The sequence below is a fragment of the Apus apus genome, chromosome 23 (genome assembly GCF_020740795.1).
Source record: "Apus apus isolate bApuApu2 chromosome 23, bApuApu2.pri.cur, whole genome shotgun sequence".
In the NCBI taxonomy this organism is placed as follows: Eukaryota; Metazoa; Chordata; class Aves; order Apodiformes; family Apodidae; genus Apus; species Apus apus.
The window spans coordinates 5,045,302-5,269,053 of record NC_067304.1 but is presented as its reverse complement, the minus strand read 5'-3'; the positions used below and the strand labels follow the sequence as shown (position 1 = coordinate 5,269,053).

At 48.8% G+C, this 223,752-nt stretch overlaps 10 protein-coding genes and 3 long non-coding RNA genes across 30 annotated transcripts in view; 6 read left to right on the top strand and 7 right to left on the bottom strand.

Annotated features, from left to right (window-relative positions):
- The first annotated feature begins 7,140 nt into the window (after positions 1 to 7,140).
- CD34 (CD34 molecule) lies at positions 7,141 to 20,735 on the top strand. Its single transcript, XM_051638845.1, has 8 exons — positions 7,141 to 7,839; positions 12,719 to 12,880; positions 13,498 to 13,784; positions 13,875 to 13,952; positions 16,345 to 16,492; positions 16,824 to 16,864; positions 17,555 to 17,719; positions 19,192 to 20,735. The coding sequence occupies exons 1-8, from the start codon at positions 7,758 to 7,760 to the stop codon at positions 19,381 to 19,383; spliced, it is 1,155 nt and encodes a 384-aa protein (XP_051494805.1). The 5' UTR covers positions 7,141 to 7,757; the 3' UTR covers positions 19,384 to 20,735.
- Positions 20,736 to 21,144: 409 nt separating this feature from the next.
- LOC127393595 (uncharacterized) lies at positions 21,145 to 32,257 on the bottom strand. Of its 3 annotated transcripts, XR_007891497.1 has the most exons (7): positions 32,060 to 32,257; positions 31,034 to 31,298; positions 28,317 to 28,457; positions 25,611 to 25,927; positions 25,343 to 25,509; positions 22,901 to 23,559; positions 21,145 to 21,444 (listed from the first exon to the last, which is right to left on the bottom strand). It is a non-coding gene; the product is annotated as an uncharacterized LOC127393595 (long non-coding RNA). The 3 variants fall into 3 exon arrangements; XR_007891496.1 differs by having other exon boundaries at positions 25,343 to 25,927; XR_007891498.1 differs by lacking the exon at positions 22,901 to 23,559 and having other exon boundaries at positions 25,343 to 25,927.
- A 5,898-nt stretch (positions 32,258 to 38,155) lies between these two features.
- Positions 38,156 to 48,145, top strand: LOC127393596 (uncharacterized). Its single transcript, XR_007891499.1, has 3 exons — positions 38,156 to 38,236; positions 39,709 to 39,814; positions 48,107 to 48,145. It is a non-coding gene; the product is annotated as an uncharacterized LOC127393596 (long non-coding RNA).
- A 14,972-nt stretch (positions 48,146 to 63,117) lies between these two features.
- Positions 63,118 to 134,556, bottom strand: LOC127393846 (CUB and sushi domain-containing protein 1-like). The gene is given in 91 exon segments (XM_051639332.1): positions 63,118 to 63,200; positions 63,808 to 63,892; positions 64,168 to 64,243; positions 64,431 to 64,460; positions 64,713 to 64,892; positions 65,786 to 65,968; positions 66,647 to 66,829; positions 67,460 to 67,484; positions 67,486 to 67,640; positions 68,369 to 68,454; positions 69,020 to 69,119; positions 69,376 to 69,567; positions 69,790 to 69,972; positions 70,411 to 70,593; positions 70,729 to 70,911; positions 71,044 to 71,226; positions 71,368 to 71,550; positions 72,574 to 72,756; positions 72,987 to 73,181; positions 73,721 to 73,806; positions 73,980 to 74,079; positions 74,249 to 74,440; positions 74,538 to 74,717; positions 75,327 to 75,521; positions 76,425 to 76,510; positions 76,797 to 76,896; positions 77,150 to 77,341; positions 77,640 to 77,864; positions 78,034 to 78,216; positions 78,433 to 78,612; positions 78,780 to 78,962; positions 93,972 to 94,178; positions 94,549 to 94,634; positions 95,345 to 95,441; positions 95,642 to 95,833; positions 96,993 to 97,358; positions 99,349 to 99,528; positions 100,422 to 100,604; positions 101,287 to 101,469; positions 102,100 to 102,279; positions 104,429 to 104,611; positions 105,050 to 105,232; positions 105,368 to 105,550; positions 105,683 to 105,865; positions 106,007 to 106,189; positions 107,213 to 107,395; positions 107,626 to 107,820; positions 108,360 to 108,445; positions 108,619 to 108,718; positions 108,888 to 109,079; positions 109,177 to 109,356; positions 109,966 to 109,972; positions 109,974 to 110,161; positions 111,065 to 111,150; positions 111,437 to 111,536; positions 111,790 to 111,981; positions 112,280 to 112,504; positions 112,674 to 112,856; positions 113,073 to 113,252; positions 113,420 to 113,602; positions 113,927 to 114,109; positions 114,298 to 114,477; positions 114,645 to 114,827; positions 115,483 to 115,671; positions 116,319 to 116,426; positions 119,559 to 119,582; positions 119,970 to 120,164; positions 120,749 to 120,834; positions 121,182 to 121,275; positions 121,403 to 121,585; positions 122,091 to 122,273; positions 122,695 to 122,886; positions 123,730 to 123,812; positions 124,548 to 124,644; positions 125,339 to 125,524; positions 125,660 to 125,801; positions 125,862 to 125,958; positions 127,523 to 127,720; positions 128,239 to 128,349; positions 129,037 to 129,132; positions 129,391 to 129,582; positions 129,854 to 129,961; positions 130,141 to 130,204; positions 130,424 to 130,450; positions 131,020 to 131,091; positions 131,635 to 131,826; positions 131,922 to 132,007; positions 132,168 to 132,264; positions 132,424 to 132,615; positions 133,408 to 133,599; positions 134,040 to 134,556. Coding segments are annotated over 91 exon segments (13,485 nt in total). The 5' UTR covers positions 134,110 to 134,556; the 3' UTR covers positions 63,118 to 63,176.
- A 9,289-nt stretch (positions 134,557 to 143,845) lies between these two features.
- On the bottom strand, positions 143,846 to 147,820 carry LOC127393594 (complement receptor type 1-like). Its single transcript, XM_051638846.1, has 7 exons — positions 147,741 to 147,820; positions 147,423 to 147,602; positions 146,771 to 146,953; positions 146,046 to 146,234; positions 145,672 to 145,851; positions 145,014 to 145,213; positions 143,846 to 144,767 (listed from the first exon to the last, which is right to left on the bottom strand). The coding sequence occupies exons 1-7, from the start codon at positions 147,757 to 147,759 to the stop codon at positions 144,606 to 144,608; spliced, it is 1,113 nt and encodes a 370-aa protein (XP_051494806.1). The 5' UTR covers positions 147,760 to 147,820; the 3' UTR covers positions 143,846 to 144,605.
- Positions 147,821 to 149,998: 2,178 nt separating this feature from the next.
- LOC127393591 (C4b-binding protein alpha chain-like) lies at positions 149,999 to 159,206 on the bottom strand. Its single transcript, XM_051638831.1, has 14 exons — positions 159,091 to 159,206; positions 158,171 to 158,321; positions 157,523 to 157,714; positions 156,609 to 156,714; positions 155,969 to 156,054; positions 155,367 to 155,579; positions 154,634 to 154,816; positions 153,688 to 153,876; positions 153,335 to 153,532; positions 152,173 to 152,355; positions 151,706 to 151,894; positions 151,332 to 151,511; positions 151,013 to 151,185; positions 149,999 to 150,818 (listed from the first exon to the last, which is right to left on the bottom strand). The coding sequence occupies exons 2-14, from the start codon at positions 158,256 to 158,258 to the stop codon at positions 150,663 to 150,665; spliced, it is 2,136 nt and encodes a 711-aa protein (XP_051494791.1). The 5' UTR covers positions 158,259 to 158,321; positions 159,091 to 159,206; the 3' UTR covers positions 149,999 to 150,662.
- Positions 159,207 to 160,761: 1,555 nt separating this feature from the next.
- On the bottom strand, positions 160,762 to 176,556 carry PFKFB2 (6-phosphofructo-2-kinase/fructose-2,6-biphosphatase 2). 13 transcript variants are annotated; one of them, XM_051638838.1, is made up of 16 exons: positions 176,434 to 176,554; positions 175,680 to 175,805; positions 175,480 to 175,576; positions 175,071 to 175,137; positions 174,843 to 174,917; positions 174,649 to 174,705; positions 174,031 to 174,155; positions 173,453 to 173,660; positions 173,106 to 173,252; positions 172,534 to 172,638; positions 171,757 to 171,886; positions 171,017 to 171,079; positions 170,268 to 170,341; positions 168,214 to 168,405; positions 166,755 to 166,822; positions 160,762 to 163,926 (listed from the first exon to the last, which is right to left on the bottom strand). In XM_051638838.1, the coding sequence occupies exons 1-15, from the start codon at positions 176,507 to 176,509 to the stop codon at positions 166,796 to 166,798; spliced, it is 1,569 nt and encodes a 522-aa protein (XP_051494798.1). In that variant the 5' UTR covers positions 176,510 to 176,554; the 3' UTR covers positions 160,762 to 163,926; positions 166,755 to 166,795. The 13 variants fall into 13 exon arrangements, 11 of the variants coding, with proteins under 11 accessions (XP_051494798.1, XP_051494796.1, XP_051494799.1 ...); XM_051638836.1 differs by having other exon boundaries at positions 166,800 to 166,822; XM_051638839.1 differs by having other exon boundaries at positions 166,800 to 166,822; positions 168,226 to 168,405.
- Positions 176,557 to 176,626: 70 nt separating this feature from the next.
- YOD1 (YOD1 deubiquitinase) lies at positions 176,627 to 180,442 on the top strand. The gene is made up of 2 exons (XM_051639047.1): positions 176,627 to 176,925; positions 177,319 to 180,442. Exons 1-2 carry the CDS (start codon positions 176,718 to 176,720, stop codon positions 178,023 to 178,025), a joined length of 915 nt encoding a protein of 304 aa, XP_051495007.1. The 5' UTR covers positions 176,627 to 176,717; the 3' UTR covers positions 178,026 to 180,442.
- Positions 180,443 to 183,457: 3,015 nt separating this feature from the next.
- C23H1orf116 (chromosome 23 C1orf116 homolog) lies at positions 183,458 to 191,033 on the top strand. Of its 3 annotated transcripts, XM_051639019.1 has the most exons (5): positions 183,886 to 183,907; positions 185,240 to 185,320; positions 186,804 to 186,933; positions 188,302 to 188,479; positions 188,963 to 191,033. In XM_051639019.1, the coding sequence occupies exons 3-5, from the start codon at positions 186,841 to 186,843 to the stop codon at positions 190,162 to 190,164; spliced, it is 1,473 nt and encodes a 490-aa protein (XP_051494979.1). In that variant the 5' UTR covers positions 183,886 to 183,907; positions 185,240 to 185,320; positions 186,804 to 186,840; the 3' UTR covers positions 190,165 to 191,033. The 3 variants fall into 3 exon arrangements, with proteins under 3 accessions (XP_051494976.1, XP_051494978.1, XP_051494979.1); XM_051639016.1 differs by lacking the exons at positions 183,886 to 183,907; positions 185,240 to 185,320 and adding an exon at positions 183,458 to 183,795; XM_051639018.1 differs by lacking the exon at positions 185,240 to 185,320 and having other exon boundaries at positions 183,849 to 183,907.
- Positions 191,034 to 198,699: 7,666 nt separating this feature from the next.
- On the top strand, positions 198,700 to 201,625 carry LOC127393844 (polymeric immunoglobulin receptor-like). The gene is made up of 5 exons (XM_051639331.1): positions 198,700 to 198,730; positions 200,282 to 200,623; positions 200,766 to 201,095; positions 201,184 to 201,513; positions 201,588 to 201,625. The coding sequence occupies exons 1-5, from the start codon at positions 198,700 to 198,702 to the stop codon at positions 201,623 to 201,625; spliced, it is 1,071 nt and encodes a 356-aa protein (XP_051495291.1).
- A 3,156-nt stretch (positions 201,626 to 204,781) lies between these two features.
- On the bottom strand, positions 204,782 to 206,378 carry LOC127393711 (uncharacterized). Its single transcript, XR_007891534.1, has 3 exons — positions 206,262 to 206,378; positions 205,498 to 205,622; positions 204,782 to 205,072 (listed from the first exon to the last, which is right to left on the bottom strand). It is a non-coding gene; the product is annotated as an uncharacterized LOC127393711 (long non-coding RNA).
- An 865-nt stretch (positions 206,379 to 207,243) lies between these two features.
- PIGR (polymeric immunoglobulin receptor) lies at positions 207,244 to 219,275 on the top strand. 2 transcript variants are annotated; one of them, XM_051639010.1, is made up of 12 exons: positions 207,244 to 207,523; positions 212,547 to 212,642; positions 212,859 to 213,191; positions 213,564 to 213,893; positions 214,506 to 214,829; positions 215,259 to 215,573; positions 216,688 to 216,747; positions 216,784 to 216,868; positions 217,420 to 217,538; positions 217,642 to 217,767; positions 217,899 to 217,957; positions 218,676 to 219,275. In XM_051639010.1, the coding sequence occupies exons 2-12, from the start codon at positions 212,561 to 212,563 to the stop codon at positions 218,814 to 218,816; spliced, it is 1,974 nt and encodes a 657-aa protein (XP_051494970.1). In that variant the 5' UTR covers positions 207,244 to 207,523; positions 212,547 to 212,560; the 3' UTR covers positions 218,817 to 219,275. The 2 variants fall into 2 exon arrangements, with proteins under 2 accessions (XP_051494970.1, XP_051494969.1); XM_051639009.1 differs by having other exon boundaries at positions 216,688 to 216,868.
- Positions 219,276 to 221,305: 2,030 nt separating this feature from the next.
- LOC127393705 (interleukin-20-like) overlaps positions 221,306 to 223,752 on the bottom strand; it is a 4,338-nt gene continuing 1,891 nt past the window's right edge. Inside the window, exons 4-7 of the mRNA XM_051639052.1 lie at positions 223,449 to 223,514; positions 222,571 to 222,723; positions 222,090 to 222,164; positions 221,306 to 221,982 (exon numbers count right to left, since the gene is read on the bottom strand). Coding sequence (XP_051495012.1) covers positions 221,905 to 221,982; positions 222,090 to 222,164; positions 222,571 to 222,723; positions 223,449 to 223,514 — 372 coding nt within the window. The 3' untranslated portion in view covers positions 221,306 to 221,904. The remainder of the gene's footprint in view (positions 221,983 to 222,089; positions 222,165 to 222,570; positions 222,724 to 223,448; positions 223,515 to 223,752) is intronic.

The following is a 223,752-nucleotide window of genomic DNA, read 5'->3' as shown; positions in this document are numbered from 1 at the left end:
TTGGTGGAGGTAAGAAAAAAAATATCTGAAAGAAAAATGTAATTAGAGGAACCAGAGTGTTTATTAATAGTGGGCAGAGAGGTAGCAGGACAGATGTGTCCTGGGGCTGCTGCCTGAGGATGCTGGTGCTGGGAGGCAGCAGCCCCCACATCCCTTGGAGGGGACAGGGCAGGGATCCTGGCAGCATTGGGACCATTTCCACTGACCCAGGCTGCCCATGCCCTCTGGCTGGGGAGGTGACATCCTGAGCACAGAGAGGACAGAGCTGCTGTGCCTAGAAGGCTCTGCTGGTGCCTGGAATCCTTCCTGCAGCTCTGGGGGAAAAAAAAAAAAAAAAAAAAAGAGTCTTATTAACTGTCGGTGACTGTGGGAAGTTTATTCATCTTGGTCACTTCTAATGCATCTTTCCTTAGCTCATGAATAGATTTATTTCCCCCCCCCGATCATCATAGTCCTGAGAATAAAGGTTTGGGATTGTGCCCACAGTTTGGATGTCTTTTTTATGCTGCTTCTTTAGTTGGACCTTATCAATAGTATTATCATTCGTATGGTGAAACAGCACTATAATTTCAAACACTAATACTGTTGGATGTTTATATTTTAATGCATCTGTCCTGTAGCTCCTGCCTCCTCCATGGCATGAGCTGGGCTCAGGAGTTGCCCCTCACTCCTCTTCCCAGGAGGTCCAACTGGATAGCATCTGACTGCACATAAGCTTTGATTTTCAGTGATACTGGAAGCTTTTTGTTCTATTATTCACTGCAGGTCTGTGTTGTCTGTGCTTATTATGTGCCATCACAAGGTACCTGGGAGTCTGGAGCCTTCCCAGCCACTCCTATTGTACAAACACATCAATAAATAAGTGGTGTCTGAATTTAGCTGTGTGCAGAGCCCTGTCATTTTTTCAGGTCATCTAGCACTGAAGTTGAAATAGTTTTGCTGTTACATCCTTCTCTTCAGGAGACAACCAAAGAAGTGGCTCTTAGATATCTATTTAATTTTATTTATCTCTCCAAGACCAAGGACACAGCTTTAAAATCAAAAGAAAAGGACGTTGTGGATGCAGGTTACAGCTTCCAGTGTGGTGGGTCAGTAGCAGCAGGAGCTGGGAATGACTGAGGCTGCTCCTGTCTGTGTATGTGAACAAACCCTCCTTTGAGAAAAGGAAACACTCCTACCTCTGGGACCTCATTTCCCAGGTGGAAAAGAGCAGCACTTTATTACCAGCAATTGCTGGGGTGGAGTTGAGAGTCCTTTCCAGTTCTTTTCCCCCTGGTGCTTTTAAAGATGCCTTTGGCTGCTGCCACTGATGAGTTTTACAGCTCGTCTGATGTTTTAGTAGCACCTGGCACTAACCTGGTATTTACTCACAGTAAGAGCTATTCCTTTATTTCCTAATTACAGTTTTGGTTTCTCTCTGGAGAAATACCACCAGAGTTTTTAGGCTGCACTTCTTTTACATCAATTACATCTGGATGGGTCTTCTCCCTGGAAAAAAAAAGGCAACATAGACTTTGGGGTTTTTTTGTTTGTTTTCCCTAATCTTGGTCAGTGTTGCTTCACCAACAACTTCTTGCAACTACTGTGAGCAGCTACTACACCCCATGCCTGCTCAGCTTTAGGGATGCTTCTCTTTCATCCCCTGGGTCACCAGGTCTTTTCCAACCTCAGTGATTCTGTGATTCTGTCATTTCATCACAGCATTACAAATACCATTTAAAAAAAAAAAAAAATCAAGTTTAAATTAAGCATCTCGTCTGTCTCAGGCGCTGCTCACTTGGCACATCAGTGAGATGGACCTGCTGCAGCCCTGGTGATGGATGGAAGGCCCAAGCAATGAATCCAGCTCGCATATTCCTCTGACATCCATAAATGGGAGAAATAAATTGCAATCAGCAGTCTGCAGATCTGGATGGAGAAGCTAATCTTTGTACTAAATTACGAGACTTATGCTTTAATGATTTTTATTGGTGTTTTGTGGTGCTGCTTTTTATTATAGTTAAGTACTCTGGCTGGTGCAGCAATGAAAAGCAGTCAGTGAAACCAGCTGGGTTAATGAGACTCTGATGCGGGCCCAGAGGAGTGATGGATAGTAACAGGAGTGGGCCATACCATGTCCTCCTGCTCCTTCTCTTATCTTCTGCAGATACTTGTCACACATTGTGTATTCAAATGTGCTTATTTGCAGATAAACCAAAAGCAGAGCTTGAGGATCCCTCCCTGCAGGACCATGGAAAGTCACCTCTGTGTGTGCCAGCCTGGACTGCGTGCCGAGAGCTGCGACACGGGGCGTCCTGGAGAGGTGGGTCAGTAGCTTGTTTGCTTTTTCTGAGGTGTTATTATGACTTTAGAGGGAGCTACCTCTCTGACACTGTTGGTAAGAGTTCCAGCTAGGTTTCATTGCTGTTGTTTGCTTATTTGCTCTGCTGGGAGCTGGTGGGATCCTCGGCCACCACCCAGGAAGGGAGGCGTGATGTGCTGGTGCAGGGCTCTGACATGGGCCCTTCAGTCCCACCTCAATGGCTGCTCTTCTTTCCACCACAAAGCCAGGAGGAATGACTTTCAAAGACCACAAAGGTTTTTCTTTAGCCCTGATGCCAGGGGTTCCTGCCTGCCAGGTTCAATGTGCTGCCAATGGTTCCAGGTAGCACCATCAGCACCAGCTGTGCCCACCTCTGTGCTCTGGCTCTTTGCCCATCCTCTACCAAAGCTGCTTTCCAAACATTCAGCTCCTCCTTCTTGCCACTTAGAAAAGCTCCAGCTTTCTATAGGCCTCTGGTTTTGCAGATTCTTGCCTTGTTTTTTCAAGGCAATTCCTTCTAACTCGTTCATTCAGCCTCTGGTATTGCTGTGGAAAATATGCATCTGGGGAACAGTTTCATGGAAAAATGCTTAAGTGACTTGATTTACATTGTAGCCTGCCCCTTAAAACTAGATTAAAAACCTAGTAATATCCTACAAAGCGCTGAACAGACAGAAGGAACTAAATGAGCAGGGCCTTGATTAGATTTGAACCAACAATCTTGAAGTAAAACTTTAAGGAATAAAACTGTTCAGCAATCTATTCACCATATGGTTCCCCTGAATGTAGTCGTGTGTTTGCTTCAGATTTGCTTTATTATTGGAAGATATTGATTTTAGTGGAATCATCATACTAAGCAATTTGTTTCAATACATCACTTTTATTAACACTGTGTAATAGTTGCAACAACCATGTTGGGTTTTTGTTGTTGTTGTTGTTTTTAAGATTTCCAAAAGCTTTTTGAAAGAGAATATATGTTCTGCAGATCAGAAGTCTGATATTTTTGGGGTTTTTTTTCAGCCACTGCTGAGTGTAAATGAATAAGCAGTACACGTGCAAAGGAGTAACAAAGAGCAAGGCACCCCTCAAATGCAGTCACAAGGATTACAAAGTTAAAGTTGCCCAAGTTAAAAAAACAACAACATGTATTTGGTGTTTCATTTTGAGAATTATATTTAAATAAGACTTAGAAAAAGAATACAAACACTCAGATAAATAGCCGTGTAGAAAGTCAGTGTTCTCTCATGAGTGATTGTTGTCAGAGGCTCTGTGCACTCAGTTTGGAAGGAAATTTAAAAGCCCAGGCAAGTTAGGTGCTCTCCCCGAGGCAGGAGGTTTTCCTTTGTGGTTGCAAAGAAGGGAGGAGAGGGGACACCTTCGTTTGAAGCTGGAGGTAAAGGTGAGGTGAAGAGAGGTCTTGTCCAGCCTTCTCCTGCCCCTGTGGCTATGCTGGGAGAAGCAGCTGGCTCTGGAGGAGCTCCCATGTGGAATTGGAGGCAGTAATCTCTCCAGAACAGCCTTCACAGAAAGGAGGCCTTGGTGGGAGCCTCAGGATGCTGCTTCGGAAGCTCTACTAGAGGAAGCATTTCCTGCCCCAAGACTTAGAATAGAAATGTAATACTATGCAAAACCAAACACAATAAAACAAATAGATGACAAGTTCTTAAGGAAATCGCAGTAAGGATGATAATATTGGGGAAGCTTTTGATCTCTTTGCCCTTTCTTAGATGACCCACAATGAGTACACTCCTCAGAAGCTGTCTGCTGGGAGCAGAGCCCGTGTCCTGCCTTACCAGTGGGCAGGAGAGCCCCCTGCTCAGCTGAGCTCAGGATTTGGGCTCATGCCTCCTGTTGACACAAAGAAGGCATCGTCCCAACAACACCTGAGAAGCTTTACTAGGAGAAATAACCCCGGCTTCACTCAAACACCACCTCCTGTGCAGCTCCAGCTGTCAGCCCCGTGCAGGCGTCAGGCTGCTCGTACCGCTCCCGGGGCTGCACATCCCACAGCAGCTCCTGGAGCCTGGAGATGGGTCATCATTTCCAGAAAGCCTCGTTCTGTCTGGGATTTGGTTGCTAAGGCTGAGGATTGAGAAGCAAAACTTTTGTGCTCTGGGGCTTTAGCTGTGGTGTGATGTTGCTCCAAGTGCTTCCACATCCCTCTGCACTTGCCCATGGGGTGGGAAGGCTGCAGAGCATCAGTACCCACTGGCTTTTGGTGTCAGTGGGGAAGTTATTCAAATGCTTTGAAACTCTTGAGTGGCAAAGGGTAGGTGAGTCTAAGGTTTGTTTGATTTGATGGGATTTTGTACAGAAACAGTCCTCCAACCTTGCACATCCTCTGGGTCACAGTGCTGGTGTCTTGGGAGGATGGTGGGAATCTAATTATTTCATCTGTCCAAAATAGCAACTTTTAAGAGGTGAGGAAATGACTACACCAAAACTATTGTATGCCATCTGCCTGCTAAAATACTTATAGAAAACATGTTTCCTGGCATATAACTGCCTAGCCATATGTCTATTGCACTATTCACAATTAAATTAAATCACCCTTAAATACTTGGACAAATTCCCAGCCTATATGAACAAGCCTTCATCGCTGTGCTGCTTGAAATTTGGGAACTTGAGTGTGCTTTCATTTAAAGAATTATCTTAATAAGTAAGTGATTTGGGATTTTTTGGGGGGTTCTTCACTTGAGGGTATGTTTGATTTACCCGTTGTGCTGTGCTTAGCTGAGTCACTTTCCTAAAAGGAGTTCTAAGGCACGTTCTGACATAGACAGTGCCCACAGCTGGCATCAGGATTAATGAAACCCCACATTTCTGGCACAGGGAATGTCATTTAAATGCAGCTTCCACTGGAAGCCAAGCCCTCCAGCTTCCCGTGCTCAGTGTCAGGCAGACCCGGTCAGCAGCTATTTTTAGCCCAGCTCTCTATTTTTACTCTGGTGTTGAAAGGTGAAATAAATCCGGTAGCCAAGCCCGGATGATTCTCTTGGTTTCTTTCATCCAGGAGCCGGGAGCAGCGCTGGAGGAGAATGGCAGGAAACCTGGCAGGGCAGAGGGGAGAGCCCCTGGGGTGGGCAGGGTGGGGTCAGAGCCCCCCCAGGATGGGCAGGGTGGGGGCAAAGCCCCCCGGGTGGGCAGGAGGGGGCTGGGGATGCAGGGGGACCAGCAGTCAGCACCGACCCACCATGGGGCTGCACCAGCTCGTGGTCCAGAGCCACCCCCCACAGCTCTGGTGCACACAAGGGGCTCAGCACAAGCTGGTTTGGTTTTATTCTTTTCCTACAGTTCACTTGTTTTCAGTACTGAAATAATATTTCTAAGCAATGATCAGATTTTTGGCCTCACTGAACCGGAGTGGTCAGAGGCAGCTCAGCAGCTTCTCTTGACTCTGTTTGGTGTGATGGGCTCTTGGTCCTCACCAGATGGCCTTCTGTCTTCCTAGGGGCTGATATTTTGAAATGTCAACTTTTTATTTTCAGTTGTGTTATTCAACCCAAATTCTCACTTTATCAGGGAAAAATAAAAATATAAATCTGTTATTTAAATAGGACCTTTGTCTCACTCTACTTTTCTCATTTCATCTTGTGAATTTATTTTCTCAACAGATATGCTTGCAAACCTGTGTCTTGTACTGATCATGCAGTTCCCAGTGTGTGTTTGAGAGAGGAAGAAGAGAAAATGCTTGGTGGGAGCTGTTGGAGACAGACGGGCTGTGTCCACACTCAGGTTTTGTGTTTTATCATCTTTTGCTGGGATATTTTGGTCTTTAATAGAGCTGTACAGCTCAGTGATTCAGTAACAGGTTACTGAACAGAACAGAAATCTTTATATAGATGTCGGAGCACATTTCTCAGCTACAGATGTTTCCTTCCAAGAGACATTTTCCTGTCACAGAATCCCAGAATGGTTTGGGTTGGAAGGGACCTTTAAATGTCATCTCAGCTAACCCCCATCCTATGCTAAAAACAAAAGCTATTGGAATTTAGTCATAGCAATAAATGAGCATACTGGAAATGCTATTTGGAGATTTCTTTGTACACAATGCTACCCTCTTTTTCTGTCTTTTGATCCTTTTGCTGAGTGTAGCCATATGACCGTAGGAGTGTAACGGGGCATCCACAGAATGATCAAACACTGAGCAAGTGCTTCAGTGTCCTTCCTTCCATAGCTATTTTCCTGGCCACCTCATTTTTGATTTCCTGTGAGCAATGACTCCTTTAGTGACGACATCATTTAGCTGTAAAGGAAAACAATTCAGATTTAACTAGAGCTTAGTTTCCCAACTAGTCATATATCTATTTTTTTTTTTTTTTTTTAATCCTCGAAGTCCAAAATTATTACTGAGATATTTCTGCTCTCATTGGTGTCCCCAATTAAACTAATACATATAAAAAAATTAAATTACTTTTTTTTTTTCTTTAAATTAGCCCTTTTGGAGAGATACTCATGTTTCTTTAAGGCCAGGATGGGATGCAGTGACTCAGCCCCACTTGCTGCCCTCTGCAGAGCATCCCTTGTCCTGCTGGCCTGGAGCTGGTCCCTGGGCAGCCACTGGAGAAGCAGAGAGCAAGGGCCAACCTTTTCCACCTGGCAAAGTTCAGCCTGGTAATAAAACTGGAGTCAGTATTTCTATACTGTTTTTAACATTTCTATAATGTGTTATGAATGGAAATGAGCTCCAGGAAGTTATTTATTAGTCCCGAGTCCCTCTTCTGCTCCAGGTTTATGCAGAAGTTTTTGCCCGTGGGTTTTTTCTCTCCCTCAGACCTTCTCTAAACCATTTAATTCGTCCTCTCTGTTTGACCAAAGTCAATTTAGTGGAGCTAATGGAGTTACCTCTCTTCAGGTCAGTGATGATTTCACATCCTTGAGTTCCTTGCTTAATTTGCTGAGAAAACTTCCAATCCTGAAGCCAGTTTTCAGAGTTTGCCCCTTTCCAGGGCACCAGCCACAGCACAACCCTGGGACCCCAGGCTCTGCACTTCCCTGCTCTTGTCAGCTCTCGTTTGCTTTGCTTTGAGGGAAGTTTGGCAGGAGGCTCCTCTGCAATCCCTCCTTCCAGCTGGAGCCTGTTGTATCCCTGCCTCCACCCGAACAGGGAAGCCAGCAGCTCTCAGGAAAGAGTTAAGCCCAGCGAGGCTTTGGGCTCCTTTGCTGGGGAGAGGGTTGTGCTTTTGTTTGTTTTGAAGCTCTGGCAGGAAAGTGGGGAGGAGAAAATTACCTAAGTGATAGTGAGGCTGCCATGAACTATATAAAACTGTGAAATCAAATCGGAGAAACTCCACCTCGCAGCCTCGAGCCGTAAGCACAACCCCTGAAGAGAAACCCACCCCACAAGCGAGTGATCTCAAAGGCTTGAACTCAAACCAAGCCACATGAGCTCAGAGCTGCAGCAGGACTGAAACCCCCCCAGCTGCCACGGCCAGAGCGGGAACTGCCAGCAGGAATGCTGCTGCTCTTGGGAAGTTCAACAATGCTGAAGTGGAGGCAGCTCTTCTGGATTGCCATCTGTGTCGTGGAGCTGTCTGGTGAGTATCAGCTGCAGCAAACACCAGGGTTACCAGCACTGAGCAGTGTGAGAGGTGCAGCGTGGGGCAACTTCTTTGTAACTTCTGAACCAGCAACTTGGGGGGATGTGTTTTAATGAGCATTTCGTGGGAGCTGCAGTTTCCCGGAGAGCAGTGACACTTCCCAGAGCAGCCGACACCCTCACAGCCATGTGCTGCTGACAGAACCACTGCTGGTTTGGACAGGAGAGCAAGGGGATGGACCTGCAATATTGCAGTAGCACAGGGGGATGCAAATGCAGCCTGCAAAGCTGCCCAGTGCAGCCACAGTTCCAGCCGTTCCTCAGCCTGTCCTGGTGTAAATTAGCCTGACTTTTGTTTTGTGGTAGGAACTAAACATTTTCTGAAAATCTAATGAATCTCCATAAATATGGAAACCTCCCACTCCAGCTCTGCAAATATTCATCATATGAAAAAGTGAATAAACAATACAGAGGTTTTCTCTAGGTAGTATTTTTAAGGGATATATTGTAAGAAAATATTATAATTTTTGTTCCAAACCAAACAACCATAAGTAATAAAAAAGAGCTAAAAAAAAAAAAGTGAAGCATCCCTTGGTGTGCTGCAGAGTGTGCTGGGACAGCAGCCAGGGAGCTGTGAGTGTCTCTTCAAATGTGATTTTTCCTTATTCGCATGAATGTGAGCGACTAGATCCACTGAAAGAATTTGCTGTATTTTGTTCTGCTGCTTCACTATGTTCCTTTCACGTTCCCGTTGCTGCTGAGGTACATTGCTCACCCCAACCATTGTGCCCGACCCTCCAGTCTATGTTAATCTTACAGGAAGGAAAAAAACAAAAGGTTCTCAAGTAAAATTCAGGACTGGCTGGTTGGGCTGAAGGGAGCAGCAAGGGTGTAAGAAAAAAGTGTTTACCTGAAATGGGAAACCTGAGTTCCTTGTAGTACAAAGTAAAAGTGATAAAAAGTGATAAAAAGCTTTGTAAAGACAAAGTACCAGGTGACAGGGGTTTGATGCTGCAAAATGTCATTTCTTCTGCCAGCACAGCCAATGCGCCCGTTCCTGCAGGGTATTACAGGGCTTTATTAGCACTTGCTGGAAAGCTGAGGAGGGTTATTTCTGTTCAATGTAGCTGCTGTGCAAGCCGGGAGCTCACCGTGGGGTTCTACGTGCTCTTCACCTCTTTGGGGAGTCCAAGCAAAGGTCTCTATTGTGCAATTCCCAATGGAAACTGCAGTTCTGGGGGTTTTCTGCTCAAGCTGGTTCCTGGCAGCGCTGCCAAGTGTGGGACCACCATCCTCCACCTGCCCCAGGACAGCTTCAGCTAAACCCACGTGTTTTACAAGGTGAAAGAAAGATAAATGTGCCAGGCTGGGCCAGGGGCAGGACTTCTACAAGTGCCACGTGTGGGCGGGCAGAGGGAGGCTGGTACCAGCCCGAGGCAGGAGCCAGAAGCAGCCTTGTCACGGGGAGCAATTTGTGTAGGAAATTTTCACTTCTGGGGCTTTCCTGAACCTTTGGGGAACTGCTGAGTTGCCATGAGTGTGGCAGAGGTTTGTGCCTGGCCCCAGTTCACAGACAGGGCTGATGCCCCGGGGCTGCTCCAGAGCCCTCTGCCCATGTGGTGCTGTGAGCAGCTCGTGGTGGCAACGTCGGGTGGACCAGGTGCAAAGTTCCCGTGCTTCTCCCAGCACTTAGGTGGAAAAGAAAGTATATATGCTACTCATACCTGATACAAACATTTTTTTCTCTTTATAACATTTTTTTATCTTTCTGTTTTACATCTTTTTTTTACTCCTCCCTGCTGAGCTTGATTTTCTTTTTTAAAAAAAAAAAAAAAGATCTATTTTATTTTAAATAATCCTTTCTTTCCTTCATTCGTTTTACATAGAAAAGCTCTAAATAGCAGGGAAGCAAAAGGGGCTTTAAAACTCACAGCCACTTGAGTTTAGCATCCTTTAGAGGGCTGCACATCGTAACTGCTCAAGCCAGGAGCAACCTCAGTCCCCAGGAAGGTTCCAGGCTCTGGAGCAGCACCCAGCCCCAAGGAAAGCCTTGGTCCAGCAGCAGAGGTTTGGAGTGGGGGGCTCGGGGGATCCCCACAGCCCCCTGCCCACTGCCTGACTGTGGCCCCACACCCACATCCTGTCTGGGAGAAGGAAAAGGGGGAGGGAAGGGGGTTTTATCAGATATTTCCAGAGGGAAGAGGGCTCCACCCGCTTGAATTCCTGCCACATGGCTGAGAACAGTAAAACTCCAAGGCGTGAGTAATGCAGGCGGGAGCCCCCGGAGGAGCTGCTGAGAGGAGCCCGGCTGGGCTGCGGCTTCAGAGCTCCGTGGGCTGTGGTTCCTCATCCCCATCTTCCACAGCTGGTGGTGCCAGTGGTGCCACCGGGGCTGGTGGTGCCGTTCCCCACCTCACGCTGCCGGAGCTCAGCCCCATCCCTTGCAGCTCCTGGAGCTCAGCTTGGGAGAAGCCTTCATTAAGCACATGGAAGAGCTCAAGACACTCTCCTGGCACAGGGTTTCTGGGTCAGTGCTCTGAAGTAGCACCCAGAGAGCAAAAGTTTCACCAAGAGATTAACAGGGTGTCAGCTCAGGAGGTGCAGCTGCTGCCCAGGAAGCCCCGGGGTGTTGCACCTTCCTCCCTGTGGGATGCAGGAGAGGGGCAGAAGCCTTTGTGTTTGATTTGCTGCGGGTGCAGAGCAGGGCACAACTTATGGAAACTTTTCTCCTGCTTTGTGAGTCTTTTGCCACTGTGGAAGTTCTGCCTCCCATGTTCCTGGCTTAGCCAGTTGGACCAAGTCAACTCCTTCAACCTTGATAATGTTGCTTCTTTTTTTTTTTTTTTTCATTTGGTGTCAGCTGAGGTATTTCCTCAGCTCTGCTATTGAGTTATCTTTAAAAATCAGAGGCATTTCTTTTTAAAGCTGGATGGGTAACTACAACAGGTGCTGTGAAATCCAGTGCTATTTCACAGATCTGTGCTTTTTGCTACTGCTTGTGCCAGCACTGCCAGGTGAAGATTTCTCTGAGGTTAATAAATAGCTTGGCTTAAGCTCTCAGACCCTTAATACTAACAAATTGACAAGGTTTAGCAAAGCTAGTAAAAACGTATGGTGCAATAAATGACTCAGTTTAGCTGAGCACTATGTGCATTATCCAGCTCACATCTGGATCGTTATTTATCTCACGAGTCCTGAGGTTTCAGAAAACTTAGCCATATTTTCTATAAATGTGTCTGCAAACGCTACAAGAAAGGGGAGAAGAAATACTATGTGACAGGGTTTCTCACAAATTACATTAAGCAATAATCCAGGCTTCAATTTATGGCATTCAGTGGTGAAAAGACTTTGATTAGAAATACCTCTGGTGCTTTACAAACATCTGGAATAGTTCAAAGGTGCTTGGGTGGCTGTGGCACTTGGGGAGGTCAAGCCCAGGCCCTACATTGTTCTGGTGATGTAAAGTTTCCTGCTAAAGTCCATGCAAACACAAAGCTATATGCAAAGTGTGGATTTAACTTTGTGCTACTCATTATTCTGGGCACACAGTCATGCCTCCTGCTTTTGATTTGTTAAAATTTATCAGAAAAACTTGGTGATTTAACCAGTTGGAACTGACTTGTCTTGGAGAGAGAAGAAACTTCTCCCTTAAATAAAAGCAGTGCCAGAACCTAAATCCCAGCTCCAGACACCTGCACCCAGCCCTCAGCAGGGCCCCCAGCTCCCCCCAGAGCAGCTGCAGCCTGGTGGGGATGGGATGGAATGGGATGGGGGCTGGGATGGGGTGTGCACCCCACCCAGCACCCTCCAGAACAAGCTTTTCCTGCTGCCACCCGCTGCCAAAATGAACTGGGGTGGTCTCGGTCTTTGCTTTTCATCCACGTCCAGGTTCCCTGGACCTGATCCAGCAAAGTATGAACAAACCTGAAGCAGAAAAGTTCCTACCAGGACACTGCTGGAGTGCACGACACTGCCCCACACAGAATGGCTTGTTGAAGGGGAGCTGTGCCCTGGGCGGCTGCTCAGGACCTGTCAGTGCTGCTCCCTCTCCAAGGGCTGCTTGGAAGGATGAAGTAACTCCTCTTGGAGCTCGGGTTCCCCTGGGCAGAAATACAAATGAAGCAACGTATTTTTTGTATGATTTTTCTCTTTAGTGTCTGGATAAGAATCTTAAACAGCAACAGCCCTGGAGTAGAGAGTCAAGCTGCTTGTTAAAAGTGGAAACAGAGCTTAAGAATAGGAAAGGTTAAGAAATGGGAAGAAATGTGTGGCTTATTTCAGGAGAACCTGGAAGTATCATCTTTGTAACATACCAGGAAGCAATATATAAACTTTAAGTTAGAGCAGCAAACCATCCTCCAAACATTCTGTTTCACCTCCAAAGATGTTTTTGCTCATGAGTCAGAGCTGATCCCAAGCCAATGGGAATGTTTCTATTTACTTTGAGATTGTGCCTGCAACTGCAAACCCAGCTTATTTTTCCTGAGGCGCACAAGTGATCTCTTCCAAGGCCTGAGTCTTTCCTCCAAGGATTATAAACTCAAATTACTATGAAATCCAGCTTTGTGCAGAGCTTTGTGCATCCCTGGGTAAGCCTGAGGATCGGGCGGGAGGTGGGCAGAAACGGTCCCACCCTCCTCCAGCACCCCCAGGAAGCCCCAAAAGCTGCCCCAAATTTTGGTCCTCTCCCAGCCAAGGTGTTTCAGCTTCTCCCAGATGAGCCCTAAGCCAGCCTGTCCTTTTGGGGCAAGAAGAACGTGAATTTGTGAAAGCATCTCATGCCTGCCTGCCCAGCCTGTGGTGACCCTTGAGGACAGGGAGGGGTTTGGGGCTGGGTGGGGGTGACAACATCCTCTAACACCTTTCTCTGCCCACAGGCAACTCTTCTGGGAGCTCCACAGACACCCCCACCCCAACGACCACTGAGCTGGAAGGCACCAGCAGCAGGACAGACACCGGAGCCACTGGAGCCCCCAGCAGTGCCCAGCCAACACCAGAGGTGTCTGGTAATCACTCCTCTGACTCCTCTGGGACTCCTGGTAATCAATTTGCATTAATAATCAGATTTATCAATCACACAGCCCTAAGAAGCTGCACAGTCAATGCATGGGTTGTGTTCTCAAAAAAGAGCCTGATAGTATGGGCAAAAGATTTATTCCTGTCAAACAAATCCCACCTGGGGCAACCTAACGCTGCTGTTGTCAGGCCAGGCAGCTTAGACCTGTCCCAAAACAGCCAAGAGACGATGGGACAAAGTGCTCATTAATCTTTTATCTCCACACACCTATTCTTTGCTCAGCAAATGGCACCTGTGAGAGGTGCGAAGAGGCCCGGGCTCTGAGGGACTTTGCAGCAGGTGCCTCTCCCGGGTGCTGCCTGAGCTCAGCACAGGGTTCTGCAGGCTCTGGGCCGAGGGGTCGGGGTGACACCCGTGCTGCAGCGCAGGAAATGAGCCCATTGTGATCAGGTTATGAAGTGCATGTAGCAATTAAGGAACTGAAGCAAGTCTAATGTGCGTTTCTTATACAGCCAATAACACGTTCTGGTAGCGCTGGCTATGACAAATCAATATTGTACTTCAGTCACCACAATGCCACGCACTGATGTTGGAGGACTCAGGCTCTCTCATGTCCCCTTTTCCTTGCTTTTCTTCCAGAAGCAGCAGCCGGGTCCCTGGCATCCAGCCCCACCTCCCCGGGGCTCAGCAGCGAGAGGACGAGCCCGCAGCCCAGCCGAGCCCCCCTGCAGCCTCTGGGCACCCCCTCGGAGCCAGACAACAGCAGCCATGGGGTCTCCACAGCTGAGAGCCCAGTGACACAGCCCAGCACGATGGCAGAAACCCTCAGGTCCACTCTGGCTCTGCTGAGCTCTCCTGCCAGCTCGGGGCATCCTCCCGTCTCCGCTGCCACCGCGCCACTGTCGCCAGGCAGGGACAGCCCGAAGGTGAGGCTGTGGCTGGGAACCATGGGCTGTGGGACAGTGAGGAGGCTGGACTTGCCCACTGATCCCAGTGCTGGGTTGTTTCCCTTCCAGCCCATCACGTGCCACAACATCAAAGAAGTGAGTGACACCGGAGCCATCTGCTTGCAGCTCAACGAGTCCAACACTTGCGTGAGTTGTAGCCCCTGGGTGGCCACGTGTCTGCAATGGGGGGACAGGCAGGAGGAGGGGGTTCTGTAAGGAAATCCATAAGGGCAGGACCCCAGCAGGGCTCTCAGGCCGGCAGCAAGAGGGTCACCCACAATTCCAGGGGTGTCAGTGTGGGATGGGGAGCTCACACCTTTATCCTGGGGCAGAGCATCTGAGCTGTGCCAAGCTGAGGGAGGCGGGGATGATCACAGCAGTCCCAGGAGGATCCCAAAGGAACGCTCACAGCAGTCCCAGGGGGAATGAAACCTCCTGGTTGCATAAAACCTCCTATTTCATGATGAAGCTCTGGGGTCAGTTTAGCTTCTGAAGTTTCCCCCTCCACGTTTCACGGGAAATTGCCTTTGTTCTTCTTCTTCCGCTTCCCTGTTGGGAATGTGAGAGGCTTTTCTTGTCTTGCCAGCTGCCCTAGGAAAGAAATCAGGGCGTCTGAAGGAGCACACGGGTGGCTGAGCAGTGTCCCCATCTGCACCAGCTCCTAAGGGAGTGCCTGGAACTGCCCTTGGCCTTGTGCACCAAAAATGGAGCGTTTATAAAAGCAGAAGTGGGTCGGGCTGAGACCCTGCAGAGGGTGGGAGGCAGGAAACCTTTCCCCGTGGAGGCACAGCCTGCAGCAGAGGGCAGATGGTGCTGGACCTTGTGGGAATGGACAATGCCCCGGGTATAAAGTGACAATGATTAATTTTACTTCTGCTGGCCAGGATGCTGCCGCCCCTCTAGGGTGAGTTAATTTTTCCTTGGCTTTTCTCTGCAAATTGGCGATTAAATGGCATTTAGACCATCTCCTGTTTACAGGGACGGCGCTTCAGCAAGAATTCTCATGGAAACTCCTCCGGGAGCCAGTGATTCTGATCCCAGGTGCCATCTAGTGGGCATTGGCACCGGGCTTGGACACGGTGCACGCATCACACCTGCACATCCCTACATGGGTGCATGGAGAACACACAGAATATCCTATAGAGTCCTATCCAAGTGCACGCACTCTCAACCCTCCCTCCACGTGAAATGAGTCAAACTGCCCCACTCCCAGCTGTGAGCTCTTCCCTGCCTCCAGCAGACCCCTCCCATGCCTCCACCTCCACAATCACCAACTGGGAAAAACCAGCTCCAGCCCAGCAGCCACTGGACCTGGGAAACAGATAAGAGTGTGCGAGGGGAGCAGATAGGAGGGACGGTGAGGGCTGCTTTCCTGCTGGCCTTTCCCAAAGCAAATGAGCAATAAGCTGGCACCCAGCACTGCTAATTGCAAGGGGAAATTCTGACACTCTGATGAGTTCTTTCCACAGCAGAGAAAGGAAAATGCACGCTTGGGTCTCTTGTTCCATCTTGGCCTTTCTCACTCCAAGCCAAGCTCTATAGAAACAGCTGAAAATGATTTGTTTGTTATTCTCCCATGGATGAGTTTCTGCTTTTTTGTATGCTAAGAGGATGTGGCAATCCCAGCACAATGCTGAGGTAATTCTGAGGCAAAGAGAGAAAGGCCCCAAGCTCAGCCCTGCCAGGAGAGAGGGTTTGCTCCCCTCTCACGGCCCCAGGTTGGTGGGGACCTCCTGGGGAGCCAGGGGCAGGACCCAGCTGGAGCTGGTCTCTGCCTCGAGGAGGGGGCTGAGCCACAGCTCAGGTGATGGCCCCAGCTGGGAGGATGTCTGGGAAGCTGATAAGGTCTTTTAGCAACCGTGTGCTCTGTCTCCAAGCCTGACTGTGGCTGAAAATAGACCCAAGGAGAAAGCCTATCCTGTCTGATACAAACACTGGCCTGCAGAAGGGGAAGGCTGCAGCTCCTCTTCCTCTTCCACCCAAGAGTCAGTTCAGCTCTAAAATGTGAGAAATTTGTGGGGTTTTGCCTAACCTTTGATCACCAACCTAGCAAAAACATTGAAGACATTTCCTAAACAGGAAGGCTCAATGCTTCTTTGTTATTTCCCTCCTTTTCCAGCCCCTGCCCAGGACTCTGAAACAATAGGGCTCTTCAGGCGCCTGCTTCAGTCTGAGCATTGGAGGGATTTGCCATGCAGTCCAGAGCCTAAATTTAGCTTTCTTTAAATGCCGTTTGCAAGGGTTGCTAATGATATCTTCATTTAATTTAGTCTCATTAAGTTAAGGAACAAGAAATAAGCGTCTCCATTTGCCAGGTGTTGGTATTGGGGCCCAAAGCAGTGGGAGGTGAAGGGCCCACCCCCCCCCAGCCCAGCAACCTCGGTCACTTGTGGTTGCTTCTGCTCAGGTTTGTGCAGCACAGATAAGGCACCAAGCACAGGGGTCTGCACAGCACTGCTGGTAGTATCATCAGCACAGCTGAGATGGAGGATTAGTTGGTTTGGTTGGTTGAATGGCTCTTTGTTTGAAAATTCTGCAGAAAGATTTTTTGGAGGTGAAGGGACTGGAACTGTGGAGAGTGATATGTGAAGGGAGCAGCCACCCTGTTCCCTCCCCCTGCCAGATCAAGCTGGCCAAATCCGAGGTGGACCGTGACTGTATGCTCCTCATCCTCGTCGGGGAGAGAGGTCAGTGGAGATAATTCCTTTGGCTGTCGTTGACATGGGAATCATTGATGACTTTGATGTGGGCAATGGGAGAGGAGAACTGGGTGTGGAGAGAGGCTGTGGGACACAAAGCCTTAGTTACAGCCTGGAGGAGACTTCTCTCCACAACTGCTGCTCTGCCTTCTGGGATCTTACCAGATCCATGGAGCCATGGTGGTGGCTCCAGAGCAAGAAGGGCCTCATGGCTCTTCTTTGTCCAGCAGTGACCAGGCTGTTGTTGGCATGCCAGTGTTACCATTAGCTGCAGGGTGACCCTCTGCGTGACCTGCCTCTTCTGTTTGAAACCTTGCAGATCCTGCTACAGACATGCTCCAGGAGACTCACTGGGAAAAGGTAAGTTCCTTAAGCAAATTCAGCTGGAAAAATTTAATGGCCTGAGTGGGTGGAGAAAGGAGATATTCAGCTGGTCAAGTGAGGATGGAGCAGATGGCTGAGACTTGAACCTGCCTCTGTCTTGGGGGCATTTGTTGAGCACTGGCACATGAGACAGTTGGAGCCATCTCACCCCGAGAGCACTAACACCACCTCTGAAGGCAGAAATGCTTGAAACAGTTACTGTAAAATTTGGTAGGATTTTCTTTAAAAAGGACTAGATGCCAACAATAACTCTTAGGATGTAATTGGCACTCTGCTTCTTCAAAGTACCATGCTGACTTTAATTAATTCCTCTTCTCCAGTGCTGCTGCCATCAGGCTGTAGAGCCTCTGGAAGTGGCAGCAGAGCTGCAGCAGCACGGGGGGATTTCAGCCAGGCAGACGCTTTCTCTGCATCCAAGGGGGAACATTTCCCTGTGCCACAGAAGACACTTGGATGGGAAATGAGACCATGAGGATGTGGGAGCTCACGGGGCAAGTGCAAAGCTCAGGAACTGGTGCAGCAGAGCCCCCAGCCTTGTTTACGTGAGGTTTCTGAGGGAGGTGAAGGGCAGCATTGTTTGGAGCCTGGTGCCTGTTCAGCAGATGAACACGTTTCCTGTTTGTCCAAATCCCAGCTTTCTTTTTTTATATATATATTTTTCCCCAGTTTGGAATAAAAGCCCTTAAACGGGGGAGTGTGAGGAACCACCAGGACTTTTCTCAGAAGACCCTGATTGCCTTGGTCACATCTGGACTCCTGCTGGCATTCCTGGGCCTGGCTGGATATTTCCTGATGAAGCGGCGGAGCTGGAGCCCGGCGGGCGAGAGGCTGGTCAGTGCTTATAGATGGCAGAGCCACGGGTAGGGGAGTGCTGGGGGGAGAGGAGGGGGCTCTGCACCCCCAGCCTGACTGTGTGTCCCCAGGTCGATGCGACATTGTGAGCAGGGCTGGCTCAGCCTGGACACGTGAGGGGCAGGAGTGGGATGAGGGGAAACCTCTCTTGCCCCTGATGAGAGCACTTTGCTCGTTACTCCCATGGGAAAACTGCCCCTTTCTTGCTCATACTTGTAGGTCTAACTCTTCTTGCTCAGCAGTAAAAACTCATCCAGCAAGACCCCTCCAGAGACACTGAAACCTTAGGAATTTGTCATTAAAGTGACACTTTAGCTTCCCATTGGCTGCATTTGAATTATATGTCTGTCTTGTACCGATGCTGTAATAAAAGCTCTTTCTCCCCTCACTTAACAAGTGACGGTAATAAAATAAATACATCAAGAAAGAAAGAAAAAGAAATTTCCTATTTCCCTTTTCCCCTTTCCAGGCAGGGTGACCACTGAGGACTCCTCCCTACCAGTTACTTTTGGGGACACAGTCCCTCTGTAAAGTAAGGCTGGGCTGGGTTTTTCCCCATCCCTGCTCATGGGAACATGAACAGTGTGTCCTGGGAAGCCGTGAGGTGATTTCAGTGCGAGGTACATGGAGGGCAGCATCAATCCTGTTCCTGGGTGAGCTGTGTCCAGCACACCCATCCCACTGCCATGGAAAAGGGTGTCAGCAAAGGAGCCAAGTGAACAGAGATGGGGATGCTCAGCAGCCTGCAGTGCTGGCTGCTGCTGAGAAATGGAGGGGGACCATCTGCTCCCTGCAGCACCCCCTGCACTGCTGCCAGACCTGTCTGAGGCAGTGGGGTTGGAGGCAGTTCTGCTATTGCTCTGGGTCCTCCAGAGGCATCTGCTCCTCAGCAATAGTCCCTCAACACATCATTGCATTTACAGCCCCACGCAGCTCTCGAGACTGATGGTGCTGGACTGCAGCCCTGCACCTCTGCCAGCACCCTGCTGTGAGCTGCATGGCTGCTCAGGCTGAAAGAAGGAAGGATGGGGAAAGAAAAAGAGAGAATTTCCATAGCTTGCATTCAGTCGTGCTTCTTACTTGGCCAAAGTGGAAAGCAGAGGTGGTCTGTCATGGCCTAGCTTTGCAAATCCAAGGCAGGGTCAGCTCCAAAACCTGGTTATGCAAAACCAACAAAACCTGAAGGCTTCTCCTTTCAGGTCCAGGAGGGGAAAAAAAAGAAAAAAAATGCAGTTCCTGGCTGGTTTTCTTGCTTTGTCTTGCCACAGCCTGGTTCAGGCCCTCTGTTCCCCTTCTTGCCTGTGGGAGCAGGTTCCCATGCCTGCAGTTGTTTGTCCCTCCTGTCCAGGAAGCACAGGCAGCTGGCCAAGCTGCTGCCTGCAAGCAGAGCCGGCGGCTCTCAGCCCTTTCCCTTCCCTAACTCTGCCTTTGTTATTTATGTACCTGTTCAGGCTGAAGACCCGTATTACACGGAAAATGGTAGCCAGGGAAACACGATGTTGATGATGCCCCCCCAGGAGCAACCCGAGCTGCAGGAGAAGCCAAACCTCAATGGTGGGACTCAGGAGAACGGTACTGGCCAAGCGTCCTCCAAGAACGGCCACTCAGCCCGGCAGCACAGCCCTGCTGACACCGAGATGTGAACCAGGCCAGGAGCGTGTCCCCAGCACCAGCCAGGAGCAGAGACACCAGGGAGGTCAGGAGTTTTCTGTGGACAGTTTGGGAACTGCAGACCTTTTATTTTTTTTTGAATCAGTATTTCTGTGAAGAACTTCAAAAATCAGCCTAAAGCACATGAAGCGGCAGAGCTGCCGAAGACCTGCTCTTCTGCCTCCTCCCACTGACCACACAAGACACTTTTTCACAGCTGTTCTCTGCTTTTGTTGTTAGAAGAACATAATGAGAAACACAAGTGCCCTTAGTCCCCAACAGCTTTTTAGCAGAGGCAGAACAAAGCTACAGAAGCCTCGAGCCAGACTCCAAACAGCCTGATCTGTTGGTGCCTGTGCGTTAGGCTGATTGAAATAGTTAAATTGGGATTTCAGTGACAAAACCCTCTCAGGTTTCAGATAATTTTGGTTAACAGAGTTGTGTTTTATCTCATCTTTATGTTTAAGTGCAGGATTTCTTCCTCTTTTAAGAACATCAGGCATTTAATCCTTCTTCTTGTGCTTTGTCTCCTTTAGTATTTCCTACTCCAGCAGAATTTGCTGAAGCTCTGTGTAAAACTTTCCATGTGGAATTGAAGGTTGAAACATGGATAGACCTCAAACTTGATTCTTTTTCAATCCTACCAGTATGTAGGTAGTTGGTTTAGAGTAAAAATCTTCTCCAGCCTGTGCCCAGGGTTGGACTTTAGGAAACTAAGATGCCAAAGGGCTGCCAGTGGGATGAGTGCTGGGCAGGAGCCTGGTTCCATGACAGGGGTTCCTCTGCAGTGGGTACAGGAACAAAAAGAAGTAATTTTCCTTTGGTTAGTGAAGGCCAACACCAAAATCCCAACAACAGCAGCAGGTCCTACTTCGCTCAGCACTGGTCCTGCTCCCAAGGCTCCTGTGCCACCAGCCACATCCCTGAGGAGCTCCAAGCAGCTCTGGGGGAGCAGGGACGGGTCTGAGCTCAGCCCCAAGTACCTGCAGCTCCTCCTTGATGCTGCAAGAGCACGAGAGGCTGCAGTTCAGACCAGAACCTCTGCTGGCACCAGCAGCAACTCCCACATCTGAAATAAGGACAAAAACGGCCCTTGGAGCTGATCTTCCCTCTCAATAGTGAATTTATCATGAGGGGAAGACTTCTTTTTTATTTTGGTACAGTGCTTAAAGGAATGACAGCAACGGCCATCATTGCCTGGGGCTGTTGCCATGGGTGAAGAGTCATGTAAACACAGTTTAAAATGTTTCAGGTTTTGCTTGTTTTGGTGTGAGTTGCTTCTCCCAGATCTCACTGTAAATAATCCCAGTTGAAAAAAAAATAAAATAATAATTATTAAAAGTCAGTTCCTCTGTTGTGTCCTTGGAACAGCAGCGTGTTTATCCCACCGGCACACGTGGCTCTGGCTGTGCCTTGTGCCAGCACAGAGAGAGGACAACACCTCTCTGAGAGGTTATTCCCAGCAGAAATAGGATAACTAAAGGCTGTGGCTTGTTCTCAGCACATTCTCCCCATCTTTCAACACACACACCTGCAGGAAGAGTGACGTTACACCGCTCCATTAAACCCCATTTGTTTGGTTTTCTGCTGTTTGAGATGCCCAGTTAACTCCTGGATAAACAAGCAAGACTCATCTCATGGAGTGATCTGTGGGGCTGGGGTCAGGGGTGGGGAGTGGAGGTGTGTTGATGAAGATGAAGATGATGAAGGTTTCCTCACTCTGCCCGATGCAATAACCAGCAATGGTTCCTACCTCAAAGGATTTGCAGGATAATGCCCTTTAGTGCCTGTTCCTGTGCAGATGCTTGAGCTGCACCGAGGGCAGGTTTTGGGTGTCTTTCCTGGCCTGGCTCCTTCTCTTCCCTTCCTTGTCCTTGTTTCCCGGGCAGGGGCAGGAGCAGCTTTCCCGGGGCTGGGTTTGCAGGAGCTGCAGAGGGAGCTGGGGCTGGCTGAGGTGCTGTTTTGGCCGCCGTTTATCTCATCAGCACTACCGACTGTATTGAAAGTAGATTTAATCTACCATCAGGTGCATTTTTCACAGCTCAGAGAATGTCCTACAGCCAAGCAGAGACAATAAAGGTACAGTCAATTGCTTTGGCAAAACAAAAGCTTTCTCTAAGCCATCCCGGCCGGGGGAAATGCCGAGCGCTGGCCGAGGGGACGGTGCCGGCCAGCGGAAAAGGCCGCGCTCCCAGCTCAGGAAGTTTTTGCCTGAGTGTTAACACAGGCAGGCTCAGCCCTGGCCCTGCTGAAAAGGTTAGTATTATTATTATTACTATTCCTTCCTTATCAAACCCTTCGCATTCCTTCCCTGCTGGCCCCAGTGCCTGCCAGGCAGCCTCCTCCTCTCACCATCCTGCTCTGCTCGAGGGCTCGAGCTGCTTTCTGGGCCACTCTGAGGGGCTTTGAGGGGGGTAAATCCCTCTCAGCTTCCACCAGCAACCTGCTTCCCTTAACCATGGTTCAAGGTTGATGCAAGAGCGTGTCCTCATGTCCAGTGCAGATATAATCTGTCCAGCTGGTGAGGACCCTTATATCGATATGAAATGCCCTGATTAAAATAATCAGCATGGAAGCATCCTCTGAGGAAGAGAGGAGCAAATACAAAGTGTTAGATTGACTATTATGAATATAAATATAAATAAAATAGATATAGATATAAATATGTAGAATAGATATAAATATTACATATATATAATATATAAATATTATACTACCATTATGTGACTTGTCTTTGTCCCAGACTGAAACAGAAGCAGGAGCTCTGACAGCCACCCAGGCAGCCCCCCCCAAGCCTTCTGCAGGTTGAAATCAAATAATTTTTCAGAACTGAAGCAATACCTTCCTATCTGACCTGCTGTAAAACCCTGCTGTGAGTTGAAGGTGGTTTGCTCTGTGCATGGCTGAAACCAATCAAATTTATCTGAGCAAACAAGTTTTAATTAAGTCTTATTAACTATGTCCCTCAGTGGATCTTCCATGTCTTGCATAATAACAACAGCACAACCCTCCCAGGTGAGAAAGCTCCTGCCCTGCAATATCACAGCCCTTCACAGAAACACAAAGCATTCCAGGTCAGAGCCCAGGAGCCCCTTTCTCCAGTTGCTGGTTGTTAATTTCTTTTTAACTGATTTAGCACTGGGAAGAGCTGCCCCGACGCAGAGACCCCTCAGCAGCAGGATCAGCCCTGCACAGGCAGCAGGATCAGCCCTGCACAGGATGCCCAGTTGCCACTTGTGGCCCTTTAAAGATCCATGTTTTGCCTTGGAGGGTCTCAGGCAGAGCTGAGCTCTCCTGCTGCTCTCCCACACTCCGAATCTGCTGGGACAGATTCACTTGAGCATTGTGCTAAAATTTCAGTTTAAGGGCCCACGTGCCTTATCATACTGTGATATTTTCACAGCCCTATGAAATTTTTTTCCCATGCAATTTCCCTTAGTCTACAGAATTGCTGCTTCCACGCGGTGTGTCCACCTCTGCAGCACAGGCTGCAGCCCAGCTCAGACTCACCTGCCCCCCGGTTTCTCCATGACTTCGAAAGCAGCAGAAACAGCCGAGGGTACATTCTACATTGCAATGCTGCTATCTGCTGGCTGTGCTTGGCTAGAACAGTGAGTACTTCGATCCAGCTCCTTTCCTTCTCTTTCTTTTTCCAAGCACAGCCAAGAAGCTGGTGTCACGTAATGCCCGCGGGTATAATCATTGCAGTGATGTGACAGTTCCACCTTTGCTTTCAAGGTAAAGTGAACAGCATCTGTGCAGGGCTTTTCCATCCCTCAGAAAAAAAGTGATACTTCCAACTATTTGCATTACAGGCCCTTCACAGGTGGTTTAATTCCAAGTCTTTAATCTTAGCCTTCAGATCCGTTTAATTCGCTGTTGTTTTGATTTGTAGCCACAGATGTAAATGAGATTATCTATCCCTTGAGATAACTGTCAAAGGCAAATGCTGAAGGAGTGGGCTCTAAAAACATGTTAATATGCTCATGTTGCAGACTCTGGGGTGGAGCCAGAGATGACTGGAGATGAGTGTGTCCAGGCCTCGGGCCTCAGACACAACAGGCAGCACGAGAAGGACCTTTCGGGGGATGCACGAGCCGTGTCCACAGCTCAGCTCCTCCTTCCATGTCTTAAAGGTCCAGGAGGGCAGGAGGAAACACCTTCATGGCCTGCAAAGAAAGTGTGCTCAGTGCTGTGGGGCTGCACGGGGCTCTTCTGTAACCTTAAAAAAGCCAGGTGAGACAAGAAGAGGGAAGCCTGGGATGCTGTTTGTAGGGAAGAGGGTTAGTCTGGGGGAATGGCTGGGGAGTCAGATGTGGGAATTGCATTGGTTTAAGATTTTCCTATTGGAAATGGATCGTCTTTTTCTTCTGGAGAAAAAAACCACACAACTTTGAACAGTTTTTCTGTCAGTTTTCTTATGGAAAGTTACTTTGCTGCAGGGAAAGGAGACTAGTTCCAGCTTCCCACTCCCAACTGTAGAAAAAAAACTCTGGAAATTATGATGTCTCTTCTTTTCTTGCACAGACATAGAATATGTCCCAGGGGCCTCTACCTAGAAAATTTATTTTCAAGTTACATATTTTTTATTCTTATCAATTAAACAATACATAAATAACCCTTGGTTATTTATTTCCTATTTCTGGTTCTTGTGACTTTTTTTTCTTCTTTTTTTTTAATCTTTGTGTTTGCATCTTCTTCTTTTCTTATCTCCTGCCTGCCCCAGAGGCTCATTGCTGCTTTGGCAACATGCTAACGTGTTTAGGAACGATAAGCTGTCTAATTAATAGTTTAATTAGCAGTACAAGGTCTTAATAGCTTATTAAAGGAAATACATTGAGAAAATGCTTTTCCTTTCCTTGCTTTGGCACAATATAATTTACCAGCAAATGATAAACCAGTTTTGAACAGTATTCAGAGTTTTAGTATGGAAAGTGGTGCTGCATTCTTGATTTCATGGGGGATTTTGCACCACTAACGCTATTATTTTCTGTTTGTTTTTGTTTAAAAACAATGTAACAGATTAACAGGAAACACTGCGAAGGAACGATGTTGCTGTGGTGTGGCAGGCAGGAGCCTGAAAGCGCTGTGAAGTCAAACTCCCTTCCCTACTTCTGGATATAAACAAGTCCTGGGGGAAGGTAAACTTGCTCTTTAAGAGGCTCTGGCTGAAATGTCAGGTCATGCTCCGAGCTGGGGTAGCTCAAACACTCGCAGGCTGCCACCCTCCCTGCTCCTTTCCCACTAATATTTGTTAAAACTGACTATTTTTATACGAAGGCACCCTTGGCTTATAAACTCCAGCAGAGGAAGGACCAGCTCTAAGCCCTCTGAATCTCTCTTGCTTTCACCAGTGAGAAACTGGGTGATAAATCCTGCTGGGCAGGCAGAGAGCAGAGGGAAACAAGCCCGAGCTGTGCTGCTGTGCTGCAGCTCAGCCTCCCCAGGCTGCCGTGTTTTCCCTCTGACCCACACAAAGATTTCTTTCTAAATTTATCACAGCCTTCATCAGCAGTCCCACTTAGTGGCAGATTACCAGGCTGGGCAGGCAGGGCCCATTCAAACGAGGGCAGGGGAGCCTGAAAAAATCCCACAGGGGATGATGTGGGCGAGGGCAGGAGCACGAGGGGGCAGGTGCAGCCCCAGCCTCTCTGCTCCCCATTATCCTGCTCCAGAGCCCCGGGAGGCTCACTGCAGAGGGAATGCTGTGCCCAGATGGCAGTGCCCCAACTCCTGGCTGGGTCCAGGGAGGTTTGCTGGGCTCTGGAGGCCCCAGAGCTGGCACTGCTGGGGAATTTCCACTGGGCTGCGGAAGGAGCTGCTGGCCCCTGCGTGGGTGGCAAAGGCAAAGGGATGTTGGGTCTGGGCAGCAATGCTGGGTCTGGGCAGCACCCCTACCCAGCCGAGCATCCCTCAGGCTGCCCAAACCTCTCATGTCCCCTCATCTCATACCTGCACATCCCAGACTCCTGCCCATCACGATCCTTTGCCACCCTCAGAGGTGTCCATGGGACCAGAGCTGCTGTTCCATGAGGTCTTGGAGCAGTGTCACCCATCCTGCCGTGGGTGCCAGCTGATGCTTTGCAGACGAAGCCCTGTCAAAGGATTGTGCTCCGTGTCTGGAATCACACAGGGATATTATGCAGTTACAAGGATGGCATAATTGAGAGAATGCTCGACTAGTGCAATTTTCTTGTGTGCCTGTCAGCAAATCACTTACTCTGTGTCTGCCAAGTTTCCCATCCATTAAATGGGGAATGATTATCCCCCTGCTTCCTAAGAGGGAGTGAGAGTAGTACCCACTGGTGATGGTGGAGCTGCTGGAAGGTGGCCACGGAGCTGCACAGGACACACGGGGAGGCTGCAGGCCTGGAAGGAGCACGTAGCATCTTCACAGCAGCCTCTGGACACTAATTTATAGATGAGCCCGGAACAGATGTGTCTGTGCTGCGCGGCGTTGTCAAGGATTTCTCTGCCGTTCTCTGCGCCGGGACATGCCGGGTCCGACGGGACAGAAGAGCCCGGAGCTGCGATGTGCTGCGACAAGGGAGGGAAGAAGGGTCGGGGCGATCCCCTCGCCCCTCGGTCACCCCCTCCCGGTCCCCCCCGCGGGGACAACCTCGGGGCCTCCTGGGAGTTGTAGGCAGCGAGGGGCGACCTTGGCCGGCGGCCCCGGCGCTGCGGGGGGGGGGGACGCAGGGATCCCGGGGGGCCCCGCCGCTTCCCCCGCCGCTTCCCCCGCCGCTTCCCCCGCCGCTTCCCCCGCCCGCTGCAGCTCCAGCTCCTCCCCAGCCCGTGGCGGCCCCCCCGGGACCGGAGCCGCGGGGATGCTCCGCGCCAGGCAGGTACCGCGGCGGGGAACGGGGGGGATGCGGGGAGGGATGCGGGGGGGCGGAGCGGGGCCGTGCGGGGCTGCGGGGGCAGCGACAGCGGGGCCGGGGCCAACACATCCCCCCGACATCCCACCCACACAGCCCAGGAGCATCCCACCTACATCCCACCCACATCCCACCCACAGCCCAGGAGCATCCCGTCTACATCCCACCCACACCTCACATTAAGATATTACTTACAATGATATAATAATTAATACAATGCAGAATACATTTATATCGTTATTAATAGTCATTAAATAGCAAAGATAATCTAATAATATGACGTGTGATTATTCTAATAATATTATCGTTATAATAATTATGATAACAATAACGATAATAATAATAATTATCATGCAGATGATGAGAAGCAGCAGCAGCTAATTCTATTACCCTTCACCAAAGGGGTGCACACTGGTAAAATCTTGGGTAACTTTGCCCAGGCTCGTCCCTTCCTATGGGCTAAGTGGGAACGACTGTCTCAGGCCAAGTGGGACCAGCAGGTGGAATTTAAGGGTTCCCTCACTTACATTCATTGTAACACAAGGCCACAGGGGTGGAAAGGGACTGTTTTACAGCATTTTCTGCCTTTCTACTGAGGGATAATTGCTCCATACAGCTTTTTAACTTCCTTGTGATGGATTGTTAGTGTTGTTGCTCCTTTATTTTCCTCTCACAGAATATATGATGCAGTTTCTGTTTGTAGACTGTTTTAATAGCGAGGTGGCTGAGACAAAGTTTACTCAATAAACTTGCCTTTCCCCTTGAGCAGATTTAGCTTAGATAAACAGGCTTTAAAGTCCCGGTTTAGCGTGGGACTAGGACTGTTTACCATTCATCATTGCTAGTTAATTGTTATTTGGTTAAATATTTAGCTTGGACTAAGTTCTTTTATGCTCTTTTCTTAAAAAAAATAATAAAGAAAGGTGTGTTTAGTAATGTGGTAGAAGGCTCCTGAAGAGAGGGAACTATGAAATCCTGCAAGATAGTCTGAATAGCCAAGGCACTTAGAACCACAGCATGGTTTGGGTTGGAAGGGATCTTAAAGGATCATCTAGTCCAACCCTCAAATTCATCCTCTCCTTTCATGGTACCAGCCATCTTCCCTTTCCATAGGAAAAATTCCCACATAGGCAGAAGGTCAGTGCAGGCAACTTTCTGTCTCTTGAGCACAGTTAAACTAAATGCTGTTGCACGAAAAATATTTTACAAAAAGGGGCAGCCCCCATGTGCTGCTCTCACTGGGAGGCTGGTTCCAGCAGTTACTTTCTCTTTTCAAGTGCCCCACAGCAAAACAAGCCGAGCTGTGTTAGTGGGGATGCTCCTCTCTCCTGGGGCTGGGGTTCATGTCCCATCCATCCCGACCACCTTCCTGCCATTGCCAAGGAGCTGCTCCTCCTGCCAAGAGCCTGAACTGCTCCAGCATTCCCACTCTGCCTTCTCCACACCTCCCACTCAGCCTCAACCAGAATTGCCTTAGAAAGGCTGATCCTGCAAATCCCCACTTGCTTTTGGGGTGGGTTGTTTTTTTTTTTCAGTTTGAGGCAACTGGGCTGTGCACATGGATAAGCTCTGTGGAGGGACTGTAGGTTCAGCTGTGCCAGGCAGGGTGCTACTACCACAGGGTGATAGGCACCTCTGCAAGATAACTCAGGTTGCCATGGTTACGGATGGAAAATAGGGCTACGGGTTAACTCAGGCCAGTGTCGCACGAAGCAGAACATCCCACGTCATCTTGTGCACACCTGAGGCAGTGGAGGCCAGAGCGGTGGCCACCACAAATCCCCAAGTCCCCAGCCAGTCCCCAGACTGGAGGTTAAACTTTCCCAAACTTCCTGAAACAAACTCCTTGTGTGCAACAGCCTAAGGGATGGAATTTGGGTCGGGGTGAATCAGCCTTCCTGCAGGACTCGGGCAGAAGGAGCCTGGCTCAGCCTGTGAACTAATACTTATTGGTGCACCCCAAATTTTAAGGCCTTATATAAGCTCTGATTTTTCAGAGCCTTTAAACTCTGAATATTGGATAGGAATCCTCAGAGTCAGGCAGATACCTCATCACCAGGCTGTGGCTGCATCTTGGAGGCAAAGCAGAGAGCTTCAGCTGGGGCTGATTCAGGCTCAGATGGACCAGCCAGAACATGATCATCTTCAGGACTTGGTGAAAAACCTCAATGGCAAAGGGACAATGAAGCCTGGAATGAAAATCAATGGGCAAATAAATAGTGTTCACACTCTTCATCTCTTAATAACACGATCTTTGGTGTCCTGTTCAAAAATGCACATTCAAATTAGTCTTAAAAGTTTGCACCTTCATCACAATCTATTCTTACTGCCTTGTTCTTTGAGAGGAGGAATGGCATTAGAAGCAGGTTTAGAGGCTTAAAAACAGTCCTTGCCATTTCCTGGGTGCTGGCCCTTCCTGCAGGCTGAGCTGATCCTTGGCTCTGCTCTCCCCCTCGAAGCAGTAAAACCATAGTCATGTTGGGGCTGCCAAGTAGCTGTTCTCTCTGTGTTGGTTGTTGCTGTGTTTTTTTTAAAGGAAAATAGTTGGCAGGAACATGAGCAAAGCTGAAAGTATTTTAATCTATTTTGTTTTGTAATGTTTAATGTTTTGTTTTCTACTTTACCAATTATACAAAGGAATCACTCAAAACAAAGCTCTCCCATTCTGGAAAGAGAAAAATAAATCTACAGACTAACATGACTAATCAGAATTGGCCAAATAAGAAACAAACCCAAAATATCTTGAAAAATTATATTTATATTTTTTTTTCTAAGGTGAAAAAAAAGAGCTCAGACTGTAATAGAGATTTGTTTGCAAATATTTCCATGCTGGGAAGAGTAATCAACTCATGCATAAAAGTGTTTTTTGACGTTAATTTATTGTATTTTAGAACTTTTTAGTGGTTTTGCAAATTATTATTGCTATGTAAGTGCAAAGTCCCTGTCCTAACTTCTAAACTGCTGTTCACCCTTGGTTTAGGCTGCAGAGGAGAACTAATCAAACAGACACAGTTTAATAAAAAAAAATAATAAAAAAATCTTGGCAGCTTGAGGAGAAAACAGCTGGGAAAGGAGGTTCTTCTTGCTCCCTCTTTTTTTACGAGTATTTTAAATAGATAATAGCTTATCATTAACTATTCTTAGAACCATCTAGAAGCCTCAGCTAAGACCCAGAGGCCAGTGTAGCTGTACAAGCAAAGACAGTTTATCCCTGGCCAAAATAATTTATAATCCCAGTTTCAAGGCTGAGACAAGAAGCAGAGATAAACCTCAGCCAGCACCAGACCCAGCAGGCCCAGCAGAATGTCACAGTGTCAGGTTATGAAACCACTCTGAATAAGCTCATTTCCAGCCATAAAAACAAAAAGGAATTTTTCAGATGAGAGCAAATGATTCGTGGCCTAGAGTTTTAAATACTCTGGGAGCATCCTGGCAGGTGAGGCTGGATGCTGAGTTGCTCCAAGTGTGTCTGGCAGCTCCTGAGTGTTCGTGGGTGCTGTGCAGGGGTGGGAGTGGGGACTGATGCCATCTCCATGAATCACAGCAGATTTCCCCATCTTTCCTTGTGCTTATAAAAGCAGACACTCCTGGCAGGACACGTGAGATGTGCCCTCAGATCCACGGGGGTCCTAACCCACAGCTAAGCCCCTCTGTGCACACACAACATCCATAGATGCCTCCCAAAACACAGTGGGCACAGGCAGGGTCTCCTCAGGCACAGGCTGCTGGTAGCACAGTGATGCTAAAAAGCTGCTTTGTCTACACAAATTTTCCCCTGTTTATTCATTTCCCAATTGGAAAATGCTGCTTTGTCATATTAAGTTTGGTGGAACTTAATGGGAGATGTTCTTGTTGCGGGGTGTGATGCTGGGGAGTTGGGAGGTGACAGCAGGACTGATAACCCTGCCGGCCAAAAGCTCTGCTACAAACTCAGCCGGGACATGGGAGAGCAGAGCTGCAAGCCTGGCTTCCGTGGGGATGAGAGCAGGGATCTGCAGGTGGGTTTTGGGCAGCCCAGGGGAGTGCCTGTCAGCCCAAAGATACCAGCTCCCTGCACTGTGCCCCTCTTGTTTGATTAAAAATGCAAAAACAAGCCCCCAGTCCCAGCTCTGCCTCTCACTGCAGAGGGGAAATGAACACAAAAAACTTAAATATTTTCTGAGGAGCTGTAAGTAAAAATACTATTTCCTGACGCGACAGCCCTGCTCACAGCTAACAAGGTGTTTTCCAGCCAGACCCCCCCTCCTGACCCTCCTGACCTCGGCTCAGCCCGGCTGTCAGTGGCCGTGTTCCCCGGGGGGCTGCTCCCCAGGGGATTGCAGCCAACCAGCACCAGCCCACCCAGCACATCCGAATCCATGTCCCCACACAGTGACACTCAACATTAACCTCTGCTTTCTGAGAAAACAAAACCACGTTGTTGGAGCTGAAGCCGTGCAGCTTCCGGCTAAATATTGACATTGGTAATTAAGATACATCCTTTAGGGTGGGAAAATCATTGTTTTCTGCAGTTTCACAGGCTTTACATGAGAAATAAACTACAGCAGTTTGGAAAGCAGAGGCTTAAATCTGTTTATTTCATAGTAAACATTTGGTAACTCTGCTTATGAAACAGGAACCAGCTCTCTTCAGCCTCAATGTTGTCCAGGAGGAAATAAAACCAGTAGGAATTTACGGCGGGGGACACAGGGGTGGACAGCACCGCCCCCGGGCGCTGCGGGACCGGGGAGGTGTCTAAACCTTTAACCAGCAAAACACACGTTACCTGCATCCCAGTTTTCCGCTGGTTGGAAGCAAGGAGGGCAGCTTTCCAGGGCCGGGCGCTGGGCTGAGGCGGTGCCGGTGGCTGCAGCCGGGCAGGCGAAGGCCGGCGAGGCGGGCGCTGCCGTCATTCCCGGCGGAGAACGGCGCGTTCCCGGCGTTATGCAATGCTGGGGGGCGTGTGGCCCCCCCGGCCCCTCTGCCACCACCGTGGGCACCGCTCCCCTGCTCCATTCACAGCCCCTGCCTCCCCACGGGAGATGGGAAACCTTGGAAAAGCAGAAGTGTGGCTGTAATTAGGATTAAGCTATTTTTAGCCAGCTGCCTGGTGCCCTGTCCACGCTCCAGCTGAGATGTTTAATTCTGTCTAGCTTGACTCTTTCTGCAGTTGCACTCAGGACTGATACATTTTCTTTTAAGCCTTGAATATGTTGGGGGTTGGTTTTGTTTCTGTTGGGTATGGTGGTTTTTACAAAAAGCACGTGTTTGTTCCCCCCCCCAATTACCACAGCCGGAAAATCCAGCATTTAAATAATACAAAGGTTACTGGTTTTAAACAAAAAAGTTGTACAACTTTTACTACCGTTATTATTCGTTTTACTATGTTGTTTGGAAACCCAGTCATAGATCAGGAATGCGTTGCACCCTGCACTGCACAAACAACACGGAAGGCAAATCACCTCTTCCGAGCTACACTGAGGGAAACGTGCTGGTACCAACAGAATTTGTGTTAAGGACAAGACGTTAAAGGCAGCTACCAGCAGCCAGCTCAGCACCTCGTCATTTACTGCTCCCTTATTTAAATTTATCTGCTGTTCATGTGTTTAACCTTTTATAATGTATTTGCAAAGGGACCTTTAAGTAAGATTAGCAGTTAGGAAAACATCGTGAAACACAGTTGGACCGAGATCAGTGGATTCCTCCGGCCCGCTGCCCCCTCCTCCCCGGCATGGTTAGCTTTTGCAAATATTCATCGCCATGGGAGGTGGCCTCCCCAGGGCCGTGTCCCTCCCCAGGCAGGGAACAGTACCTTGAAGCAGAGCAGGGGCATCAGGTCTAGGTGAAGCTCTCCTTGCAGCAGCCACGCACTCCGGTGGGTGGGAAGCACCAGGGAGATCCCCTGCTCGGTGCCGGGGAAGGCTCCTTCGGAAAAAGCAGGCTCCTCAGCAACGTGCTCTTCTCTCCCAAAAAACAGCCTCAACCCAGGAGCACGTTCTGCCTCACACGCTGCGTGTATTTCCCTCTACCCCCCACCTGCCCCCCCCCCAATTCCCCGTGTGTTTTGGTGACTCATGAAGCTTCAAAGTGCTGAGCCTGGCGAAGGGCTATTTCTGTGCTTCCCTGCAGTCCCTGCTGCCTCCGGCTGCGCTCAGTGCACCTCAGCCAGCACAGCACCCCCGCCGCCTCTATTCTTAGCAGCTAATAGCTGAAATAATTACTTTTGTCTCAGCCCTGCTGGCTCCTTAGATTTCAAACTGAGCAAAACCTGCAGCTGGGGGAGCCTGGCTGCCCCCCCTGCCTCTGCCACCATCCAAGGAGCTGCCACATAACCCCCCGGGCAGCATTCGGTCATGGTGCTGAGCAGGAATGCTGCAGGACAGCAAGTGGAGCCAGCAGAGCTGTTGGTTGAGGATGCTAAATATTTTTAACCTGATTCCAACCTGGGGCAAAAGCTCTGCTTTGTAGCAGCTTGTATGTTAATGTGGTTCCACCTCTTTGGAAATGTTCTCAGCAATTCCAGCTGGGATTTCCTTCAGACTTCACAGGATAGACTCCAGGACTCCAGGTTTTCAAAGGAAGGGCCAGGTTTTCACCTGCAGGTTTTAATTTCAGTGCCTGCTTTATTGCGTGGGCTTGGTTTGCAGGAAGCCTTCTGTGCAAATGGAATTGCCCAATGCCAACACATCCCCACCAGCTCTTGGGAATGAACCCTCACCTCTGGCTTTGCAGTCTTTTGATCTCCACACCAGCTATTCCAGCCTGTTCCCTTCAACCATTCCATAAAAATGGGCTTTGAAAAAAACCCCACCCCAATCTTTGTGCAGTATGTTGTGCACACCCAAGCAGGCACACGGAATCAACTTTAAAACTGTTTCATAAGGGATTTTATTGTTATTTCTAGGCCTGTCTGCTCCTCCTCCTCCTGGTTGGGACTTCAGTGAGAACAGCATGTGTACGAACTGGGCTGGCAAAGAACAGGCAGTGCTGAAAATACTGCAGAAGCCATTCCTCTGGCATTCCCTAATGAAACTTGTCTGGAAAACAATAAACCTTAAGGGAAAAATTCTAAACCTAAATGCTTTGTTGTGACTCTGTAACTTTCCTATTGTCACAACAAAACCTGATGTGCAGAACATCCATCCATCCCTTCGTGGACTTTGGTAACAAATATTCCTGCTTTGGAGTTCCAAGTCTCCAGTTTCCTGAAAATCTGCATGTTCTTGGGACAAGCACTGCAAGACCATGAATTAATTGTTGTCTATATACATGTGAAAATAGAAGCCAGACTTCAAAGTCTTATTTCTCCTTTTCTTTGAAACCATGACAGAAAGTCTGTCCCTCCTCAAAATAACTTCCTACCAAGCTCCTCCAAAAGCCACCCTGTTCAGGCAGCTCCTGTGTCAGGTGACAGGTACATCTCACTAACTGACTGTGGCCTTCTTTGCAATAAGGACTATAAGCAAGCAAGGGGCACAACTTGAGTAAAATCTGCGAGCAAGAAACTCCCAAATTTCCAAATCAGCTTTGACTCTGATTCTGCATACAATGCAGGTCAGATTATTTAACCTGTATTTAATTCCCTTCCCACACAAAAAATTAATATAATTTGAAATAAGCAAACATTTAAAATGTGCCAGTTTCCATAGGTAACAACTAACATTACTTCTTTATTGCTATGTAAAACAACATACACAATTGTCTTACTATAGCGAAGAGTTAAGTAAAGTATATTTTTTTAAGGAAAATGCTCTATTACAACATTCAGGTTAAATGAAAAATATAGAAATTAATCACCCTCTGATCGGTGTTAGGGAAAACAGTCCTGGTGGATGGGCTATTCTGTTACTATTTCTGCTGGTATTCCTGGAATGGAGCTGCCTGGGAATTCTGTGCTGAAATAATTTTTGTTGGAAAACACCATTTCACTGAGGTTTGTGAGCACTTTGTGAGGAAGAGGCAGTGCTGACAAATCTCATGTTTTGAAAAGGAGCAACACCATGTTGACTTTTGAAAAACCTACTGCCTTGCATTTTAAAGCAACTTCCAGACTTCCTGGGTGGTGAACTGAAGAACCCTGCGTTAACTTTCACACTCCCCTGCCCACCTCTGCCCGACTCTTGCTCCCTCCGTTACCAGCCGCTCCCCAGGGATGTGCTGGGCCCCCATGGACATGGAGAGTGAGGTCGAGGGGTTACAGATTTACAGCTGCACGGACTTGCTACATCTTGGGCAGGAATTTGTTTGGCACAGTCAAGGCCTTTGGATTATTTGATCTCAGCCTTTTAGTTAAACAGGAACATGCCCTGATTTTAACAATCACTGTTTCCTGCAGTCAGAGGAAGGTGTGGCCCGTGGCATTTAAACTGCAACCTGAGCCAAGGCTTCACCAGCAGGAAGCTGAAAGTGTGGGTAGTACCACCAGGGTTTTTGTTCATCATTAAAAAGACCGAGGACCTTCCTTAGAAATGGCTGAGGTTATTTTATCACCCACAACACCAATAACGATGTGCATGAGGGTTAGATTTTGGTAAGATCAGACTTCATGTGTTACTGCTATTAAGGACATTGTCGCACGACAGCAGAAAATAGCACAGGAGATGCCAGAGAACTGAGGATGCACCTTTCTGTACAGCTTGGCATGGAGGCAGCAGCAAACCCACACTTCCTCTGCTCCCTGATGAATTGTTTCTTGATCCTTTGATGATGCTGAGGGGAAACTGTCCACTGATGGCAGATTTGGTGGTGACAGCTGGGGGATCAATCCCTCCCACCCTCCTGGAGAAATTTATTTTTCCCCTAACACCCCAGCCCGACCCATTCAAGCTGTAAGTCATGACATCTTACTACATTGTCTAGCTATGGAAATGCCCTTGCTTTTTTATCAGCACTATAAGCACCCAGAGCACAGCTGGAGCCAGGTAGCACCTCGTGTTGCACTGGATACTTACACTATACTTGCACAGTGAGACTGAGTTCCCCGGCCTCACACCATGGCTGTGGTTTGTTTCCATTTACCAAGCCCGCTTTCTAGCCCAGGACTTTGCCTCCTTGTAGTCAGTTTTTACAAAACTGAAGTTCTTCCTCCTGCAGAAAAACAACAAAAAAAAACCCCAAACAGCAGTAACAAAACATGTACATGTCCATTTAAACCAGAAAAGCAGATTTCTACCATGGAATCACAGACTCCATTTCCTTACTTCAGCTCACAGAAAATGCCAAACCCTGCCCAACATTTACTAACTCAACTGTGCAAGAAGATAAATTTTTGGGGGCCTCATTATTGAGTTCTTAGTCCTGAAGCTTTCCATTGTGCCATGTTCTCTTGGTTATGCACTTGAGTGTTTTCCAGTGCAGTGCAGCTGTGAGTCTTCTTGGGAGCCTGAGTGCCACCATAAAGTAACCTCTTGCCATCAGGCAAAGGTGAAAACGTTCCATGGCTGGCAATTTTCAAATGAGAGTAAACCAAAAAAATCCATGCTGCCTTTCCCCTGAAAGCAACCAAAAAGATAAAATTTGAAATAAATCAAAGCTCCATCTCACTTTCTTAATATTCCACAGGACTGAGAAAATCATTGTGAGCTCAAACCACCAGTCCCCAGCCTCATTTCTGAGCCCCCAGGTCCTGCATCTCACTCCACTGCTGCAGGCAGAGCTCTGTCTCGCCTCCACGTCACTGCTGGGCTGTAAATCAGCCGCTCGCTGACAGGCAAAGCGGGAAGATGGAAAAACTGCTCTGACCCTGCATGTTGGTGGAGCTCCCGAGATAACTCAGGGGTAACTGAAACCAGCACCAGCAGCTCAGCATCACACACAACACTGGCCTACTTCAGCGAGCATCGCTGCGGGGTGACTCATTTCAGGAGCCGTAGTGCTCGTACAATTTTGCCGTCGTTAACCGAAGCAGTTAATGCCTGCACCTCTGGCCACGGACTGTGTGCAAGGCTTGGAGTCCCATGGGTTTGATTGCATAAGAAACCACGTCTTGTGGCATTTAGTTGATCAAGCAGTACTTTTTTTGGTCACACGGAGGTTTGATTTCCCCTTGCATCAGCTACAACAGAGCTTTTACATTTTTTGTGCTGGTGAACAGCTGTTCAGGTTGCAGAGGTCACCCCCTTTACCCCACACGGAGCCTTCCCTGCTCTCCCTGCCTCATAGGATCTTCAGGGTTTGTTGTTTTGGTTTGGTTTTTTTGCAGAATCATAACTGAGAAACCAGGAGCTTGTGATTCTTCTCATTTGTGTCTGTGCGTAACAGGTGTCATTTTCAGCGTAGTACAAACCCCAAAATAGCTCAGGCTCTTCAGACGCTATGAAGAGGAAAAAAATCATGGTTACTTCAGCTTTGGTTGTAGTGAAAAACCCCAAAGCTCAGAGCCAGCTCTGAAGTCCGGAATGAAAATGGCAGATGTAGCTGTGAAGTAGGGATCCCTCTCTTGATTCAGTGCTTTTCAAATGGACTGCTGGCTCTCTTGCTCGCTCCTTTGTATCTGTAGCCTGACACATGAAATCCTGCACGCAGCGCTGGCTTGCCACTAGCTTCTCTTTGATTCCCAGATGCTGTATCTACCACTGATCCTCCTCCACATTTTCCAGTTTCGAGGCTACAAGCCGGGAGAGCTTCCCCTGCCTGGTGCTGAGGTTGGCAGAAGGCAGCAGAGCTGCTGGGGGGGGGGGTGGGGGGCAGAGGCACAGAAAGTGTCCCTCTGCAAAGCCGTGCTTGTCTGGCAACGCCTGCCCTGCTGCAATACATAGCTGTTTGTGGACTTGCTCTGACAGAGATTATTGGATTTTGGCGACTCTGGGAACGCAGTTATTAGTTCCCCTGCCTACACTGAGCATTCTGAATGTGTGTGTGACAACACTTATTAATACTGTTCAGATTATGAAGAGCCTATAGCTTTCTAGCACGTCCAGTACCTTATCTTACACCATGCACCTGCCCAGTGGCTGCACCACATTCAGACAGACGTCCTGCAGCCAGCACAGAGGGGTCTTGTGGGTCCAGCACAAGCCTCACACTTTTATGCCCAGAAAACCTGTGCTGGTTCACAGGAGCAGTTCCTTTCAAGTTGCTTTGTGCTTCGGGGAAAATGCCTGCCGAGTATTTGTGAGATGAAGGCCTAAAATACTTCATTTGGGGAACTCACGTAGTGGTTCCTGTCGTCAAAACAGTTAATCAAAAAGCACCAGCTCTCGATGGGAACGTGTGTGTGTGTGCGCGTGTGTTTTTGTTTTTTAGAGCCAAGAAGATTTGCTTTGGTTTTTTTTAAAGCAGAAACCACCACAAAGTTAGCTGTGGTTTCAGCTGCGCTTGTTCGAGATTTGTATTGCTGACTACCAATCCTAAAAGAGTTAACCTACTGAGTATGACTCAGAAGCAGAGAAGGAGATGCGAGGCTGAGAGCCTCGGAGGAAGCACAGAAACAGAGGTGAGGAACATAATAATTACCAAAAAAAGGTGCAGAGTCCAGAAGCGACGTTCCCCTCGGTTTGCCTGGCCCTGGCACCGCTGGCACGGGCTCCCTGGAAAGCTGCAGTTCCGCTCTTATAACACAGGGAGCAGGCTGGAGAATTTAGAGCTGCGTCACAGAGCTCAGCGAGAGAGGGAGAGAGCAAGCTCCGTCGATAGGTCTACCAGCAACAGCCCTGCTGCAGCAAGAGGGGAGAGAGGCAGCAAGAGAGGCTGAGAGGGCTCCAGAAAGAGAAGTAACACCAACACCAGGGACTGGGCTCCTGCCACCATCCGGTGTCATTTAAAGATCGGATTTGGGCTCGGTTGGCGTAGGAGGTTTCGCCCATTGACGATGTTGGAGACCCGGCGCGCTTAATCCCGCGGGGAGGGAGAGTGGGCAGACACCGAAAGGGTTAACGGAAAGGAAATTTCTGGAACCTTCTCTCCTGCGGCGCTCCAGAGCGAGCGGAGGGCTGAGGACTGCGCAGATGGTGCTTGGGCAGAGCTCTTCGGTCCGGTTCGTCTTTCCCACGTACGTACCTTTTGATCAGGATGGGGCTCGAGCTGCATCTGCGTATTTTAATCGTTTGCAGGGCGTCCCTTTCCCCCGGCGTCCCTAAGTTCGGCTCCCAAAGTGCCTGCGTTATTATTTTGGCTGGGCAGGGTTGCTCTGTTCTGCGTCAGAGCTGTTTTCTCAATGGAATGATGGCACAGGTTGTACTAATGTCACTCTTGCCGGCATTGCTGTGCTGCAGAGGAGGGTAGTAGTCGTGGGGGAGAGATGACAACTTTGCAAAGACTGCTGTTTTCGTGTTTTGTTTGGGCTTTGCATTCCCCCCCCCCCCGCCTCTCTGAAGGCTGGCACGCTGGCGAGGCGTTGGTGGAGGGGTTAACAGGCGCTCCGCGTTTCAGAGCCGGGAGGTTTGTCACTGCGTAGTTCGGAAAGTGGCAAATGGTGACGCAGTGATCATTGCAGGGCATGTCGGCCAGTTTTTAAAAGCACTGGGGACAGGTAGATGGGTGCCTTCCAGACGCTTCCACACCAGCTGAAAGGGGTTAAGGATGAGTCGAGCCGGGGAAAGCTAGCATTTAGGGATTAAATGTCATCATTTTGGCGTTGGGAAGTTGTTTACCTTGCTCTCTCCGTGTCTCCATGCTGGCAGCCTTCCAGCTCACATGTGATAGTCTTCCCTGTACTGCTGCATCATTAACCGAGTGGCGGGGCCGGCTCCCCATTGGCTGGGGGAGGGCTCTGGGCCCGGAGGCGTGTTCTGATTGGTGGAGGAGGGGATGGCAGGTGAACAGCCCTCCCGGATTGGCCCAGGCCTGGGTGTCAAATCTCAGCGTCAGTTTCGCTCGCTCCGAAGTGCCGGCAGCTGCCTGCCCGCTGCTGCCCGCTGCCCCCGGGTGCTGCCCGCTGCCCCGGGTGCTGCCCGCTGCCCCCAGGGACGGCCTGCTGCCCCCAGGGGCCCCTCACTTAACTCCTTGGTGCGCTGGACCCCGCACCCATGGGTGCCCGGAGAGGTTTCATTTTGCCGTGCGCAGTTGCGATGATGACGTGTCACGAGCTGCAAACCAGGGGGAAAGGGAAAGTGCTGGGGTCTGGGGCCTTTCTTCTCCCTTACAAGGTGGTGATGCGTTAGCAGGACTGTGAACTGCTTGGGGCAGCAACTGCACCTGGAAATCACATCCTGGGAATAACTGAAGAAGTGAAAAACACTCTTGGCCAAACTCAAGCTCTTGTTTGCCTAAGTGTGAGTTTGCCACAGGCTCAGTGACATCAGGGAGAGCTGAGGACAACCCTAAGTGACGGGTCTGTAAAGGTCTGCAAAAGAAATAACAGTGTTAGAAAAGCAGGGATTGAAGGATTGGGAAGGACTGGGTAAGGATGAATGGGAGACTGAGGGCAGAGAGCAGCTCCACAGAGAGGATCAGGAAACGAAGGGGAGAACATTTTTCTCTCTTAACCATTACTATATAATTTTTTCACCTCTCTTCTTAAAGCAACCAGCAATGAAGATGGCAGCTCTGCCTGGAAGTGGTGAGGACACAACCAGCTTTGAGCTTGGTCCTTCTGGCTGAGGAAGTCTCCTGATTATGCAGTGGAGTGGTAACTTTGCTTTCTCATACGGCAGGGAACATTATTCCATAGCCTTTCATCATATCAAGGTTTAAACAAGTTTAAGGATGTGGTAGCATAAGCATTTAATTTGTATTACTCACTCGCTGACATCTCAAGCGCCAGGTCCGGTTGTTTAGCAACAACCACTGGGTTCAGAACCAGCTCAACATCCCTTTGGCACCAGCCTGTCCTCTGAATGGCAGCCTGAGAGAGAGGGAGAGAGAAGGGCTGTGATTCTACACGTTCACCCACCCCGACCAAATCTTGGGTTGTTGGGTTCCAAAGGCCGCACTGCGGTTTTGTCCCCGACTCCATTCTCTTGCGCAGTTCCATGGCAGGGAGGATGCCACTTCCAACGGCAGCGCGGTGGTAGGAACAGGGAGGGAAAAGAGGCAGTAGGTGCCACTCCCCACTATTTTTCCTCTTTCCCATTTCCACCTCTCTTGCCTCCCGTCCTTTACTGCCAGATTCCATAGGGAATTTCAGACTCTTACCGCAGTCGTCACAAGCCCTCCTGACTCACTGAGCCTTCGCTGGCTGTAGCTGGCTCCCTTGGAGCATCCTTGCCTCCTGCAGCGCCAGTTCCGCAGAGCAGGGGAACAACAGGAATAGCAGCAACAACAGTGGTCCCTGCAGCAAGACAGACAAGCATAAGTACACACAGATACAGGAACAGCATAAGGCAGCCACAGGGATAATTCTGTACAGGCAGGAGACTAAGGAATGATGCTCAGTTGCATGGAAGATGGGTGGGTTGAGTCTGTTTTGTTTCAGAGCACTGTCTGAACAGGCAACCCTTTGCATTTTTCCCCATCACAGTTGTGGGGTGGAGGACCTCATTAATTTGCAAAGCTGGTGCTTCTTAATGGCACTTCTTAGTCCTTTGGAAGGAGGTGCAACTAGCAGCTGATATACTTGCTCAGGCATATGCCTTCTAATTGAGTATGTGCTCAGCACAGCGATACATTTGTTTTTACTTCTGTCGCCACCATCTTTTTGCCACGGTGCCAGCCTAATTGCAGCTGCACGCAGGGAGGGTAAGGAGTCGAGATAAAAGAGGAGTTATTTCAATGTTAAACTTCAGCTGTAAATCTCATTACTCAGGAATTGAGGTTACAGTCAGCAGGTAAATCTGTGTGACTGGCAAGAAACAAGGCTAAGAAGGGGACAGGGCGTGTTTGTGCAGGACGGCAGCGGTTTTGCGCATAGGGACGGGATTGTTACCGTTCGTTGTGGCTCTACGTGGCTAACTGCTCCGTAATGGCTTCCTGCATATTGCCACAACAGGACTTGGGAAAGCTGTGATTTCTTCCTCCCTCTGACACTTGTGCGTGTGACATTGTGTAAGCTGATTCATTTCTCTGTATCTTGGTGTCCCTCCTTTCAAAAGAGGGGTTTATTGTACCTCTCAGCCTTGGTGCGGCATTATGACGCAGCGGCGGTTCATGCGGTGGGGCAGCTGGCAAAATACATGCCATTTTCTTGGGAGTTTTGACTGTTCAAGGACCTCAAAATTTGGTAGAGGAAGTTAAAGGATACAAATGTAAAAGCATTACCATCTTATTCTTCCTCAATACCGAAGGGAGGCTCCGTGACTGGCGAGACAGCCATGATCTCCTCCTGCACTTGTTTTGCCGATGGTCATATTACATCTGTGACGCAGCCCGATTTTGCTGTTGGCTCCTCTCTGTGCTTTATGGAGTTGAGCTGATGAGGGCACAAGCTTGGATATGGTTTAGAAACATTAATTTAATATTGATCTTAAAGTTTGCAACCATACCTGAAGTGGCAGGGATATTGGCATCCCCCTATTCCACCATCCAGAAATTCGAATGCACACGACAGCACCCCAAGCCATTTTGTTGCTCGCAGGGTTGACTCTCAGCCTGCAGCACTGCTGCTGCTGTTCATTTCCATGTCGTACAAACACAGCGTTGGGCTCTGTGTCAGGAGCTTTACCGATGCTGTGAGAAGCTTAAAGTCTATAAGCAAATGGTTTTGTTTTTCTTATTTGGGAAAGTTCATTAAAATGTCCAAATGCCAAGTATTCTACACTCGCTCCTTTTACAAATCACTTCCAGACCTATCCAGAAAATTAACTGCTGCCGTGTATTTTTTCTAAAACTTGTTCACAGTGTTTTCTTACAGTTTTACATGGGTGTGGCTGCGCAGGAAGGGGAAGATTTACATCGGTTAAGTATCTGTATCACTGATGCTCATAGACAGAGATGTAGGCAAGATACACAGGTTGCCCATATCCTCTGCCTAGGTTGCAAAGAGAGATTGTTATGGAACATGGAGGGAGTACTCTCTTCTGTTCTCAACCACCCAAAAGTTCTGATGCGAGGAAGGCAGCAGGAGCAGCCAACATGGGAACCTCACAAAATGGTTTCAGCAGCGCTGGCAGCGCCGCCTGCACTGGCACGGCTCCGAGAGTGGTACCGTGAGCTGCCTGCTGCAAGGTCATTCCCCTGACTCACTGTCAGTGACCAGTTGGTTCAGGAACTCCCAAGTCACATTTCTTTGAACTGTGGCCATGCTTGAGTCCTAAACCTGGAGGTGAGGCTTGAAAATTCATGCTACTGCTGTAGTGGGTCACCAAGTCCAGAACTGTAGATCCAAAAATTCCTGCATCTCCAAAGCATTTAAAAATCCCCTCTCTGTAATTTGTTTCTTGAGCTAACTACAAAAACTTTGCACTAGTTCCCTCATCCCCTTTCCCCCCAAGACTTCCTCTGGACTGCTGCGAGTCAGGAGTAGCATGTATTTCAGGACTAGGTATCAACTTATCCTGTGTTCCAGAATAAAAAGGAAAAAATAGCTGCATATATTTTCATTTCTGTTCCTGCAGTCATCATCAGGTGGACTCCAGATTGCTTTAAGTTCACCAGTGTCTGTGAAACTAGCATTGTCTCTCACAAGCTTCCAGTTTCAGATACCTCAGCTCAATAGCTGTTCTTGTCCCCTCCCAGCTTTCCCTGTTTTTCTGCAGCATTCCTATTTGTCCATGCCACTAGCTGACTCAGGGCAACATCCTCCATGGATATGTTAGGGCTGGCTCTAGTCTTCTCAGCTTCATAGGCAGTAGTGGAGTGGTTAATGCCTCAGGGATCTTGAGCAAAGTAACTATTTTGTCCTCATCTTTGCATTAGCAAAGTTCAATATGGGGGTATGTTGCCTGGCTCCATTTGAACATAGAGAAACATGGGGCCAGTGCAGGCCAACCATGGAAACAAGTGGATCCTTTCTGCTAGCCTGACCACCTGTTTTGCTAGCCCACCTCCCCAAGCCTTCAGCCCTGGGCAGCCTCCTGCCCTCTCCATGTTTGAAGTCAGCCTTAGCCTTCAGACCTCCATTCTCCAGCTTTCAAAGGGGAAGAACCTGACTGCTAATCCTGATGCCAATGACAACTCTTCACCCACAGGGAGGCATATGTGATAGCTTGTCTGTTAAAAACTGAGCCAACACAGTGTGATTCAGACCTGAAGCTTTCCAAGGAAGAGAGCTATTTCTGAGTTAAGCACATCTCTTCAGCTCCCTACACACACACTCTTGATCCAGTGCAAATGGTGCATAGTAGGTGTCCATCAGCAGCCACTGCGTTTGTATTTGGACATACAGCTCAAATGCTTCTTCAAGGCTGATGATGGCTCTCAGACATACAGTGGGGTTCCAGTGACAGACAGAATGATGGACATCCTGGGAACAGGTACAAACCCAACAGCTCACGTGCTCAGAGGACTCAGCCAGGAGTTTGGTCAGTGCTTTTCTCCAGCTTTTCTGCCAGGTCCTTCTACTGCAGCATGTGTTAAGATACGGCAGGTACTGAAGGCATGTTTCCTAACGTCCCATTTAAGGATGGGTTATACTTCAGTGAACATCTGGCAGTGTTTGTTTCCTTATGTTCTTCACTGGCACAGGACATTCTTTTATCTCTTGAACAACACAAAGGAAAATACTACTTCCCTTGACACTACTAGAGTAGCTGGAACAGTAGTGTTGGGGGAACACCATGTCCCTGAAATGACTCCACAAACCACAACAATAATCTCCCCGTGACTGTCTTCAGGACTTGCAATCACTATTTTATATTCTAAGGTGATGCTTAGGAACAGAAAATTATTTATCTGGTTTCAACTACTTTGGTGGGTAATTTTTTTTTTAGCATAGTTAATTTTGTAATGCTCTGTTCCATCAAGATGTCTGAATTTGATGAGTTTTCAGTGCTGCACCTACTACCTACTACGCTTCTATGACCTGGGTCATGTAAGTGCCATGCTTTTCCTCCCCTGTGTAAGTTTGGCCAGTTCCACCACATGGCTCCCAGTGAAACCTGAAATCCTCACTAGGATTCAGTGGCTCGGTAGCTCCTGTGCCCTCCTGACAAGCTGTGGGTTTGCCCCAGAATTCCCATGAATGCAAAGGTGTAAGAAAACTGTATGACTACAGGCAAGTCAAAGCCTTTCCAGATAAGCAACCAGGAAGAAGAAGATTAGAAACTGTAGCCCTGATCTCTAGCACTCCTAGAATGGTCACCGTGCTAAAACAGCCCCCTGCAGTTCACAGTAGCTCTGGGGCAAGCAAGACCAAATTTATATTTTATTTAACAGTCTGAAACAAACTCCTAGGATTTAAAAAACTCAGCTCTTAGGTTCACTGCATCTGAACCACCACCACCTGTTCCCCAGTGCTGACTGCCAGACTGTGGCTCAGCACTATTTAGGAGAATCTGGGTTGGCACCAAACCCATGGGATTGAAGTCTCACAAACTCACCTGAAACAGCAAGAGTTAACCACACACCAGTGTGCCTGCAGGGAGGCCACCATGCAAAGAGAAAAGGCTAAAACGCACCTCTCAGACCTCATCACAAGCCAAATTTCAGCCATCACACTCATTACCAATCACCTGATCTGTTCTAAATTATCTGGAAAAGCTGTTTCTCCCTCTGTTAAATAAATGAGCAAACAAAAATCTGGCCTTCCCCTCACCCCCAAACTCTTGAACAATTGGACTGTTTTAAAAAATGGGTTAGAATGATAGGCAGCTTGTTGACAGCTCAGCACAGTTAGACAAATGTTAGTGAGTGCTCTGACAGATTACCCTTAATAGGAATTTAAATTAGTGACTCAAATGTCAAGCAGGCCTGACTGTCCCATTGCTCTGCTAGAGCTAAGTGGGATGAAAGGCTCTACAGGCTGTATCTGCTGCACACCCCAGCCTGGTGCTCAGCCTGCCTTTGGTTTTGGGGTGGGGGCAAATAGCACAGGGGCTGCAGACCCATGCCTGGCTTCCAACTTGACTATACAGCAACTGTAAGGCTACAATAGTAGGACTAGAAGAATAAGACTGTTTTGACTCAGGAATCCAATCTGTAGTTTTTATTCTAGTCCTAATCAAGGAAAAAAAAAATCTGCACTATGCTTTAAACTTATGAGGAAAGTACATGCTTTTGCTGCCTATAACAGCAGTAGCATCTCTAGAGCCACCTTCTAGTCACAAGCATTAACTTCACAGAGCAGTGCTGCATCTCCTCCACCTTTGCTCAGCCCAGGTCAGCAGCAGGGCTGGCACAGAAAGCGTTACACCCCATCGCCGGCCTCGGGCTGCAAGTCAGGGCACATTGTCCATACCTGACCCACGCAGCACCACACAGTAACAGAGCTGCACAACAAACAGATGCAGTTACACGCTCCCCCGGGCTGAGGAAGCTTTTTTGAAACCTTAGAAGTTCACTCATTTTAATTCCCCTTACAGGTCACCACTTGTACTGTCACACCCCTCTGCCCTGCACCTGGCCTTGGGCTGACTCATTCCTAAACTGTGGGGATGATGAATCAAGCTCAGATTTTCTGCATGTAAAACAGGAATATTTTCTCCAGGGGAGTCCAGGGTCTGACAAACCTGAGTTTCACTCTGTGATTTGAAAATAGAGGAAAAAATTTATGATGCACACAGGGTCCCACAGAGTTTTGCCTACTGTGGAAGCCCCAAGAAGTGCCTTTATGTATGAACTGTAGGTCCTGAAAAATCAGGTCTGTGATATCCAGATTTGCCTTGTTCCTGCTGCACACTAGATTACAGGTCTTAAGTCAGGGGGGAAGTTCCCATCCACGGGGCAGGCACGCCTTTGTCTCATATAGAATGCAGAAGGCAGTAAGCCCGTGAAAGGCTTTGAGATGTTCCTCTGAAAGAAGCTACAGGACTTAGTACTGTGACTAAAATGTGTCTGAAAAAGGAGGAAAAAAAAACAGACTGATAACACTGCACTTTTCCTGATTGTTCAGAACACTGTGACAAACCCAGCTGTAGCTGACAGTATTTGCTTGGTCTGTGTGTCCATATGTACATTCAACAGACGCCAGCAAGTGCTTGAGACGAGCACTAGTTTGTTTTCCTGCATGTGTGCATGTTAATAGCTGATCACTGTGTATCACTGCATCTGGAACTGCTCTTTTTCTCCTCCCCTCTGCATGCTGCTAGGTTTGGAAAGACAGACACTGTCAGAGATGTACCCTTAGTAAAAGGTGTCCCTGCAGTGTGACAGGAAGGACTGATGCCTTCTGGCTGCTTGGAGAGAAGGGGAGGTGTTAGGGCCTAGAACAATCTTCAGGTAGCCTGGAAGAGGGGCAGCAGCAACTTAATTATGCTGAAGTGAAACCTGGGTTTATCAAACTATAAATACTGAATGAGCCATTGGTCTTCAACTGCTGCATAGTATTTCTGGAAAGGTTAGTCTCCATTGGAGGGGAGGGGAAAGGATGCACAGGTGTTCAGAGCCAGCAAGTCTCATACCTCTAGTGAAGCTCTTTTTCAGCAGTACAAACATTGGACATTTCCATTAACTGTTTTTGAAAACCCTAATAAGGATTCCTTTTTACTGTTAAGCCACATGCTTACTACTGAGACCAGAAAAAAGCCAAACTAACCCTCCCTTTGAGCCTGTTTCTGAAAGATGCTGCTCTGGTACTTTTATCTATGCTGCAACTGACCTCCCATGAGCAGTAACTCTCAGTCCAGCTTTTCAGAAGTAAATCCTCATGCTGATAAAACAGGGTGCCTCATAAATAACTGTGCCAGCAAGACAGACACTGGGGAGGGAACCTGCTTTCCACTTGTCTTTCACCCTGTTGCCCCAGATAATGGATTTAGAAACTACAGTAAATACCCAGACACAGTAATCTAGTGCAGCTCTTTCACTTTTCCTCCATCCCCATTTCTTGGAAGGACATGCTCTTTCTCTCTGAGCTATTCCTCTGCTGCTTGGGGGTGTGCATTAGGACGTAGGCACTGAAGCAGGTTCATTGATCTGGTTACAAAACTAATGGAAAGAGTTGCCAAAAACCCAGGTCATTAGTGAAACTCTCAGCTCCACTTCTGGCACTCTATTCCATTTTACATCAACTTCTGCATCCACACAGGTTAGACACAAGGCAGGTTCTGATAGTTCCTGAATTAAGCACATGTATAGTCATTCCCAGGCTTCAAGACACCCACCCCATCTATTCCCACTGAACTGAGACACACACTGCTGGTTAACTACCATGGCTGTGCTGTACTACAGCACTGCTCAGAACTATTCCATTTCCAATAACCACCAGCCACTCCTTTTCACACTCTCCTACTTCCTTAACAACTTCCTGAACCATTTACAGTTAGATTTGCAAATGCTCCATTTTTAGGTTTCATTCTGACCCACACTCAGAGTAGTTTCCATGCAATTTATTTTCACTGTCCCTACAGAATTAAAAACTTGCCTCACAAAAATCTGCAACTCCTTGGTCATGAAAAGCACTTACAGGCCATGTGATACAGCTGACAAAGGCAGTTCCATCATGATTGTCACACTTCCTTTTCCTGTTACAAAAAACACCCGACCTGTCCTGTCCTCTCTGGTGATGCTGAGACCAGTAAGTGATGGAAAACCAGAACACTTTCTATCTTAGACAGAATGAGGTTTATAGCCTGGTTCCATCTGCAAAGGCTTGAAAAAACTGCAGCGCACAAACTAAACTCCCTCCCTCCACCCCATCAGCATCATACTCTGCACTAAAAGAAGTCAGACCTTTGTCACTACTTGCTGGTAAGAGCTTCAGTGTTTTCCACCTGGCTGTGAAAGGAAACGACAGTCATTGACAGAGTGGTGGGTTTCTTCATCACGTTTCATTTCTTCTCCATCAGCCTCAACTATTCGCAAGACACCCAAAAAGTGCGTCAATAAAATAACCCCAGGTTAACTGTCTGACTTTCTAATGAAATTAAATAAATTAATTTTTCTCTAGGTACGGTGGAGATGAAGGATTTTCTCTCTCAGCCTGCAGCCATGCACAAGATGTGTCTTCCTCTGGAAGCTGGTTTCACATGGTGGCTTAGATTTTCCCACTTTGTATCTAGCACCATTTGAAATCAGTGTTCTAGGAGCAAGAATTACAGCGTGGGAGGGGACCAAGCAGCTGCTAACTCCACTGATGGCCTCTGCTTCTTAAAACAGCACTTTTTCCAATGTTTTTTGTTTTGTTTTTTTGCTAGCCATCCACTCTGTAACATCACCTGATTTCTAGACGTCTATACAACCACTGTATACACTCTCTGAAGCTAGGGCCACAACAAGAACAGCTTCCTTCCACTGTATTTCTACTTAATAAACAATGGATATTGAGTTCAAGTTGTCCAGAGTAAAGTGGTCCGAAAGTTGCATGAAAACCAGTGCAGCACTTCTCGTATCTTGACAGGAAGAGTACTCCTTTACTGAACAACCACTAGGACTCTGACATTTAATTTACTAACTTAGAGCAAATTTATTTCCACTCTTTGCTTAAGGACTCTATCACCACAGAATTACCATTTTGTTGCTCCCAGAGACTTGCTCTGCAAACACAGAAATTCCCTCCAACAACTTGATCTCAGCAGTTAAACACAGAAGTGCCTTCAGCAACCGTGATGATGGCACACTGGTGCACACAGAATCCACTCCTTTTCCTGGAATTATTTCTTAAATCTGTTGCTGGTAATCTCTAGTAATGTTTCAGTTTCAGTAGACTTCTACACCCTTGCATCCAAACTGCTAAAATGAAGCTAAACTCTTTTTGCTCAACCTCACTCTTGTCAAACATCATATCCAGAACAGACGCTCGCTGTGTGGATGAAGCATTTGATCAGGCCACTGCACAGTCATCTTGACAGAATGTGTAGCTGTCATCTACAAGAGGATTCTTCTCTGAGCCAGGAAAGTATCTCTTACACAGGCTGACCGATTTCTCTTGGTGTTCAGAGTCTCAGTTTTTGTCTAGCACCATTTGAAATCGGTTATGATGTAGGGGGAAAAGCAGCAGTAATGGAAAACTTCATTCCCCTGCCCCCCAAAGTCCTTAGAAACAAACACCAGCAAAAGCTCCACAAACATGTACGCTGTTCTCTGCCCTGAAGTTACACCCCCTGGCCGAACATCCTGCACCAAGGAGGACAGTCAGCATCACGTTCAACTAGGAGGGATGCTGACAGAGAAAGCAAAGCATCTGCTCAAACACCTAACTAAGACTCTTCAACTCAAGCAAGCCAGGGCCCGTGTGTGAGGGCACAGCCACCCACCCTTCTGACCAGCTCTGTGCCATGTGCTGTTTGTTTGCCTTAACCTGTTATTCACTCAGCTTTTTTTCCTTTCAAATAAAATTGTGTGCTACTTGGTACCAGGCTCTGTCTCAGGTAGACAGATTACAGGCGTCCCTGCTGGACAATACCTAACTGCTGCAAGTCTCTTGATTTCAGGCCTCAGCTCCACATTCACTACCCTGTATGAACCACACTCAAAAGTGACCATTTAGACGGATTTTAAGTGCAACACAAGAAGCCTTTCAACCCCTGATACCTCTTTCACACTTGACATTAAACCAGGTAATGCTGGACCCAAGTTTGTGGCTCCCACTGTGAGAACATGACTTGTTTTACCAGTAGATGGCAATAACACAGTGTTACTGCAGCCAGCCTTTTGCTTAGCACAAAGTCCATGATTCAATTATCAGCTCCAGATTCTAACATGAAATCATTCGCGTGGGACTGAGTTTTAGAAAAATGGTGCAGAATTCATTACAATTAGGACAAATTAATTTGCAGTGTTTCAGTCAAACTGCCTATCCCAGCAATGCTCATTGCCATCCCAAAACTTCAGACTGCCAAGCTGTGTAGTCTATGTGCTGCCATCATTTTTAGTCCACAGTATCACAAGCACAAACTAAAAAAAAATACAGTGTATTAGTTATTTTTCTATTCCACCCCCTAAAAGGCTTCATTCTGTAAGGCAGCTGACTCCACACATTTCTGCACAAAGGAAGTTAAGTACATTTTGAGTGTGAACCTCACACAATTAAAAATAATCACATCCTACTTATCATTTTCCTTAAAAATGCCCAAGCTCTATTCCCTAGGGAGTAAATCTGTCACACACTGGACAGAAGTGCCAGAACAGTCTCTGGGCTTTGCTCTTGACTTGGTGTTACCTCCTAACAGCCACATAATAGTCTGCCTATTCTCTATCAGTTTTACCAGTTTTTCAGGAACGAACACCAAAAGGGTTTGGAAGTTCCAGGATCTCTGGACTTCCAACAGAAAACCAAAAGGCTATGGGACTGCTCAGCAATTAACACACATTCTCTACACTGCCATGAAGTCATTCTATGCACAAAGTACCATCCCTACAGTTACCACCTAATGCAAGTAGGGTACAGCAAAAATCATCCTAAGAATAAAGGAAAAAGAGCTGCTTCCCACACGACGAATGAAAGACAAACACTTACTGCTAAATAATTTAAGGTTTTTATTTGTAACATTACAAGTCACCACTAGTTTTTACATCTGGAAAAAAAGTATAAAAATAAGGCCATTTCTTACAGTTATTTCACTTTAGCACTAAGTGCATTTCAGCGTATTTCAGAGCATTGAAGATGCCACACACAATCAAGCTAGTGACCAACATGCTCAATTCCCAGTGCATTGTCATAGTATGTACAAACAATTATCAAACCACATATCAGCCAGGCAATGAACAGCAAGCCATTCTGTGTGGCCAAAACCCCTTTTTAATAACCAAATACTACTATGAACACTGACAATACAACTGCTGGGACTGTCCCAAAAAGCCCTATAAAGCCCTGAACAGTTCTGTTACTCAATCTGCTCATGACAGTGGAGAGCAGTGCCAATCCACCACAGACAAGCCAGAGCTTAAAAGCTGCCTCAGTCTTCTGAAGTGAGGCAAGTGGGTTTTTCTGGGACAACTGGTTCCTACAGGCTGCCTGCATGTTGGCAGCAAACTCAGAGATTCACAAAGCCAAAACCTTTCCTAATTAAGCTTTTAGCTTAAACAAGGAATTAGAAATAGAAAATATGCCTTTAAAGTAACAGCTATCAATGCACATCTGAGTCTCACCTCACAGCAAATTCTGTGATGGGAGCTCCTGGAATCACAGGCTTGACTAAAATGCTTGATGAAGTAAGCAGATACCTGAAGAGAGACCACATCTACTGTCACTTCCAGCACACCCACTCCTTCATTCCTGCAGCTAAGCTGGTCTGGTTTTCCTTTAACATGGCAAGAGAAGGGAGTCAGGCAGGGAAAGACTGTTTCTCAACCCCACCAGGTGCTCAGTCTAGCATTGCAGAGGCAGACCTAGCATCAGTGTCTGTACACAGATTTGCAATGCTGTATGTGGAAGAGATGATTTCCAAGTAAAAAAAGCAAGGAATCTAGACCCATACAGCATCCTTTCTATCCTGAAGAGCAACAAAATTTTCTCTAAAACTGACATCAAGGCTCAACAAAACAAACAAGCATCCTAGGGTATTTATACTCTGCTCCTGACAGGAGATGGGTACCACTGATTCCTCAACAGTTCATTTAATTAGGCACCTTCTGTCGACAGGCCAACAAATTTAAAGACAGGGGATACCTTTGCTATAGGAACTTCCAGTTCTCCATTCCAACAAATCCTCTGTAGTCTTTCTGGGACTATATCCAAGAGCCAAAAATATAGATGGCTTTTTTTCCCTTCTTAAAGGCAATGGAAAAGCTCTAAAACTCTGATTTAAAGGCACAATTCATCAGATATACAGAAACCAACTTTGGCAAACAAAGAGGTAGTATACCTAAGATCTAAACTGACAGTTTTATAAAGACACAGCACCAATGGCACCAATCTCTTAAGGAAATGAACAGTAAAACATTTCAGAATCCAAGAGACATCATGTTGTTCACTGCCTCAACCGCAACAACGAACAAGAAGCACATTCAGGTTTTAAGTGAGAACAACTGACATTGATTGGACAGTCTTCTGGAGGTAAAGAGGTAGCACTGAAGGCAGCAGCAGCAGGTGCTGTGACAGTGACATGACCAGTACTTCTGCTGACACAGACACTCCTGCAGGCTACACGTAAGTGTCTTTAAGATCATTCCACATACACAGAAAAGACAGTATGAGTGGCCCACAAGGAAAGCAGATATATATATATATATATTATTCTTATCCTATCAATAAACTCCCTATGACAGTTAATCAGTAGTATAGGACATAGAACAAGATAATTAATCTACAGAAACTCAAGGCAAGTACAATAATATTCCATTTCTGATAGATATATTCAACTGCAAATTCTCTCCCACCCCCAAAAAAGGTCATTCATGCTTTACAGATCTTATATTCGGCAGTACAGGGAGTGCTGTCATGTTTCCTAAAACAAAAAAACAAGTCAAATCAGAGATTTTACATTTAAACGGCTTTTACATTTATACTGAAAGCACATCCTTAGTTTTATCATTAAATCAACAGGTAAAGTCATGAAACTAAACCATTATTTGTCCTCTTCTTACTAAGCAACTCCCAGACTAAGGAGACTTTTCCTTCATTTCATCCATTGAACTGCTAAGAATGACCACAGAGCAGAAAAGCATTTGATCCAAATAGATCTTTTAAAGTAATGAATGGCACGTGCCCAAGCATTATCAGAAACTGAGATCAGACAGAAGGGTTACAGGATTCCTAGCTAATTTGGAGACTACATCAGAAGCATCCCATATAAATTTATTTTACATACAGCATGTTGTTTAGCACATATTTTATAAGCAGAAGCTGAATATTCATTTGTGAGAAATGACTTTGCAATCCATTATTAGCAGATTTACAGCAGTTAAACAGATGAGCATTAAAATTCATTATTACATCCATATCTGTGTGTTTTCAAGTTCCTGAGTAACTCCCGTTTTGCTTTACAGAAGAAACCCCACATCAAACCTCTGCACTATTCCTCTAAGTCTCTATGGAATTCCAGCTACTGTAGGAAAAATGCAGCAGTTAATAGTGTGCACACATACCAGGCTATTCATTTCTTTATCATTGTCCTGTGCAAAAGATTTGAAATAAGAACTCTGTTCTAGTCTCTCTCTTGATTTCTTTTTCCTCTCTCCAGAAATAAGCCAAACTAATCCTATTTCACTCAGAAACATCTTACTTCAGAGGTAAAGATGATATTCCTTAATCCATACATTATTCTGGAACTAACTCCAAGCTTAGTTTTTCTATATGCCATCTCAAACTTATAAAAAAAGACTGACAATTCACTTGCTCTTTAAAAAAAGACCATGCATTTGGAAAGACCTTTGCATTAAGCCAGGATAAGAGACCAAGTTTCATCCATTACCTTTTCAGAGTTTGTGTAATGGTGAAGAGCAACACAAGTGAAGATAAGGAAGAGTTTACAAAAGTATTTGTAGTGCAAACTTTAATTGTTAAGACAAAATGCTGGCAAGGAACAGGTAAACTAAGCTGTCTGGCCTTAAATCTGTCCTGTTGTAACAAGGTTTGAAAAGTGAGGTTTTTGAAAGAGCTAATTTGACCCTACAGAAGTGCAGGAGCAACTGTTGCTGCCATCAACGCACCCGAGTACTGGGCTAAGCACTATGTGAAAACACAGAAGAGGAAATCAGTTCCAAACAAACTCCTATGTTGACCCTAACAAAAGTAACACACCACTGGAATCCATTTCACCTGACTGAAAGAGGTGCAAGTGTTTTACTGAGAACATCCACAGTTTCTATTTTTAGAGAAAAATATATTCCACATCCTTTAACAACAAGCCAAGATATGTAACAGGGCAACCACTGGGAGACATCATTTGTGACACTGACTGACAATTCTTTATGGAATATGTCCTATCATCCCAAAATAGTCTCTCCTACAGGAAACTGAGATTCTCAGTTAGCCAGGTTTTACACTTCTGAAATTCTAAGTGAACCATAATAGTAATTAAAAAAAAGACATTTAAGCTCAGTTGCAAAAGTCCAAATGAAGTGGAAAGTTGTATACCTTGTTAAGATTCAATTAATTCATGTGTGCAGTTTCTTCCATCTCAGCTGGTACATTAGTTTTTAAAATACATGTTTCCTTGCAACTCTCATCAACTGTGTATGAGCTGAACAGCAGAAGGGGAAAAAGTTCTAATTGAATGTCCTATAAACTGGCAGATTAAACACACAAGAAAGAAAGGGCAAGAACAGATTTTTTGCTGCAATTTGAAGACTACAAACCAGCAAGTATGAGGCACTGGCAGCACAACAGTTCACAGAGGTTCAACTGTATCAGAAACTCAGAAAACTAAAGAGGGAGATCTAGGCCTTAATAAAAGGAGATTAGATGAGGTTTCTCAGACAAGAAAGAGGTTTAATAGTCAGATGTTCACAGCCAGGAAGCTTAAGCACTGGGCACATTAAGACTTTTCATGTTGTAAAATTCTCAGGAATACAACATCCTATAATTTTCAGTTATGTTGCTTTAGATCCCTCCTCCTTCCTACACCCTCCACAGACAAAAGCAAAAGTACTAGGACAGCACTTTCTAACTCCCACATACGCCTCCTTGGACCATCCAGACTGCAGATTATCCAAGTCACAGATGAAAAGGGATTGCTCCAAAGCACTGAGTTACTTTGCAGCACACAGGTACACAGCCACTCTGCTTACAGAGCCACTCAGGTCTTTGTAACAACACTTTACTGCCTATATGGAAGATACTAAGCCTAAAGCCTCCCTGGGTATAAGCTAACTCCAGGGTTTTCCCAAGTGGGACTGTGTGTACTTCATTACAAGTATGAATCACAGGAATATTTCCCCTGATTTGCTTTATTTACAGCATCCCTTCCTTTGCTTCACATACCCCAGGTGAATTCCAACAGATTTTGTGAAAAGGTAATTTAGTTGTGATGAGCTGCTTATCAAACCATGCTATGTGTACCACCTGACTTACTCTGAATTTCCAGTATTTTCTATGTTACAAACTATTTCTCCAACAAAATAGGCTTCTATCAAGAAGACAAAATACAACATCATTGCAAGAAGCAAGGAGCAAAGAGCCATTTAAATCTCCTGCCACCCATCCATGAGAAAGCACACACAGCAATGAATTGTTGAGAAAATCAAGTTCAAAAGGCTCTACACATCTTATTAAAACCAGACCACTACTACTTATGCATCCAGTATTTTAGAGTTGATTTTGCAAGTCTTTAACATAGGGACACCTATCATTGCTGCTGCAGGAGAAAAAACTTCAGTAGATCCACACATGAAACATCCCAGCAGCCAAGCTGACCATCAGCTTTTTCAAGCAGCAGAGGAACATGTCTTGACATCCATCTTTTCATATCTTCCTTGTAACTAAGCCCATGTTATTTTATCCAAGGTGCTGCACATCCTAAACACAAGACTTAAGTGATGGTCCAGTTACCCCCACTGCCAGTGGTGCATCTTATGCAGAGGAAGCTCCTTAGGTCACCTCCAAGGCTTCCAAGGTCATGTAAACCACTCTGGATCTTAAAGCCTGTGAGATCTAGTGATGCCAGAGCATATCCAAGCAACAAAGCACCACAAGCTCACACCACCACTGGTTTTAAGAGGTAAACTGGCATGTTCTTAGAGCAGATGCAAACAACACTTCCCTCAGCTAGTGAACTATGCCAAATGGAAGCCTAGAAACAGGGGTTATCCCTTCTTTGAAATGAGTGCAAGTTAATTAGCAGCTTATCCAAACAGCAGACACAAGAAGTCAAACAGGTTGTTAGGTACTTCAGCTCTGACAAGCTCACATGTAACCATCAGGCATTTGAAAAAGAAAGGGCAGATAAAGCTCAAGAAACTCGCATACATGTTAGCACTGCTTTTGCTCAGTCATGTAGAACTTTGTCATAATAATAATAATAATAATAAAGTAGGCTTACTCACCCATTTTGTGAAAAGAATTTCTTATAGGCCCAGAAGGCTGCCAGGAACACCACAACTGCCACAATCACTTTAAGAAGAATTTTTAAAAAGCCTTAGAGTGATAAAGACCACCTCTAGCTCTACAAAAAAAGCCTCAAATTTGTAGCAGAAATAGCACAGTCTGAATCCACAGTCCCATACAACCTTTCCTCCCCCAAAAAAACCCTTTAAAATTTGCATGGCTTATTTCATAAATATGTACTTGATGCTTTACTCAAGACTTTTAAAGATAGTTCAGCTCAAGAACAGTGACCATCAAGACTTTACCACCCCACCAGCCCAAGTACCATTAAAAGAGGTGTATCAACATCCCCATACGACTTTTTACAAGTTTATAAGGAAGTGGTAAGATTACTGGCACAGTTAATTCATTCAAGCTTCAAGCAAAAACAAGCTCTGAAGTGTTTCTGAAAGTGACCAAATTGTGGAATTCTGCCTTTGAAATCTAATGCATCACATACAGTGAAAAAGTAAATATTTAACATGAAAAAGTAAATATTTATCAATAATGTAACCTATAATTGCTAAGCAATCTTTTCTTGAAATATGCAGCTTTAGGAGCAGACAAGCATTTTTACAGTAACCAAAACTCCAAAATCATGTTATGTCATGATGACCAGAGTATCAATTCTACATTAAAGAAATGAAATCCACATCTTGTCTCATTCAGGTTTGATAAGATACTTACCACAGATGATGGCAATAACATAAGCACCTAAAACCAGAGGGAAACAGTATTACCAGAGGATCATAAATGCTTTCTATACAAACATTATAAAAAATATTCACAAAGTCATTTCAAATTAATCAAGCAGTACTATCAACACAGGCCAGTTAATATCCTAACATTTATTTAACTTTAAATATCCCTATTTTTAAATTGATGTTACCAAAACCTGTATTTCTTACATCAAAATAAAGAACTTTGCATTGAATGACTTCTCCTGAATACAAAAGAAGGTCCTATGTCTTTTCATTCAGTTGGTACTTACTTAAATGGCAGGTTGGCACTCCAGGAACCCAGTGGTCTTCTCCAACATACTGAATTTGAGCTTCACCATGTAACGTGTAGCCTGCATAACATTCAATTTTAATAAAATCCCCAACAGAATATGAAGGTTTTTGTCCATCAACTACTCTACCAAAATCTATGTGTGGAGTGAAACCAGAGCTCACAGGCCCACCTGGAAAGAGAGGAGAAAAAAATTAAGGAAATAAAGGCCAAGCACGGAGGTGGCACATGAAGCAGACTCAAGGAGCTGTCCCTCTGCCCTTGATTTTGCCAATTGTCAGTTTTACTCACATGTACAGTTTTTTAAATAACTCCATGTATTCTGTCCTTGACAAGTTGCTGTCATCTCCCCAGTGCCATCAGGGAAAGTGCAGCCAGCAATGCACTTGACCTGAACAGATTCTCCTCTTCCATACACAGACTGAGCTGGCATCACTGTCCCAGCTGTGATCTTCGGGGCACCACATCGATCTTCAGTAACTAATCAATTAATTTAAAAGTAAGTTTAGTGATAATAAACTTTAAATGTTTCATAATTCATTAACTCACTCCACAAATATAATTACTTTTGTATGAGAAAAAGAGATCAGCATATCTGAACAGTTAACTTTACCACAATTTTAAGTATAAACGTTTCCTTTATGAGCCTTAAAAGAAATACCACTACAGGCATTGAGGTAATAGGATCTTACTGTGTGGCAGCTAAGAAATTATTTATTGTTGTAAGGTCTAGAATAATTTCCAGGTGCTCCATCCAGCTCACTCATTAGGGAACACTTAAGCAGACTCTGTAATTATTTTGATTCCTCTAGATGGATGCTGTCGGTTTCCTCATTGTGGACACTCCTAGTTCTTTTTATCAGAATTCAGAAGCATATCTTTTCTCCTCTATTTACATGCAGAACCACTAGAACAAACACCCTGGTGCAGTATATCCACACAACTCCTACATGCACATCTGTAACTCAACTCACACCATCAGAATGGTTAAGGTTGGAAGGGACCTTGAAGATCATCAGGTTCCAACCTCCCTCTACGAGCAGGGACACCTCCCACCAGACCAGGCTGCACAAGCCTCATTCAACCTGGCCTTGAACACCTCCAGGGAGGGGCGATCAACAACCTCCCTGGGCAACCTACTGCCATCTGAAAAGTCTTTGGAGTTGAGAGTCACTCTAACGCTTGAAATGGTTGATGAGGCTCCGTATCAACTCCTTAGCTTCTGATTTCCAACGACTGTGCTATGATTTAAAAATTTACCTAAGACAGATTTACAACATTCTCGACATACAAGAGAAAGTTATTTTCTTATTTAAAGGCTTACTTCTCTCACAAGTTGGTTTTGCAGGAGACCAGGTGTTATCTTCTCCACAGGTAATGATGTTCAACCCGTTCATGAAAAACCCTGGATCACACTCAAACCTGACTGAGTCCCTGTAGCTGTAGGAAGGTCCAAAACCAGACACTTTTTTTCCATTTTCAACTTTTGGGTTATCACATTTGACCACTGAAAGAGTTAAAAGAAAAACAGCTCTGAAACATTTGTTAACAGTCTCTTTGCAACAGACACAGCATCCTTATCTAATTGCTCAAATTGTTTTGGAGGGGTTTGGTGAACAGGTTCTTCTCTTGAAAGAGAAGGTCCTGGGCTTGAACTGTTGAGGTGTATCAGTACATGGATAAATAAGAAACTGTAGTAATTGATATAATCATGTTCCACTTCCAAAGGACATACTCCTGTACAGTGGCAGAATTTCAGACAACAAAGTGACACTGCTTAGGGCTCAAGTAACAAGATGCAAGCACCTGGTAGCCCTCCCTCCATCTGCAAAGCAAGACATGCTGCTTGCTGGGCTTTGCACTTATTTCTGCCCTTCATAGTAGCAGTGTTTAGATAAAGTGTTCTTCATTATCTCCTTACCACTTATCATCTACCTTCCATGTTCTTGCAGTTCACACAATTTTTCTTCAGCTGCTCAGGTTTTATGGTCTTTCAGTTCCTCCACTGTGTCACTTTTCCCAACATACAGATTTTTGAAGTTTTAACTTAAAATGCTAGTCACATTCTGTGTCCTGATCAATATCCATAACACAGTGGATCTGATCTCCACTGGAACTATACCAAATCTAGTACCAGAGGATTTTTCTTCTTTTCTAGAGGGAGCTCCTTTCCCAGCCCCAACCCTCCTGTCTCCTTCCAAAAAATGGGACAGACCTTGACGTTTTGGAGTCACAGAGGCTATAATAAAGAAGTCCATTAAAAATGCCAACAACCTTTACATTCTGGAAGAGGTTCACTCCAAATTCCATTTAAGTGTTCATCAGAAGTGCAGAAAATAGTAGCTGAGCCAATCAGGGAGAAGGGATCTGAGCCTTTTGGCACCTGATCACAGGTGTAGGTCACTGCTGTCTCATACACATAGTCGGCTGCTGGTGTGTAGTGCCCGTGGGGTATGTCTGGAGGTGGCCCACAAGGAATTCCTAGAAATAAACCACACCAATTAGTCAACAGGATTTTGCTGTTACCTTTTTTGTCTCAGAGATGGCGAGCCTTGATTTTCAAAGAATTTAATTTAAAATCTGCCATGTAGTTATTCCTAAGACAAGCTACAGTTATACCCCAGAGCTACCAAAGGCCATTTATTGCAGGGAGTCTCAATCCCAAGACAACACTGACTTTAAATAATATGAGCCAATTACCACAATAACTGGTATTTTTCAGTGCTCATTCCTCAGGCACATCCCCACTAGTTTAAAATAAACAAAACAAAACTGGAAAGCTCATGGCACAGCTCTTTGTAAACAAACTATCACCATCTCAATCTAAACTTAAACACAGTCATTTACTTACTTTCACAGAAAGGAAGATCTTTATCCCAGTCAACACCTTTATTCTTAACTACACAGGAAATTTCACTAGTTCCAATTAATCTGAACCTAGACAAGAAAGAACCGTTAAAGAGGTGAAACTTAGAGAAATTTCTTGTTTCTCCAACAAGCAGCTAGAAACTTTGTATCATTGTGTTTTGTGAATATGAGGACATGACACACCCAGTTTTTGTTTTAATGGTAATGGCATTTTAATTATTTTTTTTTTATTATGCTGACAGTCTCAGCTTTGAAAACAAAAGAGAAGCAACTGAGACATCACTACAGGAAGTGATGGAAGTCTCACCATTCTAATACATGTTCCCTCTAATACTAAAGCCCTGAAGTTACTAACACTGAAAAATAAGTTGTTAAAAGCAAAAAGAGGAAAAAAACTGTGTAGAAGGTCAGTGCTTTTGAGCTAATTTGCTATATACAGGCAGGTGGGCCATTATTCAAAATAATAATGAAGGGTGACATATATATATTTATTCTCTCTGACAGAGAAGCATTAAAAAAAGTTATTAAAGGTAACACTCGTTTTCACTCGGCAGAATCTCACTAAAAAGCTTAAGCCTTGGTTGATGTGAACAGAAAGTAAAAGCAGGGAATTAAATAAAAATTAGCTGTGATTTTAATTCTGCAGGTGTAATTCAGGAGAAGACATTTCAAGTCAGAACTTGAATGGAACCTGCATAAGAAAGTTTCAGTTTGGTTCAAATCTGGTCTAATTCAGAAGAAAGTGAAAAAGGATTCAGTCACTTCACCAAAATACTTACCCTCTTTGACAAGAAAAAGTAGCTTTTGAACCAAATGTAAGATCTGTTACAGTAATAAAACCATGTTCTAATTCTCCTGGATGATTACATTTTCTCTCTGGGGAAAAGGGGAAAGAAAAGAAAAACAATCAACATCTTTGTAGTCACGCACAAAGGCTCAGTCTTTGGCATATATTGCTCCTACAGTCATTTGCATTTTCCAAGCTTTGCTTAAAAAAATTACAGAAGACTAATTCCCACTCGAAAAACAATTAACTTGTTAAATGTCAAAGGCAAAGGAGCTCAGGCACACGTTACCCGTGCAGAACTGCTCTATGGGTGACCACTGCAAGTCTTCCCCACATGTAAGAGTTGCTGATTTCCCGAAGATCCTCATGTAGCCTGGTCGGCAGACGTAGGACACGGTGCTTCCGACGGGAAAGCTCTGCCCGGTGCTCACCCCCTCCTCGGGCTCCGCGTACTGCAGCCTATCGGGGGCTGGACACCCGTCTGGGGGGCAAGGGGAAGGCAAAAGCAACGCTGAGGCGAATTCAGAAGGTTTCAAGAACTCCTTAGTAAATCAAAGCGCTGACATCCTGAAGAGCCAGAGCCGTCTTTGCGTTTCACCACCTTTCAATTTGCTAACTCACACTTCAACCGCACCCCCTGTCCGACTCTACGCTACTGCAGGTCGCTTATTTGTTTCCTCAAGTTCTTCCTCAGCACTCTACCCAGACAACACGTTTCCTCGCGCTTTCCACCGTCCCCCTCTCCGCCCGCAGCCGAGCACGGGCGGAGCGCGCCGCACACCCACCGCGCTGAGGCGCTTCCTTACCTTGCGGCAGGGAGAACAAACAGCGGCCACGCGGTTAATTTCCTTTCCCGAGGCAAAAAGCCAGGCAGACCACGAAGGGGGCCCTGGAACCAGCTACCCCAGGCACCCGAGACCCGCAGACCCTGGGGCATTTCGAGGTGCGGTTAACGCTGAAGGTGTGAAACCCTCCGGGGCACCAGGACCGCGCTCAAGACCTCGCAACCCGGGCACGAGGGCCAGATCCGCCCAGTTTTCCACAAGACTTACACGCGAGAGGCCTTCCCCTCTCGGACGACACCCGTTAGAGACAGCCTCATCGCTTGGAGGTTCACCAAGCCACAAAAAAAGAAAACGTAACCCCCAAACCGGGGCTCGGGGCCAGCCCCCCCCCCGCCTCCCGGCCCCACCGGACCCGCCGCCCCGAGACCCTTCCCTCCCCAGCGCCGCCCCGAGCGGGCCCGGGAGCTTCGGGCCTCGAGAGCTTCGGGCCCGGGAGCTTCGAGCCCGGGAGCTTCGGGCCCCGGAGCTTCGGGCCTCGAGAGCTTCGGGCCCCGGGAGCGTCGGGCCCCGGGAGCGTCGGGCCCCGGAGCTTCGGGCCCCGGAGCTTCGGGCCTCGAGAGCTTCGGGCCCGGGAGCTTCGGGCCTCGGGAGCTTCGGGCCCGGGAGCTCCGGGCCCCGGGAGCTTCCCCCCCTCCTCCCGCAGCCCCCTCCGGGAGGACAGGACGAGCCCCTTCCCTCCTCCCTCCCTCAGCTCCCCCGCTGGGCTGCGGGGAGCCAGGGCCCCTCTCCTCACCCTGAGCCCGCGTCCCGCCGAGCCACAGCAGCGCGGGCAGCAGCCGCAGCAGCCGCAGCCCCGGGCCCCGGGCGAGCAGCGGCCCCATCGCGGCGGCCCCGAGACGCAGCGCGGGGCTGGGGCGCATGCGCGGCCCCGCCCGGCCCCGCCGCCACGGGGGGCCCGGGGAACCCGCCCCTTCCCGCGCCGCGGCCCCGGGCAGCGCGGGGCAGCGCGGGGCAGGCTCGGAGTGGGGGGAGCTGCCCTGTCAGCGCCGACTGACAACCCCAAGCGGTCCTTGGCTCCAGGGGAGCAGCCCGCTCCTCGGGGAGACAAAGCGCCGTGCCCGGCGGCGGTAAGAAACAACCGCGGCTTAACGCTCTGCTCGCTGGAAGAGACGCGACACCCCGAGCGGTTCTTGTCCCACGTTCAGGCTTTATTGGGTGAAGCGTCCACAGAGGAACGCTGCAAATAAAGTGTTGCTGGGAGAAGACGCTGCGGACGTTAACGCAGCTGCTGGTTTAAGGCAGAATTTGGTTTAACAACCTGTGGCTTCCACACATGCAGGGATGGGGTTGTGGGTCCGGCTCGTCACGGGGTGTGTGGGCAGAAACACTGAGCAGGGGCAGAGCACGGAACCCCTCTGAAGCAGCAGCTGTGCAGCTTGAGCCTTGTCCCATCCTCTCAGTAATTACTGGGAGCAGAAGCAGAATTAATGTTTCTACAGGGAAGCGCCTCTGGTTTGGTTTTTTTCTGCCCCAGAATTTCGGTCTCGGTGTGGGGGGGGATGCTTCCACGCAGCTGCTCCCTTGTGCAGGGAACGAGTCCTGGTTAGTGGCAGCACGGGTCCCCAGCCTAGGAAAAAGATGACGTCCTGGGGTTACAATGAGGCTTTTCCTGTTTTCACACTGATGTCTAGAGATTTCATTATAACTCGGGGAGGGAGGAGCGAATTTCTGGGAAATCTATTGTTTCGAAGGATGAATTCTCTGAAACTGGCCTTAAAAAAATAATTAAAAAGGTAAAGTTTACAGGTGCCATTTTGTAGGCAAAACTGCTTGTTTTCAGAGTGCTGCTAACACAGAAAGTTCGTTGTTAGTGTCTAACAGATTCAGCATAGAAAATAGATTTACCTGTAAGTAAAAATGGCATTGCAGTAGGTGTGAAAGCAAGCAAAAAACCCCAAAGGCCCAGTTCAGAGACCTTTTCTTATGCTACTGCTGCTAAGGGAGGTTTTTAGACAGTAAGCTCTCTAAAATGACAGGTAATCCTTACAAACAAAAACAATCAGAGGCAAGGCTGGAAGTCTGTGTCATCTCTTCAGAGTATTGAAAAGGAAACAGGCCCTCCCAGAATGTTTAACAGAAGATTGAAGGACGTTTTCTACTGGAATGACTATGGTGGAACAACTCAAGTTTGCAGTTATAACTGATATTTTATGTTGAGGAATATAAATCCATACCTTCTGTGGAAGACATGAATATTTCTGTTCCGTGTTCAGGGTGAGAGGGGCTTGGTAACTGTAGCTTTCATATGTATTATAGTAGCTAAGTGAAAGGAAAAAAAAGAAAACAAGGAAGTGTATTGGTTTGTAAACGAACACTCAGGTTGGTTTTCCTCTAAGGAAGAGAGTCTTGAAAGAAAACCACATAACCACACCATTGATTCCAGGTTTGCTGTGCCTTGTACAGTTTGTAAGCATGAGCTGAAGATAGAAAATTACAAGATCCAGGCACAGCCAGCAAATATTTGAAGTGTGTAAAGTGTATAAAACTTGGGACTTGGCAACAAAGGACATGAAGGAACCAGAAGACCTCCTTACCCTTCCTTCTGCTTAGAAATAATTATCCAGACAATGCCTGCCCCCAGGAGAAGCAGGACTCCTGCAGCTGCCACTCCTGAGAGGGAAGAGCATGTGTTATTCTCACTGTGTATTTTAAAACGAATCAACACAAAGGACATAACAAGGCAGGTCTTCACAGCAAGCAGAGGGAAATGGTGCTTCTGGGGCCACTGCAGAAAGCTGAAGATCTGGCCACAAAAAAAAACCGAAAAAACAAACAAAAAAAATTCTAAGCTGCTTACCCAGGCCTACTGAACCAGACTTGTGTGATGCTGAAGGGAAGAGGAAAAAGAAAAATCAGCACATTGTTCTAACAAAATATGATGTGTCCCAACTGTAGTGATTAATCACTTTATCAATGAAGCTTTTACTGCTTAGGCCTACGGGACAGGATTTCTTAAAAACCACACCATTTTTAATATATATGTTTCGGGTTTGTTTTTTTAATACAGAAAGACTTTTGCATATTTCAAATGTGTTTGCCCCTTTCGGTTTGATCTTGGCTTCAGTTACATTTCACTCACTCAGTTTACAGGCTGGTAGAGGAGAGTCCCAGCTGAAGTCCTCTTGGCACCGAATCTGGCTGACGCCTTCCAGCGTGTAGCCATCATCACATTCAAGAGTCAGCTTGGTCCCCGAGCTGTAAGTATTTCCTCGTATGTCTTTCTTAACACCTTGAACTTCTGGGAATACACATCTGATCTCTGAAATTAGAAGTAACAGAAAAAGCTGTTCATACCACTTATTTCAATATAATGAGTTAGTTCCTTCCATTTAAGAGTCTAATCACTTTTCACAGTCCAAGCCCAAGAATTCTGGAGGAGATTGTTCTCAGGGGAGACCAAAGGGGTCACATCAACATCTATCTTTTCACCTTAGTTTCACATCTTCTTTATTTTTAATATTTATTTTTGCTATCACACATAATAGTTACTAAGGACACTTCAAAACCATGAGAATGTGGAATTGCAGGGTGAACTTTCCAGTGAGACTGCTTCTTTTAAAGAGCCTCTTGACTTATTTACATAAGCAATTGGTAGGTTATTTCCTCCCATTGTTATCCAAGGCTTTTCAACCCTTGAGTCACTGAGGTGGCTGCAACTCCACCAAGGAAGCACTTTGACTGGGTGATACATTTATTCCAGTGAATGTCCAGTTTTCCATGCAGGAACACCCATACTAGGAATCTTGTGACATTCATGAAATTGCCTTTATTGCTTTGCCCGATGACTGACCTTCACAAAGAGCTACTCAGAAATGCCAAGTTACAGATATCCAGGCATTTTCCAAGAAAGGGAATAGTCAGGCTCGTGTGTAAGCAGCAGACCATTCGTCAGAGATAAATTCTCTGATACAATATTTCCCTTTCCTTCCTGTTTGTGATAACTGGGGAGTGAGGGACACAAAAAGGGAAGGAAAAAGTTTCTACTCTTCTGCTAAAGATAAAAAGATTTTACTGGAAGAAAGTCACTATGAGCTCATTCATAGCAACAAGAGCAGAGATGGAAAACATGCAAAGATTAAAATTGCTTGCCAGAATTGATGGCTCTGCCACCACAAACTTCAAACAATATGAGCAAACCAAGCACTCACACACCTTTGCACTGAGGAGGTGGCTGGCTCCAGGTTCCTGACACGGTGCAGTTGATGAAAGCATTCCCAAGCAGTGCATAGCCAGGATTGCAGGTGTAGGATACAGATTCTCCATAGGAAAAACTGTCAGAGATGTTGCCTTTGAGCTTCCCGTTGGTGATGTTTGGAGGATGGAGACACTTCACAACTGGAAAGTCAGGGACAAACAGCAGTGTTGACATGAGGATCCCAATGGGCTGCCAGAGAGCACTAAGGCACCACAGCTTCACAGCCCTTAGATTGTTCATTTTTCATTTCTTCACCAAGACTCAACAACTGATTTTGTGCAGATCAAACCAGAGCTCATACAGGCAGGAGGGGAAACTTTTAAGGACTTGTGGATGGCTGTACCCTCTCTTCCCACAGCCCTGGATCCACTGGCAGAGCCAGCCCTGCCCACCCTTTGCACCCACTTCACCCCAGATCATCTGTGAAGCACGTGGCACCACACACGTTTCTGCCAACACAAAGGAACATGGCCCAGCATCGTCTTTGCTGGGACATTATCAGTGGTACATTCAGTTGTAGTGATGTCTCCAGGCCAACAGAGGGACTCCAATCTGATGGTTGTTCCATTCCCAACTCTTGGGCTCACACCCAGCTGCCGACAGGGAGGGTATAAAGAACCCTCTAAACTGTGAAACTTGTGCAAGACAAAGACCACGGAGGCCACAGAGACCTTCTTCTTGGCCAGAGGCCTCTTTCTTTCTTTAGTGGTGGAGCTTGTTGAAGCAACAGCTGGTTTCACCAAGTCCCCTCACAAATATAACTTAATGTTTAACACGTGTAAAGTTGAGAAGATTCAGTGGAAGGAGCCCAAACACACCTTCACAGCGAGGGAGGGGACGGCTCCAGACTCCAGGTGCTGTACAACGAACAGACTTGTTCCCAACTAGGGAGAAGCCCCGTTTGCAGTGGTAGTGCACGAGGGCTCCTACACCAAAAGTGTCTGACAGGTGCCTGCTGTGTTTCCCATTAGCAATGCGTGGAGGATGCAGACACTTCACCACTGAAAGAGGAGGAGAGGGTGGGAGGGTGATGTTAATTGTAAAAAACATGATAGCAAGAGCGTTAAAAAGTGCAATTACCCCTCTTCCCTGTAAAAAGCAGGACTGGTTTGGAGGAGAAGGTAGTATTTAATAAATCTTGCCTCTTCTTAAAACAGACCTACCTGGCTTCCTTGTGGTACCAGGATGATGATGATAGTGTTCTGCCACTCCATCTAGATGCAGCATTAAGAGTTTAAAATACACATTTGGTTGAGCAAACACAATGCACAAATTTATCTTAGTTTTCCATCATCCTGCCTTTATATTTCCAGCAAAAATTTCACTCCTCTCTGACAGTCAGTGCCCTGCCATGAAGCTACCAAATTTCTCACTTTGGGGAAATGAAGAGAATGTGGATTATGCTTTGCAACAAGCAGGGTGAGAGAAGTGCAAACCATGCTCATACTTACAGTGTTACCTAAAACCTGGCTCATCTGTGTGAGGAGAGAAGTGTAAATAAAAGGATTAATTTCTGGTTTCTCCTGAAAGTAGTTGGAGCAAACAGGAAAGATAAAGCCAAATGTGGCTTCAGTGAGTGTGGAGGAGCAGTCAGGAGGAATCTGCTGGCAGGTCAGTGTGCTGACACTTACCCTGCTCACAGACTGGTAGGGGGGGGGTCCCACGTTTTATCTGCCTGGCACTGGGCTGTGTGGTGGCCTCGCAAGGTGAAACCTTCACGGCACTTGAAGGTAACAGTGTCTCTGTACATGTAGCGATACTTGAGAACAGATACTTTCCCATTCTGGATCTGTGGGGCTGGACACATCACCTCTGAAAGACAAATTCATTGTCTCAAAGAGTAAGCCATGTCTATGCTGTAATTTGTGCATCTATAAATTCCATTCATAACCTGCCACTGCTCAGGGGAGTTTCACAGGTAGCACTTGAATAATTTCAAGCATCAAGGCCTATTTTAGTTCCTTTAGGTACCGAGGGTTACCACCTTATTGTATAAACATAGTTTTGTGTCTATAAATAGAATAATGCAAATATATTCTAGGAAATATATTAAATGGTATAGAAATCCATAAGCACTGTTAGCCATTCTCACGACTGCTTTATTATAGCAACCTGGTGCCTTCCAAACCAATTCCATCTGAAGGAAAGACTAATGGCAACCCTCAACTCCTGCAGAACAGCCTTGTGGTTTGGATAACAGCACCATCTTTGGAAGATCTCAGTTCAGTTTTACTCAATATCCCACTCTTCCACTACAGGACACGTTTCTTCCTTCATTTATTGTTTATATTTGTGAAATATGGGGGTCAAATCCCTGCAGGCATCTCACAACTCTTCATTCTACAGAGCTCTGAAACATCAAAAGCTGGCATCTGCGAGATTCCTAGAACTAAGCAAGCAAAACAAAACAATCCTAGAGGAACACGATGCTTTAAAAGTCTTATTCCTTAAGGTTCTGTTTATTTTAAGGACATGCCACTTTTTTATTTTAGGGACTTAATTTGGCATTTCAGGGCCAGATCTAGTCGTGACCTACTTACTCTGACAAATGGGAAGAACACCACTCCATGCAACATTTGCTCCAAAAACCTCACATCGCCTGTGCGACTGTCCAACCAGCCGGTGCCTGGAGTTACACAGAAAGAAATATCAGTTGATACCAAGTCACTCAGTTTGGGTTTTACCTCCCACTCTGACACCACCCCCAGAGGTTTCCTTCTGCAGCCTGATTCTGCCTGTGTTTGTCTTGGTTTGACACGTGGGAACAAGGGATACCAAGCTCCTTCTTTCCAGATCCAAGAGGAACAGCAATGATCCCAGATTACTGTGGATTGGATGGGTCAGGTGCTAAACTGGGATTCAGATCCAAGTGACTTTCAAACCTCTGGAGCCTCCTCACAGCACAGGCTTGCTTGCTCTCTTAGCTCCAGTTGGGTAGCCATCTGAGGAGGCAGGCTGAAACTGAAGTTTGCAAAGTGGGATATTGAGCACAGGCAGTGAAAAATAAGAGACACTTTTTCCTTTCCTGCACAGGCAAGTGTGGCACAACTGGAACCAAAGCACAAATCCTGGCCAGCTGTGAGAGCATGGCCAGTGCAGGGGAGTGGGCTTGGAGCCTTTGCTGTGACTCGCCCAACACTGAGCTCAGAAAGCAGGGGCAGCAGGGGCAGCAGGGGCAGCAGGAGACTCACCCTTCTTCACACGAGTGGTTCGCAATTGACCCGAAAAGACGATCTGTCAGAACAAAAACTCTGCCATTCTTTGGTGCTTCTGGGAATTTACACTGCTTCCCTGGGAGAGAACAAGGCTGCATTTAAACTCCTCTCTTGTGGTTTTGTAATGCACTATGAGAAAATATCTTAAGGATCTGTCCACAATCAGTCACCAAAAAAGATGTGATTTTTAAAAGGCCAATAGCTGCCCTAACTATGTGACTAGTGAAGCCATGTACGAATCTTTTTTTCTTTTAAAAAATTGCTTTAAGAAACCCACAGCTGTAGCTTAGCCAGTTTTCAACAACCAACACCAAACAGATGGAGCTATTCACTTTTACAGAACTCTAGCGCTTCAGACCACGTGTGGTTTTTGAGGCATGTCAGAGTGGACGCTACTCCAGGGTGTCTCATGTATCCCGGCTGGCAGCTGTATCTCACGGTGTTTCCGACTGGAAATTCTGTCAGATTTTTGTATTCCTCAGCTAGCTCAGCAAAGGTTAAGTTTGGAGGAGCACCACAGCCACCTAGTGGGAAGGAAAACACAGGGAGAAACAGGGATATCAACTACACAAAGCTGTTTTAAAAATGGATATTGGGTATGCACAGATAAACACTTACAAACAAAACTAACAAGAAAAGGGAAGGACTGAAGGAGTCAACATCATGGGAAGACTGGGGAAAAGGGCATGTCCTACAGGCTTTTGATGGCAGGAATTCCCAGACTGTCCATAACCTCCACAGTGTACCTGCACACTGAGGAAAAGGGAGGCTCCAGTTTCCAGATTCAGTGCAGTAAATTGATGCCTCTCCCAGGAGGCTGTAGCCAGGGTCACAGCTATAATTTACAACCATCCCAGTAGTAAAAACTTCCAAGTCCTGGCTGTTGTGACTTCCTTTGTCAATATTTGGTGGTGAAGGACATTGCAGCTCTAAAGGGAAAGCAAACAAAATTTAAAAAGGGCATGGACAGAATAACATGGGTGGGCAGCGACGGGGGATGGGGACAAGGCAGCACTGACAGGGCAGGAGCAGACAATGGCATGTTAGTGATTTTGCCCAGCAGAGGAGCACACCTAACACAACAAAACACTATTGCACCCAAAGTGGTATGAGTGAGGCAGAGAGCACGACCTCAGGGCCTCTCCAGCACAGAGATGGCCCTAAACTTCCTCTCTGCAGATCCCCAGATGCCCTTTTCCCCCCCCAGACAAAACAATCTCTGCAATCAAACAAGCTGAGAGGGACCCTTCCCTCAAAAGCAGATGGTCCCTGGCCATGAGCTGTCCAGCCTTTGGCTTCCCAAAGGCTGCCAGGGCCCTGGAGCACAGTGCCAGAGCTGTGCCAAGAGAAGCCATGGCCATGCTCACCTGGCTTGCAGGTGGGGACAGCGGGGACCCAGCGGCCATCAGGCTGGCACTCAGCCTCACCACTGCCCTGCAGCACGTAGCCTGGGTGACAATGAAAGGTGACGTTGTCCCCAGGTTGGTACACAGAACTCTGTCCTTCAGCCACATCTCCATTCTGGATGTTGGGGCTTGTGCAGTTGATCACTGGAAGCGAGAAGTGGCAGAGCATGGGCTGGGGAAGCTGCAGGTTCCCCCTTTGGTTTTGTGAGGTTGAAATCAGGAAAGCTTCATGACCAGGATGGTCTGCCCTTTCTCTGCAATACTGCATTCACAGCTCACCTTCACACCGGGGGTAAGGGATGCTCCAGGTTCCATTTGCCATACAGTACAGAGTTGTCTTTCCAGTAAGAGAATAGCCAGGATCACAGCTGTAATTTACAGACATCCCAGGAGCAAACACTTTCACATCCTCTCCGTCGTGCTGGCCGCGATCAATCACCACCGGGGAGGGACACAGCCGCCCTACCGGGAAGGAAATCTTCACTGAGAGCAGAATGGACTTTTGGGGTTTGTGTTTTCTGGATCTTGGGGCCTCTCCAGCACAAGGATTGCTCTAAGCATCCTCCTTGTAGCCCCCTGTGTGCCCGTGCTCACCTGGCTCACAGGTGGGGACAGCAGGTGCCCAGCGGCCATCGGGCTGGCACTTGGCTTCACGGCTGCCCCGCAGCACGTAGCCCAGGTGGCACTGGAAGGTGACATTGGCTCCAGGATGGTACACAGTGCTCTGTCCGCCAGCCACTTCTCCACCCTGGATGTTGGGGCTTGTGCAGGTGATCACTGGAAGTGAAAAGCAACAGAGCATGGGCTGGGGAAGTGGCTGACAGAGCTGGGGGTTCCCCCTTTTGTTTTTGCCAGGTCAGAACGCAGGGAAGGCCGAGTGGCCCCTTTTCACTGTGGGGAACAGCATTTGCAGCTCACCATCACACCGGGGGTAAGGGATGCTCCAGGTTCCAGATGCCAAACAAGAAACTGTTGTTTTCCCAGTAAGGACGTACCCTGGGTCACAGTAGTACTTCACTGATACTCCAGGGACAAACACTTTCACATCCTTGCTGTCATGCTGCCCATTTTTGATATTTGGAGGGGAAGGACACTGCAGCACTTGAAGGAGGAAAAAAAGTCATGACTGGTGAAGAGCTGGTACCACAAACACCAAGGTAGGAAAGGCAGCCTTTTAACTTCTTTCTGCCCCATTTACAAGCAGTGACAAATAGCTTGGCTGTCACTGCTTGAATTATACTTCCCTCCCACTCTCATTATCTTCCAGCCTTCATGTTTTTTGAGCTTATTCACATCAAGAATGATAATTTAATCTGTGGCCCTAACAGCTTGCTCTGGACTTTCTGTGGTTGAGAATAAGTTCAGACACCAGCCTGGCTCTCTGTCTCTTTGTGGGTTCACTTAAAGAGATGAAAGCCCTACAGACAAGTGTCTGAGTGAAGATGGGGGGACAGGTATGTGCATGTTTTTCCATTCCAGTCCTGAAGAGCAGCCCCTTTACCTCCAATGTGAGGTGGTTGCACCCTGCCAGGTGCACTCACGTGGTGGTTCAGAAGAAACCAGCCACCACCCAGCTCCTCAGTTCCACTTACTCTTTTCACAGCTCGGGGCAGGAGGGTCCCACATGCCCCCAAACTGGCACCAAGATTCTTGAGAGCCCTTCAAGGCGTAACCAAAATCGCACTCAAAGACAACAAGGTCCCCAAGTCTGTACAGGGTCTTTTTCCCAGTTGTTTTCCCATTCTCGATCTCTGGTCTTTCACAGCCGTTTGCTGGAAGGGAAGAGCACAAGGCACTGCTGGGGGGGTGAAGCCCATCCTGGGTGTGGAAGGACACTGATCAGGGCAGTCAGTACCTGCTGCTGACCCCTTCCATCACTGTCATGGGCATGTCAACACTACTGATTCTTATTCTTACACAAAATATCATTATTTAACTGCTCTTGAGAGTCTGTCCTTACTGGGGCACAGAAAGGGAAATCCACAGAGGCAGACAGAGCTCCTCCTGCCTGGGGGACCTTTGGTCTCTGCCTCTCACTGAAGATGTGATCTGCAGTGATTAGACCAAGAGCCAAGGAGAAAGAAAAGGCCCAGGGCAAGATGAGAGAAGCCAACACAAACACACCTTCACATCGGGGCCGGGGCCGGCTCCACGTTCCCTCGGGGGTGCAGCTGATGGAGGCGTTCCCGATGAGGGAATACCCATCCCTGCAGCTGTACTGCACGGCCGAGCCTGGCAGGTGGGTGTCTGAGGGCTGGCCACTGTGCTTCCCGTTGGCAATGCCTGGAGGGGGGGGACACTTCACCTCTGCCAAGGACAAGAAATACAGATGGGGCAAGGAAAACAAACAAACAAACAAAAAATTTTAAAAAACATCAAAAAATGCAGACTCGAAAAACCGAACGAGGAAGACGATTTGATTAATCCCTTTGAATAAATATCTGTCGTGTTAGCTGTCTTCCTGTCAGGGGGTGCAGGCGTGGGGTCATTCCTGCTGCCCCCCCAGAGCTGGGGACAGACGCCGTGCAGAGCCCCACCTGCGCACCGCGGCGCAGCCCCGCTCCACGCGCCCTGCTGCCCGTCCACCGCGGCGCAGACAATGGAGGGATCTCCAGCCAGAGAGTGGCCAGAGTCGCAGGTGTAGGTGACCACGTCCCCGTAGGAGAAGGTGTTCCTCAAGCCCCCGCTGTGTGTCCCATGGGGGATGTCTGGAGGTGGACCACAGGTGACAGCTGCAGGTACAGAGAAGGTGGGTTTTAGCATCAGCAGCACCCGGGGATGCGGGACACTTAGTTCCCAGGAAGGGAACTGACAGGGATGAACCCATCTTAGCGGTGGTGCTTTCTGGATACAATGACCCACATTATCCGGAGACAAACCTCATATGGAAAAAGTCACATGTGAGAAGGAAAACCTGCACCCTCCTGTGAGTCACTTCCTTGCTGCCCGCGGCCGGAGGTGGTAGGACAATTCTTACCTCCCTTTCCGTAACCATGCTGGCCACACCAATCCTACATGTGACCAGTGAGAAACTCTTACCCCAGTAACAGGGAGTTTAAAATCTTAATGGCTTTGCCAATTTAGACCAGGATTAAACAAAAAAAAAAAAAAAAAAAAGACCTTTGGAAACATTTTCAGAAGCTTTCAAAACAAAACAGAAGAAACGTGAAAGATTTTCCATATACAGTGACTTGAGAAATCTTTGTCTTGAAGGTTGTGCCACTTTCTCCTGCAAGCCATCCCCAGGGACCTTTTGTTGTGGCCTACTTACGCTGGCAGACAGGAGCATCTCCACTCCACAAGACACGTGTGCCAGAGACCTCGCATGTTCTCTGAGACAATCCAACCAGCTTGTACCTGGAGCCACACAGAGGGATTAATTAAATTACATTAAGAGACTTGAGGTTTCTTAACAACCTTTGTAAGCGGCAGCCAAGATTTCTGACTTGGGAACTAGGTTCCTTCATGTAAAGCCGAAGATCTGCTTTGCTCTCGCTTGGCAGCTGAATTCAGCTAGTCACAAGACTCACCCTGTGTCACAAGTGTAATTAACTTTGGACTCAAAGAGGAGGTCTGTCAGGACAACAGCTCTGCCATTCTCTGGATCCCCTGGGTTAGGACATTGCTTCCCTGCAAGGGAACATCAGCCACCATCAGCCCTCAGCTCTCACTGCCATCCCAGCCAGGGATGCTGTCACAGAGAGCGGGCTGCGTAAAGTAAAGGATCCCTTGAAGTCAGAAAGAAGCAAAAATCCAGCCAAGCCAGACACTGGGGGGTTTCAGCACTCTCAGGACATACTTTTACAGAACTCCAGCGCCACAGACCACGTCTGATTGCCAAGGCACGTGATGGCCGGCAGCACTCCCGGCTGCTGGCTGTACCCAGCCCGGCACACGTATCCCACCGTCCTCCCCACGGGAAACACTCTCTGGTTGCTGTGCGGCTCCTTCAGCTCAGCAAATGCCAGTCTGGGAGGTGCACTGCAGCCAGCTGCTGGGAAAGAGAAGCCAGCCCAGTTGTTAGAGGAGTCAAGAAAACGCAGACTGGGCAGGGAAGGTGAACATTCCAGCACAGTTTGAACACTTGCCCTGCTTGCAGACTGGCACGGGGGGCTCCCAGGTGTTGTTTAGTTGGCACTGTAGCACTCTGTGGCCTTGCAGAACATAGCCTGGATCACACTCAAAGGCAATGGTGTCCTTGTGGCTGTAGGTAGTCTTAGGAGACAATATTCTCCCATTCAAGACCCGTGGGACAGGACATCTTGGCTCTGGAAAAGAAGCGCAGATCTTCAAAACAGGCACTTAGGCAGTATGCAGAGCTGTGGTAAGTGCCTGTGAAGCCACTGAGAGTCACAGGCCATTTCAAGACACAAGTCTGAAAATAATTTTCCCCTAGATGATGTACTGCCCACATCCAGCCATGTCAAACACTGAGGGAGAGGCCCAAGCTGAAAGGTGAGGCTGGGGATGCTGGAGTCAGTGGGGTTGTACTCCAGCCTCCTCCCTCCTGCCTGGCCTCAGCTGTACAAACAGCCCGTGCCAATCCTGCCCTAGCAGGAACCAGGCAAGAAGTGCAGTTCTCTGGAGGTTTCCCAGTCTTTCTGAATATGAGGCAGTAGCAGCAGGAGGATTGCACCTGAGTAAGAATTTCTTTACCAAAGGAGTTGTTGGGACAGTGGAACAGGCTGCCCAGGGAGGTGGTGGAGTCACCATCCCTGGAAGTGTTGAAAAGAAATGTAGATACAGTGCTTAGTGACATGATTTGAGCACTGAATGGGTAAATTAGGTTATGGTAGGGGGCGTTAGGTTATGGTTGGACTTGATGATCCTCAAGGTCCCTTCCAACCAGGATGACTCCAAGATTCCATGATCCCTACCTCCGCAGTGTGGGGGGGGACTGCTCCACACCCCGTTTTTCCCGTCCCGGGTGGTGCAGTGGATGGAGGGCTCTCCCTGGAGCGGGTACCCAGGGTTGCAGGTGTATGTTATGGCTGTGCCATAGTGGAATTCCTCCAACAGGCTGCCCGTGTGCTTCCCATTGGGAATGTCCGGAGGCGGCTCACAAGGGATGCCTGCAGAGGTGCAGAACAAGGCTTTGATATTCAAGTGCAGTGACAAGGTACTAGACACCCCTCAGTCTGTGGGGCATGAACACTCGTCCTGGTGATGGAGCAGCTGCAGGGAAGTGACCTAGGTCAGGCCTTGTAGGCAACTGGATCCCTTCTGCCTGGCCAGCAAATTCTAGGACAGTTAGAAAGCAGACCAATAAGACAAACCTCTGTGGAGGAAACACCTACATGCTGTATCTTTTCTACTGTTCAAGAAATAAAAAAACATGTATTTATTTTGCATTGCCTGTGTAAAATCCGGATTTCTCAGCTGCACACACTGCAAAGGCACTCACAGGCAGCAATCCATGCATCACCTTAGGTTAACATGTACCTGGAGAATCTGTAAAATGCTTCAAAATCCCAGAATGTACCAGTAAACATTTCTTTCTTCATATGAAACAGTCACCTAATCAGCAGCACTACTTAATCAGCAGAGAAACACCCCCGTGGGATTGCTGAGGTGCAGCTCAGCAGCTCATGGCACACACACCAGTTAGCTGAGCTCGTACTGAAAGAGAGAGCCCCCAATTTGGGACTTTGGAATTCTGCTTCTGGTCCTGCCACAGTGCTCTGCCTCTCCTTAGGGCTGTGCCTTGGTCCCTCTTTGTCTAACATTAACAACCCTTATGTTGAAGAGAGTATTTTCCCTTCCGCTAATAATAGGGCTATAATATCAGTCCAAGGATACGGAAGTACTGCTGAAAATGCTCCAGCTGAGACATTGTTTTCTATAGTACACTAAGCTTTGAGATCTTGTGCCTTTTTCCAGAACATTTGCTTAGGACAGAAAAAAACTTCCAGCAGTCTCTGCTGGAAAATACGTACCAGATCCATGCAAAGCCCCTGGAGGTGTAAGCTACTTACGCTGACAAGTGGGAACGTCACCAGTCCACGCAACACGTCCACCAGAAACCTCACATCGTCTGCTGGCTTTTCCAATTAACCTGTGCCTGGTGTTAGAAGGATTGAACATTCATTCCCAGTCATTCCAGTGGGAGATACTGCCTCTTCCAAACCACCCTGGACAGCGTGCTCAGCCCTGCAGCCAGCAGAGCTGTGGCCCTGGAGGAGAATTTCCCTTCCTCACTCTGCCTACAATTTCATTGTATATACATGGATATATAAGCTAGGGAACACCTTGTGTGTTGTAATCCATTTATTGGGAGTGAATGGAGGAAAAAAGGGAGAGGTACCTAATCCTTTCTGTGTTAAGCAGTAGCCAAAACCAGGACTTACCCCTCTTCACAGCTGTAGAGCACTGTTGACCCAAACAGGAGATCTGTTAAGAAACTAATTTTCCCATTCACAGGTTCACCAGGATGATTGCATTTTTTCCCTGGGGGAGAAGAAAACCTCATTTTAGGCTTCTCTCTATCTATACCATGGCACAACAGATGCAACTATTACACCAGTAATCTGTCTACGATTCCAGTTACCCCCAGGTGGGTTTCAAATAGCTTAAAGTTACATGGCTTTACTAGTCACATATTCTCTGAACACCAGAATCCAGTTAAGGTTTTTGCAGCATGGACAGAACCTAGAACCTATTCCTTTGTGCACAATGGTCACCAAATCAAGGAGCTATTCACTTTTACAGAACTCTAGTGCTTCTGACCACACTCCGCTCTCAAGGCATGTAATAGTAGGTGACATTCCTGGCTGTTTTGCATATCCAGGTCGGCAAGTGTATTGCACAGTCTTCCCAACAGAAAAATCAATTTCATTTTTATGCTTCTCGTTTAGCTCAGCAAAGGGAAACCTGGTAGGAGCACCACAACCACCTAGTGAGAAAGAAAACAGACATGAGAATCAGCAGGACAGGCATGTGGGGTGCAAGCACAGCAAGAGCACTGTTACAAGGGAAGGCATTTGGTTTGCCTTACAGAATTGTTTGTTAGTATTAATATAATCACTATTAAACAAATGCAGTATATTTTTCCCAAAGGATTCTGGAAAATCAGGTTCTTGTTCCCAGGGTATACTTAGATCTTCCACTGACAGGGTTTAAGCACATGTTTTTAACAGTGTTAGGGGACATTAAATAGCAGTGTACCCCAAGGCAGCTGTGTCACAATTTACCTGGCAGTTCAGACGTGCTTGAGAACTCCTGGTGCTGGTACAGCCAGTCGCAGATGGGAACAGGAGGCTGCCAGCTGCCATCCTCCTGGCAGAAGATTTTAGCACTGCCTTGCAGGCTGTAACCATCATGACACTGAAATGTCACTGTTTGCCCGGGTGCGGAAGTAAGTCCTTGGCCACCAACTTGCCTTCCATTCTTGATATCGGGGTTGATGCAGACAGTCACTGGGAGTGCCCACGTGCCACCGCCACGTGCGAAAGGAGTCAGAACAGAACAAGATAAAAAACCCACAGGTTGTTAAAATTGCAACAGGAAAAAGCGACATGACATCTACACAGATCTCCTCAGAGCCACGCTGTGACCTTCCCCCCAGGGCCCAGGCCCCAGACACACCTTCACAGCGAGGGCCAGGCTGGCTCCAGTTCCCTGATGCTCTGCAAAACACGGCAGCGTTTCCAACCAGGTAGTAGCCAGGGTCACAGGTGTAGGTTACAGACATTCCGGTGGTAAAAACTGCTCTGCCCTGCCCGTTGTGATTTCCATGCTGGACCCCTGGAGGCATGGGACATGGCCGGGCTGTGACAAGTGAGAAAAAGTCTAACTCAGTGAGAGAAGAGTGTGCAGGGGGGGAAGGAGTCAGCGTGATGCTGCACTGATGGGTTAAAGCCCATGATGCTGCACTGATGGGTTAAAGCCCATTGCAGGAACAGCTCTGCCTGCACACTCTGCTCCAGCTGCAAGGAGCACCCTGGCAGGGCTGCCCTGGTGCAGGCAGCAGGCACCCACACTCACCCTCTTTGCAGATGAGCACTGGAGGATCCCAGGTCCCCCCTGGCTGGCACCGAGTCTCATACGTGTCCTCTGCAGCGTAACCTTCATCACAGGCAAAGCGAAGAGTCTCTCCAGCTTTGTAGGTGCTTTGCAGCCCATGGACCTTCCCATTCTGCACCTCGGGCATCTCACAGCCAATTGCTGCAGGGAACATGGACAACATCCCTTAAACTTGAGTGCTTGGGCCAGATCCTGCACACACAGCCCCCTCCCTTCCCATCAGTGCCATAAGCCTGTCTGCTCTGCTCCTCCAGGACATGCAGCAGCCTTTCTGCCAGCCCACAGCCAGCAGAGCAGCACCCACCCACCTTCACAGCGGGGCCGGGGCCTGCTCCACACCCCACTCTCCGTGCAGTTGACAGATGTGTTCCCAACCAGCTGGTAGCCCTCCTTGCAGCTGTAGTACACGGTCACTCCTCGGGAAAACTTCTCCAAGTTCTGTGCGCTGTGCAGCCCATTGGCAATGTTTGGTGGCTGAGGACATGTCACTTCTGGAGAAGGAGGGGAAAAACTCATCTGAGTGCTGGTTCTGGAGAGACCTCTTTGCACTTGGTATCCCATGAAGTGATGTGCCAGTTCCTGGACAGAGAGTGGGGGTCACCAGCACCCAGCCCCAGAGTGAGAGGTGCAGCTCATGCAACCACCATTATGGAAACCAAACCCATGGGATTGAAGTCTCACAAACTCACCTGAAACAGCAAGAGTTAACCACACACCAGTGTGCCTGCAGGGAGGCCACCATGCAAAGAGAAAAGGCTAAAACGCATCTCTCAGACCTCATCACAAGCCAAATTTCAGCCATCACACTCATTACCAATCACCTGATCTGTTCTAAATTATCTGGAAAAGCTGTTTCTCCCTCTGTTAAATAAATGAACAAACAAAAACCTGGCCTTCCCCTCACCCCCAAACTCTTGAACAATTGGACCATTTTAAAAAATGGGTTAGAATGATAGGCAGCTTGTTGACAGCTCAGCACAGTTAGACAAATGTTAGTGAGTGCTCTGACAGATTACCCTTAATAGGAATTTAAATTAGTGACTCAAATGTCAAGCAGGCCTGACTGTCCCATTGCTCTGCTAGAGCTAAGTGGGATGAAAGGCTCTACAGGCTGTATCTGCTGCACACCCCAGCCTGGTGCTCAGCCTGCCTTTGGTTTTGGGGTGGAGGCAAATAGCACAGGGGCTGCAGACCCATGCCTGGCTTCCAACTTGTCTATTTATACAGCAACTGTAAGGCTACAATAGTAGGACTAGAAGAATAAGACTGTTTTGACTCAGGAATCCAATCTAGTTTTTATTCTAGTCCTAATCAAGGAAAAAAAAAATCTGCACTATGCTTTAAACTCAAGAGGAAAGTACGTGCTTTTGCTGCCCATAACAGCAGTAGCATCTCTAGAGCCACCTTCTAGTCACAAGCATTAACTTCACAGAGCAGTGCTGCATCTCCTCCACCTTTGCTCAGCCCAGGTCAGCAGCAGGGCTGGCACAGAAAGCGTTACACCCCATCGCCGGCCTCGGGCTGCAAGTCAGGGCACATTGTCCATACCTGACCCACGCAGCACCACACAGTAACAGAGCTGCACAACAAACAGATGCAGTTACACGCTCCCCCGGGCTGAGGAAGCTTTTTTGAAACCTTAGAAGTTCACTCATTTTAATTCCCCTTACAGGTCACCACTTGTACTGTCACACCCCTCTGCCCTGCACCTGGCCTTGGGCTGACTCATTCCTCAACTGTGGGGATGATGAATCAAGCTCAGATTTTCTGCATGTAAAACAGGAATATTTTCTCCAGGGGAGACCAGGGTCTGACAAACCTGAGTTTCACTCTGTGATTTGAAAATAGAGGAAAAAATTTATGATGCACACAGGGTCCCACAGAGTTTTGCCTACTGTGGAAGCCCCAAGAAGTGCCTTTATGTATGAACCGTAGGTCCTGAAAAATCAGGTCTGTGATATCCAGATTTGCCTTGTTCCTGCTGCACACTAGATTACAGGTCTTAAGTCAGGGGGGAAGTTCCCATCCACGGGGCAGGCACGCCTTTGTCTCATATAGAATGCAGAAGGCAGTAAGCCCGTGAAAGGCTTTGAGATGTTCCTCTGAAAGAAGCTACAGGACTTAGTACTGTGACTAAAATGTGTCTGAAAAAGGAGGAAAAAAAACCAGACTGATAACACTGCACTTTTCCTGATTGTTCAGAACACTTTGACAAACCCAGCTGTAGCTGACAGTATTTGCTTGGTCTGTGTGTCCATATGTACATTCAACAGACGCCAGCAAGTGCTTGAGACGAGAACTAGTTTGTTTTCCTGCATGTGTGCATGTTAATAGCTGATCACTGTGTATCACTGCATCTGGAACTGCTCTTTTTCTCCTCCCCTCTGCATGCTGCTAGGTTTGGAAAGACAGACACTGTCAGAGATGTACCCTTAGTAAAAGGTGTCCCTGCAGTGTGACAGGAAGGACTGATGCCTTCTGGCTGCTTGGAGAGAAGGGGAGGTGTTAGGGCCTAGAACAATCTTCAGGTAGCCTGGAAGAGGGGCAGCAGCAACTTAATTATGCTGAAGTGAAACCTGGGTTTATCAAACTATAAATACTGAATGAGCCATTGGTCTTCAACTGCTGCATAGTGTTTCTGGAAAGGTTAGTCTCCATTGGAGGGGAGGGGAAAGGATGCACAGGTGTTCAGAGCCAGCAAGTCTCATACCTCTAGTGAAGCTCTTTTTCAGCACTACAAACATTGGACATTTCCATCAACTGTTTTTGAAAACCCTAATAAGGATTCCTTTTTACTGTTAAGCCACATGCTTACTACTGAGACCAGAAAAAAGCCAAACTAACCCTCCCTTTGAGCCTGTTTCTGAAAGATGCTGCTCTGGTACTTTTATCTATGCTGCAACTGACCTCCCATGAGCAGTAACTCTCAGTCCAGCTTTTCAGAAGTAAATCCTCATGCTGATAAAACAGGGTGCCTCATAAATAACTGTGCCAGCAAGACAGACACTGGGGAGGGAACCTGCTTTCCACTTGTCTTTCACCCTGTTGCCCCAGATAATGGATTTAGAAACTACAGTAAATACCCAGACACAGTAATCTAGTGCAGCTCTTTCACTTTTCCTCCATCCCCATTTCTTGGAAGGACATGCTCTTTCTCTCTGAGCTATTCCTCTGCTGCTTGGGGGTGTGCATTAGGACGTAGGCACTGAAGCAGGTTCATTGATCTGGTTACAAAACTAATGGAAAGAGTTGCCAAAAACCCAGGTCATTAGTGAAACTCTCAGCTCCACTTCTGGCACTCTATTCCATTTTACATCAACTTCTGCATCCACACAGGTTAGACACAGGGCAGGTTCTGATAGTTCCTGAATTAAGCACATGTGTAGTCATTCCCAGGCTTCAAGACACCCACCCCATCTATTCCCACTGAACTGAGATACACACTGCAGGTTAAATACCATGGCTGTGCTGTACTACAGCACTGCTCAGACCTATTCCATTTCCAATAACCACCAGCCACTCCTTTTCACACTCTCCTACTTCCTTAACAACTTTCTGAACCATTTACAGTTAGATTTGCAAATGCTCCATTTTTAGGTTTCGTTCTGACCCACACTCAGAGTAGTTTCCATGCAATTTATTTTCACTGTCCCTACAGAATTAAAAACTTGCCTCACAAAAATCTGCAACTCCTTGGTCATGAAAAGCACTTACAGGCCATGTGATACAGCTGACAAAGGCAGTTCCATCATGATTGTCACACTTCCTTTTCCTGTTACAAAAAACACCCGACCTGTCCTGTCCTCTCTGGTGATGCTGAGACCAGTAAGTGATGGAAAACCAGAACACTTTCTATCTTAGACAGAATGGGGTTTATAGCCTGGTTCCATCTGCAAAGGCTTGAAAAAACTGCAGCGCACAAACTAAACTCCCTCCCTCCACCCCATCAGCATCATACTCTGCACTAAAAGAAGTCAGACCTTTGTCACTACTTGCTGGTAAGAGCTTCAGTGTTTTCCACCTGGCTGTGAAAGGAAACGACAGTCATTGACAGAGTGGTGGGTTTCTTCATCACGTTTCATTTCTTCTCCATCAGCCTCAACTATTCGCAAGACACCCAAAAAGTGCGTCAATAAAATAACCCCAGGTTAACTGTCTGACTTTCTAATGAAATTAAATAAATTAATTTTTCTCTAGGTACGGTGGAGATGAAGGATTTTCTCTCTCAGCCTGCAGCCATGCACAAGATGTGTCTTCCTCTGGAAGCTGGTTTCACATGGTGGCTTAGATTTTCCCACTTTGTATCTAGCACCATTTGAAATCAGTGTTCTAGGAGCAAGAATTACAGCGTGGGAGGGGACCAAGCAGCTGCTAACTCCACTGATGGCCTCTGCTCCTTAAAACAGCACTTTTTCCAATGTTTTTTGTTTTGTTTTTTTGCTAGCCATCCACTCTGTAACATCACCTGATTTCTAGACATCTATACAACCACTGTATACACTCTCTGAAGCTAGGGCCACAACAAGAACAGCTTCCTTCCACTGTATTTCTACTTAATAAACAATGGATATTGAGTTCAAGTTGTCCAGAGTAAAGTGGTCCGAAAGTTGCATGAAAACCAGTGCAGCACTTCTCGTATCTTGACAGGAAGAGTACTCCTTTACTGAACAACCACTAGGACTCTGACATTTAATTTACTAACTTAGAGCAAATTTATTTCCACTCTTTGCTTAAGGACTCTATCACCACAGAATTACCATTTTGTTGCTCCCAGAGACTTGCTCTGCAAACACAGAAATTCCCTCCAACAACTTGATCTCAGCAGTTAAACACAGAAGTGCCTTCAGCAACCGTGATGATGGCACACTGGTGCACACAGAATCCACTCCTTTTCCTAGAATTATTTCTTAAATCTGTTGCTGGTAATCTCTAGTAATGTTTCAGTTTCAGTAGACTTCTACACCCTTGCATCCAAACCGCTAAAATGAAGCTAAACTCTTTTTGCTCAACCTCACTCTTGTCAAACATCATATCCAGAACAGACGCTCGCTGTGTGGATGAAGCATTTGATCAGGCCACTGCACAGTCATCTTGACAGAATGTGTAGCTGTCATCTACAAGAGGATTCTTCTCTGAGCCAGGAAAGTATCTCTTACACAGGCTGACCGATTTCTCTTGGTGTTCAGAGTCTCAGTTTTTGTCTAGCACCATTTGAAATCGGTTATGATGTAGGGGGAAAAGCAGCAGTAATGGAAAACTTCATTCCCCTGCCCCCCAAAGTCCTTAGAAACAAACACCAGCAAAAGCTCCACAAACATGTACGCTGTTCTCTGCCCTGAAGTTACACCCCCTGGCCGAACATCCTGCACCAAGGAGGACAGTCAGCATCACGTTCAACTAGGAGGGATGCTGACAGAGAAAGCAAAGCATCTGCTCAAACACCTAACTAAGACTCTTCAACTCAAGCAAGCCAGGGCCCGTGTGTGAGGGCACAGCCACCCACCCTTCTGACCAGCTCTGTGCCATGTGCTGTTTGTTTGCCTTAACCTGTTATTCACTCAGCTTTTTTTCCTTTCAAATAAAATTGTGTGCTACTTGGTACCAGGCTCTGTCTCAGGTAGACAGATTACAGGCGTCCCTGCTGGACAATACCTAACTGCTGCAAGTCTCTTGATTTCAGGCCTCAGCTCCACATTCACTACCCTGTATGAACCACACTCAAAAGTGACCATTTAGACGGATTTTAAGTGCAACACAAGAAGCCTTTCAACCCCTGACACCTCTTTCACACTTGACATTAAACCAGGTAATGCTGGACCCAAGTTTGTGGCTCCCACTGTGAGAACATGACTTGTTTTACCAGTAGATGGCAATAACACAGTGTTACTGCAGCCAGCCTTTTGCTTAGCACAAAGTCCATGATTCAATTATCAGCTCCAGATTCTAACATGAAATCATTCGCGTGGGACTGAGTTTTAGAAAAATGGTGCAGAATTCATTACAATTAGGACAAATTAATTTGCAGTGTTTCAGTCAAACTGCCTATCCCAGCAATGCTCATTGCCATCCCAAAACTTCAGACTGCCAAGCTGTGTAGTCTATGTGCTGCCATCATTTTTAGTCCACAGTATCACAAGCACAAACTAAAAAAAAATAGTGTATTAGTTATTTTTCTATTCCACCCCCTAAAAGGCTTCATTCTGTAAGGCAGCTGACTCCACACATTTCTGCACAAAGGAAGTTAAGTACATTTTGAGTGTGAACCTCATACAATTAAAAATAATCACATCCTACTTATCATTTTCCTTAAAAATGCCCAAGCTCTATTCCCTAGGGAGTAAATCTGTCACACACCGGACAGAAGTGCCAGAACAGTCCCTGGGCTTTGCTCTTGACTTGGTGTTACCTCCTAACAGCCACATAATAGTCTCCCTATTCTCTATCAGTTTTACCAGTTTTTCAGGAACGAACACCAAAAGGGTTTGGAAGTTCCAGGATCCCTGGACTTCCAACAGAAAACCAAAAGGCTATGGGACTGCTCAGCAATTAACACACATTCTCTACACTGCCATGAAGTCATTCATGAAGTCATATGCACAAAGTACCATCCCTACAGTTACCACCTAATGCAAGTAGGGTACAGCAAAAATCATCCTAAGAATAAAGGAAAAAGAGCTGCTTCCCACACGACGAATGAAAGACAAACACTTACTGCTAAATAATTTAAGGTTTTTATTTGTAACATTACAAGTCACCACTAGTTTTTACATCTGGAAAAAAAAGTATAAAAATAAGGCCATTTCTTACAGTTATTTCACTTTAGCACTAAGTGCATTTCAGCGTATTTCAGAGCATTGAAGATGCCACACACAATCAAGCTAGTGACCAACATGCTCAATTCCCAGTGCGTTGTCATAGTATGTACAAACAATTATCAAACCACATATCAGCCAGGCAATGAACAGCAAGCCATTCTGTGTGGCCAAAACCCCTTTTTAATAACCAAATACTACTATGAACACTGACAATACAACTGCTGGGACTGTCCCAAAAAGCCCTATAACGCCCTGAACAGTTCTGTTACTCAATCTGCTCATGACAGTGGAGAGCAGTGCCAATCCACCACAGACAAGCCAGAGCTTAAAAGCTGCCTCAGTCTTCTGAAGTGAGGCAAGTGGGTTTTTCTGGGACAACTGGTTCCTACAGGCTGCCTGCATGTTGGCAGCAAACTCAGAGATTCACAAAGCCAAAACCTTTCCTAATTAAGCTTTTAGCTTAAACAAGGAATTAGAAATAGAAAATATGCCTTTAAAGTAACAGCTATCAATGCACATCTGAGTCTCACCTCACAGCAGATTCTGTGATGGGAGCTCCTGGAATCACAGGCTTGACTAAAATGCTTGATGAAGTAAGCAGATACCTGAAGAGAGACCACATCTACTGTCACTTCCAGCACACCCACTCCTTCATTCCTGCAGCTAAGCTGGTCTGGTTTTCCTTTAACATGGCAAGAGAAGGGAGTCAGGCAGGGAAAGACTGTTTCTCAACCCCACCAGGTGCTCAGTCTAGCATTACAGAGGCAGACCTAGCATCAGTGTCTGTACACAGATTTGCAATGCTGTATGTGGAAGAGATGATTTCCAAGTAAAAAAAGCAAGGAATCTAGACCCATACAGCGTCCTTTCTATCCTGAAGAGCAACAAAATTCTCTCTAAAACTGACATCAAGGCTCAACAAAACAAACAAGCATCCTAGGGTATTTATACTCTGCTCCTGACAGGAGATGGGTACCACTGATTCCTCAACAGTTCATTTAATTAGGCACCTTCTGTCGACAGGCCAACAAATTTAAAGACAGGGGATACCTTTGCTATAGGAACTTCCAGTTCTCCATTCCAACAAATCCTCTGTAGTCTTTCTGGGACTATATCCAAGAGCCAAAAATATAGATGGCTTTTTTTCCCTTCTTAAAGGCAATGGAAAAGCTCTAAAACTCTGATTTAAAGGCACAATTCATCAGATATACAGAAACCAACTTTGGCAAACAAAGAGGTAGTATACCTAAGATCTAAACTGACAGTTTTATAAAGACACAGCACCAATGGCACCAATCTCTTAAGGAAATGAACAGTAAAACATTTCAGAATCCAAGAGACATCATGTTGTTCACTGCCTCAACCGCAACAACGAACAAGAAGCACATTCAGGTTTTAAGTGAGAACAACTGACATTGATTGGACAGTCTTCTGGAGGTAAAGAGGTAGCACTGAAGGCAGCAGCAGCAGGTGCTGTGACAGTGACATGACCAGTACTTCTGCTGACACAGACACTCCTGCAGGCTACACGTAAGTGCCTTTAAGATCATTCCACATACACAGAAAAGACAGTATGAGTGGCCCACAAGGAAAGCAGATATATATATATATTATTCTTATCCTATCAATAAACTCCCTATGACAGTTAATCAGTAGTATAAGACATAGAACAAGATAATTAATCTACAGAAACTCAAGGCAAGTGCAATAATATTCCATTTCTGATAGATATATTCAACTGCAAATTCTCTCCCACCCCCAAAAAAGGTCATTCATGCTTTACAGATCTTATATTCGGCAGTACAGGGAGTGCTGTCATGTTTCCTAAAACAAAAAAACAAGTCAAATCAGAGATTTTACATTTAAACAGCTTTTACATTTATACTGAAAGCACATCCTTAGTTTTATCATTAAATCAACAGGTAAAGTCATGAAACTAAACCATTATTTGTCCTCTTCTTACTAAGCAACTCCCAGACTAAGGAGACTTTTCCTTCATTTCATCCATTGAACTTCTAAGAATGACCACAGAGCAGAAAAGCATTTGATCCAAATAGATCTTTTAAAGTAATGAATGGCACGTGCCCAAGCATTATCAGAAACTGAGATCAGACAGAAGGGTTACAGGATTCCTAGCTAATTTGGAGACTACATCAGAAGCATCCCATATAAATTTATTTTACATACAGCATGTTGTTTAGCACATATTTTATAAGCAGAAGCTGAATATTCATTTGTGAGAAATGACTTTGCAATCCATTATTAGCAGATTTACAGCAGTTAAACAGATGAGCATTAAAATTCATTATTACATCCATATCTGTGTGTTTTCAAGTTCCTGAGTAACTCCCGTTTTGCTTTACAGAAGAAACCCCACATCAAACCTCTGCACTATTCCTCTAAGTCTCTATGGAATTCCAGGTACTGTAGGAAAAATGCAGCAGTTAATAGTGTGCACACATACCAGGCTATTCATTTCTTTATCATTGTCCTGTGCAAAAGATTTGAAATAAGAACTCTGTTCTAGTCTCTCTCTTGATTTCTTTTTCCTCTCTCCAGAAATAAACCAAACTAATCCTATTTCACTCAGAAACATCTTACTTCAGAGGTAAAGATGATATTCCTTAATCCATACATTATTCTGGAACTAACTCCAAGCTTAATTTTTCTATATGCCATCTCAAACTTATAAAAAAAGACTGACAATTCACTTGCTCTTTAAAAAAAGACCATGCATTTGGAAAGACCTTTGCATTAAGCCAGGATAAGAGACCAAGTTTCATCCATTACCTTTTCAGAGTTTGTGTAATGGTGAAGAGCAACACAAGTGAAGATAAGGAAGAGTTTACAAAAGTATTTGTAGTGCAAACTTTAATTGTTAAGACAAAATGCTGGCAAGGAACAGGTAAACTAAGCTGTCTGGCCTTAAATCTGTCCTGTTGTAACAAGGTTTGAAAAGTGAGGTTTTTGAAAGAGCTAATTTGACCCTACAGAAGTGCAGGAGCAACTGTTGCTGCCATCAACGCACCCGAGTACTGGGCTAAGCACTATGTGAAAACACAGGAGAGGAAATCAGTTCCAAACAAACTCCTATGTTGACCCTAACAAAAGTAACACACCACTGGAATCCATTTCACCTGACTGAAAGAGGTGCAAGTGTTTTACTGAGAACATCCACAGTTTCTATTTTTAGAGAAAAATATATTCCACATCCTTTAACGACAAGCCAAGATATATAACAGGGCAACCACTGGGAGACATCATTTGTGACACTGACTGACAATTCTTTATGGAATATGTCCTATCATCCCAAAATAGTCTCTCCTACAGGAAACTGAGATTCTCAGTTAGCCAGGTTTTACACTTCTGAAATTCTAAGTGAACCATAATAATAATTAAAAAAAAGACATTTAAGCTCAGTTGCAAAAGTCCAAATGAAGTGGAAAGTTGTATACCTTGTTAAGATTCAATTAATTCATGTGTGCAGTTTCTTCCATCTCAGCTGGTACATTAGTTTTTAAAATACATGTTTCCTTGCAACTCTCATCAACTGTGTATGAGCTGAACAGCAGAAGGGGAAAAAGTTCTAATTGAATGTCCTATAAAACTGGCAGATTAAACACACAAGAAAGAAAGGGCAAGAACAGATTTTTTGCTGCAATTTGAAGACTACAAACCAGCAAGTATGAGGCACTGGCAGCACAACAGTTCACAGAGGTTCAACTGTATCAGAAACTCAGAAAACTAAAGAGGGAGATCTAGGCCTTAATAAAAGGAGATTAGATGAGGTTTCTCAGACAAGAAAGAGGTTTAATAGTCAGATGTTCACAGCCAGGAAGCTTAAGCACTGGGCACATTAAGACTTTTCATGTTGTAAAATTCTCAGGAATACAACATCCTATAATTTTCAGTTATGTTGCTTTAGATCCCTCCTCCTTCCTACACCCTCCACAGACAAAAGCAAAAGTACTAGGACAGCACTTTCTAACTCCCACATACGCCTCCTTGGACCATCCAGACTGCAGATTATCCAAGTCACAGATGAAAAGGGATTGCTCCAAAGCACTGAGTTACTTTGCAGCACACAGGTACACAGCCACTCTGCTTACAGAGCCACTCAGGTCTTTGTAACAACACTTTACTGCCTATATGGAAGATACTAAGCCTAAAGCCTCCCTGGGTATAAGCTAACTCCAGGGTTTTCCCAAGTGGGACTGTGTGTACTTCATTACAAGTATGAATCACAGGAATATTTCCCCTGGTTTGCTATATTTACAGCATCCCTTCCTTTGCTTCACATACCCCAGGTGAATTCCAACAGATTTTGTGAAAAGGTAATTTAGTTGTGATGAGCTGCTTATCAAACCATGCTATGTGTACCACCTGACTTACTCTGAATTTCCAGTATTTTCTATGTTACAAACTATTTCTCCAACAAAATAGGCTTCTATCAAGAAGACAAAATACAACATCATTGCAAGAAGCAAGGAGCAAAGAGCCATTTAAATCTCCTGCCACCCATCCATGAGAAAGCACACACAGCAATGAATTGTTGAGAAAATCAAGTTCAAAAGGCTCCACACATCTTATTAAAACCAGACCACTACTACTTATGCATCCAGTATTTTAGAGTTGATTTTGCAAGTCTTTAACATAGGGACACCTATCATTGCTGCTGCAGGAGAAAAAACTTCAGTAGATCCACGCATGAAACATCCCAGCAGCCAAGCTGACCATCAGCTTTCTCAAGCAGCAGAGGAACATGTCTTGACATCCATCTTTTCATATCTTCCTTGTAACTAAGCCCATGTCATTTTATCCAAGGTGCTGCACATCCTAAACACAAGACTTAAGTGATGGTCCAGTTACCCCCACTGCCAGTGGTGCATCTTATGCAGAGGAAGCTCCTTAGGTCACCTCCAAGGCTTCCAAGGTCATGTAAACCACTCTGGATCTTAAAGCCTGTGAGATCTAGTGATGCCAGAGTGTATCCAAGCAACAAAGCACCACAAGCCCACACCACCACTGGTTTTAAGAGGTAAACTGGCATGTTCTTAGAGCAGATGCAAACAACACTTCCCTCAGCTAGTGAACTATGCCAAATGGAAGCCTAGGAACAGGGGTTATCCCTTCTTTGAAATGAGTGCAAGTTAATTAGCAGCTTATCCAAACAGCAGACACAAGAAGTCAAACAGGTTGTTAGGTACTTCAGCTCTGACAAGCTCACATGTAACCATCAGGCATTTGAAGAAGAAAGGGCAGATAAAGCTCAAGAAACTCACATACATGTTAGCACTGCTTTTGCTCAGTCATGTAGAACTTTGCCATAATAATAATAATAATAATAAAGTAGGCTTACTCACCCATTTTGTGAAAAGAATTTCTTATAGGCCCAGAAGGCTGCCAGGAACACCACAACTGCCACAATCACTTTAAGAAGAATTTTTAAAAAGCCTTAGAGTGATAAAGACCACCTCTAGCTCTACAAAAAAAGCCTCAAATTTGTAGCAGAAATAGCACAGTCTGAATCCACAGTCCCATACAACCTTTCCTCCCCCAAAAAAACCCTTTAAAATTTGCATGGCTTATTTCATAAATATGTACTTGATGCTTTACTCAAGACTTTTAAAGATAGTTCAGCTCAAGAACAGTGACCATCAAGACTTTACCACCCCACCAGCCCAAGTACCATTAAAAGAGGTGTATCAACATCCCCATACGACTTTTTACAAGTTTATAAGGAAGTGGTAAGATTACTGGCACAGTTAATTCATTCAAGCTTCAAGCAAAACCAAGCTCTGAAGTGTTTCTGAAAGTGACCAAGTTGTGGAATTCTGCCTTTGAAATCTAATGCATCACATACAGTGAAAAAGTAAATATTTAACATGAAAAAGTAAATATTTATCAATAATGTAACCTATAATTCCTAAGCAATCTTTTCTTGAAATATGCAGCTTTAGGAGCAGACAAGCATTTTTACAGTAACCAAAACTCCAAAATCATGTTATGTCATGATGACCAGAGTATCAATTCTAAATTAAAGAAATGAAATCCACATCTTGTCTCATTCAGGTTTGATAAGATACTTACCACAGATGATGGCAATAACGTAAGCACCTAAAACCAGAGGGAAACAGTATCACCAGAGGATCATAAATGCTTTCTATACAAACATTATAAAAAATATTCACAAAGTCATTTCAAATTAATCAAGCAGTACTATCAACACAGGCCAGTTAATATCCTAACATTTATTTAACTTTAAATATCCCTATTTTTAAATTGATTTTACCAAAACCTGTATTTCTTACATCAAAATAAAGAACTTTGCATTGAATGACTTCTCCTGAATACAAAAGAAGGTCCCATGTCTTTTCATTCAGTTGGTACTTACTTAAATGGCAGGTTGGCACTCCAGGAACCCAGTGGTCTTCTCCAACATACTGAATTTGAGCTTCACCATGTAACGTGTAGCCTGCATAACATTCAATTTTAATAAAATCCCCAACAGAATATGAAGGTTTTTGTCCATCAACTACTCTACCAAAATCTATGTGTGGAGTGAAACCAGAACTCACAGGCCCACCTGGAAAGAGAGGAGAAAAAAATTAAGGAAATAAAGGCCAAGCACAGAGGTGGCACATGAAGCAGACTCAAGGAGTTGTCCCTCTGCCCTTGATTTTGCCAATTGTCAGTTTTACTCACATGTACAGTTTTTTAAATAACTCCATGTATTCTGTCCTTGACAAGTTGCTGTCATCTCCCCAGTGCCATCAGGGAAAGTGCAGCCAGCAATGCACTTGACCTGAACAGATTCTCCTCTTCCATACACAGACTGAGCTGGAATCACTGTCCCAGCTGTGATCTTCGGGGCACCACATCGATCTTCAGTAACTAATCAATTAATTTAAAAGTAAGTTTAGTGATAATAAACTTTAAATGTTTCATAATTCATTAACTCACTCCACAAATATAATTACTTTTGTATGAGAAAAAGAGATCAGCATATCTGAACAGTTAACTTTACCACAATTTTAAGTATAAACGTTTCCTTTATGAGCCTTAAAAGAAATACCACTACAGGCATTGAGGTAATAGGATCTTACTGTGTGGCAGCTAAGAAATTATTTATTGTTGTAAGGTCTAGAATAATTTCCAGGTGCTCCATCCAGCTCACTCATTAGGGAACACTTAAGCAGACTCTGTAATTATTTTGATTCCTCTAGATGGATGCTGTCGGTTTCCTCATTGTGGACACTCCTAGTTCTTTTTATCAGAATTCAGAAGCATATCTTTTCTCCCCTATTTACATGCAGAACCACTAGAACAAACACCCTGGTGCAGTGTATCCACACAACTCCTACATGCACATCTGTAACTCAACTCACACCATCAGAATGGTTAAGGTTGGAAGGGACCTTGAAGATCATCAGGTTCCAACCTCCCTCTATGAGCAGGGACACCTCCCACCAGACCAGGCTGCACAAGCCTCATCCAACCTGGCCTTGAACACCTCCAGGGAGGGGCGATCAACCTCCCTGGGCAACCTACTGCCATCTGAAAAGTCTTTGGAGTTGAGAGTCACTCTAACGCCTGAAATAGTTGATGAGGCTCCATATCAACTCCTTAGCTTCTGATTTCCAACGACAGTGCTATGATTTAAAAATTTACCTAAGACAGATTTACAACATTCTCGACATACAAGAGAAAGTTATTTTCTTATTTAAAGGCTTACTTCTCTCACAAGTTGGTTTTGCAGGAGACCAGGTGTTATCTTCTCCACAGGTAATGATGTTCAACCCGTTCATGAAAAACCCTGGATCACACTCAAACCTGACTGAGTCCCTGTAGCTGTAGGAAGGTCCAAAACCAGATACTTTTTTTCCATTTTCAACTTTTGGGTTATCACATTTGACCACTGAAAGAGTTAAAAGAAAAACAGCTCTGAAACATTTGTTAAAAGTCTCTTTGCAACAGACACAGCATCCTTATCTAATTGCTCAAATTGTTTTGGAGGGGTTTGGTGAACAGGTTCTTCTCTTGAAAGAGAAGGTCCTGGGCTTGAACTGTTGAGGTGTATCAGTACATGGATAAATAAGAAACTGTAATAATTGATATAATCATGTTCCACTTCCAAAGGACATACTCCTGGACAGTGGCAGAATTTCAGACAACAAAGTGACACTGCTTAGGGCTCAAGTAACAAGATGCAAGCACCTGGTGCCCCTCCTTCCATCTGCAAAGCAAGACATGCTGCTTGCTGGGCTTTGCACTTATTTCTGCCCTTCATAGTAGCAGTGTTTAGATACAGTGTTCTTCATTATCTCCTTACCACTTATCATCTACCTTCCATGTTCTTGCAGTTCACACAATTTTTCTTCAGCTGCTCAGGTTTTATGGTCTTTCAGTTCCTCCACTGTGTCACTTTTCCCAACATACAGATTTTTGAAGTTTTAACTTAAAATGCTAGTCACATTCTGTGTCCTGATCAATATCCATAACACAGTGGATCTGATCTCCACTGGAACTATACCAAATCTAGTACCAGAGGATTTTTCTTCTTTTCTAGAGGGAGCTCCTTTCCCACCCCCAACCCTCCTGTCTCCTTCCAAAAAATGGGACAGACCTTGACGTTTTGGAGTCACAGAGGCTATAATAAAGAAGTCCATTAAAAATGCCAACAACCTTTACATTCTGGAAGAGGTTCACTCCAAATTCCATTTAAGTGTTCATCAGAAGTGCAGAAAATAGTAGCTGAGCCAATCAGGGAGAAGGGATCTGAGCCTTTTGGCACCTGATCACAGGTGTAGGTCACTGCTGTCTCATACACGTAGTCGGCTGCTGGTGTGTAGTGCCCGTGGGGTATGTCTGGAGGTGGCCCACAAGGAATTCCTAGAAATAAACCACACCAATTAGTCAACAGGATTTTGCTGTTACCTTTTTTGTCTCAGAGATGGCGAGCCTTGATTTTCAAAGAATTTAATTTAAAATCTGCCATGTAGTTATTCCTAAGACAAGCTACAGTTATACCCCAGAGCTACCAAAGGCCATTTATTGCAGGGAGTCTCAATCCCAAGACAACACTGACTTTAAATAATATGAGCCAATTACCACAATAACTGGTATTTTTCAGTGCTCATTCCTCAGGCACATCCCCACTAGTTTAAAAAAAACAAAACAAAACTGGAAAGCTCATGGCACAGCTCTTTGTAAACAAACTATCACCATCTCAATCTAAACTTAAACACAGTCATTTACTTACTTTCACAGAAAGGAAGATCTTTATCCCAGTCAACACCTTTATTCTTAACTACACAGGAAATTTCACTAGTTCCAATTAATCTGAACCTAGACAAGAAAGAACCGTTGAAGAGGTGAAACTTAAAGAAATTTCTTGTTTCTCCAACAAGCAGCTAGAAACTTTGTATCATTGTGTTTTGTGAATATGAGGACATGACACACCCAGTTTTTGTTTTAATGGTAATGGCATTTTAATTATTTTTTTTTTATTATGCTGACAGTCTCAGCTTTGAAAACTAAAGAGAAGCAACTGAGACATCACTACAGGAAGTGATGGAAGTCTCACCATTCTAATACATGTTCCCTCTAATACTAAAGCCCTGAAGTTACTAACACTGAAAAATAAGTTGTTAAAAGCAAAAAGAGGAAAAAAACTGTGTAGAAGGTCAGTGCTTTTGAGCTAATTTGCTATATACAGGCAGGTGGGCCATTATTCAAAATAATAATGAAGGGTGACATATATATATTTATTCTCTCTGACAGAGAAGCATTAAAAAAAGTTATTAAAGGTAACACTCGTTTTCACTCGGCAGAATCTCACTAAAAAGCTTAAGCCTTGGTTGATGTGAACAGAAAGTAAAAGCAGGGAATTAAATAAAAATTAGCTGTGATTTTAATTCTGCAGGTGTAATTCAGGAGAAGACATTTCAAGTCAGAACTTGAATGGAACCTGCATAAGAAAGTTTCAGTTTGGTTCAAATCTGGTCTAATTCAGAAGAAAGTGAAAAAGGATTCAGTCACTTCACCAAAATACTTACCCTCTTTGACAAGAAAAAGTAGCTTTTGAACCAAATGTAAGATCTGTTACAGTAATAAAACCATGTTCTAATTCTCCTGGATGATTACATTTTCTCTCTGGGGAAAAGGGGAAAGAAAAGAAAAACAATCAACATCTTTGTAGTCACGCACAAAGGCTCAGTCTGTGGCATATATTGCTCCTACAGTCGTTTGCATTTTCCAAGCTTTGCTTAAAAAAATTACAGAAGACTAATTCCCACTGGAAAAACAATTAACTTGTTAAATGTCAAAGGCAAAGGAGCTCAGGCACACGTTACCCGTGCAGAACTGCTCTATGGGTGACCACTGCAAGTCTTCCCCACATGTAAGAGTTGCTGATTTCCCGAAGATCCTCATGTAGCCTGGTCGGCAGACGTAGGACACGGTGCTTCCGACGGGAAAGCTCTGCCCGGTGCTCACCCCCTCCTCGGGCTCCGCGTACTGCAGCCTCTCGGGGGCTGGACACCCGTCTGGGGGGCAAGGGGAAGGCAAAAGCAACGCTGAGGCGAATTCAGAAGGTTTCAAGAACTCCTTAGTAAATCAAAGCGCTGACATCCTGAAGAGCCAGAGCCGTCTTTGCGTTTCACCACCTTTCAATTTGCTAACTCACACTTCAACCGCACCCCCTGTCCGACTCTACGCTACTGCAGGTCGCTTATTTGTTTTCTCAAGTTCTTCCTCAGCACTCTACCCAGACAACACGTTTCCTCGCGCTTTCCACCGTCCCCCTCTCCGCCCGCAGCCGAGCACGGGCGGAGCGCGCCGCACACCCACCGCGCTGAGGCGCTTCCTTACCTTGCGGCAGGGAGAACAAACAGCGGCCACGCGGTTAATTTCCTTTCCCGAGGCAAAAAGCCAGGCAGACCGTGAAGGGGGCCCTGGAACCAGCTACCCCAGGCACCCGAGACCCGCAGACCCTGGGGCATTTCGAGGTGCGGTTAACGCTGAAGGTGTGAAACCCTCCGGGGCACCAGGACCGCGTTCAAGACCTCGCAACCCGGGCACAAGTGCCAGATCCGCCCAGTTTTCCACAAGACTTACACGCGAGAGGCCTTCTCCTCTCGGACGACACCCGTTAGAGACAGCCTCATCGCTTGGAGGTTCACCAAGCCACAAAAAAAGAAAACGTAACCCCCAAACCGGGGCTCGGGGCCAGCACCCCCCGCCTCCCGGCCCCACCGGACCCGCCGCCCCGAGACCCTTCCCTCCCCAGCGCCGCCCCGAGCGGGCCCGGGAGCTTCGGGCCTCGGGAGCTTCGGGCCCCGGAGCTTCGGGCCCGGGAGCTTCGGGCCTCGAGAGCTTCGGGCCCGGGAGCTTCGAGCCCGGGAGCTTCGGGCCCGGGAGCTTCGGGCCTCGAGAGCTTCGGGCCCCGGGAGCTTCGGGCCCGGGAGCTTCGAGCCTCGAGAGCTTCGGGCCCCGGGAGCGTCGGGCCCCGGAGCTTCGGGCCTCGAGAGCTTCGGGCCCCGGGAGCGTCGGGCCCCGGGAGCGTCGGGCCCCGGGAGCTCCGGGCCCCGGGAGCTTCCCCCCCTCCTCCCGCAGCCCCCTCCGGGAGGACAGGACGAGCCCTCTTCCTCCTCCCTCCCTCAGCTCCCCCGCTGGGCTGCGGGGAGCCAGGGCCCCTCTCCTCACCCTGAGCCCGCGTCCCGCCGAGCCACAGCAGCGCGGGCAGCAGCCGCAGCAGCCGCAGCAGCCGCAGCCCCGGGCCCCGGGCGAGCAGCGGCCCCATCGCGGCGGCCCCGAGACGCAGCGCGGGGCTGGGGCGCATGCGCGGCCCCGCCCGGCCCCGCCGCCACGGGGGGCCCGGGGAACCCGCCCCTTCCCGCGCCGCGGCCCCGGGCAGCGCGGGGCAGGCTCGGAGCGGGGGGAGCTGCCCTGTCAGCGCCGCCTGACAACCCCAAGCGGTCCTTGGCTCCAGGGGAGCAGCCCGCTCCTCGGGGAGACAAAGCGCCGTGCCCGGCGGCGGTAAGAAACAACCGCGGCTTAACGCTCTGCTCGCTGGAAGAGACGCGACAACCCCGAGCGGTTCTTGTCCCACGTTCAGGCTTTATTGGGTGAAGCGTCCACAGAGGAACGCTGCAAATAAAGCGTTGCTGGGAGAAGACGCTGCGGACCTTAACGCAGCTGCTGGTTTAAGACAGATTTTGGTTTAACAACCTGTGGCTTCCACACATGCAGGGATGGGGTTGTGGGTCCGGCTCGTCACGGGGTGTGTGGGCAGAAACACTGAGCAGGGGCAGAGCACAGAACCCCTCTGAAGCAGCAGCTGTGCAGCTTGAGCCTTGTCCCATCCTCACAGTAATTACTGGGAGCAGAAGCAGAATTAATGTTTCTACAGGGAAGCACCTCCGGTTTGGTTTTTTTCTGCCCCAGAATTTCGGTCTCGGTGTGGGGGGGGGGGGGATGCTTCCACGCAGCTGCTCCCTTGTGCAGGGAACGAGTCCTGGGCCTGGTTAGTGGCAGCACGGGTCCCCAGCCTAGGAAAAAGATGACGTCCTGGGGTTACAATGAGGCTTTTCCTGTTTTCACACTGATGTCTAGAGATTTCATTATAACTCGGGGAGGGAGGAGCGAATTTCTGGGAAATCTATTGTTTGGAAGGATGAATTCTCTGAAACTGGCCTTAAAAAAATAATTAAAAAGGTAAAGTTTGCAGGTGCCATTTTGTAGGCAAAACTGCTTGTTTTCAGAGTGCTGCTGACACAGAAAGTTCGTTGTTAGTGTCTAACAGATTCAGCATAGAAAATAGATTTACCTGTAAGTAAAAATGGCATTGCAGTAGGTGTGAAAGCAAGCAGAAAACCCCAAAGGCCCAGTTCAGAGACCTTTTCTTATGCTACTGCTGCTAAGGGAGGTTTTTAGACAGTAAGCTCTCTAAAATGATAGGTAATCCTTACAAACAAAAACAATCAGAGGCAAGGCTGGAAGTCTGTGTCATCTCTTCAGAGTATTGAAAAGGAAACAGGCCCTCCCAGAATGTTTAACAGAAGATTGAAGGACGTTTTCTACTGGAATGACTATGGTGGAACAACTCAAGTTTGCAGTTATAACTGATATTTTATGTTGAGGAATATAAATCCATACCTTCTGTGGAAGACATGAATATTTCTGTTCCGTGTTCGGGGTGAGAGGGGCTTGGTAACTGTAGCTTTCATATGTGTTATAGTAGCTAAGTGAAAGAAAAAAAAAGAAAACAAGGAAGTGTATTGGTTTGTAAACGAACACTCAGGTTGGTTTTCCTCTAAGGAAGAGAGTCTTGAAAGAAAACCACATAACCACACCATTGATTCCAGGTTTGCTGTGACTTGTACAGTTTGTAAACATGAGCTGAAGATAGAAAATTACAAGATCCAGGCACAGCCAGCAAATATTTGAAGTGTGTAAAGTGTATAAAACTTGGGACTTGGCAACAAAGGACATGAAGGAACCAGAAGACCTCCTTACCCTTCCTTCTGCTTAGAAATAATTATCCAGACAATGCCTGCCCCCAGGAGAAGTAGAACTCCTGCAGCTGCCACTCCTGAGAGGGAAGAGCATGTGTTATTCTCACTGTGTATTTTAAAACGAATCAACACAAAGGACATAACAAGGCAGGTCTTCACAGCAAGCAGAGGGAAATGGTGCTTCTGGGGCCACTGCAGAAAGCTGAAGATCTGGCCACAAAAAAAACCAAAAAAACAAACAAAAAAAATTCTAAGCTGCTTACCCAGGCCTACTGAACCAGACTTGTGTGATGCTGAAGGGAAGAGGAAAAAGAAAAATCAGCACATTGTTCTAACAAAATATGATGTGTCCCAACTGTAGTGATTAATCACTTTATCAATGAAGCTTTTACTGCTTAGGCCTACGGGACAGGATTTCTTAAAAACCACACCATTTTTAATATATATGTTTCGGGTTTGTTTTTTTAATACAGAAAGACTTCTGCATATTTCAAATGTGTTTGCCCCTTTCGGTTTGATCTTGGCTTCAGTTACATTTCACTCACTCAGTTTACAGGCTGGTAGAGGAGAGTCCCAGCTGAAGTCCTCTTGGCACTGAATCTGGCTGACGCCTTCCAGCGTGTAGCCATCATCACATTCAAGAGTCAGCTTGGTCCCCGAGCTGTAAGTATTTCCTCGTATGTCTTTCTTAACACCTTGAACTTCTGGGAATACACATCTGATCTCTGAAATTGGAAGTAACAGAAAAAGCTGTTCATACCACTTATTTCAATATAATGAGTTAGTTCCTTCCATTTAAGAGTCTAATCACTTTTCACAGTCCAAGCCCAAGAATTCTGGAGGAGATTGTTCTCAGGGGAGACCAAAGGGGTCACATCAACATCTATTTTTTCACCTTTGTTTCACATCTTCTTTTTTTTTAGTATTTATTTTTGCTATCACACATAATAGTTACTAAGGACACTTCAAAACCATGAGAATGTGGAATTGCAGGGTGAACTTTCCAGTGAGACTGCTTCTTTTAAAGAGCCTCTTGACTTATTTACATAAGCAATTGGTAGGTTATTTCCTCCCATTGTTATCCAAGGCTTTTCAACTCTTGAGTCACTGAGGTGGCTGCAACTCCACCAAGGAAGCACTTTGACTGGGTGATACATTTATTCCAGTGAATGTCCAGTTTTCCATGCAGGAACACCCATACTAGGAATCTTGTGACATTCATGAAATTGCCTTTATTGCTTTGCCCGATGACTGACCTTCACAAAGAGCTACTCAGAAATGCCAAGTTACAGATATCCAGGCATTTTCCAAGAAAGGGAATAGTCAGGCTCGTGTGTAAGCAGCAGACCATTCGTCAGAGATAAATTCTCTGATACAATATTTCCCTTTCCTTCCTGTTTGTGATAACTGGGGAGTGAGGCACACAAAAAGGGAAGGAAAAAGTTTCTACTCTTCTGCTAAAGATAAAAAGGTTTTACTGGAAGAAAGTCACTATGAGCTCATTCATAGCAACAAGAGCAGAGATGGAAAACATGCAAAGATTAAAATTGCTTGCCAGAATTGATGGTTCTGCCACCACAAACTTCAAACAATATGAGCAAACCAAGCACTCACACACCTTTGCACTGAGGAGGTGGCTGGCTCCAGGTTCCTGACACAGTGCAGTTGATGAAAGCATTCCCAAGCAGTGCATAGCCAGGATTGCAGGTGTAGGATACAGATTCTCCATAGGAAAAACTGTCAGAGATGTTGCCTTTGAGCTTCCCGTTGGTGATGTTTGGAGGATGGAGACACTTCACAACTGGAAAGTCAGGGACAGACAAACAGCAGTGTTGACATGAGGATCCCAATGGGCTGCCAGAGAGCACTAAGGCACCACAGCTTCACAGCCCTTAGATTGTTCATTTTTCATTTCTTCACCAAGACTCAACAACTGATTTTGTGCAGATCAAACCAGAGCTCATACAGGCAGGAGGGGAAACTTTTAAGGACTTGTGGATGGCTGTACCCTCTCTTCCCACAGCCCTGGATCCACTGGCAGAGCCAGCCCTGCCCACCCTTTGCACCCACTTCACCCCAGATCATCTGTGAAGCACGTGGCACCACACACGTTTCTGCCAACACAAAGGAACATGGCCCAGCATCGTCTTTGCTGGGACATTATCAGTGGTACATTCAGTTGTAGTGATGTCTCCAGGCCAACAGAGGGACTCCAATCTGATTGTTGTTCCATTCCCAGCTCTTGGGCTCACACCCAGCTGCCGACAGGGAGGGTATAAAGAACCCTCTAAACTGTGAAACTTGTGCAAGACAAAGACCACGGAGGCCACAGAGACCTTCTTCTTGGCCAGAGGCCTCTTTCTTTCTTTAGTGGTGGAGCTTGTTGAAGCAACAGCTGGTTTCACCAAGTCCTCTCACAAATATAACTTAATGTTTAACACGTGTAAAGTTGAGAAGATTCAGTGGAAGGAGCCCAAACACACCTTCACAGCGAGGGAGGGGACGGCTCCAGACTCCAGGTGCTGTACAACGAACAGACTTGTTCCCAACTAGGGAGAAGCCCCGTTTGCAGTGGTAGTGCACGAGGGCTCCTACACCAAAAGTGTCTGACAGGTGCCTGCTGTGTTTCCCATTAGCAATGCGTGGAGGATGCAGACACTTCACCACTGAAAGAGGAGGAGAGGGTGGGAGGGTGATGTTAATTGTAAAAAACATGATAGCAAGAGCGTTAAAAAGTGCAATTACTCCTCTTCCCTGTAAAAAGCAGGACTGGTTTGGAGGAGAAGGTAGTATTTAATAAATCTTGCCTCTTCTTAAAACAGACCTACCTGGCTTCCTTGTGGTACCAGGATGATGATGATAGTGTTCTGCCACTCCATCTAGATGCAGCATTAAGAGTTTAAAATACACATTTGATTGAGCAAACACAATGCACAAATTTATCTTAGTTTTCCATCATCCTGCCTTTATATTTCCAGCAAAAATTTCACTCCTCTCTGACAGTCAGTGTCCTGCCATGAAGCTACCAAATTTCTCACTTTGGGGAAACAAAGAGAATGTGGATTATGCTTTGCAACAAGCAGGGTGAGAGAAGTGCAAACCATGCTCATACTTACAGTGTTACCCAAAACCTGGCTCATCTGTGTGAGGAGAGAAGTGTAAATAAAAGGATTAATTTCTGGTTTCTCCTGAAAGTAGTTGGAGCAAACAGGAAAGATAAAGCCAAATGTGGCTTCAGTGAGTGTGGAGGAGCAGTCAGGAGGAATCTGCTGGCAGGTCAGTGTGCTGACACTTACCCTGCTCACAGACTGGTACGGGGGGCTCCCACGTTTTATCTGCCTGGCACTGGGCTGTGTGGTGGCCTCGCAAGGTGAAACCTTCACGGCACTTGAAGGTAACAGTGTCTCTGTACATGTAGCGATACTTGAGAACAGATACTTTCCCATTCTGGATCTGTGGGGCTGGACACATCACCTCTGAAAGACAAATTCATTGTCTCAAAGAGTAAGCCATGTCTATGCTGTAATTTGTGCATCTATAAATTCCATTCATAACCTGCCACTGCTCAGGGGAGTTTCACAGGTAGCACTTGAATAATTTCAAGCATCAAGGCCTATTTTAGTTCCTTTAGGTACCGAGGGTTACCACCTTATTGTATAAACATAGTTTTGTGTCTATAAATAGAATAATGCAAATATATTCTAGGAAATATATTAAATGGTATAGAAATCCATAAGCACTGTTAGCCATTCTCACGACTGCTTTATTATAGCAACCTGGTGCCTTCCAAACCAATTCCATCTGAAGGAAAGACTAATGGCAACCCTCAACTCCTGCAGAACAGCCTTGTGGTTTGGATAACAGCACCATCTTTGGAAGATCTCAGTTCAGTTTTACTCAATATCCCACTCTTCCACTACAGGACACGTTTCTTCCTTCATTTATTGTTTATATTTGTGAAATATGGGGGTCAAATCCCTGCAGGCATCTCACAACTCTTCATTCTACAGAGCTCTGAAACATCAAAAGCTGGCATCTGCGAGATTCCTAGAACTAAGCAAGCAAAACAAAACAATCCTAGAGGAACACGATGCTTTAAAAGTCTTATTCCTTAAGGTTCTGTTTATTTTAAGGACATGCCACTTTTTTATTTTAGGGACTTAATTTGGCATTTCAGGGCCAGATCTAGTCGTGACCTACTTACTCTGACAAATGGGAAGAACACCACTCCATGCAACATTTGCTCCAAAAACCTCACATCGCCTGTGCGACTGTCCAACCAGCCGGTGCCTGGAGTTACACAGAAAGAAATATCAGTTGATACCAAGTCACTCAGTTTGGGTTTTACCTCCCACTCTGACACCACCCCCAGAGGTTTCCTTCTGCAGCCTGATTCTGCCTGTGTTTGTCTTGGTTTGACACGTGGGAACAAGGGATACCAAGCTCCTTCTTTCCAGATCCAAGAGGAACAGCAATGATCCCAGATTACTGTGGATTGGATGGGTCAGGTGCTAAACTGGGATTCAGATCCAAGTGACTTTCAAACCTCTGGAGCCTCCTCACAGCACAGGCTTGCTTGCTCTCTTAGCTCCAGTTGGGTAGCCATCTGAGGAGGCAGGCTGAAACTGAAGTTTGCAAAGTGGGATATTGAGCACAGGCAGTGAAAAATAAGAGACACTTTTTCCTTTCCTGCACAGGCAAGTGTGGCACAACTGGAACCAAAGCACAAATCCTGGCCAGCTGTGAGAGCATGGCCAGTGCAGGGGAGTGGGCTTGGAGCCTTTGCTGTGACTCGCCCAACACTGAGCTCAGAAAGCAGGGGCAGCAGGGGCAGCAGGGGCAGCAGGAGACTCACCCTTCTTCACACGAGTGGTTCGCAATTGACCCGAAAAGACGATCTGTCAGAACAAAAACTCTGCCATTCTTTGGTGCTTCTGGGAATTTACACTGCTTCCCTGGGAGAGAACAAGGCTGCATTTAAACTCCTCTCTTGTGGTTTTGTAATGCACTATGAGAAAATATCTTAAGGATCTGTCCACAATCAGTCACCAAAAAAGATGTGATTTTTAAAAGGCCAATAGCTGCCCTAACTATGTGACTAGTGAAGCCATGTACGAATCTTTTTTTCTTTTAAAAAATTGCTTTAAGAAACCCACAGCTGTAGCTTAGCCAGTTTTCAACAACCAACACCAAACAGATGGAGCTATTCACTTTTACAGAACTCTAGCGCTTCAGACCACGTGTGGTTTTTGAGGCATGTCAGAGTGGACGCTACTCCAGGGTGTCTCATGTATCCCGGCTGGCAGCTGTATCTCACGGTGTTTCCGACTGGAAATTCTGTCAGATTTTTGTATTCCTCAGCTAGCTCAGCAAAGGTTAAGTTTGGAGGAGCACCACAGCCACCTAGTGGGAAGGAAAACACAGGGAGAAACAGGGATATCAACTACACAAAGCTGTTTTAAAAATGGATATTGGGTATGCACAGATAAACACTTACAAACAAAACTAACAAGAAAAGGGAAGGACTGAAGGAGTCAACATCATGGGAAGACTGGGGAAAAGGGCATGTCCTACAGGCTTTTGATGGCAGGAATTCCCAGACTGTCCATAACCTCCACAGTGTACCTGCACACTGAGGAAAAGGGAGGCTCCAGTTTCCAGATTCAGTGCAGTAAATTGATGCCTCTCCCAGGAGGCTGTAGCCAGGGTCACAGCTATAATTTACAACCATCCCAGTAGTAAAAACTTCCAAGTCCTGGCTGTTGTGACTTCCTTTGTCAATATTTGGTGGTGAAGGACATTGCAGCTCTAAAGGGAAAGCAAACAAAATTTAAAAAGGGCATGGACAGAATAACATGGGTGGGCAGCGACGGGGGATGGGGACAAGGCAGCACTGACAGGGCAGGAGCAGACAATGGCATGTTAGTGATTTTGCCCAGCAGAGGAGCACACCTAACACAACAAAACACTATTGCACCCAAAGTGGTATGAGTGAGGCAGAGAGCACGACCTCAGGGCCTCTCCAGCACAGAGATGGCCCTAAACTTCCTCTCTGCAGATCCCCAGATGCCCTTTTCCCCCCCCAGACAAAACAATCTCTGCAATCAAACAAGCTGAGAGGGACCCTTCCCTCAAAAGCAGATGGTCCCTGGCCATGAGCTGTCCAGCCTTTGGCTTCCCAAAGGCTGCCAGGGCCCTGGAGCACAGTGCCAGAGCTGTGCCAAGAGAAGCCATGGCCATGCTCACCTGGCTTGCAGGTGGGGACAGCGGGGACCCAGCGGCCATCAGGCTGGCACTCAGCCTCACCACTGCCCTGCAGCACGTAGCCTGGGTGACAATGAAAGGTGACGTTGTCCCCAGGTTGGTACACAGAACTCTGTCCTTCAGCCACATCTCCATTCTGGATGTTGGGGCTTGTGCAGTTGATCACTGGAAGCGAGAAGTGGCAGAGCATGGGCTGGGGAAGCTGCAGGTTCCCCCTTTGGTTTTGTGAGGTTGAAATCAGGAAAGCTTCATGACCAGGATGGTCTGCCCTTTCTCTGCAATACTGCATTCACAGCTCACCTTCACACCGGGGGTAAGGGATGCTCCAGGTTCCATTTGCCATACAATACAGAGTTGTCTTTCCAGTAAGAGAATAGCCAGGGTCACAGCTGTAATTTACAGACATCCCAGGAGCAAACACTTTCACATCCTCTCCGTTGTGCTGGCCGCGATCAATCACCACCGGGGAGGGACACAGCCGCCCTACCGGGAAGGAAATCTTCACTGAGAGCAGAATGGACTTTTGGGGTTTGTGTTTTCTGGATCTTGGGGCCTCTCCAGCACAAGGATTGCTCTAAGCATCCTCCTTCTAGCCCCCCATGTGCCCGTGCTCACCTGGCTCACAGGTGGGGACAGCAGGTGCCCAGCGGCCATCGGGCTGGCACTTGGCTTCACGGCTGCCCCGCAGCACGTAGCCCAGGTGGCACTGGAAGGTGACATTGGCTCCAGGATGGTACACAGTGCTCTGTCCGCCAGCCACTTCTCCACCCTGGATGTTGGGGCTTGTGCAGGTGATCACTGGAAGTGAAAAGCAACAGAGCATGGGCTGGGGAAGTGGCTGACAGAGCTGGGGGTTCCCCCTTTTGTTTTTGCCAGGTCAGAACGCAGGGAAGGCCGAGTGGCCCCTTTTCACTGTGGGGAACAGCATTTGCAGCTCACCATCACACCGGGGGTAAGGGATGCTCCAGGTTCCAGATGCCAAACAAGAAACTGTTGTTTTCCCAGTAAGGACGTACCCTGGGTCACAGTAGTACTTCACTGATACTCCAGGGACAAACACTTTCACATCCTTGCTGTCATGCTGCCCATTTTTGATATTTGGAGGGGAAGGACACTGCAGCACTTGAAGGAGGAAAAAAAGTCATGACTGGTGAAGAGCTGGTACCACAAACACCAAGGTAGGAAAGGCAGCCTTTTAACTTCTTTCTGCCCCATTTACAAGCAGTGACAAATAGCTTGGCTGTCACTGCTTGAATTATACTTCCCTCCCACTCTCATTATCTTCCAGCCTTCATGTTTTTTGAGCTTATTCACATCAAGAATGATAATTTAATCTGTGGCCCTAACAGCTTGCTCTGGACTTTCTGTGGTTGAGAATAAGTTCAGACACCAGCCTGGCTCTCTGTCTCTTTGTGGGTTCACTTAAAGAGATGAAAGCCCTACAGACAAGTGTCTGAGTGAAGATGGGGGGACAGGTATGTGCATGTTTTTCCATTCCAGTCCTGAAGAGCAGCCCCTTTACCTCCAATGTGAGGTGGTTGCACCCTGCCAGGTGCACTCACGTGGTGGTTCAGAAGAAACCAGCCACCACCCAGCTCCTCAGTTCCACTTACTCTTTTCACAGCTCGGGGCAGGAGGGTCCCACATGCCCCCAAACTGGCACCAAGATTCTTGAGAGCCCTTCAAGGCGTAACCAAAATCGCACTCAAAGACAACAAGGTCCCCAAGTCTGTACAGGGTCTTTTTCCCAGTTGTTTTCCCATTCTCGATCTCTGGTCTTTCACAGCCGTTTGCTGGAAGGGAAGAGCACAAGGCACTGCTGGGGGGGTGAAGCCCATCCTGGGTGTGGAAGGACACTGATCAGGGCAGTCAGTACCTGCTGCTGACCCCTTCCATCACTGTCATGGGCATGTCAACACTACTGATTCTTATTCTTACACAAAATATCATTATTTAACTGCTCTTGAGAGTCTGTCCTTACTGGGGCACAGAAAGGGAAATCCACAGAGGCAGACAGAGCTCCTCCTGCCTGGGGGACCTTTGGTCTCTGCCTCTCACTGAAGATGTGATCTGCAGTGATTAGACCAAGAGCCAAGGAGAAAGAAAAGGCCCAGGGCAAGATGAGAGAAGCCAACACAAACACACCTTCACATCGGGGCCGGGGCCGGCTCCACGTTCCCTCGGGGGTGCAGCTGATGGAGGCGTTCCCGATGAGGGAATACCCATCCCTGCAGCTGTACTGCACGGCCGAGCCTGGCAGGTGGGTGTCTGAGGGCTGGCCACTGTGCTTCCCGTTGGCAATGCCTGGAGGGGGGGGACACTTCACCTCTGCCAAGGACAAGAAATACAGATGGGGCAAGGAAAACAAACAAACAAACAAAAAATTTTAAAAAACATCAAAAAATGCAGACTCGAAAAACCGAACGAGGAAGACGATTTGATTAATCCCTTTGAATAAATATCTGTCGTGTTAGCTGTCTTCCTGTCAGGGGGTGCAGGCGTGGGGTCATTCCTGCTGCCCCCCCAGAGCTGGGGACAGACGCCGTGCAGAGCCCCACCTGCGCACCGCGGCGCAGCCCCGCTCCACGCGCCCTGCTGCCCGTCCACCGCGGCGCAGACAATGGAGGGATCTCCAGCCAGAGAGTGGCCAGAGTCGCAGGTGTAGGTGACCACGTCCCCGTAGGAGAAGGTGTTCCTCAAGCCCCCGCTGTGTGTCCCATGGGGGATGTCTGGAGGTGGACCACAGGTGACAGCTGCAGGTACAGAGAAGGTGGGTTTTAGCATCAGCAGCACCCGGGGATGCGGGACACTTAGTTCCCAGGAAGGGAACTGACAGGGATGAACCCATCTTAGCGGTGGTGCTTTCTGGATACAATGACCCACATTATCCGGAGACAAACCTCATATGGAAAAAGTCACATGTGAGAAGGAAAACCTGCACCCTCCTGTGAGTCACTTCCTTGCTGCCCGCGGCCGGAGGTGGTAGGACAATTCTTACCTCCCTTTCCGTAACCATGCTGGCCACACCAATCCTACATGTGACCAGTGAGAAACTCTTACCCCAGTAACAGGGAGTTTAAAATCTTAATGGCTTTGCCAATTTAGACCAGGATTAAACAAAAAAAAAAAAAAAAAAAAGACCTTTGGAAACATTTTCAGAAGCTTTCAAAACAAAACAGAAGAAACGTGAAAGATTTTCCATATACAGTGACTTGAGAAATCTTTGTCTTGAAGGTTGTGCCACTTTCTCCTGCAAGCCATCCCCAGGGACCTTTTGTTGTGGCCTACTTACGCTGGCAGACAGGAGCATCTCCACTCCACAAGACACGTGTGCCAGAGACCTCGCATGTTCTCTGAGACAATCCAACCAGCTTGTACCTGGAGCCACACAGAGGGATTAATTAAATTACATTAAGAGACTTGAGGTTTCTTAACAACCTTTGTAAGCGGCAGCCAAGATTTCTGACTTGGGAACTAGGTTCCTTCATGTAAAGCCGAAGATCTGCTTTGCTCTCGCTTGGCAGCTGAATTCAGCTAGTCACAAGACTCACCCTGTGTCACAAGTGTAATTAACTTTGGACTCAAAGAGGAGGTCTGTCAGGACAACAGCTCTGCCATTCTCTGGATCCCCTGGGTTAGGACATTGCTTCCCTGCAAGGGAACATCAGCCACCATCAGCCCTCAGCTCTCACTGCCATCCCAGCCAGGGATGCTGTCACAGAGAGCGGGCTGCGTAAAGTAAAGGATCCCTTGAAGTCAGAAAGAAGCAAAAATCCAGCCAAGCCAGACACTGGGGGGTTTCAGCACTCTCAGGACATACTTTTACAGAACTCCAGCGCCACAGACCACGTCTGATTGCCAAGGCACGTGATGGCCGGCAGCACTCCCGGCTGCTGGCTGTACCCAGCCCGGCACACGTATCCCACCGTCCTCCCCACGGGAAACACTCTCTGGTTGCTGTGCGGCTCCTTCAGCTCAGCAAATGCCAGTCTGGGAGGTGCACTGCAGCCAGCTGCTGGGAAAGAGAAGCCAGCCCAGTTGTTAGAGGAGTCAAGAAAACGCAGACTGGGCAGGGAAGGTGAACATTCCAGCACAGTTTGAACACTTGCCCTGCTTGCAGACTGGCACGGGGGGCTCCCAGGTGTTGTTTAGTTGGCACTGTAGCACTCTGTGGCCTTGCAGAACATAGCCTGGATCACACTCAAAGGCAATGGTGTCCTTGTGGCTGTAGGTAGTCTTAGGAGACAATATTCTCCCATTCAAGACCCGTGGGACAGGACATCTTGGCTCTGGAAAAGAAGCGCAGATCTTCAAAACAGGCACTTAGGCAGTATGCAGAGCTGTGGTAAGTGCCTGTGAAGCCACTGAGAGTCACAGGCCATTTCAAGACACAAGTCTGAAAATAATTTTCCCCTAGATGATGTACTGCCCACATCCAGCCATGTCAAACACTGAGGGAGAGGCCCAAGCTGAAAGGTGAGGCTGGGGATGCTGGAGTCAGTGGGGTTGTACTCCAGCCTCCTCCCTCCTGCCTGGCCTCAGCTGTACAAACAGCCCGTGCCAATCCTGCCCTAGCAAGAACCAGGCAAGAAGTGCAGTTCTCTGGAGGTTTCCCAGTCTTTCTGAATATGAGGCAGTAGCAGCAGGAGGATTGCACCTGAGTAAGAATTTCTTTACCAAAGGAGTTGTTGGGACAGTGGAACAGGCTGCCCAGGGAGGTGGTGGAGTCACCATCCCTGGAAGTGTTGAAAAGAAATGTAGATACAGTGCTTAGTGACATGATTTGAGCACTGAATGGGTAAATTAGGTTATGGTAGGGGGCGTTAGGTTATGGTTGGACTTGATGATCCTCAAGGTCCCTTCCAACCAGGATGACTCCAAGATTCCATGATCCCTACCTCCGCAGTGTGGGGGGGGGACTGCTCCACACCCCGTTTTTCCCGTCCCGGGTGGTGCAGTGGATGGAGGGCTCTCCCTGGAGCGGGTACCCAGGGTTGCAGGTGTATGTTATGGCTGTGCCATAGTGGAATTCCTCCAACAGGCTGCCCGTGTGCTTCCCATTGGGAATGTCCGGAGGCGGCTCACAAGGGATGCCTGCAGAGGTGCAGAACAAGGCTTTGATATTCAAGTGCAGTGACAAGGTACTAGACACCCCTCAGTCTGTGGGGCATGAACACTCGTCCTGGTGATGGAGCAGCTGCAGGGAAGTGACCTAGGTCAGGCCTTGTAGGCAACTGGATCCCTTCTGCCTGGCCAGCAAATTCTAGGACAGTTAGAAAGCAGACCAATAAGACAAACCTCTGTGGAGGAAACACCTACATGCTGTATCTTTTCTACTGTTCAAGAAATAAAAAAACATGTATTTATTTTGCATTGCCTGTGTAAAATCCGGATTTCTCAGCTGCACACACTGCAAAGGCACTCACAGGCAGCAATCCATGCATCACCTTAGGTTAACATGTACCTGGAGAATCTGTAAAATGCTTCAAAATCCCAGAATGTACCAGTAAACATTTCTTTCTTCATATGAAACAGTCACCTAATCAGCAGCACTACTTAATCAGCAGAGAAACACCCCCGTGGGATTGCTGAGGTGCAGCTCAGCAGCTCATGGCACACACACCAGTTAGCTGAGCTCGTACTGAAAGAGAGAGCCCCCAATTTGGGACTTTGGAATTCTGCTTCTGGTCCTGCCACAGTGCTCTGCCTCTCCTTAGGGCTGTGCCTTGGTCCCTCTTTGTCTAACATTAACAACCCTTATGTTGAAGAGAGTATTTTCCCTTCCGCTAATAATAGGGCTATAATATCAGTCCAAGGATACGGAAGTACTGCTGAAAATGCTCCAGCTGAGACATTGTTTTCTATAGTACACTAAGCTTTGAGATCTTGTGCCTTTTTCCAGAACATTTGCTTAGGACAGAAAAAAACTTCCAGCAGTCTCTGCTGGAAAATACGTACCAGATCCATGCAAAGCCCCTGGAGGTGTAAGCTACTTACGCTGACAAGTGGGAACGTCACCAGTCCACGCAACACGTCCACCAGAAACCTCACATCGTCTGCTGGCTTTTCCAATTAACCTGTGCCTGGTGTTAGAAGGATTGAACATTCATTCCCAGTCATTCCAGTGGGAGATACTGCCTCTTCCAAACCACCCTGGACAGCGTGCTCAGCCCTGCAGCCAGCAGAGCTGTGGCCCTGGAGGAGAATTTCCCTTCCTCACTCTGCCTACAATTTCATTGTATATACATGGATATATAAGCTAGGGAACACCTTGTGTGTTGTAATCCATTTATTGGGAGTGAATGGAGGAAAAAAGGGAGAGGTACCTAATCCTTTCTGTGTTAAGCAGTAGCCAAAACCAGGACTTACCCCTCTTCACAGCTGTAGAGCACTGTTGACCCAAACAGGAGATCTGTTAAGAAACTAATTTTCCCATTCACAGGTTCACCAGGATGATTGCATTTTTTCCCTGGGGGAGAAGAAAACCTCATTTTAGGCTTCTCTCTATCTATACCATGGCACAACAGATGCAACTATTACACCAGTAATCTGTCTACGATTCCAGTTACCCCCAGGTGGGTTTCAAATAGCTTAAAGTTACATGGCTTTACTAGTCACATATTCTCTGAACACCAGAATCCAGTTAAGGTTTTTGCAGCATGGACAGAACCTAGAACCTATTCCTTTGTGCACAATGGTCACCAAATCAAGGAGCTATTCACTTTTACAGAACTCTAGTGCTTCTGACCACACTCCGCTCTCAAGGCATGTAATAGTAGGTGACATTCCTGGCTGTTTTGCATATCCAGGTCGGCAAGTGTATTGCACAGTCTTCCCAACAGAAAAATCAATTTCATTTTTATGCTTCTCGTTTAGCTCAGCAAAGGGAAACCTGGTAGGAGCACCACAACCACCTAGTGAGAAAGAAAACAGACATGAGAATCAGCAGGACAGGCATGTGGGGTGCAAGCACAGCAAGAGCACTGTTACAAGGGAAGGCATTTGGTTTGCCTTACAGAATTGTTTGTTAGTATTAATATAATCACTATTAAACAAATGCAGTATATTTTTCCCAAAGGATTCTGGAAAATCAGGTTCTTGTTCCCAGGGTATACTTAGATCTTCCACTGACAGGGTTTAAGCACATGTTTTTAACAGTGTTAGGGGACATTAAATAGCAGTGTACCCCAAGGCAGCTGTGTCACAATTTACCTGGCAGTTCAGACGTGCTTGAGAACTCCTGGTGCTGGTACAGCCAGTCGCAGATGGGAACAGGAGGCTGCCAGCTGCCATCCTCCTGGCAGAAGATTTTAGCACTGCCTTGCAGGCTGTAACCATCATGACACTGAAATGTCACTGTTTGCCCGGGTGCGGAAGTAAGTCCTTGGCCACCAACTTGCCTTCCATTCTTGATATCGGGGTTGATGCAGACAGTCACTGGGAGTGCCCACGTGCCACCGCCACGTGCGAAAGGAGTCAGAACAGAACAAGATAAAAAACCCACAGGTTGTTAAAATTGCAACAGGAAAAAGCGACATGACATCTACACAGATCTCCTCAGAGCCACGCTGTGACCTTCCCCCCAGGGCCCAGGCCCCAGACACACCTTCACAGCGAGGGCCAGGCTGGCTCCAGTTCCCTGATGCTCTGCAAAACACGGCAGCGTTTCCAACCAGGTAGTAGCCAGGGTCACAGGTGTAGGTTACAGACATTCCGGTGGTAAAAACTGCTCTGCCCTGCCCGTTGTGATTTCCATGCTGGACCCCTGGAGGCATGGGACATGGCCGGGCTGTGACAAGTGAGAAAAAGTCTAACTCAGTGAGAGAAGAGTGTGCAGGGGGGGAAGGAGTCAGCGTGATGCTGCACTGATGGGTTAAAGCCCATGATGCTGCACTGATGGGTTAAAGCCCATTGCAGGAACAGCTCTGCCTGCACACTCTGCTCCAGCTGCAAGGAGCACCCTGGCAGGGCTGCCCTGGTGCAGGCAGCAGGCACCCACACTCACCCTCTTTGCAGATGAGCACTGGAGGATCCCAGGTCCCCCCTGGCTGGCACCGAGTCTCATACGTGTCCTCTGCAGCGTAACCTTCATCACAGGCAAAGCGAAGAGTCTCTCCAGCTTTGTAGGTGCTTTGCAGCCCATGGACCTTCCCATTCTGCACCTCGGGCATCTCACAGCCAATTGCTGCAGGGAACATGGACAACATCCCTTAAACTTGAGTGCTTGGGCCAGATCCTGCACACACAGCCCCCTCCCTTCCCATCAGTGCCATAAGCCTGTCTGCTCTGCTCCTCCAGGACATGCAGCAGCCTTTCTGCCAGCCCACAGCCAGCAGAGCAGCACCCACCCACCTTCACAGCGGGGCCGGGGCCTGCTCCACACCCCACTCTCCGTGCAGTTGACAGATGTGTTCCCAACCAGCTGGTAGCCCTCCTTGCAGCTGTAGTACACGGTCACTCCTCGGGAAAACTTCTCCAAGTTCTGTGCGCTGTGCAGCCCATTGGCAATGTTTGGTGGCTGAGGACATGTCACTTCTGGAGAAGGAGGGGAAAAACTCATCTGAGTGCTGGTTCTGGAGAGACCTCTTTGCACTTGGTATCCCATGAAGTGATGTGCCAGTTCCTGGACAGAGAGTGGGGGTCACCAGCACCCAGCCCCAGAGTGAGAGGTGCAGCTCATGCAACCACCATTATGGAAACACCAAGCTTCAGATTCAGGGGTGCAAGCTCATTCTTCATGTCTTATAAAACTCTATAGTTCATTAAAGGAGAATTTCATTCCTCAGACTCAGTGACACCTGTCAGGGTCTCCCTGTGCTCAGAGCAACACTAAGACTTCCCCCCAGGCCCCAGACACACCTTCACAGCGAGGGCCAGGCTGGCTCCAGTTCCCTGATGCTCTGCAAAACATGGCAGCGTTTCCAACCAGGTAGTAGCCAGGGTCACAGGTGTAGGTTACAGACATTCCCATGGTAAAAACTGCTCTGCCCTGCCCGTTGTGATTTCCATTGGTGATCTCTGGAGGCATGGGACAGGGCTGGACTGCGACAAGTGAGAAAAAGTCTAACTCAGTGAGAGAAGAGTGTGCAGGGGGGGAAGGAGTCAGCGTGATGCTGCACTGATGGGTTAAAGCCCATTGCAGGAACAGCTCTGCCTGCACACTCTGCCCCAGCTGCAAGGAGCACCCTGGCAGGGCTGCCCTGGTGCAGGCAGCAGGCACCCACACTCACCCTCTTTGCAGATGAGCACTGGAGGATCCCAGGTCCCCCCTGGCTGGCACCGAGTCTCATACGTGTCCTCTGCAGCGTAACCTTCATCACAGGCAAAGCGAAGAGTCTCTCCAGCTTTGTAGGTGCTTTGCAGCCCATGGACCTTCCCATTCTGCACCTCGGGCATCTCACAGCCAATTGCTGCAGGGAACATGGACAACATCCCTTAAACTTGAGTGCTTGGGCCAGATCCTGCACACACAGCCCCCTCCCTTCCCATCAGTGCCATAAGCCTGTCTGCTCTGCTCCTCCAGGACATGCAGCAGCCTTTCTGCCAGCCCACAGCCAGCAGAGCAGCACCCACCCACCTTCACAGCGGGGCCGGGGCCTGCTCCACACCCCACTCTCCGTGCAGTTGACAGATGTGTTCCCAACCAGCTGGTAGCCCTCCTTGCAGCTGTAGTACACGGTCACTCCTCGGGAAAACTTCTCCAAGTTCTGTGCGCTGTGCAGCCCATTGGCAATGTTTGGTGGCTGAGGACATGTCACTTCTGGAGAGGAAAAAAAGATGGCCCTGTGGGTCAGCTGTTTGCCATTTTGTGTGCTACTAGGGCTGTTTGGTTAGTATCAGGATAATATCCCAAGTTCTGCTCAGTCCTGGTTCCATTTGCTGAACCAAAGCATCCACCAACAAAAGGTACAGCAGGACTGAGGTCACAATCACTCTGCAGACAGAGGAAATTACTAATTATAAGGACAGTCTCAGCAGGACGACTCAGAGTCACATCATGGGACTGAGCAGAAGATGTACATGGACACAGAATCAGCAAGAAGTTGTGATTATTTCCTTTTCCAGGAGGAAGATGAAGACATCCTCCATCTGACCAGAATCAGAACCACAGAAATCCCCATCTGGGGCAGCAGAAGCTGCATCCCCACAGCTGCGCCACAGCTCCTGAGCATGCTGGGGAACTTGCAGCCTCCTGCTGCACAGCAGCTCAGCCCTGGGGTTAACTCCTCCCCATCCCTCTCAGAATCCAAGGCAGGACAGGCTCCAGCCAGCCCCCTGTCCCACCCCAGCTTCTTTCTCCCGAGCTGTTTCTGTCTCTCAGAGACCTGACCTGGCAACACTTGGGTTTTGAACTGGCAGAAATCCCAGCTTTGCTTTCCCACTGAATTTGAGGGGACACAAGAGGGAGCGGGGACACTTGCCCTTTCTGCACACCGGCAGAGGGGGGCTCCATCCGAAGCCGGCTCGGCAGGTGCTGGTGCGGGAGCCCTGCAGGGTGTACCCCGGGCTGCACACGAAGCTCACGGTGTCCCCGGGCTTGTAGAAATAGCGGGGGGAGGCCACTTGCTTCCCATGCCGGACGCGGGGGAACGGGCACCGGGTAGCTGGAAAAGGGAGAGAAATAAAACCTTGTTTGCCCCGACAGCTCCCACGCTGGCCCTGCCTGGGGTGGGTGCCGTGTTGATGGTGTCCACACAGCGAGGCAGGCAGGAGGGCAGACACTCAGCACCAAAACCACAGGGAAGGAGGCTTTTGTGTGTGCTGGGCAAATATTTGCACTAGATGCGGGGATGTAGAAAGAAGGTAAAAGAAATGCCCCTCGCTGGTAATATCCCAGTGACTTTCTATGCCTCACAGCAAGTTGCAACTTGACAGAGCTCAGACACTGTGTTACTGGAACAGGCTCCTCCTGTCACTGCTGTAAGATGAACACACAGGACGAGCCCCTTGTTATGAGAAGCTGGGCAGGCTGTGAAATACTCTCCGTAGCCTCTATTTCCCCCCCCCCCCCCCCGCCCCGCTAAAGGGCACAGGCAGCCCTGGTCCCAGAGGGCTGGTTTGTCAGCAGAGCAGCTCAGAGGCTCTGCAATGCTCAGCGTCTGGCATGCCGAGGTCCAGCTGGGACCAGCACAAGGTCCTCTCTGCCTGCACAAGGAAAAGCAAAAGAATCAGCAAGGAGAGGAGCAGCGATGAGGAAGAGGAGGCCGATGAGAGGAAGGCTGAGAGGTGCAGACCTGCCGGTCTCCCTTACCTTGAGCCCCAGGCACGATGGCCAGGAGCAAAGCAGAGCCGCCCAGGAGGTGGAGGGTGAAGGTGAGCACCATGCTCTGCTCCCTGCACAGACTGCAGCTCCCGGGGGCTGCAGGAAGATATGGGCCCCCCAGTTCCCCCTGCCCACCCCTGCATGCAGAAGGAGCCACAGGTGTGGGATTTCCCGGGGCCACAGAACAGGAACCTCTGAGCTTCCCAGCACAGAACAGGCACAGCCACCACCCCCGGGAGGCTGCAGGTCCCACACGCTGCTTCTGCTGCTAGTTTTGGCAGGGGAGGATGGGCCCCTGGGACCCACGGGCATCTGTGAAGGAAGGGTGGGTGCAGACATCGAGGTGCTGCTAGCCAAACTGTGCCCAGGGTGCAGACTATCCTCAGTGAAGATAAGTGTCCCGGGCTGTGCCCCAAGTCCCCAGGCAGTGACAGCAGCTCTTCTCACAAACCAGCTGGAGGGGCACAGCTCACCTGCCCAGGTACAGGAAAGGCAGAGCAGGGCATTCCCTCCTCCCAACCCCAGCTGCTCCTAGGACTCATCCAACCTGGTGTCATCTCTGTCACTGGCTGGAAGAACAAAAATCCACCAAGAGAACTTTGTGATGTAAGACCCAGCACAGCAACCCCAGCTCCCCACCTCCCATGGCAGAGGATGTTCTCTGAGCCTAAAACAAGCAGCAAGACACACATCCCTCAAGTCTTTTTATCCCTTTTATTGACAGAGAGCTTCCAATATTTACATACCCAACATTTTTACTTCAGAATTGTACTCAATTTTGTTTACACACAGATTATAGAGCAAAATTATGCACAAGTCAGTTACAAACACAGCAGATAAACCCTCTTCAGTAGTACGTGTTGGTGCTCACACCCACAGCTGTCTGAGCATTCTCAGCTGCTTCCATTTGGTTGCTGGGAGATCATTTCCAGCTGATCCCCAAATCAGGGGTTAAATCATTTGGAAAAACCATCCTGAGCTATGCAGCAAGAACAACTGTGTGGGGATTAAAATAACAAAATAGAACACAACACTAAGCTATGAGGCTTTGTATCTGTGTTTTTTTTCACATGGCTTATGGTAAGAGACACATAAAAATAACCAACAGTCTGGAAGTGCTTGTTCTGCAAGACTGGCTTCCAAAAACAGCACCTTGTGGTGCCCCAGTGACAACTCAGCAGGACAGGGCCCTACTGGGAAGGGAGAACTTTGTGGCTCTATTTGGAACCTGACTAACTTGTTGATGCAAATAGCTCCGTGTGGTTTTCCCTCTAATTAGATGCATGTTCCTGTTAACAGGAAAGCACTGGCAAAACCAAAGAAGCAAAAAGTACATAGCAGACACATTTCAAATGCTTCCCATTCCCAGCTGTGCCCCGTGAGGAGTTCGGAGGGGTCATTTACCTCAGATTCAGACAAAACCCTGAACCTCAAAGTCTTGCGTTACCAACAGCTATGGGTCCCAGTGCCTCAAGCTGGATTCAGGCAGTAGCTGAATACAAGTTTAAATCCTGTCCCTGTTTTGTTCCCCTTTTAAGTAGGACTCCCAGGAAGCCTCCAAATCTTTATGTTGTTTGACAAGACAGCACGTAGCTCTTTAGCTTATTCAATGATCACTTAGTGAGGCCAGTTAAAACGAGGAAACACCACCAACACCTACCAGCCAAACAAATCAAGGAGACTTTGGCCAGTGTCTTTGGTTTAGACAAGGCAGGGGAGGTCCCATCACCTGAGCTGTCCTCATGGCACCAGCAAAGCCTGGGCAGGGCTGGGGACAGCACACTGCCTCACCCACCTCTGCCCACCCTCACAAACTGTCCTCACAATCAGGGCATCTTAGACAGGTTGAAAACAAAGAGCACCAAAAACATGGGGTTTGCATCCTGTTCCCCACAGAGGAGTAAATTAAGGCTTTGGCTTGACTTGAATCAACTTTGGGTGCAGCCACCTGCCAGCCCTGCTGCAAGTGGGGCAGGAGGCCAAAATACCTGCTTTTCCTCCCCAGCATCACCCCAGCAGCCCTAGGGCTGAGCTGGCCCCTCAGCAGACCCACAGTGGGAGCCAGTGTGGTTGGGGTGCACAGCACCCCAAAAAAGCTTTTTCAGTGCAAATTCAGAGTAATTCCCTGCATCAGAGTGGCCCCAGGCAGGCAGCACTGGAGCAGAAAGTGCCAGGGCAGAGGCCTTCAGCTGAAGGCTAAAACTCATTTCAGTACACACAGGAAGAGTCAGCACACTAATTCTTTCAATTAAGGCATTTACATTTTTTTCTCTCTGGTGGAATTACTGATCTTTAAGGGTTGCTCTTTGCACAACAGTTCAGACTTGCTTTGAAGTATCAGCTACAACTGCACTTTTATCTGACAGTTCCAATGTGTTCAGTACCCACAGATAAATACTTGACTTATACATCCTATTGGTATCAAACCATTTTTTCCAAGTATGTATCACTCAAGTGAAGACACTCACCATTGATTCACTCAGCAATGACAGCACATTTCACCTCAGGACACCTAAGAAAGCCGTGAATCCTGATCAGGCACAAGATAACATTAGTGAGGCTGAAAACCAAATGAGTGGAGGTACCCACAGTGCCGGAGTTTCTTGAGTCTATTGTAGCGTGAAGGTCTTTGGAATTACTGGGATGTAAGGTGGGGATAAATGCTCTTGGTTTCTGAGCAGCATCCTCACCTGGGTGGCTGAGAGCCTCCCATCCAGCCCATCCCATCGCATCCCAGCTCATCCCCAGGCAGGAGCTGCTGTGTCCAACACAAGGTGCAGCAGCCCCAGCCCCAGGGGTCAGGGCTGCACAGGGAGTGTCCAAGTTTCTCATCCAAGGTTGATTCATTGTGGATTCAAGACCAGTTTCACAAGAGGGAAAAGCAGAGCGCTGGGATCAGCGTGAACAAGTCCAACACGTCCACAGGTGCCTCCTCACTGTGCCTGTTCCCTAATCTAGATGTTCATAACCAGCATTGCCAGAAGACGGGGTAAGATTCCTACAGGAAACAAAAAGCTTCAGTCTTCACTCCAAACATACTCAACTATCCTTTTCCTCCCTGGTTCCTGTTACCTTCGCCCCACTTTTCACAGCATAATCTTGTCTCAATGTCTGACAACAGACTGTAGTGAACGGCCTCTAAGCTTATTTCAAGCAGAACACACAGGAGACAGTAACATGAAGTAGGTAGGAGTGTGGTACAGGGGTGCAGGAATAGGTTTTACTTACCAATAATGATCATGTTTGCTCGACCTGGAAAGGAAGTGAGCCAAGAGGTGAAACTCAGCACAGTGATTCATCACCCTACTCAACATGGAGCATCTCAGATCAGAGCCAATGCCCATGGAAGACAATTCAAGCAACAGACAGAACAGGACCCCCACACAGCCCAACTCCACACACATTTATCTGGTAAAACACAGATGTATTTACTAGGATACATTTCCATGAGCCCATAAGATGATGCCACCACCTAGTCATGCTCTCTTGGCACTAGATTTTAACTGAGGCTGTTTCAGGAAGCAACAAAGGTTTTACTGCTTAGGAGAATTATCTGATTAGAGGATTCACAGAGGAAGGAAAGAATAGGTATTCTGAAGGCAGAGAAGAAACAACAAGACAGAGCCAGGAGATAGTCACCTCTGCACTCAGGAGCAGGCTTGTTCCAACCTTCCCAGTGTCGATCTCCAGCAACACACTGAAGAAAGGCATCTCCATCAAGGGTGAACCCATCCTTGCATTTATAAGCTACCACGGAGCCGTGGACAAAGTGTTTTCCCTTCGTGCCGTTGTGCATCCCATTGTCAACCGTGGGGGGCTCTCCACAGAGCTGTCCTACAGGAGGAACATCAGCAAGAGGGAATCACTACCTCTCCTAACAAAAAGGTGAAGAAGTCTAAGGGGAAAAGGAGGCCCAGCCAAACACCACACACCCAGCAGCAACTGAAAACACTCTGAGCTTTCATGCTTGGCACTGGGTCTCAGTTACTGCCCAGTAGCCACAACTCCAGGACCTCGCTCCATGAAATAAGCCACAGAAGTGCCTCATCAGGCTAGAAGAAACATTTCAGCCATTTCTAGCTTCACATTACACTATACACTGACTTCCTAACAGCTGACTTCTTCATTATATCAAAGAGTAGAGCAGAGTTCTAACTTCCATTTATTTTCATCTTTCCCTCGTAACCTTTCCTCCTGTGACTTGTTTTTATTTTGTTGTTGTTTTTTTCCTTCTATCACTTCCCCTCTTCCCTCTCTCCTTCCACTTTGTGAGCATAATTTATGCATTGTAGGAGAATGTTGAGCCTAAGGCCTCACAGCAGCAGTTAGTATTGTGATAATGAATGTTGATTGAATTAAGAAGCACAAGTAAGAGCAGCTCAAGCCCACGACCAAGGCAGCCCCAACTATTCTCTTACTTTCACAGTGTGGAAATCCTGTATCCCAATCAACCCCATTTCCTGAGACCACACACTTGGCAGAGGATGATCCCTTTAATTGATACCTGAAGAAAGAGAAGTTTAGTACCTTCCAAAAGACAGCCCAGGCAGGATTCTTCCCCTGCCTCCCCACCCCTGCATGCAGGCAAGTGATTAACCAGAAATTGTCCCTGCTATGAAATGGGATCTGGCCCCACCAGAGCCCCTAAATAAGGGCAGTAATAAGATCCAAATGGAAACAGGTCACTACAGTACCAAGCACACACGTGTTGCCACATGCTCATCTGCCTGGAGACAAAATAGATGGTTTCACTGGAGACTTGCACTGGGAAACCAGGGAGGGAGGGAAGGAGGGAGGATGCTACTGCCTGTGACTCCCAAGTCGGTCCCTTTTAAGCAGTGATCCACTCACCCAGGGTAACAGGAGAATCTCACAACTGTCTCAAACAGGAAATTGTCTGCAGTCACATCCCCATTGTCTATCATGGGAGGGGGACATTGCTGACCTGCAGGGAGAGAAAGCAGCATGGGAATTACCTCAAACCCAGGGATGGGCAGGACCCGAATTTCAGAGTGACATCCCAAGCGTGCACAGATCACTCCAACAGTCAGGAGAGGAACAGGGATACTCACGCCTGCAGAAGCCTGGGTCTGCAGACCAAGTTCTGTCACTCAGACAAGTGACAACTGAGGACTTATCGAGGGCTGCAGCATAACCCGGCTTGCACCGATACTGCAGCTTCGTTCCAGCAGGGGAGCTGTCACCCACAGCCCCCTCACCCTCAGCAAAAGGGAAGACCGGGGCAGGGCCACAACCTAACGGTGGGAGACAAAAAGTTTAGCTACAAAAGAGCAGCCAGAGAGCCTGCACTAACAGCACTGAACAACCTGTTTGAATATCTGGGATACACTCTGCATCCAACCCCTTCAGCAAACAGCAGTACCTGCCACCTTCTGCTTAGCTGGGGAAAAGATGGAGACTGGGAAGCATCTCTGCCTCAGAGATGCTCCTTCACTGGCTCCAGCCCAACCTGCAGGACCCACTAAGCCCAGAAGCCAAACATCCCCAACGGGTCTGGAAGCTGCTGGAGTGAGCCCATCAGGTGGAGAAGGCAGATTTGTCTCTCCATTTGCAGCTCACAAATAAATAGCTTCAGGTCTAAAAACGTAACAGGCCGGTGCTGCCATGCCAAGGATGTGGGCCAGGAGGCTCTGTGAGGACATGGCTATGAGTGCACAAGGTTCGGAAGCTGATCTGCACAGCAGCTCTTAGGTCTGCTTCAGTGCCATTGCTCAAGGAAATAAATCTGTTTGTACTCACTTGGGACACACGTTGGCAGAGGTGGCTTCCAGTTACTGTCTGCATCACAAGTAACTAGGCTGCTGCCATTCAGGAAGTGACCAGGATTACACTCAAAGGTCACTGTATTTTTATACGTGTGCTCAGTGCCAAAGCCAGATAATCTTCTCCCGTTTTTCACTTCCGGATTTTTACATCTGACCACTGGAATCAAAGATAAGGTAATAAGAACTTTTGCTACAGGAAGGAAAACCCCTGCAGTGATATCAGAGGCAACACACAAGAAGCTTGCAAAAGGAACTGCCACCCTTTCCCCCCCAGAGAGGCAGATCCCCAGTGGAGTGCAAGTGCTCTGTGAAATGTCATTAAGAAACTGCACACACAAGAGCTTCATCTGGAGGAAGCCCTGGGCGTGGGCAGGGAGAGGGATGTTTTCTGTGGGATGAAGAATCCATTTCAACCAAGCCCTGCCTCTGACCACCACTCAGGAGATCACTGCATTAAGCTTCCTGGAAATCCTTTTCAACTTGAATCAACGTTCTCATGTTTGGCAGCCACCAGGAAAGTAGAGACTGGGAGAGGGATGAGAAAAAAAGTCAAAAGAATAAGGAGAGAAAACATTTACCTTTGCATTCGGGGACCTCACCATTCCACACTCCCTCGAGCTTATCATTTGCTGTACAGTGAATTGTGTCATGTCCAATAAGAGCATAACCTCTGTCACAGCTGTAGGTTGCAGCCATGCCAAAGGTGAAGTCTCTGTTCCCATCGATGAGCTGCCCATTCTTGATGACAGGAGGTGGCAAACAGGGAATAACTGCATGAGAAAGCAACAGCAAGAAAATGCAAGAACTTTTGCATCAACTATGAAAATGAGGTCTAGCTCTTAAAATGAAAAACCAACCCAGCCCTAAAATAATCATCTCAACTGAAGTCTTGAATGTGTCTTTAAATTCTGAATGTTTTCAGGTTGTTTTTCTTATGAATAAATGGTAAAATGGCGAAACAGTATCTATTGTCCAAAGGGAGACACTACAGAAGAGACTTTCTGGAGACAATAATCATGGTCTCACCAAGCAGTTTGGGATCCTTACCTGCCAGTGGTGGCATTTCCTCCCTTCATTGTGCCAAAGAGGACTAGGCCAGAATACCTTTTATAGCAGCAACCACCTGAGCTGTCAGGCCCATCTCACAGGATGCTATAAAGCCTAATACCACCAACAAAGCTCTTAGAATTTACTTCCCTTTTGAAAACTGAGATTCTGGAAGTGCAGTCCTGTCTGAGGGCAACCCAGTCTGAGTTAAATGCAGCTCTTGATAAACAATCCAGGATAGAAAACACAACCTGAGTGAGGCAGGGTCTGCACCAGGCTGGCAGAGACCCAAGGGCTGGGCAATACCAACAGCCCTGGGAGCTGCTTTTCTCACAGATCAGGTTCCACAGCTGTGCCAGCATCCACCCATCCTCTCAAGTATTTCATTTTCATTCCCAGCTCCAGCAAGAGTGCTTGTTTAGGGGAGAGGTCAGTCTCATTGAAGGCTAATATAATTTGCATTAGGTGCTAAAACCAAAGCATCTACCTGCCACTCCCCAAACTACCAGAGAGTTTGTAATAGCTTTGAGGAAGAGATGTACACAAAACATTGAAGATCTGCTTACTGTCACAGTGTGGAATCTTATCCCAATAAACTTCATTGCCAACAAGTTTACAATACGCAGATGATTCCCCAACTAATCGGTACCTAAGAAAAAAAAGGTTGAATCTCTGAAAAAAAAAAAAAAAACCACCAAAAAACAAACAACAAAAAAACCCAACAAACTCATGAATTTCAGAACATTGTATGGTTTCTATCATGCTCTGGAGGAGCTGAATCCTAGGGGAAAACCAGCTAGGACCTCCTATAAAATACAATTTTCTCAATGCCTGAAGAAACACAAGATATGATGCAGTTAGATGAAACAGCAGTTGCTGTGGGTGGACACAAGCTCACAGGAGCAGGACAGCATCCCCACCCTAAGCCTATGCAGCCCCATGCTGTGCTGGTGAATCCAAAGAGGAACTTCCTGAGCAGAGCTGGGTGTCCCTGAAACACCTGGACTGCTCTCTTTCCTTCCTGCCATCCCCAGGACACCACAGCCCTCTTTTCCTGAGACCCATTAGCTAAGACATGGACAACTGGACCCATTCCACAACAGCAAGCACTGCATCACTGTGAAGCTCCAACAGAAAAGGAACAAAATAATTTGCAAAGCAGCCAAAAAGCAATCTGCAAAGACTGTGTTCTCATGCCCATATCATCTGTTTTACAGCAAGAGAAGGAGAGACCCTGACTCCCCATGACTCCCAGCCCCAAACACCTCCCACCGTGCTGGTGCTTGCCAGGGAAACAGCCCCAAGACATGAAAAGCCCCTGAGTCTCCCATGGGTGCTGTCTCCCAGCATCAGCTCCATCAAGGCTGCAGGAGCCAACACTCACCCCAGGTTACAGGTGAAGTTTATTGTCGCCCCTAACAGCAGGTCAGTCGTGTAGTGAAAGTTGCCATTTGTGAAGTCAGGTGGACCACATGACTTTCCTGGAACGGCAAGTGATCAGAATTAGCTTTGTTTCATCACATGATGCTGAAACACAGGTGACAACGCTATTCAGTGTCATTACAGACTAATTGACCATTTATCAGGAACATAACTTCCCTCAAAAGCAAGTACCTGCACTTTCAGAAAAGATACAAGATCCACATTAACTTCTAAGGCACTGAAAGTTAAAACAAATAAGCAAATAAAAGCACAAAGAAAGCTAATGACAAATTAAAAAAAACAAGGTTTATGTGCTCTGAGAAAGGAAACTGATAACCAGCCCAGTGGGCTCAGGGCAAAGGTCTTGGTCCATAAGGGAACAGTATGAAAGAGAAGGGGATGGGGAAGAAGCTGCTGATGACCCCAGGACAGGTGCATGGACATGGGGACAAGAGACAGTCACAGCCCCTTCCACCACACCTTATTCCTGCCCGAATTTATCAGAGCATTTACACTGTATCACCAGAACATAAAGTAATTAAGAAGGACAGAGTTCACTTCGCAGAGATGAACGTTTCTAAGCACAAAGGGCAGCCCCGGGGGGGCACAGCGGGAGCACTTGTTCTCAACTGGCCTCAAAACAGGGACAGAGAAGTGTCCTGAGCTGGGCTGCAGGGTCCAGGGTGCAACCGGGAACGCGTTACCGCCTCCTCCCCATCCCCATCCCCAGAAGCCCGAGAGGGGGGAACCCACCTATACAGAAGTCGGGGTTCTCCGACCAGCTGGAGTTGTCCAGGCAGGTGATGAAGCGGAACTTGCCGCTGGCCAGGGTGTACCCCGGGCGGCACCGGTACATCAGCCGGGTCCCCACGGGGTAGGAATCCTCCAGGGGCGTGGAGGGCTCCGCGAACTGAAACCTCTCCGGCTTCGGGCAGTCACCTGCGGGCAGGAGGGTGATAGTGGGAAGGGGCAGCTTTTACCCTTCCCCACGCGGCCCCATCCCCGCGGAGCCCCATCTCCGAGGAGCCCCATCCCCGCGGAGCCCCATCCCCTCTCCCCCGTGCCCCCGCTCACCCCAGGCGCCGGGCAGGACCAGCAGCAGGGCACAGAGCCAGAGCAGGGCCATGGCAGCTCCCGGCTCCGCGCAGCACCGCGCAGCCCCGAGCACGGCGGCTCGGCCCTTTCCGGGGCGGGCGGGAGCTGGGATGTCCTTGGACTTTCGTCACCGTTGCAGCACGACTAAGGTTGGTTTGTTTGTTCCGGTTGTTGAAGGAACCGGAGGCTTCAGCTCCGCCGGGCCCCGCGGGGCTGCGACCGTGTCCCCCGGGGAGGCTCCCACGGCCGCTCCCTCCTCGGTCGGGTGGGAAATGATGCTGTTTAAACCACGGAGAAACAGCAAAATCCCGGCGGCTGGCGCTAGGATCGGGAATCCTGCCCGGATTTCTCCTGGCTGCGCGGGGCTGAGCGCTCCCGCTGTCCCGGGAAGGCTTTTTCCAGCCGAGACCCACCGGGGGCGTAAACTGCAGGATTTATCCTAAGCAAGTCTGTCATCCCACGGCCCTGCCAGGTCTTGGTCGGTCCACCCCAGCTCCCTACCCTTGGTCCTCAGCTCAAGGGCGGCCTGAGGCCACCTCGGGCTCTGTGTGATCTCTCGGACCTTGGAGGCCGATTTGTCCTCCTGCCGCTCCCGGTTTACACCGTGTCTGCACCTGCTCGTCCTTCCACATCTCCCTCTGCGCCAGCAGGGTGAGGTTTGGGCTGTGCCGGGGGTCCCGCTTGGCTACTCTTGGCACCCCCGGCACAGCCCCCGCTGCCTGCAGCCCGTGTTGGAAGGGATGATCAAAAGGGGCAGTGAGGGCGCTCAGGGGCCGATGCTTCTCTCAGAGCCGTCTCTGGGCTGCACTGTCAGCACCAGCCCCCAGCCCCGCGCTGCCTCCCGGCTCCACAACAAACACAACAGCAGAGGCAGGAAAACAGCTCAGCCCCTTGCTGTCCTGCCCGTGGCACCGCCGGCCGCTCGCCAGGACGCCAGTAAATTCCACCTCTCTGCAAACGCTACTGAAAGGCAATTTTTCCAGCGGCGCAACCTCAGCCCCGTCACCGCAGTTCCCAGGAAAGGGCGGACACGCGGCTCGTCAGCAGCAATTTAGGGAGCAGCAGCAATTAGCTGAGCAGCTGATTACATCCGGCAAAGAATGAGACTACAAAACCATTTGAAGCGCTCCGTGAGAAGCTTGATTAGTAAATCAGCAAAATAAAAATCAGTAAATAAGAAAAATAAACCCCCAACCTTACTAGTGTGGCCCTTTTCATATTCCCTTTATTTACACAAGACTTACTATAAATACTGTCATTTTCACACTAGTAAATGAACCTCAGTAACAAAGTAGTTTAAACAAATACAAGTCAATCTGGCAAGAGTATGCAAAGACAGTGTTTACTATGAAATTATTTTCCTAGTGGAAAGAAACGTTAATTGATTTTTTTAAAGTTTCACTTTAAGATCTGCAAAAAAAGTCTGGGTTGAGTGGGGCTTTTTTTCACATTAAAACAAACAAAAAAGTAGCCATTAAACCAATATGGGGCTGAACTTGAAGTGTGTTGGATTTTCCGGCCTCTTTACAAAGGAATTCTTGATTGTGAAGCCAGACACTTGACTCCAGGTTGCCTTATTGCACTTGTACCTCCAGCCCCGACACGTCGGGACTCTGCAGCCGCTCTCCCTCCTGTCCGACTCACTCCGTGCCCCGTGGGACGCTCCAGCCCTCGGCACTGATCCTGCAACAGGGAAAGGAGCAGATCCCTGGGGCTGAGCGCTGCTCAGGCAGCCCCCAGGCTTGGGGAGGAGCGACCTTTGCAGCCTCTGGTTTGTGGCCCTCGGCCCCCCGGCCGCAGTGACCCCAAGGACACTTTGGGTGTCCCCGCGCAGGTCCCTACCCTCGGGGCTGGCACAGATGTTTGTGGGTGGGCGCAGCGCAGCCGGGGCAGACGTGGCAGCCGGGGGTGCTCTGGGGGACGAGGTGAGCCAGGGTCCCCTCCCCGGCCAGGGGACACACGGGGCAGCGCGTCACGTCGCTATGGACCAGGGAGAGGTGCAGCCGGTCGGCGCAGGGCGGGCAGATGGGACCCTGGGGTCTGTGGGGAGAGCCAGGGGTGAGCCCCAACGGGCTGATCTCGGGAGCTGCTCCTTGCCAAGCCTCACCGCCCAGGCTCCGACACCCCCAAAACCGGTTTCATTAAGAGTTTCAGAGATATTAACATTTTTAAAGTCAAACAGCAATTCACAAGTGCAGAACTGAAGCAGCTCCTCCAGGGTTAGGGCTGATGACAAGGAACTGCAAATAAATGACTGGTAAAAAGAAGTACTTGCAAAAGCCGAGGCAGGTGGATGCACTCCCCAAACCATGTTTATTTTAACTAAATACTTATTTGATTTTTGCTCTGTCAGTAGTGACCCTGTTAAGGAGGCTTTATGGCCTTGAGAGAGCACAAGACTTGCATGGGCAGGTTAAAAAAATAAATAATAAACTGAGCACAGAACATCCCCTTGTCACTGCTCTGCCCAGAACAAACCAACCATGACCAGAGCAGGAGAAGGCCCTGGGCAGTTGCAGACCCTGGGTGCACATCGAGGTAGCAGGAGCTGCACTCACCCCCGCTCCCGCCGGCAGCGCCCGCCCCGCCGCTCCCCGGGCACTGCAGGGCGGCTTTGGACCAGGTGGGCACGGAGCCAGTCCTCACAGATGGGGCAGATATGATGGTTGCTGCAGAGAAGCACCATTGAGGACACGTTGAGTCTCTCTGGGGAGACTCAAAACCCACCCATTAAGCTGAGCACCTCCAGCTTCCCTGGTACTGAGGAACCGTCCCCAGCAGGACGAAGCCTTGCCTCAGGCTGCAGTGGGGCACTAACTCTACCACAACCCCCCTCACTTTGCTAAAATGTAGGAGGTGTTTTGATGCCTCTTCTAAACTGCTCATAAATCCATACTCTATAGCCAGACCTGCAGATCCCACCCATGCTCCAGCTCAGCATTCCTCTCCCAGAGCAGCAGGGAAGCAGGGAGGGCAGCTCAGTCCCTGCATGCTGAGGGCTGGGGGAAGCAGCTGGGCATGGCAGCCCACACTGCAACTGCCAGAGAGCAGCACAAGGAAGGAAACAGGAGAAGACGTGTGGGTGCTGGATGCCCTTGGAGAGCACTGAAAGAACAAGGCAGAAAAATTGCCCAGAGTGCCTTTGCTTTAGGGGGGGGAAACTCAGTGAGATCAGGGGGTTAGAAATAATTAAATGCTGTTATACTCAGCACAGTATAAAGACAGGAAAGAGGTGGGAATAAACAAGGAGGTGGGGAATACTCTTATTTTCTACTTGAACAAATACAGCTCTACTCTGAAATTATTTTTATTCAAGCCCACCACAGCATCTGTGTATTTTCAAGCAGAAGACAGACCTTTCCTGGTCCATGGGCAGCTCTGCCTCCCTCCTCTCTGGAACAGCTTCTGCTGCACCATCAGCCCTCAACACATCCACAGCTTTGGCAGGAGAGCTGAACGTGAGACAGAGACAACAGTCTGAACCCACCTAAAGGTACAGCATTCTGAGAAACACCCGTGCCCAACCCAACTGCTTATTTCTAAATTGCAAATACTTTCTGCTGCTAAATCCAGACAAAGGAGCCAAAGGAATTCAAACTGCAAGACCTGCTCTATCCTTGTATAGATTCTTCCCCCCCTGCTCATTTTCCCTGTTTTGTTTTCCATGGATGGGTGCAAGGGGAGCAGGAGCAAGTGCCCAGCTGTGGTACCTGGTGCCTGCAGGACTCCAGCTCTCCCCATCACTGATGGTGGGGATGGAGAAGGTGCAGGGGGTGCCGGGCCGGGCGCGCAGCCAGTCCTGGCAGGTGGCACAGCTGGGGCGTGGGGGCTCAGCATGGGGGGCTAGGGCAGCATGCAGCCCCTCTTCACAGCTGGGACACACATGGCAACTCGTGGTGTGGCTGTGGATGAGAGAGACAGGGGGAATCCCTCCTGCTGAGTCCCGAGAACAGCCACCAACACCAACCCTCCCGTGAAGCCACCATTGCCTCTTGGGCGGGCAGCGCGTTCACGGCTCAGGTGTTGGCATTTTAGAGCCAAAGCCTCAAAAAGACCTGCTGTGTGGTGTGGTCAGGCACGGCAAGGTTTGCAACTGAAAATAACACCTCTGAGATCTCGGGGTACAGCTGGAAGAGTGGTGAAAGCTTTGGGCAGATGAACAAGGAAACCTACCAGAAATAGTCACGCCACGGCACAGGCAGCTTCTCAGCACCCACTGCCTGTGGGTGCGCTGGGGGGTCCTTCCCCTCCTTGTGCTTTTGTAAATCAGTATCATAAGAGCTGAAGAGACAGAAAGGAGAAAAGTCATAGAATAAAAAGCAACTCAGCAACATGGAATAATAGTACTACTCATACAAATACACACTAAAGTAATTACTAACACTCCAAGCTTGAAAGGAAACAGCCAGTGATCCTTAGGGAAAGTTATGATTGATGAGGGGCAGCTTAGGCTCACTTACTGCTTTTTATTGTCTTTCCATCTCATGATGATCCCAGCTAGAATTCCAAGGGCTACTGGGGGAACTAGCAAACAAGCAAACACATTTGAAAAATAAACAGCAAACCTGATATGTAATTAAAGCAAATTCTGCAGTTTGGTAAAAGACTGGCAGCAAAACCCTCTGCTTGGGCTGCCTGTCACCACCCAGGGGCTCCCTCACAGCCAGAATCTTGCAGACCCCTTCCTGAGTTTCTGAACAACTTGGGGTTAGAAAAGTATATTTTAAATTTAAAACTACTTACCAATGACACTAGGGATGAGGATACTTGCTAGAGAAGAAAATAAAGAGATTGATGTGAAAAAAAAAAAAAAATAAAGCAAATGATAACTAAACAAGGAAGTGCCTTATCTACACCTGTTATTCAAACCCAGATAACCTTAACACTTCTGAGAAGACAAAAGGCTATAAAACCATCTGTCATTAATGACTACACACCTCATTATGCTCTTCTTGAGTCCCCCACCTCACCTCTCTCCACTCACCTGGCTGAGGTCTGTAGCTCCAGGCTACCTTCACCCTCAGCCATGTCCAAGTACAGCCCAGATAAATCAGTGGTTTCTACTGAGATGCTTGGCTGCTCCCAGGGAGATTCAAGCATCCAAAGTCCTGCCTGGGGTGATGCCAGCTAAGGAGTCACTCAGCTGGCAGCAGGGGGAAAAGGGGATTAAACCAGGGAGCAAGCCTGTGCAAACACCTTAGGAACCGGAAAAAGGACCCACCAAAAGAAATGAAGGCAGCAGAAATGAAAACCAAGAGCTCGAGGAGTCACAGGCACCCAGGTGGTGCAGTTCCAGCAGTTAAAAGGACCCTGAGGCAGAGCCTCTCCTCAGCTCTCACCTAGCCAGTAAGGATTCTCTGCTGTCTTTGCTCCCGAGGGCTCTGTTTGGTTGGTGGCTGCTGCAGTGCTGACTACAGAGAGAACAAATAAACGAAAACCAGTCAAAAAATTATACTTTATGTAGCATGGACAGGTTACTTGTGCATCTGTGGCTACACCAGTGAGAGCTGTGGGACAGTCACACAGGGGCCACTTGGTGACAGCACAAGCCTTAGGGATGGAGGAAAGTCTGCTGTTCCACTTGGCTGCATTGTCCAGGTGTTGTTGGACATTAGATATAAATCCACTCCAAGGTCTAACCCACCAGCTTTGCAGTTACTGATGCACTTCACACACCATGTATTGAAATTCTGACTGTTCCTCTTGAAGGGAACAAAGTGAGGCTGTGTACAATGGTGCTCACAGGGCTCTCCAGCAGAGCCTGGTGCCTTACAAAGCCCAGGACCTGCCAGCCATCACTGCTGGAGGCAGATGATGCTCCCCTGGAAACAACCCTACAGAAATGCCTGTGCAGACTGGGGTGCCTCCCTTTCTGAGAGATGGGAATTAGGATTAATTAACTACACAGCAAGAAAATCTACTCAAGAACAGGATGATTCCCCAGCAGTGCTCACCCTTGCACTCGGGAGGAGACCCACTCCAGATGCCATCGACCCCGTTCTCTGTTGTACAGTGAAGAGTTTCATTTCCCACAAGCTGGAGCCCTGGGTCACACGTGTACATCACCACAGAGCTGTACATGAACTCTGTATCATTGCCATTGTGCTTCCCATTGGGAATGGCTGGAGGTGGAGGACAAGAAATAGCTGGGGGAGAAAAACAGAAGAGTTCAGGAGGTGGTGCCTGGGATACTGGTTCTCAATTGGGATATTCCAGATGAGCACTGGACAACCTCACTTACCCTGGCAAGCTGGAAGGGAACTCCAGGCAACTTGCCCTCCCCTTAAGGAACACCAGACGAGAGCTGATGCCCCCATTAATGTGTACCTGCAGGGGGAAAAGGCACATCCCCACATCAGTCTGTTGTCACCAACTAAGAATTTGTCACCCCAGAGGGACACCGAGGTCTCAGCAGGCAGAGCCCCTCACACTCCAGTGACTCTGGCCAGGGGACTGGGATGCAGTGGGCAGCTGGCTTCACACTCACCCACGGTCACAAACTACATCTGCTCTTGCACCAAATAGATGATTATTTGCAATGACTTTGCCATGTTCTGGATTTGCTGGAATACCACAAGACTTCCCTAAAAAAAAAGAAGAGTAGTACTATCCTTAGGACAACACAAGGATAGAAGAATAACAACCCAGACACACTTTTTGTAACAGTACAGCAACGACAAACCAGGCAGCTGATGGTTTTTATGCTAAATGTCATGAAAAAAATGCTGAGTGGGGACACTCACTGTGACAGAGCTCGGGAATGTCTGACCACTTTAAATTGTCAAGACAGGTGCTGGTGGGGAGCTGGTCCGTGGTGTTCTCATAGCCAGGGCGACAAACGTAGTTCACCGTGGTGCCAACGGCGTAAAAATTCTGCGTTTCATCTTTTTGTGATATTCTGGCAAAACTCACACGTAGTGGGCTGGGACAGCTCCCTAGGGACAGGGGAGACAACCAAAGTGTACAGTTACAGAGCAAAAATAATAATATTTTGCATTCAGCTGTGTACAAACATAAATCCAAGTGGTAATGGACAAACCTCCCTAAGAATATCATAGAATGGTTTGGGTTGAAAGGGACCTTAAATATCATATAGTCCCAATCCCCTGCATGGGCAGGGACACCTCCCACCAGCCCAGGTTGCTCCAAGCCCCATCCAACCTGCCCTTCAACACCTCCAGGGATGGGGCAGCCACAGCTTCCCTGGGCAAGCTGAGGAATGGATACCACACAGGGATACCACAAATATGATAAGAAAGTATTTGGTAATTTGTGTAGTTCAAAACTATTCCTAGTTAACTATTTAAGGGAAAAATATTATAAGTGCTAAAATTTGCCCTCTTTCAATTGTTCACAAGCACAGTTCTTGCCTCCTCTGCCAATTCCACTGGAGGAGCAACTGAGGTGGGGCAGTGCAGCCAGCTCTGGCTGCAGAGGTTTGCAAACCCCCAGTGCCAAACCTTCCCCTCGTTACGTGGCCAGCACCTCCCCTTACAGCTCTGCCCCTCAGCCCTGCGCTTCCCCAGCCTATTGAGCTATTATTAACACACAAGCACCAGCACACGCCTCCAATAGACGAAGAAAAGTTACAGCAAGTGATTTTTGAACTCGATCCTGTGTCACTTCAGATGAGGAAGCTCTTGAAACAGTATTGCTAAAGCAGTAAATGTTCTCGCAAGCAGCGTGTGTCTCCAAGCGATACGTTACAGGAAACGTGAAACACTTACGACCACAGAACTCCGGGAGGTTGGACCACTGGGAGTTGGCAAGGCACTGCGTGGTGTCCGACAGCAAAGGGCGTTTAACAAAACCTTCCAGGCATCTGTACGTGACTTTGGAGCCGACACTGAAGCTTCCCCGAAGTTTGGTGTCGTCTGGGGGCTCCGCGTGGCTTATGTTGGGCAAGGGCCCACAGTCACCTGCAGCAAAGCACACCCGGGTTTCGTGGGGCTTCTACTAAAGCTCTGTGAGCAGGGACAGCCCAGAAGCACATGTAGGGTCTGCAGGAGAGAGTGGTACATGCACCCACCACATGCACACACCGTGGAGCACATGGAGCACCCACAGGGAGCACAGACATGGAGCACACATGCATGGAGCACATGGAGCACACACACAGACATGGAGCTCATGGAGCACACAGGTGAATATGAAGCACATACATGAATACAGAGCACGAAAATGCATGGAGCACACAGAGCACACGCGCACAGAGCAGGCACACGGAGCACACAGACACAGGAGCACACTCACGGACACAGAACACACCCACAGAGAGCACAAGAAGCCCACCCCCAGGGTAACGGGGCTCCCCGCACACCCCACGCCTCCCTCACCCCATCCCTCCCCGTGGGCTCACCCCACGCCGTGGGCAGCAGCAGCAGCAGCAGCAGCGCGGGCAGGAGCGGGCGGCAGCGCCCAGAGCCCATCGTGTCCTCGGGGCGGCTGGAGCCGGGCGGGCAGGGCACGGGCAGCGGGGCGGGCAGGGGGCACCGCCCGGGGCGGGCAGCCGGGGGTCCCTGCCCTCCGCCCCAGCCCCCGCAGGGCGGGGAGCGCCGGGGCCGGTCAGGAGCACGCGTGGGAGCCAGCGCCGCGCCCCAGCCCCGCAGCCCGGCCGCCTCCCGGCTCCAACCCCCCCATCCCAGCTCCGGGAATGCTCCCGAGGAAAGTCTGATCTGCGGCGAGGAGTCGGGGAGCGCTCCCCGCGTCCTGCTCCGAGAGGAGCGCTGGGCAGCCAGAGCAACGCAGCGGAGCTGTCGGGGCAGCCTCTGCCTCAGCCTCCGCTTTCGCGGCACCTTCCAGCGAGGACACACCTCCCCGAAGCTGTCAATTCCCAAAGGAGAAAAGCAAAAGAGAAAAAGAAAAATAGGGGGAAAAAAAAAGGAAACAAACAACAACAAACCAACACCAAAACCAAACAAACAAGTCCAAAAGCCAAACAAAGGCAGCGCTCTTTGAAAAAATCAGCCCCACTTCGAAGCTGCTGATTGAGCTGCTTCTGTTAACGACTGTGCACAGAACAGCGCAGTGGGGAGACCAGCACTTCCTCTGTAACTCTCTCTGACACAAAATTCTTGGAACAGGACACTGTGCTGGCCGCAGGGGCTCAGGGATATCCCTGAGCCCCCCCCCACCCCGAGGAAAGGGCAGCCAGCAGCAGCCTGCCTGTCCCTTCCTGCCCCCCTCTGTCTGCCCGTGTTATCCAGGAAACCGAGATGTGTCCGCTGAGAAGCCCAAAGTGATTTTTTCATTTTTTGTTTTCCGTATTTCCCTTTCCAACACAATTTAAGCTCCAGGTTTATGTAACAAAAGCATTTGCAATGAGACCAAGAGGTGTTTTCTGAAGGGGGGAGTCAAGCAGCCTGGATAACATCTTCCTTTAAACTACTTACTTGCAAACACATTGAAAAAATTACCCAGAGATGTCCCGTTTTACAGGTCACCTGCGGTCTGGCTCGGGGTGTAACGCACAAGGAAGTTGCTAACAGAGAAAAAAAAATACTTTTTAAATGCTGGGGAATTCTCTGGTAATCGCTTGCAGCAGTGACCTCAGCGAGGGACAGCGAGAAGATGAGAAGTGTTTGGCAAACACTCCTTGTCACGTCGGGGCTGCTCGGGAGCGGCTCGGCTCGTGCTGCAGCAGAGGAGCCAAGGGCTGAGGTTTCAGCTGGTGAAACCCCCTTCTAACCGAGGCCAGACTAACCCGTCATCCCGAACTGCTTCCCTCCCTGCGCCAGGCAGGACACATCGGTACCTGCATGAGCACCGGGCTCCGAACAGCACGTCCCAGTAACCGCGGAAGCCCCGAGACCCCGCGGGCAGGAGCTGCCCCGGCAGCTGAGCCCTGCGATAGCAGCTCCGCCGGGGCTGCCAGGGCCTCTGGCTTTATCTTGCCCTGACATCCCTTCCCCGAGCGGCAGAAATCAGGCCGGGCAGATGGCAAGGGCAGAGGCGAGAGCACGAACCGGGGGAGCCCGACCCGCCCTGCCCCGAGCACCAGCACCAGCCTGAGCACCAGCACCAGCCTGAGCACCAGCACCAGCACCAGCCTGAGCACCAGCACCAGCACCGGCCTGAGCAGCAGCCCCAGCCTGAGCAGCAGCAGCACCAGCACCAGCCTGACCAGCAGCACCAGCCTCCCAGCACAACCAGCCGGCACAACCAGGGCTGGAGCTGCCGGAGCTGCTCTTGGCTTTCCACACAAACCCTGCCCACTCCCACGCTCTCCTGCTGTCCCCGTGCAGGGCAGCAGCCCGGGACGTCACCCACAGATCCCGAAGCCTTTTTGGGACTGACTCCCTGGGCTTGCCTGCACTGAAGGGGGAGCAGCTGCAGGGGGGCTGCTCGGGACCCCCAGGGCCACCCAGGAGTAAGGGAGGTGTGAATCCCTCCAGCTTTCTTTTTCAGACCACTCCCTAGAAATACATTCCCAAGCATTACTGCATGGATTTTCTTTCCTTTCCAACAAACTTACCCAAGAGGCCCTTTAGAGAATAAATAGGAAACAGTGCTGATAAAGAACTGACTAAACAGCAAATCTGAACATTACTGAGGTCTCTGTCATAGCTGATACCTGCCTGAAAAGAACATAGAATACAAAAAAGGAACAGCAGGTGACTGAACTGAGAGGCTGTCCTTTAGAAACAACCACCATTTATTAATAAACAGAAATAAAACCCCGGAAAGGCACCTAAGTACAGACCACCGAGTATTCTGTATGGGACAAAGGTGGTAAGCAGCCAACAGCATAAATCTGACATTCCCAGTTGCTCTGTTGCAGCCTTTTCCAGCCTATCCTGTGAGTCTGTGTATTTACAGTGATGTTATGGCACCAGGTCAGTGTTGCCAGCAAGCCAGGAAACGTATGGGGTGGAAACACAGAGTCATGCGTGTTGTGACATAACTGAGCTCCACCAGAAATTCTGCAGATGGCCTGAGGAGCTCCTGAGAAACCACAGCTTCCCACCCCCAGCCTGGAGAAAGGCTGGCTGGATCAGTAGGGAATGGTAACTGGCTTCAGGATGTTAGGAGGCAAATCCTGAAAGAGAGAAAAAACTCAGCTGGGAGGAGCTGTGGGAAACAGCCAACTCTTTCCTAAGTAATATTCAATCAATTTCTTGGAATATTAAAACATCTCACAATTACAATAATACATTTAGGGCACAGTCCCAGCTGTCAGCCTGGTGAGGCTGGAACAAACCCTGCCTTTGAGTAACGATGCAGCAATGGGGAAAATCCTTCCTGGCCCCACTGCACCTGCGTGGGGCCATTGTGGGCATTTGTGTGACAGCCACAGGCTGTGCAGGTTCACACACCAAGTCCACCATGACAGGGGTGCCAGGTTTTCCGGGTTTGACCCAAAAGATGCAGCTCAGGGACGGGCAAGTTCAGCTTGACCCTGACACTAGAGAAATGCTTTTCAGCCCATCTCCAGCTGGGCAGCCTGACTCTGCCGGGGGAGTTTTGGTTTTGGCACTTCCAGGCTTATAATTCCCACTCAGACACCATCTCCAACCCTGTTGACACTAACCCTTTTCATGGGTAAAATAATCCTTTGCAACGGATGGGGAATCTCTTGTAGCAGCACTTCTGCCACGTCCTGCTGCTCCTGGCTGCCCATGACCTCTCTGGGGTGAAACAAGGTTGGTGTTAGTGCTTTGCCTCTCACTGCTGCACCAAGGACAGAAGCCTCAGCACTCTTAAGGCTATGGAGTATAAAGCTCTCTTGCTTTTTAAAATGGTTGGGGGAAAGGGGGCTAAACAAAATCTCTAACAACACAAGGGCAAGGAAACAACTCATAAATGAATATACATTTCATACAAAGCAAAGTTTTTTTAAGAGGAGGAGGTCAGTGTTGTCAACCCTTAGCTTTGAACCAGATGCCCAACCAGAGAAAAAATTTAGTTTTACAGAGAAAACTTGAAGAAGAAAAGAACATGACCAAAAAATAATAATTAAAAAAAAAAAAAAATCACTCACTTCCACAAAATGATGCAACTTTAGACCGTTTTAAGTTGTCAAAGCAGCCAGCTTGGGGGAGGATGCCAGAGATCCCCATGTACTTTGGAAAACACATGGATCCTTGGCTGGTCCCAGAAGAATAGTAGGTTTGGGTTTTGTACAAAGGTACAACAAACCTGAACGCTGGGGCAGCACAGCCCCACGGCACTGCAGAGAAACATGGGGGAAAAATTAGAACTCCAGATGTAGGACTGGGAACAACCAGAGAGCCCCAGGTCCCCTGAGCTGTGAATGAGCCTCCAGGCCTGACCTGTTTTCCTGGAGAAAGAAGAAGAATGGGAGAAGGAGATGGTATTTTGGAGTGACTTTTTATAAAGGCTGAGCTTCATTTCCCACTTGGAAGCTTTCTTAGGTGGCTGGATGCCATTTCCAAGGGAACCTGACAGGAAAGAAAATCACAGTGTGAAAGTCATCAAACGGCTTTTTTTTGTTTTGTTTTGTCCACAGAAATGTGATAAAAGGAGAAAATTCAGTCAGGAAACATGGGACTTCATGTGGAATCATTTCAACTCACCCTGGGGAGGAGGACTCCTTCCCATTCCTCTTGCTGCAGGTTTGCCAGGTGTGCTTCTCTCTAGGGCAGGAAGGGCGAGCGTTGCTGGAAGTGCTGCCCCCTCCTTGCACAGCCTCTTCATTCCTCACTCCCCCCAGCAGCCCTCCATTTTTTCCTCTTTAAAACTGCAGTATGATTTACACCAGCCATGCCCTGTGCTAACCAATCACGATCTTTTAAGCTGGTGCAAACCAAAGGCTGAACTTGTAACAAACACTAAGCTCAGGTGAAGCCACCTTTGCATTCTGGCGCAGCTCCACTCCAGGCTCCGCTGTTTCTGTCCATACTTGTACAACGGATGCTCCCATTCCCAACCAGCTGGAAGCCAGAGGCACAGCTGTAAGTCACTGTTGAGTTATATGGAAATTTTTCTACACCTTCTCCATCATGCTTTCCATTGGTAATTCGAGGAGGTGAAGAGCAGGTAATTACTGCAGGAAAGAAGATGGACACAAGTACTGCTAAAAGCTTCAGTGGTCATGAAAATGGTACTTAGGAGTTCACCAAAGATAATAAACTTTCTGGACAGTTGAAGGAGGGTAACGAGCACTGCCTTCTGTCTCCATCCCCTCTTTTCTTTCTGTTGACACATCTTTTTCCCCCCTCACTCTAAGGGTCACAGAAATAAACAGGCAAATTGCCAAGCTCTGGCTTGTGATTCCTTGAAATCCCACCCCACCACCTCACTGCTGCCTGCAGTCATGAGAAAATATGTTGGTCTTGTGGGAACCAAACTGCTGAAATACCATGTCAGCAGTGAAGTGGGTATTTTTCAGCTGCAGGGTGGGTGACAGATCTGTCACATAATATCAACAAAACCAATGTCTGGGGATGGGGTCAGGCTAGACATTTGGGAGCAGGATCTACTGAAGTGAAGTCAAAAGTGAGTTTGGATTAATCTTACATTCACAAGTTGGAAGTTTACTCCATTCGACATTGTTTCCTTTAAGCTGGCACTGGATGAAATCTCTCCCATCTAATTTGTACCTAAGTGAAAATACACAGAAAAAGTTGTGTAACTGTCCAGAAAGTGAGAACACTTCCCACCCCCCCGGCACAGGCATGATCAGGACTGTAGCCAAGGCAGTTTTAAAGCAAGCAGAGAGGCAGCTACATGCTAGTTAACAGGAGAGCTCCTTTGCCTTGCTCCCTGCCAGGATCCTCCTTTTCCAATCTCTGAATTTTGTCCTCCAGTTCAAAAAAATTTGTAATCTGGATGTGATCAATAGTATCTGATCTTGTTTAGATGGATAACATTATCCCTCCACCCTGATGTGTGTTGCTGAAGATGAACTGAACCCCAGAAGGGTGGGATATGCTGTCATTTCCTCAATGTCCCTCCTAAGGGACTATCTGGAGAAAAAAGACACTGTCACATCTGAAGCAGCTGCAGAGACTGACAGAACAAGCCAGATGATGCCAGCGAGCTCCTGCCAGGGAGGGAGGAATACTGACTGGTGCCTTAAGAGCTTAACTTTGCAGGTCAGGCTGCTGCATGTGTGCCCTGATGGAAAGCAGGCAGAAAGAGTGAGTCAGCTCAGAGCCTGATGGAAACTGTGCTTCATTGCAGCTGCCTAACTCAACATCACTGAATTTTTAACATTCAGATATAACCCCTTTTTATTCAGTATGTCTCAACCGTATCTCAAATCAAAATATTTTAAGTAACCTGTTTTGAAGTCTATAGTTACAAAGTGATGGCAGAACCAGCCCTGTAGGTATAGATATCCTGGGGTTGTGACATTTCCTCTGGATGACACTGAAAGGAAAAGGCAGCTCCAGACTCAGACCCCAGGCCCTCCCCTCCAGCTGTGCCCTCCCAGCCCAGAGCTGTAATTCAAGTGGGAAACTCAGCCCCACACTCTGCCCTGGGAGCAACACCACAGCAGTCCAGTCTGTGCCCAATAGCTCATTGCACTGGACTGGGTTATATTCCCAGGCTGGTGCCTGAGCACCAGTGTGGCAGAGCTCAGGCACTGCCCACCACTCACCCATCTTCACAGGAGACCTTCGCCCGTGCCCCAAACAGCAGGTCTGTGAGTGGGACCACCCGGCCCCCCCGCAGAGCCCCCGGCTCCCCGCAGGACCTCCCTGTGGGAAACCAGCCCTGTGTTAGTGGTGACAAGGTGAGAGAGAAAGAAAGGAGGCTACCTAAGGGACAGAGGCTTGTACCCAAGGTCTTGAAGTGTCCCATTTCACAGAGTCAGAGCCCAGCTGGCAGCAGCCAGTCAGCTGTGGGTGCAGGTCCCTGAGAGCATCTTGCAGGAGGACTATTTGCAGAGGTATTTCCACCTCAGTAGATTGGCAGTCAGTTACTCAGCTGTGAAAGATGTGTCACTGCCACACCATCAGTCTTAACATAATATGGCTTTTATCAGGAAATACACATTTTGAAGTTTAATGCCAGAATTGCAAACTGGCACTTCTGTGCACGTGCCGTGTCCAGATGTGAACGGATTTACTAAGATGAAAATCAAAATAGATCATGTTCATGTCAGCGGGGAAAATAATGAGAAAAAACAATGCTGCTGAGGGGCACTGGTGTTGTTCAGTCCTAAGTACTCATGCAAGGAATATCCACCTAATTCTGTGCTGAGCATGTAGCTGCTGGGATGACAACGACGCAGCTGCATTTCAGCACGTGGGTTGGGAGCAGCTGCCTGAGCTGCCCACAGCTCCACAGCGGGTGTTTGACAAGGGGAGCTGAGATACTCACTCCTGCACAGCTCAGCAGCTTCCGACCACGCCAGGTTTTCCAGGCAGGTGCTGGTGGGGGAACTCTCCGAGGTGTTCTCGTAGCCGGGGCGGCAGACGTAGCTCACGTTGGTCCCAACGGGAAAGAAATTAATGATCTCATCGGCCTTGGACAGGGCAGCAAAGCGCAGCCTGGTCGGGGCACGGCAGCTCCCTGGCAGTCAAGGAAAGTGGACCTGAAGGAGCCGCGGCTGGAGCCAGCGGAGCAAACCTGGGCACCACGGCAGCGCTGCGGCCGCCCGCCCTGGGGCGGCTGCGGGGTTCCCGCGGGTTAGTCCTGCTTCCCACCGCGCTGCTGCTCCGCTGGATGCACCGTTTGCAAAGCCCAGAGGAAGATGCATCAGCTGCTCAGGCACAGGGCCGGCAGGAGCTCGGGAGTCCCCAGCTGCTCCGTGGGCAGCGCCCTGCACCCCGCGCTCCCCGGCTCCAGCACAGCCCGCGCAGCAGGACCCGTCCTGCCCCGCCTCTGCGGAGCAGCAGCCGAGGGAAGCGGGGCTGGGGGGGCTGGTGCCAGGGCAGAGCAGCCACCCTCGGGGGCGGGAAGGCGAAGCCGAGCGAGGGGCAGGCAGGGAGGGGGTATTTACGGCCACAGGGCTCGGGCAGCTTCGACCAGCGGGCGCCGGGCAGGCACTGCACCGTGTCCGACCTCCCGGGGATTTTGATGGCGCCCTGGATGCAGGTGTAAGTCACCCTGGATCCGACGGGGAAGCTGCTGGTGTGCTCGTCACTGGATGGCCTGGAGTAGTTCATGTGAGGTGGGGGTCCACAGTCACCTGCAGCAGGAGAAGACCTCCTGAAGAGAGAACCCCCTCTCCTGGCCCCTCCCGTGCCCCAGCCAGCATCCCGGGAGGGCAGGGGGGCTGGCCCAGGCTTCCCAAACTCTGGGCAAAGGCACCAAGCAGGGCTGCATCCATGGAACCATCCACGGGAGCACCAAGCAATGGGTCTCCAGGCCTGGAGGTGATAGCATCACCCACCCCAGCCCCTGGGCAGCAAGGTGGGACCTGGACAGGTCTCACTGGTCCTCCCCACACATCCCATATCCCTGTACTCACCACAAGCCACAGGCATGGCCAGGAACCCCAGCAGGGCCATTAGCAGTGTGGGGTGGGCAGACTCCCATGCACCAGCAGGTGTCCTGCAGCTCAGGGTGCCCGGGAGGTGCCTCCATCCTGGCTGTCCAGGCTCCATCGCAGCAGTTCCTGTGCTCCTCTGTCCAGCACCACCGGCTCCAAGGGGCTGTTTCTGAAGCTTGGAGGAGGCGCAGCACGGCAGACATGCCCAGGCCTCTGGAGCAATGGAAACCTTCTCCAGAACACCCATGGAGCTAAACCCTCCAGCAGTGACAAGCAGCCAGGGGTTGGGACAACTGCCAGGCACAGGCTCTGGTAAAACCTCTTGGTCCTCCTGCCCCACCATAAGGGATGGGGGAATAACTCAACCCTTTTATACTCTTTCATTTGGCCAGAGACCAGCAGTGAGCACACTTTTACCCAAACCAAATGCTTCCAGAGCAGAAAAGACCCCCACCCAGCCCAGGCTGTATCCAGGGCAAGAAAATGCCTGCTTAGTTATTTGCTGGCAGGTAATGCAAGACAGATTTTCCATAAGCAGAGTTGGGGAGGGGGGTGGGGGGGGAAGCATGTCTCTGTTTGTTTGTCAATTTTTTCTTGACTGCCTGACTCACTTGTAATGAGGAACGGGTGTGAGCAAACACATCTGCTACTGACTAACACTCTGAAACATCCCTCTGACATCAGACAGGGCTCCAACACTCTTAGGCACAGGCAGGAGGGAACACCCAATTCTTATTCATGCACAAAGGGTTCATGCCTTGCACAGGGAGATAAGACACTTTCTGTTTGCAGTCCCAGGAGAGCTCAGCACAGAGGTGAGCGAGGTGCCACCTGGGAGGGCACAGCCCTGCTCACCGTGTGGCACAGGGAGAGCCAGAGTGGGTCTGAGGGTGACTCTCATGGCAGATCTCACCAGGATGTGGTGAGGCAGGGGATGCACTGTCAAAGCATCCTTCTGTGTAAAGGTGGGTGACAACAGCTCTTCCTTGCATGTTGTGTTTTAGGCTCTAGTAACAGAGGGCTGGAGCACCTCTCTTATGAAGACAGGCTGAGGGAGTTGGGGTTGCTCAGCCTGAAGAAGAGAAGACTCTGGAGGGACCTTATAGCAACCTTCCAGTAACTGAAGAGGGCCTACAAGAAGGCTGGGGAAGAGCTTTTCACAAGGGCATCTGACAATAGGACAAGGGGTGATGGTTTCAAGCTGGAGAAGGGTAGATTTAGGTTGGACATTAGGAAAAAGTTCTTTAATATGAGGGTGGTGGATCACTGGAACGGGTTGCCTAGAGAGGTGGTGGGGGCTTTATCTCTGGAGACATCCAAGGTCAGGCTGGATGGGTCTCTGAGCAACCTGGTCCAGTGGGAGATGTCCCTGCTTATTGTAGGAGGGTTGGACTAGATGACCTTTAGAGGTCTCTTCCAACCCAAGGCACTCTATGATTTAAAGCAATCCTAATAACTCATAAAAGCACACACCTGGCCATGACACACTGCTGCACACTGCTTGTGCAGGGGAGGACTGCTCCTTCTGCCCCTGAGCATGCAGCACTGCATGTGCCCTCAGCTCACAGCTGCCTGCCAAGCTGTGCCATGCCATGCCAAACCCACTGCCAGGGCTCACCTCAGAATCACAACAGCCATGGGACTGCACTGGAAACCTGCCTAAATTCACAGCCAACCCGACAGGTTCCCAGACCCCCATGGTTACACCCACACCTTCATTGCAGCCCTTCAGGGCAGGAATAACTGCTGCATCACAGAGCTACCTGAACTGCTCATCCTTTATTGAGTAATAAGAACAAGATTTGCAGTCTGATTCTCTATGCTTAAACTTACAACATATATTTCTTAGCATTTGCTTGCCAGAAATAAGGACAAGGAAGATGACACCCCCACAGACATCCATCACCTGCAGTGCTGGGACAGAAACCTGCTGCCTGTTACAAATCAATGGAAGAAGCAAATAGAAGCCTTTACAAATGTACTTCTATGGAACTGCCCTTAACTAGATGAACAGAAATCACAAGCTAGATTAGCAGGAAAGCATGCAGTTAAATACTTCCTTCACTGCTATTTCTGGATAGATGAAGCATGTTGATGCTGTGGCAGAGGGTGGGCAGAGGGTGCAGCATGTGTTCCAGCCATTGGCCAGAAGGTTGTGGCAGCAGCACCCTCAGAGAGACCCACCCAACAGTCCTCTCAGCTGGAAGTCCAGTCCCTCTCCCCTCAGCTTAGGACAGTTAATTCAGTGGCTTAAAGTGGCTCAAATTAGTTTCTTACTATGCTTCCTAAAATAAAATGTTAAAAAAACATGTTTGTTAAATAACAAATCAAACTTAAGGATTTCAGGAAAAGATCAAAAATCCCCCTCTGCTCTAGCAGAACAAAAGCAGCTTCCCAGGCATTGGTTATTATTTCTCTGGCTGTAAACATGCAAGCATGAACCACAAAGTCACCAGGAGCCTTCTTATACCACCTATATGTCACCAAAGGAAAGGTGATCATCTCAGTGCATTACAGAACTCACTTGTTCAAGTTTTCTAATTCCACCTTTAGTTTTTTGATCTCCAGAAACAGTTTTTCTATTTCCAGCAGGGTTTTCACTTCTGCCATAGGCACACCACAATCAAAGACCTCTCTGATATAATGAACCTCCTCACATCCAGCAGCATCACCTGCTTTCTTCTGTGAGAGAGAAAAAAACAAAACAAAACAAAGCCCAGAAAGAAGCATGTTTGGCTGCTATGGAGCAGATGGAGCAGATGCAGAGCCACCCACGCCCCAGCTCTGAGCCTGAACTTCTGTCCTTTTTGCCACACACCACCCCGAGGCAGCCCCAGAAAGCAAAAGCTCTGAAGAAGTTCAAGCAGTTATCCCTCATGCTGGAGCCCAGGCAGCAGCATTCCAGCTCAGCCAGACCATGGTACTTACACACTTGGGCAACGGTGTCCAGCTGCCATCAGGCAAACATGTGGCTGTCCAAGAGTTTTCTAGAGACATGTCTCCATCACCTGAGAACTGGTACCCATCAAGGCATTCAAAAGTAACAGTGGCATTTGCTTGGTACCCCATTTTATCCTCTGAAGGGCTTTTCAGCCTTCCATTGGCCACCTGTGGTTCTGGACAACGAACTGAAAGGAAAACAAGAGCAGAAGGCAGCTCAGCAAGAGGGTCATTATCACATAGGTAGAAAAAAACCCTGAGAAATGTCTGGAGACTGAGACAGTGCAGGTGAACTTCAGTCTGTGAAGCTGTGAAACCGAATGTTAAAGCAAAGTTACTTCCAGGGGCAGTTCAAGAGGGGAGAGTGAGGGGTAAGAAGAGCCCCTGAGAAGTGTTTTCTGTTCCCTGGCAGTGTCTCCATTCAGGCATCCCTCTGCAAGAGCCTGCAAACTGATGTTTGTCAGTAAGAAACCACACTGAAGAGGAAATCAATAAAGTCTCCTGGACTGTCTTAGAGCCTCCTCAACACAGGACTGTCAAAAAAAAATGCAGCTATTGCCTGGAAAACATCAGCCACTTCTGCAAAGAGGGGAAGGCACTAGAGGAGGCCGAGGGCTGGCAGAGTCTGACAGAGTCTGGCACCCACCTGGCTGGCAGGAGGGCAGGGGAGGGTGCCAGGCACCATCCTCCAGGCACCGGCTCTCGGCGTCTCCGCGCAGCTCGAAGCCTTCCTGGCAGGAGAACCGCACGGCCGCCCCGTAGCCAAAGCTGAAGCTCTGCGGAGCCACCCGAGCCCCCTGCACCGCGGGCCTGGGGCACCGAACCACTGCGGGGAGAGAGCGCGGGGCTGAGACCTTCGCCCGGGAGCCGCACGGCCACGAAACCGCTGCGGGTTCAGCGCTGCTGGCCCGGGGCAGGGCGCGGGATCCCGTCCCCCCCAGCCCCTGCCCCCAGCCCCAGCCCCTGCCCCCAGCCCCAGCCCCTGCCCCCAGCCCCAGCCTGCGCAGAGCAGCCACTCACGCCGGCACTCCGGGGCAGGGCCGCTCCACGCCAGGGCCTCCCCGTCGTCCGAGGTGCAGTAGATGGACTCGTCCCCAACGAGGGACAGACCCTCTGCGCAGCTGTACTTCACTTCCAAGCCGTAGGGGAACCGCTCCGTTCTCACGGCAGAGTGCTGCCCGTGGGGGATCTGTGGAGGGGGGTCACAGGCTGCCAGAGAATCGAGAAAGGAAAAAAATGAAGATTTCCTTCATTTGTTCAGGGTGGCAGAAGTGCAGGGAAGAACCAGGAGAAGCCAGATCTCGGTATTCATACCCAGGGAAGCTCTCCTCAGTTGCCCTTGCTCCTTGCCGGCTTTGGCTCTGGCTCTACCAGTGTTCCCAAACTGACCCAGCTAGGCACACCACAGCCCCAGTACTGCAGCATGTTTCCCCATCCCCTTCCTCTTCAGCCCACCCTCCCGTATCCCCTCTTCCATGAGAAATGATTCTGCTCATCAACAGAGTCAGGGAATTTTTAGTGTCATAAACACCTTGAGCAGTCCTGTGAGAAAACAGCTGCAAGCCCCATCACTCAACAGACTTTACTAATGACAGTTTTGACAGAAGATTAAAACCTTAAAGCTGTTTAATGCTGTGACTTGGATTCCTTCTCCTAACGCCACCATCCCCAAGAAGAGATGCCCAGAATACACCATTTTGTCCCTGCTGCTCCCACCCATTGTGGAGCTGCAGTTCCCAGCTCACCCTTGTCGCAGTAGGGCACAGGAGGTCTCCACATCCCATCAGATCCACACTGGATCCTCTGGCTGCCCCTCAAAATGTAGCCAGGGTCACACTGAAATTCCACCTGGTGTCCAACAGCATAGTCTGTTGTCCGGAGGGTGATCTCTCTCCCATGTTGGATGGATGGGCTGGGACACAGCACCCCTGAGGAACACCAGCATCAGGAAGAGCTGCTGTGCTTGGGGTCAGGAGCAGAGAGCAGGAGACATTCACACCAGGGTGCTTTCCCATGGCAGTACCTTGCTGACCCTGTTAGCATTGACAGACACCCCTACCCAGACCCAGCATGCTCAGGGATGGTAATTACATGATAAGGACCATTTCTTCTCAAAGGCAAAGCGGTCTAAGCCCTGTGATTAGCTATAAATTGTGCTGAAGGGCTGATACGTTCCTAACTGCATCATTGATTGAACTGGCAAGTAATCACCGGGAGCTGCAGCTGTCTCCTTGCAGCCACACTGCCCTTTGAGCAGCACGATTATTATTATTGAGAGCCAAAGTTTGAGCCAGAGGGCTCAAAAAAGCCCTGGTGAGCATCTGGAAAATGATGGCATTTCCACATCATCATTAACTTGATGCTTTGCTGGCGAAGGGAAGGCCACGGAGCACTCACTCTGGCACAGCGGTGGGATCACCGACCACGTGAAATTTTCAAGGCAAGTAGTTATTGGAGAGACATCAGGGATCAAAGCGTATCCAGGTCTGCAGAAATAGGTCACAGTTGTCCCCACTAGGAACTCGCCCCGAGCATTTCGCTCTGCGTGGTTGATGGCAGGAGGGAAGGAACAGTGACCTGGTGGGAGAGCAGGGGACAACACAGACCTCCAGAGCTGGGAGGTCTCCAGAAGAGATGAAGCTCAGCCCTGCCTTTGGAGGAGCCCAGCCTGCTCCCCAGACAAGGGTGGAAACCCCAGAAAGAAGCTGTGCCTACCTAGGGTGCAGGCAGGCATCCGTGGGTGCCACCTGCCTCTGCCCAGGCAGCGCACGGTGGTGGCACCCAGGGGGATGTAGCCGGGGTCACACTCGAGCGTGGCCACGCTGCCCTGGGTGAAGTTCTGTGCAGGCTTCAGCCGCCCGTGTGGGATATCTGGGACGGGACACTGAACCTCTGTGGATCACCAAGCAAACAGGGTTTTTCAGGGGTATTCTTACCCGACACAGCTACAGTCACCAGCTGCCACTGCACCTCCCTCTGAGTAAGAGCAGATGAATTGGTTTAACAAATGCAACAACTGAAGCAGAGAGATCAGGGGTTAACAAGTGTGCTTGAGCAGCCAGCAGCAGGAGGACTCCAAACATGGTGTTTCCATCACTCATCACCAAACACTATTTCTGCCCTTTCCTTGCTCTAGCACATTGCACTACGACTCCCCTGCAACTCGGGGGTGAGGTGACTCCAGGCACCCCACCTCCAGCTTCCCATTACAGAAGAGGCTCCATCTCCCATACCTGTGCATCCCTGATGTCACAACAAAAATCCTTTTTGTCCAGCTACCCTGACTCCCATCAGAAATATTTGGGGGCTCACAAATTTGGGGGGTCACAAACTGCAATTACAGAGAAATGGCTGATGAGAAGGCAGCCAGCACTGGGGTTTCCTCATGCCTTACAAGAGGTGCTGGCAGGTCACCAAGACACCGTGTGCCTCTGTTACAATCACCCCCAGCTCACACCCTAGTGCAGCAGCATCCCCAGCACTGTCACGTCCCACACCACGCCTGGGCAGAGCTGCCTTTGATACCAGCACCCATGGAAAGAGCATCTCCACACTCCTAGGGGTCCCCCTCCCAGGCCTCAGCTCAGGTACTGGGGATTATGTTCGGACTGGCACAATGGAATTCCAAGAACTCCTACGAATTAAAAAAAAAATAAAGACCAAGGGTGTAAAGGCGATGCTGGCAGCCAGGGGCAGCAGATCCTCTGCAGGGAGGTGCCGGGGATGCTGTGCACGCTGGAGAAGTTCCTCAAAAGGTTCCTCTTCTTAAAGGAACCGTCAACTTCCAGGCAGAAACTGAGAGTTCTTCCCCTTGCTATAGACATTAAGTCAGCAAAGTCCCGCTTCTGTTCTGAACCAGCCTGCAGGAAGCACAACAATTCACCAGCTTCCTTCAGGATGTCTACAGGCTGCCTCAGTGCTAAAGCATCCACCTTGTTCCTGATGCCACTCAAATTGCTAACTATGACCCTTTTAAATGGTAAAAGCTATGCATGAGAAAAAATATTAAATGTCTAATTGACTCTCCCCATCTTCCCATTATCCACATCTTAAGCCCCAGACCATAAGGACATCCTCCAGCCCTGGGAACAGCTTCTCAGTACTGCATGGATGATAGAGGCAGTGATACACCTCCCTGTGACACAAGTTCTGAACTCCAGACCAGCAGAAGTTCTGCGGACAAGTGCCTTGGGCTGTCCTAGGGACCAGCTTGTAGCCTCCAAGCCAGCCATACTGGGGAGGAGGGGTGGGATCCATATCTCAATGCAAGATTTTGAAAAGCATTGGGAATTTGGGGTGACTCTTTGCAAGCATCTAGAGGTGCAGATGAAAAGCAGAAACGGGGGATTCGCAGCAGCCTCTGAGCTCAGATCACCTTTACAAGAACACCAGGCACAGAGGTGAGCAGCAACTTCAGCCACTATCCCAGTAACTGTGTATTTGAAGCAAAGCTGAGCCACAGCAGGAAAGAGAATGAGCAGGGGAATGAGACTCACCGAGACTCCCAGCTGCCTGCAGCACCACCAGCAGCTGCCCCAGCCAGCAGAGAACCCCCAACATGGTGAGGAGCCCAGGAGACAGTCACTGCCTGCCCAGAGCCCGCCAGGAAGGGGAAGCAGCTGTGGGAAGTAGCTGTGGGAAGTTGGGGACAGGCCAGACGAGCCACCCCCCAGCCCTTCTGACCTGCCCAAGGCAAGGGCTGCGCTCCCTGTGCTCTCCAGGGGAGGGAACCTGCTCTGCCTCCTGCCCTCCTGCCAGCAGGAATAAAGCTGTTTGACAGCTAGAACTGCTCTGCAGCATCCCGGGGGGCAAGCGGGGTGGGGGGACAGGCTGCTGTGCAAACACCCCACACACACCCCTGCACTGCCCCTGGGGAGCAGCAGCTTCCCGTGCCTGGTCGCGCAGCAATTCCTGGAGCACCTCCTTCCTAAGGATCAAGGCAGAATTACTCAAAGCCAGACACAGCTGTCATTGCAATTGCAGGTTTATTATAATTTTGTGGTGAGGAGTCCTGGTCTGATGACAAGATGCATGCGAACAGAGCACTTCCCCTTTACCAGGCCCTGCAGAACCAGGTCAGCTGCTTCTTTCTTTAGATTTTTTTTCTTACATCAGCTGCTCTTGGTGCACACGAAGATGCAGCAAGTGGCACCACTGTGGCCTCGGGTACAGCTGTCCTGCTTGGGAGGAAAACCTGGCAATTTGCTAGGAAACAGGCTTGGAAGTTTTCCTCATTGTGCCTGCTCTGAAGGTCACAGCTAACCAGGCAGTTAAGTGCTTGCTGACAATTATGAACGGAACACACAGAAAAGCCTCTGCTCAGCTCCCACAAAAATCTCCCTTCAACTTGGCTCCGTCCTAATTGCACCCTTGTCACTATAGCAAACATATCTAAGTGTAAAGGTTTAAAATGTATGAAGTGATGTACAACCCTAACCCAGTGAGCTCTAACAGCATGAGCCTGGAGAAGTCACCTTCTGACTCCCCATATGACCAACTCTTTTCCTTGTCTGATTGGTAAAATTTGCTCTGGCTACTTAAGCATTAGCATAAATCATAAAGTCATAACAAAATCCTTAGTCAGCATGATTATTCAGCATACAAAGAGGACAGTTCTTAGGATACCAGCGATGACAGTCAGCCATATGCTCTGGTTTTTAGCTCCTTTTCAAGTTTCTGGATCTCCAGGTACAGTTTCTGGATCTCCAGCAGAGTTTTAAGTTCTGCCAGAGGAATTCCACACTGGAAAGCTTCCCTATTTTGAAGAATCTTCTCACATGCATCACGTTTTTTCTTTAAAAGAACCAAAACAAAGACAAGTGGCATGAAACTCTGAGGCATGGACCTCCATGCTGAGCACCCAATTCCAACTGCAGCCCCCCTGGTCGGGCCAGCCCCACCGTAAAAAAGCCACCACAGTAATAAGTCTGACCAGTGCTATTCCAGGCTATAGAGGACAAGATACAAAGGCTTTGCACAATACTTACACACGTGGGTGGTGGTACCCAAGTGCCATTAGATGAGCAGGTAGTTACTGAACGTTCTGATGAATAGGTACCAGTTCTGCAGTAGAAGGTCAGAGTCTCATTCACCTCGTACTGGGTTTTTTTTGAGGGGTAAGTCAGTTCCTCCTCCTGTGCCGAGGGATGGCGACACCGAACTGAAAGATAAACGTGTGCCAAAGAATAGCGCAATGGGAGGAGATAATGACCTGCAGATGCCACCCATGGCTGGTGACTGAAGGGAACAGCACGCCCGGCCAGTGTTAAACCATCTGGGGGAACATCTGCGGGGTCTGGCACCCACCTGGCTGGCAGGAGGGCAGGGGAGGGTGCCAGGCACCATCCTCCAGGCACCGGCTCTCGGCGTCTCCGCGCAGCTCGAAGCCTTCCTGGCAGGAGAACCGCACGGCCGCCCCGTAGCCGAAGCTGAAGCTCTGCGGAGCCACCCGAGCCCCCTGCACCGCGGGCCTGGGGCACCGAACCACTGCGGGGAGAGAGCGCGGGGCTGAGACCTTCGCCCGGGAGCCGCACGGCCACGAAACCGCTGCGGGTTCAGCGCTGCTGGCCCGGGGCAGGGCGCGGGATCCCGTCCCCCCCAGCCCCTGCCCCCAGCCCCAGCCCCTGCCCCCAGCCCCAGCCCCTGCCCCCAGCCCCAGCCTGCGCAGAGCAGCCACTCACGCCGGCACTCCGGGGCAGGGCCGCTCCACGCCAGGGCCTCCCCGTCGTCCGAGGTGCAGTAGATGGACTCGTCCCCAACGAGGGACAGACCCTCTGCGCAGCTGTAGGTCACCACGGCACCGTAGGGGAAGTGAGCCTGTCCCGAGGCAGAGTGCTGCCCGTGGGGGATCTGTGGAGGGGGGTCACAGGCTGTGGAATAAAGGGAATGAGAATCAAAAATATCTTCTGGGAAACCAGCACAAGAGTTAATTTCATGTTTGTAGCGCTAGAAGTTGTTGCCTTGCTTCTTGCCTCTTACACTAGCCCCAGGTTCCCACCCGGGCCTCCTCCCCAGAAGAAGGCACCTCCAGGCTTCCCACCCTTGAGCCTGGGATCACCGTCCTGTTCCCCAGACACAGATCCCGAGGGCAGGTCACCTCTGGACTGCTGCTTCTGAGCACTGCTTCCCAGCCCCCTGCTGCACGTACCTTGATCACAAAACGGTAACGAGGGAGCCCAGGTCGCATCAGCCTGACACCGGGTTGAGTCCTGGCCCCTGAGCACATACCCAGAATCACACCCCAGCCTCAGCAGGGTCCCCACTGTGTAGTCATTTTTACTTTTAAAAATCTCTCTTCCATGAGCAATGTCTGGCCTTGGGCAGCGAGGTTCTGGAAACAATGGAAGAGAAAGAGCATCAACTGCTTTCTGAAAGAACTCCAGTGAAGCTGCTTTCTATGGAGAAAACAGAGAGAGCATCTGAACCCTGAAAGAGAAGGTGACTCTCATTGAGACGCAGGACTCAACACTTCCTTTGTAACTCTCAAGAGATTCTGGTTTTACTGTCAGACTTGCCCAAGGCTGTTGGGAAAGGCTGGGTCTGTGCTGCAGCTGCACCTGTGCCCACTGAGCTTCCCCTCAGAGCTCAGCACTGTCACCCCGGGCCTGCTGCCCCTGCTTTCCCCCAGAGCTGCCCTCATGGCACTGCTGAGCACCTCATAGGCATCCTTAGGGCCAGGACAAGGGATCATCCACAGGCCAATGCTGGCTGTGAGGTGGAGCAGGCCCTTTCTTCCTGGCAGGGCTCAGGCTGCTTCCAGCAGGTTGCTGATACTGCAGTGGTGCCACATTGCCAAGTTATTTGTTTCAGCAGGGTCAGATGTTTATCCTGCTGAATTTTCTTGTGAGAGGGACAACATATTGAGACCATCTCCTGCTCCCAAGGCTCATGTCAGCAAACCAGCCTAGCTGTTGTCCACAGCACAAACCACATCCCCTTCCTGCTGGGTAAATGTCTCCCAGGCTTCTCAGGAACCTCCAAAGCCTATAAAAGCTGCCAACAACCCCCATTCCCATCCCACCTTCCTGGACACTAGATCAGCTCCCTCCCAAAACTCCACACTTTTCCTACAGCGATTCCCAGGCAATATAAAGAAACTGGATCTTTTGCTGCCTATTTCTACAGGAGGAGTAGATGTGGGGATACATGGCCATGGAGCAAAATTCTCCCTGGCTATTACTACCAGCATCTAAGGCCAGGTGTAAATTTTTCTGCCAAAGTCAGCAGGCAGCTATGCTGTTACAGAGTGACCTGAAGCTTTGCAGTCAAACAAAAGGAGTGGGCAACATGCCCCACCAGCTCTCACCTACCTTGGGTGCACTCTGGGATGGCTGGGTTCCACCTCCCCTCACTCGTACACTGAAGCACAACGTTATCCCCATGGCCTTTGAAGGTATAGCCATCATCACAGGTAATTTCAAGTCTGTCTCCATACACGTAACTGTCCTTTTCTTCCCATACATACAAGGGCTTTCCATTTCTGATGTCTGGAGCAGGGCAAGAGATTCCTGAGAAACGCCAAACATTAGGAAGCGTGAAACCATGGCAAAGCCATCTGGGTGACAGCAGGTTCATCGGATGCTTTGTAAGACAGAGACACATCACAACACTAAAGCAGCCCCAAAGCAGTCCCTGGATGCTCCTGGGGGGTGGGAGCACTTACTCTCACAAGGAGGTGGAGTTTCAGTCCACGTAAAATCCTGCAGACACTGGACGTGCCGCGTGGTTTCTCCCGGGCTGAACTGGTGGCCCTCCTTGCACTCGTAGGTAATGACAGTGTCCACAGGAAACAAATTGCCAGCAAGTTTTGCTTTAAAAGCATTAGCCACATCTGGAGGGTCCTCACAGCTACCTAGGAACAAAACAGCAATTTAGGGACAAAATTGTGGGCCCACAATTTTTCCCCCGAATTCTCTCTGTTCTGTTAGAGATCGTGTTGTTCTTTCTGAGACACCCTTGACCATCTGAGGGCAGTAATGACAAAGAGTGAGTGGAGAGAAATGAAAATAATTACTTTAGACTGGTAATTGTCACTGTTCTAACAAGACATGATTTCTAATAAAGTTTATACTATCTGAGGCTCTACTAACAAACTTTAGAAGTACAGAGAGGTTAATTTAGTCCCTTTAAATCCTACTGAGAAGTGCTCGTCAGCTGGAATGGGACCTTAGTGCTACAGCAGAAAAAAAATACATCATCAAATTATATTTTAGAATCACAGAATGGTTTGAGCTGAAAGGGACCTTAAAGATCATCCAGTCCCAACCCCCTGCATGGGCAGGGACACCTCCCACCAGCCCAGGCTGCTCCAAGCCCCATCCAACCTGCCCTTCAACACTGCCAGGGATGGGGCAGCCACAGCTTCCCTGGGCAACCTGGGCCAGGGTCTCCCCACCCTCACAGCAAAGAATTTCCTCCTAATGTCTGAGCTACATCTCCCCTCTTCCAGTTTAAAACCATTCCCCCTCGTCCCATCCCTCCCCAGCTTTCCTGGAGCCCCTTCAGGCACTGGAAGGTTCCCTCAGAGCCTTCTCTTCTCCAGGCTTGGAGCCATGGCTCTCGTGATGCTTTAGAAGAAGGGGCAGGGCCAGGGGAGCCCGGACACTTACTGAGCTGGCAGCGGGGCAGCGGTGGGTGCCAGAGCCCCTCCTGGCTGCAGGTGGAGGTGTCGCTGCCGTTCAGGGTGTAGCGGAAGTTGCAGTCGAACAGCACAGTGTCCCGGTAGGTGTAGCGGGGCCGGTACCCGCTCAGCAGCTTCCCGTTCTCCAGGCTGGGCTGCTCGCAGCTCACCACTGCCTCGGGAAACACCGCGCTTAGGGGAGGGGGAGATGGGGGTACGGGAAACATTCCTGTAGCCTAAGATGTGTTCACCAAACAGGCTGGAAATGGACATGACAAGGGAGCAGCCTGACGTGGTATTCTTTAACTCCTTGCTCCATATTGCAGCTGCTTTTGGTGTTTTGGGGTGTTTGTTTGGTTTGTTTCTTTCTTTCTTTCTTTCTTTTATGAAGACAAAGCATAAAAAGAACATCAGGCAGCAGGTATCACAGCCTTTGGGGATGTTGTTTTGCACAGACCAGCAGGTCAGAGGCATCTTCTGGTCCGCAAACACTAATCAAATCCCACTCCCATGTCCCTGCTGACTTGGGCACCCTGAGCAGTCACAGTCCCTGCAAAGGGAAACCCTCATTCCTGTTGCTGCTACCAAGCTCAGAGGGTCGCATCTGCAAGAGGCAATTCCAGCAGGGTAAAGGTAGAGGCTGGGAAGCAGAAAGCAGCTCCAGCAGAGAGGGCAGTGGGGAAGGGGCTATGGCTGCTGCAGGGCTCCAGTGCCCACCTCACCTCTGCACTCAGGGGCTGGTTTGTTCCAGACACCGTTTACATGATCTGTGGTTGTACAGAAAATAGAGGCATCTCCCACCAGTGAGAAAGGACTCTCTCCCCTCCTGACTGGGTGGCAGTGGTAGGTGACAGATGATCCGTACTCAAAGAGCTCTTGGTTGGTTCCACTGTGCTCTCCATTGGCTATTGTGGGAGGGGGTGGACATGGTATTGCTGGGGAGGAAAGGGTAGAGAGAGGGAAGAACAAGAGAGAGAACTTCATTACTTTTGAACCAAAATCCTGGCAAGAACAAAGCTGAAACATGAGGTTCCAGAAGGGTCAGAATGAGGGGCAAGTCTCCAGGGAGCTGCACACCAGCCCACAGAGCTCTGACCAGGTGGTCTGGGGATACCCCAGTGTTACGTGTAGCTGCCTTTACTCTCAGACAGGGAAAAAAAAATTCTACAGGATGATGCAGGAAGAAAAACCAGAAGAAAAAAAACTTTGTTCCAGACTCCACCATGTGTCCAACTGCTGAAATCCTCAGCAGAGCAGCACGACTGCCTCTCCATCCATCCCCAGGAATGCTGAAGCAGTACAGCAATTAAGGAAATCCACTCACGTTCACAGAGGGGAGTATCTCTGTCCCATGTTACAGCATCATTTTTAATCACACACTGAATCTGAGAACTTCCAACCAGCCTGTACCTGTGTGAAACAGGGGAGAGGCAATTACTCTCAAACTCAGTTTTGATGTATTACCTGTAACATGACCAGCAGGACAGTTTTGGCTTCTTTATCATAATTACAGGTGGCAGAAACTTGCCATCAATATGATTTTTTCAATAACACTGGCTTTTGAGAAAAGCACTTTTTAAATGAAAAGAATTTACATGCTTTATCAGGAAAAATACCTGCTTTATCAGCCAGCTGCAGCTACCACTACAGCTCTGAGCTCAGTATTGATGCCTTTTTTTTTTTTTTTTCTTTTCAAAAAGATACTGAAACATTGGAAATAATTTTGAAAGGGCCAGGAGGGTGAACTTGAATTTGGGAAGAATTGCCTCAAAGTATGAGATGAAGAAAACTCAGTTAGCCTTAAAGCTCTCAGAGGAAAGCTAAAAAGAGATTTCAATCACAGTCTGCAATTGCCTGCACTGGTAAGGCTTATCACAGCACAGGCTTCAATCTAGATAGGAAAAGAGATAAAAAAAAATCACTGGGGAAGAGGAGGACTCGTGCCCTGAGTCCTCCTGGCTTACCCAAGGTTGCAGGTGAAGTTCACTGTTGAACCAAAAGCAAAACTGACCTCTTCTTGTAGGTCAAGTCTGCCATTGTCTGGCTGGCCGGGGTGGCTGCACATCTTTGCTGGGGGATGACAGGACTGGGGTCAGTTCTTATTTCAGATTCTTGAAGGATGAGGAAAATGCAGCAGGAAAGAAGAAGACTCCCCCAGTACTGAGAAAGGGGATGGACCAGAGACCTCCAAATTTTCCCTCCAACTCTAAATTATTCTATGATTCATGATCATCATAGATAAACTGGTTTGTGTTGGAAGGGACCTCAAAGGTCATCCAGTTCCACCCCCTTGCATGGGCAGGGACACCTCCCACCAGCCCAGGCTGCTCCAAGCCCCATCCAACCTGCCCTTCAACACTGCCAGGGATGGGGCAGCCACAGCTTCCCTGGGCAACCTGGGCCAGGGTCTCCCCACCCTCACAGTGAAAAATTTCCTCCTAATGTCTGAGCTAAATCTCCCCTCTTCCAGTTTAAAACCGTCACCCTTGTCCTCTCACAACATGATGCTGTTCAGACTTGCCTCAGGACCTGCAGCCAGACTCTGCAGTCTCTCTGGAGTTTTGCAATAACTCTGGCAAGTATGAAAGCATTTCTTCACAGCTAAAGGATCCTCCTAATGCAAGCTTGAAATACTTTGTTGGAACCAAGATTAAGAAGTGCCTGAGCAGAAGAACATCCCTTGAAACAGCAAACAGCATCAAAGCAGATTTCTTCTGCCATCACTGCCAGTACTTAGTAGAATACAACTGGTGCTTCCTCTCAGGTCACTCATCTCCCACCATCCCACCAGCTCACTTTGGATATTGCTCCTACAAAATGAGCCAGTAGCATCAACGAATAAGAAACAAAATCAAAAGTCAACCCAAAATACACTCACGTATACAGATCTCCTTTGACCCGTGCCACATGCTGTTCCTTCCACAAACAAGGGTGTTTCGGGCTCCAGGATTTCTCTTGTAGCCTGGACGACAGACATATTCCACCACTGAATTGTAGAGAAATCTGGTAGCACCTTGGTATTGCTCTTTGAGTTCTGCAGATGGGAGACGTGGCGGAGCTTGGCAGGCACCTGCAGACAGAAATTCCATCAGAAAGATGCTGGGAGGAAAAGCAGAGGGAACTCAGGCTGGATTTACTCTGAAGATCCATGCAAGGACACTTCAGTGGCCTGGAAGCTGGAAACAAAGAGAAGAGCAGCCTATGAGCAGGGATGGCTGAGGTTGGCAGGGACAGGGAGGAGAAGCATCCTGGTGGTCCTGTGCTCCTCACACCTCATCCAGCAGATTCAAAGGCTGGTCATAAAGTCCAGACTATTTCTTTTCCCCAGTTAGCACAAATCACTGTGCCTTATTCAGCTGGAATCATTTTACATCTGTCTCACGCATTAAAAAAGGCAAAAGAAGAGGGATTCCGAGCACAAAGATTTACAATGTTCTCAAAAAGCAAATACAATAAGGAAAAGAGAAGGATCCAAGTCTTGTGAACCTCAGGATCTTGCTTTATCCCCGCAGACTCACTCACTTACTCTGGACAGCTACAACAAGAGCAGCAGTGAGGAACAGCCCAAGGACAGCAGCACGGCCCCTCTGCCTCCCCTGCTCCACAGCTGGCATCTTCCCTTATTCCTGCCCAGAGATCCCACAGAAGTTACCACATTCCTTTTCCAGGCTGATTATCTGCAAAAAAATAGCAGAGGGGTATTAACACTCAGGGTGACCATAGCTCACAAGGACAGGTCTCATTTCTCCATCCTCAAGCAGTTCCTACAGCTGTGGCTGGGGAGCAGAAGCTGCAGGAGCCTTTGCAATCCCTGATCCAGAGGGGAGCAGCTCCTCTGCCAGCTCCTCTGCCCAACAGGACTGAGACCCAGCCTGGAGGAGCTGCTGGGGCAGAGCTGGGCTGGGATGAGGGAGGTTGGCTCCAGCAGAGCACACCTAGAGGAATAAAAATACAACAGAAACAGAACATCTGATTGCAGATATTAAACCATTCCCACAGGCTTTATCCCACCAGGCTCATTTCTTTGCACTTTTTGAGAATGCAGCTTAAAGCCAACAAGTGTACAAGTCATTCAGGAGACTGGATTGCTTTACAACACGGAATTTAAGTGCAATCTGGACTAACCTCACACACCTAGAGAACAGGAAGGGTCCTCTCTGCTATCCAGGATCTTATTTTACAAGCCAGAACCTTCCCAATGTTTCCTGTGCTCCACGTGCCCACCTTCCTCCTGGAAACAAGAGTATGTCCTGATGCTTTCAGCCCTAAACCAAACACTTCTCACGGCTGTTTCACTCCTCTGGCTTTCCTTCAATCCTTGTTACAGCTCTTGGTTTAATTTGATCTAATTTACTAATCTTGGTGCCTGCTAGAGTCACAAGAAAGCTCCAGCCCACTTCCCAAAAGCACACTCACCTAAAGCTGCACGACTGAATGTTGTCTCACCTGGAGGTCTGGCAGCAGGAGACAGCAACACAGCGTGTTGGGCTCTTGCAAGACAAAGTGATGATTGTCCCTGCCCTGTCCCCCAGCCCCAGGCACTGCAGTGCTGAAGGAGGAGCTGTGATGAGCTCCACGCTCAGATGAGGCTCCACGCCAGAAAGTTTGAATTCTGCAGAAACCAGCATTGTGCCTGGTGACCCATAAATCATTCACTCCTCTGAGCTAGAAGGAAGTGATTTATTCAACCCACAAAGCAAAAACTAGAAAACTGAATACAAGCCAAACAGATGTTGAAATTGTTTGTTTTACAGCGTGGAGTTGCCAACTCTTTGTTGAATGACCCTTGCTGAGCAGGAGGCTGCCCGTTCCACCCTGCAGCCACAGCACCCGCCACTGCTGGTCCCCGGGTGATGCCCAGGGACCTCAGGCACACTATAAAGGTCTGGCTTCACCCTGGGGCACATCAGCCATGAGCTCATCTCTTCTGATCTCAAAAGCCTACAGTCAGCATTCAAAAAAAGGGTTTCTTCAGCCAGCTCCAGCTGATCCCATGAAAGCAACACCAGCTGGAGCTCAGCAGCACACAAGGTCACTGGGAGCATCACTCAGAGCTGAACACCCATGTTCAGGATAGGAAACCTAGCTGCCCTTCATCTTCTTGAAAGCTGCTCCCAAATCTGGCTGTAGCTGGTGCCTCATTGTCCAGTTAAGAAGAGCTTCAACAGAAGTTGTAAACATTTGCTCCTCTTGCACTTTGGCTGCACAACTTCATCCAGGCTTCAATCACCACCAAGGAACTGGCAATGGCCTTTTTTACCCCAGGCTGTGCTTCTCACAGGTAGATTCTGCCAAATCTGAGCTTCATTCTGTTAGGAAAATGTACCACGTCCCTGCACTGAGCAGGAACCTTGCTGAAGTTCACCTGAGTCCACACCAACATGCAATGAGACTGATCCCATTCCTGCTCAGCAGAACACGGCCAGAGGCTGCCAGCCCTTCACCCACAAGCTGGGGCTTGCTCACAACAGGCCCCTCACCACCCCAAGCAGGCACTGACCTCCCCTTAACACCTACAGGAATCCAGATAATCACAAACACAGGCTTTCAAGATTTCCTTCTTTTCCCAGATGATTCAGAACAAGCTGATTCCTGTGCTGAAACAGCAGCAGCTTCACTGCAGGCACCCAGGAGGTTATTTACCTCCTGTGCAGGGTGCTCAAGGCCAGGAGCACCAGGCAAAGCAGAGCCACTCTGACATCCAGCCCCTGCTCCAATGGCCACTAAACACCCTTGAGACCTCCCCAACCTGCAGCTTGCAGGGGATAAACAGGATAAAAGAGGTTGGCCACATCCAAGGTTTGAAGTTTTTTTCCTAGAAAAATAACTGTCCTTTAAAAAAAGTGTCCCTACCTTACCAGCTCAGTGGAAAACCTGAAAATCTGAATTCCAATAGCTCAAAAAAACCCACTCTTAACACTGATGAGGGAAGGGAACAGCAGCAGCTCCAGGGTGCAGGATTCACCATTTCCAGTTCAACTCCCTGAAGTCCTGCCCTTCCCTGCAGACCCTCTTCCTCCAAACACTTTGCACAGACCCCCTGAATTCACCATTATCTCACAAACCAGCACACAATAGTTACAGCAAATAATAACTGAAAAACAACAGAGGAAAGTATATGTTTTTAAATCTCTTTATTGTAAATAAATGCTGATGGGATATTTATGCTCAAGTGCACAGAGGACACAACACACAGCACAAGTTTACAAACATTGCATTTTCTTTTAAACCTAAAAAAAAAAAATAAGGCAGTAACAGAGCAAAATTACAAGTAGACCTTAATATCCACCTCAGTAAACACTAACTGGAGGGATGCAGTTTGCAAACAGCGTTCAGAGAGAAAAAGGAGCTGCAGGAGAGGTGGAGGTGGCACTGGCCCAGCACCCTTGGGAAGATGGTTTGAGCCTTCCTCCCAGGGCAGGCGGTTCCTGGAAGTGCTGGTGGTGATGTCTGTCCTCCCAAAGCTGCTCCTCAGCCACAGCTGAGGGCTTGGCTTCCTCATCACCCCCTTGCCAGGAAGGGACACAGAGGTGGCAGCTCTAACGTCACGCTCCATGTACACAAACTCAAACTACCTGGCCTGGTTTTAAACCTTTTCCCTCCCTTGCCAATTTCCCCCTATTGCTGGCAACAGAGACTGAACAGGCTTTGCCTGAGTGATCATTTTTCTCTAAAATGACCCACAGCACCGATGGGGAACCAGCCCCTGGACGGCAGCTCAGGGACAGCAAGGCAGGTCCTGTAGGTGGCCTTGCCACTGCTCCGAGAAGGTGACAGCAGCCACCACCACTTCTGCCAGCAGAAATGGAGAGAATGCCAGGAAAGTTAAAAAAAAACAAAACACAACCCCACTGGTGGTGCAATACTCCCAAACACCCAGTTCCCCACCTCCAAACCCCCCTCTGCCTGCCCAGCCCAAAAAACTTCTTCACTGTGAGGGTGACAGAGCCCTGGACAGGCTGCCCAGAGAGGTTGTGGAGTCTCCTTGGCCGGGGACATTCAAACCCAACTGAACACATTCCTGTGTGATGTGCTGTGGGTGATCCTGCTCTGGCAGGGGGGTTGGACTGGATAATCTTTCCAGGTCCCTTCCAACCCCTAAGATCCTGTGATTCTATGATGGTGGCTCCAGCCTGACGGGCAGCACGAGCTGCTGCGGAGCCTCAGCTCAGTGCGTTGTGCAATCGTTGTTTATTCTGGGGCATTTGCACACACCATGCCAAGGAAATCAGGTGATTTCAAGGAAATACCTGGCACAGGGACCCGTTTGAGGCTGGGGAGATCTGTGAGCTTGCTGGCATCCCCAGCCTGGCCTCCCTGAGAGCTTGGCAGGACCCCGGGACCTGAATGTCAGGTATGATCCACCTGTGGGGAAATGATGCTGATGGCAAAACCTGCTGCTGCTCTGGACACGCGTTCACACCTTCTGAACGACAAAGCGTGGGATGAAAAGGCTCCAGCTAGGCTTTAATTAAAGAACCAAGGCACACATGCTGCCTTCTGCAGAGAGGCTCCATCCCAGGACCCACTCAGCAGGAACAAGGACCCATTGTCCATGATCCAGAACCACAGAACTGACTGGGCACAGGGAGTTAAAACATTACAGCACATTAGGAGCTACATTCATGAATCCTGGCAGGTAAAAATATATATTTTGTCTCCTTACAACCGTTAACTACTCAATGATACAAACGTAACTAACACCTTGGCACGTTATCACAGCATATTGTGCGTAAACATCCTACAGGAGGTTTCTACTCCTGCTTCCCTGCAGAGCAGGAGGTTCCTCAGCAGGAGCAGCCAGCCCGACGTGCTGGGTTTGTGCGTTTGAAGTGTTGCTGGAGAGGGACAGACACTATCACCACACAACAGGCTAGAAATCTCTTCCTTCAACATTCTTTTTTTTTTTTGACCCCTTCTTTTTTTCTGTTCCCTGGTGGGAACAGCCTGAGGAACAAAACTAATAAAACTCAGTTTCTCACCCACTTTATTTCCTCCCTCCGTGGTGCAATTACTTTAGGTCAACACATGCTCCTGCTCCACATAAATCCTCAAGGCTTGGGATTTCCCACAGACCTCTCCATCAAATTAAAGCTCTGGGAGTGTTTAAAACAACTGAGTTTGAGCCCAAAATCCCCAGAAAAACCTCAGGCTTTGGGGCTGCTGAGCTCCTCTGCAGTCAGGGTGCCAACGTTTCTCAAGCACAGATCCCTACTGAGGGTATGGCCAACGTTTATTTGCATGTTTAAAATAAGCAACTTGGATCTCAGAAGTTGCTCATATCATTCCTGGAGTCACTGGAAACAGTGGGTCCAGAACAGTCTCCTGCTTCTTTACCCATTTCTTCACCCACCCTGAGCATTATGCCCTTAGTGCAAGAGGAGGAGGAGTGTGGTAAAATGGAGTTGGCCAAAACACCAGTCAAGACTGAGGGAAGAAAACCAGTAATTTGGGGTATTGCTTCCACACCTTGGCACGAGCTGCACTGCAGAGGAGTTTCACTGTCTATGCACTAAATACTAAAGCAGCTTAAACTCTATGAAAAGGCAGCATTATACATCAGTAACATTCACAGCTTATTCCTAGGCAGGTTTAAAAACTTGTTGTGGGGCCTAAAATTTGGCACATTAAAAAGACAACTGGTAAAAATCATCTGCTTCTTGCAAGCCCTGCACACACAGCCCCCCTACTCCCAGACACTAAGCAAAGCCATGCTCTGAGTTTCTGTTGTCATGGATAAAAGCATCCACAAAACCCAGGAAAAACGAGCATGAGGATGAGGCTCAGATGAGGGTGCAAAGCTGAAGCAGGACTTGAGTTCAAGTGCAACAGCACTGGCAGCTACACTGCTGCTAGCATAGGAGCTTTTATTTCCTTAAATAACAGTAACTGCATTTGAACTTGGAAATGGTAACAGTTAAATAAAAACCTGGGGTTTGGTCTGATAACCATTTTGTCCCCACAGACACTGCAGTTAATTTTGCCACGACACAGGACACTAACACCTCACAAAGCCCACACAAGGGATATGTCAGCTCACATGTACTAAAAAAGCAGGTTGGAAAATCTCCCTAATCGATTTTCTCTAATCTCATTGACAGACATTTCAGCATTCAGAAAGAAAAGACAGAGCCTAAAAACACATTTCAGAGGAGAGGACTGGCTGAGGGGCGCGTGGCTCACTGTGCTCCGAGGGTGCTCGAGTCCCGTCCACAGGGCTCTTCCCAGCTTGGAAATCCCAGATGAGAGCACCAGCCTCTACACCATTAGAGTGGCCATCCTCTGCAAACGAGAGAGAAATGGAACAGGTTATACCCAGGGGAAGGCAGGAGGTGCTAGAGCAGGGGACAGCAGTGCTGGGGACAGACACTTGGCAGCAGCCAAGGAGGATCCAACCAGCTCCATAATTGCTCTATGTGACAGTAACCACCTGAGGACTGACTTATTTGCTGCTAACTGAGCAAATAATGAGCTGCTTCACTTCTGCACTGTCCTTTAGCCCCTCACAAAGCTCCACGCTTCCAGTATCAGGCTGAGGCCACCCAAGCCCAGCTTTACCAGGGCATCTCACAGGCGATAACAAAGCAGGCTGGTTACTCAGGGTTCCTTACTTTTATTTATCTTCTCCATAGGACAGTACACTTCCAGGACGAACAGATAAAACATTACAGTAACCACTTTGCATATTAACAATGATAAATACTTCTAGCTTTCATAAAACTCATTCCATTGCCTCCCCAAGGGTCCAACAGATGACAGGGACACACCCAGGTCAGTACAAGTGAATTACATATTTACAAACACACCAGAATTTCCCACAGCTGATGGTCCTGCAAGATCTCAGGACACAGAAACAACATTCAATTTGTCTTGTTGCCTAACCAGCACTGTTTTGCAATAAAAAAATGGCACAGCTATGGAGCCAGTTTGCTGACAATGAACAGCAGGCATCAGCATTTACAATCCAAGTCAGGAAATTCTATTTGCAATTAAAATAAAAATAAATACCTGAACAGCTTTCCTGACAATGAAACTTTAAAAGTAACAATCATCAGGAAGAGGCAATCCCTAAGAGCTGCTCACATGCTACTTTCTCAAGAAAAACAGCAGTACGAAGAAGGAAGAAGGTTGCTACTGGAATCAAGGAAGTTGGACCAAGTTACCTTCATTTATCTGCAAACCCTCCTCCAAAGTCTGTGTTATTTGTTTAAACACAGGGGGGAAAGAAACACTTGAAGCACAGCATTTAAAAAGTGATTTTGCAAAGCTGGCATATACATTCATTTCTTAAACACACAGCTCCTGTCAGCTCAGAGCAAAGGCAAATCCAAAGGGGCAGGGTTTGGTTTTTAGCCTGTGGATAATTTTCTTCTGATTTGATCCTAAATCAATACAACTCAGTTACAGGAACAATGTTTTATCAGATTTATGACAAGCTCCCCCAGATCAGCTTCCTTCTCCTTTTCCCCTCATCTTCAACACTAAGGCCTCAGAAGCCCCAGGGGATGGGTGAGTTGAGGAGCAACGTGCCCTTGTGGCACTGGTGGGACTGTTCCCCAGCCGTCCCGAGATGCAGCACAGTGATATCCCAGGGCCAGGCTTTCTGCTCCTCTGCAGGACAGTCACGTGCAAAAACTCTGTGGCATTATTTAAAATGCCATCACAAACCAGAGAATGGGAGACAAAGGTGTGTAACTTCAGGATCAGTCCTGGACCTTGTGTCCTACAACGTGTGCGCAAACACCGATGGAGAAGAGCAGAGCGGTCGCATTGGGAACATTGTTGGAAGAAGAGCTTCACTCCAAGGACAGAGTGCAATTACAGTAATAAACTGTGCATCCAAGGGGCCAAAGACATTCAAGCAGGAGTTTCCCAGGCCTGGAGGAATGCTGCCTGGGCAGTAGCAGGAGCTGCACCTCCTATGAGCTGCATCCCATGGCAGCAAGCCCCGTGCCCCACAGCTGTGGGGCCACCCTGTTGCAGGGGAATGGGCCAAGCCCTCACCCAGCCTGAACCCCAACACCTGACAAATAGGGAGCAGAGCTCTGCTGAGAGCAGGAGCGGGTCAAAACCAACCCTGGCAGCCCCTGCACAGCCACCTGGAGCCTCCCAGGACACAGCTTGTGCCCCCTCTGAGCCCACCTGTAGGCACCACCACCCTTGAGTGCTCCCAAGGGCAGGCGGTGGTACCCCATGCAAGGACCTGTGGTGCAGTACAGCCAGGGCCCCCTACATGGAGCACCTAAATGGCAAAAAATGCCTTTTACAAGACAAAAAACCATCAGCGTTGCACGTGCTGAACAAGTCGAAACAGCAGCTGAGCCAAGCGAGGGGTCACAGGGGGTGGGTCTGGCACAGCCAGCAGCTGAGCAGGGGCACAGGAACAGCCTCGGGAGCAGGGGGAGCCAGGGCAGCTCCAGCCTTCCTGCAGGGCAGCAGCCCAGGTCTCATCCCAGCCCTCACTCGGAGGCCAGGGGGGCAGGCCAGGTCTCATGGGTGATGCTGGGTGCTGGCTCCCTGGAGAGGGGGACAGACAAGGACACATTCCTCCCTTAGGGTAGGAGGAAGACCATCCTGCTCTCTTCACCCACATTCAAAGACACCTCCAAAGGGACATGACAGTGAGGATTTGGTGACAACTGCCACCAACACTGAGAGGTTTATCCACCAGATGCTTTCCCAGCACATACTAAACCCATCCAGCTCCCCCCTGGGGAGCAGGGGCTGAGCAGCTCAGCTCCCACCCAGGCTGTGACCCAACAACTCCTGCAAATTCCCTGCGATAATTGTCACCACAATCTGTCCCAGAAGGAGCAGAGACACACGTGGGACCTGCTCAGTATGAGCTCTGCCAGCAGTGCCAGCACAGAGCACTCCCACAGCCCGAGAGGGAGCAAGCTCAGGGTAAAACACACTTGCAGGCAGCACACGCACAATGCTCCAGCAAGCCCAGTCCGATCAGTGGGCTCAGCCTGGTAACACGTTCCTCCCCCACTCAGGTGGCCCTTAGTGACAGGTTATTACACAGCAAAAGACTCCCTTCTGCCCCACGTGTGTGGCCTTCCCCAGAGCAGTTCCATGCAACATTCATCAGGAGAAGTCCTACTTACTAAACCGAAAGAGAGTACATACAAGCTGCTCTCAGTGGTACTCACAGGCAAGCATTTCCCCCTTGAGGCTGCAAAGGAAAAAGAAACAGCACAGGATAGCTCATAGTGCGTTTTAAAGGAGATTTAAGAATAACAGCAAAAGAAGCAAAGCAAATGAGAAGTGGAGCAACCCCACGATGCCACGCTGGGGAGCTCAGGGCAGGTCTGTGTCACAGCAGAGCTGATACAGGGCACTGACTATCATGAGCCTCCACTGCCACTCATCTCAGGGACTCCATTCAGGCAAGAGGTCCCAGGGCAGCACCATTCCCTCCCCCTGCACAGACCCAGAGCCCTAGGGATTAAATGCTCCTTCTGAGCTGTCAGTGCTTCAACATCATGATTCCAGAGGGTAAAGCAGCTAACAGGGAGTGGGTGGGGATCCCTGTCCTGTGCTGCCCAGCTGGAGACACCCACAAATCCAGACATGGAGACAGTCAGGGCCCTCTTTGGGCCAAACCCACTCAGGGCAAAGTCTGGTCTGGTTCAGTTCCCTCCAGAGCACCAGGATTTTGGAAATGTTTAAGTCTCATGTTCCTCACTGAGCATGGAAACAGCAGCAGAGTTCAGCTGTGCTGCATCGCCCCCTCCTTTACTCTCTGGCCACTTCCTTGGCTAACAGGGAGGAGAACAAGAAGTTGGGCTCACTGAATAGCCTGGAAAACATCCACTACCTAAGAATCTGAGATCATTTTATCTTTAAACAGCTTTGGCAAGGATGGCTGTTTCTGCACAAGAAGCCCAGCCAAGCCCTCACATCTCCCCTCTGCCTGGTCTGACAGGCAGCAGCACCCTCGGCTGTGCTCCCCCAGGCACAGAAAAACTCATTTAGCAGAGAAACAATTTTAAATGAGCAAAAAAGCAAACAGGGCTTTGCCTCCAGTGCTGATAAGGACCTACGTGCTTCTAAGGTTAAAACCACCAAGCACCAAAAGCCAAACTGCTTTAATTTGGGCACCCAAAGAGCCCACTGAGCCGCTGACATGGGGAAAAGGGCACCAACAAAACCATGGACAGATTTCCAACCCAGTTGCTCTGGGGTTAGAGCAACACTTCCCTGCAGCACCAAATAAGGACAAAGAGGGTATTTGTAACTCTTTCCAGACAGGGGTTTGCTGGAAAGCAAGATATGACCCACCAACTGGTGGGTCATATCAACCAGTTGGTCACCCTACCAAAACCTTGTTGCACTGATGGAAACCTGCCTGCATGGAGCCTGAGTTTTAAAATCTTCTAGCACCAGAAGTTTTTGGGGAGGTTTTTGTGAGGTTTTTCCTTTCTTAAGTTGGTATAATCCTGAATGATTTTCACACAGGAACAGAGATAGTGATTAAAGCCCTGGGAAGGGTCTGTGTGTCAGAGAGGACCACCAGACAGCCACAGGTGATGGTGGGGAGGGAGGGCATAGGGAAGGTACCACCTGGACACCGACTTGTAGCTGCAGCTGGTCGGCCCCATCTCGAGCTTCCAGGGCCAGGAAAGGTCCCAGTGGGTCGAGAGGTTTGCTCCCAAGGCTGTAATGTCGTGGGCGCTTTACCGTGTCCGCGCTGGCCCGCGGCGTAAAGCTGTTTCTTCTCATCCTTACAGGGGTTTGGCTGGTGGGAAAGTTGTCCTGATCCCAGATGGAGGGTATCACAAGGAACGAGAAGGGGAACCACAGTTTAAAACCACAGTTTAAAGCCCCAGCACACAGCTCCAGTGTCGTGTCCCCCCCGCCTCTAGGAGCTCCCCTTGGTGAATCCCACGCTGGAACCACCGCTCTGTGCCTTCCCCAGCTGAGCAGCAGCAGTGGGAAACGACTCCCTCTGCCAGCTCATCTGGCTCAGAGTCCACTGAAAACGTCTGCCTTTCTAGCAGTTCTACTTCCCTTTGGGATATTCTTGCTTAGGTGGCTTTGTCTGGGTTTGTTGTTTGTTTTTTTTTTTTACATTTTCTTCTTTTTCTCCCTGCAATCAGCACAGGGAAGGGGGGGGGGGAGAATGTAAGCAAATGGAAAACTACCCCTCCTTTTTGTTGTTTCTTCCCCAAAGCAACCACGTGCCCAAATAAAGCATAGAACAGGAACAACCTCTGACTCCTCCAAGAGGGCAGCAACGATTCAACACAGCATCACACAGAAGTCACAAAGCAATAAATGCCCAACTGGAAACTACCAAAACAGGACCAGCCACAAAGATCTTGCCAAATACTCCCAGGTTAGCATTTTGCAGTCTATTTAGCTCCACAAACCCTCCAGCCACAGCTGCAGGTTCCTGGTTTCCCCATCCCTTGTTTCTGGTCCCTCAGCACACGGACTTGGACACAACAATAACCCAGGCAATCAGCCAACAGCTCTTCATAAAAAAAAAAAGAGGCAGCTAAAAGCCTAAATGTACCAAAATAACTTGAAATGTGATGCTCTTGAGATTTGCCATCAGCTGGGAACATGGAGGGTCAGCTTGTGCTCTTTAATTGGAGGAGTTAATTGCTGGCAATTGCTCCAACAGATCAGCTCCCTCTGCAAAACTGTGTTTGCAGAAGGGAGCATCTGAAACAGCAGCACCTGCCACAGATTTAGCACAGTCGTGTGCTTTGCTGAATGAGGTGGAAGGCCAAGAAGTTATTTAAGTCATGGGAGAGATGGGATTTCACAGAGTGGTTGGACACTGGAATAGGCTGCCCAGGGAGGTGGTGGAGTCACCATCCCTGACATGCTGAAGGGTTGCTTGGATGTGGTGTTGGTGGAGATGGTTTAGGGGAGAGCTTTGTTGAGTAGGGATGATGGTTGGACTCGGTGATCCCAAGGGGCTTTTCCAACCTGAATAGTTTAAAATATTAAAAAAAATACACACAAAAAAAAAAAAGGTCTGAAGCGTTTCCATCACTGCTGGAAGATGCCCAGTGCCAGGGAGATAAACTGGACCTATGTCCTCCTGCTTCAATACATACAAAGTTTAGGAACACCTTGGCCTTGCCCTGCCCTGAATACTTGGTACAGGAAATCTGCAGAGACAAGGGAAAAAGCTCCAACTCCTCCCCAGCACAGCCCCCCAGAGGGCTGCAAATGCTGCCAGCCCAGCCCAGAGCCCAGCCTTACCCCTCCAGGCAGCTTAGAAACAGAAAGCTCATCAAGACAATGAGAAAAATTCACTTTAAACATTTTGGCAAGACTTTTTGAAGTTATTGCAATTCATGCAGATGAGCATCAACAACAAATACTTTGCTGTACACTGAGAACCAGACCTGGAATTTAAATGTCTAACCTAAACTCGCCCATTCTGCTTCCTAGAACAGCTCTGAAAAACACCCCCCCCTGGCCTGGGAAGAACATTAACCCAGCCTACAATTCATTCTGGTTTTGGGGATTATTTTGGAAGCAAGTCCTTCTGGCCACTGAAAAAAAAATGGCCACTCCTAGCATGTATCTCAGAGTGTTTCACTTTAGGTACTTCTTTTTGGAGACGGAAAAAGGCAGAGCTGGGCAGCAAGACTTACTGAGTTCAGGGAGGGTTTGTCACGGTGGGTGTTCACTGCTTCCACGTTCAGGGTAATGGTCTCCACTTTACAACCTTCACCCAAAAGATAGAGAAGTTTTATATGAGAAAGGGCAACCTATTAAATTACTAATTTCATAGAATCATAGAATGGTTACAGTTGGAAGGGACCTTAAAGATCATCAGGTTCCAACCTCCTTGCTATGAGCAGGGACACCAAACCAGGCTGCACAAGCCTCATCCAACCTGCCCTTGAACACTTCCAGGGAGAGGAGGCATCTATTTATTAATAATATTGAGAACAGCAGGGAAAGCAAGCAGGAATACATTTGTTATTTATTTTGTAAAAATAAAACAGCTCATAAACCTTATTATAGGAATTTTACACTTTAGCTGCTTTGACCTCCCCTGCAGCAGAGCAGTCCTGGGCTGTGCAGACCACAGGTCTCTACAGAAAAGCCATTTTTAACTCACTGCACCCCAGGGCCAAATCCAAGTTTGGAGGCACAAATGGGCTACATCAACAGGTAAAATCCAGAATTGTCACAGGTTCAAGGGAGGCCCCAGGAAAACACCCCCACACCTCCTCTCCCACTGTTCCCAAAACCTTCACACTCTCCAGTACTGTATTTTAATATACATTCAAAATATTTCCAGCCAGACTGGTTGCTGGCACACACGGACACAAACATGCATCACATTCACTCACACCAACCAGGGGGGAAATCAAAAAGTACAGACACTATTTACCGTAGGCAACAGGTGTGAGCTTGAGGATGGTGTGGAGGGGGCAGCGCAGGTAGGGCAGCTCATCTAGGGCAGAGACAGGTGTCAAGGGACCCTTCCCACAGCAACCATGGGACACCAACCACCCTGTGCCCTCCCCAGACCCCCTCTTCCCTCCCCAGCCCAGGGCAGCAGGATGGGCCCATCCCCCTATTGCCAACCACAGAAACCAGCAGCACGTGGGTGGGGAAGCAGCAAGAGCTGCCATGGACCCAAGCAAGTTTTATTTCAAATTTCAGTGAAAGCTTATTAATTTTATTAGAAGTTTTATTAACCTCTAGGACCACCCACTGGAGTTTAAGAAAGGAGCCTGCAGCAGACTGGAATCACTTCCAGGCCATGCCACAAGAGGGATCAGATGTAGCACTACAGCCAACCCTGCTGATGCACCAGAAAACGTTTTCTTTACTTTAAAAAAAACAGACCCTTCAAAGATTATGTAAATTCTGCTGGATAAACAGCTACAGAAACAACAGCTGAGCAGAAAACCAGCAGCACGTGCATCTGCACCTCTCCCAGAGAGAGCTCCTTGCTAAGCTCCATGCTCCACTGAAATGCAACAGTTAAAATATTACAGAAATGTGGGGCGTTTTCTCTTCCGTTGTGAAAAATCAAAACAGCAATTACAAGCCACCCTCCCAAAAGCTCTGCAAAGGAAGCAGTGAGAGAAGCCAGCCCCTAACATCAGACATTTATTTTTGTACCTGCATTCTTGTCCAGAAAATAAGCCAACAGACACCTCATAACCGCCTGGTGGGAGATGACCAGGACGTTGCCTTGCCGCTCTAGCTCCATAATTACTGGCTCCAGGCGCTGGACCAAGTCCTGGTAGGACTGGAAAACAACACAGGAATTTTTCAAGGAGTTTGTAAATAGAGGCTTGAAGCAGAAGTAGCAATTAACACAGCTTCACCTTCAGGAAAATAACCCTTAAAGTCATGGATGATCCGGTAAACAGAGGCAAAAAAGCAAACAGCAGAAGGTGAATTTAGTGTCACCAGCCCCCAGATTAGAGGAGGATTCAGATTACTGGTAACTCTTGAGGAGTGCAGTAAAAACCAAATAAAATAGTAAATTATACACTTCAACAAGGCTGTGAAGTAAAACCAGAAATGACTTCATACCACACCCACAACCATTTTCTTTCCAAGATGTTGTGGGTTTGTTGGGTTTTTTTTCATAGTGACAACTCCAGGCTTGGCCAAACAAGCACAATGCAGAAACCCCTCTGGGTTGGAGGGGAGCATTAATGGACTTGGCAACTGGCCCAATCAATATGATTGAAAGGCATCATTTGCACACCACAATAAAGGAAATAAATAAACTTTTCCTCTAAGGGAGGATCAAGGATCCGAATGTTTTCGGTTTCTCATATCAATATTGGCACAAATAGCTAAAACTAAACAAAGTCCTTCAATTCTACATGTAAGCATTTGTTTTGCCTAAACTATATTTTATTGTTATTACTTAAGGATCTTCACCTCTCCTCCAGGATAACGATACAGGTATTTCTCTTGGTCCCTCAAGGCAAACTCATCTGGATACTTGGCTTCAATTTCTGCATAGGTCATTTCTTCACATACCCCCTAAAAGGGAAGACCTTGTTACACCACACTCAGTTTCAACAGAGGTTGGATGATGCACAAAAAGCAAGTGGCTGAGATCAGCAACCCCTCTATTTAGGATTTTTTATTATATCATTAGGGATATTTTAGGTATCATATCCGGCACACCCAGACTCTCAGCATCCATGCACTGCTCATCCAGGGCAGTGACCTTTGTCCAACCCAGGATGGCATGACAATGTTTTGGATGTGCAGTGTTCTCTTCTTGCTCCAGACCAGATGGATACACTCACAGCAAGGTCTGGCAGCTCCAGGCATTGCCAGCCCTGTCCCAAACCATCCCAAAACTCATGGTGATGGCTAGAGTACATTATATAAGAACATGGGTATAAATGAAGAGGCAACAGTCAGGTTTACCACAGCAATTTGGTTTTGAACATGATTTGCCATCCAGAAAAGCTGAAGGATTCAATCAGCTTTTCACTCACAGCATCAATCTCGTTGAGAATCTTCCACTGCTCGTAGGTGACCCCCAGGGACTCGGCCGTCTGGATCGTCCTTTTCAGCTGGCTGGTCCACACCTTCAGATCTACGATTTCCTGCTCCTCGATGAACTTCTTCAGCGCCTGAGCAAACTGCAAAAACCAAAAACAAATCAAGGGGAGGTGAGGAGGGAGTAGGAGCTGCTGCCACTGTTATAAGCATCATTTGAAGGGCTGTGGTGGCAAGATCCAGCTGCAGGGCTGCCCCTGGCAGGGGCGGGAGGCAGAGCCCGGCTCTGGTCCTGCTCACACCTTCACAAACCCAGCAAACCCGGGTGCTGCCAAACACGTACCTGCTTCCCACGTGGTGACAGACCAGAATCCCCACCAATCTTGCCAACAAGATTATATTCACTCTCACCATGTCGGCAAAGGTAGATGGTGCGTGGCTGGACATGAATGTTCATTAGGTAATAGACGATTTTACTCTGGATGTAATCCTGGACTCTGTTTACTAGGAACCGCTGTCCCACATTGATCACTTTAATGAAGGAAAGATCTCTGGAGTCAACATAAAATAAGAACACCCACACGACTGGTTTTAAAAATGAAGCACGTGCATCTGCGGGTGTAATCTAGCTATTCATCCTCTAGTAAAGGGATCAGCACTACCACTGGGTTGCTGCAGCAGACAGAAGAGACCCTGAACTGCAGTGCTTAAAGAAGGAGCTGCATTGCACTGCAGCACGCTGGAGAAAAATCCTTTCAAATCACTTGGGACCTGAGGGTATCACCTTCCCACCAACAACGGCACTTGGGGGGAGCAGAGGCTACAGCAGACGCCTTGCAGCATCCCGAGCCAGAGAACAGCAGCAACACAGCAAAGAAGCTCGTGTGTGCAAGGACAAATGCACCCCAGGGCTTTGCTTACTTGTCATAGACATCAGGATCAAGAGGCTGGTAAGTGACCTTGTAGCACTCAATCCTCTTCAGGAAATCATCCATCACGTTCTCCCTGTTCCTCTCAGGGTAGTCGGGGCTGGAAACTTTCACCTCCTGATCAACAGACAGCCACACTGTGAGAGCAAAGCAAACTCTGCACAGAGCAAAAGCAACACTGAATAACATTATTCTACCCTTTTGAAACAAATGAGCATTGTCTAACGCTGCCCTGTGGAAAAACCTGCTCCTGGAGAGGAAACAAGGGCAACTCTGAAGGCGCTGGAGTGCTTGGCCCTGGGACAGACACAGCTGGCTCGCTGCTAGCTGTCCCTGCAAGCCACTCACTGCCTGCCTTCCCTTCACCAGAAAACACGCTTCAAGGTCAAACATTTCTCAGCTTCATTTGATTTCCACGTTCTCACATAACTAACTGCCATCTTTAGCTTTGATAAAGCTGCAAACTTAGCTGCTTATTTCCAAGATGAAACACAAGAACACAGGCAGTCGCCAGCATTGATGCAAACCACCGTAGCTGGTGACCTTGTACCGAGCACCCCAGATCCCATGGAAAGCTCTGGCAACTGAGCCTGGAAAACGTGGCACATACCAGGATATTGGCAGCAATGACTTCTGGATCATCACAGACGGACTCCACAAAAAACACCTACAAAGAAGGCAAGGAAGCATGTTTCAGCGAGTCAAGAACTCTGTCCTGACTCAAGAGACAAAAGCTCCTGCCCAGGAGCAGGCAGGGCCCGAGGTGCAGCTGCCCCCACTACACCCCAAGCACAGCAGCACTACCTTGAAAGCGTTTTCCTTTGCAAAACTTAAGATCAAGTCCCGTCTTTCTCGAGTTGTGTTGGTCGCATCAAACACCTGCCAGAAAATTAACATGTAGCAACGAGTAAGCTTATCTGAAGCTTTCAAACCAGCCCCAAATCATTTGGGACTACCATCAGGACCCCAGATGTCCTGGGTGGCTTTGAACTACCCAGGCACAAAACCGTATCCATTCCAGAGAAGCCTTACAGCTATCTGCCCGCACTCCTCCAAGAGATAAGCCTTCACGTCTTCTAGAGCCACTAAGGCACATTGTCTGTGGGACAGAAACGGGGGCTGTCAGGGGCAACGTGAAGTGCAAAACGCCTTCCCTCTCTGCCCAGCAGGCACCCACCCCTGCACCCTCCCAAGAGACCAGAAGGCATCTGTACCCACAACCTGCTCCATCTGTCGCCAGGCGTTGGCAGCCCCTGCTCTTTGTGACAGCCTGAAGACAGTGACAAACCTCCCAGGCAGGATCCCCGCACAGGCTGTGCTACCTCCTCCCCCAGTTTCATGGCCATTAAATGCTATTCTGTGCTCCTCAAAGGCAGAGCCTGCCAAGAGCTGAGACTAACCAGACCACCCGGCCGGGTTCAGCCCCCCGACGCCGACTCACTTGCGGATTTCCATGGCTTCTTTGTTATCGTGCCTGAAGAAGTCGTAGGACTTGTAGGACTTCACCGCTTCCCGGCGATACACCCCTAAATTAAACACTTCACACACAAAAGATGAGCGTGTGAGACCAACAGCATCTCACAGGCAGATGCCAGGGTGCTCCCAGCCAAGGGCAGAGCCACCCCCCCCCGACACACACACCTTTGGTGGGCACCCCGATCCAGTTGAGGTAGCGGGTGAGCTTCTTGGACACGTAGGTCTTGCCGCGGGCGGGCAGGCCGATCATCACGATCAGTGTCGGGGAGTTGGTCATGTAGGAAGCCCAGGCTGCAGAAACAGCCACCCCCGGGAGCATCAGCAGCACCGCCCGGCAGCGACGGGCGAGCCCGGCCCCGCTGCCCCGACGGACGGACGGACGGACGGACGGACCCTGCAGCGCAGCCCGCGCTGCCTACCGGCTCATCACAGCTAATTAACCACCCTGGCTGGACCGCTCTGCGGTCTCCCGGGCGGCAGCTAATGAGGCGGATTAGCAGCGGTGCACCCGCTGTCCCTAACGGGGCCAGTAAACATCTTCCAGCGGGAAAAATATTTACCGATGGGCAGGGAGCTGTCAAGGACACGAGAAAGATGTTTTCAACAACACAGTCACGTTCTCTCAGAAAACAGGTGAAGCGAGCGCGGAAAATGCCCGGGGAGAGGCGAGATGGGGGGGAAAGCAGCCCAGGAAGGGGGGGCAGGAGAAGCGGCGGGAGCAGCGACGGGAGAGGCGGGAAGGGACGGCGGGACCCGCCCGGGCACCGGGACATCCCGGGCACCGCTTCGGGCACGGAGAGCACGGCCCCGCGCAGGATGGAAACGCGTTTTTAAGGCAGACACGCGGTTTTTTTGAAGAAGCAGCGGCCCCGCCATGCCCTGGCTACCTCTGTTCTGCCCTCCGCCCGCGGCTACTCACAGCACTGCTTCTCTCCGCCGTGCCGGGCCCCGGCCCTGCCCCGCGGGGCCCCGCCGTGCCGGGCTCCCGCCGACATGGCTCCGCGCCGCCGCGCCACATGCAAATCATATGCAAATCACTCTCGGCTCACACGTCCGTGTCACACCCCCCCCACCCCTCCTCCCCCCGCGCCGTGACGTCACGGACGCGCCTCGCGACGCCTCTCGCGAGAGCGGCGGGGCGGAAGCGGCGGGTCGGGGCGGCGGGGCCGGGGGGGGCGGCCCCGGTACCGGCCCCCCCCGAGGATGCTGCGGCTGCGCTGCAAGGCCCGGAGCGGCTCCCACCCGCTGCCCGGCCTCACCGCGCACTCCCGCCTCCGCGACATGCAGGCGGCCCTGGCCGCCCTCACCGGCGTCCCCGCCACGGCCCAGCGGCTGCTGCTCGGCTTCCCGCCGCGGAGCCTGGACCTGAGCGACGGCGACCGGCGGCTCGGAGACCTCGGCATCCACTCGGGTGAGGGCCGGGAGGGCGCCCGGGGCCTGCGCGGGAAGGGGGCGGTTACCGGCGCTTTGTAGCGCTGCTGCAATTACCTTAATTAAGGCGCGCCCTGCCTCGCCGGCCGGCGGGTCGGTGCCTCCTCCCGGGGCTGCTGTCAACGCCCGGCTCCGGAGGGACTCGCAGCGCCGGTGGTGGCTTTGGCGGGGGTGCGGGGGCTGGCGGGCCGGGCCGGGCCAGGTGAGAGTGCCGGAGCCATCGGCCCGTCGTGCTGGGAGCGGCCGTGGCTGTTTCCCGTGAGGATCCCGGGAAAACAGGCGCGATCCGTGATCCTTCCTAACAACCACGCAGCTCTTGGGGCAGCTCCCCCTTGAACTCCCACCTCAGCTCTTCCTCCTCCTGTGCTTGCAGGTGACACTCTGATCGTTGAAGAGGACACGTCGAAACCCGAGGCAGACTCGCCCGTCGTGGCAAAAAGAGCCATGTCCAACTCGGTGAGGGAAGCTGTGCCAGTGCTGGTGAGGAGGGTGGTTCCAGCAGACAACTCCTGTCTCTTCACCAGCGTGTACTACGTGGTGGAGGGGGGTGTTTATGACCCGGGCTGCGCGCCGGAGATGCGCAGCCTTATCGCCCAGATAGTAGCAAGTGATCCCGAGTCCTACTGTGAGGCAGTTCTAGGGAAAACCAACAGGGAATATTGTGACTGGATCAGGAAAGAAGAGACTTGGGGAGGAGCCATCGAAGTGTCCATTTTATCCAAGTTCTACCAGTGTGAGATCTGCGTGGTGGACACGCAGACCGTCAGGATCGACCGCTTTGGGGAAGACGCTGGTTACACCAAGAGGGTCCTTCTCATTTACGACGGGATTCATTACGATCCCCTGGAGCGTAAAATACCCGACTCGGACGTTCCTCCCCAGACCATTTTCTCCACAGCTGATGATGTGGTCCTTGCCCAAGCCCTGGAGCTGGCAGACGAGGCCCGGCGCAAGCGGCAGTTCACCGACGTGAACCGCTTCACGCTGCGCTGCATGGTGTGCCAGAAGGGACTGACCGGGCAGGGGGAAGCCAGAGAGCACGCCAAGGAGACTGGACACACCAACTTCGGAGAGGTTTGACACCTGCATGAGGATGGTTACATCGACTACCTCACCCATCCAGAATACGATTCTGGAATTCCAGATAAGCTGTATGTAATCATCAAAATTCCGTTCACTAAGCTTGAGAAGCGTTATTAATTAACCTAACAGCGGCCGAGACGCACAGGTTTGTCGTGGGTTGGGAGTAGGTTACCTTCTTGCATGCAGATCTCTAGTCCCTTTGGCAGGTGAAATACACTGGCAGCTGAAACTTGACTTCTGAAATCATCTTCTCTTTCTTGACCTGAGCTGACAGACAAAACCAGGCTTGTTCCACCCTAGCGTGACATCTAGCCTCCGAGTTGCTGAATTAATCTCTCTCTCTTATGTTTTCAGGGTAATTAAATTAATCTAAGGGTCTGGGAAACACATGTATTAGCATTACTTATACTAAAAATTAGTCTCTGCACATACAGGCAGTTGTTCCAGGGGAAACTGCTAATTGGGTGCACAGTTTGTAATGGAAAGAGAAGCTGCAAAGCTGCCCTGTGCTGTGGCAGGAATAGACTGTATTGTTTGTGTGAAGTCATGGCTTTGGAGAAAGAAATGGCCTCTCAGCTTTAAGGTGGCCATCTTTAAATTAATGAGTAGATGGTTAAGTGTTGAATAAACTTACTAATCCTCCGTAGGTAGCTTTTAGTTGCTTGAGAAATAACTATCAACCCCCTGGTGTTTACACTGCATCAGAAGGTAGGCATGTTTCTTGAAATGCTTTGGATTCTTCTTCATAATAGGATCTGAAATTATGGCAAGAGGGAAATACATTAGGTAGGGAAGTGACTTCATTTGCATATGTTAAATACATTTAAGCAGACTTTACTTGGGCATAGCCCATCTCATGGCCACAGTGTTACTAAGATTCCAAATACTGTAAATTAGCACTTTAAGGTATAGTTCTCACTCTTTGCCCATAAAAAGTGTTGCCCTTTGTAGGACAGAGTGCTAACCCAGAAGGGAGGCTGGAAGTTTCTTCATCTGCATTTCTGCCTTAACGGGTTTGATTTGTCACCGGTGACTGTTCAGTAGCAAGACTTTAATTCTGATAATGAAGGGTGCAGTTTAATTTTCAGAACAAAATAAGCTGCATGAGCTGCCCTACTTCTCGTGCTGTTCAGAGTCAGGGAAGTTGAAATGGGTTTAATAGCTCTTACCTCACAGCAGGGTCTTAAGGCTTAACAGCAAGTGCTTTTGAGGTCTTTTAAAAGGTGCTGTAAAGGTGCATATTACTGAAGGGGATTTTTTTTTTCTTTTTTTCTTGGAAATGCCTGAATTAAAAAAAAATATTCTTGCCTGCTATTCCTCTGTTACTGTTTTGAGTTACCTTCCTTGCACTTTTACAAATGGGAAGCAAGAACCTGCATCTTCAGGCTGAGGCAGAAATCAACCCACTTTCCAAGTGGAGCCTGAGATGTAAAAGCCTCCATTTGTTAAGGCATCTGTTGAAAATCCTGGAGCAGCCAGAACTTCTCTTCTCTAAAGAGCACGTTTCACTGAAGTTCTCAGCAGAGGCTCCCAGTTGGGCCCTGAAATACAGGAGGGTCTTCTTGGAGAAGGAAGATAATTACATAAGTGCTTTGCTGAATTGAGACGTGAATAATTAAATATGAAGAATAGAATCACCAAGAGCACTATGGACCAGGTTTCTTATTAATTCAGTATTAAAATACAGATTAGCACTGTTGGGAGTTTCCCATAGAAAGCCACTTAGCTTCCAGTGTTAAACCCCACTTTGCTTTTAGCTTGTCATTAGGAAAAAACAACCCCAAACAAAACCCAACATGAAACCAGCCCTCTAGAAGCTGATGCTTATAAACCTAAAGAAATACCTTAGAGTTCAAAGGAACTTGAAGATTACACTGTGTTCTAACTACTTGAGGTGAAATACTGTCTCGGGATGAGACCAAGGGACTGTCCATCCATAGGTGTGTTCTCAGCTTTCCCACTGGAGCAGGGAACTGCCCTGACAAGGAGCTGATCCTCACCAGTTGCCATCTGCAGAACATCATACCTACCTCAGAGGGTGCACGAGGTGACTGTCTTTGGGTGTCTTAGGAACAGAAGTGAAAGATACATATTTATTGTCTGCCATGTTTGCAAATGTATTAATTGATTTTGGGGAGCAACACTTAGGTTTTAGCTTTGTATCCTGAATGGATTTCTTAAAGTGTGTTAAAATATTAATTTTATTAATTTTTTTTTTTGCTATTTCTCAGTTGCAGTATCTTTAAAATTAGCTTTATTTAATCCAGAGTGCTTAGCTTTGCTATTTCATGTTTGCATTGGGAATCTGCTAAGAGAGAAACAGTTTCATTTGAGGGAAGTGGGTCAATAATCACTGCTTGGATGTTTTCTTTTGTTGCCTAGAAAATAAAAATCTCTTTGGCTAAAAACCTGAACTGAACTGTTGTAATTAATCTTTGTAAAAGCTGATACTGTTACACACTCTCAAACTCTTTCAAAGAAAGAGTAGCCTCTGCTATGGACTGTCCAAAAACCTCTACATAATTCTCCCAAACAGAAAGAATCACCATTATTTACAATGTAAGAAACTGATACATTTAAATTACAGCTCCTTTTTTTTTTCTCTCTCTAAATGTTACAGGGTTTATTAAAAAATACCTTTTAACCAGCATTTGCCTGCCCTTAATGATACACTTATGGAAGTACCACAAAAGGGGCATCCTGGTACTAGCAGGATGAGCTTCTGAACATCACTGAGACATTTGCACTGAACTGTTGGTCATTTTACAGCAAGTAAATTGCCAGTGTCACCAGTGCAGGTCAGTCCACCTAACAGAGCTCTGACCCCTGCCCCAGGTGAGCCCACCCACAGATGAGGCCCAAAAACCTCTCCCTGGCACTGAAACTCTTTCATAAGAGAAGCAAAAAAATTTCACCTTACTACTTTGAAAATTGTAACTCTTTATCACACTCATTAAATGTCTGCCTGCATTTTAAATCAAACTATGCATCCATACTCCAGACTGGGCAGAATAAAATTACTTCAAATTGGCTGAAATCAGTCTTGCTTTGAGTCTGAGCACCAGAATGCTTTCTGTAACAGAAGAATGCAGTACAGGAGGTAACAAAATTAAGTTGTCCAAGATAGTGTCCTCGTCTATCATTTTTAATTAAAGCCTTGGGAAAAATGTTGGGGAACTGTGTTATACCTTGAGAGCTGACTCCTCATGGCTGATGGAGGGTTAATGCTCACCAGGCTGTGGACACAGATCACCTCTGCTCTCTACCTCTTTTCTGTAATGCAGGGATCATAAATAGGGTTCCTCACTCAGTTCACAGCCATATTAAGATGCAATTAGTTCTCTGAAAGTGCTGTGTAATACTAACCATTAACTACCTAGTATTTTCCATCGCTGACTTGACAGCAAACAGACTGAACATACAATTTGGACTGAGCAAAGTGTCCAGCCAACCTGGAGTGTCAAACAAACATCCTTACGTCAAAGGGCCCTCACTGGTGACGCCGCGTGGCTGCGTTTCCTCCAGGCCCAGGACTGAATCATTTTTCTTTTGTTTATGAACAGGGTGAGGCACGACAGGTCTGTTAACATGCCAAAGTCCTCTCACAGCTCTGTGTAGTTTTCTCTGCATCATTTGACTACTTGCATATATTTCATGCCGTGTATATGAAATCACTCCTTGTTTTGGGTTGGAGCTATTTATATCCATTGGAGGAAGAGGAATGTGGAAAAAGAACAGGTTGTTTCTGGGCATCTGATTCAGAGAAGCTCAAGACTTCTCTTAATGGATTGTGGCAATTTCCTGACCTACAGAGAGCCCTGCAGGCAGTGAGCTCTCCCTGTTTTATTGCACAGATACTAGTCCTGCTATCAGCACAGCGCTCTCAGGACACAGACACCCTGTCCTGTGGCTCATTCATGCTGTTTGCAATAAGAAAGTATCTCTGGGTTTGATTTGCTCCCTCTCTTAAAGCAGACTAAGTGCAGCTAGATAAACCCAGTGTGCACCTGAGTGTTTAAATCCCTGCACCACCCAGCCCCACACACTGAGCCGCGCGATCACCGCTGTTCCCGGGCCATGGCCACGTCCCTCACCTCTGGTGCAGGCCAGGCTGGGCAGTGGGGCTGGCTCCCGGGAGCCCCACACTGCAGAGTTGCTCCTCAGGCAGATGTTCCCTTCCATTCCAGTGCACAGCTTGGGTCAGCAGTACTGGGGGAACCTCTGTGCTTCCTGGCTCAGCTGCTTCCTCTCCATCCTGCCACCGGCGTTAAGTAACTGGTGTTTCCACTTCCCTGTTCTGAACTGCAGGGAACACATGTTGCAACATGGCCTTTTTCTAAAGAAAAAACACAGCCAAAAATAAAATCACTGAAGCATGAAAACGTGAATGAGTCTGGTGGCTCTAACAGTTCTGAACTTTGCTGCAGTTAGGCAGTGAGGAGCACCTTGCAGAGCTGACACAAGGGATCAGGGGGAGCCATGGCCTAAGCATTGGTTGTCAGAGTGAAAAGCTGTAATTTTAACAGGAGAGCCCAAAGTTGGGGTGATAGACACTGCAGTTCTTTCAGCTGCTTTTGCAGCGTAGCCTGGGCAGGTTGGGCACTGGGACTCAACATCACCCAGTGTTGCAAATGGAATAACTGGGCTCTGCTTTACCTTACCTGGCAAAGTGGCTGTGGAGGTGGCTCCCTCCTCCTCGGGGTGGGAGCTGCCAAAGGAAATGCCCTGGCAGCAGTTGTAGGGAAAGTATTAGTGTGGGTGAGGAGGGCAACTAAGAAGAAGGGGACTATGAGGATCACCTTGGGGGTTTCACCCAGGCTCTATGACTCAACCTGAAGCTGCCCAGGGAAGAAAGAGTTCACAGCATTAGAGACGGGGGTGAACCCACAGAGGGGCTCAATGCCTGCAGGGAGCCACACCAGGCAGGGCAAAGTGGCAGCTGCAGCAGGGCAGTATGCACAGAACAAGCCCCAGAACATGCATGGCCTGGGCACCCCCTCTTCTGACACACAAATAAAGCTCAGTGGTGAACCTTCCCCTGTAAAATAGCTTTTTGTCCTTCTTTACAAGAACCTGCTCGCAGCTCACACCAGCAGTCTGCAAACACTGGGTGTCTGGGAAGGCTCTGGTGCCACGAGAGTGGATTCCTGTTCTAGTGACTGTGTTTTGGAAGCAAGCAGGAACCGGGACCTACCCGGAGCTGAGGGATCTCATGCACAAAACCACCGAAGAGAATAAACCAGTTGTGGGGTAATGCCTTCAGCAGCGCCCGGCGCAAACACCCAGCAAAGCAGCTAATTAGGGCGCACCGAGGCGCGGGCTGGTGCGGGCTGCCCTGGGCCCCGGCGTCTCAGCGAGCAGCAATGCGGCAGAACAGGCTCCGCACCGAGCAGGCTCCGGCGAAACCCCTGCCCAGGACAGCAGAGGACACCAGCCAAGCCGGGAAGTGAGTGAGCTGGGTGGTACCGAGCAGAGCTGCCTGCAGCTGCCTGCCCCGCTGCCTGCCCTGCCTGCTGCTGGGGCAGGGCTGCAGGAGAGCGCGGCTCGCAGGGACCCGGCTGCTTCAGGTCAGGACATGAAGGTGTTTTCGGGGCTTGGCTGAGCTGTGACCCCAGCCCGGAGCGGTAAGAACCTGCCTTGCATGGATGCGAGGTGAGCGTCTCGCCCCGGTGCAGCTGCAGGTGAGGGGCCAGGGGCTCACCCACCAGCACCCACCTACCAGCACCCACCTGCTGAGCACCCGTGCAGCCTTATCTCTGCCAGGGAGGTGAGTTAATGTGTAACCCGGCTCTGTTTGGTTAGTCCAGAAAAGCAAAGAAGCCCTGGGATAGGCACGGCTGGGACAAGGATTTGGGCAGCGTGAAACAGCAGACAGCCTGGTAAAAAAAGAAAAAAGGAAAAAAAAGAAAAAAATATAATGATCTCTATTCCTTCTCATCCTTTGCTTTCTGTCCTTTTCCTGCTGAATGGGCTGTGGGTGAGGGGCTCTGCCTGGGGGCACGCAGGGCTCTGGGCACCCGTGGGTCTATGGACTTGCTTTGCTTTGGAAGGGGAAAGTGCTAGAGGTGTCATAGGAGGTGGCACCAGGGAAGATGGATGAGGTGGTTTGAAAGTGGTGGTGGGAGGAAAGCCGAGGAGACCAGCTGCTGCCAGCAGAGAGGCTGGGAAAACTTCTGCTCGGGACAGCAAACAGCTCAGGCAGTTGCAATGAGCACTGGAATCACCTGTTTAAACAGGAGGAACTATAGACCTGCCACCATCGTCTCCTTCCACCCCGAGGGATCCATCCCACTGTGCTGCTGCAGAGCAGGAGCAGCCGGGATGGTACCTGCAAGTGGTGCTTTGCTTTGTGGTTCAAGCTGTCCCAGGAAGGAGCCCTTTGCTGGCAGCTGGGAGGCTCAGGGGGTTATGGCTGCTCTGTCTCAAACAGCAGAAATGCCAGGGTTGGGTAACACTGCTGGAGAGGGGTGAGAGTGCTGGTAGTGCTACTGGGCTTAAAAGAAAGTAGCCTCTTCATATAAAGCAATTAACATTAATTGCTACCCAGCACCTCTTTAATGTTTGTGAAGGACAGTTAGGGCAGCTGTCACAAAAGCGGTGTAAAGTGACCTTTTCTTTTAGGTAAAAAAATAGCTTCTTCTAAAAGCTTTTTTTTTTCGGGGGGGGGGGGGGGGTGAGAAGGGGGAGATATATACACAATTGAAAACCAGCTTTTCAAGTACCAGGTCTTAATTTAAAAGCTCAGTCATATTTTTAGTTTGTGGCTGAAATGCCATGTTATTCAGCAAAAGGAAAGAACTCTAAAATCCTCCTGAATCATAAAAACTGGGAATTTTTAACACTCACTTTTCCTCTTTCCCAAGTCGGATGAATGTGTTAGAGCCGTAATTGTATCAGGGAACTAGTGGGCAGGAAAATGAACTTCTTGTTTCTGTGTCCCACAAGCTCCGGGCTGAACTTTGCCTCCTCGTGAGCTGGGGCTTGGCGGGCACCAAAGCCTTGGCAGCTCCTTCATGTGTCCGCAAATGCCGTTTGAACAAGAGTAAATTATTTCTTCCCATGGGCTGGGGATGGTGGGCATCCTCAGGGAGAAACCAGCTCTGCTGGGCCCCCAAACTGCTTTACACAGCAGACATTGTTGGCTTCAAGCAGCTGCAGGCATCAAGTCTGAGCAAGACTTTCACTTCCTCAGGAGTGTTTTGCTCCCTCAGATTTATCCAGCAGGGTGGAAGGCCACGAGGAGCATTGCAGCAATCTCCACCATGCAGCTGACAGTCTCTTGCTTCTTAAAAGTAGGTTCATATTTCATTTGACAAATATTTTGGTGCACAGTAGAGCTATGTGGCTTGCAGAAGCCTAAAACCCCCCAAACTCAGTCAGCATCTCTGGTTCTGCCAGCTAAAAGCTCTGGCTATAAAGTTACCCAAATTGAAAGAATCCAGGGCATTGCTGCTCCAAAACCACCACTAACTGAAATGTAATGTAAGCAGTAAATAATGCAAGGCTGAGACTGAAATATTAAACTCCTCCTGTGTGGAAAGATTGGATCTGTCAGAGCGTGGGTGTCGAAATCTGATTTTTGCGGCATATTCCAATTACAAAGGAATTCTTTCAGGGTCTAACTCTCTGAACAAGCAGCCAGTTCTGCTCCCTTATCTCTAGATCTAATTCCCTGATTCTGCTACAAGAAAAAAAGCAGCAGTGTGTTCCTGCATGGCCAGGTTACAGCACAAAGGGCTCCTCTGTCTTCCAACAAGCAAATCCTCTTGCGTGGGCCCGTGTGTGTTGGGGGGGGGGTTGTTTGTTTTGCCACTCTCATCAGCCTCCACAGCCCAGCTCTCTTCTCCTGAAGAATGGGAGGGTGAAGGAAATACAGAGCTGCTGGTACGTTCTGGAAGCTTTAATGCTTCACATCCAGAAGTGCTTAGACTTCTTGGGGGCTGTGCAACTTCTCTCCACTGGCAGCAGAGCTCTCCTGACCAGGCACCCTCCACCACCTGGGACCCTTCCCTAGGAGGGCTCTTGCTTTTAAAACCCCCAACAGCAGGTTGTTCATCAGCCAACATCTACCACGGTGGGGGCCCATGGGTGCCAGGGTATGGGCTGCATCCAGCTGAGGAGCAGGAGTGCATTGCCGTAAGCGGAGGGGGACACTGGATTCCAGCAGACACAGCAGCAGCCAGGGCTCAGCTCCCAGCAGGCGCTGCCAGGCGTGTGCCCGCACACACCCGGGCGTGCCCTGAAGGTACAGGGGCACCTCCCCGGGCCCCACACCCCCATGGCTCCCGGGGAAAGGGTGGCAGAGAAAGCTCCTTGCCAGGAGGAAGCTCCTGGCAGAGCAAAGCTGTGACTAAATGGCAGCACTTTGGGTCAGCATGTTGGGAGGGTGGGGAGCCCGTCAGCTGGGGTTGAGGTGGATGAGGGGCAGGGTCCCACCAGGCAGAACTGGGCTTGCATCAGGACAGATCACTGCTGCTGAGCTCCAAGGCCGAGTTGGGTTTTCAGCCTCTTCCTGTGCTCAGAAACCACTGCATCCGCTTCCCCCCTCCCATGATTAGCTGACCACAAACACCAGATGGCCCTGGATTGGCAATCCAGAGCTTCTCCTATTTCCAGCTCTTCTGGGGAAAACTTCAGTTCCAAGGTTGCTTTGAAAAAAGCCATCTGCATCTTCTCCAGATCCATTCAACAGCTTCCCAGCCTGCCTGCCCTCTCTGCAGCTGAGCCAGGGGGCTCCCACCACAGCTGATCCTCTCTCCTTTTCTTCCCCTTCAGCCAGGACATCACGCCTGCGGCCGCGGCAGGCTGGGACATGCCGAGGAAGGAGCTGGGGCTGGGGATGGCTGGCTGCAACCCGGGCAGCTGTGACAGCATGGTCAGCACGGCCTCCAACCACTCTCAGCAGGTGAGTAACCCCGATGCACCCAGCCTGGGCACAGCAGGGGCCCAACTTGCCCCTTTTGGCAGCCAAGAAAGGATTTTGTCCAGATCTCTGCTTGAAACCAGTCTCCATCAGGCTTTGAAAGCACCCGGGGGCACTGACACGGTGCTGTGCCAAAGGGCAGCACAAGAACCAAATTAATTCCTGCCTCAAAGCACTCCCAGACTTTCAATCCTGCCACGTGTGTGGCAGCCACCCTGAGCCTTCACTCCTGCAAGGTCTGCTCAGGGAAATGATACCCCAAGCCCAGCAGCTCCTGCGCTGCCTGAAGATGCAGAGGCAGATAGTGCAGGCACAGGGCAGGAGGAGCTCAGCGGGTTCCCCAGGGAGGGATTAGACCAGTTGGATAAATGGGTCAGACTGGCTCCAACACAGCTGACTTCACCTGGAAGAGACAGTGAGCCCTGCTCCTCCTGGCTGGCAAGAGATTAATTTCCTAGTTAAGGCAGAGACGAGTTTGGACCATGGGTGTAGATGTGTAATTTTTCACTATCTGTCCATTAAAGCTTGTTTGTCTCCAAACACTGATTCCAAGATTGATGGACTAATTACATCCTGTCTGACTTGGAGCATAATTGATATGTGTAAGCCCTGAACAGGTTTTCTATTAAATGTATTGCAAACCAAAATCAAACCCTCTGAAATTGATTAGAGATGGAAAAACTGGTTGCAATATTGCACAGTATAAGATTTGGATAGATGTCCCTGTACAACAGCTCCACCTGAGACAATTTCTCCTCCATGCTTGTTGATCTGATGCACACTCCATCCTTTCCTGCACCTCAGTTTTTTCATGACATATTATGTGTGTCACCTTGTAGCCTGACACTGCCAGAGCAATCCTATCTCATGGTACTTGAAATGCAACAAAAATTAAACAGGATTTCACTGTACTCCTTTCAAAGCTGGGGTATGAATAGGAGAGCAAGGATTGGAACCACCACCCACAGAATTTATGGTGTTTGGAAAAGTCTTTAAGATTCAACACTGCTGGTCAGCATGGATCTGTACCTGCAGAACACTCATATTACCCATTTGCTCATATTTCAAAGTAAACTAAAAAACTAAAAAGTAGAGGCCAAGGTTCCAAGTTAAGAATATCCTGTGATGCTCATAGTAGGGTGATATAAAACTGGCTGTAAGTATCACTACATTTTTTTTTTTTTGTAGCAAGTTGTCTAGTTTTCTCTGTCTGTAAGAACCAGTTTTTGAACAGCCACTGACCAAGTTTTCTGGCCAGCAGCTCTCACTGGTCCCCTCTTAGCTGCCAAGGCTGGGAAGAATAACACACCTACACACCTCTGCCTCCTGCTTTACTTGTTTCTTTTTCAGAGTGATAACAGTTTTGACTACTTATCTGTGGAAGAGAAAGAGTGTTTGATGTTCTTAGAAGAAACCATTGGCTCGCTGGATGCAGAAGCGGACAGCGGGGTCTCTACTGATGAGACAGACTACACAGAGCCCTCCAAGCTGCCTGGCACATGGCCTAAGAGAGACTCTGTTCCTCAGGGTAAGCTGGAAACCTGAGCTGCAACCTCCTTGGAGAAGGGACTGTTCTCCCTTGGCAGGCAGGGAGGAGCATTGCCCCAGTTTTACACATGTGCTAAACTAAAGCCAGGGTGGCTTCAGTTTTTGTCATCCCAGGGTGGGGGGTGGCCATAGGCAGTGAGGTGGGAAGGGCACCAGCTGCCCTTTCCCAGTTGTGACCCAGAGCTGCCAGCAACAATGGAGAGAGGTTAAGTCCCACACCAGAGCTGTGGGGCAGAGCAGCTTTGCTGGTGCTCTGAGTAGGCTGCCAAGGCTCCTCACTCACCATGTGCTGTGTCAAATCCAAAGGAACTGACTCCCTTAGCAGAGCCAGTGTAGCAGCTGGGGCCTGGGTAAGCTCTGGGTGTGAGCACTGCCATGGCTGCCCTGGCTTAGCAGGAGTGAAGTGTGTCCTGTGTCCCTCTGCAAAGCAGCAAGTTCTGACTTCATCTCTCTCTCTGCCTAGATTTGGAAAATGGGGCTTCCCCAACAAGTGCAGGCCAGCAGCATGCAGCAGAGCAGATGGGTGGTCAGAGCATCTCCACCTTCTCAAGCACAGCTCCAAGCCCAGGCTATTACAGTCTTCCAAGGAGCATCACTGCAGCCAATGCACAAAGAGCACACAGAGTTTCTGACAGCAAAGTGACTGTCCACACCGTGCAGGACCCAGTGCCAGGAGGTAAACCTTCACAGGAGGTGGGCAAGGGGGACAAGTTTGATCAAGCCAATGTAAGAATCCAGATGAAGTCCCTGGAATCTCTGATTATTCAACCTCCAGATCCCTTTCAGGATGACCTGGTGAGCCATGAGTGGTCACGGAGCAATCACTCAGGTGGCAAGAGGGAAACGGGCAAGGAGACCAAGACGTGGACTTCATGGGGCCAGACAGAGAGATCCATACTGGAAGAGATGCCTCAAGACACAGATGCCAAGCATGGGCCTCCAACTGCCCCCAAGCCACGGAAATTGCCACCAAATATTATCCTGAAAACCAGCAAAACCAGCTCAGTGCCACCTGCCACGGAGCCCGGCCAGAAGGGAAAAGCCCCATCTGCATCCTCAGCTGCATCTCAGCCCAGCGCTGCCAGCGACACTGCTGCCGAGAAGGCAAATTCGGGGCACCTCGACCCCAAGGAAAGGGAGAAAGCCCATCAGGAGGCACTGGAGAAGCTTGGATTGTCACAGAACAGGAGGGAGCCCAGAGCCCCCTTCCAACCCAGGGAGACGCCTTTCCCAGGCGCCCGGCAGCCCGAGCCCCGCAGCCCCGCGGCAGAGGGGCCGGGGCCGGGAATCCGGCAGCTGAACTTCAAATCCAACACCCTGGAGCGCTCCGGGGTGGGGCTGGGCAGCTACGTGGCCAGTGCCAAGGAGCAGAGCGTCAAGACCAGCAGCTCCCTGGGCAAGATGTCCTTCATCGAGCGGCTCGCCCCGAGCTTCCTCCGGAGCAGCCGCCCCCGGCCCGTGTCCCTCGGGGCAGGGAAGGACTTCGCGGAGCTGAAGGAGCCCGGCCAGGTGGAGCCGGAGAAGGGCAGCAAGCGCAGATCCCACCCCCTGCCCAGCTTCCCCCGGGCCCCCCGCTCCTGTGTCAGTGTGAAGATTTCCCCCAAGGGCGCGACCGACGAGAACCGGCGAGAGGCTCTGAAGAAGCTCGGGCTGCTGAAGGAATAACTCCATGAGCGGGGGGAGGGGGGGCTGGAAAAGGGCTTTTCACCCCAGATTCAGGTGCCTTCACTGCCTGTCCTCGAGCATCTTCTGCTGCCATTTCCTGCCCCAGCATCTTTGGGAGAGGTACCATTAGAGGTGTCCAGAGCTTCATGCCAAACAAAGCAACACCCCATGTACATAATATTCTGTATATAGTAGGTGTGTATGAGCTATTTATATAAAGCATCACTCAGCATGTGGATGGAGCATATTCTTCTACCAGATCTTCAATGCATTTATGGATTCTTTGCAGCAGGGAAGCCATGGAATTCGGCTTTGGCTGATTTTAAAAGGGGATAAAGCCTCTCTGGGAAGAACTGCAGGACTCTGCTGCTCCTTATGGGTTTTATGGGGGTTTGTTAACTTTCTCTAAAGCCTACGAGGCCTGAGCACTCACCTGCCCTGTGCAAGTGCCTCCAAAAAGCCACAACTGCCACACTAAAAAAAAAACTGCTGGACCAAGGGGCACTGGCGTGGGGCTCAACACAACAGCCCCAGGTCTGAGTGTTCCTCCAGCCAGGATGGCTGCACCAGTCCCCCCATCTCCTCTGCCAGCCTGCTTGCACATCCAGCCCCAACAACCTGGTTATAGCACAACCACAGAGATAGACATCGTGAAGTGAGGGTTAGGAAGTGACAGATCGTGTGCCAGTGGCAGAACCAGAAATGCTGCCCAAAACATGGGAGAAGTACATCTGAGACAGCACCATCTCAGTCCCTTTCAAACTCTTCTCGCACCTTTCAGCCCCAGCTGATGCTGTCAATGTTTATGCTGTGCACCCTCCATAACAATGGGGGTTTATTTCTGTAATAAACTTGTATGTGATCAAAATTTGACTGTGTAATACAGATTTACTCATCTTGAGCCAGAGCTCTGGTAAAGCTAAATAAGGAATTTTAGCCTTTAGTATTTCTTGACTTGAGGAGTGGGAGTGACCCAGACACAGCTGGGCAGATGATGAGGTCTGACCTGGAGACTTGGGCCTCCTGCAACCCAGAAGCAGCACAAGACAGGATTTTTTGTAAATCCTTCCAGAACAATAATCAGATGCAAAGTCTGCCCCAGCACTGCTGGACTGCGATGGGTGACCCAGAACAGGCTGCTGCCCCAGTCAGTCCCTTCCAACCTGTCCCATCTCCCACAGCAGCTAAATGAACTGAGATGCTGCACCAACAGCTCAACTTGGAAGGATCATTTTAATTTCCTCACAAAAATACATAAGTAAATAAAAATCTTTCTTGCAATCCTGGCTCTCAGTGTTGGACCCCTAGAGAACCTGCAAGTGCCTTTGTTCCTAACAGGCAATTTAACTTCAAATCTGCTGTGGGCTTCCTTGAGAGAGGGTCTGACCCCTGGAGGCAGTTGCACTAAACTGTTTGCTGATGGTAATTAACTGCCTGCAGCGTTAGGATGAGGTTACACTCTAATCGTTCTCATTGCTGACCTGGCAGGACAACCAGCTCCTGAAGTCAGTGCTGAGGACACTGATCAGGCTCCTCCTGACCCAAACAGGAGCCAGCAGAGCTGTGGTTTTGCAGGGAAGGAAGGGGAGGGCATCCTTCTGTGAGAGCTGCATCTCTTCACAACCCCCAGTAAAGGTGTGCCGAGGTGCAGGGCACAGGACTGACCCACGGGAAGAACCCAAGGAATGCAAGAGCTGACACCTCAGTTAGCTCCGCTTCACCCCAGGGGAAAATGCTCATGGGCAGTTAAACAATCAACTGAACTCCTTCTGGGCTGGCAGCAGCAGCACAAAGCTGGGCACCAGGGAGGAAGCCAGGAGAAGCCACACGGGCTGCGACCTGACCAAAAACTCAGCAGGTTGCTCAGCAAGCTCCTGTCTTGCAGGCACATCGGTTCCAAAAGGGAGAAGGAGCCTGGGAAGTTCTCATCTCCCGCAGCCTGAGCCCAGTGCCCTGGCTTAAGCCTGGAGCTGGGTTGGCATGGCCAGGCAGGACCAGCAAGCACAGCTGGGGCCACCCTGACCAAAGCAAAAGCACAGCTTGGTTTTAGGAAACCATTCCCTAATGCTATAAAAAGCCCCGAGGAGCTGAGAGGCGGCTGTGCTCCCCTGCCAGAGCAGGATCCATCCATCAGCAGTGGGGCTGCACCCTGGGTGGCCCCAGCAGCCTCACAGCTCTGTTCTTGTGTGAGGTCTCAGCCCAGGAGCCACACAGCCCCCAGGGATAAACACCTTCACTCCTCAGGGCTGCAAACATAACTAGCCCATAAAGTGCCACGTTTTGCTTGCAGGATTAACCAGCAATGCCAGCTTTTGGAACAGGGATTTTCCAGGCTGAGTGACTCAGCCTAGGGACCCATTCACCTTGTGGAAAGACAGAGAGCTGGAGTTCATTCCCAGAAGAACTACCCTGATCTCTCTGTGGCTACTGTGCTAATTCACTTCCTTTTATTTCCATCTCATACCAACCAAGCCCTGTGCACAAATCCTGTTAATGAGCATCACTCCACCTCCATCACAGCTTGATAAACAACCTTTGGGAGTGAGGTTTCTGCTAGGAAGTCTAACCAAACTTCACTTTTATCCTCGGCATGTATCTTACACCATTTTTACTCCCTGGTTTTGATTAACTTGGCTGGAACTCCACCTCCCCAGACTCAAAGGAAGAGACTTACCTTTGCTCTGGCCCAGCCCATGTCTCTCATCAGCAGAGTCTCCAGTCAGAAGCTGCTCCTCAGCCAAGTGCCCATAGGGTCCCCACCATCACCTGATGTAGGAGCAGCCAAAACAGCCCCAGTTTGCAGACTGGCAAGAGCTCAAGCAGGTTGATGAACCTTCTTTTATATGGGGAAAAAGCTGGTGGGTGGCCAGGTGAGGTACCAGCTGTCCCAGCTGGGCTCCTCCAGCCCCCAGCTGATGCCAGGAGCTGCAGGGATGCTGCTCTGCTCCCTGAGAGACAAGGGCAAGGGTGCTCCCACCCATTACTGCTTGTTAATACTTATTAATGGCACCTGGGGGTGCCTGGGAGATGGATGGGAGAAAAGCAAGAAAAGAAACAAAATCTGTCTCCAGGTTTATCCAAATTCTAGCTGAGTTTCCAGCAGACTTCATACTGCTTAATTCTGGGCATAATTTGCTTGATTTTTGCCCAGAAGGCAAAACCACAGCAGATCCGAGTCAAAAAAAAACAACCATGAAGAAGACCATAATATTTTGGAAGCAACGTGAATAGTTGGTAAATGTGCCCTCAGTGCCTTGATGCAGATTATACAGACTGTGTTTACACAGTGCAGGGTGTTAGGAAAAACCTAAAGAAAACACTCAGCTTTGCATTTTGCATGGAGTATTTGTCTCCTTCTTAACTATCAGTCCCATCCTGGCTCAGACATATCATTTCCATGTCTACATGAGCCTGTCAAGACCTACTATCCCAGTTAAAAACATTCTTGCTCACACCTTTCATTACAAAGATCAAATTCAGGAGAAGTGGTTTGTTAAATTTTGGAGGTATCAAAGAACATCAGCTGTACAGGGCCACAGCCTCCAGAAGAAACCAACCCCGGTTGTTCACAGTTATTAATGAAAAAACAGTGGGGCAGACTCTCAAGCACAGGAGCAACATTCCCTGAAAACTGGTGTCCTCCTAACTCCCCCCAGCCAAGGGTTAGCTGAGGTACAGAGCTGTTCCATCATGTTAAGAGGTGACTGTGTAGGGGATGTCCTCAGGTCAACCTGAGTTCTGCTCAGATCAGCACCTGGAGTGGCCCCTGTCCATGCCCAGGACAGCCCAGTGCAGGATTTAACACAATATACTCTGTGTTTCTCTCCATTGCCTTTTCTCCCTGTTCTTCGCTTCCAATGGAATTTTGAAAGAGCAGAGGCAGCTGAGCCCCAGACCTTGTCACGGCCCCGTGTCTGCAGAGCTTTGCTGGGGAGAAAGGACCTGCAGGGAAGGAAGAGCCAGGCAGCAGAGATGAGCTTCCCCACACACACTCAGGCCTTTTACTGCTGACTCCTGCTGTGTTCAAACAGCCAGGGTTTTCCTGGTTTGGGTTCACCTGCCAGAGATGCAAATTTATCTGGTGTCCTAAAACCAAACTAGATCCAAGGTTCCTTGTTCCTGCTCTTAACACCTGTGCTCTGGCTCTGCCCCTGCCAGCCTTGCTGAGCTGCTGGCCTGGCCTTTTAACTCTGGAGTCCAGCAAGAGGCAGAAAGGGTCCCCACTAATCCTTGCACGAGGGTTTATGCAGGGTGATAAAGTGTCTGACTTGCTCCGAGAGCACTGCCCTGGCTGGAGGTTAATCATTAACTCCTACAGGTGCTGCAGAGCAAGCAGGGCTTGGTACAATTTATTCATGACAACTCTCAGAGCAGACAAGCTGTGATGAGATTCTGACAGCAACCTTGACAACTGTGCCCTGTAAAACACACAAGCCCAGAGTCCCAGCATGCTGCCCAGTGCTGCCCAGTGCTGCTGCACTGCTCCCGGGCTGGCTGTGGGGCAGGGGTTCACCAGCCAGTGAGTGGTCATCAGAGCAAGGAAGAGGAGTTTCCTGAGCAAGTACAGTCTAGAAGAACAAATTCTGTAACTTGTCTGGAAGCTGACTCTGCTTTAGCAGCAGAAGCTGCAAGGCAGCCGCGGTTTCCCTGCCGGGGTCACCCTCCTCCTGCCAGCTCCCCACTGCTCCCAGCAGTTTGTAAACGATGCTGAGAAAACTTCCCTTGTTGCTTCCAGTGCTGCTGCCCCCGCTGCATTTATCATTTGTTTAAAGGATGTGGTGTCCCCAGATGTGCCTGTTCCAAAAGTTGGGGTCCCCTTGGGACACCTGAGGACCTTCTGCAGAGACAGAGATGAGTGTGCCCCCCCGATGGACGAGGAAGCCGGGCACGGGGCTGCACGGGTCAGGCTGCTGCCTCCTCCCCTGCAAGTCAGCTCTGATCTGCCTCCACCCGAAAGGTCTTGCCACCTCATGGCTCTCCAGAGCAACCTGGGACGTTGCTCAGGGCTGCAGGGCAGAGGGTCCAACCTGCTCCAGAGGAGAAATCTGCAGCCCTGAAGAGGAGAAGTCTGCAGCCCTGAGGAGAACAGCCTCTCTCCTCGGCTTTGAAGGGTGGATGTGAAGGGCAGAGGCGGTGGGTGGAGTTGGGGAACAAGCTTGAGCTGCAGCCCGGACCCACCGAGCCCTGGGGCTCCGCAGGGCACTCGGCTGCTCCCCGCTGCCCAGGACCCTCGCCTGTCCTCTCAGCCCCCCCTCTCCGTGGGTCCCTCAGCCGAGCAGCAGTTCCGTGTCACCAGCGCGGTGCCCGGCGGCGACACGGACGCGGGGTGGCAGTGCGGGCCCGGCAGCCGCCGCGCGCTCCTCGGGGCTCCGGCGGGGACACTGCGGGGACACTGCGGGGACACTGCGGGGACACTGCCGGGACACTGCGGGGACACTGCCGGGACACTGCGGGGACACTCGCTGCCACCGGGGTGCCACGGGGGGAATTCTCGCCCGGGGAGCCTGGAGGTGCAAGGGAGGGGGTTGCTGCGCGCAGCACGCCCAGGGATGCAGCAGCGTCTCACTGTCATGATTTACTGCAAGGCAAATGACACTGAATGCAGGGGGATGAGCCCATCCCTGAGCGCCTGTGTCCTGCTCCCACCCGCACCCAGGGGCTGAGACGGGCAGCGATGGGGACCCAGCCCCCCAGCAGAGGCTGCTGGGGACCCCTCTCCCCTCTTGCTCCATGGAGAGGCTTGCTGCAGGGCGAGGACAAGGACCGCTCAGCTCCGGTCCAACAGCAAACCCTTGCAGCCCCCCCGTCTGCCCCACAGAAGTGACATCAACTCTGCTGCTCCTCTGGGCCCCGGGACACGGATCTGCAGAAGCATCTCTGAGCACCGAAGGGAGCAGCTGCGCCCTGAGCCATCAGCTCCCCCCCAGCATGGATCAGCAGGGTCTCCCAGGAGTGGGGGAGGCTTGTCAGGGCTTTCAGATCGAACATCTCAGCCACACTTGCAGCATGGAAAAGTGGTCATGAGCAGGCTCAGGGCTTTCCTACCATCAGTTTTGTGTATCACATTTTATTGCTAATACAAGGGCAAACCTGTTGCTTTGCTACTGATGTGGTAATAATTGTCCTTAGATGAATTCTGCTGAAGCCTAATCAAAACAGTTACGTTTATTGCACGTTTAATGCAATCTAAGTAATCATATAACGATAAAGAAAACAGAACTGCTTTATCCAAGGAAATTCCAAAGTACTTACAAGAAATACAACTTGTTTTCAAAGTGTCCCTGTGCACCAGGAGGGGAAGAGCAGAACCTTTGGACCTGCTGGGCAGAACAAAACCCATTCTATCACCTCTCCCATGAGCTCTCAGAACCATGGGCCAATTCTCATGCAATGAGTGTCCCCCTGCAAACCCTGGAGTTATGCAAGGTGCTGGTACCAGCCCAGGAGCTTCTCATAGCTGCCATAGGCAGATTTTTCTTCAACCAATCATTATTTATTTGAAGGAAAATCAGACCAAAGTCCCAAACAACAACACAACTGTAACTGTGCACACATGGGTTTGAAACAACTATCCCCACAGCTACGCTTCTCTCAGTTCAGTTTATCTGGTTCGTGCAAAAATGGGATTGTGTGTGTGCATGAACAAACAGCCCCTGGTTACATCTCCAGGTCTTCAGAGGCAAAAAGCAGGGTGAGCAGAGAGCAGGAGCTGCTGGTGGTGAAGGTGCCACCAACACAGGTGGGTTGGGGCTGTGCCTGAGCAGAGCTCTGGGACCGGCCGTGGATGATGGTGCCTCTGGCAACACAACCCCTGCCTGGCAGATTCTGAGGATGCAAAGCAGGTATCATGGGAGAGAAAGATGAGACTAAAACAAATGGTGTTTGTTGGTGAAGCAGCACTTGTAGCAGCACAACAGTTGCCACTGGCTTTGTTCTCACCACAGGGATCATTTTATAACAGACTGAAGCAGAAAACATCTTTTTCTCCTGTATCCATAGACAGTTTGGGATCAAAGACAAACATGAGCTGCAGAAAGCATCCAGGTTCATTCAAACCACAGGATTTTGAGGAAACATGCACAAAGTTCTCACTTCATGTGAAGTTCTGCCTGGAAGTGGTTCACAGCAAACAGCATTTTACTACTATTGATTAGGAACTGTTGCTTTGTGTTAAAATGTTGCAAGTTGTCTGCAGAGCAGGGGAATTCCTCTCAAATTCTTACGAATTCTGCTCCTGACCTCTTCACTTTTTTTCTTTCCCCCTTCTTTGAGGTCACCCACGTCATCAGGTGGCTAAAAATGACCATTTTTGGGTTCAATACTCAGTATATTGGTGGCACCTCTACTATCCCTGTAAGCATTTTGACCATCTCCAATTTGCTCAGCAAGTGCACGTTGGGACTTAAGAAAATTTTGAGTGCATCCATTTTTAAACTCTGGACATATATTGCAAAGACAATTCAATCAATCTATTTAACTAAATCCAAACTGGAGGCAGAGAAGGAGAAAATTTCCAAGCAACAGAAGCATCACAGTCTGAGGTAGGTGGGTCCTCCATTTGCCCTTAAAATACTATTGTTTGGAGCACAGTGCTATTGCACAGCAATTATGAGCTACTTTGATGGATTTCACCTATGATACGTAAGAGATCTGCAATATAAAGTACCTTTTTATATAACAATAAATGTAGTATAAGTAATTTATTAATAATTATATTTTAAAAGCACCCACCTGCTAATGAGGCAAGGAGCTTGTAGACACTTCACACCTTTTGTTGTTAATGGATGGGATGGTGGGGAGAATTCACCACGTTAATCCCAGCCCCAAATTCATCTACTTAGGAGAAAAGCCTTGTTCAGATGCTATCCTGAACATCAGGATCACATCAGCTGGGCCAACATATGATGAAATATTGTCCTCTGGTTGGCAAAACTGGTGACTGCCTCATTACCTTCATCATGCCAGGACTTCTCCCTGTCTCAAAAATGAGGAAAAGAGGGAGTGCAGTGGCTTAGCTGTGGTGGTGCACATCAGAAAATATTAGATGAGCACAGGGATGATATTTCTCCTGGTTTCTGGGTGTAAATAAGGACTTCCAGCTCTTCCAGGGCATCCTTTTTAGGTCAGCCAGCCCTGCCAGACACACACACCCCTCAGACACAGGGGGAAAACTGGAGGGGAACCAGCCTGAAGAGGATGCTGTGCCAGCTGCAGCACCACAGTCTGTTCTGGAAAGGGAAGAGAACATTTCTGCCCTCCTGGCCCACACTTCCCACCAGTGGGGGGAAGAGCTGGAGGGGAGCTGAGCTTGCAAGCTGGGAGCTCAGATCTGGGGGAGAGACATGTCACCCCTACCACAGGATATGTGAGGCACAGCAAGGGACTGGTGCAAGGGCTGAGCCCATCTCCCACTCCTCTGCAGCACCAGGGGTGCAGGGAGGGAAGCTCCCGTGGGCATCCAGCCCACCATGGTGGGCAGGAATCAGGCTGATTGTGGCCCTGAGCTCCTGCCATTTCCTTGTTCATATTCCCGCGATGCTCTGGAGTGATCCCGAGGCACAAACAGGTATGAAATAAATCACATGATTTATGCCCACAGAGGCTTTCCCTGCAGGGGGGTTTAGGCAAATCTCAGGGAAAGAATCTCTGAGATAAGGCACTGCAATAACCAGCAGTCATTATGGAACTCAGACAAGGAAGTCATTCCTCTCAGAGACTGAGCCACCCAACCGCTGGGTCTGTTCTGATCGGGGGATGGATAAGAGCAACCTGTACACAGACACACTGCAGGAAAGAAAAGCAAAAAAAGGAAGAAAGAGAATTGAGGGGATGCAGGAGATGTTGCAGAATGCTGGCATTCCTGGGACCTGCAGCACTTCCTATTGCTTCTTGAGCTGAAAGCAAAAGAAACGGCTTGATGCTCAGGTCCCTCTTGCTGGCCAAGTGGTGGGACAGGACCAAATGCCATGTCTCCTGGCTGCTGCTGCTCCTGCCCAGCGTGGGGTATGGCAGCCACTGAGGCAATCGGTGAACACCTTGGTAGGTGCAGGCTCTCAGGAGGTGGCAGCACAGCCCCAGGTCACTGTGGTGCCAGGGCTGACCCCAGCAGGTGCCTCACCAGCCCCACTCACCCTGGCTCCAGCTGCAATGACCTCTCATTACCAGCAACACCTCCAGCCACCATCCTGCCCACAGCCAGGCTGTGGTGCAGCACTGGGAGCTGCAGGGCACTATTAGCACCTCTTGTATTTTTAAAATTTCTATTGTTTCTGGGCTCAGCCATGGGATGGTCTAGGAGCTGTGGGGGACACCAGAGCTCAGCTCTGCACAGCCATCCGAGCAGTCTGGGTGGTTGACCTTGGCAGATTCCAGCCACAATCTCTCTCTTCTGTTTAATAGCACAGACATCAGCAAAATCCTGTATCCAACACAAGATTTTGAAGTTTGCCAAGAGAACATTCCCAAAGACTGGACATGGTGGTTCTCTTCCTCTTGGCAATTTTGCTGCAAGGTGAGTTGCTGAGAAATCAACTCTCCAGCCTCTTCCACTGCCTGGGACAGGCAGAGCTGGGACTGGGGACATGGGTACATCCCAAGCTAAATCTTCACGTGGGCACTAGATACCTCCACTTGCACTGCCCACCAGCAGCCTGCAGAGAGCTGGCAGAGGATGGAGAATCCCAGCTCTCTGTCGCCTGGCACTGTGGGAGCTGCTGGTGCCTGTGCCACAGCACTGCAGAGGGGAGAGAGCTGCCAGATCAGGCAGAGTTTGCAAGTGCCAAAGGTTACCCTTAGATGTTTGCTGTTAACTGCTGCCCTGACATTTAGCTCCAGGCAGGACTGTCAGGGCTGATGGGACTTCAGGGCATCGAGGGTCTCCCCACTTGTGCCATGGCTTGGGCAGTGGCTCTGTGCCATCACTGCTCCTCAAGTGGATAATGTGGCACTCGGGGAAGGTAACACAGCACATCCAGAACAAACACTGACCTTTTGATCCAGATGTCCCACTGGTATCACTCATAATCATGCCCTGGACCTGAAGGAGCTGTGCTGGGTTTTGCCAGGCCAGGATCTGAGTAACCAATGACCCAGGTTTCTTTCCTTCTTTCTCCAATAGAGCCAGTTTCAAGCACCTTGTATGGATCCAGGTTTTTGGCAGGGAAGGTGGGAGGCTCAGTCACCCATCAATGTTTCTACCCCATCACACCAGCCAACAAACACGACCGAAAATACTGGTGCAGAGTCACAGGAAACAGAGGCTGCTACACCATCATCTCTACAACAGGCTACACCTCCAAGCACCACGTGGGGCGAGTGTCCCTTGAGGACATCCCCCAGAATGGCACCTTCCTGGTGACAATGACAGGGCTGAAGAAGGATGACACAGGGATTTACCGCTGCGGCATCGGCACCACCAACAGAGACCTGTATGTCGGGCTGAACCTGACAGTTTGGGCAGGTAAGAGCTTTTCTACCCTCTTTACAACAAATAAATGTACCCAGATGTGGCCAATTGGGCTGTTCACAGCAGTACAAGGGAGCTCTGCTGCCTGGCTGGGGGCTGCATGCTGGGCAGTGCCTGCCACGCTCTCTCCCTACAGATGCCCGTGTGCTGGGGACCACCAAGCTCGTCCAGGGGCAGCTCCATGGCTCTGTCACCATCCTGTGCCCAGCCGGGGACACCCAGGGGAGCGAGGAGAGGTTCTGGTGCAGACTGGGGAGAACCAGCTGCACTCTCATAGCCGACAGCAGAGGCTTCGTCAGAAGGAGTTACCAAGGACGAGTCTTTATCACCCCCGAGGGGAGCTCTGGAGCTTTCAAAATCTTGATAAATGACTTAAAAAAAGAAGACTCGGGGCTGTACCAGTGTGGGACAGGAAGAGTGAGAGGGTGGGACAGCCCACAGGTGGTGGCTCTGCAGGTGACCACAGGTAGGACAGGGTGCTGGGGGCTGCCTGGGTTCCTCACAGCCCTGAGTGAGGAGAATGAAAGGCCAACACTGTCCTCTCCAACCTGCAGCCTCCACCCTTCCCAAGAGACCAAAACATCTCAGCAGCAGAGTTGGAGGCTCGGTGCTTGTGAAGTGCCACTCTGACCCCCAGGGGAACTACAAGAAGAGGTACCTGTGCAGGTGGAAGGCAGGGAGCTGTGAGCTGCTGGTGGACACGGAGGGGTTTGTGCACGAGTCCTACAGGGGGCGAATACAACCAGCCAACAGTGACCAGGAACCTGGGACCTACACGGTGGTGCTGAGCCACCTGAGAGAGGAGGATGAGGGATGGTACTGGTGCGGGGCCAAAAACGGGCACACGGAGCACACATCCCCTGTGAGGCTGCACATCCAGAAGGGTAGGTGGTGGGTGGCTTGGGGTGTAATAAACCCCTTTTCTTTTTCTAAATCACTCTCTCCCCTACCCCTTCAGGGCCACTCAAAGAACAGCCTCTTTTGTACTATGCATAAATATCACAACATCATGAGAACCTTCAGCTATTTGTTCATCCTTATGGTTATTGGCAAGTAAGTGAGGGGATGGTAAAGGTTTTCAGAGGCAGGAATGTAAGCTGAGCTTTCAGAGGAAAGTTAGTTAGTTTGAATGATATTATTTAAGCTGCAAACCCCTAGCACATGACATCCTGATCCTGCTGCAAGTGCAGCACAGAGATGTGTGCTTTGCTCTGAAGAGAAGCTGGAGGTTATCTTGCAGTTTTAGAAACACACAGATTAATGTCACTGGTCAACTGGCAAAGACAGAAATAGTGGGGTTAAAGCATGGATGTTTGCCAAGTATTATTGGTTTTCATTTGTACTCTCTAGCTGCTTTCTGTAAGACTCAAAGGAAAATAGAAATGTTTGAGTTTGGTCACATTGTGCTGCATACTTTTTCACACTGAGGTGCAAGATGAAATGAGTGAATCTAATTCATTTTCACAGCAAAAATATGGATATTTAAGCCTCAAAATAATTTCCTCTCTAGAAACCCAATCTACACAAGACCCAGAGACATCCACCCCTGTGAAACCCACTTTGTCATCCAGTCCCACCACCAAGAGCATGCCCAGGCAGGGGAGCACCATGGTCCTGACATCCATGACAGGAACCATCACTGAGAGCACCAGCCCCCTGCTGCCCCCTGCCCTCCCCAGCACCTTTCTCACCTCCCCAGGAGAAGAAATCTATCACGAGAGGTAAGTTCTCAACCACCTTTCTCATTGGCACTACCTCGATGGTTTGTGACCTGTCTGCCCATTTCCCAGGGCTCTACACAGACTGTAAGTTGAAAACACCAGCAGGAGTCATTAGGAATTAGAAAGACAGAGGGTAAGGCCCATCAGTGGCATGTGTGTTTGAACTGGTCTCTGAATCATCTGGTGCTGGTGGCTTCTGTAGATCAGATGCCAGTGTCAGTAGATGTGCTCTCTCTGTTTTCCTTTGGTCAGTCTGGAGACAGGACATTAGGAAACATCAGGCTTGAGCAATAAGGCTGGTGAATCAATAGCTGCTACAAACTTCTCTGCAGGCTCTAACCAGGACGTTCTAGGCAGCCAGGGTACTGTTTGGGTGCCCTGTGTTGCATAAGGAGCTATCTTTGGATAAGGCTCATCAAAAGGCTGGGAGCTCTTTTGGCCAGTAATTATTCCATGGTATTTCTCCACAGCAAGCCCTGTGGCTCAGCCCCATGCAAGTGTGTTCCCTGGGGAAGTCACCTCCTGTGCTTCCCCATTACCCAGGAGGGCTGAGAGCAGCTCTTGCACCTTCACCCCAACTACAGCCACCACCCAGTGCTGGGTGAAGGGACCTGCAAGAGCTGATGCCCGGGCAGATTCTGCAGCATCAGTCATAACTGAAGATAAACCACAAAGTCCCCAAATTCAGTTGGAGCTCCTGAGCTGCCCCTCCACACTCCTCAGAGCTCACACATGCCCCAGTGATCCCCAGCACCAGAAGCACCATCCCCTCCATCCCCACCCACATCTCCCCACCATGCAGCCAGGAAGAGGCTGGAAATCATGCTCTTGTAGAAAGGGTCAGATTTTGCACCACCCCTGGCAAAGCTCTGCCTGCCTGGTGAGCTCTGATAGCACTTACATCCTTTTCCTAGGGAGACAGCAAGTAAATACCCTCCAGCTGCACGAGGCTCTACAGCAAGTCCTAAAGAAAGAGCATGAGCCTTGCTTGAGAGTTTGCATCATGAACACAGCTCATTTTCCTTTTGGAGGGCCTCATTATTTTGGGACCATCATCCTCAGACAGTAGAGCAGAGGCAGATGCAGAAATCCCTTCTCATAAGTGAAACTCCAGATTGAATCATTTCATCTCTAATTGCCTTTACTGACTGTTCTGCTTTGAGTCGGTCAGAGCTTATAACTCCCTGAAACTGTTTGGTGTAAAAACCAGTTCAGGTACTTCAGCCACCCCACAGCTGAATCCAAATCCAATTCAATTGTGATGGTTCATCTTTCCAGCTCATCAGGTGACTCAGGCTTCCTCCCAGTTGTGTTACCAGTTCTCATTGTACTGATTTTCATCACGATCACTATTCTTGCCCTGACCAAAATAAACCTTCAAAAGAAGACAGGTAAGCTGGCCAAGCATCAAACACCTTTTGGGTTGGGGCTTTTGTCTGGCAATGACTTTGTTTGTCACTCCCAAGAGCTGGAGCCTGACTCCTTGCAGATTTCCATCTCTGGAGACATGAATCCATTCTGCAGCCAGTGCAGCCTGGAAGTGCAACTGGACTTGCAAGTGAGCCAAGTCCTAGAGAAGTTCTTGGTTTGTGTGTTGGTTTCTATTATTATTTTTTTTTAATATACTTAAACAGAAAGCAAACAGAAATTCTGAAGTCCTGCTGAAAGCCAGGCTGAGTTTTTGTGTATAGAAGATTTACAGCCCTGTGAGTGCTCGGAAACTCTGAAGTATAAAGGGCAGGGACCAGCCCACTATGAGTGCCCCCGTGCTGGGCAGCTTCTTGGGGCCAAATCCAGGCAAAACTGACAAAGACTTGCCTGAAAAATCCTGGATTTTCAAAATTACATGCATGTATCTTATTCTAGAACATATTGTGTCACTAGACATAAATTTAGGGAGAAAACCCTTCAGTGAAGACAGTGGTGAGTGGAAATACATATTTTTTTTTTCCCCCAAGAACGAAACTGGGAAACAATGGGCCCAATCCACTGGGGGGTGTGACACAGTTTAACAGGCATGAGAGGAGCTGTTCCCTCCCTCACACATCTGGTTTTTGTTCCTAAGGAGGGGAAAGCAGCTCCATAGGAAACGTGGAAGCAGCACCAATCCAGGCTGCTCTGAGCCCTGACAAAGAGCAAACGGAGGAAACGCCTGGTCCGGAACAGGAGCAGGAACACAGGACAGAGCCTGGGAAACACAGGTGGGTGTTCTCTGGAACTGACACTGCAAGAGTCACCTCCCTTGGCAGAAGAGACTAAAACCAAATTTTGAGCAGGGGGTTTGCAGGGCAGTGTGTCAGACACCTGCAGCACAGGGCACCCACTGGGTCTGCACTCCAGGAACTACGATCCTGCAGCCCAGGATTTATGTTCCTATGCCAAACTCTTGCCTTTTCTCCCTACCAAGAGACATTGGGCCATAGATTTCAAGACTTGAATTAAATTCTATATGAAGTTTACAAATTTATTATAGGCTTGATTATAATTTTTGCTTACTCAGAAGGACTCTTTATCACTCTTCCTGCTCCCTCCTTCCAGTAAAGTCCAATTGCTTGTAACCTCCTGCAATATTACACCATAGGAATTCTTCTCAGTGTTGCAATCATATTCTTATTTCTCCTACTCGTGCAGGATCATCTGTGCTATCCTTGGAAGATTCAGGATGATCAATTTATGTGTAAAACTTCATCTTCTGACAAAACAAAAAAAACAGTCGGCCTGTCTTGGGGTAGAAATACTCTTTAGAGAGACAAATATTCTATGAGTCTGTGAAATATCCGAGCAAATATTTTAAAGTGTATCCAGTTTGTGTAAATTCCTATCACTGAAATACACCCTTCTCCATTAAAAAAACCAAAAAAACAAAAAAAACCACCTCAGACTTAGAAAAGTGGTTTAAAAAATGTGGTGACAGCTTTTCTAATTCTCATGGCAAGGCACTTAGTTCCAAGCTCTGATCATATAAGCAGGTGATAACATTTTAGCATCAGATATTTGCAGAGGGAAACAAGCCATTGGGACAATTTGAACCCTGTAGAACAGAACACAACCTGTGTCCACTTTTCTGGGTGGACGCTGGTTGATAAACCACCAACATTCTGTGAAAAAATTCCACAAATGAGAATGTAAACCAGAAGTTATTTGTACCTTTAGTTTCTAGGTGCTGGTTTGAGAAGAAGCCCAGGAGAACTCTTCTCTTAAGCTGGGCAGAAGGCTGGTTCCAGAAGTCCTCTCTGACCCAGGTTTTCCCAGTTTTCTGTCTGCAGGACTCCCTGTAACATCAATTAAAATGCCAAGTTTGGCTTAAAGACAAAAACACCCACAAAATCACTTGTGAAAACACTCTAGAAAGGCCACACCAGATCACAGGGTTTCTCTTGTTTTGTTGGGTTTTTTTACAGGAACTCCACAGGGGAAGATAAACTACCTTCCAAGGTGACTGATGAAGACTTGAGGCAGAGCCCCCTTCCCTCATAGCTCCTGGACACGTCTGCTTGGAAGTTTCTCTATGGAAAACTGAGGCACAGCTACAAACTGCCAAGCACTGGTGTCCCTGGCTGCTCTGCTCACTGCCCTGCCCCAAAGCTGAGTGTCCCTGCACGAGTCACTTCCCTGCGGGCTGCCCAAGTGCCACTGGCTCTGTGGTTTGTGCAAGAGAATAAAATAACCCCTTCGTAATCGAGCTATTTGTGTGCAGCCCTTTCCATGTCCTGCAGAGGCAGCCCCAGGGGAAGGTAAAACTGGGGAGGGGATGTGGGAAGGACAGACCCTCCTGGCTAAGTGTACTGCAAAAAATTAGGATTTTTCTGATTTTTTTTTTCATCTTAATCCATTAGGTCATTTTGCAACACATAAACCACATCTGACTTCAGTTTATAAATGCACCCAAATTCTGCAGCAGTATTTCCCACCTTTTCTCTTCTGCAGAACTATCCACACCTTCAAAATCAAATCATTTCAGCCCAAACATAGCCCAGACCCAACCAGCAGCTCTGGTTCCTGTGCTCAGCTTGCACACCGTGCTGCAAACTGGGCTTTGGCCTGAAAAAGAAAGCAAGCTCAGGGTTGTTTGTTTTCTGGAGATGCCAAAGTGCTTTGGAGCCTGTGACTTGGCAGGAAGATGCTTCCTCCTCTGTTAAGAAGAGTAAATATATTTGCATGAGGCAATGGATCAGTTTTATCAGAAACCTTAAGGGAGAAGACAGTGGCTTGGTTAAAGAAACTGTTCAACCACCTTGGATTGACCTCCCTCTCCCCCCATGCCCCCTTCCCCCCCAAGATGTACGAGCAGGTCCCCGTGGCTGGTTTCTGCCAGGACTTCCTCCATCTCCCTCAAGCCCCAGCTCCCCAAAACACATCTCCAAGAAACCACAGGATGGAGACAAAGCCAGTGGAGGGGTGCTGGGGAGAGCAGAAGGTGTAGGAAAGCAAACACCCCTGGGCCTGCTGTGGCCAAGCAAGCACAAAAAGAAAAAAAATCACAAAATACAAAGTAATGCCAAGAGCAGCCAGGACTCAGGGGTGGTATTGCAGCTCCAGAAGAGGATGAGGTTGGCTGGAGAGGGGACAGAACCCTCATGTGCTTGGACTCACACCCCATAAGGCTCCCCAGTGTCTTTGTGCCAGGTGGAGGAGCCATCTTCACCACAAGGAACCCCAGCTGCCCTGGCTGTCTGGGTCCTGGCCATGCAGAAAGCTTCCCACAGGTACCCTGCTCCCAGCAGAAGACCTTCCACGGACCCTACCTCAAGGAGCCACCAGGCTCCTTCCTAAAGGAGGCAGAGATATCCAGGATATTCAGGACCATGTCCTGGAGCCCACCCTTAGGGTGGCTGTTGTGCAACAGGAAGGTGTAATCAGGAGGTAAAGAACAGAGGGCACCCTCAGATCGAGCAGGGCTGGGATGGGCACTGGCTGCCCCGGGGCGGTGCTCACCTGCCAGAGCTTTTGGATGCTATTCCTTTAAGGCACAACAGGTGGAAATGCAGGGCTAGAGGTACAGGAGTATTTAAGAGAGCCTGGCACTGCCAGAGCCTGGTGACCAGCTGTGGCAGGGAGGCAGGACACAGAGAGGTCCTGGGGGTGGGTCACCCAGACACCAGCAACCCAGCTACAGCCGAGTCTACAAGAAAAAGCAAGAAGCACAAAACAGTCTGCAGAAGTAACTCGGAGTGTAAGTAATGCTGCTTCACTGCCTTTCTGAAATGGGAAACCTTTTATGCTTTTACCTGGGCAACGAGAGGAACAGGAATATTGAGACAATTTGAAGGGCTCTTCTTCACACTTGTGTAATGGGAAGCAGCAGTTCTGAAGCAGCAGGGAACAGGTGTGCAGGTCCTGCTGGGGGGGAGGTGGGTTTCTTTAAAAGAAGGCCAGAGCAGAGGGTCAAGCTTATGATATTTAGGTTTTCTTCTCTGTGGTAGATTTTTTTTATCTGTTTCTGGGGAAAACAAAACAAAACAAAACAAAGGGTTAATTATCAATACAGTATTTGCATGAAGTTTTAACATAGGAAATAGCAAATGTTAGTAAATATTCCTGCAGTGATCTAAACTGTTGCAACTCAGTCTATGACCATCAGTCTTTTGAATCACAACACAGAGATAATTACCAGGATGCAGATTTTGAAATTTAAGAGAATTGGGGTGATGATGTCCTAAACAAGCTCTGAAAAGCTGCCAGGTTTGTACAGTTGGAGGGCAGATAAAGAGATACCGAAGCATAAATAAATGGGGTGTACATGGTGCCCTAAAGCAAAAGAAAGCTGCAAACTCCTTGCACATTTAGACCAACAGCACAGGGGTGGGTTTCTGCACACCAGATTCTTACTCTGCAAAGGAAATGTTCTCATAGGACTTTTAATACATTCATCTGAAGTACAGAGAAATACCAGCTCGTTATAGCAATTGTGCTGTTGCTAATGATACAGGCACCATCCATCCATCCATCCATTGCCATGGGACAGGTACAAGTGCTTTTGAATCACAGCAAGTTCCTGTTCCTTGCAATATGGGTAGTATTGAACTAGACTAGTAGTTTGATAGTGTTGAAGTTGGTTTCACTTTACAACCCAAGAGGCAAGGAAAAAAAAAAAGTAAGAAACAAGTGAGCCATGACACTATTAACTGAAAAGTGAAAGGTTGGTGCTCGGGGTGTCTAACACCTTAAAGGAACACAAAATACGGTCACAAGTTGGTGTGTTGTACATCTAAGACTCAAAAGGAGCAAAGTTAGGCCAGCAGCACAATCTCAGCAGGAATTTCAGACACTGCCATGCGGGTTATCTGGTTGTTTTCCTTTTTTTTCAGAATATATTCCTCATACAGGACAGTGTTTAACTGGCACTGTCATGCATGCTTAACTAGGAGGGTCACAAGTACTGCAGAAATTCCTAAAACTGCTAATTTCTTAGTAAATCCTGAGCATCTTTAGTAAGATCTGCCTGGCTGTTTCTGCTCACTACATCACAAATTAACATCTCTTATTTATTCTTTCCATATTGTAAAGGAGGTACCAGTTTGGAACCTGAAATGCTTCTTCTCTGTGTGTGTTTAGGTCAGCTTGATCTTTTATCTTAAAACTGATTGCTTGTAACTCCATGAAAATGAAGTGGATTGGTGGCTTTTCCCCATCCCACTACAGCAAATAAAACTCCCAGTAAAGCCATCTATACAGTGATCTTGATGGACAGCATAAAGATGCAGATAGCAACAGCCCTGGGCAGCAAGAAGGCTGCTCCTGTGCCCTTCTTCTGGCACATGAGCCTTCAGCACCTCCAGAAATCACCCTGCACATGTCCCAGTCCCTCCTCAGCAAGGCCTGTGCCAACAGCAGTCTGCATCTGCACAGCTCACTCCTGGTGTCCTGGGTCTTGCTTTAAAAGGATTTGAAGGGGGGGGGGGGAAAGTATTTACTCCATTCTACATGTTATTGTTTCTCATATGTTTGAATAGCAGTAAATGTTCTACAGAGCAGGAGGAATCCTAGGCTGGAATTACAAATGTGGCAACTAAACCTTCATATTTTGGTGACCCCATAGCCTGTCCTTGACACTGGTCATTATGAAGAGCAATAGTTAATGGCTAATGGATTGCACTGGGCTGTTCCCTGGCAGGCTGTGTTGGGATCATCCCTCTTTCTCGGGGCTCAACCCTCTGGCTGAGTCAGCAGAATTTGGGAACTGAACCCTGGTACCTCTTACCCAGTGAGAGCAGCTGCTTGCTTGGGTTTGCATAGCTCAGGGGTCAGGTCCTGACCCCCTCCAAATCATTATAAATGTTGTTATCCTTCCTGAGGATGGAGAGATTCACAGGAACACCACAGACACCCAAAGAAGGTCTTCTCATAAATAATATTTAGGAGAGCTCACCTGATCTGACAGCACTTTTGGCTGGAAACATCAACACACTATTTCAAAGTCTTGGCACAGGACAGTGCTGGAGACAAAGGTGGTTTTCCCAACCCAGACAGTTCCACAGTGTTTTCAGCACTGGTGGATCCAGGGAAGTCTCGTGCCACTCCCAACAAACCTCCCACTGCCCCATGAAAGAACCATGAACTGCTTTCTCTGGACAGAGACACTAAAGACATGTCCATGCCTGACCCTCGGAGCTTTACACCCAGCATCAAAATGTCTTTGCCACAAAATCCAAATTATGGAAACATGTTACAAGTTGTCATGAGTTTTATCTGTCATTATGGTATAGATACATATTTGGAATTAATTAATGCTTGGACACTTCCCAGCTTTCTCCTGCACTGGGTTGCCCTTGGTGGTGGTTTCAGCAGCAGTTCCCAAGTTCATGGTCACAAACATGGCAAAATGGGCAGCTAGGAGAAAGTTAATGCCATTTGCCTGGCAATGGCTCTATCTTCTGTTTCAAAGCATATTGCAACTAAATGATTTCATTTGTTAGCATTAACCTTGCTAATGATTAGCCTCTCCTGCTCCGGTTGTGTACGAGGTGACTCTTTGACCTCCCAGTTGCACTGTACACACACCAGCACAACCACAAACAGCCAGAGAGCACCAGCACCCCTGGGCACAGCGTCCTGACAGGACAGCACCATGGCCCTGAGCTTGGGGACATTGCTGTCCAGAGGCCTGGGGTAAGAACAGAGAGCTTGGCCCATCTCCTGAATTCAGCTGTAATACTGATTTTGGGCTCCAAAACCTTCAAAGCCCCTTTGACCATGCAAAATGAAAGCAAATACACAAAAGCAAGACTTGAGTTGTAGCTGATAGAAAACCAAAGAAAAAAGGAGTTCAGCCCCAGCCCCTGGCCGGTAATAGTCTAAACATGAGCCCTGCTGCCCCAGGGACCTTGCACACACCAGGCACACATACCTGCAGGTTGCTGTCTGACTGCTCTGGACTCAGTACACATGGCATTGTCCTCTGGTTTCAAGCCTCTTCTACAGCCCCCTGCAAACCTCTGCTGTCCCATCTCCTCTCTCCTTCCATCTCCCCCTCCACCTGCAGAACCACGAACACAAATCACTTGCACAGGCACTTACTTGCACTCCCTTTCACATGAGCTTGGCAGCCTTTTCTCTTCCCTGGAGCTCTGAGGCTTAAACCTCATGCTCTGACTAGAAAGAGCAAATCCAGCAGCGATTGTTCTTTGAAAGCAGGGAGCAACCAGAGCTCTTTTACCAATAGTTTGATGAAATTCTCCTCCAGCATCTCAAACGGCGCTTGCTCGTGGCAGAATGACCAGCAAAGCTCATTTGCACCATTTCTTGGGGCTGGGAAGTGTCACTGCTGGAGTGCAGCCCAGCACAGGCAGCAGGGCAGGGGGTTTCCAGCCGTCCTGCTCAGTGGATCAGCATGGAAGTACAGCAGATCTTTACGTAAGCAGCAGCTGTGCTTGCTCAGACTTGCTGTACATGGGAGTTCTCTCCATTCCAGGGAGTGGGGGAAGGTTTGAGCAGCATCTGAGATAACAGGACAAGAGCTGCAGAAGTTGCCATGTGAGCACACAGGAACCGTGGTTCTTGTGCAGACACAAACCACACGTGTCCTCAGAGATGCAAAAATTCATTCCTGCTCTAGCATGCACATGAAGCCCCTGACACCACCACTTTGGCCCGTGTCTTCTGCTAGACCTTTGCTCCAAAAGAGGTCTTGGTAACCTTTCCCTGCCTGACAAAACGCTGCCAGTACCTGAAGTACCCAGTCTGGAAGGAATCAGAATAACAGATTCAAAATTCAAATTTTGCCAAGAAGGGGAAAGCTGAGCTGGGATCCTGCTTGTCCTGCAGAGCATGGGGCGGGGGCCAGGAAGGTGACCATCAACCAGAGGAGCTGCCGTGAGCAAGGGGCAAATATCAAGGCCCTTTTTGTGCCCTACTGTTTGCTTTCTGCAGAATCTGGGGTGTTTGTCTTGCTGGCTACTTCTGTGATGTGTATGAAAGAGCATTTTTCAGGCTCAGTGAGTTAATTATTAGCCATAGACAAGTGACCACTGAACAATTAGAAATTGCAATACAAGGAAGAAAGCCCAACAGAGCACCTTTCATCTTCACACGGAAATAAACTCATTTTCCTTCTACCGGGAATTACCCTTCATAAAATTGTGTCACTTGACACCCTGAAATCAAATTCCTCTAAATGTTTGTAAAGACTTTCTTGGCACCTGCCATCTCCTCAAGATGTTGGAATGGGCTGGTAGATCAACAGCCATGCTCAGGAAGTGCACATTCCCTCCGTGACACCCACAGTGTCCAACCTGGCTCAGCCCAGGCCAAGGAAAACAGCTCAGGGAGTCAAGAGCCTCAGCACCCCCCGAGATGTCATTTGGTCCAACAGGAGGGGAAGGTCTGAAATATTAATCCTGAAAACTATGGGCACATTAAAAGACAGGTAGTTTGGTTTGTCATTCCTCAATAGCCATCATCAAGCCCTGGCCAAGGGTTAGTTTTGGTGCAGGAGGTTGGGGTGGATGTCCAGGTGGGACAGGGTTGAAGTCTGATGCTTGAAGGGGTGAGGGGCAAAGCCCTGCATCTCGTATCTACCTGCAGCTGGCCAAGGAAAAGAGAGAAGTAGAAGTGAAAATATTACCCTTTTTCTCATTTGTTTGTCCCTAGCTCGAGTAGCCACAATCCTCCAGGCATGAGGATTATTAGATGACTCGAAAAGTTAATGTAGCCGTTTTGCAAGTGTGAATATTCACCAATTTCTGTGCCTTTTCCAGCGAATGCAAGAAAAATGACTTTACTAGCGTTGATCTTCCTGCTTGCCTTCTTCCCAGCTCAACCTGCAAGCAGCAGATACCTCCCCAAGGCAGCAAGTAAGTGTCACCTGTCTGGGCACAGGCTCTGCAGGTGGCCTGAGACCAGAGGTGCCATTGCTGAGGGGGGAGCAGGGTTCAGGGAATGTCACCACCCTATCACTGCTCTGGGGCCTTTCACACCCCACTGCTGTTGCACAGCCCCCTCCCAACCCCTCTGCAGCCCCATGGGTGCTGCAGCACAGCTGACATTTACAGCCAACATTCCTCTTGCAGTCTCAAGCCCCGTGTTTGGACCACGGCAGGTTTACGGTCTGCTCGACGGGTCAGTTATTGTGAAGTGCTTCTACCCTCCTACCACTGTGAACAGACACGACAGGAAATATTGGTGCAGGCAATCAGCCACGGGCTGCAGGACCATTGTCTCCACCACTGGCTACGTTGCTCCAGGCTACCAAGGCAGGATCTCCATCATTGACCACCCAGATGCAGAAAGCTTCCAGATCAACATCACCCAGCTCGCAGCTGCAGACACGGGCACCTACCAGTGTGGTGTGGGGATCAATGGCAGAGGCCTCTCCCACAAAGTCAATCTGGAAGTTTCTGAAGGTAATTACAGTCTTGGAGCTCCTTTGCTTTCACTTCCTCCCTGCCCCACTTTTTAATAAGGCTCCTCAGACAGTCTGCCCAGCATCTAAGAGCTCCAGATGCTCCATGCTTTCAGCGAACAGCAGGTTTCATTTTCCCTGTGCTCTTACAGAACGATTTTTTTAGACCACAAATATGCCCCAAGAATCAGATTAAATAGCCTCATCTTAAGGTCACAAACATTGCTTAGACGCTGCTGACCACTCTTGGGCAGGGACCTGGGTGGATCATGCTCTGAGCAGGAGCTGCACGTGATATGACATAGCAAAGTGTAGAGAAATGTTCTGCTAGAAGACAAAAAAGCCTGGCACTGACCTGTGTCTCCATGCACAGGTCCACACCTGCCTGAGGGAGCTGAGCTCTACTATGTGAAGCTGCACAGCACCTTGACCGTGTCCTGCAACTTTGGGAAGGATGCTGAACTCGAAAGGAAATACCTGTGCAAGATGGGGAAAAAAGGCTGCTATGACATCGTTGATAATGGAAAGAAAGTTGATAAGGATTTCGAAGGACGAGTTCTGCTGAGCCTTCAGGAGGATCCAGGCTCGTTCACCGTTGTGATCACTCAGATGGGCTGGGAAGACTCTGGCTTGTACCTGTGTGGGTTCGGCACCTACGGGGTAAGCGGAGAGACGAAGGAACTGGACGTGCATGTCTATGAGGGTGAGTGAGCTATTCCCAGGGGGGTTTTCCTTCACCTCTGTTCCTCTTTAGAAGCATCATGAGCAGTTTCACCTTATTCAAGAACTTTACCTTCCCATTGCAGAGTGCTACTGTCCTATCCTCCCATCTAGATACTTCTGTAATGTCAGAACAGCCACTGACAAAGCTTGTATCAAGACTTCACTTTCCCAGCAGAGGCTGGCTCTCTTCCCAAGTCTGACTAGGCAAAACTCCAGAAGGCAAATTCTACTTCCCAGTTTGATACAAGCAAACTGTCTCTTCAAGTCTCAATTCCTTAAATCTCAACATGACAGATGTAGAAGGGAGAGGACCTGCCCTTCCCTTAGCAGAGGGAAAAAACTCCTTGAGATGTCAGTACACAGAGACAAAAGCTGTCCAGGGAACTCAGGAAAAATAAGGGGTTGAGAGATGCTTTGGGATCAATTCCTAGCAGAGCCAGGACAGTCTCCTACCATCTGCACCTCTGAGCTTCACCGAGCCCTGCTTTAACCAAAGCAGATTGGTTAGATCGGGTAGCATCTACACTCTCTTGGGGAGTGCCACGTGGGCAGGTTAGACATGTACAACTACTCGTTTCATTTCCATTTCCAGAGACAAGTGTTCCTCAAGGAAAGCCCACAATAATTGGAGTAAAAGGAAGTTCAGCAACTTTTGAATGCCATTATAACTCTCTCAAGAGGTCCTCCACCAAGTACTGGTGCAGGTGGAAACCAAACAGGTGTGAATGGATCATAAGTGACGACGGGTACGTGGCACCTTTTTACGAAGGAAGAGTGGCCATGTATGAGAGCCCAGACAACAACACATTCACCATCATCCTGAACCAGCTGGAGAGCAAGGACGAAGGCTATTACTGGTGCATGACAGATGATGTGAAGGAGCAGCAATCATCAACTCAGCTGAAGATCATAGATGGTAAGAGCAATTCTCTGCCTGCTCAGTAGGTATCAAACAACCTCCTAAGCTCCCCAAAGGAGTCAAAGTGGCTTTTTGGGAAGAGATGTGAGGTTCAACTCTGAACTTCTATTGCACAAGGCAAAACATTGTGCCAATACCCATCCCCCCCCAGTAGCTTTAAAATAGAAACAGAAGGGTTTTGTTTTATGGGAAAGTGTTCACAAAAGTTTCTCATGCAAGTGTTTCTTAAGCCTTGCAAAAAAACCCAGCTTTCACCCAGAGATGTGTGTGCAGCAACCTTACCATTAATTTAGCAATGTCAGGGGCACTTTCTCTGAAAGGCACGTCTCCTGGTTCACCAACCCTAGCAGCACCACTACCTGTTGACTACCATTCTCACCACTGAAACCACTAACATCAGCCTTGATGTTCTTCTTGCCTCTGTAGGAGAGCCTGGACTGACAGGAGAGAAGGAAGTGGAGGCACGAGTGGGTTCCCGGGTCGATTTAACTTGTCATTATCCATGCAAGTACTACTCCTACGAGAAGTACTGGTGCAAGTGGGACAGCCCCAGCTGCACACCCATGCCTGCTTCAGACCAGAGGCAGCCAGGGCCCGGCGTCACCTGTGACACTGACAACAGGACCGTTATCCTGAGCTTTGACTCGGTGGCAGAGTCAGACCAAGGGTGGTACTGGTGTGGAGTGAAGCACAACGGCCACTACGGGGAGACCATGGCAGTGCAGCTGCAGGTGACTGGAGGTGAGCTCCAAGACACAGGCAGGGGCTTTCCTGCTTGGCAGGGCTGTGACCCGTCCTGAAGTGTCTTCTCCACAGCCACTAGGTTGCAGCACCTCAAAACAGAAGAGCTCTCACCCAGGCAGCCTCTCAGACTAGGGGCCAACATCACCCCGGTTTTGCACAACTTGGTCATAGATGTTTTCATCCTCTCATTGGTTTTTCTTTCCTGGTCATAGAAAACCCACTAGGCTAAGAATCACTTCCCTCCACACCACTGTTACTTTTTTAACCCTGTCCTGACCAACTATTTCTATTACAATTTCAAGCAACATCTAGCACCTGTCAGGTAAAGGGCTGCATGGAGTTCAGAGACACCTCGCTCCAAAAGGCTGCTTAGCCTAATGAACAGAAGAGCAGTAGGGAGCAGGGAAGGAGGGGATATCACCAACAGCAAGGGGCTTAGTCCCAGCTTTGGTGTCATATTTCAGAATAAGATGTTTTTCTCAGGGAGCAACATTGTTAGAAGCAGAGGAAAAGGTACAGCACTACATGTCCCACATGCAACCATCCAAAGTGGGCAAGGATCAAAGTGAAAACAAAGAGAAACAGCCTCATTTCACTGCCTTTGGTGGGCAAAGAGCTAGAAGTAGAGGCAAGCCAAGTATTCCAAGTTTGTTGTGATGACACTAGAGCCAGAACTACAAGACTTTTTCAAAAGTATTTAAGCAGAGACACTACTTGGGATTTTCTTTTTTTGCAATAAAAACTGGGCAGCCTGGGCCAGGGTCTCACCACCCTCACAGCAAAGAATTTCTTCCTAATGTCTGAGCTAAATCTCCCCTCTTCCAGTTTTAATCCATCACCCCTTGTCCTCTCACTCCCTGCCCTTGTCCAAAGTTCTTCCTCGGGTTTCCTGGAGCCCCTTCAGGCACTGGAAGGTGCTCTAAGGTCTCCCTGGAGCCTTCTCTTCAACAGGTTGAACACCCCAACTCTCTCAGCTTGTCCTCATAGGAGAGCTTCTCCAGCTCTCAGATCATCTTCATGGCCCTCCTCTGGACTTTCTCCCTGAGCTCCAGCTCTGTGCTGCTGCTGCTGCTCACATGCCCTAATGATGCTTCTTCCCTGGGACATACAGGAAGCGGCGCCGACCGCAGCCTGGACCTCTTGGATGTGGACAAACCCAGCCACGCTGAGCCTCCCAGCCACGCTGAGCCCCCCAGCCACGCTGAGCCCCCCAGCCACGCTGAGCCTGGTGTTATTCCCAAAGGAAGAGCCTCCAGTGATGCTGGGGAGCAAAGCGCAGCTTCCTCGGGAAGGTCAGTTCCCCCCCATTCTCTCATGTATCATTTTTGGGAGGTTTAGATTAACCCAACACTGGTGCTGGCTTTGGACACTGCCTGCGTGGGCCAACAACAACAAAAAAATTCTTGTTCCCAAAGAACTTAGCTCAAAACATCAGAGGACAAGGAGTAACAAAACAAAACAACAAAAAAAGAAGGCAGTAAAAGGCAAGATGTCTTGAAATTAATGTCTAGCTCAAGAAAGTTCCAAAATAGAGATTTCAGGTACAGAAAGACTAATTGAAAGTACTTCTGTCAAGATTACAGAACTTTCCTTCACACAATTGTAGTGAAGCTGCTGATGTAACCAGTTGGCCACAACCTGTGTCCTACATTTTATTTGTTTTTTATTTTACTGTGTATGCTGAGTCCCAGTTCATTAACTGAGCTGCATCACAGTCACTCAGCTTTACCATCCTATACAGATTTTAGGCTGCTGGACGTTCACACACATTATTTGGTCTTCAATAATTTTTTTTCAAAAAAATATCTCCCAGCTGAATGCTACATCTTTCCTCCCATTCCAGCTCTGGTGAAAGCCATGATCCCAACACAGTTGCCTTAATTGTGGGCCCGGTTGGTGCTGTGCTCCTGGTCCTGGCCACAGCCTTCGCTGTGTTTAAGTACAGGCAGCTGAAGAGATCTGGTGAGTCCCTCCCCAGTCCCTTAAGAAACACCAGCAACCTTAAGATGGTTTGGACGCCAACTCTGAGCGAGCACGTGGGGCCTTATCTCCTCCCTCTTAACAGACCTGGTGTCCGTTGGGAGCTACAGGACAAACATCAGCATGTCAGACTTCGAGAGCGTGAAGGAGTACGGAGCGAGCAACAAGGCCTGCGTGAAGGAGAGCCAGGAGACCCAGCTGGGAGGGGACGGTAGGTTGCTGAGGGTCACCCTCCACCCCTAGGGCAAGGAGGGCCAAGGTGGCTTTTGTGGAATGACCTTACAAAAGCCACTGCCAGCCCACTAAAGGCCCCCTGCCCTAACTCCCCCCTTCTCCCTGCAGAGTTCATCACCACCGGGGCCACCCCAGGAAACACTGCTGAGACAAAGAAGGCAAAAAGGGTAAGAGAAGGCAGGAGAGAGTCCACTGACCTGGGAGCCCCCACCACAGTCCTCCAGCCTCTCCCAAGAAGCTGACCTCTCCCAAGGACCTTATTTATACCAGGTGCCTTATTTATAGCAGGTGCCTCCATCTTACCTGGATCTGGCCACCTGAAGCACATCAGCCTCCTTGAGGAGGACTTAACCCTCTCTTGATCCCAAGTTATAGCAGAGACAATAACAGCAGTGGTCTTGGTTCAACCACTAGAGCAAGGCAGCCCCAAGCAACCTTAGAAAGGTTGTGGTTGGGCCACTACCACAACTGTGAAGCCCTGGAATAAGGGGATAGCCAGAGCACACCCCACCTCCCAGCCTCCCCCAGTGTGGGCAGTGGTTCAGGGGTGATACGTAGGTCTTTTAAGTGCCAAGAGCTGAACTGGAGAAATAAAGAGAACTTTCAGGAAACCAGGAAAACCCAGCAGCTGTGGGACAGGTAAGCTGGGTGTCAGCATGTGGGGAGAGGCAGGCTGTGGACTCTCAAACCCACAAACACATGGGGTCTTCCCGAGAACAAGCAAAGGAGTGATGCTCACAGGCATGACCCACTAGATTGTCCCACTTGTCCAGACCACCTCTTTCACCCTGAGAAGGTCACAGCCCACAAACCCCTGCCTTTTCCCCTGCCATGGGCTGCTCTCCATCCCCAGCCACCTCACAGTGTCCTCCCTTCTGTCCCCAGAGCTCCAAGGAGGATGTTGACCTCGCCTACTCCACCTTCCTCCTCACCTCTGGCAACATTGTGCAGGACACCCCTGGGGGGGACAGCAGGGACAGTGCTGCTCCAGATGTGCCCCCCCCAGGCTGGGAAGGACAGATCTGAAGGTGAGGGACCAAGAGGTGACAGCAACTGGGACCAGCTCTGCCTCAAGGATGAGGGCAGGACATCAGGAAGCAGCACTGCTTATCGCTACCACAATTTGCTATCGCTTCACCTTTTTCTGCTTAAATTCAGCTTCCAGCAGTGATTTTGGAGGAAGATTTTGAAGCCAAACAGGGTGACTGGGCTGCAGGCAGGGGTCTGAGTGAGCAGGTTGGGCTGAGACGTGGCAGGAGCTCAGGTGGTTCTGCCCCAGCCCTGCTAGTGCCCTTCTGCCATGGAAGGAACATTTTAGAAAATCTCATTTTCTTTTAAAGGCAGCTGGAAAACCCTCTAGAGCAGCGACTCTGGCGTATGATTCCTCCAAGCTTTCTCACCCAGAGGGCAGTACCTGCAGACCAGACATGGTCTGATGTGTTTTTATGCACAAACAATAAAGAATCACCACTGGCTTCAGCAGAATGGGAGGGACTTTCAGTTTGGGTGAGGGCACAGGGGGAGGCGTCCAAAGAGGGGCAGCAGGGCTGTATTTTGGGGGGGGACATGACACTGTTTTCCTCTGACTGCAGCATTACAGCAGCACATCTGGTGCTGCAAATGGCACAGGACAATAGAAGAAACCCACAATTAAGAAAGATAAACAGGAAATGTTTTGAGTAATGTTTCTGATATGCATCGTCCTCCCCAGCAGGAATTGATCACAGCAAGACATTAGTTAGTATGACAACCTGCTAGCAGCCTCTGTAGCTGGTTAGGCAAGAGGCACCAGGGTTCACTGTATTTGCATAGCACAGACCAAATTCCCCAGCAGCTGAACCAACCATCTCCCATTCCTGACAATCCCAGCCCATGCTCCTCTGCCCCAGAGCCACCCCATGGAGGGGCAGCCTTGCAGACCCACCCTTTGCTCAATAAACCTGAGCCACACATCACTCACCCACTCTCCCTGGCTGACTTGATGTTCATCCAGGCAGAAAGCAGGGTGACTGTAATCAAACGTTGTCTCTTGGTCTTATTTTTGAGAGCAGATGACTAAACAGAGCAAGGCAAGTTATTGATGCCTGGATTGCCCCCCAGCAGCAGGATGCTGTGGTGTAGAGAGCTGAGCACCCCACAGGTACAGCAATGTAGGAAGCAGCAATGATGATGAAGCTGAAATAAAGCAGAGAAACAGTTTTCCCTTAATACCAGGAATTATTCCTGAATTCTGAACCTCCCCACAACAAGGGCTGAATTGAGCCTGGCTCCCTGGGAGTGGGGCAGCAGCTCCCATAGGACTTGTGTTTCCAGGGCTGCTCTCGCATCCATGGCACCTTAGTGACACCAAGGCTGGGACCTGGGATGTCAGGTTACAGCTCCCCTGCCTCCTCTCCCCGCAGCACGGCGGGAAGGGGCTTGGCTGTGGTAAAAGCTGCGGAGGGGCCAGGACAGGTCTGTGCCTGCCCGGAGTTGCTGGAAGTGAAGGAATTGCTCTGCCGCAATAGGAAAGGTGTGTGCTTGGAAAGCGTCCCCAGGAGTGGGCAGTCATAAAGCTGCAGGAGGATGCTAAAGGTTGGAAATTTTGGAGAAGAGAAAAGCCCGTTTTCTTTCCCTTTGCAAATCCGCTTCCTCTTCATCCCACTCGGCTCCGCTCCGCCCGCAGCAGGAGCGGCGGGAACGCGCTGAGCTGCCGGGGAGGGGCTGGGGCTGAGACCCACGGGTGGGCTGAGCACCCCTAGGCAGCTCTGCCTGCACTGCTCAGTGCCAGCTCCTGCCTGCCCCAACCCTGCTCTTGCCCACACCCAGCACTTCCATCTGGCACCTGGTTTCTCAAGAAGAGCATCCCGGGGCTGCTGCCGGGCTCTGGGTGGGAAAGAGTCATCTTAGTTTGAAGTGAAAGGAGTGAAACGCATGGATTGAGTCAGGCAACCCTCCACACAAGACACAAAAAACAATTAAACCTGATAAATAATAATGATTGTGACAGAAAAGCCTGAGGATGTGGAATAAACCCCACACTGTGATCCAGAACCCACCACGATCAATGGGAAGGTCCACAGAGACCTCACCAAGCAGCCCCAACTTCTTCACCAGAACGTTCTCCAAACCCACCATTTTCTTTCCCTTGGGCAGTGCTGAGCTGCAATATCTCACTGCATCACTGCTCTATCCCTGATGGTTTCTCTTTATCAGCAGATCATGGTACCTGTGAGACACCCATCACTTCTAAATGGTTGGTTTCAAGGGTGATGGTGTTCAGAGACTGGTTTTCACTCTCACATTGTGGGGGGATGTGGATCCACCCTGCACTCTTAACTCAGGGGCATCAGCATCACCAGGAATGACAGTATCTGCTATGAAAGGGCTCTGGGGTGAATTCAGAAAGTTTCGCCAACAAGAAAAATACAGTTCCTCAGAATTTTGATGAACAGACTCACTACAGTTTCGGGTGGGGTTTATTTACAGTAATTGCAACAGATTTCCACAAAACTTACTACTCAGTGTCAGTAAATTACACCATACATACAAGAACATTTTTATACTCAGCAACCACATATCTTGCATAGAAAGGTGGTTATTTTCACTGATAAGGCAGAAAATATCATGTCAAAAGGAAACGTGGATTTCTGAGGCCTGACATACCTGCTAGGACATCTTCTAGGCAGCATTTCCCACACCATGCACCTCATTTCAGCCAGATCCAGCAGCAGTGACATGAGGCTGAGCCCAGGTGTAGGAGCTCTTCTCTGCAGCGTTTCCCACCCCAGGGTCACTCCAGTGGTCACTCAGCACTCATTAATATACATTCCTTACATAAAAGTCTTATAATTTAAAGAATACTTTCTGAAACAATCACAGCTTATGTCTGCCAGCAAGACAGACCCTCGGAGAGCGACCTTTGATAGAAGCCAGCTAAGTGAGCACTGTGCTGATCCCATCAAACTTGGTGTTTCCCTCTTAATGCAAGACTGTGGATGTGGCCAGTGTCCCTGGCTGGCAAAACACTCGGTGTGTGTCTCAGCAAGGCTGCAGCTAGTGGGAAACTGCACCCCTGCCATGTCAGGTTCTCCCCTGTGTGCAATGTCCCAGGGTCATTAATGCCTCCTCCTCCCTAAGGAGATTTCTCCATCCAATCCAGAAGGATGTCCAGCTCACCCAGGGATTTTATTGCTGCAGATGTGACATTCAGCTGAAATGATACAAAGGAACAAGGTGTAAGCAAAGCCAGTGAGCACCACCCAACGTAAAGAGAATCTGATGAGCCATGTTAATTACTAGACCCAGTCATCAACTCACCCCTTCGTAGTTTGCAATGATTTGGTTAAATTTCTCAGTGGATTCTTGTCCACACACACACTTGTTTTGCTCACGCTAGAAAAATAAGATGGAATTCATTTGTTTGGGGGATTAATTTTTAGAAATAAGAGAACAGTTTCTAACTATGCTGGAAATTGCTGTAGAGACCAAGACTTTGTTAAAGGCTGCAGGTCCTTAAATCAGACTTCAGGTAAGAACAGAGTTTACTTTGATAGACTGAGGGACAGGATCAATATAGTGAGAACTAAGGTGGGGCTGATGAGCCAACAAGCACAGAAAGCTCTCAGCAGACATGCACACCCTTCACATCGTGCTTTGTTCTATTCCTATGAAAATCCTTCTTTTTTCTTTTTTTTTTTCTTTGAAAAAAAAGGTTTTGTAACTTTAGAAAGTACTTAGGTTTACTTGTCTGCTAAACATTAACAGATGGGACTGCACTCCAGCAACACCCAGGACTTACACACTGCTCAAGTTTCCTCCTCATGCTGAGGAAGGAGTTGGCGATGCTGCTGATTTTCCGGTTCACATACGGATCCTCGGTCTTGCAGTGCCTGAAAACCTTGACCACATAGAAGTTCAAGAGGTGATAGGTGATGCAGCATCTGTTTGAAGACTGAAGGAATAAATTTCATCTCTAAAAGGTTTCCCAAAGTACTATAAACCTCGTCTCACCAACCTTTCTGCCCCCTTCTGGAACAAAGCACCTCTAGCACCAAGCACGGTAGCAAAGCACAACGGGATATTTTGGCTCATGTAAAGCTTTTTCAGTGATGCTTGATATAAACTGATAATATATATAGGAAAGTATTTTAGGCTGATTTGCCAGAAGATTGATCCTCAGCAAGTCTCAATGGCTGAACAATGAGCTGGGTATTAGAGGGGGAGACCTGAAGCAGTGACCCATGTCTAGGGTTTAGTGTGAGAGACCTTATTTTTAGTATGTTTTCAGAATCACATTCATCTGCTTCCCCCACCTTTGTCAGTGGAGGCACGGTGAGATGAATCAGGATTTGGGTGAAAGCCACAGCTGAAGCTCCTGGAACTGGAGCACCACACGCTCCACCACAGCCTGCTCTCTGCCCACCGGTTCTGGAAAGTCTGTCAGGGCAAAAGCCCTGAGGGCTGTGGAACTGGCACAGGACACCCACCTCTTCTCACATACTGATCGACATCACTGTATCCTCCCTGACATGCTCAGCTTCTTTGTCTTGCAGCAACTTAGAAGAAGATACGGTATTGAGTAACTTCCCCTTCCCACCCTGAGCTGGCACACCTCGTGAGTGGGGCTGAGGTGCGGGCTGGCCAAAAGCATTGGGTGAAAAGCTGGAGGGTGCTTACCTGGATTTTGTGCAGGGAGTGTGGGTGAGACAAGATGCTCAAGGTCCTGATGGGATCTCTGGCTTGCTGCACGGGAGAAGAGAGAGATCATAGAGTCATAGAATAGTCAGGGTCGGAAGACACCTCTGGAGATGACCGAGTCCAACCCCCCTACCAGAGCAGGACCACCTAGGGAAGGTCACTCAGAAATGGATCCAAACAAGTCTTGAAAATCTCCAGAGGAGACTCCACAACCTCTCTGGGCAGCCTGTTCCAGTGCTCTGTAACCCTCACAGGAAAGAAGTTTTTCCTCACATTGAGGTGG

Coding starts and splice junctions, on each gene's coding strand:
- CD34 (XM_051638845.1), top strand. CDS start 7,758: ATGCTGCTGCTCTTGGGAAGTTCAACAATGCTGAAGTGGAGGCAGCTC. Junction 13,785..13,874: donor CAGGCAGGGACAGCCCGAAG/GTGAGGCTGTGG, acceptor TTTCCCTTCCAG/CCCATCACGTGCCACAACAT. Junction 13,953..16,344: donor TCAACGAGTCCAACACTTGC/GTGAGTTGTAGC, acceptor AAAATTCTGCAG/AAAGATTTTTTGGAGGTGAA.
- LOC127393594 (XM_051638846.1), bottom strand. Junction 146,954..147,422: donor GATCCCACCGCTGTGCCAGA/GTGAGTGCTCCG, acceptor GGTGTTCCTCAG/GGGTGCTGTGTCCCAGCCCA. Junction 145,214..145,671: donor CCTGCCCTCCTGCCAGCCAG/GTGGGTGCCAGA, acceptor TTTTCCTTTCAG/TTCGTTGTCCAGAACCACAG.
- LOC127393591 (XM_051638831.1), bottom strand. CDS start 158,258: ATGCCAGCTGTGGAGCAGGGGAGGCAGAGGGGCCGTGCTGCTGTCCTT. Junction 156,055..156,608: donor AACTTCACCTGCAACCTTGG/GTAAGCCAGGAG, acceptor TGTTTCACACAG/GTACAGGCTGGTTGGAAGTT. Junction 154,817..155,366: donor ACCAGCCCCTGAGTGCAGAG/GTGAGGTGGGCA, acceptor TTCCCGAGGCAG/TGGTGAGCTGCGAGCAGCCC.
- PFKFB2 (XM_051638843.1), bottom strand. CDS start 176,509: ATGTCGGCGGGAGCCCGGCACGGCGGGGCCCCGCGGGGCAGGGCCGGG. Junction 171,080..171,756: donor TTTTCTGGACAAGAATGCAG/GTACAAAAATAA, acceptor TCTCTGCCCTAG/ATGAGCTGCCCTACCTGCGC. Junction 170,342..171,016: donor GCTCACACCTGTTGCCTACG/GTAAATAGTGTC, acceptor TTTTGGGTGAAG/GTTGTAAAGTGGAGACCATT.
- YOD1 (XM_051639047.1), top strand. CDS start 176,718: ATGCTGCGGCTGCGCTGCAAGGCCCGGAGCGGCTCCCACCCGCTGCCC. Junction 176,926..177,318: donor AGACCTCGGCATCCACTCGG/GTGAGGGCCGGG, acceptor CTGTGCTTGCAG/GTGACACTCTGATCGTTGAA.
- C23H1orf116 (XM_051639016.1), top strand. CDS start 183,674: ATGCGAGGTGAGCGTCTCGCCCCGGTGCAGCTGCAGGTGAGGGGCCAG. Junction 186,934..188,301: donor CCTCCAACCACTCTCAGCAG/GTGAGTAACCCC, acceptor TTTCTTTTTCAG/AGTGATAACAGTTTTGACTA. Junction 188,480..188,962: donor GAGAGACTCTGTTCCTCAGG/GTAAGCTGGAAA, acceptor CTCTCTGCCTAG/ATTTGGAAAATGGGGCTTCC.
- LOC127393844 (XM_051639331.1), top strand. CDS start 198,700: ATGCTCTGGAGTGATCCCGAGGCACAAACAG. Junction 200,624..200,765: donor GAACCTGACAGTTTGGGCAG/GTAAGAGCTTTT, acceptor CTCTCCCTACAG/ATGCCCGTGTGCTGGGGACC. Junction 201,514..201,587: donor GAGGCTGCACATCCAGAAGG/GTAGGTGGTGGG, acceptor CTACCCCTTCAG/GGCCACTCAAAGAACAGCCT.
- PIGR (XM_051639009.1), top strand. CDS start 212,561: ATGACTTTACTAGCGTTGATCTTCCTGCTTGCCTTCTTCCCAGCTCAA. Junction 213,192..213,563: donor CAATCTGGAAGTTTCTGAAG/GTAATTACAGTC, acceptor CTCCATGCACAG/GTCCACACCTGCCTGAGGGA. Junction 214,830..215,258: donor TCAGCTGAAGATCATAGATG/GTAAGAGCAATT, acceptor TTGCCTCTGTAG/GAGAGCCTGGACTGACAGGA.